The sequence below is a fragment of the Saimiri boliviensis genome, chromosome 16 (genome assembly GCF_048565385.1).
Source record: "Saimiri boliviensis isolate mSaiBol1 chromosome 16, mSaiBol1.pri, whole genome shotgun sequence".
Lineage (NCBI taxonomy): Eukaryota > Metazoa > Chordata > Mammalia > Primates > Cebidae > Saimiri > Saimiri boliviensis.
The window spans coordinates 37,100,047-37,388,404 of NC_133464.1; the positions used below are offsets into that span (position 1 = coordinate 37,100,047).

The following is a 288,358-nucleotide window of genomic DNA, read 5'->3' on the forward strand; positions in this document are numbered from 1 at the left end:
TTTGCTTCACATTCAAAGCATTTTATAAAAGGGAAAATAATCGAGCTAGAAAGTAAACTGTAGTATTTTCCCTGATGCTTTGCATACAAACACTCAATGGAGGTAGATGACTGGCTGAAGAAAAGTGAACACTTTTCTTGTTTTTAATTACATTATACCTTTGATGCTGTGGATATCTTCACATCTACTTATTTAGCATGTACAGTTTCAACATTCTCAAGTGATACAATGACTGTGATATATAGACTTGTTACATTTTGCTGAAAATTGTATTTAAAATTGTTTCCTTTAATAGAAATAAAGCATCATTATTTTAGCAAATGTAGCAAAAGGAAGAAAAAGTTTTGCAGTTTTATCATTGAGAAATATGTGTTCACCAGTGTTTTATGTGTTGTCAGAAGACAAAATTACAACAAATTTAGTTTTAAATCTGATTGGCTTCTATTTGTGATTCATGAATTAGAGCAATCTCTGTTTCCAAAGTCGAATTAGAGCTCTGACCAGGCAATGGCAGAACCGTGGGTTCTGTAAGGTGGAAGCAAGGAAACAGAGCAATAGAATAAAAGCTAATTGGTTAATGTTAGGTCACTTCAGCTGCTTTTTAATTTTTAATTTTTTATTTTTTTTTTATAAGAGTTAAAGTAGAGGGGACTTTCTTATTACACTAGCTCAGGTAGACTGGAATCTCCTGTTGCAGTTTGATTATGTGGTAGTTAGCATGGGTTTTCCATTTTGGTGTGGTCTGATCTGTAGGGGCCTAGTGTAGGAGCTCTGTCCCAAACAATGGCTTCCCATAGTTTTGTTTAACCGTGTGTATTTATATAAAATAATATAAAAATTAAAATTTACTAAACAGATGCCTTTTTCTTCTTTTTTTTTTTTAATTTTTTTAAATCTCCAGGTCAGGAGTAATATCTGTCTTCAACATCTTTGAGAATCCAGGACCCAGTGTCTAGAACGTTCTAATAAGCACAATGTCTATCAGGCGTCCCCACACTACGGCCCGCGGGCCACATGCGGCCCCCTGAGGCCATTTATCCGGCCCCGCACCGCACTTCAGGAAGGGGCACCTCTTTCATTGGTGGTCAGTGAGAGGAGCACAGTATGTAACAGCCCTCCAAAGGTCTGAGGGACAGCGAACTGACCCCCTGTGTAAAAAGTTTGAGGATGACTGGTCTAGAACATAACACACTTCCTGAATAAGTATGTTAAGATCTTTCTGTATCATTGCATATTCCACCACATCTTGTTGATGACTTCATCGTTTTCCATCCCATGGATGTATATTGGTTTATTTGGCTAAATTTCTGTTTTTTGCTCAGGAAGGAGATTACTGATTTTTCACTGTTTTAAATGGGAGTAAACATTCCTGTAGTGAAATATTTTCTTAGAATTCTACTATGACATTTTTGGAATAGTTGGTGTGAAGAGTAAGAAAAATATATCATTTTTGATACCTGTTATCAAAAAAGTCACCAAATGTATTTATATTCTACTTTGATACCTATACATATATAAAAATGATTATTTTCTCTTGCAGGTCTTTGATTCTAAGTATGGGGAAAAAATCTACCTAGTGAATAAGGCTAATTACCAACATTTACTCCTTAATGTGGTTTTATTTTTCTCAAGTGTACATTTTGTGAAATGAATCATATCCTCAAATGTGTAAATTGTAAAAGCTATTGAAATGATCCTCTTTTGAATGTCAATTGTCAGTGGATACCACTAGTGCCATTAGATACTAGAGTCATTTAAAGACCACTCTTCAGTCAGTGAAAGCCCAATTCCTTTGTCAGTTAGGCTGAATAACATTTCAATAGACAAAGTCATTTCATTGGATTGTGAAGATCAGTAAGTCATCCCAAATCTCATTTTAGAAAGTAAATACAGCTGGAGCAATAATATATGTCCTAGACGTGTCAGGTTAGAAAGGATTTAACACCACACAATAAACTATAAATAAACAGCATTTTGAAGAACTACTGCACATTCGTTAATGTCAAAGAAGAAATTAGGAAGTAAAATAGACATCAACCAACCTTTGTGGTGATAGTAGCACTTCAGAATTCTTTGTTAGCAGATAAAGAGAAAATTCATGATCAAAAAATGGAAATGAAGAGATTTTTCCAATTATTCTTTGACACTAAGAAAGAATGTAATTTACTCTCTCTTGAATGTCACTCTTTACATGTGTGAAATAAGATTGTCCCTTGTATGGTCCAAGTGTTTCAAAAAGTCCATGAACTCTTTGAAAGTCATTCACTTGAGCTTTCAAGTTACATATAAAACAGTACTAAACATTTAATTTTGAAAGCATGAAAAAGATAAAGCCAGAAAAAATTAATAAAAAGCCTTATAGTAGTGAATGTAAACAGTGAAAGAAAAAAAACTTATGGAAATAAGAAGGCCAACTATGATATGGGCTCAGAAACAGTAAAAAGATAGTCTGAGTATAAACACCATGATGGTCACAAACTCCTGAGAGTGATGTTCAATTATAATACTTTACCTAAGGGGGAAATAGACATGACTTTTCAAAATTCTAGATAAAGTGACTTACCATAAAATTACTGATACATAGAAAAGAACATAAAACAATTCCCTTTGTGATGTGTCTCCCAAAGAACAGAGGAAAAGACTAGCTAATGGTGATAAAAGTCTACCAACCTTTTTGCTACTGCATTGGCTGTCTACGTGCTAATTTTTTGTTTGTGTGTTTTAACGCAGTTGTTATGAAATAGACCCATAATTCTATGGGTCTATTTCTATGGAGTAGAATAATTCTATGGAGTAGAATCTTCATGTGTGGTGATAATTAGAATTTAAGAACAGAACGTGGATTATCTTGCGCGTTTTCATAAGGAGCTAGAATATTGCTTTTTTCTAGAAAGTTACCTAGATTTCTTTTGTTCTGCTCACCTCTCCCTTATTCTGATTTTATTTACTTTGGAGAATTGGTATATTTATACTTTTTTTTTTTCTATCATGTCTGTGAGAAAATTCTACAAATTGTGATTTCCAGGGAGAAGTTTGAAAAGGGATTCCATTTCTTACAAACTTAAAGACAGCTCAAAGGTCTAATGATTCAGGTTTTATTTATGTATGCATTCATTCAACAGATGTTTACTGAGAGCCATGTACTATATTGTGCACAAATGATGCATGCTTTATATTCCTGGAGTTCCCATTTTGGTTGGAAAGTGAAAAATGAATAAATGAATGCACGTAAGACTAAACAAACATAAATATTTATGAATAGTGCTGTGTTATGAAGAAGAAGAATGATATCCTGAGATTAAAAAGAGAAGACAATTTTACTATTTATAGGGTGATAGATGACAGTCTATACTTTTTATAGGGTGGTAGAGAAGTCTTTTCCCAGGAAGTGGAATTGAAGATGAGATCCAAAAGATGAACAGGAACTAGTCATCCGAAGAATGCCATATGTAGGAGGAAAAGGATTTTGTACAAAAAGCCATGAGTCAAGCAACAGCCTGTTGTGTTGGCAAACCTCAGAGAAAACCAGCGTGAATGAAATGGTGAGTGGGTGAAAGAAAGGGCCTGAGGGAAGCTGGTGAGATAGTCAAGACCAGGACATGCAGGATCTGTGAACCGTGAGAAAGAAGTTTGAGTTCTACCTTATGTTTGATCCCTTAAAAGATTTAATCAGAAGTGAAACATGAGCTTGACAAAATTTGATTTATGTTTTAAGAAGGTGACTCTGGCTACTAAATATGGAAGACAGTCAAAGAACTGAAGAGTAGAAGCATACACATTGTCAAGAGTTGTAGAAATTTTGCCTAGAATATGATGGTGTTAAGAGAGAAGGAAAGAAATTGATTATTTGAGATATAAACTGATTACTGGATCAAAGGTGTGGGTAGTGCCTTGTATATATAGGAGGAGTGAGAGAAGATGCAGCATTTCTAAGATCCTGGCGTATGCACCAGGATCAATGGTGGCACTATCTTACTGACATGTAGATGACTGTAAGGGCAGATTGCAATGTATGGATTAGATAATAGAGCAAGGTTTTTTTAAACTTCTCTGGAGATGAGTCACTTGGGGTACTTGTTAAAAGTACCTGGGCCCTACCTATCACAGGCATGCTGAGTCCAGGTCTCTCACTGAGTGGTCTAGGAAGCCTTAGTTTTAAGAAGCATTAGAAGACTTTTTATCATCAGGGAAGCTGAGAAAACATTGTATTAGAGAATGAAACTTCCGTGGACAAGGGTTCCTGTATGACATAGCGCAGAACCAGAAGATGGGGAGAGAGAAGGCTTGATTTCAAGGGAGAGATTACAGGCCATTGGATTTCCATTGATTAAGAAAGAGACCCTATTCAAAGTGCCTAGCATGATATCTGGCACAGCATACATGTTGATTAGTGCCAGTGTAGAACAATCAAAATACTGTGTGCTATATTCAGATGTGCAAAGAAAACACCATGTTTATTTTTCATAACTAGTCTAATGCTCCTTATGGAGGAAGGAATAGAGTAAGGGAGAAAAAGTATTTGGTCAAATCCAATACATCAAATCTGATTTATTTATTTAAATAATCTTGTTAAATATTTCTTTCTGTCATTCTTTTAAAATAAAAGGTCATTTTAAAAGGATTTTCTTCTCTCTTTGCATTTTTCCATGGGAGCATCCTACTGGGAAAGAATGGCCAATAAGACTTCAGGTAGTAGGGAAAGGAGCTATTATTTTGTAATGCCCTCCGACTTCTCTGGCCTTTGCTGAGATGATCGTTTCCTGGTGCTCACATCTGTGACTGCCGGACTCCTTTGTTGCTCTTTAGGTATCAAAGCTGAGGCTTCACCACCATTAACTAAGCCCATGTCAGCTCTGAGGTTTGGCTTTGATGCCTCCCATCAGCCTGGGGTTACAGGGTCTTCTTGCCAGGAGGACATCTGGAAAGCTAGTCCTATAAACTCATTTCCACCTTATTCAAGAGATATGGAGGATGTTTTGCATCTCTTTCAGGATACTTAAGCACCAAGGAAGGCTCTAAGATCCTCTCTTGCCCACCCTTGCCACTTCACCTGTGGTCCTCTGCTACAGCCACCATGGGCTGATGTCAATCCATAATGCAGTCTCCCTTCAGAGCCTCGTAAAGTAGAGCCAAAGCTCCTCCTATTTCTGTTTGATCCCTTCGCCTATCCCGTATGCTCTGTTCTTTTCCTTGGTCCTTAGCCCAGAGAGAGAAATTCAAAACACATTTCCTCCTTTTGACTTTTCTCCTCCCCTCTATGCTCCTCTGGGGGCCAGAAGTATGAACTTCCTTCTTCAGATGACTTTCTTCCAAGAGCTTCTCCCCCATTATGTCTTCTTTTCTCCAGATGTGGCATCTACTTTTCTCATTTTTCCTTCTCCAGGATCACAGTGAGGAATGACCAGCAAGGAATGGGATCTATGGCAAATTAACAAAAAAAGCACATTGTTTTACAATTTGTAATACAGTATTTGAAAACATTGTGAATTCTCTTCATTGCTTTTGGTTATCCCTGATTTAAATTCCAATGATGTTAGTATGGAATCTCTCAAAATGTATACTTTCCTGGATCACATGAAAGTAGAGTACTGGGGGTGGCTTCACATTCTATACCTAGAGTTGGTTGGACAGGAACTTGAGAAATACAGTAGATGTACCAGCTGTAAGGAATGGAAAAGCAAGATGACTCTGGTGAAGAAGTGAGAGGGAAGAAATGGGAGCCAGATCAGGAAGAAGTCATATGAGAGCCTTGGGAAGCAGAGAACAGGCTCAATGCATGTTTAGATACTTAGAGCATTGGGTCTGGAAGAGACTCTAGCAAGATGAATGTCCTCTTTTGCTGATGTGTAAATCAATGCTCAGTAGTGCAAAGTGATCTTTATGGGTTTCAGAGCTAGTGAGAGACAGGCTTGAGACTTAGCCACGTCCCGAGAGGGTCTGCTTCCTAATCCTGAGCTGATTCGCAGTATATCATCTTTAATCACAGCTTCGTTCCCAGGCTTGCCTTCGAATAGAAATTCCATTTATTGTGTTAAATTAAATCATTGTATGAGTAACATTAGGTGCTGTAGGTAACATTAGCTGCTATAACAAAAAAATTCCAAAATAGCTAATACAGGTGTTAGACAGGTTCCTTCTGTCTTGTTCCTCTGCCATCCTGAAGTGGAGAGGTCCCCAAACTTTCTCAGTTCACAGAATGCTTGTTGTCCCAGTAATTTTTTTACAATGCTCCTAACCAAAAGAAATAGCTAGCAGCTTGGTTTATTAGGTAGTTTGGCTCCCAAACTTAATAAATATGTATGTTCTAACTACCGAGTAGCTGCTTGAGAAAAAAAACCATACACATAAATCGAAAGAAAGATATTTCTGTTATCAGTACTGCAATTTCTCAATTATAAAATATATTCTACAATTGTATTATTTGGAATGTGTATGCCCATTGAATACTGCACAACTTCTCAAACCTTGAGATTCTCGAGTTTCTTTAAATGGAGTGAGAACCTAAATATAGAATGCAAGGCTGAGTGCAGAAGGTTTTCAGATTTTAAAGACTATTTTATGGTTGTGTTGGCACATCTAATTAAAGAACAACTTTAGTTAGAGACTCGCTTTTACTAATTTTCCTCAGAGCATTCAACTTAGTCATATTAACAATTATTTTCCTTATTCGTTCATATTATTTGTTTACATACCATTTAATTCAATAACATAATTACAATTATATGTAAAACTTGCATAATTAAGTTTGGGAACAAACACCACTAAGTGTAAACCCACTTGATGAGTAGAAGTCACCAGGTGTATAGTAGCCTACAAGGGGCAATCATTTAGCAGCTGCAGACATCACTGTGTTTGACAACACAAAAGTTTAATCCACTGAGCTAGGTAAGTAGAGGACTCTGGACTGCTAGACCTATGCAGATAAAAAATATCAAGGGTACCTAAGGCTTTATTCTTGTCTGACCAGTGCTGAACTGGTCAGAAAAGCAAAACATAATTGTGTTGCTTCCAGAGACCCAATACCTTCCAGGTCCTTTATTTTTAAGTAAGGAAATGGAGGCTCAGATAAATTGTCTTGGCTATAGCCAGTGTTGAAATCAGGTTTCTGAATTTTTTTTTTTTTTTTTTTTTTTTTTTTTAGATGGAGTCTCACTCTGTCTCCCAGGCTGGAGTGCAGTGGCGCCATCTGGGATCACTTCAACTTCTGCTGCCCAAGTGAGTGATTCTGTTGCCTCAGCCCCCTGAGTAGCTGAGTAGCTGGGACTACAGGCATGAACCATCACACCTGGCTAGTTTTTGTAATTTTAGTGGAGTTAGAGGTTCTGCCATTTTGGCCAGGCTGGTCTTGAACTCCTGACCTCAGGCGATCCTACAGCCTTGGCCTCCCAAAGTGCTGGGATTACAGGTGTGAGCCACCTCGCCCAACCTGACTTTTAGATTAGTACTCTTTCTGGTACAGTATACCACAGACCCAGACTGGAGAGATCAATTAGGAATTACAATTTATTCACAAATCTTAGTCTTTTGGTTACTTGAAAGTAGTATTAAAATCGTAATGTCTGATGCTCATCGGAATGTTTGGATAATGATGTGTTCTGGTACTTCTTTAGTATTCAGAACTGTGAACCAACCACCTTACCTGACACTCCAATCAAGCTAAAATTAACTAACTCTGAGGTAATGAGGGTATAGGTAAACTAGTCCACACATATAATTATGAAAACAGCTCTTGCCATTAAATAGCAAGCATTTTGGTTTGAGCCACATTAACATGGTTTAATTGATGCCTGTTCTATGCAAACCTTCTCAAGAGATTACAGAAGAAAATAATCAAACTGTCATTTTCATTTTTTTCAAAAAGAAATGATAGAAAACAGTTTCTTCCTTCGTCTTAGTGGAATCGACAGGAATGGAATTTCTAAAAAGATATTTTTTTTAGCCTACATATTAACTGCCTACATATTAACTATAAAAATTCTAATCTGGAACAACTCCTCCTTTATTTTAAAAACATCAAATCAGTAGTCCCCTTGGTTTAAAAATAAAAGCACTGTGATTTCTTTTTAGATCTTTATTATGTAAAATATGACATTTTGAATTAATTTTTTGCACACAACCTTACATAAAATTTTGTTGCACAAAATTAAATTCTACTTTTTTCTAATTTCCTGAGTTGTGTGCATATACATGCTTATGTTCAATTACATACACATGCACACACACGTATGTCTCTGTATATAATACATATGTGTATATATGTGTGTATGTTCAATTTAATATTTGTGGGAATAATATATTTGTATATATGTATATGTTCAATTATACATACAAATGCAGACAAATACACGTATGTATAATACATGCGTATATATGAGTGTGTGTAAGTTAACATATGCATATACACTTATGTATTACACACGCAAATATTAAAACCTAGACACAACAAACCTCTGTTTTAGGGAAGTGAATTTTATATAATCTGAGAATAAATTGTAGGCAGATTAATTATTCTGGATAAATCAACTATAGAAATGTTTTAGTTAATATATGCATAAGTAATATTCAGTAATTCACACTGATTAATTCAATGGACCAAACTTTCTGGACATTTAGATAGTTTTTAAATTTTGGCTATTACAAATAATGCTGCCGTGAATGCCCTTGAACATATTTTTTGGTACATGTATCTACACACTTCTCTTAGTTTTATACTTGGGGGTACAATTGGTGTCCTAGGCCTTACACATGTTCACTTTTAGTAGCTACTGCCTAATAGTTTTCCATAAATGTTATACCCATTTTCACTCTACCAGCAGTGAATTACTGCTGTGTACTCCCACCCTCTTGGTCCTCTTTATATTAGCTATTCTGGTATGTGTATATTATTTCATCATCATCTTCATTTGCATTTCCATGATGACTAATGAATGAATGATTTAAATATGCTTATGAAACATTTGAATATTCTCTTTTGTAAAGTCTTTGTTCCATTATTCTGTTTGCTTGGGTATCTTAGTCTTATCGATTTGTAGAAGTTCTTTATATGTTCTCCATGTGAGTTAATTGATTTGTAGAAGCTCTTTATATATTCTTCATATGAGTTATTTGTTAGATATGTTTATTGAAAATATTTTTTTCCACTCCCTGGCTAGGCCATTCTTTCTGTATCAACCTTGATGCTGTTAGATTATTCTGCGGTCAATCAACTCCGAGAGAAAGGAAAGAACACTGGCTTTCATAAGAGTGGCCTGGAGCTGAGTGCAGGAACCGTCACTGTGTGATTGTGGGCAAGTCTCCTAACCTTGAAGAATCTCTTCGCTCATCTTGTAACATTAATAATACCACTGAAAATACGTTGTGAAGATTAAATGAGGTATTTTATGTGACAGAGCCTGGCAGAGTGCCTGGCACATACTAGATCTTGATACTTTATAAATTTTATAGGATGGAAGGGAATAAAATAGTCTTTGCTAAATTTCATCTTGGGTGTCTGAAACTGGCTACAAACTTTTAAAGATTTTCAGTGGCAAGTTTGGTGTTGTTGCAGAGCCTCCCAGAGGCCTGCCTTATGTGCATTATGTCTTCATTATCCCTTCTTGTGAACTCAGTGGAGTAAAAAAGCCTGAAACCACCAGCCCCTTCTCCTGTTTCCTGAGATGGGGGATCAGAATATATTGCTTTTTTTCTATGAAAGTGAGACACATTAGATAATTACATTTTAAGGAGAGTAAAAGACTTTGGGAGTAAGAGGATTTTTAAAAAAATAACAAGGAATACATATTTCTTTTTTGTTTGTTTGTTTTTATTATTATTTTTTGTTTATTTACTTTGTTACGTCAGCTGTATACAACGCAAACAATTGTTTTCCCCCAAATTTAGATTCATTGTTCGTGACTTCCAGTATAATGAAGAGGAGATGAAAGCAGATAAAGAAGAAATGAGCAGGCTTTCTACTGATTAAAAAAAACAATTTGTGTTTTTAATATTTACTATTATCCAGTTAAGCAGAAGAAAAAGTGATATTGCTTTCCTTTGATTTAAAAGAAAGTAAAAATCTGCTTTGGTTTTAAGACATTTGATTTTAGTTTTTTTAAAATTGATTAGAATGAAATTCTTCTAAAGCTTAACTATTCTAAAGATAACTATCCTATCTATTTAAGATAGACCTAGGCTTCTTCTAGGTCTGTCTTAAATAGATAGAATAGCCGTCTTAAAACACATACTTAAAAATAAATTACTCCACCTAAATCCATATCAGATATTAATTTTAAATGCAGTATTCTGGTTAATGTCCTTGTACGTGAAGGGCAATTTTAGTTAAGTAACAAAGTTCTTTTCAGTAAGAATTTTCACTTTCTTGAGGCAGGTTTTTTTCATGCCTCAATCTCTTATTGAAACAGTTTGTATTGAAACTATCGGAGAATTGGTGTACTCTAGATGTAATGGGAAATGAGTGGAATTGTGAAAATGAAAGACGGTATTAACTTGCCATCTTCAAGTGTGGGGTTACTGTGAAGACTAAAAGCTTGTTTGGAAAGGGAAATAAAATGAGTAAAAATGTGTTTCTCTTAATAATATGAGATGAAATAGAGGGGAGAGATTGAAAATTAGTTCCAAGTACTTTTTAAGTCATATCATATCAACTCGGAGGAAATTAATTCTAACTAAGTAATGTCCAAATAACCAGCCCTAGCTCTTAGTTTTCCCATCTGTAAAAAAAGGGAGTTGGTCTGGATATCTGAAACCTCTTTACATTCCAATTATGTAGTATAAGTTCTTTTTAAACTTCAAATATTTTGTAGGATTAAACAGGTTTCAAATACCTCCTCTTTCCATACTTAAAAGACATAACATTATCAATTCTGCTAACAATTACTTGGGTAACATTATTAGGCTCATTAGGATATATCAACCAATTAATTTAAGCAAAAAGGATAGCAAACGAAGTGAAAATCTGTGGTCAAACTATTCTTTAAAAGGATTTTAGGTTTTCCCTAGGAATACATTATTTCTAAGAGAAACAATTTAAGTGTGTCCAGTTGTAAGTAAGTATCTTCCAAATCTTTTTCTCAATGAAAGCTTTCCTTGGGTTCTGATGGATACGTTACAGGCTACACCTGCACCTATATTTCTGCATTTTATGTATATGCACACACACACACACACACACATATACATATTTGGCTATTTTATATATATATATATATATATATATATATATATATATATATATGTATGTATGTATTTGGCTTATGAAACATTTGTATACATATGTATACAAATATGTATACATATGTATGCATATTTGGCTATTACAAATACTGCTGCTGTGAATGCACTTGAACGTATCTTTTGGTACACAAGCCTACACATTTCTCTTGGTTTTTATACTTAAGAGCAGAATTGCTAAGTCATAGGCCTTATACATATTCACTTTTAGTAGCAATTCTATGTGTATATAAATGTATAAAATGAATATATGTATATATGTATACATATATGTATAAAATGCAGAAGTATATGTACACATTTATGTTACATTATACATACAGGCATTTTATATATATGCATGTTCTGCTCAACTGTTAATGACATTCATTTCTGGTTATAAAACAAATGAAATTGTGACCTGCTTTGTGAGACATGACTAATCCAAGAGCAGCCAGATGGCAGTGCCAGTCAGTTCTCTTGAGTGATGTGACATCGTGCTCTCATCCAAACACCTGGGTACAGGCTTGTAAAACAATAGGGAAAAACAGCGCTTCTGGATTTGAGAGTTTTCTAATCAGATTAACAAATAGAAGCTTATTATTAATGTATGCCATTTAAAACTCTACCACTCAGCATTTCTATAGTAGCCACTAGCATTATTCATTTCTAGCAGAGGTAAGGCAGGGGATCCCCACTTAACTGGTGCCAAAACGGAAAAAGTAGAATAGAAAAAAATTCAAAGTATTCTTGTAATCATCAGAAGATTGTAAATCATCAGAAGAGCCACAGTAATTAATCTCCGTATTTTAAAAAGGTAGATTTACTCAGGTGAAGAGACAGAGAATTCTGCCCTTTGCTTTTCCGTACATGTCAGCTACAGCTGAATATGTGGAGGGACGATTGGAGTTGGTATTTCTCTCAAGCTGTAAGATGATTTTACAAATGACCCACTTCCATTCCACGTATAGGTCTTTGTTTCCCCCCTCCCTGAGGAATTCATTTAAAATAAATGGGAAAGTGCTCGAAGTAGAACACTTACTTTTACAGTCTGTTACTATATAATTAAACTAGTTCCAAGTGGCCTATTGACTTCCAAGGTTTAATGGGTTAGTGTGGTTCATGAAAACTCCAGGGGTTCGCCTATAAAACCTGATTGAGGACCACATCCTGGCTTTTAACAATGTTGTCCTTTGAGGAATTGTCCCCGAATCCTATATTTTTAGTGTTCTGCAGTGCAACAGGTACTTTCTGTTGACCCTCAACCAGGCCTACTGTTTACAGTCAGTTATTTCAGGTGATTTGTTAGTCAGCCCTGGAAATCCCAGAGCAGAATCCTGTCGCCAACCCTGTCTGCCCTAATGGTTTGTTGAGCATCACTCATGTGCAAGATTTCTTATGTTTATGATGGACAATATCCTGAATTCTCAAATTTGGATAATACCTACTGGTTTAAAACTGAAAATAAGAAAACTTTTTAGGCACTTTAACATTAAAATGGAAATTTCTGCACTTTAAATAAATTGGACAGAATCAAGGGGTTTAGATAGAGATCTTAAGTGTCCAGGACAGATTTTGTTAATTAGATAATCTGTTTTGAAAATTCTTTTCCTTTTAAATGTGCTTTAAGATCTGGGGTAAATGTGCAGATCATGCAGGTTTGTTACACAAGTATACACATGCCATGGTTGTGGTTTGCTGCATCCGTTGCCTATTATCTACATTAGGTATGTCTCCTAAAGGGGTTGCTTTGTAGGGCACAAGCCCAGGGAAGTTGCTCTAAGTGGATCTGGAGGTCTTGAGAGATGCAAAGAACATTGAGACTAATGCACTGGGTTCTTCCAGGTCTGCTGGGAGCAGAATCTTTGTCCTGGAAATGGAGAGAAAGAAGAAAAAACAGGTTTTGTAAGTTTCATTGTCAGGCATGAAAGCTATGGTTGGAAATTCAATGGAGATCTTATTAATCATCTCAGCAATCAATGTGTGGGCCATGATTTAGTAAGATACTGTAACATTTGTAATTTCTTTTGGTTACGTTTGTCACCTTCTATATGTCCTAAGAGGATCAGCTGTGAAACCACTGGAATGTGAAGGCCTGGATATGCTAGTTTTGAGGAGGAGGGATCAAAGGAGTTATTTTTTTTTTCAGAGCCGCTCTTGATGATAGAATGGGTGATGTGACAGCCACCAAAGGAATGTGACACAAAAAAGAAATGAGACCTGAGACGTGGCCTGTACCTTTCCCACTGAATGCCCATACACTGTGTCCCTATTTCTTAAGATTTTATTTAAAGGTATTTTTAGAATGTTGTGCTGAAGTTTCTAATCATACCAAAATCTTCAAAACTAACCCCATGGAATTTACGTTTTAAAAGCACCATTGTTGTCGTGATAATGGTGCCAAGTAATTTTCAAACTTGGGTTATTTTAGAAACAGATTAAAAGAAGGCAACTATGATATAATCTCAATAAACAAAAGAAGATATAAAGGCTACATCATGGGACCATCAATATATAGATTCTACTTATTACTGTGTTATTTATTCCTTACCTTTTTGAAGTAGTTCATATTTTTCCTTACGCAAGTTTTTGAACAAACCCAAAAGTTCAGAAAACAGTATAATGAATAGCGTATACCTATCACCCAGGTCATCAAGATTTTTCAAACTTGCTTCATCTATCTCTTGTTGGGACCGAAGTATTTTAAAGCACATCTAAGACCTTATCCTGACTTACTTTTTCATCTTAGTCATCATCTCCTTGCAAGTAATTGTAGCAGATAATTCTATCATCATTTGACAGGAAAAGAAGCTGAGTCCCAGACTTTGAACTTGCCTAAGGTCACCCAAGGAGTTAGTAGCAGAGTTATGGCTGCCTCTTTTTCAACTCCATTAGACATGTGATAGAATAATTTCACAGTTCCCAATGTCCCTTGTCCTCGAGAACTGTACCCTGAGTAAGAAGTAGTTTTAGCAGGTCTGTCCTTTTGCTTCTGACAACTCCAACACTCCCAACCTAGAAGTAATGGATGAACCATGATGGACACTCAAGCTCTGATGAGCCAGTTGGATTCCTTCCTTTTGGAATTCATTACTGGGGCTATAAAACAAGTCTGTCTTCCAGGGCGTGTTGTTATACATGCTACTTTGGAAATGATGGGTCAGAGAAGATCTCCCTGGTAGGAGATACCTGAATAAAATCCTGAAAGAATAAAAGGGGGAAACTGATATGGTTTGGATCTGTGCTCCCACCAAATCTCTTCTTGAATTGTAATCCCCAGTGCTGGAGGTGGCACCTGGTGGGAGGTGACTGAATCATGGGAGAAGATTTGCCTTCCACCATGGTTGTAAGTTTCCTGAGGCTTCCCGTAAGCTGAGCAGATGCCAGCATCATGTTTCCCATACAGCCACAGAACCATGAGCCAATTAAACCTCTTTTCTTTATACAGGTAAATTACTCAGTCTTAGGCATTTCTTTATAACAGTTTTAGAATGGACTATTACAGAGATCCATCCTGACATCTAGGAAAAAATGTGGCCCAGGCAGAGTGAACAGCAACAGCAAAGGCCTGAAGGTGGGAGCATGCTTGGATGTTCAAGGAAGAGGTGAGGGTGGGGGAAACAAAGACAAGCGTGGCAGGTGATGGTGGCAAAGAAATACCAAGGGCAAGATCATAGCGGGCCTTGAGGGCCAAGGTAAGGTCTTAGGAGGTCTAGCTGAATTTAATGAGAGGATTCTGCAAGGTTTTGATCAAATAGGTATTAAAATCCACCTTACAAATGGAAGGGATCCCAAGTAGCCATGTGGAGAACAGACAGTAGGGACCAGAGGGAAGAAAAGGAAAGAGTTGTTAGGACATTGCAACATCCCAGGTAAAAGATGATGGCGGCTAGGATGAGAATGATAGTTACGGAAGTGGTGAGATACAGTGGACTTCAGACACGTTTTGAAGAGAAATTCAACAGTCCCTGGAAACAGTCCTTCAAGAGACTTAACTTCCCCAGTGTTCTGTGTCAAAACAGAAAAGTTTCTAAAAATTACTTTTTGGTTTGTTTAACTAGTTTGAGCGGTTTTCTTTGTCTTACAGTAAAAATTCTTACCAAAGACCCTGTAGTCTTTGCCATTCCACAGTTCTCACTGAATGCTTACTATGTGCATAGTTGACAGTGGCAGGCTGTAGTCCCAAAAGATGGGTGAACAATGCTTTCCATCCCAGCTAATCTTCTTACAATGTGACCTTGCCATTCCCTACCAACAGCTGGAGTTTATGTCACCTCCCCTTAAGATGGGACTGCCTGGACCAATAGAGTCTGGTGGAAGTAACACCATCTGACTTTCTGAGACTACTTCATAAGAGGCAAGGTGGCATTCCTCTAGCTCTCTCAGGAGGCTTGCCTTTGGAATCTGGTCACCATACTGTGAGGTGGCTCAGGACACATGGAAAGCCACATATAGATATTCAGCCCCAGCAGAAGTCCTCGCTGACATGGATTTTCTGCATGACCTGTTAGTGAGAAAGCCCTTGAGATGAGTCCAGCCTCATCCAGTGTCTGACAGTAAACACATGGGACACCTTAGCAAGAACCGCCTAGCTACGTCCAGTCAGCCCCAGAACCATACAGATAAAACAGTTGCTTTAAGTCACTGTGTGTTGGGTGGTTTGTTACTTAGCATTGGGTAACTGATTTGGTTACCATATATACTGCATTATCTAGGACATCTGATTTAAACCATTATATTTTTCTAATAATAACAGTGAATAATTATAAAGTACTTATTATATGCAAGACATTATTTGATATGCTTTATATATAATAACTCTTTGAATCCTCACAATGGGCTTATGAATTAGGTACCATTATCATCCCATTTTACATATGGGAAACTTGAGGCATAAAGAGGCTCGAGGTCAAACAGTTTATAAATACTGTGTCAAGTTTTGAACCAGATGGTATGAGCTCCAAAGCTCATGTATTTAAACATGACCCTATTTATCAGGAGCTTTACCTCAATTCTGTGTCCCTGATAGCAAGTAGTTATGACAATACTTAGAGAACAGCAGAGATAATGTAATCCAGAATAGTTGGTCTAAGAAGTATTTGTGATTGCCATTCTTTGCCTAGAAAAAGAAAACAGCAAAACTAAACATCCAATAGATGAAACAAAGCAAAATAAAACACACTAGCCCTCCTAAAATTATTTTTTCTCAAAATAAAATAAAAATATATTTCCTGAGCCACCCAGATAACTTTAAGCATGCTAGTCAATGAATTTATGTGCAAATACTTAATAAAAGCCATATTTCTTATTGTGCTGCAGCTATTTTACTCTGTCATAGAAACATTTAGACATGGCTCAAGGCAATAGTTTAAGTAGATCAAATATGTGTTTTTGTTATTTCTACCATTCCTTTTTTTTTCTTTTCTCTCCTCAGGTGACTCTTAGCCTACTTGATGACTTCCCCTAAATTTAATCCAATAAATGCTTATTGAGCTCAGAACTTCTTTACAGGCAGATATGTGATTAACCAACACAACGCACTTCTCTTGGGATGTGAATAGTGGAGGAAGGCTGGGGGCTGGGGGTTTGTGCTTATAATGGGAGAAGCTTCTAGAAACTCCATTGAGAATGTGAGAGACAGGACTTACCTTTCTAAGCAGGAGCAGGAAGAAGGACATTGCAGGTGTATGGACCAGCATGGGCAAAGGTTTAGGTATCAGTGAGTGGTCCCAGGCTAGAGAGTATTTTTGAGAAAGGTGTAGCAAGGAGCAGTTGAGTGGAATCAAAAGATAGGGAGTAAACACATACGGAGCACCTACTCTTAGTGTATAAAGTCAGGTGCTTGACTATTTCACTTGATCTCGACCCAGCTCTGTGAGACATGGGAGAGCTGCCTATATCCAAAGAGCTCTAGAAAGTGCCAGAACTCAACGTCAATGGGTAAATGAACTCCAGAGAGATATTAGCTCCAGATTCTTTCGTTGTGTAATGGAAGGCTTAGACTTTGGTTAAATTTCTATATTAGGAGAAGTATTTTTAGAAGTGGAGAGTTGAAAACTGGCTCTATTAGGCAGCACATACCACTTTCAGAATTACAACCTACATAACACAGTCCTGCTATCTAATTTCCACAGAAATTCACCCCAGCACTCTCTGGGATTCGCTCTATGGTAAAAGGCAGGCTAGGATGCCTCCAAGTTCTGAATTGGCAAGAAGGGCAGAATGGCCTCACGGTCAGCAAAGTGTCACAGTGCTTCACCAGCGGGACTGTTTCCTCACTTGTCACATGGGATATATTTCTTATCCTCCTTTCCTCAAAGGATGTTAGTGACAATTAAAAATAATCAAATAAACATTTCTGTTACAATTAACTTTGCTTTCTGTCCTGGTCAATTCCATTTAATTTTGATATAATTTTAAATTTTCAATCACTTTTTTAGAGGGTTGTGGGTGGGGAGGGAGGGGCTGAATTTTGTTTTTCTTATTTTTACCAGGATGATAACAGTAGAAAGAAAATTAAGTTTGGAATAAAACAAGTTTGGGATCCTGGATTGACCATTTATTTGCAAACTGAGGGGCCTGGGGCAGAGGAGCCCTCAAACTTTGGAACCTAAGGTATCTACAATAAACTCATACTCTACCTCACTAGGCTATCATAAAGATTTACTACCTTAATAAAAAAATGTTTTGTAAATTATAAACTCTGATATTCGCTATGATATGTAGAGCTGTTTTTGTGTGATTGTATTATCCTAAACTGCCCAGATCTTGTTGGACTATTTATCAGGAGCTGTATCACCCATGCATATTTATAAGAGATTTTTGTCTCTAATCTGACTTAAATAAGTCAGGAACAAGATGTCCATAGGCCAGAACATAGGCTGGCCCCTAAATCACATCCTGCCCTTCCCTGAACAATCCAGTGTGTCTGTCACATGTCAGCCTAACAAAACACTGAGAAGCAGTCCATAATCCCAAATCCATTTATTTGTATGATGTCTCCATTTACTGAGTTCTTGGCATTTTGTGTAATACCTGTGTACTAACACTGGGAAATATGAGAGTAGTAGTTGAGGTTTTATTAAGATTTGAGTATTGAAATCTTATTAAGATATGAAAAAATGCACATTCTTCCTCTGCCGAAAGAGATCTGGTACCGAGGTAAAATATGGCTACCGTTTCTCACATTCATACGTTTTCCATGTGCTTAAAATAGCAGCATTGATAGCTTTGAAGATTGTATAGATAATGCAAACTGCGCTAGTTGCCACAAGCCTATCTTTAGCCAAGAGGAAAAAGAATCACCATTGAAGAATATAGATAAGAACAGAGACAAACTTTAGTCCTAGGAATCTTTACTTCAAATAATTCCCACTTTTTCTTTACTTTTGTTAGAGCTGAATTTGATCCTGGGAAGAGACTTTTTAGGGAGAGCACACTGTTTCCTTTTCCAAATCATCATGTCAGGCGGGTAAGTTGGTAGGCACACTTCATTCGTTTTCTTGCTTTACCTGTAACATGGATATAAAGAAATCCACAGAGTAAACCCTACTTGCGAAAAGTAGCATTTTCATTCTAATACACAGAAATGACTTGTCATCCAAAATTTAAAGTCATGTTACATCATAGAGACCAAAGCACAAGAAAATAGTTATTTTATCAACTAATTGCCTGCTGCTGAATTTGATTTAAGCCTGCTCTACTGCTCCCGTAACATTTCACAAATTGCTGTCTGCATTTCAGTAGGTTCCATGCAACGTGCTGGTAGAATCTATTTCGTTCCGTAGGACCTTCCTGTCTTAGAAGTGACATTGATAATTATCTCCCTTTCACATGGGCACCCACTAGCTGAATTGCTTAGGTGACTTCCTGCCCACTCAGATGATTAGAGTTTTGCAGCTCACATTGACTCAGGCAGCAGGATCCAATTCTCCACCTCCATCTGGCAGTTCCCTCTTCAGTCTGCTGCACCTTAAGGACAAAATGAGGGCAGCAACCTCATCCTTACCTACCTCTCTCGGTGGGTGAGAATTTCTCCTTGAATGGCTGTGAAGGCAGCAGGGCGTTGCTTCATTTTAGGTGAACATTAATATTAAACAATGCCTCTCCCTGGGAGTAGCCAGCTGCAAGTTGAATGCTAAGGTGCTTCATTAAGACTGAAACGCAACAAGAAATAAAAAAGAAATTAAATCTAGAAGAGGGCTGAAAGAAGAAAGCACCAGATTTTTAAAGACTTGCCAAATGCAGAAGCTTAGTGGGATGAAGAACATTTATTTGTCTGTAAACGATGGCAATTTTCCATGGCTTCATATCATGCAGTTTTTCAATATATTGAATTCAGGCTAGAAATATGTTTGTGATTTCATTCAGAACCTTAGCATTTTGTATTATAATGGAAATATGTTATTTGTGTTTTGATGGCTTCTGTTAGAGGATTTTAGTAGTTGTTGCCCTGATTTTTCACACTGTGTCCACATCTTTTGCAATGTGATTTTGCGGCTCCTCCCAAGAGATGACTTCCATTTTTCCATCTCCTGAATACAGATTGGCTTTTTAACATACTTTGGCCAAAGAATTTGGTGAAAGTGACCACACACCAGTCTAGCTTCGAGCACTTCCTTCTTTTGGAATGTTGCTACAGCTGTGTGAATAGTCTGCTGGAGGATTAAACACCACGTGGAGGGGCTTAGTTGCTTCAGCTAAGACCATTTTAGAAATGCCTATTGCTAGCTGAACACTGGCTACCGAAGACTGACCCACAGCTCACCACAGATACATAAGTGAACCCAGGTGACACATTGACTTAAGTGATAAGATAAGATTGTTCTTTTAAGATTCTGAGTTTCTGGTGGTTTGTTATGCAGTTATAGCTAACTGAGGCAACCACCAAGAATATAAGGCATATTATTTATTTTTGTTTTTATATAGTCATTTTAAATTATTTTAGAGCTTCAAATGAATAAAACAGCAGGATAAAATGAATTAGGATTCACTGGTCCACTTACAAACAAATTAAACAAGGAAGCTTGAGATGCAATCGGAGGTCAGGCTCTTCAATCTTATGAATCAAGATGATGCAGCTATATTTGTTTTTCCTTAAGGGATATGATGGTTCTTTGAAACTTTTCTTTAAGAATTAAAAAAATAATGGATGAACCTGGAAACCATCATTCTCAGCAAACTGACACAACAAGAGCAGAAAATCGAACACCGCATGTTCTCACTCATAGGCAGGTGTTGAACAATGAGAACACATGGACACAGGGAGGGAAGCACTACACACTGGGGTCTGTTGGGGGGAAATAGGGAGGGACAGTTGGGGGTGGGGAGTTGGGGAGAGATAGCATGGGGAGAAATGCCAGATATAGGTGAAGGGGAGGAAGGCAGCAAATCACACTGCCATGTGTGTACCTATGCAACAATCTTGCATGTTCTTCACATGTACCCCAAAACCTAAAATGCAATAAAAAAAATTAATTAATTAAAAATAATAATAATAATAATTATAGGATGTTGCAAAAATAGTGCCTAGGGGCTATAAACTTTTCACCCAGCTTCCTCCAATGGTGACATCTCATGTAACTATAGCACAATATCAAAACCAAGAAACTGACATTGATACAATGCTATTATCTAGACTATAGGTCTCATTTGACCAGTTTTAAAATTCACTAATGGCGTGTGTGTGCATGTGTGTGTGTTTGTAGTTCTATAAAATTTGATTCTATGTATACATCCATGGGACCACTAATCAATCAAGATACAGAGCTGTTTCATTGCCATGAAGGAAATCTTTCAAGTTACTCCCTCTCAGTTGTACCTTCTTCACCACCCCCATCTCTGCCTCTGGCATTGACTAAATCTGTTCTCATTCTTTTTAGTTTTGCATTTTTTAGAATATTATAGAAATGAAATAATACAGCACATGACCTTTTTGTATCGCTTTGAAATACTGTAAGCAGTGGAGGAATGTGGTTGATTTTCATATTAGTAAGAGCACCACAGCACTCAGATTGCACCAAGAAGGCTGTTTTGGAGAAATGGGAGACTTGAGGAAGGGGCACAGGTAAGCTATCACCATAATCCAGGTGGAAGATGATGATGGCTTGAGGTACAGTGGTGGTGGTGGTGTGGCCAGAACAAACTGTGAGTGATATTCGGGAGATAAAATTGACAGGGTTTATATCAGTTAATGGAGAATAAGAGAAAGGAATGAAAGAAGTTGAAAATTCATCAACTCATTCCATCGTTTGTTTAAATATATTTGAGTGCCTGCTATTGTACTGAGTGAGGACAATACAGCATGAACAAAGCTGCGACCTCATGGGAGCTTACATTTTCACTGAGGAGCAAATTGCTAAACACACTCATACATACACACACACACACACACATAATAAATGCATACCAGTTGTGCAGTAGAGGATTTAAAACTGGGTAATGTAAATAAAAACAAATAAATTTCTCATTGTCATTAATTATAAGAAACTCCAGAATAGAAGATTGAAAATGGAGGAGAGGTTAAGTTGGAAACAGGCTAGTTGAAAAGTGTCTTTGCAGGATATCCTGAGGGCAGTTGTATAAATATCTCACCTAATTCCTCAAGATGCTCTGAGATAGCAAATCAAGAGGTCTTGAAATTCTAGCTATCATACTCTATAGGAGTACACCCTAAGAAGAGTTAGAGGAATTAAAAAATAATAAGATGAGTTAACATGCATTGGATGTTCACAGTGTGCCTGGCACTGTTATAAGCTCTTTCATAGATTAAGTCTTTGCCACAATCCTGTAAAATTTAATTAATTAGTCTTTGCAGCAAATCTATAAAATAGGGAGTTATTATTGCCATTTTCCAGGTGAGGAAACTGCTAAGGTATAGAAAGGTAGCTAGTAAAAGACAGAGCAGTATAAGCCATTGCCTTAACCACTATTTTATACCGTCTCTCTTTCAAATGTGTACCCTTACTGGAACTTTGTAAGCACATGTTTTACTCTAATTTTCATTATTTTTTATTTGTGGGGGTTTTACTTACCAACCTAGCTAAAGTAATTATGCTTAATCTCCCACGTACTCCCTTTAATAAAAGAGAGTCTGTTCACATCCTATAAAATATTTAATTTACCATTAGAGAGGATCCTGGTCTCTAAGGCTCTACCAATCTTCATTGGAATATTTTCACAAATGATTCTTAGTATATATGGGCAGGTCATAAGTTTCCCATCAGTGCCAGGGCTAGGATGAGGTGCCTAAAAACGAGATTTAAGGATGTGCTTATCCCGGGTGCTACACATGCATGACTAAGAGTTTGTGCCTCCTTAAATGTTGTGCTGTAAGCACTTCACATCTCTCTCCTTAGTCCCTGCCTTGTTTTCCATTCTGTCTACCTGGTGATTAAACATTTTCCCATGTGCTTTTATATATGGTATCAGAACTTACACTGTAACAGCATTTTGGCCTCCTGGTCTGTGGTCCCTAGCTGCTTGAGGGTGAACAAGCTCTGTCATTTTTACAATTGTATCTTCAACATGTAGCACACAGTAGTTGTTTAATGGCTGTTTTCCAAATGAATTAAGAGGTGCCTATTCAGAAATATACTCTAAAAATCTGGATTACATTACATTTTCTGTACCTTTGAGGTGTTCAAATACCAAAAATGGAGAGACATAAATCAACTAGTTACACATTGATGAGCTAAGTTCTGTGACAGAGGCATGGGCAGAGGGCTTTTCAAGCAGAGAGGAGGTTGTAAGAAAAACTATCTGAGAGCCATAGCATAAGATCTCATATCTTGAGTCAGTTCTGACCATCCCATCAACCCTCTTCCATGCGTACACAAGTCTGCAGGGCAGCCAGGCTGATTCTTTGAAAACAAAGAGGCAGTGGGTGGAAGGGTCATTTCCAAACATGAATTACCTAATGGAGGAGTTGGGGATGGCATACAGGAAGGAGGAGGAGGAGGAATTTGTCTTCTAAAATTTAATTTGACATGCCATCAGGACACCCAAATGGTGTTCTCTGGAAGGCTTGAAATTCTAGGTTTGGGGTTCAAGGATAAAGCTGTAACTTTGGAAGCTGTAGTAGAAGAGCAATATTTAGGGATATGGAAAAAAGTGAGATCACCTAGGTACAGAGTAGAGTAAGGATAAATAAGCAGGGAAAATATGATAGAATGTGCAGTGTCTATTTATAATCATCATGCTCCACAGTAACCTCCAGCCTTTCTGTGTAGGAACAATGTGTCGACAGCAATGCCAGAGCACCGTTTGGGTTAGAGTTGTCACATGGCACGGCAGCTGATACCTTATTCAACGGGGATGCATTTGGGCTGTAACATAAACACTAGGGGTAAACCCTGAGCAGACAGCTCTCAGGGGACACTTTTTAATTTTAATGAACAAAAGGTGTTCTTTGGTTTTTCAGAAGATAGATTGGTAACCAAACATCTATTCTTAGGAGACAATGGTGTTATTCCTGGAAATATTTGTAAAATTCCATATGAACAACACTGGTGCTTCTTGCATTTTAATTGCCTCTCTCTCTCAAACCCCTATGATAGCAAAATGTTGTTTTTTATGAGGTTTTTCCAGAGCACTAAATCTTGACATAATCAATACTATGTATGTTAACTATCTTCAGGCTGTCTGTTGTAAGTTTGAATTATTAGATTCCTCTGAAGTCTAGACTATTTTTCTTTCAGCTATCACTTACCATTTATCTATCCATCTATAGTTCACAGATGTTTTACAGGAATATTTCTAGGTACATAAATAAATTATGTGGCTGGTGGCAAAGATTGGCTGTTATAGCAAGGCTCCAGTGTATTATATTTAATAACCCAAACTGTAATAACAAAGTGAGAGAGAGAGAGAGAGAAGAGGAGAGACTGTGCACTTCTGAGTTCTTGCTGGTGCCTTCTTGAAATTGTCAGAAAAGACCGTAACGGGACTGTGTTGTCTGTGGCATTCTCACATCATAGACACAGCAACTTGGGAAAGAGATAGAATACTGCAGATATAAAGTGTTATTAATTAAACATTCCAATACAGCAGTCCCCAGAAGCTGTGATCAACTATATACAGCATATTATGTTTTTGTTTTTACAACTGCCTATGAGCATTTGTGGAAAAAAATACTAGATCCATTCTCTTATCCATTCTCCATAAACCTTCTCCTTCCTCTTCCTCCCTTCCCTGCTTCATCCTCTCAACCCTACTACTTCTCTCCACAAAGAATTGAGAGTGGCTTGGATGAGAGCTCACATGTTAGAAAGGTAATCGAAAATTAAGATCAAGGAAATTTTATATAAAGCTAGAAATTCAATAGCAGAGAAAGGAAGAACACACATTCACAGACTATCAGCGTCAGCCTAGTTCTTACAGTTTGAGGCCTAAAGTGGCTCTGAATTTTTTAGCAGGTGAAGGAAAATGGAAGATGAGAATGGCTACATAATTCTTCTTTTAATGAAAGAAGTATCATAGTTTCTCATGATGGAAAGGAAAGTTATCCTAGCAAAGATTTTTTTTTTCTTAGAGTCTCTTTTTGGAGTGCCAGGCATCTACAACTTTTATTTAACCCTCACGACAAGACAAGCATTATTTTAAATAGGTCGCAGTTGAAGAAACTGAGAACAAACCCATAAAACAGTTTATTGAAATCATGCCAGTACTAAAAGGTGGTGTCAGGATTCAAACCCAGGCCATCTGATTCTTATTCTGGTTCCAGAATACTGCTGTTTCCATTGCATGCATACGTCTTCTGAGACTTTCTAACCTACCCTGCTTTCTTTAATAGATGCATTCCTAAAAGGCTATTTTTGCTTAAATATATTAACTATTTAAAAAATAGCAAATAGATAGAACATATATGTCAAATCAAATTGTATTTTTCCATTGACAAGATTCATGATTTCAGGAATTTTTTTTTCCTCACAACTAATATTTAGTTGGAAGTAGCTCCCAACTTTTAACCTTATCTTTGTTAGCAACAGAACAATTTTTCAATTGACGTTCTCCACAGAACCCCTGTACAAGAACAGATTGAAACATAACTGCTCTGGAGGAGGCTGGGGTGGGCCAGAAGGAGCACTATGCTCTCAGAGACCCCTGGGGAAACTCCATCAAACACAATCTGAAACAAATCCCTTTAGAATTTACAAACAGCTGCCATAGTCACTGCCTCGTTTAATTGTTTAATTTGTAGTTGTAATAATCCCGTTGAGTAGATCAGTTTGGATTTTCCTTCATTTTGAAGTTAAGAATAATGAGGCTCTGGGTTAGTGACATCCTGGCCACTGTTTATCAACTGGCATCTGTGTTCTTTACTGCTCAGGTTGAGTCACCCTAGAAAGGGAGGACAGCAGGCAATGTGAGAAGTTGATATCACAGAATGAATTGCTTCCTAGTGATGTACTTTGGGACCCCCATCTGATTGGTCAAGTAGCCCTCGAGCAGAGAGTGGAAGAGTCCAAGGAACTGATGGTGACATATGCTATGGTTTAACTAAGAGTATCATCTGCCTTACTGTTCTAAAACCATTTTTTCATAACCTCCTTCAACAAGTAAAAAACCAGGCCAAAGGGACTTTCAAAATGAAATAAGAGGACCAAAGAGATATTGTGGTCCTGTAGAAAAGAGCAAAGAAGGACTTAGAAAACCCTTTCATTCTAGAGTGATTGAAAAGACAGTTATATATTTCTGCTCCTCTATTTTACCTGGATTGACTTTTCTTTTGAAATAAGCATTGTAGTCTCTTTCTCTCTTTAATTTTCCATTACAGAAAATTCAAATATGTAACAAAGTAGAGAGAATTCATTCTCTCATCACCCAGCTTCAATAATTACATGCTTGTGACCAATTTTGTCTTATTCATATACTCCTCCCACCCTGGATTATTTTGAAGTAAATCTATGACGTCATTTATTTATTCTGTAAATGTATCAATGAAGTCTCTTAATAGAAGCAGTGTCTTGCCTCAAAGAGGGTCACTGCTCGAAAAGCATCAAGTTCTAACTTCTCAGTTGAGAGGGGCTGTGGCCTAAGGATGATTCTGCTGTCACAACCACAGGTGGCGATTCTGTAACTGATTGTGAGATTCATGCTTAGGAGTTTGTTTTTGTTCTCTCACATTTGGGAAGAGAGACTGGAGCCTTGTCTGTCTCAGAATAAATAATGCCTGAACATTAATGGTTTGAGAAGTCAGAACTTAGTGACTGACTTCAAATGACCTTTGGCTGCTCTTTTATGTTGGATTGCTACCTCTGAGTGAACTAGCTTAATGCCATAGTATAAGAACATTTATTTCAATAATCAAGAGCAGGGTCCTCCAAATGGGTCCATAGGCTCTTAGAAGCTCCAAGGATGGGCATTAGGAGGTCTAATGACCTCCTGAAATTATGTACAAAATTTGCATGAATGTGTGATGCAAATTTTTAGAGGGTTCATAGCCTCTGTCTTCTCGAAAGTACCTGTGACTCCCTCAGAGTATTAAAATTGCTGCACTAATCTTTGCACTTGTGCAGAGAGGCCCATCTGCCACTGCAGTGGGTCACCGTGAACCACAAGTCCATGAGTCTATGAATGCATGTATGATTCAAGCAGATGAGTATGAAACCCAAGTCCTGCAAATGCCAGAGAAGCAATAGAATTTTTGTTTTGATAGAAGGTACCTTGTAGAGATCAGGGAAGGAAGGCATTGCAGCCAGCACTTGAGGAACTATTAGATAAGCTGTCAGTTTACAATCAACCTCATAGGACACAGTCTTTAATAGGGCACTTGATACCCATAGTCAGGTAGTTACTTCTTCCAAAAACTGTAGTGTTCCCTGGGCTCCAAAGGGAACTTTTTCTATTTATCTGTTTAGAGGTGAATATGGTGATATGAAGCACTGTAAAACAGAGGTTGATGGTGTTGAGATTTTATTCAAAGATATTAAAGTGATTTTAGTCCAAATAATTTTATTAAATATATAGATTGCAAAAAATGGTCACAATCCCTTACTGTGCTCTGGCCATAACTTTAATAATGTGACTTTGTAGCCTCTCTCATCAAAAGGTAGAGGCCCTGCCATTCCCTTGAATCTGGACTGGCTTTGTGACTTGTTTTGGCCAACAGACACAGTGGAAATAACAGATTTTCATTTCAATACCAGATTTCAAGACACTTTGCATACCATACTTTTTGTAATCTCTCTTGAGATCCCTCCCATCCCATTCATTCTCTTTACTCTGTGAACACACCAGTGCTAGCTTGCCGGAAAATGACAGACTACATGCTTCAGGACTGTGAACTTTCCTAGCCAAGTTCTCATGTATGCGAAGGAGGTAGTGACCATCAGCAAAACCTCTTAACCTTGCTACCCTGCTCTTGCTGGATGAAGATGCATGGGAGGGCAGAGTTGAGACCTAAAGAATCAGCTGATCCCAGCCTAAATTTCTAACCCACAGAATCATGAATTACATAAATAGTAATTGTTTTCAACTACTCCAAGCTTTTTTAAGCTTGTTACACAGCAAAAGCAAACTCATACATTAGGAGTCACAGCTTTTCAAAACAGAACCACAGTCTCATTATCTGCAGATTTCAGTGCCCCTGAATCTCTGATATTTAACTCAAATTTCTGTTTGTTTCTATATGTTGTATTCAAGTATACAAACTATTTTTTTGTTATTATCTTTGAAGGTGGAGTATCACTATTAGCAAAACACACTTTCATTTTCCCATCTCTTCACTAAAAATTTTTATCTGCTGTAAGATGAAAAAAATTTGAATAAGCAGGTATTCTTCCAAATGTATTATTTATTCAGTAAATCAGTTTTGAAAAACCAAATGCTAAATAAAATTTTATTTAATAGTATATTTATTAATTTATTTTGCTGAAGCTTTTCCTCCCTGAGGCAGAATTGCAAAGTCATTTTATTTATGGAATTGCAACAAATAAAACTTAACTACTATGGATGAAAAAATTCATTAATATAGCAAAAGACGATCCTAGTATGCATTCATTATTAATAGGAAAACTTTGATTACAATAAAAGAATGATAGAACAAAATAACTTAAGGTCCTCATTCAAATTCCTATTTTATCTAGGGACTGAGTCCATAGCTTTTCTATCATATTTAAAGGTATTTCAGACTCCAAAGAAACTAAGAATCCTTGATTTAGTATAAACATCCTTCACAGTTTGTCACTGTTTCAATAAATTAACCTTTTTCTATGCTGACATAGCTATCCCTTTTTTCTATGTATAAAAGAAAATTTGGCTCTATCCTCCTGCTCTCAGCTGTTAACTAGTCGAGAAGTCACCTCAAACTGCCTTCACTCACCCAAGGAAGCTATGATGACTCTCTGAAAACAAACAAAATGAAAAGTGACTTGTGGATATTAGTCCTGAAGTCTGAAAGCATCGGGAGCATACACAATGGAGAAAAATGGTGATAGAAACAAAGAAGTTCAAGCGGCAGTAGTGACAGCAACGCGTTGAGAGGTAAAGAATGGAATGTCTCAGCAGGTGGGAGACAAAATTACTCCTCTTTGTATCTAATCTCAGATAAATGGGGGAAGTGCTTTGCAGGTCTTGCTTCTATCTTTTTCCGTTTTTTTTTTCTTTGCTTCATTTTACTTAAACCCTAGTTTGACTCAATGCTTCATTTCCTGTAAAGAAAGGTAAAGCATCATTTTGCTTTGCTATGTGCCTGTGTTATTTGGGTCTTCTCGGAAAGAGACACAGAGATAACTCAGACGCACACGGGGAGTAACACCGGTGAAAGGCAAGATGGGAGGCAGAGCATCACACCGTGATGCAATCAGAAAACATTTCAGCTAACTCAGTGGAAGCTCTATAGTAAAGACTCCCCATTTAAGGAGTCCTAACTAGGCACAAATAGCCAACCCCTACTACCCTGCCACTTTTAGTCATTGACTGGGAGCTGCTTGAGAAGACCATAGCCTTGCTTTGAAAGCTGAGAAAGATCCTGAATCTGTACTTCCTGCAGCTGAAGGCAAGTTCTTTTTTGAGGGGAGACCTAAGTAACACGTCTCCCCAGTGTCATTGCCATTTTCCACGTACACAACTCATAAATGTTAGCCACTTCTACAAGATCTGAAATAATCCAAAAAGTAACTTAACAAACAATTGCTTTGCTTTGACCAAGGGTTATTTCAAATGACAGAAAGAGAGTCTTTGTGTTTCTTAACTCTGTGATGGGGAGGCTGGAAATGGGCATTTTAAAAAAAGATACGATATGGCATGGTAGAAAAAGAATAGGGCGAGGCATAGTTGTATGTTATGACACTTTGGGTTTCTACCAATGTCTCGGTAAACTGTATCCTAGAAAACTCATTAGGAAATGGAATATAGATGTAAAAAACACAGTTCCTACAATGAAGTTTTATAGTTTAATTGAGGTGACTTAAAAGCCATCATTCTCAGTAAAGTAACACAGGAACAGAAAACCAAACACCGCATATTCTCACTCACAGGTGGGAGTTGAAGAATGAGAACACATAGACTCAGGGAGGGGAACATCACACACCAGGGCCCGTCAGGGAGTTGGAGGGGGAGGGGAAGAGGAGGGAGAGCATTAGGACAAATACCTAATGCATGCAAGGCTTAAAACCTAGGTGATGCGTTAATAGGTGCAGCAAACCACCATGGCACATGTATACCCATGTAAAAAATCTGCACGCCATGCGCATGTATCCCAGAACTTAATGTAAAAAAAAATCAGTACTTACAAAAGTGTGAGGTCCTCTAATTATCATATAACCTCAATGTCCTTGTCAGCACAATCACTGTCATCATCACCATCATCATCATCATCAAGTGCTTACCATGTGCTGTTTTCCATTCTAAGCCCTTAAAATGCATTAGCCCATTTAAACCTCATATAAAAATTCCAAAAAATTCTATCCTTTAGGTAGCTTGAAAATATCTGTGAAATGAGTAAAAGGAAGGAAGGAGAATTGGGCTGAGGGGAGGAGAAGGCTCATGGGAAATGAAAGTGGGAAATCATGGGAACAATGAGAACACTGGTGCTTTCAGGATTCTGTCTACCCATCATTCCTTGTACCAAAAGTATAAATTCCATATTGGGAAAGTGTGCAGAATAGAAAAAAAAAACTGGCAAAAATGGATGAATGAGGCAGATCTTGAATAACGTTGTGATGTGAGCTATGACATTTACCTTTTGCACTGAAAATGATGAAGAACCACCGGAGGAACTGAAGTCTTAGCTGCCTGGCCTTTCTTCCGAAAAATTGTATCCTTGCCCAGCTCTCAGGATTTTTATGGTTTAGTGTAATAGGACGTCCACACTGAGAGCATTAGGCAGTGGTGCCGTATAGTACATCAAGCCTTCTACAGCGCTGCCACTCATAAGTTGGCGACACCTGTGACCTTGTCAGAACAGCAGCGCTCCATCCCTGGTCCAGGTGGACTCAATCAGACTCTGAGGGCACAGCTCGAGAATTTGTGTTTAACAAGCTCTCCAGGTGATCCTGATACTCAGCACGTTTGAGAAGCGCCCCTTGAAACCAAAGCTATTTAAAGTGTGGAGGTCTTCCCTCCGGAGCCGTTGGTCGACTCTTTCTGGCTTGTGAGGAAGCTGTGGACAGAAATTGAGGGTAAGTGTTTAGAGTTATTTAAGCTATGAAACAGAAGATTTTATTTCAGTTGACTCATACTTAAAAGTTTGGGTTTGTATTTGGTATGTCTTCTTTGTTTCATTTTTCTGACTAATTTCTTTTAGTGGGTTTTACGAAGTAACAATTTGTGATGCATTGGGTGCTCGCACACAAACACAAACACACGTACATTCACACAAACACACGTACATTCACACAAACACACGTACATTCACACAAACCAGCTCGTTATCCAGAAGTGTGAGAAGCAGTCCTCTACACTGGGCCATTGTGGTTCTTTGGGCTCCGTTTTAGGTGTGGACACCTTGTTTATAGAGGACATCGAATATTCTACTTTGGGAAGGTAAATGTTAACATATTTTGCACTTTGAATATGCCATTATCATTCCCCAGGGCCCCCTGACTTCCTGCATTGGGGCCACTTGACAAATGAGTCTGTTTTTCCTGACTGCTGTTGCTAGGAAGCAACTTGCTTGGATACCAGCTTTTCACACTTCCCACTGATTTCACTGTTTTCCAGATGTGTTCAGACCCAGAGATTAAACAATAGACGAAAAAGACAGAAGGAAAACAATTCACTGCAATATGTTTTGGTGGTGTTATCATAAACAATTTTTGAATTGACCTACTGAAACAGAAAAATATATAGGTAACTCTCACATTGTAAAATTACCAGAAGTTTTTAACTTTCATGGAAACAAAATACCCTTTAAAAATACCATTAGAAGGCTGTGATGGTGCAGTATAATGCTTCCAAGCTTTCTTTGGGGAGCCTTGGGCTTTATAGTTTTGAGGGGGAGTTTATAGTATGTTTGTTTCTGCTTCTGTTTAATGAAATAGACAATGAACTGTCTTCAAAAAGGAGAAGCATGTTTCCAATAGAACATAAGTAAATGAAATAAGTGAATCTCTTTTTTATACCAAAAAATCCGTAAGCATGATCAAAAGATAATTTAATGATGGAAGCTGACTCGAGTTGTTATGGCAACTAGGATCTGAAAGTACCTGGCTGAGTGTGTGTTTTATTTCCTTCCCTCCCCATCCTTAAAAAAAAATTGTCTTCCATCTGGCTTAATCGTAGTGTTAAAATACCAGTGTCAAAGAAAAGTATCTAATAAGGAGAATTTCACATCTGTTGCAAGATGAGTGATATTTCACCATAATAAGAAATAAATACAATCACGCAAAAGTCTTTTAGGAGAAAAGAATATGATTGTACATTATCATAAATTGCTAAAGCGTACTTTTAATTATCTTAGGCCTTAATTATCATCTTCGGTTTTCTTTTTTTCCACCTGAAGAGGAGAACATGGACGGAGTTGTGGTTAGAGAGAGTTGGAGGTGGCATTTAGTTATCTGAGGCTCCTTACCTAAGTATCCTCTATCACTTGTCATGTAACAGCTGCTTTATTTTGGTTTCGTGTTCTTTTAAAGTTAAATAAATAAGGCTTTTTTTTTCTGTGGAACTGAAACTTGGAAATTACATGTCTTTAAAAAAACTAAGAATCTTATGAAACGGTTTAATTCGCTCTGCTTATGGCAGTTGGTCACCATTTAATATTACACCAGTCTCCTTATTACGTTTTTCGAAGGAGAGATTTTTATGAAATCCACATTAGTAGTCAGTCAGAGTGAGAAGGGCTCAAACCAGAATAGCTGCATTGAAAATCCATCTCTTAAAGTAGGAGAAATGTGTAGTAAATAGGGAAGCATTATTTTTGCTTTCTTTCTAAAGCAAGTTATGGATTTTTTTTTAGGAATATCCTATCTGGGGTCCATATAGAGGAGAGAGCCCAGTGAGCTCTTTCTGCTGCCTGGAAGTTCTGATAGTAATCAAATGCAATGTTTTATTATTTATTCTTATTTTTTATGATATTTGAGTTCCAGAATACATGTGCAGAATGTGCAGGTTTGTTACATAGGTATACGTGTATCATGGTGATTTGCTGTGCCCATCAACCCATCATCTACATGAGGTATTTCTCCTAATGCTATCCATCCTATAGCACTCCCCATCTCCTGACAGGCCCCCGTATGCGATGTTCCTTTTCCTGTGTCCATGTGTTCTTATTTTTCAACTCCCACTTATGAGTGAGAACATGTGGTATTTGCTTTTCTGTTCCTGTGTTAGTTTGCTAAGAATGATGGTTTCCAGCTTCATCCACATTCCTGTAAAGGACATGAACTCATCCTTTTTTATGGCTGCATAGTATTCCATGGTTTATATGTGCCACATTTTCTTTATCCAGTCTATCCTCGATGGGCATTGGATTGGTTTTGAATCTTTGCTATTGTGAATAGTGCTGCAATAAACATACACGTGCTTGTGCCTTTATAGCAGAATGATTTATAATCCTTTGGGTATATACTTAGTAATGGGATTGCTGGATCAAATGGTATTTCCGGGTCTAGATCCTTGAATCACCACACTGTGTTCCATGATGGTTGAAATAATTTACATACCCACCAACAGTGTAAAAGCATTCCTATTTCTCCACATCCGCTCCAGCAGCTGTTGTTTCCTGACTTTCTAATGATTTTTTTCCTCAAAAAAAAAAAAAAAAAGGAATTTTTAAACCTACTGTGGCAGTCTGTATTTATCAAGAGAAAGATTCTAGAGTCTCAAAAGTTTCTTTGACCAAAGCAATATGAATAATTATTATGTATAAGACTCAAAAAAGCTAAGTGATTTAGGTTTATACTGCGAACAGTGGCAAATCTAGAAATCCGAAGAAACATACCCTAGAAACCAACTCTCAGGAACTTTAGGCTCCTGTGAAACTCCTTATTAAAGGAATTTATCTGAATTTGAAGTCCTGTTTGTGTAAAAAATAATATTCCAGTTTGTTTATGCTAGTAGTAGGTTGACTATTAGCCTAAGAGGTCATGCTTTCTCTTACTGAGATTTTTTTTTTCTTACTGCATAGCCCACTAAAGAAATTCCTCTTTATTTCTTCACCAAGTGAAGTAAATTTCCAAACCCAGATTGCTTGCTAAGAGAACACCTGGGTTATTTGTATGACTGGGTTCCGTAAGATAGTCAGCCTCATTGGAAGCTTAGGATAAAACTCCCCTGAAATGGGGGCAATATTTCTACATAACAAATTACCCCAGCTTACCATCTTAAAACAATACATACTCATTTGTGTATGCTGTTTTGGATGTTGAGAATTCAGAGGCAGCTTAACTGGCTTGGGACTGCAGTCAGGACGTTGGCTGGAGCTGCTTAAGTCATTTGAGGTTTAACTGGAACTGGGCATCATTTCATCATGCTTCACTCACATGGCCGATGACAGGAAAGCTGCTCCTCACTGGCTATTGGGAGGAAGCTTAGTTCCCTTCCATATGGACCTCTCCACAGGGCTGCTTGAGTGTTATCATGACATAATTATTGGTTTCCCTCAAGGCAAGTGATCCAAGAGCAAGATAACAAGGAGAAAGCTGTGATGTCTTTTAAGACTCAGAAATCTTACATCATCACATCTGCCATATTTAATTTGTTAGAAGCAAGTTACTAATGATAGCCCATATTCAAAGGGAATTGAATTAGTTTCCACTTCTCAAAGAGAAGGATCAATAAATTTTAGGATGTATTTTTAGAATCACAACAAATTATAATTAGCTGGGCTTCTCTAATTTCTTCTCTTAAGAGACTGAGCTTGAGCTGTAAAGAACAGACAGCAAAGATAGAATATAGATACCAAGAAGACATAGAAGCCAAGACTATACTATCATGTTAGGCTTGTTCCCCTCACCCCTTGCTTTTTCCTCCCCTGCCCCAAGCTGCTTCTATTTGGCTTGCAGATAGCTAAGCTTTCTCTCTGCCTTCCTTGGTCTTCTCTCTATGTGCAGCTGTGTCCTAATCTGTTCTTATAAAGACGTTATACTGTCTCAGTGGATTAGGTCCATCCTAATAACCTCAATTTAACTTATTTATTTTCATAAAGAAAGAACCTATCTCCCAATACACTCGGGTTGGGTTAATACTTCAACATACTGTACAAACTTAGGGGTGTTTAGCCCATAACAATGTGTTTACATTTCATTAATATATATTATTTAAGAAAGTATTCATATTTTTTGCTGTTTGTTGGATGTTTAAAATTGTAAAAATTCTTCACATGTTCAGGACACAAATTCTTTATTTTACATATAAAATATATACATGCAATATATAATAAGGGACTTGTATTCCTGTATGTACTGTAAATGTTTTCTCCAAGTTTGTGGTTTGACTGTTCATTTCCATAACTGTGCCTTTTGAAGAGCAAAAGTTTTCAACTTTGATGATATTTATTTATCTTAAATGGTTCTTCTTGTGTCCTATCTAAAAAATCTTACCTTGCCTTAGAATACAACTTTTTTTTTCTGTTTTAGTCTGGAAGTTTTATACTTTTAGTTCATACATTTAGGTAAGATTTATTTTTCATTATAGTATGAGTTAAGTATGGGTTTTCTCTTTTTACATATAAATATTTATTCAGCATCACTTATTAAAAACACTATGCTTTTTCTACTGATTTGTTTTGTGACCTTTTGAAAATCAATTGACGGCATACGTGTGAGTCTAAGTACAACATTGCCTTGATTTCTGTAGCTTTGTGGTAGTTCTTGTACTCATAATGTGGGTCCTTCCAATCTTTTTCTTCTCCTTAAAAGTTGTTTTGCCTATTCTCGGTTCTTACAATTTCATATAAATTTTACAATTAGCTTAACAATTTACTTACAAAAGCTTTCTGGGATTTTAAGTGACATTTTATTCAATCTATATCAATTTGGGGAAAATTGATATCTGAACGCTATAGAGCTAAAGGGTTTAAAAATATGCTGCTTTGGCATATTGACTATTTCAAGTTAAAGACACTCAAACAGCAGGTGCAACAAGATCACTCATACCTTTTTTCTGTGTCTTGAAAGCAGGAGATAGAATTCCCATGTGAAAGAAGTCCTCCCTATATCAGGAAGAAAGTACCATTCTTATTAATGATGAGGAAAATCTGTACAAACATTGTTAGACCAATCTTGCTTTCCCACTTGTTATGATATGCACACCTTTAAAAATATTTTATATTTTCCTAAAGAACATTTTATACTTAGTTCTTTAGTGATATTAGTCTAATTTTCTCATGTCTTAGTCTCATTTCAGTACCAGGGAGATGCTGGTCTCAAATAATGAGTTAAGAAGTTCTCCCTCATTTTTTATTTTCTGGAATATGATTGATCTCCTTTCTTCCTTAAATGTTTGGAAGAACTTATCAGGTTTCTCATCTGGGCCTGATGTTTTCCTTGTAAGAAAGTTTTAAATTACTAAATTAGTCTTTAAAAATACATTAAATACATTTAAATTAAAAATAATCTTTAAAAATACATATAAAACGATTCAGATTAACTATTTCTTTTTAGTGAGCTTTGGTGGTTGTATTTTTTAAGAATTTGTTCATTCTGTTTATATTTTTTTTAGCTATTGTAATCTTGGTTTTATTTGCAGAATTAACAGCAATTAGCTATACAACACATAAAAACTTTTCTGATTAATTTTGGGAGGAAAGGCTATAGAGAAGACTCCTTAGAATGCACCACTGAATTAAAATTAGGATTCTAAACAAAAACTTCCTGGGAGTAAATTATTTTTGGTTTATAACAGGAACCACAGTAAACCTATATATTAATTTGTAGAGAATTGGGACTTTTACTACGTTAAGTGTTCCAATTCATAAACACTACACGTCTTCATTTGTTTGATGTTCATCATCAACATTTAAAATTTTGATTTCTGCATTTCATTGTTACTGCAAAGGAACCCAATTGATTTTTGAGTGTTGATGTCATATCTTGCAACCAACTGAATGCTCTTGTTATTTCTTAGATTTTTTGGAGATTCCTTGGGATTTTGCACATAGATAATCACGTCATCTGCAAATGGAGATGATTTTATTTCTTTCCATCCTGTGTGTCTTTTCTTTTTCTTCTTTTATTGTAGTAGATAAAAATTTCAGTTTGTTGAATAAAATTGTTAAATTTATTGTCATAAAATTCTTCAAAATAGTCCCTTTTTATCTGTAGTATCAGGAGCAGTATCCCCTCATTCATTCTGATTATTTTTCCTTATTAGTGTGGCTAGCTTAATTTTGTTAACCTCCTGGAACCAGCTTTTATTTACATTGGTTTTTCTCAACTGTTTTCCTGATTTGTATTTGTTCTTCACTGATATCTTTCATTTTTATTTCTTCCCTTAGTCTTATTCTGGGTTTAATTTGCTGCTCTTCTATAGTTTCTCATAGTTGAAGCTTAGATCGTTGATTTGAAACTTTTCTTCTTTTCTATATAAGCATCTGATGCTATAGATTTGTTACTACCTTTCACAAATTTGATATGTGTGCTTTTATCATCATTCAGTTAAAATATTTTCTAACTTTTAATTTTTTCCCCATTCCATATATTTTTTAGAATAACGTAATTTAATTTCTAAATCTTTGCAGGTTTTCTCTATTCTATTGATTTCTACTTTAATATTCTGGTCAGAGGACATTTTCTTTTAATGAATTCAATTCTCTCAAAAGTAGTAAAAAAATAGTTCAAGACCCACAATATTATCTATATTTATGAATGTTCCACATGTACTTGAAAATAATATATATTTTGCTCTTTTGGGGTTGAGTGTTCTTTTAAGTGTCTATTACAATAATTGAATTGATTGTACTCTTTATGTTGTCTACATCTGATTTTCTGTTTGCTTTTCTAGCAATTAATGAAAGGCAAACGTTAATCTACAACTAGAATGTTAGGTTGTTTCTTTTCCCTTTCCTTTGTATCATTTTTTGTATTACATATTTTGAAACTGTCCTGTTATGTACAAGCGCATTTAAGATAATTACATCATCATTATCCCATTAGTCACTGGAAACATTCTTTATGCTGTAATCTATTTTTTCTGGATTAATATAGCCACTATGACATTTTAAAAATTACTGTTTGTATAAGACTTTTTGTACATTATTTTAATTTCAGTCCACATTCTTATGTTTAGGTGATCTCTCAAAGACAACATATAATTATGTCATCTTTCTATCCAGTACCAATCGAAGACACTATATCATTTACATTTGATGTAATTATCAACATGGTTGTCTTGAAATCTATCATTTTACTAATTCATTTCTATTCTATTTTTCTCTTTATTCCTTTTTTTGTTTCTCATTTTGAAAAAATTGAGTATTTTATGATTGTTTATCTGTACTATCAGCTTTTTATCTTAAATCACACTTTAAGAAACTCTTCCAAGGTCTACAACATATGTTTTCATTTGGTCACAATCTCCTTTAAGTAATAGTAAATCACATCTTATTTAATATAAGTACCTTACAACAATATGCTTCAATATCCCACCTGAAATCCTTTGTCTTGTTGTTGCCCCATTTTGCTTCTACATATGCTGTAAGTCCCACACTTTATTATAATTATTTTTGCTTTAAACTGCCAATTATTTTTGGCTCTATTGAGATAGAATTGACAAATGAAAATTGTATATATTCAAGGTGAACAATGTAATACACACACACACACACACACACACACACACACACACACTCAGAAGTGGGCTTGCTGGATGATATAGTAATTCTATCTTTAACTTGTGAGTATTCCTTAGAAAAATGTCTATTCAGGTCCTCTGTTCATTTTTAATCAGATTTTTAAATCTATTGAGTTGTGTGAGTTCCTTACTTATTTTTAATATTAACATTTTATCAGACATGGTGTACAGATATTTTCTCCAAGTCTGTATGTTACCTTTCCATTTTGTGGATTGTTCTTTTTACTGTGCAGAAACTTGCAGTTTGCTGTAGTACCACCTGTTCAGTTCTTGTTCAGTTGCTTGTGCTTTTGTCATCAAATCAAATTATTTTTGCCACAATCAATGCCATAGAACTTTCCCTCTATGTTTTCTTCTAGTAGTAGTTTTACAGTTTGGAGTCTTATGTTTAAATCTTTAACACATTTTCAGTTGATTTGGGGGGAGCATTGTAAGATAAGGATCAATTTCCTTCTTTTTTTGCATGTGGATATTCAGTTTTCTGAATATCATTTGTTGAAGAAATTATCCTTTCTTTATTGTATATTCTTGGTGCTGTTATTTGAGATTAGTTTCTCATGTACACGTGGGTTTGTTTCTTGTTTGCTATACTGCTCCATTTATCTGTGTATCTGTTTTTATGCCAATACTATCTATAGCTTTATACCACACTGATTACTAAAGCTTCTTAATATAAATTGAAATCAGAAAGTGGGATGCCTCCAGTTATGGTCTCCTTGCTCAAGATTGCTTTAGATATTTGGGGTCTTTGCTGGTTCTACACAAATTTTAGAATGTTTTTTCTACTTCTGTAAAATTGCCGTTGAAATTTTATAGAGATTGCATTGAAATTATTGGTTGCTTTGCATGGTATAGCGAGATTGACAATAATTCTATCCCATGAACATGTGATATTTTTCCATTTACTCATGTCCTATTCAATTTCTTTCATTAACATTTTATGGTTATCATTACATAGATCTTTCACTTCCTCAGGTAGATTTATACTTAAGGATTTTATTGTTTTTGATGCTATTATAGATGAGATTAATTTTTTAATTTATATTTTTGATAATTAGTTGTTAATGTATAGAAACACTATTGATTTTTATATGTTTTTTGTATCCTGAAATTTTATTAAATTAGTCATTCTAAGAATTTTCTGGTAGAGATGTGTATCAAATCATGTAATCTGCAAACAATTTTACTTCTTCCTTTCCAATTTGGATACCTTTTATTTCTTGCCAAATTGCTCTGCCTAGGATTTCCTAGAAGTGGTGAGTGGGTATCCCTGTCATGTTCCTGATTTTGGAGAAAAAGCTTTTAACTTTTTACCATTGGGTATGATATTAACTGTGGGCTTGTGATATATGGTGTATTGCACACATTTGTGACATATGTCAAATATCCTTTAAAGAGAATATAAAATAAAGCAAATGTTTTCTTTTAAAATATTTACCCACATTGACGTCATTTCTGCCACTATTCATTTCTTCATGCTGATGCAACTTTTCATTTGTTACCATTTTCTCTTTGGTCAGGAAAAACTTTCTTCAATATTTTATGTAGTGTATGGCTCTTAGCCATAAATTTTATTTTCTTTTATTTTTCTCTAAAGTATTCATTTTGCCTTCAATTTTAAAACCCATTTTTCTAAGTACAGTATTTTACACACACACACACACACACACACACACGTATATATAAAATTTTATTGTGGTGAGAACAGTTAACATGAGATCTACCCTCTTAATAAATGTCTAAGTGCATAATAAATACACTTATGATCAATATTATTGATTATGGTCAGTATTGTGCAACAGATCTCTCAAACTTTTTAACCTCACTTGACTGAAATTTTATGCCATTGAATATTAAATTCCTGTTTCCTCTTTATCTCATTTCTCTCTTTGAGTTAATAAATTCAATTATTTTAATATGTTCGGTTATGAAAAATTTCAAGCATGAATAAAAACAGACTAATAGAATGAATACCCTCATATCCATCATCCACTTTCAACAATTGCCAGCTTACGGTTAATCTTGTTTCATTGATATTCCCACTCAGTCTACACCCTACTTCCCAACATACACATATTCTCTCTGCTAAATACATACACAAGTATATCTAAGGCATGGGGACTATTTATTTTCTTTAACACAAGCATACTACCATATTCTCACATGAAAAAGAATTAACAATAATTCTTCATTATCCTCAAATATTCAATCAGCATTCCTATTAATCTGATTGTCTTATTTTCTTATGATAAACTTGTTCAAATCAGGAGTCATACAATGCACAGACATTACATATAGTTGATATGATATTCCAGTTGACTTTTGTTTTGTTTTGTTTTGTTTTGTTTTGTTTTGTTTTGTTTTGTTTGAGATGGAATCTTGCTCTGTCACCTGGGCTGGAGTGCAGTGGCACAATCTTGGCTCACTGCAACCTCTGCCTCCTGGGTTCAAGCAATTCTCTTGGCTCAGCCTCCCAAGTAGTTGGGACTGCAGGTGTGTGCCACTACATCTGGCTTTTTTTTTTTCTTTTTAGTAGAGATGGGGTTTCACCATCATGACCAGGCTGGTCTTGAACTCCTGACCTTGTAATCTGCCCACCTTGGCCTCCCAAAGCGTCATTTTCTTCCTCTCGTTGTTTCCTTCCTTCATTTCTTTCCTTTCCTTTCCTTCCCTTCCTCTTTCCCTGCCTCCCTCCCTCCCTTTCTTTCTTCCTTCCTTACCTTTCTTCATTTCATTCATTACCTTTCTTCATTTCATTCATTTCCTTCCTTCCTTCATCTTGTTCATTTCCTTCCTTCCTTTGGTTCATTTGTTTCCTTCCTTCAGTTTGTGTGTGTTTTTTCTTCCTTCAGTTCATTCATTTTCTCTCCATTTTCTGCCTTCATTTCCTTCCTTCCTCCATTTACTTTCTTCCTTCCTCCATTTCCTTCCTTCCTACTCCCGTTGTTTAAGAAAATTTTTAATTTACATGGGTACATAGTAGATGTATATATTTATGGGCTATGTAAGATATTTCGATACACATACAATATGTATTAATCACATCAGGGTAAATGGGGTAGCTGCCACCTCAAGCATTCATCATTTCTTTGTGTTAGAAATATTCCAGTTGTACTTCCTCAGTTATTCTAAAAGGTACAGCAAATTACTTCTGACTATAGTCACCCAGTTGTGCTATCAAATACTAGATTTTATTCATTGTATCTACATATATTTTTATACATGTTAACCACTCCATTTTGGCCCTGTCTCCACTACCCTTCCAAACCCCTAGTAACCATCATTCTACTTTTATCTCAGTAAGTACAATTGTTTGAATTTTAGCTTCCATCATTGAGCGAGAACATGCAAAGTTTGCCTTTCTGTGACTGGCTTATTTCACTTAAAATAATGGCCTCAAGTTCCATCCATGTTGTTGCAAATGACAGTATCTCATTCATTTTTTATGGCTGAATAGTACTCCATTGTGTATATGTACTATACTTTGTTTATCCATTCATCTATTTATAGTTGCTTTCAAATCTTGGCTATTATACATAGTGCTGCAATGAAGATGAAAGTGCAGATATCTCTTTCATATGCTGATTTCCTTTCTTTTGGGTATCCACCTTGAACTGAGTTTCCTGAATCATATGGCAGTTCTATTCTCAATTTTCTGAGGAACTTCTATGGTGTTTTCCACGAACAGTATATCAGAATTCACTTTTCTCCACATCCCTCACCAGCATTTGTTACTGCCAATCTTTGAATAAAAGGCATTTTTAATGGGGTAAGTTGATAGCTCATTGTAGTCTTGATTTGCATGTCTCTGATCAATGATGTTGAGTTATCTTTTCATATACTTGTTTGTCACTTGTCTTCTTTAGAAAAAAGTATATTCATATATTTTGCCCATTTTAAAAATTAAATTATTAGACTTTTTTCTATAGAGTCATTTGAACTCTTTTATACATTCTGGTTATTAGTCTTTTGTCAGATGGATAGTTTGCAAATATTTTTTCCCATTCTATGGATTGTCTCTTCACTTTTATTTTTAATTTGCTATGCAGAAGCTTTTTAACTTGATGTCCATTTTTGGTTTGGCTGCCTGTGCTTTTGGTGTAGTATTTTAAAAACCTTTAGCCAGACCAATGTCCTGGAGAATTTCCATAATGTTGCTCTTTAGTAATTTCATAGTTTAAGGTATTAGATTTAAGTCTCTAATCCATTTTGATTTGATTTTTGTATGTGATGAGAGATAGAGATCTAGTTTCTTTCTTTGGTATATGGATGTCTAGTTTTCATAGCACTCTTTGTTGAAGAGACTGTCTTTTCCTTAATGTATGTTCCTGGCACCATTGTTGAACATGAGTTCACTGTAGATGTACAGATTTATTTCTGGGTTCTCTATTCTGTTCTATTGTATCTGTTTTTATGCCAATACCATGCTCTTTTGGTTACTACAGCTCTGTAGTATAATTTGAACTCAGGTATTATGATTCTTCCAGTTTTGTTCTCTTTTCTCAGAATGACTTTGGATATTCTCGATCTTTTGTGATTTCTTATAAATTTTAGGATTGCCTTTCTTATTTCTGTAAAGAATATCACTGGGATTTTGATATGAATTGCATTGGATCTGTAAATTGCTTTGGGTAGTATGAACATTTTTACAATATTGATTCTTCCACCAAGGATATGGAATATCTTTCCATTTTTTTGTGTTCTCTTTTTAGTTTTTATTGTAGAGATCTTTCAGTTCTTTGGTTGAGTTTATTCCTGATATTTTATTTTATTTGTAGCTACTGTAAGATTACTTTCTTGATTTCTTTTTCACACTGTTCACCGTTGGCATATGGAAATGCTACTATTTGCTATGTTAATTTTTTATTCTGCAACTTTACTGAACTTTTTAAAAAAGAATTCTAATAGGTTTTTTTTTTGGTGGCATCTTTAGTTCTTTACAAATAGAAAATTCTATCATGTACAAACAAGGATAATTTAACTTATTCCTTTCCAATTTGGATGCCTTTTATTTCTTGTCTGATTTCTCTAGCTTAGATTTTCAATACTGTGTTTCATAACTGTGGCAAAAATGGGCATTTATATCTTGTCCCAGACATTAGAAGAAAGGCTTTCAGCTTTACCCATTGAGTATACTAGCTGTGGGTCCATCATATATGGACTTTATTATGTTGCGGTGTGTTAATTCTATTCTGTTTTTTGAGGGTTCTTTATCATGAAAGGATATTGAATTTTATCAAATGCTTTTTCAACATCAATTGAACTAAGGTGGTTTTTAGCCTTTATTTTGTTCATATGATGAATCACATTGATTTTGCATATGTTAAACAATTCTGACATCCCAGGGATAAACCCCACTTGTCATGATGAATGATCTTTTTAACATATTGTTGAATATAGTTTGCTAGTATTTGGTTGAGGATTTTTGCATCAATACATATAAAGGCTATTGACCTGTAGTTTTCTATTTTTTGACATGTCTTTGTCTTATATTGCTATCAGGATAACACTGGGTTTGTAGAATGAGTTTGGAAGTATTCATTTTTATTTGTTTCAAGGAGTTTTTAAATTTATTTTTAAATTTCATCATTGACCCCCTGGTCATTCAGGAGTATATCATTTAATTTCCATGTGTTTTTATAGCTTTCAAGTTTCTCTCATTATTGATTTTTAGTTTTGTTCCATTGTGATCAGAGGAAATACTTAATATGACTAAAAATTTCTTAAATTTTTAAAGACATATTTTATGACCTAACATCTGGTCTGTTCTTAGAATGATCTATGTGCTGAGAACAATGTGTTTTCTACAACCATTCAATGAAATGTTCTGTAAATGTTTGGGAATTGTTTGGGTAGGACTGGTATTAGTTCTTCTTTAAATGTTTAGTAGAGTTTCATAGTGAAGACATTGGGTCCCTGGCTTTTCTTTACTGGAAGACTTTTTATTACAGATTTGATCTTGTTATTTGTTATTGGTCGATTCAGGTTTTGGATTTCTTCATGGTTCAATTTTGGTAGGTTGTAGGTGTCTAGGAATTTATCAATTTCCTGTAAACTTTCCAATGTATTGTTATATAGGAATCCTTTGAATTTCTGAACTGTCAATTGTAGTGTCTCTTGTAATCTGATTTTATTATGGGTTTCTTTCATTTTTTTCTTAGGCTGGCTCAAGATTGTCTCTTTTGCTTTTCTTAAACCCTTTACATTTTGTTCTATTTTTTCTTCATTTCAATTTCATTTATTTCTGCTCTGATCTTTATTTCTTTTCTTGTACTAATTTTAGGTTTGGTTTTCTTTCTTTCCTAGTTCTTTAAGATGCATTGTTGGGAGGTTTATTTGAAATTATTCTATGTTTCATGTAGAGACCTGTTACTACAAACTTAACACTGCTTTTTCTGTATCCCTTGGGCTATGGTATGTTGTGTTTTCATTTTTATTTGTTTCAAGGAGTTTTTAAATGTATTTTTAAATTTCATCATTGACCCCCTGGTCATTCAGGAGCATATCATTTAATTTCCATGTGTTTTTATAGTTTTCAAGTTTCTCTCATTATTGATTTTTAGTTTTGTTCCATTGTGAACAGAGGAGATACTTAATATGACTAAAAATTTCTTAAATTTTTAAAGACATATTTTATGACCTAACATCTGGTCTGTTCTTAGAATGATCTATGTGCTGAGAACAATGTGTTTTCTACAACCATTCAATGAAATGTTCTGTGAAATATATATTAGGTCCATTTGGTCTATAGCACAGATTAAGTCTGATGTCTCCATGTTAATACTTCTGTCTGGATGATTTGTTCAATGTTGAAAGCGGTTGTTAAAATTGTCAACTATTATATTGGAGTCTATCTTTGTAGTTCTAATAACATTACCTTTATCTCTCTGGGTACTCTAATGTTGGGTGCAGATATATTGCTACATCCTCTTTCTAAATTGATCCCTTTATCATTGTATAATGACTTTCTTTGTCTCTTTTTATACTTTTTGTGCTGGAACCTGTTTTATCTGATAAGTATGGCTACGCTTGCCATTTCTTGGTTTTCATTTCCATGTAATATCTTTTTCCATTTATAAAATTTCAGCCTGTGTATATCCTCATAAGCAAAGAGTGTTTCTTTCTTGTAGACAGCAAATTACTGGGTCTTATTTTCTTAATCCGTTCAGCCACTCTATGCCTTTAGATTGAAAAGTTTAGTCCATTTACTTTTAACGTTATTGATAAATAAGGACTTATTTCTTCCCTATTGTTATTTCTTTTCTGGTTGTTTTTCAGTCTTTCCTTCTTCCCTTCCTTTGTTTCCTTTCTTAATTTTTTTTCCTTCTTTCCTTTCCTTCATTCTTTTGCTTCTTTCCTTCCTTTGTTTTCTTCCTTCTTTCACTTCCTTTTTTGTTTTTTCTTCCTTTGTTTTCTTCCTTCTTACCTTTTTTCCTGTTTCCTTCCTTCCTTTGTTTCCTTCCTTCATATTTTCCTGTTTTCTTCCTTCGTTTCCTTTTTTCCTTCATTTTCTTCCTTCCTTCCTTCATTTCTTTCCTTTTTCCTTCATTTCCTTCCTTCTGTCCTTTGTTTCCTTCCTTCCTTTGTTTCCTTCCTTCCTTTACTTCCTTCTTTCATTACTTTCTTTCTTCTTTTGTTTCTTCCTTCATTTCCTTCCTTCCTTCTGTTTCCTTCCTTCTATTTCCTTCCTTCCTTTATTTCCTTAATTTCCTTCCTCTCGTTGTTTCCTTCCTTCATTTCTTTCCTTTCCTTTCCTTCCCTCCCTCTTTCCCTGCCTCCCTCCCTCCCTTTCTTTCTTTCTTCCCTCCTTACCTTTCTTCATTTCATTCAATTTCTTCCTTCCTTCGTTTTGTTCACTTTCTTCCTTCCTTCATTTTGTTCATTTCCTTCCTTCCTTTGGTTCATTTGTTTCCTTCCTTCAGTTCATTTGTTTCCTTCCTTCAGTTTGTGTGTGTTTTTTCTTCCTTCATTTCATTCATTTTTCTCTCCATTTTCTTCCTTCATTTCCTTCCTTCCTCATTTACTTTCTTCCTTCATCCATTTCCTTTCTTCCTACTCCATTTCCTTTCTTCCTCTGTTTCCTTCCTTCCTCCATTTTCTTCCTTTCTTCCTCCATTTCCTTCCTTCCTTCATTTCCTTCCTTCCTTCATTTCCTTCCTTCCTTCATTTTCTTCCTTCCTTCATTTCTTTCCTTCCTTCCTTCATTTCTTTCCTTCCCTCTCTCCTTTCTTCCTTTCTTCCTTCCTTCCTTCCTTCCTCCCTTCCTTTCCCTTCCCTCCCTTTCCTTCCTTTCGCTTGGTTTCCTCCCTTTCCTTCTTTTCTTCCTTAATTTCCTTCTTTCATTCCTTAATTTCCTTCTTTCTCTTGTGAAAGTGATTTTCTGTGGTGGTATGTTTTAATTTCTTTCTTTACAGCTTTGTGTATTTGTTGTAGGTTTTCTTACTTGAGATTACAATGAAAGCTTTCAAATAACGTCTTATAACACATTATCTTAAACTAATGATAACTACACTCTGATTGCCAAAACAGGCAAAGAGAACCAACAGAAACTCTACACTTTAACTTCTTTCCTCCATTTTTAACTTTTGTTGTTTGTATTTATATCTTACTACTCTTTCTATCTTAAAGTTGTTGTAGTTACTATTTTTTCATGGGTTCCTCTTTTAGTCTTCCTACTCTAGACAGGAATGGTATATACATCATAATTACAGTATTATAATGTTATCTATTTTTGTACTTTTACCAGTCAATTTTGTATCATCAAATGATTTTTTTTTTTTTTTTTTTTGAGATGGAGTCTCACTCTGTTGCCAGTCCGGAGTACGGAGTACAGTGGCAGGATCTTGGCTCACTGTAACCTCCATTTCCTGGGTTCAAGTGATTCTCCTGAGTAGCTGGTATTACAGGTGCTTACCACCATGCCCAGCTAATTTTTATATTTTTAGTAAAGATAGAGTTTCACCGTGTTGGCCAGGATGTTCTCAATCTCCTGAATTCATGATCCATGCACTTTGGCCTCCCAAAGTCCTGGGACTTCAGGCATGAACCACTGCATCCAGGCTTTCCTGCTGTTTTTGAATGCCTAATAATTTTTTGACACTAGACTTTTACATTATGTTCAATTTTTTTACATTACTTTATACATGGTTAGATTTTTGTTACAGTTTGCAGTTCAGTCGCTTGGATTTAGTTAAATCCTTTTGAAGCCTTTAAGCTTCATTAAGAAAGATCCAATGATATCTTCAACCTGATAATAATTTATTCTCACCTTGATGGCAATATATTTTGATGACTGTACCCATGCCTCATGGATTTTGATGTCTTTCCATTCTGGCTTACTAAGGGCCAAAAATTGTTCAGTCCTGCACAAACCTTAGAAATTTTTATGCCTATTCCTTTCCAGTGGTTATTTCTCTGGGCTTAGGAAGCATTCTCTTATACATGCACAGATTAATCTTAAGCCAAAGACTTTATTAGATTCTGCTTCAGATCTTAAGGGCTCTGTATGTGCAGCTGCTGCTTTTCTGGTACTCAGGCCCACACATCTTGGCCATCTTGCCTTCTAGAAAGAGTAACATTCTTTCTCTTTAGTTCGGCAAAACTATAATGTTCTTTTACATTCTTCTTCAGTGTACTGTGGCCTGGAACTTGCTCTTAGGCAGCAAACTGAAGTAACCGTGGAGTTCACCCAGTTTGTTACCATATTCTCGGGACTCACAACCCCAATCTGCCTATTATCTGATATCTGAAACATATTTTTTCATATATTTAGTTTTCTAGTTATTTAAGGTGTAATGGAAATTGAGTCATTATTATTTTATCTTAACCAGTAGCAGATGTCCCATCCTAACTATTTTAACTATAGCCTTGAAAATAACCCATGTTTATTAATGACATAATTTTATTAATTTGGTTCCAAATGTTAGAGATGCAAGTTGTTTCCGATTTGTCAAAACTCTTGCTTACATATTATTGTACATAAATCTTTGAATTAGTTATTTTGCTTAGTTAGCGTCCCTTGAAGAGGAATTCTTGAATAAAAAAATTTAAACACTTTTTATGTTCTTGATAGATGTGGAGCAAATTGCCTTTTAGAAAACACTGCCAATCTGTAGAAATCTCTACTTATACCAATAGCTAACATTTATTGAGCTCTCAATATGTCACTTAATATTACAAATGTGTTTAAAAACACTGATTTGTTCAATCCTCACAACAAGCTTATGAGCTAGACGCCATTATTAGCACCATTTCAAAGATGAGAAAGCCAAGGTACAAGATTTTAAAGACTTAAAATCAAGACGCTAAGTAACAGCTGATAGGTGACGTGTTCAGAATTCAAAGGCAATGGGGCTCCCGAGCCTCCATTCTAACTCCAGTCTACCTCCTTACAAATATTGTTATTTAAAATCTTTGCAAATTACTAACAAAATGCTATCTCATTCTTTCAATTTGATTACTAGTAAAATTGAAATGTTTGGGTTTTTATTGTCTTTATTTAGCTTTTTATTTCCTCTCCAGTTGAGTAAATATTTGTGTCTTTTGCCTCTCTCCTCCCTTTAAGACTAGCTGCCCTAAAGCAGGAAATGTGAATAAGACATTACAGGACTATGAAATTCCAGAAACGCACAATGCTGGCACGGTAAAAATGGTTCAAGATCCTGACCCTAGGGTTATTCTGTGAATAGCGGGTAAAATGCCAGGCTTGGTCACTACGGTGATATCTATAGGAAAGAACACCTGTCTTAATGGTTTCTACTCTAAATAGTCTCACTATGTTTGTGCAGGGGCAAGCAAAGAAGAAGAAAGTTAGAGGTTCTGAAGTGTTCTTGGAATTAGTAGCTTAAAAGAAAACTCAAAATAGTATTAAGAGTAGCCAACACTACTCTTCTTTGAATAAGAAAAACATTTAATTTGAAGGTTTATTTGGTCACTAGGTAATCAATATCATTCTAAAAATAGAGCCTTAAAAGCTGTATTTATAGTGCTTTTTGGCAGTTCCAAGCAACTAGATTTGGCTTAAAGATAATCTTGACAAAATCAAAATATTTCAAATTCCTCTAAGAATTTTTTCTCAGTACATATGGCAAAGGGAAAATATTGTGAATGCTTTTACATTGAATAGGAATGGTAAATACATTGTTATTCTCTTCTCCCCTCCTCTTCACTACCCTCTCCTCTTTTTGAGACATGGTCTTACTCTGTCACCCAGGCTGGAGTACAGTGGTGTAATCTTGGCTCACTGCAACCTCCACTTCCCAGGTTCAAGCAATTCTTGCACCTCACCTCCTGAGTAACTGGGAATACTGGCTTGTGCCACCATGCCTGGCTAATTTATGTATTTTTAATAGAGATGGGGTTTCATCATGTTGGCCAGGCTGGTCTTGAACTCCTGACCTCAAGTGACCTGCCCACCTTGACCTCCCAAGTGCTGGGATTGCAGGCATAACCCACCATGTCCGGCATCATTGTTATATTTCTTTAAGCATTTTCATTATTATATAATAACAAATTTTAATTTCATTAACAAAAGAGGCTTAATATTTTAGAATATAAATGTACAAAGTCAGTAATGTTATATGTAATATAAATTTAGTATATAATACTAGGAAGACAAGGGAGACTAAAAATTTTTATAGATCAGTATATTCAAGATATCTCACTATTGATGATTAAGATAGACTGGCTAACCCAAATAGGAATCTCACATCAGCAATTTAACCTATTACTTACTGAGGATCTATGCCAAACGAACTTTGCTAGATGTTGAGTGTTAAGCAATAAATATGAACATAAATTTCTAGAACCAGAATGTTTGGCTCAAAATCCTAACTTTGTGACTGTTAGCTATGTGACCTATGAAAAGTTACTTCTTTGTGCCTTAGTTTCTGTTAGTAAAATAGCGATAACCAGTGCTGAGGGCCTCCCCACCCTGGATAGATTTAAACATATGCCTTCTGTTTTCTTTTCGAATTCATAAGAAACAAGGGACATTTCCAAATATTAATGTTATACCAGTTTTATGCAATGAATAGTGGGATACTCTCTTTTCATCTTTCTGGAAGAGTTGTACATGGGGATGCATCAGTCAGCATACTTTTAAAAGTCTGGTTGGGACTTTCCTGTAAAATCCTAAGTCCTGATGCTTACGTTGAGAAAACTTTTCCAACTACTGATTCAATGTCTCCTAAGAACACACTACAACTTTAAAGTGTCCTAATAATCTTTACTTTGGCCACTTACCAAGAAACTTTATTCTTTAAAATTATAGACTACCAGCAACTTTACAGTTTGAACTGTTATCAGTGAAAATTTCAGGTCTTGCAGGACAGTCTACCCCAGAATCAAGATATAAAGCATTTTTTTGTAGTCTATAACTTCCCTTTGCTCCTTTGCAGTAAGCCCTTTTAACCTTACCAGTCCCGGTCAGGTCTGCTTTCTGTTGCTACAGATTCATTTTGCTTTTTTAGAATTACAAACAAATGGAATCCAAAAATAAGGACATTTATCTATCTTGTGTATATTGTCAGCTTGTTATTTTTATTGCTGAGTGGTACTCTTGTATAGCTATAACACATTTCGTTTACCCTTTCATCAGCTAATGAGCATTGGGTTGTTTCCAGACTTTGGCTATTATGAAAAAAACTTCTAGGAACACTAACTGATGTTCACATCTTTTTTTTTTTTCCTTCTTTGAGACAAGGTCAGTTCCTTTGAGAACTGCCACTCTGTCTCAGGTTAGAGAGTGGCGTGATCTCAGTTCAGTGCAACCTCTGCCTCCCAGGCTCAAGTGATTCTCCCACCTCAGCCTCCTGAGTAGCTTGGACCACAGGTGTGTGCCACCATGCCCTCCTAACTTTTTGTATTTTTGGCAGAAACACTGTTTCGTTATATTGCTCAGGCTTGTCTTGAACTCCTGAGGCCAAGCGATGTGCCTGCCGTCGTCTTCCAAAGTGCCGTGATTACAGGCATGAGCCACCATGTTCGCCATGTTCACGTCTTGGTATGAAACTATGTATTCATTGATCTTGAATAAATACACAGAAGTAAAATTTTTGAGTTGTATGTTAAGTGTATGTTTAACTTTATAATCATCGTTAAACAGTTTTTAAAAGCTTTTTCTATTTTATACCTTCACAACCAATATATGAGAGTTCCAATTTCTCTACATTTTTACTGACAGATACAGTTTTGGTTTATTGTCTTGTATCACTTTCTCAATCCCCTTTAACTTCTTTGCCCGCCCCCTCTTTGTGTTATTATTATTGTAAAATATATTTCTATGTGTTGTAAACCCCATAAGTCAATTTTATATATAGCCCTCCCAGCAACAAATTCTAAGTCATCTTCTGAGAATATTTTAACTTCATCTTCATTTTTGAAAAATAGTTCCACTGGCTATGAGAATCTTAATTTCTTTCTTTTGAATATGCCCTCCATTACCCTGGCCGTCACTATTTCTTATGTGAAATCACCATTATTTATCATGAGAAGTCAACTTGAGTCTTTTGGTTCTGTTGTTTGTCATGAGTCACCTTATTCTTGATACTTTCAAGGTTTTCTTGTTGTCTTTGGTGTTAACATTTAGGTGCAGATTTTATGTGTGTATATCCTACTTGGAGCTCATTGATCTTCAATGTGTAGATTAATATTTTCTTCATATTTGGAGAGTTTCAGGCATTATTTTTTGTTTTTGTTTTTTCTGCCTCATTACCTTCTTCTTCTGTTACTCTCATTTACATAGATGCTGCTCCTCTTAGTTCTCTGAGGCCCTATTCTTTTATTTCATTCTTTTAAAATTTATTTTCCTCACATTAAATCGCTATTGATTTTAATTGATGTTCTCTGATTTTTTTCTTCTTGTAGGTCAAAGCTATTGTGGAATTTCCTAGATTGAATTTTTCATTTCAGTTGTTACAGATTTCAACTCCAAAAATTTAAATTTTTTAAAATAATTTCTAAATGCCTATTAGTGTTTTATATTTGAATTCTATTTTTCTTTATATGTTTTATACATGGTTTCCCCTAATTCTTTGCACATATGACTTCTTTAAATCTTTGTCTAAAATGTCCAACATACAAAATCTTTCAGAAGTATTATCTATCGCCTGAACATTTTTTCTTCAATAAGGATCACACTATTTCTTTGCATGTCTCAAAATTTCTTCCTGAAAATTGGATATTTTATATAATGTAGTACAGTCATTTCAGACTTTCACCCTAGGGCTTGTTACTGTTGGTCAGTTTTGTTTATTTGTTTAGTGAATTGCTCAAACTAATTTATAAAATCCATTTCCTGCAAAGTATACAACCTCTGATGTTAGTACTCAGGACTTTGCATTGTTGCTGTTTTTTAAACAATTTTGAAGCTTAGAATTCTAGAAGCTGCTCCTAGGTCAGTGTATGTTTGTCTTCAACCAGTGAGTGATGGGTTAGGGACTGTGATTAAGCTTTCTGAAACAGTTAAGACTTCTACCCAGTTCAGGAAAATTTCACATCTACACTGCTATTAACCAGGGAGTAACAGTGCTACAGCTGCTTCAGTGTGTGCATGTGCGTGCGTGCGTGCGTGTGTGCATGCGTGCCTGCGTGCGTGCGTGCGTGTCTGTGTGCATGTGTGTGTGTGCGTGTGTGCATGCGTGTGTGTGCGTGCGTGTGTGTGCGTGCGTGTGTGTGCGCGCGCACGCACAGCCTTCCAAACCACTAGGGATGAGTATGATCTTATCAGGGTCTTTTGAGGCTTTTTTGCTTCATGTTCTTGTTAAAATTCTGGCAGCTCTGTTGTATTGTTTGCTGCTACCAGTATCCAATTGCTTCTCTAATTGTTTAAGTTTTTTACCACTGTGATCTCTTTTTACCTGCCTTATCTGCTCCTCCCAGAGTTAAACCGTTGCCCTACAGCTGAGAGGTGATGGAGGGAGAAGGGTGAAAAAAGCCACTGTCTTCTTGGCCTTGCCCACCTCGAGTAAACTGCAACAGTGAGTTAAAGTTGGGGGTGGCAATGAGAGCAGTGTCTGGCTCAAATGCCACAGAATACCACTGTTGTTATGGAAATTCTGCAGATTTTTTAAAAAAAATTAATACTTCTCAATTTATTGCCTATTCTTAGCTCTATTTCCAGAGACATTATTAAATTGTATTTTTGGTAATTTTTGCCAATTTAGCAATTGCTTTGTTAGAAGTTCTGCAATCTCACACAGCCAACGTCTCATTTCTGTAATCTCACACAGCCAGCGTCTCATTGCTGTATGTATAATTCCACTCTTGACTTCAGAATCCATGGCTGGAAGTCAGAACGTTCACTTCTCACCTCCTTTCTTTAACCTTCCTTAGCTCTCCTTACAAACCTCGAAGAGTTACTATAGCCTCTTCTACTAGGGTAGTATTTCTATGATAAAGACATAAAAGGAAGCTTCTAGAATTAAAAGGAGGCTTTCAAGATGACAGTCATATGCTGAACTAAAAAGGAAGTTCAATTTGACTATTAAAGTGAACAATGTTGTTGCTCTAGTCCAGAAAATCACTTTTTCATAAAGCACTGAAATGCTTCTTTTCAAACAGAGAATTGCAGGATATCATGATTTAAGCTGAATTAATCACAGGATACTATGATTTAAATTTTAACTGTAGGAGAATAATGACTTTGGCTTAGATAAAATAATTGGCAGATTAATTTTAGCTGAGGAGGTGGAAGATGATTTTGAAATGAACTGTGCCAGCAGTGAGTAGATGACTCACTTTGATGCCCCAGATCTATAAAAAGCCCAACTCCTGATTCAGTTGGCTGATCATCAACAGATGAGTGACTCAGGGGGAGTAATCATTAGAGGAAGAATGTTGAGGCACATTGACTAAGGAAAAGCTGACCCGCGTCATAACATGACATGTCATCTGCTTTAAGCCCACTGTTTAATTAGGGACACTATCACTTCCCTGGCCACATAAAACTGAAAAGCAACTCACTTAAATGTTCTTACTGTATATTTGTGGCATATAAAAGCATGCATGTTTGGCAAGAAGCATTCTTATAAAATCAACATGTACGCATCTACCATATTTAATAATAAAAATATTACCATTAGCTTTGCATATACCTTTATGCTACCTCCATGAGTAAACAGATTGCTGAATTTCATTATTATTTGCCATTTAGATTTTCCATATTTAATTTTTAGCAAAAAGGAAACATTTGTAGCCTTCTATGACTTAATTTTTTTATAACTTACATAATTTTATAAGCATCATATTATAGTTAGCTGTAGGTCATTTAAAAATTATTTTAATTATTTTTGAAATATAATTCACATACTATAAAATGCACCTGTTGAAAGTACACATTCATTTGTTTTTAGAGAATTCAAAAGCTTATGCAACCATCATTCCCATATAATTTCAGAATATTTTCATCATCACTAAAAGAAACCCACACTCTTAGCAGTCACTCCCAACTTCATCCTTTTCTCAGCTGCCAGCAACTACTTTCTGTTTCTATGTATTTTCCTATTTGAACATTTCATTTGGTTTCTGTCTTGTTTTATTAATCAGTACTTAATTTCTTCTTATGGTTGAATAATATGAATATCCTATATTTGTTCATTCATCAGTTGATGGACATTTGAGTTTTTTCACTTTTTGCCTATTGTGAGTAATGTTTTCATGAACATTCATGTACAAGTTCTTGTGAAGACATATGGTTTTAATTATCTTGGTTATCTTCCTAAGAGTAGAATTTCTGGGTCGTATAGTGATTCTATATTTAACTTTTTGAGAAACTGGCAAACTATTTTACAAGGTGACTATACCATTTTCTATTTCACCAGAAATGTGTGAAGTTTCCAGATTTCTCAAGATCCTTGCCAACACTTGTTTTCTATTTAAAAATGTTGTCAATTTAGAAAATGTGCAGTGGTGTCATTGTGGCTTTGATTTGCACTTTTCTAATAATTCTGAACATCTGTTCATGTGCCAACTGGCCATTCACATATCTTTGAAGAAATATCTACTCAAATCTTTTGTCCATTTTAAATTTGGGTTGTCTTTGTAATGCTGGTTTATAAGTGCTCATGATACATGGTGAATACTAGTTTTTTATCAAATATATAATTTATCAATATTTTCTCTTATGGACTGTTTTTAAAAATAATTTCTTTAAAGTATCATTTGGTGTATACAAACTTGAAGCTTTAAAGAAGTGCAAGTTACCTATTTTTTCTTTGGTTGTTCATGCTTTTGATGTCACTTCTAGGAAATCATTGCTTAATTCGATGTCAAAAAATGTATGCCTACATCTTTTATGACTTTTATAGTTTTAGCTCTTAAATTTATGTCTTTGATGAATCTTTAGGTAAGATGGGGGTCAAAATTCGTTAATTTGCATGTGTGTATCCAGTTGTCACAGCAACTGTATATCCATTTTTTGAAAAGACCATTCATTGGCCATTATTAGAAAGGCAATAAACAGCATGTTGGCAAGGCTGTGGAGAAAAGGGAACACTTAAAGACACTGCTGATGGGACTGTAAATTAGTTGAGCCATTTTAGAAAGCAGTGCAGAGATCACTCAAAGAGCTTGAAACAGAATGGGATTGTGGCGTATATACCCAAAAGTATATAAATCACTCTATCATAAAGACATATGCATGTATATGTTCATTGCAGCAATATTTACAGTAGCAAAGACATGGATTAACATAAATGCCCATCAGTGGTAACCTAGATAAAGAAAATGTGGTACATACACACTATCGAATACTATGCAGCCATAAAAAACAATGAGATCATGTCCTTTGTAGTAACATGGATGGAGCTGAAGGCCATTATCTTAAGCAAACTATTAGGTTGTTGCAGAGTGATTGTGGTTTTTGCCATAAAAAAGTAAATGGCAAAAACGGCAATTATTTTTGCACTCACCTAATAACGTAGGAACAGAAAACCAAATACTACATGTTCCCACTTATAATGAGAACACATGTCCACAAAGAGGGGACTCACAGACACCAAGGCCTACTTGTGGGTGGGAGGTGGGAGGAGAGAGAAGATCAGAAGAAAATGTATTGGGTACTACGCTTATTAACTTGGTAATGAAATAATTTGTACATTAAATCCCTGTGAACATACAGTTACATATATAACAAACCTGCACATGCACCCCTGAACCTAAAATAAAATTTAAAATAAAAATAAATGAATCTTAACAACAACCAAAGACCATTCATTTCTCTATTTAGTAGTGTAGTGGGTCAAATAGTAACCCTCCCAAAAAAAGATGCGTTCATGTCCTAATCCCCAGAATTTGTGAATAATACTTTATTTGAAATTCAAGTGCTGTATTTGGAAACTTAAATACCTAATTTGGATCTTTGCATATGTAATTAAATTAGGGTTTTTGAGACAAGATTATCTGAAATTACCCTCATGGGTCCTATATTCAATGACAATTTAGAAGCCACAGAAGCAAAGTCACAAGAACATAGAGGAGAAGGTATGATGTGGAGACAGAGGTAGAGATTGGATGGATTGGGCTGCAAATCAAGAAAAGGCAGTAACCACTAGAAACTGGAAGAGTCAAAGAACAAATTCCTGCTTAGATCCTTGAGGGAGAGTGAAGCCCTGCCAACACTCTAATTTCAGATATTCCGTGTCCAGAACTGAGAGAATAAACTTTTGTTAAGTTACCCAATTTATGGTAATTTGTTACAGCAGCAACAGGAAACGAATACAAATGGCCTTAGCATCCTTGCCAAAAATGAATTGAGCATAGATGGATAGGTTTACTTCTGGATTCTTAATTGTATGCCTTTGATAGATAAGTCTATTCTTAGGCAAGTCCCACACTATCTTCATTACTGTGGCTTTGTAATGGATATAAAACCGGGCAGTGTGAGTCCTTTAATTTTATTTTCCTTTTCAAGATTGTTTTGACTATTCTGATTCTCTTGCAATTTCAGATCAGTCTGTCTTTACAAAAAGGGAGATGAAATTTTGATAGGAATTTTATGAAATATGTAGATTTGGGAAATATTGCCATCTTTAGAATATTAAACTTCCAGTCCATGAGCACAGAAAGTTTTCATTTATTTCAGTCTTAATTTTTTCAACAATATTTTATAGTTTTCAGTATGTATGTCTTATATCTTTTGTTAAATTCTTATGTTCTTTATTGCTTTTAATGCTATTGTAGTTGGACTCGTCATCTTATTGTGTTTAGATTATTTGTTGCTAATATATAAAGTAATTTTTATTTGTTGATTTTTATATCCTGTAACCTTACTGAACATATTTACTAGCTCTAGTATACTATCAATGTTTTGCAGATTCTTTGAGATGATCTATAAGAATATATAAAATGAAAATAAGTTTATTATTTTCTTTCCAATCTGGATGCTTTTCTCTGCCCCACCCCACTTCCTTAGCATCCTGACTTTTAGAAACTTTTCTGGCCCAATTTTGCCCAGACTAGAACCTCCAGTACCATGTTGAATTGAATTAACTTGTCTTGTTCCTCATTTTAAAGGGAAAGCTTTACCTTTAAGTATGACAGTAGCTGTGATTTGTTGTTTGTTTTTTCTTTTAGATTACCTTAATTAGGTTGAAAGTTCCCTTCTATTCCTAGTTTGAATCTTTTCTGTCTTTAAATGGCATAAGATTTAGTCAAATTCTGTGCCTGTTGAGATACTAAGGCAGTTTTTTCCCCTCCTTCATCCTACCAATTGAATTTTCTTTTCCTTTTGTATGCTAAATCAATCCAGCATTCCTGGGATAAATCTTATTTGATCACTGTGCATAATCCATTGTACATGATACTAGTTTGGTTTGCTAGTAATTTTGGGGCATCTTTTTGCCTCTGTTTTCATTAGAGATAATGGCATGTAGCTTTGAGGGGTGTGTGTGTGTGTGTGTGTGTGTGTGTGTGTGTGTGGTGTCTTTGGTTTTGATATCTGGCCTCATAAAATGAATTAGAAAGATTTCCATTCTCTTCCATATTTTGTAAGTGTTTTTAAAGTATTGGTGGTAATTTTTCTTTAAATTTGTGGTAAAATTTACTGATGAAGCCATATGGACCTGAGCTTTTCTGTTGAAAGTTTTAAAATTACTATCAATCTCTTTACTTGTTCTAGGTCTATGTAGATTTTTTTCTGTTTCTCCAGGAGTTCATTTCAATAATCTGTCTCTTTCTTGAAATTTGTCTATTATGTCTAGGATATCTAATTTATTGGCATATAATTATTTATTTTATTGCATAATCTTTTTACATGATATTCTATAATGGCACCCTTTGCTCTTTTCTGTTTATATAAAGTAATTGAAAGTAGTCATGTCTTGCTATTTGAAAATTGTTTCTCATTCACACCTTCTCCAAAAGGCTTTCAAGTTAAGAATGACTAAGACAAAGACCACCTCAAAAGTGTGTCTATAAGACCGTTTATGAAAATTTCAAAAAGACTTAAAGACATGTCTTATAGAAACTCTCAGTTAGACAAAAAGCTTTCCGGAAAAATTTAAGGTATTTTCCCACAGCATTTTGACCCTATCCCAAGTCCAAGAAAGCCTGTGTTGAGAGATTTGTGGTTTGAATTTTATTTAATATAATGAACTTTACTAAGATTCATAGGGACCCCACAAAGCTTGTAGGAGAATTGCATTAGTACCATGAACTTGAAATAAAAGGGACAGACATAGTAAAAAGAAAAAGAAAAACAAAAACCAACCAATAAGCCCTCAACTCTCTGGGAGTAGAAAAAAAAGCAGAAAATATTACCCAATAGCCAAAATGTTTTTCTTGTTATGGAAAATAAAAAATAAACGAGGTGAGTTCCAAGAACCCAAAAGGTGAATGAAAGAACCAGAGAGAACTATTTAATATTTCCAGAGCAGGACTGATCCCTAATCAAGAGACTGCCAAATGTGCTTCTCTTTCCCCATTTTTAAATGAGAGTGTCCACTGTAATTATTTAGTCTCTGGTATTCCATTGTGTATTAGTTATTATGGAGGAGAAGCAGGGTTGTTTTGTTTTTTTGTTTGTGTTTTGTTTTTAGTTCACAAATCTTCAAGTTGTGAAGAGCCATGCTCAAGTAACTTTACTGAGGAGCATCATCTGTACTTGTACCTGATACAGATGACACTATGCTAGACTGTAAGGTCCTGTTTGTTTGGACCCGAGTTGGTTGAGTCAACTCCTTTTTTAGAAGCCCTAAGACTCCATGCAAGAAGTTCAAGAACCCTGAGATGTCCATACTGGAGAGGCTGTGTGAGATCTCTCTGGGTACTTGTTCTTATTGAGTATAGTCTTTCAACTTTCCCTGTGAGGGTGCTAGATGTGTGATTGAACCATATTGAACCATCCAGCCAATCTATCCACCAGTCAAATAAAAATAAAATGACCACTTTTGATACCTCATGGGACAGACAAATTCTCCAGCAAATGCAGTCCAATTCGTGGCCTATGAAATTATGAGATATTTCCATGATTGTTAGTTTAAAATTAGTACTAAGTTTTGGAATAATTTGTTATATAGCAATAGATGATGGAAACAGAATTCTAAAGATATAATTGTCCAGATGTATAATAAAACACATGAAAGGATATTTATTGTAGCACTGAAACAATCTCAATATTCTGAATAGGAGACCAGTTAATAATTCATGATACATATATGCACTGGAAAATATATGCAGCAGCGTAAAAAAATTGAGGATGCTTGTGTTTCATTAATATAGAAATATCTTCAAGGTGTATAGTGATGAAATCAAAATGAAGGACAGTATGTTGAATATGCAACTACGTGTATGAAAAATGGAGTACAGGAGTATATGCGTTTGAACGGGCATAAATATATCTGGAAGAACTAAAGGTAATCATAGTGGTTGCCTGCAGGTCTTGGTGGCTTATGAATAAGAGCATCTAGAAAACTGTTGTATATTCTTTTATAGGTCGTAATTTTTGTATCTTGAACCATGAAACTGAATTACAAAGATGAAGTTAATATGAGAAACTTTAGATATACTAGTCCAGTAGTTATAACGTGACTGATCACTAGCCTTCATGACTTCAATCAGACCTTCACTTAGTTGCAATTAATTTCTTCTCATTATGAAACTTGATCTTACTGCTTTTATTCTTAAAACTCTTCAAACCTCTACCTTTCTCTCAAGAAAAACTCCAAGTTTCTAACTATGATATTTCAGGTTTGTCTTAATTTGTTCTCTATCTCATTCTTTAGCCCTGACCTCCCATCACTACCTACTGCCAATATTTTACCTTCTGGTAATACTTAATTATTTGTAATTCCTTGATAGTTTGATGATCTGTCACATCTTCATGCTGTTGTATATTGTGGGCCCACTGTCCCTGGAATTACCTTCTCCTCCTGTCCCCTTTCTCCTGTGAACTACATTCTATTCTGTCAAAATAATCCAGTATCACTTACTTCATGATCTAGGAATTAGAATAAATCAATTACTCTTTTTGCACATATATAAACTCTTTTTAGCAATTCTCAGTCCATAAAATATTTATTCAATTTAGATATCTATCTTTACTTTAGATTAGGATCTCCTTAAAGGAAGAAATAATCTTTGTATGCCAGTTTCAAACTCAGCTCTTGGCACATAAAAAGTTCTCAGAAGCCAATTGCAAATGAAACTAAAAAAATTTTGACATATATAATTTGGCGCAGTCTTCCATCTTATTCTAGAGATTTTGTATTAAGTTTGAAAACATTATCAGAACTAGTGTCTCCCAATGGTAGTGTTGTGGCCTTTTTACTCCCATAGTTCAATGGCAAGGAGTGTTACAGCTTTTTACTCCTGCCACCTGCAGCTCAGTGAGCAGGAGTGTTACAGCCCTTTAGCTTCCACAGTTCAGTGAGTTCTGAGTTCTTGTCCCACATCCAAGAAGAATAAGGGATAAGACAGAGTATAATTTATTGAGTGAAAGAAATGTTCTCGGTAAGTGAGGACCTGAGAGTGGGTAGCTGTCTGTGAGGCTAAGCTTAAGGCTTTTATGGGCTTAGAATGTGGGAGGTCATCCTGATTAGTTTATGAGAGGGCTTGGAAAAGTCACCATTTAATTGCTTAAAAGGCATCATTCAGAAAAAAACAATCAGGAGAGTGGGTAAGACAGGGATGGAAATTCTCTCTCTTGTCCATGGATTCTATCCACAACTGGTAGCTAGGTTTTCAGGCTTTAAACTATCCTTGGCTTGAAGGTCGAGTTTGACTGGAAACCCATCCCCATCTTCCTAGGAATTGGTCTGTCTCCTGTCTTTATCAGCTGCATTACTGCCATCTATATTTATATGTATTTACATATATATTTATGTATTTTATGTATGTTTTCTTAAATATTTATATGTATTTTTTTTCTTTGATGCCACAAATTTCCTTTGACTAAACAGTTTTTCCCAGGCAGACGTTTTTTTCTTTTGTCAAAATGACAAAAGTATCAAAAATTGAATGCAGCTTTTTGATAGTATAGCTAGAATTCTAAACAGTGATAAAGGAGTTTGTAAAAAAAAACAAAAAAGGATGAAAAAGTGTTTTCTTATTTTACTGTCAGAATAATCAGTTAAAAATGCCTGTTTTCTAAGAGTTTACTTGGCAATAAGTAAGTCCGGTTATTTTTTTTTTCTCCAGAAAGATAATATAGGGTCATTTGTTGCTGAGTAACTATGAAGCAAGGGAACAGTTTACTTAATTATAGAAAAGAAGTATGACACATTTGTATATCATGCCTGGATAAAGAGACTTAGAGGGAAAGTTATTATCCTGAAAAAATATCCCTTAATAATCACCTAGCAGTCAAATTTGAGAACTTCCAGTACAGAAAAATCGATATGCCAAACTTGTTCGGTTCTGTTAGTGACAGTCGAATGCCTTTTATAGCGTGTGCTTGCTGTGGCCTCCATTTGGAGGTTGGACTGTTCCTGATAACCTGTTTTGAATAACAATGGAAGCATCAAGCCTGATTGTTCCTGTACTTTGTGAGGAGGGGTTGTGTAGAGGTTCATTTTTCTCTGAGTGCTTCAGAGCTTGCGAATTTCTGAGGTGGAGTCTTTCCTATTTTATGTTAATTCACAAGTCATTATACTTTAAGGGTATTTATGCAGCCTCATTTTGCTTTTATGCATTCAATCAATTACAGCCGTGATTTCATTTAAATACCTCGATGCCTCATAAATTCAGCTTTGCTAGAACCAAAGCAAAATCTTAGAGATTGCAGTGGTGTTCTTATGGAGCCAATTAACACCCAAAGGTGCTTTATTTTTAAGCAAACACTTAGTGGCTGTTTGACAAACATATACAGTATATTATTCTAGTGCTATTGTCTGATATATGTGGGCATGTATATATGTATGTGGGAGTGTGTGTATATGTGAATTACCGTTGTCATTTCTAACCTAGCCGTTTATTAGTCAGTGGTTGGCTCCTGAATGTGTTTATTCTTCTGTTGTACCTCACATCGCACTGAGTGCTATTCCAGGTTCTGTAATCGCTGAACTCCAAGAGGCCCAGTCTATTTCAGATTGACCAAGCCTTCATCTTGGTGCTTCTTTCTATGCCTCCTGCCCCCGGGGAGTCCCTGTGAATGGGTACCCATCTCATCCTCCCAGTCTTTGAGGCTTCTGTTTGCTGTGGCATCCACTGAATGGCCAATTTCCTTTGATTCCAAGGAGATTAGCTAATCCAATAAAGTATTTACATGAGACTTTAGAGACACAAATATACTTAGAGTTAATTTAGATAAAGTGCCGCATTTTGGAGACAAAGGAGGTAAGGCCCAGAAAATGGGAGTAGCATGTCCAAAGTCAGAGTTCACAGAAGTAACTCACAGCCAGGGCGACTGCACCCCAGTCTAGCTGTATTTGCAGGAAGCCACAATTCAAGTTATCTTAGGCTTGATGGAGTTTGGACATAGGTAGTATCTATATAAACATTAACTCTTCAGAAATAACTTGGAGATGGTCAGTCCAGGTAGCTCCACATTGTGGAGCTATCTTTCTTATCTTTCTGTTATACCACTCCTAACATATTCTCAAAGTCACACAGAATTATAGAATGGTCACTGCCATTCATTTTACTTACAGTCTCCTAGACCAAGGCTTTAACCCCCAGTGGAAACTCCACAGGTGAGAACTTCACATTCCTATGGCAAATAAGACAGACCCATGTCAAGCTAAAACAAACAAACAAAAAACCACATACACACACTAGAGAAAATGATCTGTAAAAATGTTGTGTTTACTCAGGAATAGATATAAGGATTATAATACAGACTGCATGAAATGGCAAGGCCATCTGTGAAGGGAAGGCTAAAGGGGAACTTTTATTTGCAAAAAGGAATTTGCATAAGCTGCTTAGAAACAGAGTTCATTGGTTCTAAATGTTCAAAGCCAGACTTGTCAGTTCGCTGGTGGAGATGCCATTACTGGGCAAGTGCTGTTCCGAGAACATCTTACCTGAATAACTTTGCAGTCCTGAAGCCTGTGTAGTAATAAACCTTATCGAAGGAAGAGATGTGTGACAGACATGAGTTTTTAGGGAGTCCTTGGAAACAGTTCTTAACTCAGACATGTAAGCGTGAGCCTCTTTTCCTTTGGGCTTTCATAACTCTGTTTTGCCCAGGTCTGATAAATGGGATTTCATCCTGGTATTGGTATCTTTCATACAAGTACTTTAAAAACAGGTTGGGGTGTGTTCCAATACCTAAAGATGTAGTAGAGGAGGGTGGTCTTTTACCCTGGAAAAATCCCCCTCCTCTGTGGGGCATCAGTATGCCCAACTGCCGATTTACATTTCTCAGTCCTATTGCAGATGGGAGGAGGGAGGTCATGAGAAATACCAGAGAGTCACTTGGTGAGGGGTTTGGGAAAACACTTACGCAGCTGTACAGCAATGTTTCTCTTTTCCTCATTCATTCTGATCCCTCAATGACAGTTCTCTAATCCTGTGTGACTTTGAGAATATGTTAGGAGTGGTATAACAAAGATAAAAGAGGCCTGGAGTGTTGATGACACTGGGGAGCCACCTGGACTGTCCATCTTTGTACTATGGGTGAAAACTAAGCTGGCACCTTGTGCAAGCCCTATTGTTTCATGTCTTTGCTGCAAGCAGCTGAATGCAGTTTCCACCTGGCATAGTCACATTTCAGGAGCACGTTTGTTTTCTCACTCTTTTCTCCAGCACCCCACCTCTACTCTGGTAGTCTTTTAGATAAATGCTCATATCTCTATCATTCAAAAAAATAAAAAAATACAAAACTAATACCAAAAATCCTTTCCTTATACCAATTCTGATTTTAGAAATCTCCCCATTCCTTACAGCTCTCTAGAGCCACTTCTGCTCCCCAAAATTGTATACTATTATATACTAAATTCTGTCCACTTTCCCATCTCCCATTCCTTTTTTAAAAATGTGCCCATTTCTTTAGCAAGTTAGGTATAAAAAAAAAAGCTGTTATTTTTGAATGGCTAATATATGTATTTTGTATAAAATTCAAAAAGTAAAATATAGCCCTGTTCCCATCTGTGTCTCCCCATCCAGTTTCCTTCCATGGAGTCAACTAAATTACTAGTTATTTTTGTGTATAAATTCTTTCAGTTATGTGCCCATGAAAGCATACACATAAGTGTTTTACTTCCTAAAAATATTTTTTTACATGACAGCATACTATACACACTATTCTATACTTGGTTTTTCACTTATACATCTTGGAGATTGTTTCAGAGTTGACTTTTTTTTTAAACAACCATAGAGCATTACATCATCTAAGGGGCCAGAATTTGGAGATTTAATGAATCTTATATAGGTGGACATTTAGATAATTTCAGATCTTTATATTGCTAACAGCACTATAATAGATGTCCCCATGAATATTTTCCTAACACACAGAGGTACACCTGTGGAATAAATTCTATAGTGACCTGGTTTTAGTTTTGATAACTGTTGCCTAAATGTCCTCCCAGAGATTTTATAAGAATGCGAAATTAAAGTTTATGTTATATATTTAATTAGCCATTTCTTTAGGATTTATTGAATGACTTTGTTTTTGAAATGAAAAAATTGTGGTATTGATTGCCCTTTCTTCCCTACCACTCCCAACCACTAGGTTTTTTGTTGATTATATTTATTTATTTATTTTTATCATTTTATACCTTTAAGTATACTTCTGCCTTCATTGTTTGTCATATAAACTAACTGGTATATGTTAGAGCTCAATTATAAAAGATGAAGAAGGCTGCATACATTATGAACTCCCAATTCCTTATCCTTCTTTTTTCAACTTTTGCTGGGTTTATTCCATTTACAAACTGTCCTGTAACCACAACCCTAACACTTATTTTAATCTTAGTCTGATACTTTAAAAAAAAATCCACACCCATAGCTGGTTGTTTTCCGGTAGATTTTGCTTCCTTACTTAAGTAAAATTTGTATTAATTAGTTTTTATCAAAAAGAGTTCCTGGAAACTACATTTTCAATTACATTTATTTTCAAATGATAGGAAGTTAAAATATTTTGGGGTTTTTGTTTTCTTTTCCTTGAAAACTCAAGTACCTTTCCACTGTTTTCTGGCATTGAAGGTTGCTGTGAAGTCTGAGGTTGGCCTGCTTACTTTTTAACTTTCTCTAAAAGGTAGCTTGATCTTTTTGTCTGAATAGCTACTTTCTTCTCATTCCAAAGGCTTTACTAGGTAGGGTATCTCTTGGTGTACAGCCTTTTGTGTTAATTCCCCTGAGAAAATATGTCCTTTCATGTCTGTAGAGTCAAGCTTTTGTTTTTTCCTGGCAAGGTTTCTTGAGTTATATCTGTAAATACTTTTATAATCTACCATTTCAGTTCTTCTCTTTGGAATGCTCATTATGCATATTTAGATGTCCTTATATGCTTTTTATGTCTGCTATTTTTCTATATTAATTTTTAACTATTTTTCTTTGTTTTACTTGTTTGTTTGGTTTTTTTGCCCTCTACTTGATGATTTTCACTGTTTCACAGTGTCTATTTTCCTTCTCAGTCCATGATCAACTTCCCAATTTTTCTGTGATCATAACTGTGAAGGTTTTATTTGTCTCTCTGCAAGCTAATGTTGTATTTCCATCTCTCACAGCTTCCCTGGGCTTTTATGTCCCCACTTTGAACTACTGCCTTTTACCAGCTCTGTGAACTGGTAATTTTTCAGTGTCTTAGTTCTTTACCTCAGAATGGGGACAGTAATCATTCTACTTGATAGAGATGTAGTGAAGACTAATGAGTTAACTTATTTAAAGCACTTACAATACTGCCTTATACATGGGAAGCCCCTTGTAAGGGCTTGCTATTATTATATTTGTGGTTTTAGAAAGGCAGCTCATTTAAGACTTTTTATTTTTCGATTGAGAGAAATCTGGTCCTAGTTTGTATTTATTAACTCATTTTTCTAGTGGGTTTCTTTTTTTTTTGTTTTGGCTGCCTTTTGTTTTCCAATCTAACAGCTGGTTCTTTGAAAATAAACATACCTATATGCAATAAAGTATGCACATCACTAAGTGACCTAATCAAGGAAAAATGTGAGTGAATGTTAAAATGGAATACCAGGAAATAGCTGGAGATGCAGAAGAAACTGAAGACTCAGAAAAATATACTTGGCAGAACTGCATGCAAATGCATTTGAAAGAATCTGCAGATCAGGGAATTACTTGAAAATACATTTTATCTAAATACAGGTAGAAAGGGAGGAAAAATCCAAATAGCTGGATAATCATAGAGGAATTGATGAAATCAGGCTTCAAATGATTTTACAGGTATTTTTAAACCTTCAGGGTTTGCTTCTTGTCTATCTTTTTAATGACATACAGAAGAAAGAAAAATCTTCACGTTTTTTTTCATATTTTAACAGGACCAGTATCACTTTGAAATCTAAAGTTGAAAATAACACACACTTTCACTTACACACATATACATAAACATTTTGGTTACAGTAGCAATTGTAGGTGCCACCATCACCACTATCACAAAACCTTTAAAACTACAGAATGTGCTTAAGTATGGAATTAATCCTGTATTAAAAGAATAAAGCAGCACCAATAATGGAATTTATTTCAGGAATACAGTGACTCTTTACTATTAGAAGTTATGTTAATAAACTTCACAGTATTAATAAGATAAAAATCATATCATCACTTCAATAGTGTCTCCAAAAAGCTTTTGACAGGACAACTTCTATATTGCCTAAAACTTGTATGAATATTTGTATATTTCTTCCTGGGGTGTGTGTGTATGTGTGATAGATTTATATATTAACATACCTGTATAAATATCTTATATAACGTATAAATACATATATCCACGTGTGTGTGTGTGTGTGTGTAGATCAAAGAGAAGCCATTATGCTTAATGTCAAACACTTAGGTAATATTCTAGTGACAAAGTATGCTTTCATCACTTCTATAACTTTATATCTCTCCGGAATTATGAGCTGATACAACTGAACAAGAGAGAAATAAGTAAACATGTTAGAATGTAAAGTTGAAAGCATAATATGTAAGTAATGTCACATCATATGTAAGTAATGTGTTTTAATAATTGAAGAGCATCAACTGGAAATCTATTAGAAACAAGAAAAATAATAGTGCTAGTTACAAATACACGCACACATCCACACAAAAACATATGTAGACAAAATTGCAACAAAACACCGAAGAATAGGTTGAATAAGAAATATCTAAGTTTAAATAAAGAACTTTATCGATTAAGTAACTGAAAAGTACACCTTATTCTTAGAGATGATTCAATAGTATATAAGTTGTAAAAAAGGTAATTCTCAATTTTATTTATAATTTAAATGAGCTCTCAGCTGAAAATAACCTTAAGATTAAAAATAACAAACATGAGATGCTGGGCATGGTAGCTCACACCTGTAATCCCAAGCAGTTTGGGAGGCTGAGAAGGGTGGATCACATGAGGTCAGGAGTTCGAGACCAACCTAGCCAACATGGTGAAACCCTGTCTCTCCTAAAACTACAAAAATTAGCTGGGCAGGATAGCATGTACCTGTAATCCCAGCTACTCTGGAGGCTGAGTCAGGAGCATCGCTTGAGCCTGGGAGGCAGAAGTTGCAGTAGAGATTGTGCCACTGCACTCCAGCCAGAGTAACAAATAGAGACTCCATCTAAAAAAAGAACAAAAACACCAAACATGAGAAAATTATATAAATTATATGAATCTTACTTGGAAAAATTAAGTGTAACACTAGCCATAAAATCACCTCAAGGAAAATAATGAGGGACTCACAGAAATCATTAAAATGCTAAATTAATTAAAATTTTGTTTTTATACTGCAAAAGAAATAGATGAGTATATCAAAATTAGATATTCCAGAGGTAGAACCAAACATATGAATCTAATTTATGGAAGTATCTTAATCAATAAGTAACTAGGGATTTCTTCTACTTCTATTTCACCAGTTTACTCTGTGCTTGTCCACATTATATTTCACTTTATTTTTTTCCTGTTTTTCCTCTTACTCATTTTGTTGTATGTTGTGGTCATTGCTTTTCAAAGCAATACTCTAACACTGAATTAAATTCCTTCAGCAAAAGTCTTAATGCATTTTTTATTTTGTCTCATTATTAAAGAACTGATGTTTTCTACTACACAGCCACTGAAGTAAGTAGGAAAGAGAGATTAGTACTAACTGAAAGCTAGGGAGCCAGGCTCACTTCTGGAAGATGGGATGACTGGTCAGATAGTTGAAATGCTCTTTGGCTTTGAATGTGATCCCATCTCTATAACAAAGGTATACTGTAACCTACATATGACAGTTCTTGTAGTAGAGGAGGCTGGGAAATAGCCTGGCACAGTGTGAAAATGAAAACCACAGATGTACAGTTACTTTTACTTCTAAAATTTCAAAGTTGGTTATTTGAAGTTTTTCTTCTTGAGAATCATTTCTAGAAATAAGGGAACACTGAGAAAAATCGCTCTTATTTTTGTTTTGAGGACGATTTGTCATTAAATTAGGCTACTCATATGTGCATACTAAATTTTATATGAAATCTCATAATGCAACTTTATGTTAACTTATTCACTAAATATATAATAAAATTGCTAGAATAATTATCCAACTCATATTTTATTAATGCTTAATTAAAGATATAGCTTAAGTAATTGTGGCACATTACAGTACTAGTGAACCAGAAACTTATAAATAAACAGTACAATCACAGAAAATTACTAGGTAGACTACTTTAGTTTTATGTAATTTTTATTATTTTTGAATGCTTTTGGGCTCCTTATTAACCTCCCTTCCTCCCTCCCTCCCTTCCTCCCTCCCTTCCCTGCCCTCTCTTCCCTTCCTCTCCCCTCCCTCCCCTCCTCTCCCCTCCCTCCCTCCTCCTCCTCCTTCTTCTTCTTCTTCTTCTTCTTCTTCTTCTCTCTCTCTCTCTCTCTCTCTCTCTCTCTCTCTTCTTTTCTCACTCTGTCACCCAGGCTAGAGTGCAATAGCGTGATCTTGGCCCAATGCAATCTCTGTCTGCCGAGTTCAAGCAATTCTCCTGCCTCAGCCTTCTAAGTACCTGGGATTACAGATACCTGCCACTACACCCAGCTAATTTTTTGTAGAGGAGTTTCGCCATGTTGGCCAGGCCTGTCTCGACCGCCCGAAGTTCTGAGATTACAGGTGTGAGCCACCATGCCAGGCTCCTTATCAACCTTTCTATATAAATTTCTGCCATGGGTATAGTATATTCATAAAAGTGGCTTTCATTGACAGCCTTAAAATAGGTGTCCACATGGCCTTTGGGTTTTTCTTCATAAATTCAATTGTTAGATCTTATGTCAATAGTGGTTTAGAAATAAATTGTGAGAAAGATTGGCAGAAAGTTATAAATTGAATAACCACAAGGGCTTAGGTTTAGTGGCCCCAGGAGGCATTGTGACTTACTGAATTATAACCTTAAGCAGAATTAAATGGTAGCTTCTTTTGTATTTTCCTGCCAGTCAGAAACCTGAGACTGTAGTTCACACTGCAGCCCAGAACACAGTGATTGCTTGCAATGTGATTGTGTGTTTTTAAACCATCATAGGTCTCATGCACTGAGACCTATGTGTGGTAACAAAGTAAAATATTTTAAAAATTACATAGACAATGGTGATGAAAGTTTATTGTTCTAGGTTTATCCAGGTAGTTGCCTTATTTATATTTTACTTTGACTTGCATAAGCCAACAAATTCTTTAGAAAAATAAATGGATCAAATAATATGCAAACAGCAAAATCAAATGCATTACCTAAGTAATTACAAATTAGACCTGACTCTGTAATTTTGCCTAAAGGAAACTATTACATAGAAAGTTATTGTCGCTGAACTGGCATGTCAGAGCATGGAATAGCTTTCTTCATCTGCAATTCAATATATGAACTTTGGGAAGAACCAAATTTTAGTTTTAATTCCTCTCTTGAAGTGGGAAGGTTGTCTCCCTTTGAAATCTTCTGGGAATGAGGGAGAAATAAATTCAGACTAGAAGTAACTCACACGGAGCCCTTCAGGATGTGCTCTACCCCATTAGGTTCCAGTGGGCAAGACACAGGGAAATCATGCAAAAACAGAAAAGAGTTTCCAAATGAAAGCTGTTTAGAAAAGCAAGATACCTATGTCTAACTCTGCAAGTCATCACGCCCTGATCATTTACAGTATTGATGTTGATTTACATGGGGTGTGACTTATGTGCCTGCAAATGAAAGATGACGTGTGGTTTACTTTAGTTGACATTGAACAAGCTGCATATGGCTGGCTCAGGATCCGTGGTATCATCTTTGTGAGAACTTCTTGGCAACTCTTGCACCTAATTAGCACCGCACTTCACAGTTTTAATCGCAGCTGTAAGGTTCACTGTAAACTTCTTTTGTTATCTCTTTATCCCTCTAGCTTTCCCCATCCCCCCCAAACAAGTTAATTATGTTTACTGAAAACCTAGGATATGGTAGAAAATGATACACAGTCAAATACAGCCTTGCCACCCTCAGGAACTGTCCTAAAAGCAGAAGACCAAATACATATGGGCCAAAGGGAAAAAAAGTTTCACAAAACAGATTCTTCAGAGTTACCTGGACCTTTTTAGACATTTTTGGGAAGAGATGGGTTGAGAGGTATACCAAGGTTACCAGGACCTTAACCTAGAAAACTCCTGTATTTCTTGGGTATGTCTAAAACTAGTCTAATCATCCCAGAAATTCCTAAAGTAAGAGTCACAGACTGAAAAACAGGGCTGCAGGTCGTTCCTTGTGGGGGTGTGTGTTTTTTTAATTGAAACTCTTATTAAGGTGATTGTAGATCTACATGAAATTGTAGGAATAATAAACACAGAGAGACCTCCTGTATCTTTTCTCTGGTTCTCCCCAGCGGTGACATTTTCCAACTATAGAACAGCATCACAACTAGGATGTCGGACTTGATCCAATCCATGAATCTTACTCAGATTATTTCAGTTTAGCTTGTACTCATTTGTGTGTGCATGTGTTGGGGAGTGCTATATAGTTCTGTACAACTTTATCACATGTGTGGATACATGTATCCATCAAGATGTTGAGCAGTTGTATCACTACAAGGATCTCTTTATACATCTACCTACCTCTATGCTCCTTCCCCCAAGTCCTTGCAACCACAATCTGTTGGACCATTTCTAAAATTCTGTTTCAAAAATGTTATAAATGGAATAGAATCATGTGGTATGTAACTTTTGGGGATTGGCTTTTTTTTTTTTTCTAACTTTCTACTCATTGCAGTTCACTAGAGATTTATCGAAGTGTTGCCCAGCTGCTAATTATTAGAAGGGCTTCTGATGGAAACTTGTTATGAGTGGCTTAGATTTGCCTGGTGTTTTTCCTGGGGCTCCTGAAGATTTGAGAAGAATGGGCTTGTCTGGGCTGCCTCCTGTCTCTATGTCAAGGATGGAAATGTCTGGTTGGCCTTATTCTGTTAGGAGAGGAGAAATAACATGCCTAGCTGCTGAGTTTTTCTTCCATTCTTGGAGCCCCAAGTTAGTGTCTTCTTACCATCTTTTAGAGATTTTCTTTGATCACCTTTTGCATTATTTCTAGGGTTTATCATCGTACTAAGTTGGGGAGAGCGGGGTGAAATGGGTCTATACCAGCTTGTCCAGAGCAGAAGTCCTCATGGTGGTTTGTATATTCCTATTTATTCATCTACCTCTCTGAGCTCCACATAAATACACATTTTCCCTCTTCTTTAAAAGATAACATATTTGCCCTATACGTGTTTGTAACTTTTGAAGGCAACTTGGCTCCAATCTGGTTTACTCTCAAGTCTGTATTGGAGCTTGAATACATGGGTTAGCATACTTTGGGCTCTATATATACAATACCCAACTCAAATGGACTGAAACAATGAGGCAGGCTGAAGGTAAAGGGGTTAGAGGTTTATTTGAGCCCCAGCTCAGTGTCTCAGAGATTCTCTTGGGTTTTGTTCACGGTGGCAAGATGAATACTGCAGCTTCAAATATTATGTCATCTGCAACCTCTGAAATTAGAGAGGTACAGGTCCCTGTTTTTTGCCCTTGAAGGTACATTTTCTTTTAAGACATCCAATAGATTGAACCTTTGTCTCATTGGCTAGGGATACATCACACACAAGCTTGCTGACACTGGAAATGGAATCACTCTAATTATTGTTTCAGAGCAATTAACATTCACTTACTCTGTGGCTTGAGACATATCCCATAAAGCACATGGGTATTTAATTTTTGAACAATATCACATTATTTGGAAGCAAGTGGATGGTAGTGGCAGTAGTTAAGTCACATTAGGCTAATCTACTCTATTAATTGCTTTATTTTAATCAAAAAATCATAATCAAATTATAAAAATATAAACTGATAGAAATAGGATGGAAGTTAGGACCAAGCAGGATAGGCTACTGAGATAAGTGGATTCAGCTACAGAATTGGGTCCTTAAGCTGCAATATTCTGTTTCTAAGATGGGAACGTGTTTTAAGCCTCATGGTCAATGTTTCAAATCAAGGCTTCAGTCATAATTGATAACTAAATTATCAAGGTAGTGGGACAGCCTGGGAAAATAGAAACAATGACCCAGTGGTCAGACAAGAAACCAGGTTTCACCCAAGTCACAGTAGGCCACAGGGACCAGAAGGGGTTGCTGATAGACTTTTCATCTAATATGGATCGTTTTGAAAACCAGACCATCCGAGTCACTAGACATAGGACATCAGTAATGCTTATGGGAAGGAAAAAGCAGGGGCTCCCATTGAAAAATCCGGTCAGCAGGGATACTTGCTATCCTAAACTTATGTAATTCAGCAATGCAGTTTTAATTCTGGAAGATGCATGTCAATTAGCAATATTTCTGGTCTTTATTTTAATTTGGACACTGACACAATTCAGTCGCAGAGAACTGTTGAAAATGAGTTCATTTAATACACTACTGTTTTATATTATTTAGATCTGGTTAACGGTACTGACACTGAGATGGAAAATAAAATTTATTCAATTGGTTGAATTATTAAACAAATGCTTATTAATGCTTGCATGATTCAAAAACTGCTATGTGCCAGATTCTATTCTAGATACTGATGGTGTGAGTCTCTATTGCTGAGAGACCATACATTTGAATTGAAATGATACTAATTAGATGCTAGGCTCTAATATAACCTGAGGATGCAAAGATAAACAAGACATATTCTCTAACCAACCATAAGCAGCTTAGTCTAGAGGGTAAAATAGGACAAACTCTGTACCTATGTTGCTTATAATTAAATTTGAAGGAATTAGCAGAGAACCTGGCACATAACTGATGCACAAAACCTTTTTTGCATAAATGAATATGTAAACAACTAACTACAACTTTGTATGGTAATGCTATACTAAAAGTATAAAGGGAATTTTAGGGCAGTGAGGATATACCTAACGTTAATTATGCTCTCGGGAAATGCAGGGCAGGTAGGAGAAAGCCTCAGAGAAAGTAGTTGAATTGAACCTTGAAGGATGAGCAGGATTATGCCAAGTCAAGAAACAGAATGAACAAAGGTGTGAACGTACATTGAAGTTTTGGGAAATGTTGAGAAATGTGCATGTAACAGAACCTGTGGTGGATAATGAGAGGGTGGAGATGATCTTGGGAGGGTGGAATAGAGTCATCTTGGATGAACTGAATATATCCTTCTAAGGAGTGTATACTTGGTTCTGTAGGTAATGGAAAAACTGTGTGATCAGATTTGATTCTTAGGAAGGACACTCTGGCAGCTTTATGGAGGCTGGGTTGGAGACCACCACAAGCCTGCAATTTAAGTCCAAAGGCATGTATAGTAATCCAAACAAACAAAAAGGCTGAGAGCCAGGGTTAGAGCACGGGTATCGGGAATAAAAAAGCATTTTAGTGACATTGAGAGATATTTAGAAATAGAGTCAACTGGACTTAATAACTGATTAGGTATTTGTGATAAAGGAAATAGGGAACCAAGTTTCACTTTGGTTTCTAGTTTGGGAAATTGTGTCGAGAGTATTGTGGTTGGCTAATCAAGGGAAAGTATTCTTGGAGAGAAAAGTGAGACAAGCTGTCTGTCACTGGGTATGCTTTGGCAACAGACAGAACAACTCTGACATATAGGATAAACATTAATAGTGCATTAATCCCTGGGGCAGTTTTTTTTTTAAAACAAACTTTTATTGAAGTACAGCATTCACAAGTCAAAAGGGTACAGTACAATGAACTCACTCAAAGTGACAGTTGTATAAACCATCAGCCTGGTTAAAGAATTAAATGTGATTAATGCCTGCAAATTAATAAATCTATTTTATGACTGCCTAGCTATCTGGATACTTACCAGTTCTCAAACAAAAAGGATAAAACCTTAACCAAATAAACCAACAAAAACATCTGAGTCTGTTTATTACCTCATCATTCTATCAAGGAAATAGCTAGACCTTTTCCTCCTCAATAGTTGAGAGCATATTTGATCTGTTTTGACTTAAAATGGAGACTCTATCGTATACATCATGGGTGGGAACTCAAAGAAATAGGTTGTTAATATCCAGAGTAGGTGAATTTGAAATAGTACAAGAAGCCCTGTTACTACTAGTGAGAATATATATTAGACATACTACGGAGCTGAGGACAGAGAGAACAAATGGGTGCTCAGATCAATTAAATTGTGCTTTTTAAATAAATTGACAGTCATTAGGGCAAAGCTCTAACTTACTGGCATTGATTTTCTGCCTGTTACTCGGGTAATAACTATAGCTAATATTTATTGGCCATTTACTATATGCTGGGACTGTTCTATGTTCTTTATAGGTATTAAATAGTTTAAAGCTTACTATTCTTTTTTTTTTTTTTTCTTTGAGACGGAGTTCTGCTCTTGTTACCCAGGCTGGAGTGCAATGGCGCGATCTCGGCTCACCGCAACCTCCGCCTCCTGGGTTCAGGCAATTCTCCTGCCTCAGCCTCCCGAGTAGCTGGGATTACAGGCACGCACCACCATGCCCAGCTAATTTTTTGTATTTTTAGTAGAGACGGGGTTTCACCATTACTATTCTTATCATTAGATGAGGCACCTGAAGCAGAAAGCTGCTGTGTAATTTGCCTCAAGTCACAGCTAGGAAGTTGTGGAGTTGGGCTTTGAATGTGGGCTCTTGGCTACAGAACTACAGCGTGTTGTTTACTCCAACAATGCTAGACTAGGGAGTAAGCCAGAGGGTGAGAAGCAGTGGCAATCTGTGTAATTAGTGATGAATAATAATGCTCACAAGCAATTGCTAATTCTTATGGCATAAGTGGAAAAGGCTCTGATGGAATAATTTAATCAAGAGGCACTATAATGGCATATAAATATATGAATATATTTAACCTCGATCAATTCCTATTTTATATTAATTTATTGAATACTTACTATAAATTAGATAAGTCCTTGCTCAGAATTCCGACTTTTAGAAGGCTTGGAAAAGCAAGCTTATCAGCAAATGATGACAATGTGATGACGGATCTTAGAAGGTTGATGGCAGCTTGGAACAGGAAGTGTCGCATCCTGCCTGGAAGCTGGGCAGCTTTCTGTGGAGAAAACATCTGAGTTACCTCGAAAAAGATAAGCAGATATATTTGCCATACAAGGTAGGGGAAGACTGTCTTTGAATATCAAAGGCATAGGGATGAAAAAGCCTGGTTGAATGGGCAAAAGAAAAGGCTGATGACTGGAAAGGCAGGAAAAACCAGTTGAAGTGGGTTTTATAAATCAGGCTAAAATTTGGTTTTAATCTTGTCCAGTAGTAGCTTTCAAGCTTTTCTGACCCTGACTGACAGTAAGAAATTCTAAGCAAACTACAATTGAACAATTGTTTAACCATAATGAAAATAAGATTTCTGACACCAGACTTTCCCATTAAGTCTTACCTTTCATTTTTTTCTCTTCTCTTCCTTCCGTTTCCTTTTCTAATTTTCTAGTCTTTTCTATATTTCATTGAACAGAGTCACATCTGAGAGCCACTAAATTGTTTTAATGGCCCAGAAAGAGATAACTTCCTATAGTAAAAGAGAATATTGGAAATGACCTATCCTATTTACATTTTAGAAAAATTGCTTGATTTCAGAATAAGGATTGGAGCAAGCTGATACTGTCAGACAGACTTGAGGTACAGATGCAATTAGGAGCTATTCAAAAACACCTAGGAAGGGAATGGTGAAAGCTCTGATAGAAAAACTGGACTAAAGAAAAATTGCCATTTTGATTACGATGATACTGGAGGAGGGCAGGGTCCCTGGCAAGGGCTCCACTCTCAGACCTGTGCCCATGAACCTAAGTGAGAGCAAGCACTCCTGTTTTCATGCCCAAATGTTGCCTTTTCCAAAACCACTCTGGCCCACCATGCCCCCCATCCTGTGCCCATATAAACCCGAGACCTTAGTGGGCACAGAAACGAGTGACCAAACATCAAGAGGAGCAGAGGACCACACAGACAGACACCACCAGACACTGGCAGACCAGTGATGGCAGAACAAGGTGGCAGAGAAAGCAGAGGAGGGACATCTGGACGCCGAGAGGAATTTGGCCAGGGGTGGTCTGAAAAGAGTCCGGCCACTGGGCAGCCCGACCCCATGGGAAGATCACCCACCTGCTCCATCCTCCGCTTCCAGCTCCCCATCCATCCATCTCTCTGAGAGCCACCTCTATCACTCAATAAAACCTTGCACTCATCCTTTGAGCCCACGTGTGATCTGATTTTTCTCGTATACTGAGCAAGAACTCAGGATACAGAAAGCTGTCACACTGGCTCTCTGCCCCTGCTATAAGGCAGAGGGTCCATTGAGCTAGTTAACACAAGCCGTTTGCAGATGGCCAAGCTGAAAGAGCACACTGTAATGCAAGCCCACTTGGGCTTCAGGAGCCACAGATGCCCACCCTAGATGCTGCCATGGGACCAGAACCCAAAAGGGCTCCCCACAGCCTCTGCATCTGCCCATCTGCATGTTCCCCCTAGGAATGTGAGGGGGGCAGGGAGACCAAAGGAGCAAGCCACACCCCACCACATGTCCTGTGAGGGAGATGGGGAACTCTCACATTTTATCGACAACAAAAACAATCTTAGATTCAGAGATGGTTTAGATATGAAGTCTGAGAGAAGAAATCCAGAACCCGACATGAAAATGTTTGTAATCTATATGTTGAAATATTAGATGCGTGAAACCTAGTAAATTCCTTTTTAGCTTCAGAGAACAACTTCTTGAAAAATACCAAAATGACCTCTCCTTTCTGTGAAAAATTTTCTTCTTTTGAGGTTGCCGATTAAGTGATACCATTCAAAGGAATGTTCTTTTCTACTTTTATGACCTAATGGCAGGCTTTTAGTTTTTCTTCAAGCACTTAAAAATTTCTATCTTGTAGATTATGTACAAAATCCCATTAAGGAATTATTTAAAAGAATAAAATGTTTGACCCCTGTGAAGTGTTACATGGAAAGAAATTAAAAGAAAAATCTTAGGCTTTAATATACCCTAACATCGAAGCAGAAAATGTTCAGACGATTTAGGGAAGAAGTGGTGTTTTGCTCTTTAATGAGGATGTATTACTGCTTAGAAGCAGTTACAATTGGGCTGTTTTGCAATAGCGTGATGCGTCAGATGAGCTAATCCTCACACAGTCAGCTTGTGTGCTGCTGTTAGACTTTCTTAGATTTGTGACTGCATCAAGCCAAGGGGTAGGGGGCAGCAGCTCTTAGGAGAAGAGTAACAAATAATAAAAGTTTTTCTTCAGTTTTGTTCCATTTCCTTTATATCATTCCAGCTGAATTGCCTTTTCAAAGACTTGATTTCTAGAAGATAAAATTCACAATTTTAACCATCTTAAAGGATACAGTTCAATGGGTTTTGGTATATTCATGGTGTTGTTTAACATTGCCAGAGATTCCAGAATATTTTCATCATTTCACAAAGAGTCTTCTGTACCTGTGAAGCAGTCAGGCCACATTCCTCTTTGCCTCCAGCCCTGGCAACCAGTAATCTACTTTCTGTTTGTATGAGTTTGCCTATTTTGGATACTTTGTATACAATGAATCATATAATACGTAGCTTTTGGTTTCAGCTTCTTTCACTTAGCATAGTGTTTTCAAGGTTCACCTATATTTTAGCATGTATCAGTCCTTCATTCCTTTATTTGGCCGAATAATATTCACTCGTACAGATGTACCACATTTTGCTTATCCATTCATCTGTTGTTGAACAGCTGGATTATGTCTACTCTGTGACTATTATGAATAACACTGACATGAACATTCATGTTTTTTTTTGCTTCTGTGGGTATACACCTAGAAGTGGAACTGCTGGAATTAAATGAAAATTCTATATTTAACTTTTGGAGGAACCTCCCAAACTCTTTTCCGCAATTATTGTACCATTTTACATTTCCACTAATAATGTATGAAGTTTTTCAATTTCTCTGTATCTCTGTCAACATTTGTTATTTAAAAATAAACTATAGGCATTATATATTAGTCCATTTTCACACTGCCGTAAAGAATTGCCCGAGACTGGGTAATTTGTAAAGAAAAGAGGTTTAATCGACTCACAGTTACACATGGCTGAGGAGGCCTCAGGAAATTTATAATCTTAGCGGGAGTTGAAGAGGAAGCAAAGCAGATCAACAGGGTGGCAGGCAAGAGAGTAAGAATGAGGAAGTTCCAGATACTTATCAAAGGACCAGACCTCATCCTCATGAGAACAGCGTGGGAGAAACCTCCCCCATGATCCAGTCACCTCCCATCAGGTCTCTCCCTTGACACATGGAGAATACAATTCAGATTAAAATTCAGGATGAGATTTAGGTGGGGACACAGCCAAACCACATCTCATTGCTTTTTGTCATTTATTATTTTTAACCCTATAATCACATTTGAGTCTCTTACACCTTGATCTCACTTTTCTCCATTTATTATGTTGTCAGCCACATGAGGTTATCAGTATGAAAACCTACTTTAACCAGGCCCTTTATTCATGGGTGGAATCATTACAATCTTTTCCTAGTATATTTCATATGCCAATAGGATGTATTGCTACATGACACGTTACTGCCAAACTTACTGGCTAAAACTACAAACACTTGCTATCTACAGTGTCTGTGGGTAAAGAACTTATTCATAACTCTAGCTGAGGGTCTCTCTCAGGACTAATCAAGGTGTGGGTCAGGGCTTCAGTCTGCACTCAGGCTTCATCGGGGCTGCCAAGCTCACTTACATGGTGGTTGCAGACGTCAGTTTCTCACAGCAGTTGGACTGAGGGCCTCACTGGTTGTTGCTAGAAGTTCCCTCAGTTTCTTGCCATGTGGCTTTCTCTGGAGGGTGGTTCAGAAGATGATAGCTGCTTCAGAGTGACCGAGAGAAAGACCAGGCAAAATGGAAGACACAATCCTTTTGTAATCTAAACTCAGAATGAAAACATCTCATCAGTGATGTCCTATTCTATTCAACAGTCAGTTAATTACTTGGTCCAGTCCACCTTCAAGGGGAGTGAATTACACAAAGGCCTGAATACCAGGATGTGGGGATTATTGAAGGCCATTGCAGAGGCTGCCTACTAGAATTTTTAAAGAAAAGGGACAAAGATTTTAGGCATAAACACATTCTCTCATATTTTACAAATGTAAGCACTTTGATACAAATATTTTTAGTGTTTAAGTATCACTAAGATATTTCTCCTTTTTTGAGATGGGATCTCTGTCACCCAGGCTGGAGTGCAGTGGCATGGTCATGACTCGCTGCAGCCTGGAACTCCTGAGCTCAAGTGATCCTCCTACCTTGGCCTTCCAAGTAGCCAGGAGTTCAGGCACATGCCACCATGCCTGACTAATATTTAAATTTTTGTGGAGTTGGAATATCACTATGTTGCCCAAGCTGGTCTCAAACTCCTTGGGTCAAGCAATCCTGCAGCCTCAGCCTTCTAAAGTGCTAGGATCATAGATATGAACCACTGTGCGTGGCTGATATTTCTTAAATAAATATATATATATATATATATATATATATATATATATATATATATTCACAAAGTTCTGATCACTTGGCAATGCAGAGAAAATTGGCAGAAACAAACATCTGGAGTGAACCAGGAAACCTGATTGCTACTTTGAGGGTTAATATTAACGAAAATTCATGATCTGCTTATGCAAAGCTTGTAAACTCTTTCCACTACAGTTTCATTATCTGTAAAATCAAAGGGTACTTTTTATCAGGGGCTTTTAAGCTTTTTTGACTGCAACCCACAATAAAAACATTTCACATTGGGACCAATCTGCTACATACGTATTTGGAACCAGTACACAGATAATAGAAATGAAAGGTTCTAATAACTGAGACAAAAAAGAACAAAAAACAGTGCTTACTTTTAAAAAATACAAAACTTTCTGCTATTTTCCTTGACAGTCTATTATATTTTATTGACATACTTTGTTTTATTTAATTAAAACAATGAATTGACCTGGTTAAGTGTTTTCATCACCTTCTAGTTGATTCTGATCCTCAGTGTGAAAGCACTGTGATTTTTGTAGCTGTTTTCAAAACTGCAAGACAATTCTGGGATTATTTGCTACATCCATGAAGATGATGAAAAGGAAAAGGTATACATTTCTCCTTTGCCTTAAGCGCCACGTTGGCCAGTTAAGAGTATACTAACAGGCTGTCCTTCTCTCCGCTATTACCAACATGTGTGCACATCACTTTGGTAAAGAGGTCACGGGTAGCTGTTTCAGAAAGCTAATGACTGCATGGCACAAACAGCCCTTGGCTTTGCCTCAGGCTGTCAATTCTCTCAAAAGTTCTTAATCCCCCCCAAAAATGACCTTTTTTTTCCCTTCTCTATATGGTTCAAGGGGTTATTGATTCTGTCACATATATGTTATACTTTGTTCTCTCTTGCATTATATTTATTCTTAGCCCTGTGGGTGCATCACAGTTAGTGTGACATGCAATGCTAACTTCATCAGGAACATTCACTAAAGAGGAATGTTTCCTAGATGGAGCCATACATACATTGCTTCTACAATTTTTCACCAAAGTATTCCTAATGCAAGAAAAGCACAAAATCTGTGACAACTCGCTGAATTAGTCACCTTTCTTTGAAGATTTCTGCCTTAGCTTAGATATTCATGCAAAATTTGAACTCTACAATACATGCTTGTTTCAATAGCTAATCAATGTTTTACATTATTTATGAGTCGAATTACTTTAACTTCTGTCACTTTTCAATCTTAGAATAAAATTTATGTTCCAGGAGACTGCACCATGATTTCCCTTGGCTGAAGGCAAAATAAGGAATTTTCAGAAGCATGAAACATGCTTTTTTTCCCCCATGTAATCCTCATAATCACCCCCATGAAATAGATTTTGTTGTTCAGACTTAGCAGATGAGGATTAAGAATCTCCAGAAATTTATATAATTGATAACAGCATTAGAACTTAAAAGTAGGTCTGTATCCACAGCTCTCGTTTGCCTTATCATATCATAATGCCTTTCTTTAAACCTTCAGGAAATGAAGAATGCAGATAATTCTAAAATATTCACTGCAGACATTTAAAGGATTCTATACTTTTCCAGTATAAGTACTTTGCATTCTGGGAGAGAACATACAAAAATTATGAGAATTAAGACACTTGCTCCTTCAAAGAAGGGACTTTAGTGGACCTGAAGATCACTGTTCTCTAAAGTAAGGTTCAGAAGTTTAGAAGGCCATTATGATGATGAAATATCTGAAGTCATAGGATACAAATCATGTTACAGGAACTAGGTTGCTGGTAATGAAGATTTGGTTCAGATGATGTTATGGCCAGGGACCATGAGTTTCCAGATTTCTGCTTTGCCAATTTTCTCTACCCAAGCTGAGTTTCTCTGATTTGCTCCAAATCTAATTCTAGAACCAGAATGCATAAGAATTCTTTTTTTTTTTTTTAAGTAAGATCGGCTGGGCATGGTGGCTCATGCCTGTAGTCCCAGCACTTTGGGAGGTGGAGGCAGGTAGATCAACTGAGGTCAGGAGTTCAAGACCAGCATGGCTGACATAGTGAAACCCCATCTCTACTAAAAATACAAAACTTAGCCAGGTGTAGTAGGAAGCACCTGTAGTCACAGCTACTCAGGAGGCTGAAGCAGGAGAATCGCTTGAAGCTGGGAGGTGAAGGTCGCAGTGAGCTGAGATTGCGCCATTGCACTCCAGCCTGGGTAACACAGTGAGACTCCATCTCAAAAAGTAAAACAAAAGGTAGGAAAGAAAGAGCAACCAAACAAATACCCTCTGACTTTACTTACCTCTTCAACTGCTTGCAGCCCTCTCAGTGGTTGCAAGAAGGTATGGATCTACCTGCTACGTGAAGAAAACTGGAAATGAAAGAGCAGAAAGAATGGGTGCATGTGTTTTAAAGCATAATGTACTTCTAAACCATTTATTTTGAGATGAAATATTGGATGTCAAAGTGGACACTCAGTATGCTTATAACTCTAATTCATATATCTGTGTATCTAGTATTTTTATTATCATTGTTTGGGGAGTTAGTATTTGTCAATATACTAGATACATTTTCCCTTCTATAGACATCTTACATCCATTAAGATTTCTTAGCCTGATTTGTATAACCTGCAAAATAATTATAGGTCCTAATTTCCTGACATCCAAATAATTATTTCCATATATTTTTTGTCCTAGCATTCTCATAATAAGTAGGATGCCTTTTTTCCCCATAAAGGTCACCTTTCATATCACTTTTCAAACATCTTCTGCAAAAGAAGGATGGTACAAACATCTCCTCTCATTGTTTCTTCCTCCTCCATTGTCTTCAGCATGTGACTTTTTCTACGCGGCAGTAAGATGGCTGCTGCACTGCCAGGCATCCTGAAACAAGCTCAACTACTGTGTTTTTATCATTTTGTTCTTGGATGCTGGATAATGTGTGAAATAGCAGCCATCTTGCTACCATGAAGACAAAAGCCAAGAACAGAGGAAAATGGAGCAGAAAAAAACAAAGATCCTGGTCCGTGATGACATGATAGAGCTGCTGTGCCAGCTGTGACTGCCAACTCAATACTGTTTTTGCATATAACTCCATAAATATCTAATTTTTTAAGATAAAAACCATCCTTATGTGTCCTTTACTATTCACATTTCTTTTCCTTCTGTCTACAAATAACCATTATCCTGATTTGAGATAAACACTTCCTTGCTTTATAGCTATAATACCCATATATGTATTTGTAAAAAAAACTTTTGACATTTAGCTTTGCTTTTTATAGATCAGGATATATTTTTCCTGTGGCTTGCATTTTTCTCAACATTATGCTTGAAAGATTGAGCCATGTGAACAAATATAGCATTTCATATAAATACAGGATTTGGCTGGAGTTTATTTTTTTAATATTGTATGGTATTCCATGTAGCAGGTAGCTTTCATTTATTTCCATTTCTTTTTTTTTTTTTTTTTTTTTTTTTAGACAGTTTCATTCTTGCTACCCAGGCTGGAGTGCAGTGGCACAATCTCAGCCTCCTGGGTTCAAGCAATTCTCCTGTCTCAGCCTCCCGAGTAGCTGGGACTACAGGCATGTGCCACCATGCCCAGCTAATTTTTGTATTTTGTTTTAGTAGAGACGGGGTTTCATCATGTTGACCAGGATGGTCTCAATCTCCTGACCTCATGATCCACCCGCCTCAGCCTCCCAAAGTGCTGGGATTATAGGTGTGATCCACCGCGCCCGGCTTATTTCCATTTCTATAGCATGTAGTTGCAGCTCATTTATTTCCATCGTTGTACAGCATTCCATCTAGCTGTACTTCATTTGTTTTCATCGCTGTACAGTATTCATGTAGTACATAGCTGTCCTTCAATTGTTTTCATTGCTTTACAGGATTCCATTTGTGAGCATTCAACAGTTCCATCAATGGGCATTTGGTTTGTTGCCACATTGGAGCTATTGTGAGCAATGCTGCTAAAAAGGTTGTTGTATGTGTCTACCAGTGTTCCATGTGCAAGATTCTCTAGGGTATATATCTTGAAGTAGAATTGTTGGGTCACAGAGATTGTGTATTTTTTAGTTTACTGGAAAATGCAAAACCGTTTTCCCAAATGGCTATCTACTTAGACTCTCTTCTGTAATATATGAGAAGTCACATTGTTTCACATTATTTTATTCCTTTACCATGTCTACTTTTTATTTTACGAGTGTACATTTACTAACAGAAAAGATGTTTTCTTAATTTTTAAAAAAATATCTATCCTTACAGAGAGAATAGACATTGTTATTTAAATATATACATAGAATGAGTTTTTAATCCTTTGAAAATGATGTGATTGATCTTATCAATGGTTAACTATGACTTTAAAATATATTTATGGCTCTTTGCTCCCATCCCAAGTTAAAAGATCGTTTTGGGTACCTGGTATAATGCACACATGAAGTACAGAGTTTTTAACCAGGAAGTCCCAGATAAATAACTAGGACAAGGAAGAGGATGTGAATTCCATTATCTGATTTGGGGATAGTAAGAAATTTACTTCTCCCTTTCCTTTCTGTAACAAAGCTGCTATGTGGCAACTGTGGAGAATTCTTGAATTGTAAGATAAATGGCTGCGATTTTTATAGAGTGTTGGTATTTAAACAGTAGCATGAACTACCTCAAGGCTTGAGAAAAATAAAGGTCTCGTTCTCTCTGGAGAGCACTGTCTCATTTTGGAAAATTATCTATTTCTGAAATGTGCACTGCTTCCCAGTGCTCTGGCCAAACTAGAAGCCACAGTGAGGCTCTGGGAACATTTACAGCAGCAAAAACAATTTGTTTCAGACAGGCACAACGCAATTAGGAGAAACAATATTTTGCTTTGGAAAATATCTCCTTATAACATAATCCACATAACAAATACATTGATTTAGATGTGCTTATTTGTAATATGAAATGCAACTTTCCTTGAAGTGTTTCCTTGATGCATTCGAAGTTTTAATAATTTGATTGATACACATCTATCCTTTGGATCAGTGGACTGAATATTTTTTAAAACACATATTTTATCAGTTAAATTTTTATAATAAACCCTCAGTAAGTAAATACAAATATACACATATATGTACATTTGTATATGTATATACGTATATTATTTACTTACATATACTATTGAACTAACATAATTAAATAGCATAAAACATACCTGAAACAGAAATTTCAAAACAAAAAAGGCTGAAAAACATTAATTTTAAAATTTTAGTTTTTTATTCCCACAAGATGCTTTTGAATTCATAAAAATGTGTTAAAACTAGAATAATATAGTTTAACATGTTTTGTTTTTTTTTTTCAAACTGAAAAAAAAGCTCCATTTAATGCTTCATGATATAGTAACTTAAAATCTGGTTCTGGGGCTACTTATTTTGATAACAGATTTTAAGGACAAAAGTATATTTTACAAATATACATAGATCTAAATAGTTTTTTTCTACTAAATAATAAAATGTATTTTTATTCTTATCCCCATTTTTACCAGTATGTGCTGTATTTTAATAATTTCAACTGATACTCATTCTCTATTGAGATTCTATCCAGAAGCTGTTAAAATAGGTTAGAGAGGTCCATTTCTGAGTTTCTTCAAGTGTATAAATAAGATTTTCTGAGTGACTTTTTAGTATTATTTCAATAACAAAATCCCATAAATATGGAAATATTTTTAAACATCAATTTTTGAAATACAGCATGAGTCTCCTTTAAAAAAAAAACCAGGACTTTGTGACTTATTGTTTAAATATCATCTTTACCTTGAAAGTACAGATTAGGTAGGTTAACTTTTTTTTCCCTCCCAAAAACATTTTCTGGGCTGGGTGCAGTGGCTCACACCTGTAATCTTAGCACTTTGAGATGCCAAGGCAAGAGGATTGCTTGAGCCCAGGGGCTCCAAACCAACCTGGGCAACACTGTGGGACTCCCTCTCTACCAAAAATTAAAAAAAAAAAAAGAAGAAAGAAAAAAAGTAGCCAGATGTGATGGCATGCGCCTGTAGCCCCAGCTTCTTGGGAGGTGGAGGCAGGAAGATTGCTCGAACCAGGAGATGGAGGTTGCAGTGACCCATGATTGCACTGCTGCACTCCAGGCTGGGTGACAGTGAGATCCTGTTTCAATAAATAATAACTCTGGGTGATATATTGCTGATTACTACTTTTCATCAAATTAAAAGTTGGCAGAACTGACACTCCTGCCTTTTGTAAAATAAAAACACACAAATTATTCTTTGATACATCTTTTAAATATTTTGCAATGAAATATCCAGTGATTCTGTGTGCTTTAAAAGATGCATCTGTTTATTCCTCATGCCATTAAGCATTTTAACTCTTTATCTGTGTTTAACAATAAATACCCTTTGGTGATATAAAGCTGGGGCATCCCCTAAAGATAGGGTGCCTCTCTTGCCCAGCTTGAAGGTTTCTCATTTATATTGTATTATAGGCGATCAGAGTTGTGCAACAGGTGACCTAATTGGCATCTTGTAGCATTTTGTGTACTTTGCTTCTAGTTTTAATTCTTTGCTGCAGTACCGTGCCTCTGAATAAGGCAGTGGGTGCATTTCACAAGCTGGAGTATCTCTGAGCTCTGAATGCACATTCCCATCTCCATTCCAGTCAAAGGCATTTGTATTCTATGAATGGTTACCTTCAGACTGAGCAACCATCCTCAGTGGCTCACAAAAAAAAAGTACTTCTGTGTATATTTCATTACTGAAACAGCAGATAGCAAATATCATAGACGGAAATATAGCATAATCCATAGCTTCATCGAAAAAAAAATCTCCCACAATGTGTGATTTGTGACTTGTTTCTTTCTGTCTCCAGCAATATTTTCTGTCTTCCAGCAGTATATATTGAAAAAGAAGAAATTGTTATAGATCATCTCTCTATTATTTTTAGTCCATTATTGTAGTCTATTCTATCTATTGCAGAAAAGAGACTTTCTTTGTTGGTATGTGGAACTTGGTTTTCACAATAAAGTGAAAGAACCTTTAAAGAGACTTCAAACACTTGCCATAGATTTAATAGAGAAATTGGATAAAACAGTGCAGTGATGATGACATGACATTTGCCTTGAAATTATTGTGATCTGTTTTTATGTCCTGGATGTTCATTTATTAATATTTTTATTAGTATGATGGCCTTATACTATTATTACTATTTTAAAGCCAAGAATGCACTTTGAATGAGATGAACTTATTAAGTATGAGTATATACACACATACTCCAAATAGTCTTTTTAATTATTTCGACTTATTTGATGGTCATGGCTTCTATGATGGCAATGTAGTCCAATGGAGATCTCGGATAAGGAGTGGTAGATGTCAGCTCTGTGATTATATTATTTGTTTGAGCATGAGTGATTACTTTTAGTTGCTATCAGTAGTTACTTTGCAATAATATTTTAAAGACACCTGTCTGTTTTTTGTGGATCAGCTTCCTTTAGTTTCATTAAAATTAAGTGGTATAATTTATGAATCAATTTAACTGGGCTCCACAAGCTGCAATCACTTGTAATCATCCAAAGAGGAGATACAATGAAGATATCACCATTAACTCTCTGTGTTTTTTTTTTTTTAAATCTCTACCTGTTCTTTGTTTTCCCTTAAAAACTGTGTATCTCTAGCTCGTATTTCACTTTCAACTACTCATTTACCAGGTCTGTACGTTATTTGCAGAATCCTGAAGATACAGTACCACTCTCCTACTATGCTTTTAACTTAGCCTTTCTTTTTAAGGAATTTGAAGACATAGCCTCTGTAATCTTAGAATTTTTATGGTTGCTTATATACCTATTTCTCTATTTTTAGGACACCTACGCTGATTGTATATTATAGTTAATTCCTGTCTATTATAGAAAAATTGGAAGATTAAAGCAAAGTATAAAGAAATAAATTTATAAGGCTCAGTATCTAAACACACAGAGAGAAATTGACATTTTGTCAATGAACACAAAAACACATTTGTCACTATATATTATGTTTATAATATATGTAAATCATGTGTATGTACTGTTTTGCAACTGTTTCCCTGCTCTTAAAATATTGTATACATCTAATAATCTCTGTAAGTTATTCTTTCCTGGAGGCTGTCCCCACTTGCATAATTTTTAAGTGACTGTAGTCTTGCTATCAAGTCACTAGACTCCACGAGAGTCTAGCTTAATTTTGTGGCTAAGTCATAATTTATAGAAAGTCATGTAGAGGATATATCATGACAAATTAACTATGGCTTTCTTTCTCTTAAACATAAGACAGGTAACATTATAACGAATTTTGGACATTCTTACAATATGGGGCTACCCACTTACGATTATGAAAGGTCTTGAAACTCAGAAAAATATATTTTTTTAATTTGGATAACTTGGGTGAAATGTTTTTGATATTTTGGGGCAAGCAGGCTGTGTGATTCCTCCTCAGCTTCCTCAGCAAAGTTTTGGAGTTATTTTCTGTAGTCATTTCACAAAAAAGTCTTGGCATGCCATTAGACAAAGCTCTACATGCATTAGTCAATGACAAGAATGAGTAGCAATCTGAAGGAAAAGTGTTTACTGACATGTGTAATGACAAGAAATGAACTGATTGTCATAGTGCTGGAGCAGTTACAGTGATTGATAAACTGATGTCAAGCTGTCCCAAAGATCCGATTCTTAGATTGGAAAGTTTACCTTCATTATGCATGCAAAACATCTCTATTCCCAAACCCAACTCGTTTATAAAAGAACTAGAGACATCTAGTGTGATAAGGAATGGTCTTACTATGGGAATTGAGTTAAATGAGGGTAGAATTAGGAAACAGCAGTTAAAGGGAAATCTCTCTATGACTATGACTAACTTTACTTTTTTTTAAAAAATAATCACTATATAAAACTACATTTTTTAAACCAACAAAATAGAAATCCTAATATCTTCCAATTAGAAACATACACAGGAACTAATAAAATTACTGACTTTAGAATTTCAGGTAAATACAGAGTGCCATTTAATGGCTAATGATATGCTTTATGTTTTGAATATGTAATTTTTCATGGCAGGGCATGAAACAATTGTAGTCTCCTCCAGGATGGTAATTTTAGGGCCGAAATAAGAAGAATAACATGCCTCATTTGACTTATTGGAGAATTGGAACCACATTAGGTTTATAGTACCTTATAATGAGACTCAGTATGCCAAAGAACCCAAAACAATTTACAGAAACCAACTTTGTCTCAATTCTAGTTGACCTGTCCTGTTCTCATAAACTGGTCACTTAAAATGGTCTACCCTAGAAAGCTTAGATGTTTAATGCTGATAGCTGATGCTAAAGTGTTGTAAACCTTACTTTAAGCATCTGTATCCAAAGTTGACTTACTTTAATAAAACATACATATACAACATTTATGTAATATATATTAATAGCATATATACATACCTTCTCACACCAGTCAGAATGGCTATTATTAAAAAGTCAAAAAATAACAGATGTCAGCAAGGTTGTAAAGGGAAAGGAACACTTTTACAGTTGGTGGGAATTCATTGCAGCACTATTCACAATAGCAAAGACATGGAACCAGCCTCAATGCCCAACATTGATTAACTGGATAAAGAAAATGAGGTAAATATACACCATGGAATACTAGGAAGCCATAAAAAGGAATGAGATCATGTCCTTTGCAGGGACATGGATGGAGCTGGAAGCCATTATCCTTAACAAACTAACGCAGGAACAGAAAGCCGGATACTGCAGGTTCTCCCTTATAAGTGGGAACTAAATGATCAGAACACATGGATGCATGGCAGTTGGAACAACACACACTGGGTTCTATCAGGGTAGTGGGTGGGATGATGGAGAGGATCAGGAAGAATAGCTAATGGATGCTGAGCCTAATACCTGGGTGATGGGATGATCTGCAGCAAATCACAATGGCACATGTTTACCTGTGTAACAAACCTGCACATCCTGCACATGTATCCTTGAACTTAAAAGTTGGAAATAAAATTACATACATTGTGTATTTTATAACATGACACATATATAAAACCATAATCAATGACCACTTATAGTATTGACTATCTTTGCCTTATTAACATTGCCAGAAAATGATTGTTAATAAAAACTTGAACTATGAAGATGTCTAAATTTGCAAGGAAGTGAAACTTACTGAGATTGTGGAGAAGAGAAATACTGTTAACTTCTCCCAAAAAGGAAATTCTATGTAAAACATAACTCTCTGCTTCTTTTATCCATTTTTAAAACTCAATGTAAGGACCGACGTGCCTACTTTCCACTCTACCAAAAATTCTGGATCAGAGTGAGGGTCATAATGAAATTTACCAACCTAAAAGAGTGTTCACTGAGAGTGACATCTCTAATGTATTTCCTCTGACTTTCTCCGTATAAAACATTGAAGTTTTTATAGCAGTGAAATGTATTTGATATTGAGTTAAGAAGGGATATTCTCACAAAGTCACTTCCTTTTCCCTCTTTCTTCCCTCCGCTTCTGTTGGCACTGATTCCCTGTCCCCTATTTAAATACTTTACATAAGCAATTACCTCACAAGAGTAAGTTAAAACATTGCCCATGTTCGAGGGTCCACATACTTGAAGCACAGATGTGGCAAAGATGGAGAAAATTTCCAGATTCTTTGCATTGAAAGTGTGCATGTGCCTTGAAGCGATGTTTTAATGAGTGGCTCAAGCCAAACAGATGATTAACAACAGACAGAAACTAATCTGTTTTCTAACGAGTAGTCACTGCTAACAAGTTCGTGCAAGTTTGGGGCAATGGCTTATGGCTTGTAACAATCTAAGAAAGATTGAGCACTGGATCAGGAAAGATTATGCAGATATACCCCTGGTTGATAGCAAAAGCAGGGCTATCTGGGCAGGGAGACATGTTAAAATGAAGAAATTGGATTCTATTGGTTAATGATGTATTTATCATTTATCATTTTCCTTATTATCCTTGATTTGATCATAGAGAAGTATCTCCATTGCTTTCTACTGTGTTTGGTGTTGGTCGATGTTGCTGGTGGTTTTCGAAGAGCTCTGGAGCCCTGTGTGTTGGTGGGCAAAGACAAAGCAGAAACAACACGTGGAGAAGGAGGATGCAAGAATTATCACAGAAATCAGACTACCAAGTTAGGGAGTCGAAGGAAGGAATGTGGGACATAGCAGTAAAAGGAAACTTCTGATTTCTGCTTCTGGAACCCTTGCAGATCCTTCTGCTTTTTTTCACTATCTCCAACTGCTGACATTTTGGAAACTAAAGCCAAAAGCAATACCTCAGATCCACAGCTCCAGGCAGAAGCCTGTTTCAAACCAAAATTGACTTTTTAATCTTTGCAAGTAGGAACGGCATGTTGTGAATGTTTCTAGGGAGTAAGTTTCCTAGTGCTGTAAGATTGGACCAACCTAGGTATTTTAAAGGTTCAGTTTCATGTTGGTCCCCGGTCAAAACAAAACAGCACTGTATGCAATTTACAAACCAAAATGAAGCATAACACAGTGTAGACATTCATCATAAGTTCTTTTATTAAAACTCCAAAAGTTTAGTCCGGATCTGTAATCAGATCCTACATGTAGAGTATGCCATTACATTGAGGAAGACAAAGTAAAGGTTTTAGAAATAAAAAACCAAGGCGGGGAAAAAGGGAATGCTCTGATTTTCTTTCCATGAAAAACATGTAGTAGTGTGGAACTGACTGCAGCTGAAAATCGAGGGAAAGCTTTGCTGGCATGGTTCTGCTTGTCTTCTTGAGTCCTGCAGCTTTCCCACTCGTGCAAAGGTAGATATTTCCCTAGGTTCCTCTTCTCTGCTAGATCACCAGAGGTGACCCCTCTGTAGGCATTTCCTAGCAGTTAATGATTGGCTAGTTTAAGGGCCCTGGGCTTTGCCTCTGGCCCTTAACCCTCATCTCATTAACTGTCAGGATGTATTTCCTTTATGTTACTTACTTTTATGTATTCTTAATGGAACAGAAGGTACCTTGGCTGAGGCAGACAACGTTACCCTTTCAGCGTCTCATTTGTAAATAACCCTGTTATTAGTAATAGGAAGTGATGCAGCTGGTCGTAAAAAGACACGTTTAATGGGCAACTCCTGGTGGACTAATGGTTTTGCTGGAAAAAAACATCGCACCTGCAGGACACATTGCTCCAGTGTTGGTTCTGAAGGTAATGAGCCTGCATTCAGACACAGATGCACACACACCTCTCTGGGAGTTATAAACCTTGAAATATACAGTAGGAGAAAAATATTAAAACATATCTTGCTCATTTTTCTCCCTGGAGACAAACATTATTCTGTCTGAGCATCATTCTTTCCTCAGGTTCAATAATTTCCAAGTGCAAGGTAGAGCCACTTTTATATACAATGTAATGCCCCTCTCAATTTTTACACCAGGTCCACACAAATTCTGAACGTACTGCAGTAATACGGCCACTGTTGCCTTCTGTGGTCATCAGAGCTCTGCCTTTTCCTGACACCTGAATTGTATCTGATACAGTAGTTCATGGCTTTACTTCATTCAAACGTGGTATCTGTTTAACTTGATGGCCTAGTATTTTATGCTTACTCACTGCAATTGAACAAACATTTCTGAGCACTCACCACAGTGCTAGGTTTATTCCATATACATCTAATACCTGCTGAAGCCGGGCACCATGTCTACTGCACTATTTTATCCCCTGGACACAGCGCAGTGTCTGGTGTTGGCTGCTATAGCACAGTAGCTAAGGCCATGTGTTGTATTGCCAGCATGGCAGAAACTCTAGCTCAGTAACGGGCAAGTTACTTGACCTTTCTGTACCTCAGATTCCTCATGTACATTTTGGAAAATAACAGTGTTGATATTGCGATGGTATTGGTCTCTATTAAAATAATCTATGTTAAGTGCCCAGTGTGTTTTCTGGCCTATTGTTAGCATCACACATGTTAAATATATTCCCATTTACAATAGGTGCTTAATGCATTAGGGTCTCTAGAGAAACAGAATCAACAGGATATGTGTGTCGAGAGAGAAGGAGGGAGACATACTGATTTTAAATAATTGGTACATCCAATTATAGAAGCTTGGTGAGTCCAAAATTGGATGGGGTAGGCCAGCAGGCTGGAAACTCAGGGAAGACATGCGCGTCAAGTCCAAAGGCAGTCTTCTGTCAAAATCTCTTATTCCTTATGGGAGGTCAATCTTTGTTCTATTAAGGGCTTCAATTGACTGGGAGAAAACCACTCTAATATTGCTTACTCAAAGTCGACAGTTCTGAAGTGTAGAAGTCCAAAATCAAGGTGTCAGCAAGATTGGTTCCTTTTGAGGCTGCTAGAGAAGCATCTACTCTGGACCTTTCTCTTTAGCTTGTCGATGTTAATATGCCTTTGATGCCTCTTCACGTTGTCTTCTCTCTATATGTATCTGTGTCCAAGTTTCCCCTTTTTATGAAGACACCAGTCATGTTAGATCAGGCCCACCCTAACGACCTCACTTACATTTGATTACTTTTGTAAAGTTCCTATCCCCAAATAGGGTCACATTTTGAGGCACTGGGGCTGAGGACTACAGTATTTGAATTTTGAATGGATATGATTCAATACATGACAGTTCTATAAAAAGTTTCTGTATTAACAAAATATTATTTACTCACCAGCTTAGCCTCTACCTGCTTTCAAAGAGATATTATGTGGCTAGGATACAGTGACATTATACTTGACCCTGAAGAACTCAGTGGTACATTTGTATAAGTGTCCAAAGCAAACAATTCCTTAAAATGTAAAAAACTGTGAAAAACCCTTAAAGTTAATATAAATAATATGAAACAAGTGTATCTGATGGCAGTGAAGTTTATAAGCATGAAGGATAATTATCCTGAAAGTTTTAGATAGGAAAAAGCTAGTTATCTTTAAAGAAGATGGTAGATAGACCTATATGTTGAGTAGGGCTAAAAGGTATAAACACAGTTCTATTTCTGATTCACTCTGCCATTTTGAAATGAAATGGTCATCTATAAAACATTTCATATGGGCATATATTCCATGATTTTTAGTAGATTTTAAAGAGCTTTTATATCTGAGTAGAAGTCACTGTTATAAAAAGTTGACTGGAGTCTCATATTGTGAAATGGGTTGGAATTAAGCCAAAGAACATCCTGCCCAGACAGGGTATAACTGCTCAATGTGAAGCAAAGAGCAAAAATGAGGGCGGGACGGAGATTGGGAGAAGACTAATCAGTGCTTACATGAGGCAAAAAATGGATTTCATGACTCTCTAGAGGTCCCTTAAAAAATCAACTTGGATTCTAAAGAGGTAGTGGCTTTAGCACATGCAGTACACAGTTTTATGCTGTGGTTTTACACTGCTTATATGAGTGTGTTGCTTCATTGATTTATAAGAGTGTGCTAAGACTATGATGACACCGGGGGAATATCATACATGCCACTCACTTTGATTTAGACCCATGTTAATGGCCTTTTCAAGAAAATACACTGAATGTTATGGGACTTGGGGGAGTTTTCATCTTGTTCTTTTTTGGGAGTGTTCCTATTGGCTCACCTAATTGTCATTCAAGAATGAATTTTCTACTCCTAGTTTTACCCTCACCTTTTTGCCAAAAAATAGGTTTTCTTTATATCTTTAAACTGTTATTCTATTGCAAAGACTTAAAATGATAGGTATAAGCACCACCTTGGAGCACCATAGAGCTATAACTTATATCTACCTACAACTGAGCTCAAGTATTTTTGAAATATAAATATATTTTATATTATGTTAAACATAGAGCAGAATCCAAATTCCCACGTGTTTCTTACTTGTACTTAATCATCTGCTGGTGCACAATTATCCTTCCATGGAGTTTCAGGACTTTCCCAGATCTAACCTTGTCTAGTCCCTTTGTATTCCTTTAAGATTTCCCCTTTTCCTCTCTGTGACTGATAGGGTTATCTGTAAAAAGGATGCTGTAGTGTGTAAGTGGTATTGAGACCTTCAGAGATTTCCTCTTTAATGTTATATCTTGTTCCATCTTAGTCTTTCTATTAAGTGACCATTCTATATCTGTGTATCTGTGTGGTATGCCTTTCTCTTGCTTGAAAGGCTGATATATGGCCCGATTCCTCACTCTGGAGCCAAGGGTTCCATTCTCTGAAGCCCGATCTTGCCCTTTTCTCTCAAACAGATAATTTTTTGGAATCATAGAAGAAAGACCCTTGTTTGGTTCAGCCCTAGATAGCCTATGACATTCGTGTGCCCCTTGTGATCCAAGTTTCTATCAGGCATTGCCTGGCACTAAGTTTGGGCAGTCCTGGTCAAACACAGTAAATGACTTTTGCATTTCTCCATAGGAAGCAAAATGGCTCATAAAAGCAGACTTCATCATCACTATATACATTAATGTGAAATAGTAAATCCGTTATTGCTATAAGGGTGTAGATATAGCATCATCAAGAGCTGATCAGTAATTGTAACTGAAGCATCCTTGAAGGTTGCATTTGTACCCTCCATGAACTGGCCATCCCATTGTACTCCATGAGTGGCGTTTGATTGATTGCCTAGCCAGCATTGCCTACCTTGGCTCCTCTAGGATCCTTCTAAATGCAAGGGACAAGCTGGCTTCCTGGGAGCCTAATCCAATCTTGTTTCTTTCGGCTGGCAAATTTTTTGGAAAAAAAACATAATTTCCAGTGTTTAAAAACAAATGAGCTTATAAAAATCTAAATTTTAAACTTCTCTTCAGAATTCAATAGCAACAGTGGGCTGCTATCAGGTCATGCTTAATTAGCTGGAGCTGAGCAGAGGCTGAGGCCTTTAAGGACTTACTGTCTATGGCTTGCTATGGGTCCACTTACTCATTTTGTTTACTTCTTGGCTGCTGTCAGTGTAGCATGACATTCCCCAACAGAGGGAATATCTAGCTACGTCTGGTGACATTTGTCCCTGATCATTAGTTATAATTGTACTTTTTCATGTCCAAAGACATTAAGTAAGCATATTTTCATATATATTTTTGTTCCCTTTAGTTAAATCATCTAAATATAAAATTGATGTAAGTCTTTCTCTGATCTCCTATCATTAGACCTTTTAATATGCTTTCCTACTTGCACAATTTCCAGTGTAATATTATTGACAATGTCTTAAACTTTGAAGAAAGCTCTATATCTTTTGGTGAAATATAAATATTAAATTTCTTCTACCTTTTGATATGCAAGTCTAAAAATCAAAAGGCTGTTTCGAGATAACCCTTCCAATACCTTCAGAATTTCAGATTCTGACCTGTAGGGCACTGTGTATTTCAAGGTTTATAATTAAAACTTTAACCTACATTGTGTGTCTTTATGCCAAAAGAAAATCGAATTTCCATTAAAATAAAACCTCAAATATTGCAAGATAAAGTGTTTACCTGTTATAAATGTATAGTAGTAATAGCAGTGGAATACTAGGGTAGAGAAAAGATTAGTTATTGATAGGTAGTAATTGGAAATATGAAAAGGAATATAGCATCTGTACTCCAATGGCTCCTGTTCAATTTAAGCACTAAACACACACAAAACACATCCTAACCAGCCTTGCCTAACCTTCATTAATTGATCACAAAATAACTCTGACCTAATCAATTTCGATCAAGTCATTTTCAGAGGAAGATGTGCCACATCAGTATTTGCAGACAATAGTAATCAGATTTTCTCTATATTTCTAAAGAACCTTTGAAATAGAGGGTTTCAGATGTAATGGAAATGGGACAGAGAGGCGTGGTCTCAAAAGAGATGGCGCCCTCCTGGATCACTCTTACAAGAGTGCAGGGGAGCTGGGTAGTTGGCAAGGAGCCAGGCACTCCTGGTATCTGACTTTGCTGCCCCTACTCCTGCTTTCCTAAACAAAAATTTTTATTTCTACTGTTGACTGGAATGAACTAGAATTTCAAACAGCAGCATACAGGACCTCTTTCATCCCGGAGGCTTTCTGAGGCAAAGAGCGAGTGCTTCCTGCCAAGACTGAGGTTTCTCCTCTGATGTTCCCCAGTTGCTGAATGAAACTGTGTTGAAATTACTGCAAACAGAGGAGCAGGAAGTGTGAGTGCTAGAAATGTAAGAAGTTGGAGTCTTTTTTTCACCCCCTCTCCATGAAGAATACCTGAACACTTGCAAAAGAGAGAACAATAGTGTTTCTCTCTCTCTCTTTCTCTTATGTGGGATGTGCGTATGGTTTCTCTTTCTGATACTCATACTTGTCAGATGCTACTGTAAATGTTTTCCTGCCTGGGAACACTACAGATGGATAACAGTGAAACAAAAAAGCAGGGGCTTTCATTTAATGTACATTCTTGTGTTAATTGCGGATCAGGTGGTGTGTTTCCTGAAGTAAGCAAGGAGAAAATAGTATTTACGGAAGTTGTCAACGTACAACATGTTCACTTCAGCTTTGGCCCTGTGTGAAAACTGGTAGATATCCTGTTTCAAGATACATCAGAAAACTAAGCCCTTCTTTGACTAGTAGCTTATCAAATCTGATGACTTCACATATGAAATAAAAAGAAAATCAAACTTTCTTTACTAATGAGCTCCCCACCCACCTACCACCACCACCTTCCTCCCGCTCGGTTGCACAGCTAGTTGAAGGTTCTGGAATTGTCCTTCTTAGCATTCTTCTCTGATTCTAATCATAATATAATGGTTATCTCCACATAGTTAGCTTTTGTTTTCTTAATTGGAATAAATAGCAATCAAGTCTGCTAAAATTTGTCTTAATAAATACATTTAACTCAACATCATTTCTGTATGGGCTGGACCAGTGCTTAAATAGATAGCTCAAATGTCCAAGAGCTAAGGATGAATGTTTTGGTCTCAGTAATTATTATCGACACTCTCTGAATTTGTAATGTAATTACTTGATATTCTGCTTCATTTTGACTGTTGAGACTTGGCCTTTAGCACTTGGCATTTTGCTCACAGAAAGGAATCTACAAGCACATTCCTTGGCTAATAAATGTAATAGTACATGACGGGGTAAATTCCAATTAGACAATCTTACATCTTTAGTACATTAGAGTCAAGGGTTTCAAGTAGCAGAATAGTGTGTTTATCTTATTTGTATGTGCAGCTTTGAAATTGATTATTGCAATCATAACTTTTTAAAATTAGGGTAATTAAAATTTGCAGCATTTCTTTTTTACGTTGGGCAAATGTTATTTTTTATAATTTGAAGATGGCTTATAAATTGATCTTTAGAGTTTTGATTTTCTAAAATATGTGGCTTTTTGTAAATAGGCAGTTTTATGGGAAAGGCCAGAGAGTCACAGATGTGACATGGTAGAATGAGAAAAGTCAAAGTTTATGTTAAGTGGGAATTAAGCTTTGATATAAACAACTGTTTACCTCTGCGAATTGTCTTAAAACTATCTTAAGTTTGCTCATATTTCCCTCCATTTTGCAAACTTTTTTTTTTCTCTGAAATCTGGAAAACTGGAGCAGGAAATGATCTGGCTAAAATGATTTTCACATACATTAGTCTGTGGTAGGAAGACACATCTGTCTATATATGATCTCTCTACTTATCATCTACCAACAGGTATTTAACAAACATTTATTATATTCAATGATCTTTGCTGGAGGCTGTTGAGAAAAACAAATTCTATACAACATGTGCCTAGGTTCAGGCGTTTACAATTTGATAGAGAGCGGGTATAAACTTTCTTAGGGTGGAGGTAGGGGAAACAGACTAACCTACATGACTTATTAAAAGAATGTTAACTTTAGCCAGGCATGGTGGCTTATGCCTGTAATCCCAGGACTTTGGGAGGCTGAGACACGTAGATTGCTTGGGCCCAGGCATTCAAGACAGGTCTGGGCAATGTGGCAAAACCTCATCGCTACAAAAAAAAAAAAAAAAAAAAAAAAAAAAATTAGCCCAGGATGATAGCATGTGCCTGTGGTCTCAGCTACTCTGGAGGCTATAGTGGGGGTGTCACCTGAGCCTGGGATGTAGAGGCTACTGTGAGTCATGATCATGCCACCATGCTCTAGCCTGAACAACAGAGTGAGACCCTGTTTACAAAACAAAACAAAAAGAATGTTAACTTTGAGCAACTAAACAGAATTTGATTATAATCTAAAGAATAAAGTATCCATGAGACCACACTTATGTAAATAAATGATTGAATAAATAAATGGGAGGAAAGAAAAAAGTCTACCTCATAGATAAATTATAAATAATATTTAAATAATCCATTTTCAGGAGGTAAATCTTAATTTCTCTCCCCTTGAGTGTAAGCTGAACTTAGTGATTGGATTCCAAAGAACAGAGCATAGAATTGGCAAAGTATAAATCTTATAATGAAGACTCCTGGAAAATACCATCTTAACCAAGTGACCAAGATTTATATTACCAGTGATAAGTCATGTTGATATCATGTGTCCCATGGTATTTGTCTTATGAGAGAACACCTCACCTTTGGGTAAAAGGTATGAAAATTATGCCTTCTATAATTCTACTCTAATTGTGAGAAAACACCAGAGAAACAAATTGAAGAATATTCTACAAAACACCTGGTCAATATTCTTTTTTTAAGAAAAAAATAACTATTTTAACTCTCTGCCTCTTAGACTTCTACTGGTCTGATACTCTTTAAGACTCTAAAGATCATGGAGAAACTGTCACAGCCTAGAGAGAACTAAAGAGACATGACAACTAAAGGCAATATGGTAATCTGAATTGGATCTTAGAACAGAGGAAACATTAATGAAAAAACTAGAATTGGAATCTAGTCTACAATGTGATTAATGGTACTATACTAGTGCTAAATTTTTAGTTGTGACCAATATACCTCTAATTAACATTGTGGGGGAATGGGAGAAAGTATGTATGTACTTTCTGAACTATCTTTGCAACTTTCTCCAGAATAATAAAACATTTATTTATTTTTATTTTATTTTTGAGACAGAGTTTCGCTTGTGTTACCCAGGCTGGAGTGCAATGGCACGATCTTGGCTCACCGCAACCTCCGCCTCCTGGGTTCAAGCAATTCTCTTGCCTCAGCCTCCCAAGTAGCTGGGACTACAGGCACGCGCCACCACGCCCAGCTAATTTTTTTGTATTTTCAGTAGAGATGGGGTTTCACCATGTTGACCAGTATGGTCTCGATCTCTTGACCTCACGATCCACCCACCTCAGCCTCCCAAAGTGCTGGGATTATAGGCATGAGCCACCACGCCCGGCCACATTTATTTTTTAATGAACATTATTACTGTTCAACAGTGTGCTACTAAGAGCTACTAATCTTAAGGGAAAGTAAAGTAGGTGAGTTGGCTTTGGGGGGAAATGAACTATAGGACAGTCCTCAAAGAATAGGTAGAATTTGAGGCTCAGTCACTGCTTTGAAACCATGATATTTTGACCCAGATATTTTTCTTTTAATCTATTGAATAAGGCAGAATTCTCATAAACACTGCCTCAAGTCATTTTAATACCAAAGCAAAGTAATTTTGAGTTAAGTTTAACAGTGCAAAGATTAGCTAACTCCATCCATGACTTCATTTATCCAGAGTCCCTGAGCATTTTCCAAATTGCAGGACACTTCTCCTTCCTGAGTCTCCACCTTCCAACGTTCCTCTGTTCATTGATTCCGCTGTGGTCTCTACGTGAAAATTGTCCGCATTCTTAGCTTGATCTCAGACTGTTCCTTTTACCTTGAGGCTTTTACAAAATGAGGCATCATCCAAAATCAAAACTTTTCATTTACCTTTTCCAGTGTACTCTCTTTATTCCCCACTACCTCAGAAGAAGTTGAAAAGGCAATTAAAATGCATCAAAACCATTCAGACCCATATGGATTTTAAGCCAGGTATTTCCTACTTTAAAAGGAAAAGGTAATTCTCATAGTATATTGAAACACAAAACCATGGGAAAATGAAGAAAGGATAGATACTCTTTCAATTAGTTTAGATTAACCCTATTGTTACTAATATCTAATAACAATAACAACAGTGGAAAAACATATAATTTCACTTATGTGTAAGATGCAAAGATGCAAAAGAAAATATTAGCAAACTTAGGTGGCAGTTTATCGAAAGAACAGCATAATCATAAATGCAGAAAGACTCCTCTTTTTTAATGACTGCACGTTTTATAGTATCCATGTACCACAATTTGTTTAACCCTCTCTCTATTGGTGACTGTTTGGGGATTCTCTTAATTTTAATGAATATGGTAATGTAATATTAAACATTTTTGTGCATAGAGCCTTGTGTACATCTTTCTGCAGGAGTTATGTTAGAAAGTAGAATTAGTGGCCACAAGGATATATGAATAACAATATAATATCTACTTGATAAAAATAGTAATCTAGAAAAGAAAGAAAAATTTCTTAATTTGATAGAGTATATTAATAAACAGATATCAAACTTATATAAAGTATGCAAAAAATTTTTAAACTAAAAATTATATAAAATATGCAAATAACACTGTGTGTTGTAAATATTCTAATCAAAAACTTTTAGCAGGCTGGACTGTAGCAGTCTGGTCTGTATTAAAACATGAGTGTGTAGATAAATAAATGCATAGGCAGATATATATGCACAATTTAAAAAAATAGTATAATGTGCTATTCTACAACTTTTAAATTTTTTATTAATATATTAAGCTCCTTCTATATTAGTATATACAATTCTTTCTCATTCATTTTTAATAGCTGCATGCTTCAAGGTGCAAATGCACGGCAAGTTATTTAATTCTCCTTCGACTTGGGATGTTTTGGGTTTTTTCCAAATTTTATTTTTATGATAATGTTGCTTTGAACCTTTCTGCACATTTATCCTGGTGTTCATATATTTTCAGTGTGGATATCAAGAAATGGAATTTGTAGCCTAAGCAGAATGTGCAAATTGAATTTTGGTAGATGCTGTCAAACCCCTTTCATAATGAAAGTGTCCATGCATACTACACTGATAGTTTATAAGAGTATATGCTGCCTCGAATTCTCGTCAGCACTTTCTACTTTATGATCATCTGAAAGGTGAAAATGACTTCAGGTTTAGAGGCATTTGTATGTCCTTTTCTGTGGGGAATGAACTGTAGATAATCCCCATGGTTCCCACCCCTCGTGTTCACTCCTGTGTAATCTCCTCTTGTGCATGTGGTTAGGACCTGTGACTTGCTTGCAGTGAATCAATATTGCAAAGATGAAGTAACTCTGAAGATCTGTTATAGTCCCAAATCAGTTGATTTTGAGTTAATCAAATGGGAAGTCACCCTGGGTGGGCCTGACTAAGGAAAAGGCCTTACAAGATGGACTGGGCTTTCCCACAGGTGTGAGATTCTCCTTTTGGGCTCAGTGAAGAAAATGGCCATGTTAGAGAAGCACATATGGAAGGAATTGCAGACAGCCTCCTGTGAACTGCAGGCAGCCTCTTGGACTGGAGCTGCATAGATAGCAAAGAGCAGGGATCACCAGTCCCACAACCATACACAGTAAATTTTGCCAACGACCCAGAAAAGCTTGAAAGTGGGTTCTTCACCAGTGAAGCCTCCAGAGGAGAACACGGTCTAGCTGATGCTTTGCTTGCAGCCTTGTGAGATGCTGAGCAGAGGATCCAGCTAAGCTGTGCTGTGCTCTGATCCCCGACCTATAGAAACAGTGACATAACAAAGTTATGATACTTTAAGTCGTTGTTTGTTGTAATTTGTTATGCAACAATAAAAAGTAGTAAGTCTTCTATGAATTGTTCATATTTACAGACCTTATCATTTCTTTAAGGCTATATTTTCTTGATGTTTTTAGAACTCTTAATTAGTGGGCAAAAATATTCTTTATTTTCTGTCTATTGTTTTCTCCCAGATATTATAGGATTTTAAACTTGCTTTATAGTGAAATTCATTATTATAGTTTAACATGTGACCCAAGTTTTACGACTTGCTTAAGAACGACTTATTACCGTGAGAGTATAAAAATAAACTTTCATATTTTCTTCTAGTATTTAACCTCTGCCTCCCAGGTTCCAGCAATTCTCCTGCCTCAGCCTCCCAAGTAGCTGTGATTATAGGCATGTGCCACCATGACCAGCTAATAGTTGTATTTTTAGTAGAGATGGGGTTTCGCCATATTGTCCAGGCTAGTCTGGAACTTCTGACCTCAGGTGATCCACCCACCTCAGCCTCACAAAGTGCTGGTATTACAGGTGTGAACCACCGTGCCTGGCCTAGTTCTTAAATATATTCTGTTTATTTTGTATATGAGACGAGACAGGGATGCTGCTTTATTTATCATTCAAAAGTAATTTGATAAGAAAGCATATACCACTTTACATTAGTCCAGCAGTCCCTTAAGCAGTTTATACATATTAGGTTGACTATATAACAATCCTATGAAATAGGTTTCATTATTCTCATTTTATAGGTGAGGAAACTATGGCACAACAATGTTAAGTGACTTTCCCATGGCCACACTGGTAAGCAGTGAGCCTAAGGATTTTGGCTCTGGAGTCTTTACCCTTAGACTTCATAAAACTTTTGAAATATAAAACCAATCCAATGACTAAAGAAGGTGGGAGGGGAGGAAATGATGACAGAAGGTTTAGGTAAAATTGCTAGAAGTTTTATGAGAATTAAAAGTGGTGAAATTGTAAGGGGAGTGAAGGTATATGAAAGGAAGGTTTATTGTTTTGCTTTTTAGAAGTAAAATATTATAATGTCTGTATATGTTAATGGAAATAGGAATATTCCAGTCAAGAGGAAAAAACTGATTATATAAAAGAGAATGGAAAATAAATAGGAGTGATATCTCCAAGTGAATGGTCAGATGGGGAATGTGGGGACCAAGGGTACAAGTGGAGGCTCAGCTTTAATATAAAACACAGGTACTTTATCCATGGCACTTGAGGGAGAGTCAGAATATGTGGATCAGGATGCAAGCTGGTTTTTAGATAGGCATTGGAAGACTTCCGGGTTCTTTCCTGATTGCATCTCCTTTCTCGTTATAATGAGAAACTACCCTATCAGCTGAGATGAGCAGAGAGAAAGCGGTCTTGGGGTCTTGTGGAGAGGGTTGCTGGTGTGAAGTGGTCAGTAGGGTAGTGTGAAAGTAAACTGACTAGGGAAATGCGGTAGGATTATCAGATTGCACTAGCGATCACATAGAAGTAGAGGTCATGCCTTTAAACGGAGACAGTTGACTTTGTTTTGATTCTTTTCTGCCCCTTACAGCTACTCAAGGGCAGTCGTGAAATGGGCAAAACATGGGATTTTCCCCCTAGTTTCACATTTTGCCTGGTGGGAACAATGCAGGGTATAGGGGCTGCTGTGGGTTGAACTGCGTGTCCCAAAAGATGTGTTCAAAACCTAAACCCTGGTATCTGTGAACAGGAACATTTGGAAATTGGGTCTTTGCAGATATAATCAAGTTAAGATGAAATCATACTTGATTAGGATGGGCACCAATCTGATGACTAGTGCCCTTCTAAGAAGAGGGAACTTTGGACACAGACACACAGGAAGTAAGCCATGTGAAGACAGAAGAAGATATTAGAATGAGGCATCTATAAGACATGAAATTAAAAAGATCAGCAGCAGCAGCCACTGTAGGGAAGGAAGAGGCAAGAGGTGACTTTTTCCCAGAGTGTTCAAAGAGACCATGGTTCTGCCAACACCGTGATTTCAGACTTCTGGACTCAGGAAATTTAAAATTATACATTTCTGTTGTTTGTAGGTTACCCAGTTTGTGATACTTTGTTATGGCAGGCCTAGGAAACTAACACAGGGACCAAGCAATTTGGAGGTATATTCAAGGAAATAATTAAAAATATGAGGCATAACTCTTAAGCTTCTTAATAAGAGTCAGTGTGGTTGGGAAGGGGTAAGAGATACAGTAAATGTAGTGAGGTGACTGGATTGAAGATCCAGTCATAGCAGAGCATTTGTGGAGCTGGAGTATTAAAGAGGAAACAGGAAAGACAGGACTAATGGAAAGAGAATGGAATGCCTGAAATTCAGTTATGAAAATGATCCACTCTTTAGGGCTCTTTTCCACTCTTCTCTGAGTTCTAGCAAACTGACTTTCCCAGATGGCATCAGCTAAGCTCACCCGTGACCTCTGGTTTCTACTTGGTTCAGACAAGGAGGATTATTGGCAGAGGATTAGAAATTATCATATATCCTATTCTGTTGTCTCCTTCCTTCCACACAGGTTATAAAAGTGCTCCAGTCTTTCTAATGGAAACAAAAAATAGAAACAAGTAGAAAGGTTAAAAGGAGCTGAGGAAGAAGAGATAAACTAATTTGAACTTTGGGAAGTCTGGCTGAGCAGAGAAGGAGAGAAAAATAAAGAGTTATCTAAAACTGCTGAGAGAAACCTGGGCAACATGGCAAATTCCTGTCTCTACAAAAAATACAAAAAGTAGCTGGGCTTGGTGGCAGATGCCTGTACTCCCAGGTGCTCAGGAGGCTGAGGTGGGAGGATCACCTGAGTCCAGGGAGGTCAAGACTGGAGTGAGCTTTGATCATGCTATTGCATTCTAGCCTGGGCAACAGAGTGAGATCCTGTCTTTAAAACAAAAATTTTAAAATAGTGTTGAAAAAGGTGTTAAATATTTTTTAAATTAAAAATGATTTTATTAGTCCATTTACATGCTGCTAATAAAGACATAGCTGAGATTGGGCAATTTACAAAAAAAAAAAAAAAAAAAAAAAGGATTAATGGCCTTACAGTTCCACGTGGCTGGAAAGGTCTCACAATCATGGTGGAAGGTGAAAGGCACATCTCACATGGTGACAGACAAGAGAAGAAACCTTGTGCAGGGAAACTCCCACTTATAAAGCATCAGATCTTGTGAGATTTTTTCGCTTTCATGAAAACAGCACAGGAAAACCTTGCCCCCAGGAGTCAATTCCCACCCGGTCCCTCCCACAACATGTGGGAATTCAAAATGAGGTTTGGGTGGGGACACAGACAAACCATATCAGTGATATATACATGATATACCAAAAGTACTGAAGAATTCACAATGAATGGCCACAGCCACTGGTTCTCTTCATCCCACTATGGTTAGGATGAATCCTCCTCTGAAGGCTTTTTCCTCCTCTGAAAACTGTTCTGCCTATGTTCAACAAGGACCCTGCATTCCACTGGACATTTTCTTCCATGACATTTGGTTTGTTGGTCACCTTCATTTTCCTGAAACTTGGGCTAAGTTGGATTCCATGCAACCATTTTCCCTAGAGCAGCTCTTATGCCTCTGACTTCGCCACTCTCCTGTTGCTTTTCAGTCCCTCTTTGTTCCCTCATGTGACAATTAGTGCAGATCCCCAGGCTTTGTCTTGACCCTCTTTGCACTCAACCTGCTCATCCCACGTGGTCTTATCTGCTCCCTTGGCTTTAAGTAGCACCTAGATGTCAAGGACTTCGAAATGTACATCTCTTGTGCTGGTGTCTCTACTGAGCTCCAATATCATCTGTCTCTATCTGTTGACTAGACTCATGGAAACCCACAGGAGCATCAAACTCAACAGGTCCAAAACCAAACTCAAAAGCCTTATTCCTGTTCCCAAATATTTCTTGTCCTCTCTATCAATTATTGGTATTAATCAATTAAAAATTGTCAATTAAAAACACCACTTTGACCAAATCCCACATCAAAGTGCATCAGATGGGCAGATCAAGTATCAAAAACACAAAATAATGGCATTTTAAACAAGATGTAATTTATTGTATATTTAAAGTTGTATTTCCACAAGAAAACAATTTTGTGGCTCTAAAATGTAGTTTATTGTCAATGATTTGACTACTTACAACAAACCTATTATTTATATTTTATAAAATTTATGTCAAAATAGACTTTATATTTAATCATTTGAAACAAAACAAAGGATTTTATTTTTTTATCTAGAAAAAGGGACAATTATTCCAATACTAAGTATTACTTTTGATCTCTTTTCTCTGTATTATTTATAGATCTGGCATTTATTGTAAAATACTGGAGAAAATGAATGCAAATATGCGGATCAGTGGGAAAATCTGATTGAAACCCTCAGTTTTTAAGGTTTCTGTTTACGCACCTCTGTAATGATAGATGGTGCCCTTAATGAAGACTAAATCTATTCTTGACGCATCTTGGGTTTGGGGTTGTAATGAGGAAAAACATGGAAATATATTTTAATTTACAAAAGTCCATCTTTTCCTTTAAATATGTAAATTATCAATGGAATCCTACATTCCATTTTTTAAATGAAATGGAAAGTTGTTCATTATCATTAACATACAATGTTGCATCCTTAGGGCACAGTACCAAAGGCAGTCTTAGAATGCAAGAATCCTAACCTTGCAAGAGACCTGTGAAGTTATATATAGCTTGACAGTCCTGAACTGGTGCCATAAGGACCAAACATGTCTTGTAAATATTGTGTGTTGGGGTGAGGGGGTGGTGGTGCATGCATGTTAATGCCATCAGCTGGGTGGAGTTTGGGGAAGCATCTCTCTCCAGCGTGCCACATTCTCTATCCTTCTATTAGTACATTTCTCATCAGCTTCACCTCACCCGCCTGCCCAGGCCTTTGAAGAAGTCCCACTTTGTAACTGCAGCTGGTTCCTCTTACCTTTCAATTAAGCACATCTGCCAGGTGATGTTCCAGTCTCTGCTTGAACACTCTCAGGCATGGGAACATAGAGTTTATTAAAATTTCAGGCAGCCTTCCTTGTTAGAAAGTTTGCCAAGACCGAGCCACAACTTGATTCCCAGTAACTTTCACCTAATAGTTGAGCCACAGGGAGCAAACTTGACACCTCTTCCACACAACCAGTCTTCAGATAATTGATAGGACCTATTGTCTCCCCATTTATTCCAAGGATTTTCTTCTCAAGGTTAAACACCCTCAATTTCTTTAATGTTTCCCATTTGGCATTCACCATCTTGATAATCCTCCTTCGAACAAATGTAATACTATTTGTCAATGACCCTTATAAAATGTGTTTCTGAGAGGGAACACAATAATCTACATGTGGTCTACCCAGCCCAGGGTAGAGAGGGGCTATTAACACCCGTGTTCTGGGCATTACATGTCCATTAATGAAATTGAGAGCTGCATTAACTGTTTTTAAGCAGTTAGTAACAGCGATGAAAATGATGGTTAAAGCATGAAATGCAGCTTGGCTAAGTTCAAAGAAAGTAATGGAGGGTGCATATTGACAAGGAATAAGATTCTCCTCTGTTTCAAAGGACACAAGGAATTATAGAAGCAAAGCTATATATTTTTAAAAATCTCAGATGAAGAAAAGCAATAATGGAAGTATCTGAGTTGAAAATGATGGCTTTCTTTTTTTTCTTATAATGTAGTTATCACATGTTTTATAATTTTAAAAAATTTAAAATATATTGTTAATCTGTATCTATTACTACTCTCTTCTAGTATATATTTTATCTCCCACATTTCTGTATACTTGGATTTTACTTACATAAAAATAATGCTCAAATATGTATGTAACTACATCTTCTGATATCCAAAGTGATCTTTTAAAATTTGTCAAGGAAAAATATTTTCATTGCACTTTTGTAAATAAAATAATTTCTTATATGAATTTATTGCTTCACTTTCCCCATTGCATCTTTGCCACCTTCCCACAGTTGGCCGTCATGATCAAGGATCAGAGGTAAGACCCACTTTGATTACTAGGCTATTCAGAAAATATGCAAATATTTTAGCTTTGATACTTTAGTTTAGGACCTGGTAGGTACTTCCAGGGCAACAGCAGAGATTTCACATGGTCTCTTTAAAACCCCTTTCCCCTCCACCTCACTCACCTTCAGAGGTGAATTTATCGTAAAGCTAACGGACTGTGAGCTACAGAACCCCACTTACATAAACCCTTCTAAGATTCTGAGAGGTGGATTAACTTTGTATTCATAACTTTTATATTCTTTTGCTTAAAGAGAGCCTCAAAATTATATGAACTACTGGTCCCATAACACCTGGATCTACCCTGCCTATCCTCTTTCCAAAATACCTTTTGCATACCTGGCAGTTTTTTCTTTTATCCCTGTATTGGCTTAGTTTTGGGTTGTGAGATTCTGCTGTGGTACTTGATCCTAAGTTCTGAGCCAGCCTTTAACCCAGCACAGCATTTTCCTGCATCCTTTCAGTGACTCAGGATGTGTCTCTCCTCTCTTATTTTTACAAGTCTTCTTGCCCAGGGAGTTGTTCTCCTGGTCATTGCTATCTGAGGCTGGGATGTTTGGGATGAATAACACCTGCCTGCTAGTCCTCAATCTAGAATGCTTTCTCGCTGTTCTTTGATTCCCAGAAAAGTAGCTTTGCTCATTACCTATCTTGAGCCCTGTGCCTGATCCTTCTGCTATACTTCAGCATTGTGTCATGTGGTCTAAGTTGTTTTCTCCAATAAGGTTAGCCCTAATGGGCATTTGAGTAAGCTATGGCTCATTTTTGCTATTCACCTGGATCACCGTAAAGAGTCTCAAAAGCCTTATACCAAAGGAATGGCATATATGTGAGATACATATGTTCCTGCATGTTGAAAATGAAGACATGGTTTCAAAAGATAAAGGAAAAATGGCAAGATTAAGTGAACATGAGGCCGACTCTATATTCTTTTCATCTGATTACTAGCAACATTCCCAGTGACTTCAGTATAATCATTGGTGACTCTGCCAATACTCTGGCTTCCTTAGTTTATAACATCAACTTCAGTGATGTTTACTTTCTACTTTGCTTTAGAGTTCCATGTACAGATACTGTTCTCATCTTGATCCTTGATGCAGGAATAAAAGATGCTGTAGTCATCATATACTTCCAATCATGATGAGCATGGTGCTTTAAATACATATTAGGAGCACAGTAAATGTTTGCTGATAAAATGAATCAATAAATTTTTGGAAAATGTGGCTATAAACTCAAGAATGATAAATGAAGCTGAAGTCAGGTAGTGTCCTGGGAATAATAATGGGAAGTTACGATCAGGAAGATATTTTATCAAATTATCATTCAAGTTCAAATAATATTCTCCCTTTTGATGTATTCTAAATATGGATAACATTAAGAAAGTTTAGGAACCATCATTTTGCATCTAATTGTAGGATATATGTTTGCATTACTATTATTTAATATATTTTAAAACTATACAATATCGCCTAATGATTGAGCAATACCTCATACCTCATCTCTCAAAAAGATAAGTTTCACAAGCTGTTTGGATCATATCTAAAGTTCTATTTTGGCAAATAATTGACTTAGGTAATGGTATTTACATTGTTCGTGGAAATCTGGTACTATCCAAAGCTATTTAAATGACACAATACGTAATATATGTAACATATATATGTAAAAGACACAAGGCTAAAGGGAGTTATCACAGTGTTTTTGCATATTTGAGAAATGCAAAATGACAGAGACTGTCCATATTGTTTTTGAAGGATGCTAACAAGCTAGCATTATGTCCTGCACTTTCCTTTGAGAGTGGTGAGTACACACATTATCAGAGATCTGACTGCAGATTCTGTCCATAAAAATAACTCTGATGTGGTTTGAAGCACAACTTTTATGAGACTTTTTGATTTGTTTCCCAAAGGTCAAGTTCAATCCTGGTGGCTTGCTGTAGGAATGTTTTAATTTTTATTCACTAATCCCCACTTCCTTTAACCGCCTTGCACATACAGTCACCCAGCAAATAAAAATCCAAGCAGTAAAGTTGGTTAGCTAGGCATACTCTGTAAAACATCATGATTTATTTTTTCAGTGACCTTAATGATAGTTTTAGTGTAGTAAATTTTTTATTACAGTAAATTATTTATTGCAGGAGAGGCATGTAAGTCAACAAGGAATGCAGAAATAATAGTGGAGAAATTTATGTTGTTTTTCTGAAGAGTCTTGTTTCAACCCCCACCCTTTTTGTGCTTCTAATAAAAACCTTCTATTATACAAAGTAAATGCTCAAAATAACATGAGATAGTTTGGGTTTGTAAAGAGGAGAGACTACACACACTATTTCCAAAGGGGGTTCCCAAGAGGGGCTCCTTGCATTCTTCCCTAAGAGGGGCTCCTTATTCTGGAGCCATTGAACTCACTAGCTGACTGCCAGAGACCCTTTGCAATTGCAACTGTCCAGCAAGCATTAGCGTTCTAACATTTTCCAGGCTATTGTTTTGTTTTTTTTTCTGGGGGCGGGGGGGGGTGGGGTGGGGATGGAGTCTTGCTCTGTTGCCAGGCTGGGGTGCAGTGGCATGATCTCATCTCACTACAACCTCTGCCTCTAGGGTTTAAGTGAGTCTCCTGCCTCAGCCTCCAGGGTAGCTGGAATTAAGAGGCATGCACCACCATGCCCAGCTAATTTTTTATTTTTAGTAGAAACAGGGTTTTACCATGTTGTTCAGGATGGTCTCGAACTCCTGACCTCGTGATCCACCTGCCTCAGCCTCAAAGTGCTGAGATTACAGATGTGAACCACTGTGCTGGGCCAACTATTGATGTTCTTACAAGAGACATAAAGGCCTCAGTGCCTTATCAAGAACATGTCTAACCTAGGGATAGTGGGGCAAAGGACAAGGAAGATCTAAATATCCCCTCCCTGTACTATTCCTCTTATCATTAGGAGAACAGATTGTGACAAATGAATTGTCCCTTGAAATTAAACATCTATGTCAATAATCCATTATTTAGAATTATGGAAACAGGCATCTTGACATCCATGTACAATGAAAGCACATGCTTATAGAAAGAACCCTCAGGCTCTCTAAAATCTTGGTCTTCTATGAATCATAAAATGTAGATGACAGATGACTTTATAACCAAATGATTTTGTGTATTTACTTATTTAGTAATTGGTTACTCCCATTTAGTATAAGTCGTAAATTCCATGAAGTTTCTATGAATCATAGCTCTGGATTAGTCAGGACTGGCAGTGACCTTGCCAGATAAAAGTTACCATAAAATATATTACCATTATGCAAATTCTATCCTTTAAATGAGAAGCATTATTTACTCTCTCAAGAATTCATGATTAATGATGCATTTAAGGGTAAACATTCTTTTTTTAAACTTTATTTGAGTTTTTTTGTTATTTTGCATCAAAAGGAAGTGATACCTTTTTCATAGTTTCTCAGGATCCTGAACACATTACCTGATAGATGACAACTAGTCAATAAATATTTGTTAAATAAATAAGCAGACAAGTAAATTTATGTTCAGTTTAGTGAGGCATGTCTATGTTTTTCAAAGAGAGTATGTGTTTCACCAGCTTTTGTAGCTCTCATATGTCTGTGAATATCTTTTTGTTGCTTTACAAGTAAAAGCCAATTTGGCTGGCATAAAAATCTGGCATCATGAACATTCCCTTCAAACACTAGAAGATGCCCCTTGTATTGTCATTTTACATAGTGGCTCTTTAATCGGTTTTCTGCTCCTGTTCTACCTGGTAATTTTATTTTATGTATTATCAAGGGTCAAGCAGTTTTCTGAAAGCAATTCTTCTGGTTCTTAAATACAGGCTTACCTTGATTTATTGCACTTCCCTTTAATGTGTTTTACAAATCGAAGGTTTGTGTCAACACAGTATTGAGCAGGTCTGCTGGCACCATTTTTTCCAATAGCATGTGCTCACTTTGTGTCTCATGTTACATTTTGGTAATCTTCATAATATTTCAGACTTTTTCATTATTATTGTTTTATGGTGACCTGTGACCTTGTTCTTTGTTGTTTTGAGGCACCATAAACCACACCCATGTAACAGCAAACTTAATTCATAAATATTGTGTTCTTACTGCTCCACAGATGAATCATTCCCTTCTCTCTCTTCCCCTCCAGTCTTCCTGTTTCCCTGAGACACAATATTGAATTTAGGCTGGTTAATAACCCTACAATGGCCTCTAAGTGTTCAAGTAAAAGGGAGAGTCACAAGTCTCTCACTTTAAATGAAAACTAGAAAATACTAAGTTTAGTGAAGAAGGCATATCAAAAGCCAAGATAGGCTGAAAGCCAGGCCTTTTCTACCAAGCAGCTGTGTGAATGTGAAGGAAAAATTCTTGAAGAAAATTAAAAGTGCTACTGCAATGAACACACAAGTGGCAAGAAAGCAAACAACCTTATTGCTAATATGGTGAAGAAGTTTGAGTTGTCTGGATAGAAGGTCAATCGGTCACATTTTCTTAAGCCAAAGCCTAATCCAAAGAAAGGCCTCAACTCTCTTCAAATCTATGAAAGCTGAGAGAGGTAAGGAAGCTACAGAAGAAAAGTTGGAAGCTAACAGAGGTTTGTTCATGAGATTTAAGGGAAGAATCCATCTGCATAACAAAGTGCAAGATGAAGCAACAGGTGCTAACATAGAAGCTGCAGCAAATTATCCAGAAGATCTCACTGAAATAATTGATGTTACTTTCATCCTCTCTACACTAAACAATAGATTTTCATCATAGATGAAACAACTTTATATTGGAAAAAGATGCCACTAGGACTTTTATAGCTAGAGAAAAGTCAATGCCTAGCTTCAAAATTTCAAAGAATAAGCTGACTCTCTTGTTAGGGACTAATGCAACTGGTGACTTTAGGTTGAAGCCAATGCTTAGTGATCATTCTAAAAACCCTAGGGCCCTTAAGAATTATGCTAAGTCTACTCTGCCTGTGCTCTGTAAATTTAAAAAAGACAAATCCTGGATGACAGCACATTTGTTTGCAGCATGGTTTACTCAATATTTTAAGTTCACAGTTCAGACCTACTGTTCCAGAAAAAAAAAAAATTCTTAGTTATTCATGATCTCTGATGGAGATCTACAAGAGGTTAATGTTATTTTCATTCCTGCTAACACAGCATCTAGTCTGCAGCCCATGGATCAAGGAGTCATTTCAACTTTCAAGTCTTATTATTTAAGAAGTACATTTTATAAGACAATAGCTGGTCTTAATAGTGATTCCTCTGATGGATCTGGGAAGCGTGAATTGAAAGCCTTCTGAAAAGGATTCATCATTCTAGCTGTCATTAAGAACGTTCATAATTCATGGGAGAATGTCAACATAATATTAACAAGAGTTTGAAAGAAGTTGATTCCAACTGTCATGGCTGACTGAAGGTGTTAGAACTTTGGTCAAGGAAGTAACTGCAGATGTGGTAGAAATAGCAAGAGAACCAGAATCAGAAGTACAGTCTGAAAGATGTGACTGAATTGCTGAAATCTCACGATAAAGGAATAAGGAGTTGCTTCTTAGGGATGAGCAAAGAAAGTGGACTCTGGAGATAGAATCTAATCCTGGTGGGAATGATGTAAATTGAAATGACAGCAACAGATTTAGAATGTTACATAAATGTAATTGAACAAACAGTGACAGTTTGAGAGGATTGACTTTAATTTTGAAACATGTTCTTCTGTTGGTAAAATACAATCAACCAGCAACACACGCTACAGAGAATTCTTTTTGTTATTGCTGCTTCATAGGTTGATGTACAATTTTTTATGAAAGCAAGAGTCAATGTGGTAAACTTCATTGCTGTCTTATTTTAAAAAATTGCTACAGCCACCCCAATCTGCAACTAACATCCTGTTCAGTCAGCAACCATCAACATTGAGGTAAGACTCATCCTCTACAGCAAATAGATTTTGACTCGCTGAAAGTTGAGATGATCGTTAGCATTTTTTTAGCAATAGAGCATTTTAAAATTAAGGTATGTACATTGTTTTTGTAGACATAATACATTTGCACACTTAATGGACTACAGTATATTGTAAATGTAACTTTCTGATATGCACTGGGAAACCAAAAAATTGTATCACTTGTTTTATTGCGATATTTGTTTTATTGTGCTAATGTGGAGCCAACCCCATAAATCTCCAAGGTACACTTGTAATTAAGAATACTTTCACTATGACCCTTTAATCATTTCTTTTTTTTTTTTTTGGATATCTCTAATGTGTTTTCATTCACTTTTATGATTTTGGTTAAAGGGAAATCTAGGCACTTCTGACATTTCCTGTTAGATGAGTTCTATGGCTTTTTCTTAGTTGAGTCTTTTGTGTGTAGAGATCATAAACCTTGAAACCCCAGGATATTTGCAAAGAAATCAAAGCCACTGTTTTCATTGCTACCCTAGGCGCAGTAGTGAAAGGTGCTTGATATAATTAGTCACTGGAGAAATGCAACTTAAAATTGTGATGAGATACCTCTACATACCTATAAGAATGATTAAGATGAAAACAAAAACAAAAACAGTTTCTGCCAAGTGTTGCTAGGGATGTAGATGAAGTAGAACTCTCATACACTGCTGGTGGGAATGTGGAATATTACAGTCGCTTGATAAAACCATTAAGAGGTTTCTTCAAAAGCTCCGCATGTGTTTACCATATGATCCAGCTGTTTTATTCTTATTTACTCATGAAAAATAGGATATATCCACTCAAAGATTTGTGTGTGAATGCTCATAGTAGCTTTGTTATCTGGAAACCACCCAAATGGCCACTAACAAGAATGGATAAACAAGTCTGGCATATCCGTTATTTGAATACTACTCATTAATACAGCCAATGAGCTACTGAAGCATGCTGCGATGTGGATGCGTCTCCGAGTAATTCCGTTGTGTGAGAGAAACTAGACAAAATAGGGTAAATAGTGCAAAATTTATATAAAATTTTAGAAAATACAAACTAATCTTTCATGACAGAAGGCAGACCATTGGCTGTCTATAGGTGATCAAGGCATATGGAGATAGGAGGGAAAGAAGGATTACAAATATCCATGAGTTGGGGAGTCAACAATATGTTCATTTCTCTAATTGTGGTGATGGTTTTTATGTGTATACCAGTATATCCAAGTTTATCAAATTGTATACATTTTTTTTTTTTTTTTTTTTTTTTTGAGACGGAGTTTCGCTCTTGTTACCCAGGCTGGAGTGAAATGGCACGATCTTGGCTCACTGCAACCTCTGCCTCCTGGGTTCAGGCAATTCTCCTGCCTCAGCCTCCCGAGTAGCTGGGATTACAGGCACGTGCCACCATGCCCAGCTAATTTTTTGTATTTTTAGTAGAGACGGGGTTTCACCATGTTGACCAGGATGGTCTCGATCTCTTGACCTCGTGATCCACCCGCCTCGGCCTCCCAAAGTGCTGGGATTACAGGCTTGAGCCACCGCGCCTGGCCAAATTATATACTTTAAACACCATTCATTGCATGTCAATTATATCTCAAAAAACTACTCAAAATATAGACAGGGTTAAAAAACTCTATAAAAACTTTTGAAATGTATTACTTTCATATAGCTTTTATTCATGAGGCTTTATCCTTGCCCATAACATGGAATATAAAGGTTTTTTCTTTTAAAAATACATGTGAGATTTTAGCCAGCATATCCTATAGTGTGTGTGAGAGAGAGAGAGAGAAAAAAAAAAGATAATTTATGGAAGAAAAAAAAAGGAAAAAACAGTAACAACAACAAAAAAAACTATGGTTTTAATTCCAGCAATTCCTGGAAAGCAACTCCAGAGAAACTTGGGCAGGAGTTGGGAAAAGATCGTATAAATGCTTTAGGGCAGCTCTGCCAGGAAAAAGTTATAAATGATTGAAGGATTATGGCATTTGTGATGAGAAAGGAAATTAATCTAACTTGTAGCTTATGCTTTTAAGGTTTTTCAATTAGAAATATCCACCTTAAAAGTCAAAAGAAATGATTAAGGAATGAAATTGTGTCCTTAATTGTTTTCTAAGTGTAACATGGTCTGAATATTTGTTAAAATAGTTGAATTTTGGAAATGACCATTTTAAAAACAAAGCCAGCATTTGGTCAAAATTGAAATAAACTCAAACAATGTTTTCTTGAAATTTACTTTGAAAAAAATGAGTTGTCAGTTATAATCATATATAACCAAGGGTGATAAAAGCTTTTTTTTTTTCAAGTTATAAACTGCCTAAAATGTTGGAAAATTTTCTATATAAGGGGTAGGGGAACTTATTCTTCTGTTATGTGGGGAAAAACATTACACCATTTCTGGGCCAGAAGCCAAGTCATATAACTTCCATGTGTCTAGAATTCATCCTCTGTACATCAAGTAGTTTAATTCAACTCTCTTAACTTCATCCCAGCTCTGTAATTTATGATTCTATATATTCAAATTAAGGGATATAAGCACATTCAGACCATGTCTTAATTTTCTGGAGATAGAACAGAAGAGGAATACTGCATAAATGATTTAAGCAAATAAAAGGAAAATTATGCTAGATTGGCATGAACTTAATTTATAAACAATATAACTATAATAATAATTGTTAGTATTTTCTTGATCAGTTATTTTCTAAAATTTACATTTATTTTTAATGAAGGCCACCTACAAATTATAGTGAGTGCCATTCCAAGGTCAAATATCATTGAAGTGTTGGTTTACTTTGAATTTGTAGTTAGTTATAAGTACTTTTTCCGAATAAATTAACTCTACAAAAAAGAGATGGATGGAAGGATGGATGGATGAATAGGTAGGTAGGTAGGTAGGTAGATAGATATCATGTGAGACTACTTGGTTTAGTAGAACTCAAACATAGAATGCTAGAAGTAAAGTAATTAAATATTTAATAAATGTGGAAACATAGACTATGGGAAGTTTATGGGGAAAATATTTGGAAAATTATACAGATTTATCTTGTATAATTCCAATAATAGATGTATGATTTTTTTGGTGCTATGGCTGTTTTTCTTACAACATGGCAAATCACACAATTACCATTAAACAGAAAGAACCAACCACCTGACAGAACTATCAGGAAATTAAAATTAATGATTATTATTTCTTAAGGTTTTGAAATAATCCCTAATATAGTTAGAGTTGGATAATGGTCAATGCTGAAATCATTTGAAGGTTTGACTGGGTTGGTTGTCAAAGATGGCTTCTTCCTCATACATGTGTCTGATGACTCAACTGACTTAACTGGCTAAATGATACCAGTGCAAACTGAGACCATTTCTTTGGGAATTTTTCTTTCTCCAGGTCTCCCTCCATTCCTCTCTCTGGCCAGCTTCCTCACAGCCTGTGATTACAAGGCAGCTGGTCTTCTTAGATGGTGGCTGGCCTTCTCCAGAGCAGGCATTCTAAGTGAAAAGGAGTCTTCTGACCTATGTTCATAAGAAGTCTTGAAGTTAGGCAGTGTCAGCTCTATCTCATCTATTACAGATTCAAAAGGAGAGAACTATAGAAGAATATATATATATATATATATATGTATTGGGGTGTGGTTCTTTGGGCAACCATCTTTGGAAACTACCACTTGCCTTTATAAACCCTAAGAACTTTAGAATCTCGTGCGATTACCAGACACCCCTTCTTGAAGCTGTCATCTACCTACCTCCTGGTCATGCTCCCACATTTACTTTCATGTTTGGGTGAAGGTATTCCTTTCTATTGTAATCTTAATAATTTTCAAAGTATTTGTGGATAACTCAGTCCAAGACAATTCTTTGACTTTAATTCTAATGATCTTTACCTCTACGTCAATTTGGTATCTGACACATAAAGCTACATCTTGAAATATATTCAAACCTAATACTATACTATATAGAAAAATATTAAATTCTCATCCATTAACATCTATCTTTACCTGCAACACCCTATCATTTCAACCTATAACACTAACAGACCTATTTTTTTGACCTTAGGAAAATTTCAGACCCTGAATTACTTCATTTCCTTTTAATCAATGTGCTTCTTTCTGGATTCACTTTCTTCCCTTTCTAACCTAGATTCCAAAGTTTGTCATTTTGATTACTCTCAATTATTATTACTCTGCCTCTTTTGCCCCCTGCTCTTCTGTCAAAACCCCTTGTAAATTTATAACTTTGGATTGATTTAATGGTTATGCTTCTTTACTCTTTCACTAATAAGAACTATAGAAAAATATGCAATACAATGTCACTGCCATCTTCAAAATACCCTGTTGACATCACATCACATCCCCTTTTAGTTACATACAAGTTCTGAACATCTTGGGAAAATCAAGATTCTTTCAAGAAAAATAAATATCTACTTACAACTTTACTACAGATACATTTATTGTTTTCTTTCTAAGTTAACAATGCCCTATAAAATAGACCCTTTATCTAACTTGTCATTGTTATCCATTCTTTTCTTTAAGGGAGAAATACCTCCATGACTTCTATGATTTTACTTTCTCCTGGATTCCACCCTATCTCTCGATACTTTCCTCCTCAGTTTCCTTTGTGGGCTCATGTTTTTCTGCCCATTCCTTGAATATTCACATTCTCCAAGTCTATCATCTTTGGAAATTACCGTCTTAGGAGACTTCCATTCTATTTCTATACTTTTCTCCTCAGTTTCCTTTGTGGGCTCATGCTTTTCTGCCCATTCCTTGAATATTCACACTCTCCAAGTCTATCATCTTTGGAAATTACCATCTTAGGAGACTTCCATTCTATCTCTATACTCTTTCCTCCTCAGTTTCCTTTGTGGGCTCATGTTTTTCTGCCCATTCCTTAAATATTCACATTCTCCAAGTCTGCTCCATCAGCTCTCTGTTCTTTTTACTATTTACGAATGTCTGCTCCATCAGCTCTCTGTTCTTTTTACTATTTACACTCATGAGGTTATTTCAACCACATTTATGATTTCAATTACCACTTATATATTTAGCCTTAAATTCTTTCCTGATCTCAACTCCAAGTGGTTTCTGGAACTCTCACGTCTTACAAGAATTTTAAGCTCTACATGTTCTAAAAATGTGCTAGTGATTTTCACACAAAACTGATTCTCAACTGTATTCTCTAAGTGAATGGCATAAAAATTTCTCATTCATGGAAGCTAGAAATATAGGAGTCATCCTTGACTACTACATCTTAGTCTCTATATTCACTCTTTCTCCAGGTCCTGCTGCTGATACATATTATTTTACCTTTGTCACCTGTGTTACTACTGATACTAGTCAATTAATCCCAGCTACTGGGGAGGCTGAGAGAGGAGAATAGCTTGAACCTGGGAGGCAGAGGTTGTAGTGAGCCGAGATCGCGTCACTGCACTCCAGCCTGGGCAACAAAGCGCAAAACTCTGTCTCAATAAATAATAATAATAATAATAATTGAAGGCTTCATTCTTACTTTTTAGAAACATTTGCAGATAAATAGGTCCTTGTAAAAGCTGGGACTTCAAAAAGTAAAGCAAAAACATGATGCTGTATGCCTTAAATATATACACGGCTTTTTGTTGTTTGTTTGTCTTTAGTCCAATTGGGCCACGGTAACAAAATACCGTGAACAACAGAAATTTATTTCTCAGAGATATGGAGGCTGGGCTGTGCAAGATTAAGGTGACTGTAGATAAGATGCTTGATGAGGGCTCATTTTCTGATCCATAGATGGTATCTTCTCAATGTGTTCTCACATGGTAGAAGGGATGAAGGGTCTCTCTTGGACCTCTTTTTAATTTATTTATTTTACTTTAAGTTCTGGGGTGCATGTGCAGATAGTGCAGGTTTGTTACATAGGAATACATGTGCCATGGTGGTGGTTTGCTGCATCCATCGCCCTGTCATCTACATTTGGTATTTCTCCTAACGCTATTCCTTCCCAATCCCCCTACCCCTTGCTGTTCCTCCCCTAGCCCCCAACCCAACATGACCCAGTGTGTGATGTTCCCCTCTCTGTGTCCATGTGTTTTCATTGTTCAACACCCACTTTTGAGTGAGAACATGTGGTGTTTGGTTTTCTGTTCTTGTGTCAGTTTGCTAAGAATGATGGTTTCCACTTTCATCCATGTCCCTGCAAAGGACCTCTTTTATAAGGGCACTAACCCCATTTATGAGGGTTCTGCACCCAGAACTTAAGCATCTCCCTAAAGCACACCTCCTAATAGCATCACCTTGAGGACTAGGATTTCAGCATATGAAGCTGGGGGAGAGCAACATAAACATTTAGCTTATGGCAAATTTTGATTTTAAAAAAATTTTAAAGCAGATGACTCTGCTCTTTCCTTTTCTACACTGTTGCTAAAATGTTAGCAGTCTTAAAACCATCCTCCTCTTTAATGGTGTAGCTAATTAAATGCTATTATAATACTTCAGAAAAGAGATGAACCTCACAAATGATTTTTATTTCCAATGACAGTGTTTACAATTAGGATGTACTAGAGTAAGAAGAGTATGGTTTTTGAAGTGAAGATAAGACTTATGAAAATTTACTAAGCACATTTTTCCTTGTTTATAATAACACATAATACTTACATATATTTTATATGGTCATATGAAGATTAGACAAGATAATGAATGTGGCAATGTATATATGCCAATTTTTTTTCTTTCTTTTATTTTTGCTGTTAATACTTGCCTGAGTATTTTCTACATGTCAGTCTTAGGCTGATCACTCAGAGTGCTATTTGAAGGGGAAAGAGCTTCAAAAACATTATTAATTACATGCATGCACAGAGGTACCATGTTAAAGCCATATACATTCTTACTAGTGAGGCACCACTCAAGACTGGAAACATGAACATATTTAAAAAATACCACATAACCAACCTCAAAATAATTAACAATGAGTACTTCATAGTTGGAAAAAAAAAGAACTCAGTGTATTGAAACTAACATATTTCATCAGATGACAGAAACCTAACTCTTAGAATTATAATAGGGAACATTGGTGAGAGGATTGGTAATGACAGCTACACAAGGAAAGAATGACATTAATAAAAAAATAATTGAAGAGATTTGTTGCTTGTCATCCATAAAAAAGCATTACTTCTAACATAGTTAAAAATGCAATCAATCACCACAAGCCAGGACATTCCCTTGGGAGAGATGTGGAAACTATTGTGAGCAATGTGCTAACTGACCTAGAGAAAAGTGAACCATTGCATGAGCTTTGAAACACAATTCATGGAAGCTTTTTATATCACTATTGGTGGTGAAATTTGCATTCCCTGAAGGCCATGTTGACAGGTGACCTCTATAGTAGCTCTTTGTAAAATTTGCAAAGCATCTTAGTGCAATCTCTTTGGTTTTACAATGGAAGCTTGAGAATTAAAGAAAAGAAAAATACTGGGTTACCCCTCCATGAATATCCACATAAGTCAAACCTTTAAAAAAAGCATTAAAATAATAATAACTTTCATAATCAGAGAAAATTTAATTTTTATGTAATAGCAATATACCATTCATATCCTAATGTATCTTAAGATAAAAATTTTCATTGAAGAAAATGATTCTCCAAGGTATTAGAATTTTCAGAAAGGCATAAAAAACCATTTTGGTTTAAATAATGCACAATTTAATGGCAGACTCATAAAGATGTGTTTCATATTTACAGTTTGACAGTTTATTTATAAAAGATTAAAGATTAAAATAAATCAGTTTATTAAATTGAATAATTATTTAATATAATAGCTACTTATGACAAACCCACAGCCAGTATCATACTGAATGGGCAGAAGCTGGAAGCATTCCCTTTGAAAGCCAATGCAAGACAAGGACGCCCTCTCTCACCACTCCTATTCAACATAGTATTGGAAGTTCTGGCCAGGGCAATCAGGCAAGAGAAAGAAATGAAGGATATTCAAATAGGAAGTGAGAAAGTCAAACTGTTTCTGTTTGCAGGCAACATCATTCCATATTTAGAAAACCTTATCTCAGCCCAAAAACTCCTTAAGCTGATAAGCTGCTTTGGCAGTGTTGCAGGATACAAAATCAATGTGGAAAAATCACAAGCATTCTTATATACTAACAATAGACAAGTAGAGAGCCAAATCACAAATGAACTCCCATTTGCACTGCTACAAAGAAAATAAAATACTAGGAATACAGCTATCAAGGAACCTGAAGGACCTCTTCAAGAAGAGCTACAAACCACTGTTCAAGAGAATAAGAGAGGACACAAACAAATGGAAAAACATTCTATCCTCACAAAACAAATGGAAAAACATTCTATCCTCATGGATAGAAAGAATCAATACTGGGCAAATAGCCATACTACCAAAAGTAATTTATAGATTCAGTGCTAGTCCCATCAAACTACCATTGACATTCTTCACAGAATTAGAAAAAACTAATTTAAATTTCATACAGAACCCAAAAAGAGCCCGTATAATCAAGAAAATCCTAAGCACAAAGAACAAGGGTGGACACATCACAATACCTGACTTCAAATTATACTACAGGGCTACAGTAAGTAAAACAGCATGGTACTGATACCAAAACAAACACATAGACCAATGGAGCAGAAGAAACCTCAGAAATAATACCACACATCTACAACTACCTGGTATTTGACAAACCTGACAAAAACAAGCAATGGGGAAATGATCCCCTATTAAATAGTGCTGGAAAAACTGGCTAGTCATAGGCAGAAAACTGAAACTGAACCCCTTTACACCTTATACCAAAATTAACTCAAGATGAATTAATGACTTAAAAGTAAAACCCAAAACTATAAAAACCTTAGATGAAAACCTAGGTAATACCATTCAGGACATAGGCAAGGGCAAAGATTTTATGATGAAAGCTCCAAAAGCAATTGCAACAAAAGCCAAGATTGACAAATGGGATCTAATTAAACTAAAGAGTTTCTGCACAGTGAAAGAAACTACCAACACAGTGAACAGTGAACTGACAGAATGGGAGAGAATTTTTGCAATCTATCCACCTGACCAAAGGGCTAATATCCAGAATCTACAAAGAACTTAAATTTACAAGGAAAATTCAACCCTATCAAAAAGTGGGCAAAGGACATGAACAGACACTTTTTCAAAAAAGGACATTTATGTGACAAAAAAAAAAAAAAAGCTCAACATCTTTGATCATTAGAAAAATGCAAATCAAAACCTGTATAGTTAATTAATAAGTAAGCTGAGCTGTCTAATAATAGACAATGACATTTTTTTCACCAAGAATGAGAACAAACATGGTTTTCTTTAAAGAAGCTATCTTGAAATCAACTTCTAATTTATTAGATATACATGCTTCCTGTATCCTTTACCAAATAACAGTTCTTAGAATTTCTTTTTATACTCCATATTTACTTAAATGCAAACTCGTATTTATATTTACAGAGTTGAAGCTTAGATCTTAAAATAATTAAATCTGGAAAAAGCCATTTGGGAGGTGGTAAATGGCTTCTAAATTTCAGAGCTAAAAAGGTGATGTAGTCTGGGGATTAAACCTCTTTTCTTACAGGAGGGAACAGGTTTTTGTGAGCAGTTTTAACCAACCAGATATAAAGCAGGTGTCTAATTCATGGTACTTGGGAAACCCAGAACCAGAGAGATAATTCAAATGCAGATGCCCAGATCAAAATGTTAAATTGAGTGTACACTTATTAAGGGCATGCCCTCTAAGAATCCAATTTAGTTTCCCCTAAATGTGACTTGTGGTTAGACTCCCTCTGATAATTAATATGTGCCAGTGATAGACTGTCTAGTCCCTGTCCCTCTCCTTTTCCTTCTTTACGCCATGTATTTGTTCACTGGTGATCAGAAGATTGTAAAGACATGTAAACATAGTTTTAAAATACAGAAAAGAGTGTGAAGAGGAACTGGTTGTAACTTTCATGTGATGGTTTCCAACCTTGGGAAACATACCCTTGCCTATTAGAACAGCATTTTTTTTTTGATGTCCCCACCCTTGACTATCACTTGGGCAGGCAGGGGGAAGACCCACTTTGCATGGAGGTGTTAGATTGTGGAGAACAGGCCTCTGTGGTCTAGATGGAATTCAGTTGGGAAGTGGTAGACTGATATCTATAATACGATGGCAGGCAAAAGACTAAGGAACACTAGTTGAGGGTCTAAGGAGAATGGGTGATGCTCTGTGAAGGTACTAATGGAAAGTAATGTTTTTCTTTTCTGCATTATATGATCTTCCATTTGCCTATGGCTTCTTCTTGGTAGTCTTTGGGAGTCTATGGGAAGGCTATATACATCCTTGAGATGAAACAACCAGAGAAAGTAATGGTATCACATGTGTATATTTCTCAGTGAGTCTGCAGTGGTGGGGGAAACTGGAACCAAGGGTGGACACTTAAACTACTGTTAGTTGTGTGTAAATGAAGAGTGACTTCCTAAGGCTGGAGAAAATGGGAAGCTTCTGGATGATATTCAGATCTGAAGAATGTGTGACCACTATAGTTGTAACCATCATCGTCAGGGACAATATTGCCTGAAATTTGTGTAGCACCATATATTTTTGAAAATACTTTGCCTTAGAATCATCTAATGTGCTTTTTATCTAAAACTTTTACTGTAGATATAGTTGGGAAAACTCTGTTTTATAAGAAATCTGTCAAACAATAAAACAAGACACTCCAATTTAAGACACTAAGAAATTTCAGAAGCCAAAAACACATATGTAATAAGTATGTAGTTTGTAAGTTTGTACTGTGGGAAGTAACTTTTTTTACATTTATCTTTTTATTTTGTCATGTATAAATACACAGATAGATAGATATATATACATGCAATACACAAATAAACATACAAAAATACAAAAATACAAAATACATTTATTTTCTCATCGAATCCTCCCAACGACCCTGTAAGATAGAAACTATAATCACTTTATTAAATATATATGGAAATAGAGCCATAATCGATTAAATAATTTAAGAGGTAGAGGGAGATGTGAATCATTGAATTGCGGGGATGTCTTGCTTAGCCTCTGCAAATAGGACAATGGTTTGCTCACACTCTCAGGCAGTTTCAGAAATAGTTCCCATGTATTAAGAATTGGTTGAAAAATATTGAGATAATCTGTAAGTTGTATTGCAAGGGGAAATCCTTCCCACTTGTTTTATATGCCTCATATTTACAGTCAGTCAGTATTTATATTTGTAAGTGGGGATACATTTACATGCAATGTCATATACTTTGAAAGTGCAATATATTTTTGTTACTTGGTTAAAATTCATCACAGAAGTCATTTTTCTCCCAAGAAATGTCTGAGTACATTACCTTAAAAGATGCTATTGGCAAGCTGATAGCATGCATATTTTAAATAGAATGTTCAACTGTATTTAATATGTATGTATGAGAAATAGCTATGTATTCATGGTGTTTATGAAGAGCTAAGCTTGCTTATCATTTGCTTCCTAATAGTGAACTATTCTTTCTTTGCAAATCGTCACTCTCCTAACAGAAGGGGGGAAAAAAGACTATTTTATAATTGAAGGTTTTTCATATGTAAATACTGTCCTATAAATGAAACAGAATTTACCTTTATTAGGTAAGACCTTATGTTGTAAGTGAGATATTTGAAGTGAGAAAAAAAATTATGATTTGTTGTACTACTCTGCCCTGATTACATAATGGAAGTCCAAGTCATGATTGAAAAGGTTCTAAATGTCAAGGGGCATCCTCTTATTGTTCAGGTATTAACAGTAAATACTGTTATAAGCTTTGAATAGCTGAAGGACTGACTTGAAAGGGGTTCGGAAATGCACCAGAAGTTTATGCAATTTTGATAATTGAAACAAATACGAAAAACTACAGAAAAGGCAAAAAGGAGCAGGAGAAAGAAAAGTTGAGTAGGATGCATTACATGAGCAGACATTAAAATTAAGTAAAGTGGAGGTGCCTTGATTTAAATTTATTCAGGAAATCAGAAATAACTGCTAGTTATATTACATAACTGACCATGCAAATGTAGATGCTGAAAGCTGCTTATCCACTAAGAATGCAATAAATGATACCTGCAACCCAGGTGCAAGGGGGTGAGGAGCCGAGAAACAAATGGCAAAAGGTGAGATAATATGATACTACTGCTTATGCTGCTGCCTGATGCTGTAAGGTAGGAGAACTCACAGGTCATGGGTAGTACTCTGTTAAGTAGTGAGTATAAGTCCCCTATGAAAGGGTATTTAAATCTTTTTGTTAATACTCCACAGCTGTTAAATGGAAAAATAGAACAAGAACTAAATTAGTTTAACAAGGCAGGATCCTTGGGAAACAGGCTTGGAAGTGGACTGTTGGCAGATGTAGAACTTTTTACAGGACACGGTGGAGGTGCCTGATGAATGTTCTGGATTCTAGTGTCTTAAAAATGTAAAAGCAAGTCTTTCTCATTGTGTGTACCAGCATCAACTGCAATGTTTGTTACAAATGTTGATTGTTCTCAGACTAGACTTGCTGAAACAGAATTCACAAGAGAGGGCCCCAGGAGCCTACATTCATTTTTTTAAAAAAAATTCTAAGTGGTTTTTATGCCCATTAAATAACAATCATCTTATTAAAGAACTTTTAGATAGAAGGGATCTTACCAAATAGAATTCTGAGTGTTATAGTAAATCTGCTGCAAGAGAGGAATGGAAGATTTAGAGAAGAGGAAGGATAGGAAACTCTTTATCCTTGGACCTCTAAAACACAGAGGGGATTTTTTCCATCAATAGTAACTTAGCACATCTTGAAAAAGATTCATGGCTACCAAACAGGAGGTTTTGGGCAAGAAGGCCCGGAACTACAGGTGGGAGAGGTCCTGTCAACACTGGAAGGCATAGAGGTTGGTGACTTCACACCAAGAGGTTGCAAAGATATAATAACAGGACAGATATGTATAGCGCTACTTCAGTGACTGCATTCCTCGACTTACATTTTTTTAATCTGAATGAAATTTGACAAATCTCTTACATCACTGAGGACTACCCATGTCTGCCGAAACAAGTGGGAATGCCTCATACATTGTGATAAAATCTCTGATACAACTCTAGACATTGAATGTTCTGAAAGAAAAATTCCAGGATTGTCTGGGTATGGGGAGGAGGAAGGTACCAGTGACAATTTCAGTTCTCCTGATTGGTGATTATAATACTTGTGAAGAATAAAGCTATGAAAAGTAAACAGTAGGGAATGTGGATGGTATTGAATGAAATAAAATGAGTTCCTGGTATGGGTTCAGCCTATACGTGGTGAAAACAATGAAAAGTATGTTTGGAAGAACTTTAAAAGATCCCATCTCTTGCTTTTAATCTGAATTTGATGGGCGGAAGTAGAATTCTGGATAAAACAGCCATACAAGTTTGCAAATGGATGACAAAAAATGAGAATCAGGAGTTGGATGCAGTGGTGTATGCCTGTAATCCTAGCAGCTCAGGAGGCTAAGGCAGGAAGACAGCTTGAACCCAGGAGGGCCAGGCTGCTGTGAACTATGATTGCACCACTGCATTCCAGCCTCTGAGACAGAGTAAGTCCCTGTCTCAAAAGAAAGAGAAGAAAAAGAATGAAAGAAGAGTCAGATCAAGAAAAAACATGGCAGGAACTTTTATATATATATATAATTTTAGATGGATGTATAGGTAAATAATATTTCTGGTTTCAGATATCTGTGTATTAAAGGCACCCAGTATAAGTGATTACCAAAGTAAACTGAACTCTTTTATATGTGAATGCAAAATGTTATGATAAGCATAGCCAAGAGTCCATGAAACTCAACAACAAATATAATACAGCATTAAAAGGAACAATTTGATCAAAGATCTTAAGTCTAATCAAAACGAAGAGGAAATAGTTTTGTAGGTAATGAATACATGACTCCTAATATACATCACAAAACTGCCATGCAGCATAGCTATAAATAGGGAATTCAAAAAATATAATGAACCTTGTAAATATTCTTTCTTCAAAGTAAAGCACAGTCTTTAAAACAAAATTTTAATTTTCGGCTGATATATTTACTATTAAGATATTGGGGCTTGGTGCAGTGGCTCACTCCTGTAATCGCAGCACTTTGGGAGGATGAGGCAGGTGCATCATGAGGTCAAGAGATTGAGACCATCCTGGCCAACACGGTGAAACCCGGTAGAGACTGGAGTTAATTACTCAAATCAACCTTCCCAGGAACTCAGAGACAAGGGTTTTTATGGAAAATTTGGTGAACAGGGGCTAGAGAATGGGTAATGCTTATTGATTGGGGATGAAATCATAGGGGTTTGGAAAACAGTCCTTGTGTGCTGAGTCAGCCTCTTCAGTCAGGAATCAAGAGGCTGAGTAGAGTCAGTTGGTCACCAGGATGCAAAAGTCTGAAAAATATCTCAAAAGAAAAATCTTAGGTTCTACAATAGTGATGTTATCTATTGAAGCAATTAGGGGAGTCACAAATCTTGTGACCTCTGGCTACATGACTTCCAAACAGCAAGGAATTACAGAAAAGCAAGCTAGGGAACAATGGCTGGTTATTGTTTGCTCTGACATTTTAGCAGAATTCAGGCTCCTCCCATAATCCTAATCTCATGGCCTGTTGTTAATTTCACAAAGGGGTTGTACTCTCTGAGCAAGCAGGGGGTTAGTGTTAAGGAGGGACTGTTACCATCCTTGCTTCAAAGTTAAACTATAAACAAAGTTCTTCTCATGAATAGCTTGGGCTATGCCCAGGAGTGAGTGAGGACACTCAGGCTGTGAGGCTAGAAGCAAGATGGAGTAAGCCATGCTAGACTTCTCTCACTGTCATAATCTTTGCAAATGTAATTTCAGGTATAAGAATAAGGTTCTAGCCATTATACATGCTATGAATAACTTTGCACAAAAAGACCCAAAGGGAATAATTATACAAAGGTCTTATTTCATATGATAAAAAAGGTTTTTATATATTTTGCATGTTAACCCCTCATCAGCTGTGTGGTTTGCAAGCGTATATATTCTCCCATTCCATAGGTTGTCTCTTCAATTTATTGATTGTTTCATTTGCTACACAGAAGCTTTTAAATTTGATTAAATCTCATGTGTCTATTTTTGCTTTTGTTACCTGTCTTTTTGAGGTCATAATAAAGAATAATAATTGCTTATAATATTGTTGTGGATATTTCCTCCTATGTTTTGTTTTAGTAGCTTTATAGTTTCAAATTTTATGTTTAAGTATTTAATCCATTTTCAGCTGACTTTTGTATGTAGCATGAGATAAGGGTGTAACTTCATTCTGCATGTTCATAATCCAGTTTTCTCAGCACCGTTTATGAAGGTTGTTCTTTCCCCTTGTATATTCTTAGCACCTTTGCTGAAAATTAACTAACCATGTGTCAGTTTATTTCTAGATGGTGCTCTCTCTCTCTTTTTTTTTTTTAAAGACATGATCTTGCTCTGTCATCCAGGCTGGAGTGCAGTGGCATGATCATGGCTCACTACAGCCTCAAATTTCCAGGTTTAAGTGATCCTCCTGCCTCACCCTCCAGACTAGGTAGGACTGCAGGTATGTGCCCATACCTAGTAATTTTTTAAATCTTTTTTTGTAGAGATAGGGTCTCACTATGGAATCCAGGTTGGCCTTGAATTTTCAGGCTCAAGCAATCTTCCTAACTTGGCCTCCCAAAGTACTGGGATTACAGGTGTGAGCCACCAAACCTGGCCTTTTTTTAAAAAAAAAGTTAGCTAGGACTACATCTTGGTTTCCAAATAATTTCCTTTCTACATTTGTACTATTTATCTCTATATTTGTTGGATTATGATTAGAAAACATGACTTCTGTGTTTTAAATTTGTTAAACTTTTCTTTGTGAATAAATTCATATTGATTTTTATAAATATTCCATTGTATACAGTCTTTTTATTATTTTTTCCACAGATATATGTATATTAAATTTTTTTCTTAATTGTATTATTTTTGTATTTTAAACTTATCCATGGTCTTTTTTTTTTAAGCTTACTAAAATTGTTTAATTCTGAATAAAGCACATTGAAGACTCCAATTAACTTTTATCTGGTTCTCCTGGAATATCTTGAATATTTGCATTTTCTAGTTATCTTCTATGTTTCATACAGGTTTATTACTATTATGTTGCCTTCAAAATGTTGACTTTTTTATAACAAGTATTTTTCTGAGTACTTAAGTTTTTATTTTTATTTTTGAGAAAGGATATTGTTCTGTCACCCAGGCTAGAGTGCAGTGCCATAATCTCAGCTCACTGTAGCCTCAACCGGCCAGGCTCAAGAAATCCTTCCACCTCAGCCTCTCCAGTAGCTGGTACTATAAGCACATACCACCATGGCCAGCTAATTTTGTTTATTTTTTTGTAGAGATAAAGTCTCACAGTGTTGCTCAGGCTGGTCTTAAACTCCTGGACTCAAGTGATTCTCACCTTGCCCTCCCAAAATGTTGAGGATTACAGTCATGAATCACCATGCCTGGCCTGAATATCTTTTTTTGTTTAAGTTCCTACATCACATATTTCTGGATGGTCCATTATCATGTGTTTCAGCTATGTATATTAATTGTAAGGTTCATTGCTAAACATTATTTTAGATCGTCTTCATTTTCCTTGATTGCAAAGTCTTGGTTTTGCTTCATTGATGTTAGGTTAAGAATATACACAAGTATTTCCCTGAGACTTTTTATGTGAGTCACACCCTGTCGGACTTCTACGTTCTCAAATATCTACTTATACCCTGAGAGATGAATGGCATCTTGATTGTCTACAGATTTCTGTATGAAATTCCTTTTCCTTAGCAGTGATTCCAATATTTTCTAGATTTTAGTGTAACATAAGTGATACAGTAAAGGTCAGTATCATATTTATTTCTTTGAAGTTAACTTCTCTCTTTCTAAATACTTGTAGGTTTTTCTCTTGATTAACTTCACAGATTTTACCATACTTTGTTGATTATGTTTATTTTATCATTGATCAGGCTGAAAAAACTTATGAATTCAGTCTGTTTTGAGTGCAGTCATTTTATCCTTCTTTTGTTTATTTAATGCCTATTTGCCATTACTTAATTTTTTTCTGGCACCACAGTAGCCACATTTCGGGATTCTTGGACTTACCCTTCAAGTCTTTAATTTTCTTAGAGGATTCCATCAATTCACATTTCTAGATATTCCTTTCATTTTTTTTTTCCTTTTGGCTCTATACTTAGCTCAATGGTGGACATATTAAATGTACTAAATTGTGTGGTGAAGTCATGTTTCTTTTTTGTGCAACAGAAACCCCTCAGGATTATAATTTGCTCATGTTGCTGTCTTTCTCCTTGTGGTCATAGAATTCTAGGATGGTGCCTGTGACAGTTGATTTTGGATGTCAGCTTGACAGGATTAAGGGATACTCAGATAGCTGATTGTCAGTGGTTTCTCAGACATGGAGCTGATCCCTCTTCTGATAAGACAGAAACCCAGTTGGTTTGACATTTGATTAGAATAATTGAGCTGCCCTAGGTGTATGTATGAGGGTATTTATGAAAAAGACTGGCATTTGAGTTGGTGGACTGAGTGGGGAAGATTCTCCCTCAATGTGAATGAGCACCATCCAGTCAGCTGGGGGCCCAGAAGGAACCAAAAAGCAGAATGAGAATGAATTGGGGTTCTGTCTTCTTGAGCCAGGACACCCCTCTTCTTTTGCCCTTAGATGTAAAAACTCCAAGTTCTCTGACCATTGTATTATAGGGGTCCCACCGATGGCCTCCCAGGTTGTTGGAATTTTGACCTCAGACTGAGGGTTGCACCATCAGCTTCCTTGGTTTTAAGGCCTTTGGCCTTGGACTGAGCTGCACTACCAGATTCCCTGCTTCTCCAGCTTGCAGAGGGCCTATGGTGGGACTCCTCAGCCCCCATAATCATGTGAGCCAATTTCCTTTCTCATTTCTCTCTCTCTCTCTCTCTCTCTCTCTCTCTCTATATATATATATATATATATATATATATATATATATATATATATACTCTCTCTCTCTCTCTCTCTATATATATATATATATACTCTCTCTCTCTCTCTCTATATATATATATATATAGCATGTGTGTGTGCATATATATATATATATATATATATATATATATATATATAGTGTGTGTGTGTGTGTCTGTGTGTGTGTGTTGATTTTCTACCCTTGTTGTATATACCCGACACAATCCCCTTACCTTTGTGGAAGTACAGCCTATGAACACAGTAGCATAGTTACTCCCTTGATCAGATTATGGTCTATGAGAAATGTGATGAGAAAGTGACTTCCAAGATTGTGTTATGTTTTTCTTCTTCTGGCCTTGCAGAAGTAAACTACCAGGTTATGAGAGGGCTATGTGGCTAGGATTTGAGGTTATCATATAGAAGCTGAGAGTGGCTTCCAGCCAACAACCAGCAAGAAAACAAGTGAAAGAAGTGCGAGGAACTAAATTCTGACAACCACCTGAACAAGCTGGGTAGAGGACTCTTCAAATGAGATCACATCCTCAGCTGACACTCTGAAATCAGTCTGGTGAGAAGTTCACCAGCTACTCAGGGAAAGAGTAACATTCAAAAAGATGGCTTACAGCTTAAACAGCATCTTCTTCGGAGAACAATAAAGTTAAGAGGTGTGACTAGACAAAGGAAAAGAACCTTGAATCTCCAGGGCAGCAAATTGTGAGAAGGCAAATACACGGGACTCTAATGGTGCATAAAGGCTAGTTAGTCAAGTTTGCTGTGTAGATTTTGCCAGTGCTGTCTCTCGGCTCGTGAGGGTCTAAAGTCTGATGATTATATTTGCCCTTCCTGTCAGAGATGGGAGGAGAAGTATACTTGTAAATTTGTACCGTGTTTTTAGGCAAATAGAGAGAGAGCTTTCTTGTATCTGCGTCTTCTCAATGGTGTCCAGGTAAAAGGAATCCTTATGCCGACTTGGCACATTTTGGGGCAGCATATTGTTACTTCATTCTAAGAAGGGGTTCTTAACTTTTTGGAGATGATATGGCTGTTAGTTTTTTTAAAAAGCAACAACATATTTATGTTTACATTTGTATATATTAAAGAGCATGAATTTTTGGCTCAGGTTGCCCAAATTTCTCCACCTACCAAGCATGTGACCTTGGTAAATTACGTAATCATTTAGTGCCTTGGCTTACATATTGATGCAATGAAGACAACAGGATCTACTTGACAGTTTATCATGAGGATTAAATGAGTTAACATATGTAAGGTACTTAGAACAAGAACTAGCACAGGTACAAGTTCAGCAAATATTGTCATTATTTGAAAACATACACTAAGATAGTATAGAAAACATGTATGCAGTCATTGGTTAATTATATCTTATTTGTTATATACAAAAACATTTTTCTTAAAGACAGAATATTAAATTTTATGGGAGATTATTTGATTGACTATACTGTGATTATCACTATTATTTATTCATAATGCAACTGATAAAGAAGAAGCATTTGTAATAAAAGAAGCGCCAGTTTTTCCATTTCCTTGGAGTTTTCTTGTGCTTTCATTATCAGTGTTACTTCAATCCTTGGTATGTTTGCAAGTTGTTCTTTTGGGTTGTTAAAAGGTTATTACAGGTAATTCTACTTTGCTGAGCACTTATATTCAAAGCATTTACTAGATGATTCAATTGCTATATCCTTTAATTCTGTTGGTAGTTTTAATAGTTGTTTGGGGAAAGGTGTAAAGTAAGTTTACTATGCACTGATTACTATTTCAGCCCACTGTGTCTTGGGCTGCAACTCCCACTACTTACCTGAATCTAGTGAGGCAGAACACTGGCCCACACAACAAATTACACGAAGTTGGTTAATTACTTAGAGATGGGCAGAAAGAGATAGTAGAAACCTAGGAGTCAGGGCACATTGGCTCCCCAAAGCTCAAAAGAGTTCCCCAGGATTAAATGGAATTTGACCTGTGTGTGTCCTACTTGCATGGCAGCTGAGGAAGCCAGTAAAGCAGCCCACTCTGGGTTTTATATCTTAGAGGCACCATGGCTTGCTGGACTTAAAGCATTGAAGGGCATCAGGTTTCTAAGAGCAACTGGAACAGAGCCCAGGATGTTCTGGCCAGTTTCTCCTTATATCAAGATGTAGCATTCCCTGCACATTTTATAGTTATTATTGAGAACGACAAGCAAGAAGAAGTGAGAATAGGTTGCTCCAGGGTCACCTGAAGAACAGTCCTGCGTAGCTATGATTACTTGCTGTAAATATAAGAAAAGCGAAGCTCAAAGATGTAGGAACTGTGCTGAAACTCACAGATTTAGTAAGTAGTTAGATCCAGAGCCACACATTTCTAGCCACAGATTCTTTCCTCTTTAGCATGACATTACATCAGATGATTTCCATAGTTTTCATAGCAAATGAAAATGGCTAGAACTGTGTGGTAATTGTTTCTACCCCTACTGCCTGGTACAGTGATTATCTCATAATAAATATTTGTAAAATAAAAACAGAAAGTAAAAAAGAGGAATGCAAGTGATTAAACTTTGAGATAGTGCTAGGTGGCAAGTTACCGGCACTAATCATCATGCTTGAGAGACCATGAAGATTAGGAATTCGAAAAATCAGAGGATAGTAAGATTAATAACAATTAGCTTCTAACTGCCTAAGGTTGTTAACTATGTCATTTAAATTGGCCCTTCCCCAGACCTTCTCAAACCATTTATATAAGTAGTACAAAGAGATTTTACAGTATCTTTTTCATTTCTAAAAGGCATTGTGTTTCAAAGAACTGTCATAATTAAAAAAAAAAATGCCTGTTAGGTCATCTATCCAACCTTAAAAAGTAGCTAACACAAGGAATTGGCACAGAAATTCACATTTCTACTTTTGACTGGGGGGTTGAGGGGACACACAGAGGTCTAGGGATTCTTTATTTACTTAAGAAACATTTATTAATAAACAACTACTATGTATGTTCCAGGCATGTTCCAGGTAGAAAGGTTTCAGCAGAGCCCCTGATCCAGGAAACATAAATATTTAGGGAACACAGCTACCAAATAAGCAATTGAATGTGTTATGGAAGTGCATACTTGCCAGGAGGGTCGAAAAAAATTGCTGTGAAGATTGGGTAAAAGAGCATTCCAGGTAAAAAAGAAAAGCATGTGCAATGTTGAAAAAATAAAATTATCCAGAATTTCAAAGAAGGTCAAATTTAAAAATCTGTGGGGAGAGTGTCAAGACATAATGTTGGAGCAAGGGAAATGGGAAAGCATTGAAGAGCTGAAGTTGGGGAATGATGTAATCAGATTTACCTAGAAAATGGAGAATGGATCATAGAGGAAACAGAATGGACAGGGAAGTCAACTAGAATACTTGCCACATCCTAGGTCGAAGATAAGATTAACCTGAATTAGCATGAGGAAGGGGAGATGGACATAAACGGATGGCTTTAGAAGATGCTCAGGAGACAGAGATGATGGTTGGGATCTTGTAAACCAGGAGAAGGAGGAGTCAGAGATGATCTTGCAGTTCTAGTTTAAGAATGCTGGAAAAGGGGCAAGTTTAAGGGGAAAACAGAGGAGATCAATTTTGAACATATTGACTTAAACTGCCTCTGAAATACTCAAATAGAAAGGTAACATGGACTGCTTGGAATATGGAAATATGGGTGTGAAGATCAATTTTGGTTTTAGCACCATATTCATATAATTGAAGGCATGGAGATAAACTGGAGGGAGTATGAATTGAGAAGAGAAAAGAAAGTAGGGTGAGAACTCCGATTAGGTAGAGGAAGATGTACCAGGAAAGAGAAAGAACATTAACAATAGTATTCTAAGAAGAACAATATGGTTAGTAGTACCAATATTTCTAACAGTCAAAAAAAAAGATAATTTAAAAGTTTCTACTGAATTTAATAACATTAAGTCACTCACGGTTTTAGCAGAAATTCCGTGGACTTGGGGGTGGCTAATGCCAGATTACAGTGGGCTCACACATGAGTTGAACTTGAGAAAATGAAGGGAATTAAAGTAGAAATTTAAGAAGAGGTGGGGACTGCGATCGCTAGATAGAAGGGGGAACTAGTGGAGGCTTTAAATTATGTTTTATTTTTTACAAGTTGCAAGAGGTTGAAACATATGTAAGTGCTGATAAGGAGAAATAAACAGAGAGGAAAGGATTGTTCCCTGAGTCTTCAAGATCACACAGCCATTTACTGTTAAAGCTGGGATTAGCAGTTCTAATACAGGATTCCGGTTATTTTACCTTACTGTCCTAGGACTAAATTATGAACTTGGATTAAACAGAGGAAAGACATCAATCTAGAGCATCTGATAGTCTTTCTATGTATGCTGTGGAAGAGGAAGACACTACCATTACAGCTGCCAGGTCAATATTGCAGTTGCTAAAGTTATTGTAAAGTTACATGGATATTTTTGTGTGTGAGTTTGTTTTAAAGGATAAAACCACAAGCATATTGGGTTAGTGCTTTGGTAGGAGAGTAGAACAAAGCTGGTGTCCTGAATGGAGCACCTGCTTTAGCCTGATGGAGGTCTTGGCAGAAGCTCTAACTTTGAACTATGTTTGTTGTTATTGTTATTTTTGATGTTGTCATCAACTTTTTATATGTAGAGTTTTAGGATTTGAAATACCAGAGGCATGCTAGGCCTACTTCTAATCATCTCTTTTCTACCTACTGATATTGTAAAGAGGGACAATTGTTCATCTTGATGGGCAGAGGTCCAGAATATTCTCGGAGTCACATTTTCTCTGTGAGTAAAGGTTTCCGTGTTAGACATATTACCAATCTCTTCTCTACAACCTTTTCTCCGAAACGATTCAGTGATTCATCCGAGAACTATACTAAGCAGCTCTTAACAATGTCATCTACATACCTGGTCTTGGATGGTTAGGCCCTGGCAGCAGTTGTCAATAAAAGAATAAGTGAATTCCATTCGGCCATGACTCTTTCTGTAATCATTCTATAAGATCCCATGGATGGGAATGAAAAAAGGCATAGATGATTTAGAGGGAAGAATGTATACTTTCTCCAGTCTCTGGAAGTAATGTTTGTGGTCCCTCAACTGATTCTACTGATAGAGATGATGAACTCTTTAATATGTTTATCAGATTTCACCATCAATTGGAGATTGCTTCCAAACATGACTGTAATTTTCCACCCTTGTCTATATCTATGTTCTTTTGCTATGTGATCTTACAAAGCCTCCCATTAGGAGGTGGAGTCTTTTTTCCCTCCCTTCAATTAGGCTTCCCCAATAGAATTCAGTGCCAGTGATGGTATGGCAGATTCATGTCTAGGCCTCATGAGGCCTTAAGTGCTTTTGCTTGATTTCTTATGCCAAGGCTAGGCTGCTGGAGGATGAGAGGCCAACCGCCAGAGCCATGTAAGCTTAGCTGCCCAGATTGAGGTCCCAGACATGGAGAGAGCCCAGCCCAGATTACTGATACCATTGGCATTTGTGTCCCTGCCCATATCTCATCTAGAATTGTGGCCCCTAGTGTTGGAGGAGGGGCCTGGTGGGAGGTGAATGGATCATGGGGGCAGATTTCCCCCTTGCTGTTCTCATGACAGTGAGTGAGTTCTCATTAGACCTGGTTGTTTAAAAGTGTGTGGCCACCTTCCCCTCCTCTCCCTCTTCCTTCTGTTCCAGCCATGGGGGATGCGCCTGCTTCCCCTTTGCCTTCCGCCATGGTCTTAATTTTCCTGAGGCATCTCCAGCCATGCTTCCTCTAGACTCTGCAAAACCATGAGCCAATTAAATCTATTTTCTTTAAATATTACCCAGTTTCAGGTAGTTCTTCATACAATGCAAAAACAGACCAATACAATCAGCAAAGTATCAGCCTAACAGCTGGCCACATGTATAAAGGTGCTCTGCCATGACCAGATGAACAGCTCAACTGAGCACAGCCAAAATTGCCAACACTTAGGAGCTAAATAATTTTTCTTAAGTGACTACATATTGATATGATTTGTTATCCAGTCATAGCTAGCTGATATACCATTCTGTTCTATTCTGTATGTCAGTAATGTCTGTCACCACCCAAGAGATGTCATCGCTGGGGACAATGAGTAGTTATTAAATGACGATACTCTTACCAGGCTGAGCAATGTACACTACAACACAATTTACCCACAGACATGTTTAAGAACTCAAATTTCAATGACATCTCAGATTCTGATTTAGATATGCAACTGCATTCATTTTGAAGTCATATTATTTATATTGCTGGTTGGTTGTATATGATATGTTTCTAGGCACAGTACAGATTTCCTCTGTTATAAATCACAGGGTGTGACCTACAGGAAATAGCACATTTTTTTCTTATTTTATACTATAATTAGTATGTTTAAATCACAGAGTGAATACAGAATATCAATCTGTTTAGCGTGTCTCCATTTAATTCACTAACAACATAAAATATATGTGCATTTGGCAGTTGAAATGAAAAATAATGAGGTACTTAGAGAAATTAGATTACTACATTATAATAATAAGACTTTAATGATACAAGTAACATACACCCCTCATACATCTAGGTATGTGAGAAGCTATACAATTATCAAGAGTGTGGGTTTTTTCCTTTCGGTTGCCAGAAACTATTCATGTGATTTACAATCAGATATAATAATGTTGTTCTATTGGAATAAAATCTATTATGACACACAAAATTTTTATTAATTCTATTCTATTGGATAATTGGAGACCTCCTCTGTTTTTTAAAGTGACAGACTAGAGACTAAAGCTCATTTTACACTTTTTAATTTCATGCTTGTCTTCGGCTAAATCTTTTCCGTAAATTTCAATTCAACAAAACATAAATGCATCACCAAGTTAAAGCTTAATGAATTGGTTAGAATTAACCCCAAAGTCAAAGAAACTGGTTTTGTCATTGTTGTTTAAATCATTCTTCTCAATTGATTTGAAGTTTAGTTGAAGAGAGCCATGCCTGAATCACTCATATCACTAATAACATTAAGTATGTATGGCTTTGCTACCAAGATGTCAGAGCAAATACGAATGGCTTATGAGTAGTGGGAAAGGTTATAAGCACATATGCTGAGAATTTCAGGATTTCTTGGCATGCAGTCTCCAGCAGATACCTGGCAGAGTGGTCATATGCCACACAGGAGTGGTTTTGATTATGGCATATAGCACTATCATCTTTTTTTTCCAGAATGACAGTGACATATACTCATTTCAGTAAACTGACTTTGCCATGTTGTATGATATATTCATTGGAAAATTTCAAGCCCAGCAAATAGAAAAAAAGAACAATGTAGCATATCAACATGGGAGAGATTTGCATGGCATTTCATAATGTAGCAAGATAAGATTAACAGCACTGTATTTTTCTTCATTAAAAACAAATTCCAGCTGGGTGTGGTGGTACAGCCTGTAATCCCAGAATTTGGGGCATCTGAGGTGGGAGGATCTCTTGAGCCCACAGGTTCAAGACAGCCTGGGAAACATAGTGAGACCCTGTTTCTACAAAAAGTTAAAAAAATTAGGTAGGCATGATGGCACATACCTGTAGCTCCAGCTACTTGGGAGGCTGAGATGGGGAAATCCCTTGAGTTTGGGAGGCAGAGGCTGCAGTGATTTGTGATTCTGCCAATGCACTCCAGTCTGGATGACAGAGTGAGACCCTGTGTCAAAAAATAAAAGGAAAAATATTCAGTATGCTGAAATGTTACCAAGAATACCATCTTGGCACAGCTGACTAGAATTATCTACCTAAAAACATACTCAGCACAAACTAATAGTTAGCTTTGCTATGGTCAGATTATTTCATTGTTCTTTTTGGGAGATTTTTTTTGTTTAGTTGCATTTATCACTTTAGATTGACAGATTACTGCCATTTTTCCTGAGCTCTTTTAAAATAATTTTTAAGTTTAAAACCACAAACTAATAGAAAATCAAAAAAAACAAAAACAAAAACAAAACAAAACTGGCAAACTGACAATAATGTCATCCTATGAAATCAATAGAATGATCTTTCCTCCTGCTATGGTCTGCATGTATATGTCCCTCCAAAATAATATACTAAAAGTCTAGCCCCAAAGGTGATGGTTAGGAAGTGGGATATCTGGGAGATGATTTCTCATGACTGGGTTAGTGCCCTTATGCAATAGACACAAGGAAACTCATTAACCAGAGGAAAATACCATAAAAAGGTAATATCTATGTGAAAGTGAGCCCTTGCCAGACACCAACTCCATTGGTTGCTTGATCTTGAACTTCCCAGCCTCTGAACTATGAGAAATTAATCCCTGTTGTTTATAAGATACCCATAGTAAGGTAGTTTGTTGTAAGAGTCCAAAACAACTACAACAGCTTCCTTATTTAACAACGTCTTATAAGGTCTAATACAAACAGAAGACATAGGAAGCAATTCCTTGAATGAAAATGACTGACTTACACAATTTAGTGTCAGAGGGAAAGGAATGAGTTTCCTGTCTTCTTATTTGTTGTGCGGGAGATAGAACACAAAGACGGAGGTAAAGATTCAGAATGGGTTAGGCATTGGAAAGGAGTTTGTGGATGCCGTAGTTTGTGGATGCCTGAAGTAGAGATTCATTAGGGTTAGTTATTATCTACTTGCTAAAATGTATAGAATTATCAAAGTGTTCACGGGCCATGAGTTCTTCACACATTTGTGTAAATTGATGCAACAAAATAATACTTAGAATGTGGCTTGCAATTTAGTTGACGTCATGCATTTGGGTTTATACTTTAAATTGTATTCTTCATTATTGTGTGACTTAGGGAAAGGACTATTACCATTCCTTACCAGAGGAATATGAGACACAGTGTTTAATTGTTTTTTTTCTAACTTCAGCCCAAGAGCCATCCACAAATAGATTTTGAAAAGTGGTTTTAGGAAAATGAAGTAAATGGTTTCTGGGAGTGAGTCTGGAGAAGGGGCTAGGGAATACGGAAGGGGAAATGAAGGACACCAAGGGCCTGGACTTGTGGCTGTCGGTGGAGAGGGATGCCGTGCACCAAGAGAACAGTATCAAAAGTCAATTGAAAGAACAATTTCAAAACTCTTTTGAATAATTTCTGTCATTAGCAATGAGGAACAAAAGCTCTGTTTCGTCATCCTTCTCCTGTCCTCCCTGAACACCTGGGTCTGGTCCCAGAACATAGGTCTGCAGCCACATTTTAACTATATTAATAGCTGGGCAAATTTTTGTGTGATATTTTAGCAACCCGGTCACTATGTATGCAGTTGTATTTTTTTTTTTAAGCAGTCAGTTGAAACAACTGCTTTTTGGATTTTTGGAATAGAGTCAAGTTTTAAACTCGGATCTCCCTAACTGTGTTTCAGGTTTGCTTTCTTGCTTTTAGGTCTCTAAAGAGAGTTGACCACATCTTAAAAATGGACTCACTTTAGAAAGAGCATCTTGGTGTCCATCAGTTCAATAAACAGGGACAGAGTGAGGCAATTACATCATAAACTCTTATTTTAAAAATGAACTGAAAAGCAACTTTTTGATAGGTGACTTTGCAATTCATAGATTTCCTGATACTGCTCTCTAAATCTAAAACAACCTCATTGTACATGCTCATAAGCATCTATAAATATAAATACTAGAGCACATTTCCAATAAACTGAGGGAAGATAGTTATAAGCATACCTTGGAAATACTATGGATTCAGTTTCTGATCACCAAACAAGTCATATAAATTTTTGGTTTCCTGGCACACATAAAACTTATGTTTATACTGTAGTCTTAAGCATGCAAGATAATTATGTCTATAAAAACAATGTACATACTTGAGTTAAAAGCTACTTTAAAATGCTAATGATAAGCTAAGCCGTCAGTGAGTCCTAATTTGTTTGGTAGTAGAAGGTCTTGCCTCTATGCTGATGGATGCTGACTGATCATGGTCATGGTTGCTGAAGGTTAGGACGGCTGTGGCAATTTCTCAAAATAAGGCAATGAAGTTTGCCACATCAATTGACCTTCATTTTATGAAAATTTCTTGGTAGCATGTGATGCTGTTTGAGAGCATTTCACCCATAGTAGAACTTCTGTCAAAATTGGAGTCAGTCCTCTCAAATCCTGTCACTGCTTTTTCAACTGAATATTTTAGATCAGTTGTCATTTCAACAATGTTCATAGCATCTTCACCAGGAGTAGATTTCATCTCAAGAAACCACTATCTTTGTTCATTCATTAGAAGCAACGCCTTATTCCTTCAAATTTTATCATAATATTGTAACAACTCAGTCACATCTTCAGGTTCTGCTTCTAATTCTAGTTCTCTTGCTATTTCAACATCTGAAGTTACTTCCTCCACTGAAGTCTTGAGCCTCTTCGATTCATCCGTGAGAGTTGGAATTAACTTCTTCCAAACTCCTGTTAAAGTTGATATTTCGACCTCCTCTCATGAACCATGAATGTTCTTAATGGCAGCTAGAATGGTGAATCCCTTCCAGAGGTTTTTCAATTTATTTTGCCCAGATCTGTCACAGGAATAATTCTCCATAGCAGCTACTGCCTTATAAAATGTATTTCTTAAATAATACATTTGAAAGTTGAAATGACTCCTTGATCCACGGGAAGCAGAGTGGATGTTCTGTTAGCAGATATGAAAACAGCATTAATCTCCTTGTGCATCTCCATCAGAGCTCTTGGTTGGGTAGAAGCCTTTTTTGAGTAGTAGGTCTCAACAACAGGCTTAGAGTATTCAGTTAATCATGCTGTAAAAGGCTGTGCTGTCATCTAGGCTTTGATTTCTATTTTTAGAGCACAGTCAGAGTAGATTTAGTACAATTTTTAAAGGACCTGGAACTTTAGAAATCGTAAATGAGCACTGGCTTTAACTTCAACTCATTAGCTTGTAACAAGAGTCAGTCCTTTAAAGCTTTGAAGGCAGGCAAATCATTGACTTCTCTATGAAAGTCCTAGATGGCATTTTCTTCCAATAGATAACTGTTTTGTCCACATGAAAAATCTATTTTTTTAGTGTAGCCATCTTCGTAAATTATCTTAGTTAGATCTTCTGGATAATTTGCTGTAGCTTCTGCATCAGCCATTGTTGCTTTGCTTTATATATTATATATAAAGTAATAAAATGTTACTACCTCTCTCTCTCTCTCTCTCTCTCTCTCTATATATATATATATATTTATATTTATATATTTATATATATATATATTTTATTTATATATATTTTATATATATATAATATATATATTATATATAAAGTAAATAAAATGTTACTACCTCTAATATATATATATATTATATATATATATATATATATATTAGAGGTAGTAACATTTTATTTTCTAAATGCTGAGCTAAAAATTCCACACATTTGGCACATAGGTTATAAGGAGTGGGAAAGCAGAGAAACACCATTGTGTTCTTCTCATGGTTTGGTACTGCAAGTCAACCATAACTTTATTTGCTATTGGCAGCTGGTAATTGCCTCTGTGTTTACATTGAAAACAATGGGCGTTGGTGTTATTCACCACACAGTACTCATGGGCATCAAGTGGCTTTCTTTCCATTCTTCTAAATGTGATCTTCATTCATTTTCTCCAAAGCTTCTATCTTAGCTAAAAAATCCACTTCCTTATCTGCTGAGATGTTTAAAACAGTATTGAAGAGGTCTCATTCATCAATAGCTTTCCTTACTACTCCTTTCTGGAAAAACTGTGAGACATTCTATAGTCATGGAAAAACAATTCCAGTCCATTAAGATAAGTTGGTTCTTCTAAGTGACTGATGTCAAACAACCAGACCTTACTAACATGCCACAGTATGTTTTACCTGCTGAAGTTGGTATTAAAAAATGTACATTCATTACATAACTGTGGCATCAAATGAAGGATGTGTTAGTAGTTTTCTTTCATTCCTTCACTACTGAGCTTTACTTCTGTTAATATAGGAGCTGGAACATAATCATGACCAATAAAAGACATAACTAAAATATATTTTTTGCATTCAAATGTACAACTGTTGGACAAGGAATTCCAGTTCTCTGCATTCCTGTGAGATTCTGCATGTCACTTTCTGCCTACATGTTGGTAATCTTATGTCGACTTCGTTTACTGAAGTAATCTTTAAACCTAAGACCACCTTTAACGTATTTGTCATGATTCTTCAACTCATTAAGGGTTATTGCAAATACCATGATGACAAATTCTATCAGTATAACTTTACTATATTTCTTATATGTTCCATGCTCTTTTTGTATACATGAAAGACAGATTTCTCTCCTGTACTAATAGTCAGTGTTTGTCTCGAACATTCCAGAGTTGACCATTTTTGTACATAAGAAAATGTGTCTCAGGATCAACTCTGTTTTCTACAGTAGAATGTTCCTTTTACTTATGGAGGCAGGTACTTTGATATTCTTGAGTAAGCATGATGTTTTGAAGCATCAAATCTTTGGTAGTTTTTTAATTTTTTAAAAATGCATTTTAGGTTTTGGGGTACATGTGAAGAACATGCATAGGTATACACGTGGCAGTGTGATTTGCTGCCTTCCTCCCCCTCACCTATATCTAGCATTTCTCCCCATGCCATCCCGCCCCCAAACCCCACCCCCCACTGTCCTTTCCCTATTTCCCCCCAACAGACCCCAGTGTGTAGTGCTCCCCTCCCTGTGTCCATGTGTTATCATTGTTCATCACCCACCTATGAGTGAGAATATGCAGTGTTTGATTTTCTGCTGCTGTGTCAGTTTGCTGAGAATGATGGCTTCCAGGTTCATCCATGTCCCTACAAAGGACACAAACTCATCGTTTTTGATGGCTGCATAATATTCCATAGTGTATATGTGCCACATTTTCCCTGTCCAGTCTAACATCAATGGGCATTTGGGTTGGTTCCAAGTCTTTGCTATTGTAAACTGTGCTGCAATGAACATTCATGTGTATGTGTCCTTATAGTAGAACTATTTATAATCCTTTGGATATATACCCAGTAATGGGATTGCTGGGGCAAATGGAATTTCTATTTCTAGGTCCTTGAGGAATCGCCACACTGTCTTCCACAATGGTTGAACTAATTTACACTCCTACCAACAGTGTAAAAGTGTTCCTATTTCTCCACTTCCTCTCCAGCATCTGTTGTCTCCAGATTTTTTAATGAGCACCATTCTAACTGGCATGAGATGGTACTTCAATGTAGTTTTCATTTGCATTTCTCTAATGACCAGTGATGATGATGATTTTTTCATATGTTTGTTGGCCTCACATATGTCTTCTTTTGAAAAGTGTCTCTTCATATCCTTTGCCTACTTTTGAATGGGCTTGTTTGTTTTTTTCTTGTAAATCTGTTTTAGTTCTTTGTAGATTTTGGATATAAGTTCTTGGTCAGATGGGTAGACTGCAAAAATTTTTTCCCATTCTGTTGGTTGCCGGTTCACTCTAATGAATGTTTCTTTTGCTGTGCAGAAGCTCTGGAGTTTAATTAGATTCCATTTGTCTATTTTGGCTTTTGTTGCCAATGCTTTTGGTGTTTTACTCATGAAGTCCTTGCCTATGCCTATGTCCTGAATGGTTTTGTCTAGGTTTTCTCCTAAGGTTTTTGTGGTGTTAGGTCTTCTGTTTAAGTCTTTAATCTATCTGGGGTTAATTTTAGTGTAAGGTGTCCGGAAGGGGTCCAGTTTCTGCTTTCTGCACATGGCTAGCCAGTTTTGCCAACACCATTTATTAAACAGGGAATCCTTTCCCCATTGCTTGTTTTTGTCAGGTTTGTCAAAGATCAGATGGTTGTAGATGTGTGGCATTGCTTCCAAGGCCTCTGTTCTGTTCCATTCGTCTGTATCTCTGTTTTGATACCAATACCATACTGTTTTGATTACTGTGGCCTTGTAGTATAGTTTGAAGTTAGGTAGCATGATGCCTCCAGCTTTGTTCTTTTTGCTTAGAATTGACTTGGCTATGTGGGCTCTCTTTTGGCTTCATATGAAGTTTAAGGTGTTTTTTTTCCAGTTCTGTGAAGAAGGTCATTGGTAGCTTGATAGGGATAGCACTGAATCTGTAAATTACTTTGGGCAGTATGGCCATTTTCACGATACTGAGTCTTCCTAGCCATGAGCATGGAATGTTTCTCCATCTGTTTGTGTCCTCTCTTATTTCGTTGAGCAGTGGTTTGTAGTTCTACTTGAAGAGATCCTTTACGTTCTTTGTTAGTTGTATTCCTAGGTATTTTATTCTCTCCGTAGCAATTGTGAATGGCAGTTCATTCTTCATTTGGCTCTCTTTAAGTCTGTTATTGGTTTATAGGAATGCTTGTGACTTCTGCATATTGATTTTGTATCCTGAGACTTTGCTGAAGTTGCTTATCAGTTTAAGGAGATTTTGGGCTGAGATGACAGGGTATTGTAAATATACAATCATGTCGTCTGCAAATAGAGACAGTTTGACTTCCTCTTTTCCTAATTGAATACCCTTTTTTTTTTCTTTTTCTTGCCTAATCGCTCTGGCTAGAACTTCCAGTACTATATTGAATAGGAGTGGTGAGAGAGGGCATCCTTGTCTAGTGCCAGATTTCAAAGGGAATGTTTCCAGTTTTTGCCCATTCGGTATGATATTGGCTGTTGGTTTGTTGTAAATAGCTTTTATTATTTTGAGATACGTTCCATTGATGCCTAGTTTATTGAGAGTTTTTAGCCTAAAGCGCTGTTGAATTTTGTCTAAGGACTTCTCTGCATCTATTGAGATAATCATGTAGTTTTTGTCTTTGATTCTGTTTATGTGTGAATTACGTTTATAGACTTGTATATGGTAAACCAGCCTTGCATCCCTGGGATGAAGTCTACTTGATTGTGATGGATAAGCTTTTTGATGTGCTGTTGCAATCAGTTTGCCAGTATTTTATTGAAGATTTTTGCATTGATGTTCATCACGGATATTGGCCTGAAGTGCTCTTTTCTTGTTAAGTCTCTGCTGGGTTTTGGTATCAGGATGATATTGGTCTCATACAAAGATTTGGGAAGGATTCCCTCTTTTTGGATTGTTTGGAATGATTTCAGAAAAAATGGTACCAGCTTCTCTTTGTATGTCTGGTAAATTTGGCTGTGAACCCATCTGAACCTGGGCTTTTTTGGTTGGTAAGCTATTAATTGCTGCCTCAATTTCAGCCCTTGTTATTGGTCTATTCAGGGTTTCGACTTCTTTCTGGTTTAGGCTTGGGAGGGTGTAAGTGTCCAGGAATTTATCCATTTCTTCCAGATTTACTGGTTTATGTGCATAGAGTTGTTTGTAGTAATCTCTGATGGTCGTTTGTATTTCTGTGGAATCAGTGGTGATATCCCCTTTATTGTTTTTTATTCCATCTTTTTGATTCTTCTTTTTTTTTTTTTTTTGTTAATCTAGCTAATGACCTATTTTGTTGATCTTTTCAAAAAACCAGCTCCTGGATTTATTGACTTTTTTAAGGGTTTTTGTGTCACTGTCTCCTTCAGTTCTGCTCTGATCTTAGTTATTTCTTGTCTTCTGCTAGGTTTTGAGTTTTTTAAATCTTGCTGCTCTAGCTCTTTCAATTTTGATGATAGGGTGTCAATTTTATCTCTTTTCTTGCTTCTCATGTGGGTATTTATTGCTACAAATTTTCCTCTAGACACTGCTTTAAATGTGTCACTGAGATTCTGGTACATTGTGTCTTTGTTCTTGTTGGTTTCGAAGAACATCTTTATTTCTGCCTTACACCATTGTTTATCCAGTCAGCATTCAAGAGCCAGTTGTTCAGTTTCCATGAAGCTGTGAGGTTCTGAGTTAGTTTCTGGATTCTGAGTTCTAATTTGATTGCACTGTGATCTCAGGGACTGTTTGTTATGATTTCCGTTCTTTTGCATTTGCTGAGGTGTGATTTATTTCCAATTATGTGGTCAGCTTTAGAGTAGGTATGATGTGGTGTTAAGAAGAATGTATATTCTTTATATTTGGGGTGGAGAGTTCTGTAAATGTCTATTAGGTTTGCTTGGTCCAGGTCTGAGTTCAAGTCCTAGATATCCTTGTTAATTTTCTGTCTCACTGATCTGTCTAATATTGACAGTGGAGTGTTAAAGTCTCCCACTATTATTGTGTGGGAGTCTAAGTCTCTTTGTAGGTCATTAAGATATTGCTTTATGTATCTGGGTGCTCCCGTATTGGGTACATTTATATTTAGGATCATTAGCTCTTCTTGTTGCATCGGTTCTCTTACTATTATGTAATGCCCTTCCTTGTCTCTTTTGATCTTTGTTGGTTTAAAGTCTATTTTAACAGAGACTAGGATTGCAACTCCTGCTTTTTTCCTGCTCTCCATTTGCTTGGTAAATCTTCCTCCATCCCTTTTTTTGAGCCTATGTGTATCCTTGCATGTGAGATGGGTTTCCTGGATACAGCACACCAAAGGGTTTTGACTTTTTATCCAATTTACCAGTCTGTGTCTTTAGATTGGGGCATTTAGCCCATTTACATTTAAGGTTTATATTGTTATGTGTGAATTTAATTCTGCCATTTTGATGCTAATTGGCTGTTTTGCCCATTAGTTGACACAGTTTCTTCATTGTGTTGATGCTCTTTACCCTTTGGTACGTTTTTGGAGTGGCTGGTACTGGTTGTTCCTTTCTATGTTTAGTGTTTCTTTCAAGAGCTCTTGTAAAGCAGGCCTGGTGGTAATGAAATCTCTGAGCAATTGCTTGCTCATAAAGGATTTTATTTCCTTTGCTTATTAAGCTTAGTTTGTCTGGATATGAAATTCTAGGTTGAAAGTTCTTTTCTTTAAGGATGTTGAATATTGGCCCCCACTCTCTTCTGGCTTGTAGGGTTTCTGCTGAGAGATCTGCTGTGAGTCTGATGGGCTTCCCTTTGTGGGTAACCCGATCTTTCTCTCTGGCTGCCCTTAGCATTTTTTTTCCTTCGTTGCAACCCTGGTGAATCTGACAATTATGTGCCTTGGGGTTTCTCTTCTTGAGGAATAACTTTGTGGTGTTCTCTGTATTTCCTGGACTTCTATGTTGGCTTGCCTTGCTAGGTTGGGGATGTTCTCCTGGATAATATCCTGAAGAGTGTTTTCCAGCTTGGCTTCATTCTCTCTGTCACATTCAGGTACCCCTATCAAATGTAGATTAGGTCTTTTCACATAATCTCATATTTCTTGTAGGCTTTGTTCATTTCTTTTTACTCTTTTTTCTCTAATCTTGCCTTCTCACTTTATTTCATTGAGTTGATCTTCAATCTTGGATATCCTTTCTTCTGCTTGTTCAATTCAGCTATTGAATCTTGTGTATGCTTTGCAAAGTTCTTGTGGTGTGTTTTTCAGCTCCATCAATTCATTTATATTCCTCTCTAAGCTGTTTATTCTCATTAGCATTTCATCAAACCTTTTTTCAAGGTTCTTAGTTTCTTTGCATTGGCTTAGAAAATGATCTTTTAGCTTAGAGAATTTTGTTATTACCCACCTTCTGAAGCCTGTTTCTTTCAATTCATCAGTCTCATTCTCCATCCAGCCTTGTTCCCTTGCTAGTGTGGAGTTGTGATCCCTTGGAGGAGGAGAGGCATTCTGGTTTTGGGTATTTTCATCCTTTTTGTGCTAGTTTCTTCCCATCTTTTTAGATTTTTCTACCTGTGGTCTTTGTGGTGGTGACTTTCAGATGGGGTCTCTGAGTGGACATCCTTTTTGTTGCTGATGAAGTTATTTCTTTCTGTTTCTTAGTGTTCCTTCTAACAGTCAGACCCCCCTGCTATAGGACTGCTGGAGGCCCACTCCAGACTCTGCTTGCCTGGGGATCACCTGCAGCAGCCTCTGCATTTTCACTGGGAACTGCAATCCATAGCTCAAAACTGTCTTGCTTTCTTATCATTTGTGTGTTCACTGGAGTAGCACATTTAATTACCTTCAAGAACTTTTCTTTACATTCACAACTTGGTGAACTGTTTGGTGGAAAAAATCTAGCTTTTGGCCTATCTTGGCTTTCAACATGCCTTCCTCTTTAAGCTTAATTGTGTCTAAGTTGATTTAAAGTTAGAGATGAGTGACTCTTCCTTTTACTTGAATACTTATAGGCTGTTGTACACTTTTAAATTTGTCTCATTTCAATATTGTGTCTCAGGGAATAGGAATGTGCAAGGAGAAGAATAGAGATGGTAACAACCAGTTAGTGGAACTGTCTATTCCAAAACAATTATAATAGTAACATCAAAGATCACTGACCACAGGTCACCATAATAGGTATAATATTAATTTTAAAAGTTTAAATTATTACAAGGATTATCAAAATGTGACACAGAGATATGAAGTATGTACATGACATTGGAAACATGGGCCTGATAGACTTGCTCAGTGCAGGATTGCCACCATGTCTGTGAAGCACAACAAAGTGAAGTACAAAAAATGGAGGTATACCTGTAATTAATGTTCACTGTGTAATCTAAATGGAAATTTAATATAGGAGTTCACAAGCTAAATTCATCTTAGACACCCTTTAATCCAAGGAGGTAAGAGGAGAGAGATCATCAATTTGGTAACCAGAAAGGTATATATGTACCTTTAGTGTGTTCTCAATTGGGAATAATGTTTAAATACATGTTTTTTCTTACATGCCTAGTTTGAATAACAGTTACACAACTTTATGCTACTTGGCAGCTCTTGATCTTTATTATTAACATTTAAGTGTTCTTTGGGGGCTGTTTTAAGACATGCTTTACATTACGGGTATTCATGTCACCTCTTTTTCACACTGAATGAAGCTGCAGCCTTCCTTAGATAGTAAGATTTTCCAAATTCTAACCTCTAGTTAGACGCAAATCAGAGCATTTTGAGGGCAGGTACTGTGTCTTATTTTATAAACAAGTTAAATAATTAGTATCTTAGTTTGGGATGCTGTAACAACTTACCATAAACTGAGTCACTTACAAACAGCAGAAATATATTTCTCAGAGGTCTGGTGGCTGGAAGTCCAAGATCAGGGTACCAGCATGCTCAGTTCTGGTGAGGGCCCTCTTCCAGGATATAGACTGCTGGTTTTTCACTGTGGCTTCACATAGTAGAAATTGAGCTAACTCTATTCCTCTTTTTATAAGAACACTAATCCCATCATAGGGGTTCCACCCTCATGACCTAATTACCTCTCAAAGGGCTCACTTCCTAATACCATTTTGTTGGGGGTTAGGGTTTCAACATAAGAATTCAGTGGGGGAGAGGTTACATAAACACACAATCCATGATAGTGGAGTAATGGTGAATTCTTCCCCTGTTTGCATCTGAATGGTTTATAAAATCCCTCTAGGTGAGATAGCATATTGTATGGAATCATAGGAAGAGATTTTAGTGTGTGAGTTACAGTGAGACAGAAAGCACATAGGATTTGTGTTAGGACAGGTATGAGTTCATTTCCTAGCTCTGAAAAACAGGATTAAAGATTCCTGAATCTTCTAAACTCCAGCATAGAAAATCTCATCCTAAACCAATTATCTAGTTACATCTTTATCTGTAGAATATATTTCATTTCAAGTTGTCTGCTTCAAGAAATTGGGACAATTGACACTGATGATTAGCTGCTTTCTGTAAATCAGTAAAACAAAATTATTACTTTTTTCTTAAATTCAAATGTTATTTGTATTCTGTAGATCTTATTGATTTTCCTCCAAATGTCGTATTGATTTGCATGATGTTGAGCAAATCAAAATGTGTAGTATTCCAGCATATCAAATCTGCCCTAGCAAAATTTGATAGGTCATCTTTTAATATTTCCCTACTCCTGCTTAACAATCCTCAGTATCTTTATTGTCTCACACCTGCACATGGCCTCTGGGTGAAGGTAGACTACAATATAGGGAGAATCCTGTTTTCTGGACTTTCATTTATTTCTTTCTGACTTATCATACATCAAACCGTCAATATGTAAATGTTCTTTGTGACAGTTTTTGAATTATTTCATGTCTGAATTTTGACAGCAGGAATAATGGTTTTAATGACAGATATGCATCTTCCCAGTAAGTAAGAAAAGATGGGAATGCAATGTTTCTCTTTACTTTATAAGAGTGAATTGTTATTTGTCATTTATTAACATTATTTTGACTATTCTCATTATCAATCATTTTTCATGACCAGACTTTATTCTTTGGCAGCACATCTCCGATTTTCTGTTGAGAAATCCCCTCTGGGAGACATTAGTTCAACTACTGAGGGACATTCTGTTTCCTTTTACAGGCAATGACTGCACAGACGGCAAGAGGCCTGTTTTGGACATTAGTTGTTAATGTAAGTAATAATGATAATGAATTACCCACTTGAATGTTGTATACATACTTCTAAAAGTATTGCCTTTTAAAAATAGATAATTAATAGAATAGGCTTTGAATAAGTGTGATCTCTGAATGAAGACATTTTCTCGTTTATTAACAGCCACAGGTGTTCTAAGTCCCTGTCTTCCAGGCCGGTGACCCTGATTGTAAAGGCCACTTTACATACTGTCATTTCATGACTTCTGGCTTTCTCATGATGGATTAAAACAACAAAGGAATCAGAAAGAAACAAGGGATGGGGGGCTGATGGGAGGCAAATGCAATGAGTCATTGCATTGCTTTTTCTGTAGTCTCTGGTTCCTGGTGAGAGGTGAGAGCAGCATCCTGGTGGCCTCCCATAGAGGTGGGGTTGGTTGTCCAAATCCCTCTCTCTGCTTGAACAGCTCACAAAGAACTAGTGTGTGCCATGCTGGTAATCCAGCTCATCTGTTTCATATGCTTCCTGTGAGACTGGGGGAAAAAATAGGTAAAATACTCTAGAGAAGCTTGAAATGACTGATGATATTGTCATGTGGTATCTCTCGGGCTTGCATATTAAGTCCTGCTTCTCTCTGCCATGTCTCCTACTCCTTCTGGAAAAGAATTTAAGGTCAAACAGGATAGCTTGTTCGGTAGAAAGCAGAAATGTATACATTACAGGTTAAATCTGATTTTTGTTTTCCTCTGGGAGAAATAGACTAAGGACAGAAAAATCGGGGCACAGACCCAGGTTTTCCTTAGCAGGACTGATTTTGAGAAAATTGTAGAGTTAGAAAATCAATACCCTGTGCTTTGGTTCTGTACTGTTTTCAATGTTACAATACAATTTAACTTATAATGTCTATGTGTCATTTAGTTGTTCTTATGTTCCATGAATTACTTTATTATTCAAAAATGATATCCATTTTTGCCCAGTTTACAAGTAACATAGGCTTTGAGGAAAAGAGTAAAGCAACAAACTTATTTGAAAATATAAAGTTGGGATGTAGTCAGACTCTGAATGGATCTGAACATTGGGCATTTTCTGAGGATTGATGACCAGCTAGGAGGAGTTGATGGTCCTTGGCTGAAACTTGGGCCATTAACTCCAGCCAGTCATTAATTGCCTGGAAATGTCCTGGGCTGAGGTCATTATTGCTATTATAAACTGAATTAATGCCTTGTGCTTTGGCCAATAAGAATATTTGAATTATCTTTATTCTCCATTCAATTTATAATTATAAAAATGTACCAGAGGCAATCAGACCAGATGATAGATTAATCACATGCAAAATTACATTTTAAACGAATTGTTTTGGATTAATACAGCTACCTAAAGCATTTGAAGAAGTTGATTTCTCTGTGTTGGCATTCATTGAAGTTGATTTGCTATGCTGTACCCCAATTCCTCCACCCTACTTCCTATGATTGGTTCAAATTCAAGTAAATACATTGAATGAGATTTTCAATTCGCAATGTACAGATTCAACTTCCTAGAAGACATAATACTTTGATTTTGGGGTATGAAAAATTGGGATGGGTGGGCATGGGGATAGCAGAGTGGGTAGGTGTGGCAAGAATATAAATCCATGGATAAAAATTATATAAAACCTAAAATGTATATATACAGACACAATTGCTTGACTTTGTGTTATATTTCCCAGTTTTACGATTATTTTTATATTTATTATTTAACTTTACTGTTTCAATAACGTTTCCAATGAAGTATGGCAGATTTATGATTCCATTTTATAGGAGAAAATTGAGGTCTGAAACTTTAAGCAATTTGCCTTGTGTGGCGTCGTTACAGATGACCAAAGCTAGAGCTCTCCTCAATCCAAGGTTGTTTCTCCAGTGTTAGTCTATAGCAAGGTTCATTATTTTGTTCGGGGATGTTCTTTTAAATTTTCATACTGACAGTGACTCAGTCTTACTGTTAAGTGTTAGAATGGCTTTAAATGCGTTTTTCAAGGTATGTCCAAACTTCTTGAGTTCTTTAGAGGAAGAGTGCTATAGAGCTAATAAGGAATATAGCATTTTGATGCTTCAGGATGAGATGATCAATTTGCTGCTTTATCTTCTCAGGGTCTGCTTATTTGTTTTCTTCTTAAGCATTCATATTTGTCTTAACCTAGAACCTAATTAGGGAAATTATTGTATTTATGTATGTTTCTATATGTCTGTATTCTAGTCTATATGTGGAAAGCCTCTTAAATAAAGAAACCTGCTATGATATAACCAGAATGTTATTGGCATACTACAGCGAGGAAAAACAATTAAAAAGAAGTCCTGAAAAATTATTTGCAAATTAATTAACAAAGAATGAATAAGTTTATATTGTTTATGAATTGGTCTAAGAAGTTCTTAGGATATAGTATCAGAAGGAGAATGAACATTTGGATGGATTAATTTTTTTAAGGCAAGGGTCAATGCAAACTAGGTAATATTGTGAGCTAAGAAGTATTATGCAAACCATATGGCATTCTACAGTTATAATTGCAGAGTGATTGTTCTCATTCTTATATACCTTGTAGGGGTGATTATTCCTATGCTTCCTCCTGAACATCTTTTTGTGGCCAAGCTCTGGCCAGACCAGAGGGGCAGGCAGAAAAGACTCTAATTCCAGGTCTACAATACCGTTAGAATCTCTAGATAATATGTTGTGTCAGAAACAACAAACAACAGTTTAGAGTCAGACTAGGGTCTCTTCTTTGTTTCCACTTTCATCAAATGAGGAGTTGGATTATGTGATAAGATAATGACTATGCAGAAACATTGATGACTCCAGAGTCCACACTTGGCAATTGCAAAGTTCACAAAAACTGAGAGCAGAATGATTAGAATCCAGAACAAGGAAACACATCACAGTCTATTGGGGTCTACTTGGAAGTGCCAGGTGAATCTCTTAGAGGTGAATTGTTCTATTTGGACAGTAGTGTTTCTCCAAGTGCATCTGAAGTGTTAGCAATGACACAGATACCACATTGATAAACTGAGAGAAAATCTAAAACTATGACTTTGATAATTACTTCTTGAACTGAAGAGTTTAGATTGGTCTAATGAGCTTTCAGAGCTGTGAAAATATCATTCATAACATCAGGTAAGATTTAATTTCCTACCACCCTTTCCAATTGTATAAATTTCTTACCTTTTGCAACTGTATAGACCACATTATAGAAATTATTGCATGGATAGCACATATACAGAAGTAAATTAGTGATTCTTCTGTCTAATTCTTCAGAGTAGCCCATGTGACTTCATTTTTTAATTCCTGGGCACATGCTATAAGGAAACCTGTCTGCCATGGGATATAAAGAAAAGCCTGTAATAATTAGCTAATAAACGCAATGGGTTTACTTCTGAGAAACAGGCAAATGATGGGTTCCATAAGCAAAATACTGCTTAAGAAGGCACAGACTATGTGATAGTGTAGGAATCATTTAACATGGCAGGTGTGCCAGTTATCTCTTTTAGGAAGGGCAGATTCTCTGGAGCTGAACAACTCCTATAAAGCAGTTGAAGAGTTTCTGGAGGGTAAAAGTTAAATGTACGGAAAATAATAGCTCCAATATTTATTCCTTACCCTGTTACATGTCTGACCTGTATGAACAGTACTGTAATGATTTTTACAGAAGCACTTTGTTCTTCCAGGTCAGAATCTATTTTTTTTTTTTTTTTTTAATGATTAGAAGTTAGGGTTAACAATGTGGGGATATTTTAGTCAACAGAATAGGCCACTGCAAAGAAGATGACTCTGACTAGTTTAGGGTCATGACTAGTAGACAGAATTTTATCCAGAGGATCAGGCAATCCTGGAAAGTGAGCAAGGTATCATCATTCTAGTAATTACCCTACGATTTTGAACTCCCATTCCAGGAAGGTTAGTGCAAGACACAATAAATCCTCTTTCTATTGGTGCTTATACTATGGGCCTCAGTCCCTCCTTTGGTTGTGGTTAGAAAGAGTATTTTACTAGTTTGGGCAAAGGGTTGGTTAGTATAGTCTGAACGTTGACGGGCTCAGTACTGTTACCAGAGGAGTAAAACTGCAGCCGGATTCCTTGGTTCCCCACACCGGGAGTCCAATCCGGGCCACCTGGGTGAAAACCAGGAATCCTAACCCCTAGACCACCACGGAAGCAGGAACCGTAGCCCTGCACTTAAGGTTCTTTGCCTTCCTAACCCCTGAAGAATGGAGAAAGGGGCCCCGGAGGCACGGTGAGTTTACAGCTGAAATAAAACTTGAGGACCCGAAGAGTAGGCAGAGTGCAGCTTATTCGGCAGAGTAAAAGGACAGCTCCCACACTTGACTGTGAGGAGATTCGGAAAGAGGACCCTCTCTAGTCAGGGTCGGCTGGGGTTTTTAGACTTGATTTATTCCCTCCCCATTCATGTTCTTGTCCAATGAGGGGAGTTGTTTCAGACTTTTTCTGGGATGATTGCTCTTTGACTCCGTTACCCGATTGGCTATTTGTTTTATAACCTTGTGTCACAGAGCCCCCTCCTCCAAGAGCCCGCACGGGAAATTCAAAGGCAAAGAGCCCTGGGGGAGGAGGGGATGGGAAACAAAGAGCTCTACCTGCCTACCTGGCCTGAGGGCGGGAAACTGAACAGGGAGCCCTAGCGAAAACGACGCCCCCTCCCCAGCAGCAGGACCCCGGAATTCCTTCTAACACAGTCCCATAGTACCCCAAATCCTACCAATGTTAGTAAAATTTTTAGACCACGTGAAGTCTGGTATCTTGCAAAGATCTTCAAGTTATATCTGCTGTATGCTTCTCTGTAAGACAGTATCCAAATTAGCTATGACCTAATTATGAAAAGGGGAATCCTCTGGAATGGCGAGTGATAAGCCTTTTATTCAAACTCTTAGTTTCATTTACATTATATATCTCTTTACCCAGCAAAAATATTCTCCAAAAATGGAGACACAATGAAGACATTTTGCTAACAGCTGATTTATTCTAAGAGTAGTACTGAAGACCGTTTTTCGAGTAAAGAAAAATGATTCCAAAAGGAAATTTGAAGATTTTAAAGAGAATGTAAGGCAACAGAAGGGTAAACGTGTGGGTAAATCTAAACGGTTGTTGAGTCAATAAAACCACGATAGAAATGCACTGCAGGATCTAAAATACATCAGCCTTTCTCTTCAGCAAGGCCTGGGGTCCTGGCACTAGTGAATCTCAGGATGTCTGTTGCGTTTCACAGATGGGCCGCTTGCCTGCTGACCTCTGAGCAAGCTCTCCCCACTTCATATTCTGGTTGCCAGGGATTTGGGTGGTTAGGGAGTTCTCTTTGTTTTCCAGTTTTGCCCTCTGCTTTCTGTGCCTTGGGTGATCTTTTACATTCCTGCTGCACCACTCGGCCTCTGGAGGGTGGATGCAGCCGGTAGATGCTCCGTTAAGAATTACCTGAGAGATGGCTCTCCACTCTTCTGTTCCTCCCTCAGTCTTAATGAGTTGAATGCCTGGAGTTAAGCCTAGGGGTATAATTTCTCCTGACTTTGTTTCCCTGCCACAATGTGAGGTCACCCTAAGATGTGAGGGAAAGGGCTAAAGGGTGGTGCAGTTTTCCTTTGTGTCTTGAGCTGCCCGGCATCGTTCACACACAGCCTGAGAAAACTTGCTGAAAGTTAGACTGGTTACTCATTAGCTTTTTTAGTGGCCCATTGCTCCCCTCACTCTCCATATCAGTTGGCATACAGAAGCTGTAGATCTTTCCTGTTTTTTTGTTTTTTGTTTTTTGTTTTGTTTTTTTCTTAGATGGAGTCTTGCTCTATTGCCCATGCTGTAGTGCAGTGGTGCAATCTCAGCTCACTGCAACCTTTGCCTCCCTAGTTCAAGCGAATCTTCTGCCTCAGCTGAGATTACAGGTGCACGCCACCATGCCCGGCTAATTTTTGTAATTTTAGTAGAGACCTGCCATGTTGGCCAGGCTGGTCCTGAACTCCTGACCTCAGGTGATCTACCTGCCTTGGCCTCCCAAAGTGCTGGGATTACAGGCATGAGCCACCATGCTCAGCTTTTTCTTCTCTTTTGAGGGCTTGTTACTTTCTGGAGTTTGATTCATTTAAGTTTCTTTTAGTCCTCAGCTGTCTAATGGACTTCAGGACAAACTACACTTTACCCTAATTTACTGATGATTTAATAAGGTTTGTTCTTACAGTTGAAAAGGCCTGCCTTCTTCGAATATGGCAGAAGTATTAAACCAAATGGTGATGGTAGTGTTGGAAGTGATTTCAGAGAAAAGATGACCAATAGATTTCATACTAGTTTTGCTCTGATGTTAAAATAAAATGAATTCTCTATTATGTGATTCTATGAAGACTGGTCATGTGCAATTGTTATTGTATGCTGAGATGTGATTGTTGTCCAGGGTTAAAATTCTGTCAAGAATGTATTTCCCCAAGATACAAAAATAATTCTGGGTTTCTAAAGATATATGTTGGACACTAGGCTTGCTTATTTGCCTGACATTTTGGGAATTTTTAATGATCTTATGGCACAATATATTAATCAGAGTTCTCTAGAGGGACATAACTAATAAGATAGATGTATATATAAAGAGGAGTTTATTAGGAAGTATTGACCCACACTATCACAAGATGAGGTTCTACAATAGGCTATCTGTAAGCTGAGGAGCAAGGAGAAAGGAAGCCAGTCCAAGTCTGTCCCAAAGCTGAAAAACTTGGAGTCTGATGTTCAGGGGCAGGAAGCATCCAGCACGGGAGAAAGATAGAGGCCAGACTAAACCAGTCTAGTCTTTCTACATTCTTCTGCCTGCTTTTATTCTGGCTGCACTGGCAGCTGATTAGATGATGCCCACCCAGATTGAGGGTGGGTCTGCCTTTCCCAGTCCACTGACTCAAATGTTAATCTCCTTTGACAATACCCTCACAGACACACCCAGGAACAATACCTTACATCCTTCAATCCAATCAAATTGACAACTCAATATCAACCATCACACAGGCATATGATGAAGGAATGTAATAGGTTCTTCAGTGGCAGATAAGACTGAAGAGCAAAAATTAAAGTTAGAAGCTTGAAAGAAAAAGTTTCTTCAGCTTATTGCAGCATGACTCATAATTAGATAATAAATCAATAAAGTAGGTGATGATCTAGAGACTGTATGTCCACAAAATTGTACCACCAAATCTCTCATGAATATGACAAAAGCTTTTAATTGTATTTTCTATCACAAAAAGAGCCAACATAGGTAATTCATTCCTTTCATAAAATTAAAGAACAAATTTGACTATCAACTTATAGAATAAATTATCAGAACAGGTTACCTATGAAGGACTAAGCATACATTTTGAAACTGCAGTTATCACTTGTTTGATTTTAGATAAAAGTTAAAAATTAATCATTTGAGCTCGTTGAAAAAAATGTTTGAAAAACTAGCCAAGTGCAGTGGTCCGTGCCTGTAGTCCCAGCACTGTGGGAGGCTGAGGTGGGTGGATCACTTGAGGTCAGAATATCGAGACCAGCCTGGCCAACATGGCAAAACCCTGTCTCTCCTAAAAATACAAAAATTAGCTGGGATGGTGGTGCGTAACTGTTATCCCAGTTACTTGGAAGGCTGAGGCAAGAGAATCGCCTGAGCCTGGAAGGCAAATGTTGCAGGGAGCTGAGGTTATGCCACTTCACTCCAGCCTGGATGACAGAACAAGACTCTGTCTCGAAAAAGAAAAAGAAAATCTCTTCCTCCATTCCTATCAACATATTTGTTACACAGTTTTTTTTTTCTTGCTACGTTCTTATGCTTATTAAAAAAAGAAATGGTTAGATCAACATAATCTCTTGTAAGTAGCATTACTGGCAGTCTAATTTAGATTATATAAATTAGTAAGAACCAAGCTCAATTGTTACATTAAACATAAATATTAATAAATCTGCTGTTCATAAAAGTGTCCATAAGTTGTTTCCTATGGGAACTATATTTCATTCATGATTTTTTCTTTCGTTGTGATTGCAGAATGACAAAACTTCATGAATCTTATAGCATTACCATGTATTACTCGCTCATATGCATACTTCAGTGAGCAACTTACAGAAGTTTTGAAATTCTTTTCTTTTTCAATATGATTGTTCTAGTTGTATATAGAAGTCACTGTTACATGCACTTAAACTAATGATCTAAAAACTAGGCTTGATGTTTGTATGTTCTTTTTGTTTACTTAATTTCTCTTTTGTTGTACTTTGCAAAAGTATCATTTTGTGGAGGATTGAAATTTAAACAAACAAAACTGGTTCTTTATCACAGATAGTTTGGAAAGCATCATTCTGAAGCACAATTACAGATTTTTGAAATTTCATATTATATACCATTTGAGCTCTTATTATTCAATTTATTCAATTGCTCCCTTGTTATTAAGCAAAACATTTTAATATCTTCCTGTTCCCAAGATTTGTTTTCAATAATAGCAATCCAATGAAAGCTTTGAAAGCTGAAGTATTTTGGCACTTCATTCACAGAACACTTTGATTGAAAATTTCAAATGATTTTGAACAAAATGCTGCTGAAATTTAGAGGACTCATTTGCAAAATGTTCAATACCATTTTAAGACAATTTAAAAAGTGATTCTCTAAATTCTCAAATATACTAAAGTTTAACTGACATTGGCAGAAAATAAAGTATGTAATACCATAATGAAATATTTATATTCAAGATAAGTCTAGTAACAAAAATTGTGTTGCTCAATAATTCTGTGTATATGCAAAAATACTCATAAATTTGGGTAACTACAACTTCTCTTTTAGTTGGCAGAATACCAAAACATATTGGATGCAGTTTCGAATTATGTGCATACCATGAACAATTCCAAATATAGTTTTGCTCTACAGCTTTTCTTCTCTAAGAAAAATATTTTATTATAATTAATTATAATGCTCTCCTCCATCAAAATTTATACAGTATTTAAAATGTCACCTAAACACATAATTTTACCTATGTTTTCAATTTTTGTGCATACTTAATAGATGTATATATTTATAGGTTACATGAAATATTTTCATAAAGTCATGGAATATGTAATAATCATATCAGGGTATATAGAATATCCATCAACTCAAGCATCTTTCTTTGTGTTTTAAACAATCCAATTATGCTCCTTGAAGTTATTTCATAATAAACATTTTTTTTTTTTTGAGACAGTCTCGCTCTGTCTCCACGCACCAGGCTGGAGTGCAGTGGTGGGATCTCAGCTCACTGCAACCTCCACCTTCCGGATTCAAACAATTCTCCTGCCTCAGCCTCCTGAGTAGCTGGGACTACAGGCACATGCCACCATGGCCAGCTAGTTTTTGTATTTTTTTATTAGAGACGGGTTTCACCATGTTGGCCAGGATGGTCTCAACCTCTTGACCTCATGATCCTCCCGCCTCGGCCTCCCAAAGTGCTGGGATTACAGGCATGAGCCACAGTTAAGTTATTTTTGACTATATTCACCCTGTTGTACTAGCAAATTCTAGGTCTTATATATTCTATTTTTTTTGTTCCCATTAACCATTCCTCTTTCCTCTGCAATCCCCACCACCCCACTACCCTTCTCGGCCTCTGGTCACCATCCTATGTCGATGAGTTCAGTTGTTTTAATTTTTAGCTCCCACAGATAATCAAGAACATGTGATGTTTGTCTTTCTGTGCCTGGCTTATTTCTCTGAAATTAATGATTTTCAGTTCCATTCATGTTGTTGCAAATGACAGGATCTTGTTCCTTTTATGACTGAATAGTACTCCATTGTGTACATGTACCAAATTTTCTTTATTCATCTGCTGATGGATACTTAGGTTGCTTCCAAATCTTGGCTATTGTGAATAGTGCGGCAATAAACATGGGAGTGTAGATATCACTTCCATATACTGATTTTCTTTCTTGTAGATATATACCTGGGAGTGGAATTTCTAGGTAGTATGGTAGTTCTGTTGTTTTATTTTTTTGCAGAACCTCCAAACTGTTCTCCATAATGATTTTACTAATTTATATTCCCACCAACAGTGTAAGGGTTTCATTTACTCCACATCCTCATCAGCCTTCATTATTGTTTGACTTTTGAATACAAGCCATTTTAACCAGGTTGAGATGACACCTTGTAGTTTTGATTTGCGTTTCTCTGACGATCCATGATGTTGAGCATCTTTTCATATACATGTTTGCTGTTTGTATGTCTTCTTTTGAAAAATGTCTATTCAAACCTTTTGCCCATTTTTAATTGAATTATTACGTTTTTTCTATAAAGTTGTTTGAGCTTCTTATATATTCTGTTTATCCTTTGACAATTAGTAATTTGCAAATAGTTTCTCCCATTCTGTGGCTTCTCTTCATTTTGTTGATTGTTTCCACTGCTGTGCAGAATGTTTTCAACTTGATGGGATCCTGTTTGTCAATTTTTTTGCTTTGGTTGCCTGTGCCTGTGGAGTATAGTGGTCAAGAAGTCTTTATCCAATCCAGTGTCCTGGAGTTTCCCTGGTGTAATTTCATAGTTTGAGGCCTTATATTTAAGTCTTTCATGCATTTTTATTTGATTTTTATATAAAATAAGAGATAGTGGTCAAGTTTCATTCTTTTGCACATGGATATCCATAAGTGACCATAATAATTCTGAACATGTATGCTCCTTAAATATAGCTGGAAAATATACAAAGCAAACGTTGACTAACATACAAAGAGAAATGGACAAATCCACAATAACTAGCTGTATAACTTTGTTTCTTAGTTTCCTCTTCTACAAAGGTCAGATGATAATACATGCTTTATGTACAAGTGACTTAATACATTTAAAATACTTTGAATGTTTGGTACATAGTAAGCTAAGTACAATAGCTATCAGTAATAAACATACATTATTATTAGGTGACTATATACCTACACTGAAATAGTTCTGTTTGCCACGACTTCAATGTTAATGAATCAAGGATATAGTACATCCAGAAAAAGCAAGAGGGATTTTACCAATGTGTACATAGGCTACTCTGGAAAGTACTAAGGTAATATCTATAGTGTGTGATAAAGTTATGGAAAATGGCTAAAGATATGGAGTCATGAGATGACAACCAATAAAAGAATATATATTGGGGATATCCCTATGCCTTCCTCTCACCTTTGCTGTGAAACTAAAACTACTTTAAAAAAAAAAAGCCTTAGAAAATTGTAGTGGGCTGCATTGTTGTGATCCTAAAATACAAACAAATTTATAGTGACATTACCCAGAATCAGGGAAATTTAAACTTTTTTATAAATATTTCAGCCAGGGATCTTGTCACTGTTGACCAGGCTGAAGTGCAGTGGCACGATCACAGCTCACTGCAGCCCCGACCAGCTGGGCTCAAGCACTTCTCCCACTTCAGCCTCCTAAGTAATTGGGATCACAGGTGTACACCATCATTTGCAGCCAGTATATATATGCTTCTGTTTTAGAAATGAGGTCTCACTATGCTGCTTAGGTTGATCTCAAAATCCTGGATCAAGAGATCCTTGCACCTCAGCCTCCCAAAGTGCTGGGATTACAGGTATGAACCACTGTACCAAGCTTGATTGTTCTGATTTCTGGAAATATTAAAATACAACTTTCAAGTTTGCTTGCAACTCCCCTCCTTTTCTGCCTAGAATCTTTCTCCTTGTCCCCTAACTACTACATATGTATATTTGTGTGTGTGTATATATATATATATATATATATATATATATACACACACACACACACACACAGAGAGAGAGAGAGAGAGAGAGAGAAATCATATTTTGTGACTTTTTCGTTAAACCTTTAACAGAATTTTATATATTAACATGCCACATATTTTTGAAAATAAATAATGAAGGCCTGAATGGATGGTTATTAAGCAATTTCAACCCAGTTGTTCTGTCTCCTTAATATCTATGTAATCAATCACCCAACATGTTTTTCCTGCCAACTGCATAGGTAAAGCCAGTTCACTGAGACCATGACATTTCAGTAGTAAAAGTTTTATTGTCATGAGGCTGGGCCATGCAGGAGGACTGGAGTTATCGCTCAAAATTGGTCTCCCTGAAGGCTTGGAGGTTAGGATTTTTGTGGACAATTTTTGGTGGTCAAGGAGCTAGGGAATGAGTGCTGCTGATTGGTTGGGGAATTAAATCGTAGGTTGTAGAAAATGGTCCTTATGCACTGAGTTTGCCTGTGGGTGGGACCACAGGACCACCTGAGTCATGAGTCACAAGTCTCAATGAGGTAGGTCTGAGAAACATCTGAAAAAACAATCTTAAATTCTACAGTAGTGACGTTATATAGGAGCAAGTGGTAAAGTTGCAAATCTTGTAACTGCTGGCCACATGACTCCTGAGCAGTAAAGAGTTATAGAAACATACCTATTTTGTGACCTCTGGTCACTTGACTCCTGTGTCCTGAGAGGTAAGGGATTATAGAAACTACACTTACATTTTAGCAGAATTCCGCCCCATCATAACTTTATTCTTGTGGCCTTTCATTAGTCTTACAAAGGTGATTTTCAGTCCCTGAGCAAGGAGGGGATTTCTTTTAGGGAGAAACTATTATCATCCTTGCTTTCAAGTTGAACTATAAACTAAATTCTTCCCAAAATTAGATTGATCTATTCCTAGGTATGACCAAGGACAGCTGGCAGGTCAGAAGCAAAAGAGAGTAAACTATGTCATATTTCTTTTACTGTCATAACTTTGCAAAGTCGGTTTCATCTATTTTTATGTAAGTTGCTAATAACTTAATATATTTTTAATTCTGCATTATTCTTGCTGTGTTTTTGTTCAGCTCTTTGCTATGATCACATTGCCTTTCACTGCTTGGTCATAGGCATGGATTTCAGATAACCAGGCCTAATTCATTTCCAGCAGAACTAGATAAAGGCACCATTGTTTCTCTTTGACTGTAAGAAAGAAATATCTAGCCAAAGACAAAGGGAAACCTTGTCCATTAGCAACTGAGGTAGAAGACTCTAAAAAATGAAACAAAAATTCCAGAGATATTAAACAAAGAGTCTTCTGAAAAGAAGACAAAGATATGTTTGCTTGGAAAAGAATTACTGATAGTTCCTTGGCAGCTGGAATTCAAACTTAAATAATAGATACAAAATTACTTATTTTACAGTCTTGACTGCTCATCTCTAAAATAAAAACTCTCTTGTTTTACATGAGTATCTATCAGCATTTCTTTCTAGTCAAACTTCTTGATTTTTATTTTATGCTATGATACTTAGCTGTGCTCCTGGAAGTCTGCTTTGGACAAATGGGGTGTTTTTAGCAACAATGACAACAAAATTAGCACAAGCATATTTTTTCTCATTTAAGCCCCAAATTATTATTTTACAGTAAGTATTTTTCTTTCACTCAATATCTTCTCCATCTTTGGAAACATAAACTAAGAAGACTCGAGATTAGAGAAGAGATTAAAGAAAAATGCTTCTGAAGTTCCCTCCCTAATAAAAGAAGGACCTTGCTTTCTTCACTTTGAATTCATAGCCAACAACTCTGTGCCATTCTACAGGGGTTGAGAGTTGCAGCATGGGAGACTAAAGACCAGTGACTCACACAGGGCTTCTTTGCCTGAAAATATGAGTATAGATCCTGAAGAACAGTGATTTGATTAACTACCTCCCAAGTTATTGAGTAAATTCTTAGGAAGTATTCAACAGCTGATTCCTGTGAATCAGGTTTGCTCTTTCCATGAAAAAATTGAGTTAAATGAGGAACTGCCCAAATCAACATGCCAATCAAGAAGTCACTAGATGAGAAGATTTAAAATGTTCTCAAGACAAAGAAATGATAAATGTTTGAGATATTAAAATGGTGGATAGGAGGCAGGACTAGCTTGCAGCTTCTGCTCGGATAGACAGGAGTGTGTAGAGACTCACATCATGAACTTTTCTCCAAGAACTACTGCAGGAACACATCAGGAAAGATGAGAGAGTGTACAGACACTTTGAAGAAACTAGATCACTGCTGCAGGCTCCCTGAGATGCTGAAATAAACTGTGAGTCTGCTTGCTTTCTCAGTGGGGAAGCTGGTGGTTTGGGGCAAGTTCTCAGCCCTGGTCACCAGCTGCCTGGAAATAGGCTCCATGCTGTTGAAGGGGCATGGTAGGAGTGAGACTGGCCTTTAGTACTGCAGGCTATGTGGGAGCGGGACCTGTGACTGCTGGCTTTCCTTCACTTCCCTGGCAACCTGTTTGACTCAGCAAAGGCAGCCATAATCCCCCTGGAAACATAAGGGGATTCCATCAGACTGAACCACATCCCCATCCCTGACAACAGCTACAGCAAGCCCCACCCAAGGAGAGGCTGAGCTCAGAGGCACCTATCCTTGCGTCCATCTGCTGGTCTTTGTCTACTCACTCTGGTAACCAAAAACAAATGTCACAGTCTCTTCGGGGCTCTATGGCCCTGTCTACCACTGAGAAACCTGAATACTTAACCAGGTGTTCCTGGGGCAAGTTTGTGTCCTCCCTACAGGACTGCAGCTGATGCGCTATTGAAAGTGCCACCTCCTGGCTAAGGGCCAACCGACACAAAAGTAATGCACTAAACAAACACACAACCAAGGACCCTCACAGAGTACACTTCACTCCCCTGTTGCCTCCACTGGAGCAGGTGCAGGTATACATGGCTGCAAGACCTGAAGACAGATTACACCACAGGACTCTCTATAGACACTCCCCAGTACCAGTCCAGAGCAGGGTAGCTCTGTTGGGTGGCTAGACCCAGAAGAGCAAAAATAATCACTGCAGTTCTGCTCTCAGGAAGCCCCATTCCTAGTGTATGGGTGAGAGCACCACATCAAGGGAGCATCTCATGGAACAAAAGAATCTGAACAGCAGCCCTTGAATCCCAGATTTTCCCTCTGACATAATCTACCCAAATGAGAAGGGACCAGAAAAACAATTCTGGTAATATGATAAAACAATGATTTTTTTTAACACTGCCAGATCATACAAGCTGGCCAGCAATGGATCCAAACCAAGACAAAATCTCTGAATTGCCAAAAAAAAAAAAAAAAAAAAATCGGAAGGTTGATTATTAAGCTAATCAAGGAGGCACCAGAGAAAGGTGAAGTCCAACTTAAAGAAATAGAAAACATGATATGGGATAGGAATTAAAATTTTTTCAGTGAAATAGATAGCATAAGTAAGAAACCATCACAATTTCTGGAAATCAAGGACACACATAGAGAAATGCAAAATGCACTGGAAAGTCTCAGCAATAGAATCAAGCAAGTAGAAGGAAAAACTTCAGAGCTTGAAGACAAGGCTTTTGAATTAACCCAATTCATCAAAGACAAAGAGAAAAGAATTTAAAATGAATAAAGCCTCCAAGAAGTTTGGCACTATGTTAAATATCCAAACCTAAGAATAACTGGTGCTCCTCAAGGAGAAGAGAAATCTAAAAGTCTGAAAAACATTTGAGGGAATAACAGAGGAAAAATTCCTTAGCCTGGTCAGAAATCTAGTCATCCAAGTACAAGAAACTCAAAGAATGCCTGGAAAATGTGTCTCAAAAAGATCATCACCTTGGCACACAGTCATCAGGTTTCTAAAGTCAAGACAAAGGAAAGAATCTTAAGAGCTATGAGTCAAAAGCGTCAGGTAACCTATAAAGAAAAACCTATCAGAGTAACAGCAGATTTTTCATGAGAAACCCTATAAGCTAGAAGGGATTGGGGTCCTATTTTTAGCCTCCTTAAACAAAACAATTATCAGCCAAGAATTTGGTATCCAGCAAAATTAAGCTTCTTGAATGAAGGAAAGATATAGTCTTTTTCAGACAAACAAATGCTGAGGGAATTCACCACTACGAAGCTAGCACTACAAGAACTGTTAAAAGCAGCTCTAAATCTTGAAACGAATTCTGGAAATACACCTAAATAAGTCCTCCTTAAAGCATAAATATCAGAGGACCTATATAACAGTAACACAATGAAATAAAAAAAGGTATTAAGACAACAAATAGCATGATGAATAGAATAGTATCTTACATCTCAAAGCTAACATTGAATGTAAATGGCCTAAATGCTCCACTTAAAAGATACAGAATGGCAGAATGCATAAGGATTCACCAACCAAGTTTCTGCTGTCTTCAGGAGACTCACCTAACACATAAGGATTCACATAAAATCAAGGGGTGGAAAAAGATATTCCATGCAAATAAACACCAAAAGTGAGCAGTAGTAGATATCTTTATATCGGACAAAACAAACTTTAAAGCAACAGCAGTTAAAAAAGACAAAGAGAGACATTATATAACGATAAAAGGACTGGTCCAACAGGAAAATAACACAATCCTAAATATATGTTCACCTAACACCAGAACTCCCAAATTTATAAAACAGTTATTACTAGACCTAAAAAATGAGATAGATGGCATCAAAATAACAGCGGGGGACTTTAGTATTCCACTGACAGTACTAGACATGTCATCAAGACAAAGTCAACAAAGAAATAATGGATTTAAACTATACCCTACAACAAATGGACTCAACAGATATTTATATTTATAGACTATTCTACCCAACAACTGCAGAATATACATTCTATTCATCAGCACACAGAACGTTCTCCAAGATAGACCATATGATAGGCTACAAAACAAGTCTCAGTTAATTTAAGAAAAGAGAAATTATGTCAAGTACTCTCTTAGATCACAGTGGAATAAAATTGAAAATCAACTCCAAAAGGAGTCCCCAAAACCATGCAAATACATAGAAATTAAATGACCTACTCATGAGAGTATATATTCTGCAGAATCTACATTATGCAGAGTATACAACTGCAGAATATACATTCTATTCATCAGCACGTGGAACATTCTCCAAGAGAGCCCACATGATAGGCCACAAAACAAGTGTCAGTTAATTTAAGAAAATAGAAATTATGTCAAGTACTCTCTCAGATCACAGTGGAATAAAATTGGAAATCAACTCCAAAAGGAGTCCCCAAAACCATGCAAATGCATAGAAATTAAATGACCTACTCATGATTGATTGTTGGGTCAACAGTGAAATCAAGACGGAAATTTAAAATTATATGAACTCAATGATAATAGTGACACAACCTATCAAAACCTCTGGGAAACAACAAAAGCAGTGCTAAGAAGAAAGTTTATAGCATTAAATGCCTACATCAAAAAGTCTGAAAGGGTAAAAATAGACAATCTAAGGTCACACCTCATAGAACTGGAGAAACAAGAACAATCCAAACCCAATCCCAGCAGAAGAAAAGAAATAATGAAGATCAAAGCAGAACTAAATGAAACAAACAAAAAGGAAACAATACAAAGACAAATAAAACAATAATCTGGTTTTTTGAAAAGATAAAAGTGATAGACCATTAGTGAGATTAACCAAGAAAAGAAGAAAGAAGATTCAAATAATCTCAATTAGAAACTAAATGAGAAATATTATAACTGATATCACAGGAAAATAAACTATTATTCAAAGCTACTGTGAAAAACTTTATGTACATAAACTAGAAAACCTAGAGGAGATGGATGAATTTTTGGCAATATACAACCCTCCTAGATTAAATCAGGAAGATGTGCAATCTCTGAACAGACTAATAACAAGAAGATTGAAATGGTAATAAAAAAAAATTGACAACAAATCTCTCCAGGATCAGAGAGATTAACACCTGAATTCTAACTAGATGCTCAAAGAAGAATTGGTACCAATACTATTGACACTGTTCCAAAAGATACAGAAAGAGGGAATCCTCCCTAAATCATTCTGCAAAGCCAGTATCGCCCTAATGCCAAAACCAGGGAAAGACTTAACAATAACAACAACAAAAAAAAACTATGGACCAATATCCCTGATGAACATAGATGCCAAAATCCTCAACAAAATGCTAGTAAACAAAATCCAACAGCATATCAAAAATGCAATTTATCATGATCAAGTGGGTTTCATACTAGTTATGCAGGGATACTTTAACAAACATAAGTCAATGAATGTGATATACTACCTAAACGTAATTTAAAACAAAAATCCCATGATCATCTCAATAGACTCAGAAAAAGCATTTGACAAAATCCAGCATCTCTTTATGACGAAAACCCTCAGGAAAATCATCATACAAGGGACATACCTGCCTTTCCTCCTGCCTTTGTTCTTTCTCTTTCCTTCTCCCTTCCCTCCCTTCCTTCTTCCTTCCTTCCTCCCTTCCTCCCTTCTTCCCTTCCTCCCTTCCTTCCTCCCTCCCTTCCTTCCTTCCCCCCTCCCTCCCTCTTGCCTGCCTTCTTTCCTTCCTTCCTTCCTTCCTTCCTTCCTTTTTTGAGACAGTGCCATGCTGCCTTGCCCAAGCTAGAGTGCAGTGGCACCATCATTACTCACTGCAGCCTTGACTTGCCAGGCTCAGGCAATGCTCCCACCTCAGACTCTCAAGCAGCTGGGAGGACAGATGTGTGCCACCACAACTAGCTAAGTTTTCAATGTTTTATATTGCTCAGGCTGGAATTGAACTCCTGGACTCAAGCAATCCTCCTGCCTTGGCTTCCCAAAATGCTGGGACTACAGACATGAAATACCATGTCCAGCTAAAGTTTCTTTTCAGATAAAACAGTTTATGCTTTGCTTTAAATAATTATTTTGAAAGATTTTCATTATACAACCAGCTATCGTATTGGTGGTCATGAATACATCGGTTACCTTAACACACTTTGTGTGTTAAGTGATTCAGAGCTCAGTAGGAGTAGAAGTTGGGATAACTAACACATTTTCCATGGAGTTTCTTTTCAAATATGAATGACGTTTCCAAGAAAGAAGGTTCCAGCCATTTTAGGAAAAGGAGGAGGAATAAAAGACACACCAAGGTAATTTCACTTACACAAGTTTGGGCATTTATGTGTCCCTTTATTCATGTAAATCCAAGCTTGTGATTATGGCAATGCTATCTCTCTTAAAAGGATAAGCATCACTATGTGAAACAATTTTAGTTCTGCATCAGTATCTACAGATAAGAAAAAAATACACTGAAAATTGACAATTGCTAATGCTGAGTCTAACTTAGCGCCCATTCTTAAGGCAAAAATTTTGAACAATATCACTTGCCAACAACAAATTGGCATTTGCTGGGTGCAGTGGCTCAAGTTTGTAACCCCAGCACTTTGGGAGGCCAAGGTGACTGGATCACTTGAGGCCAAGAGTTTGAGACCAACTGCGCCAACATGTCGAAACCCCATCTTTACTAAAAATACAAAAAAATTAGCTGGGCATGGTGGCACACGACTAATCCCAGCTACTTAGGAGGCTCAAGTAGGAGAATCTCTTGAACCTGGGCGGTGGAGGTTGCAGTGAGCCGAGGTCACACCATTGCATTCCAGACTGGGCGATAGAGTGAGACTCTAAATTTAAAAAAAAAAAAAAAAAGTCAAAAATTAGCATTGCTCACTTACCATAATTTCCAATAAGCTTTGATACTCTAGTGAGACTTTTATTCAGAATAACTATTTGTTACTGTCCTAATAAATCAGCAGATATCTTGGAGACCATGTTACAGAACTCCTGAGGAATGCTGTTTCCCTGCAATAAAAAGGATACCATGTAGAACTGTTGAATTATGCTGCTAAAGTAGTTTATATTTCCTTTTACATGAAGCCTAGAGGTAAAGAGAGGATACCCTCCAAGAATATAAACAATAATGATGGTTTCTTTCTAAGACACTGGAATTTTGGTGAGCAGTAACATCTTACTAGTGCATTCCTTAAGTAATGACATTTCTCAGTTTAGAAATGTACTTACCATGTTGGCCACATAACTTTCTCCTATTTAGACCTCAGGGTCTTCGGCATCTCTCCTGATTAGAAATGATGAGCTTTAGTTAACCAAAAATCCCAGCGGTAAAGGGATTTTGTTAAGGGCTATAATCAAAACCCTGCTATCTCCTTCTTTACTTATTCTATATTCAGTGTCAGACTCTTGCTGCGAATCTTTGTTACTTTTATGATTAGACAGTTTTCTCAAGGGAGATGGTCTTCCATGGAAAGAATTAAATGTGCATTAGCAAGTCTGACCCTTTAGGGTATGTTTACAGTAACGCTATTAGTTCTTGGATAAAATCTGTAGGGCTCAGAGCAGGAATTGAGCTTTCATATATAGACCTCAATCTCTCAGGGCATTATAAATCATTAAAACAGCCCTGGAGGCATGCTCAAGAGCCATGGGATCTCTATTAATACTTTTTATGGGTGTGGTTTCAATAGAGATTTTTAATAAATGAGCTATGGTTTTTGAGCCAGGTGAAGTGTTTTTTCACATGTGACAAAAGTGGCTCCACAAAAGTATTGGAGAACAACGTGTTCAGGCTGAGACTTATGTGCACTGTAGATTCAAATTGTTTCTTTAAAAATCCAGAAACTAGTAATCATTTGCTTTTATTTAAAAATAAACATTAAAGGGTATAATTTATTTACAAATTTTTTTTTCAACAAAGAATTTTAAAAACATTTTACTCAAGAAAGTCATTTTTTTTTCCTGAGAATCCCATCTAAAAGTTAATGAAAAGAATTTAGTAATTCATTCCTTTGTAAAACATTAAATTGTATTTTTCTTCTGTTGGGAGATATGTAGAACAATTGTGTGCTTCTCCAACTTCCAAATAGTTTATATCAAATTAAAATGGCCTTGAAAGAGAAAGCCAGAGTGGTAGAATTCAGACTGGATAGATGGCGTATCATGGGTATATCAATCAAATATATGGAGAGATAAATATGAAATGTGACTCCCACCCTCATACATTGTGAGTTTTTGTAGCATTGTTGGTGAAATTATGTTCCTTTTCCATTCTTGCTAGTGCCATGAGATTCCTCCACCCCCGCTCCCATCTCACAATGTGGTTTAAACAGGGTCATCAGTCAAACCTTGAGGATAAATCTGCATTTATAATGTACAAACTCATGAAGGTCAATGAATGTTCATTACCCACTGTGCCCTACTCTTTCATTTATGTGCATTTGAAAATGGAGTAATAGTTTTGTGGGATCCACTTGGACCTCCAGAATCAGTATAAAAATAATTTTCAAGGGAAAACATTTGAGCTAAGTAAAATGCAGAAAGAAATCATGTCTGAACTTCTTTTATTTGGCTGAAGCAGAATTTCCAGAAAATGTAGCTGCTGTGTACTCCCCTCCAAGGGAATTTTCTGAAAATTCAGCTGCCATGGAGACAGGCTTTCCATTTTCCTTAGTATCAAAAGCCCAATAGAACCCTCCATGTCTTCCCATGGAAGCCCTTCCTACCTTCCCTGCCTCCACATTTTGTCAAATTTGGAATATAAATCCTTTATCTCTGTCTATCGAGTGAGGTATTCATCATTGAGTACTATATAAATGAACCTTGCCTTTTCTCCTTTTATTTATTTTTCTTTTTTTGTTATTCTTTTTTTTTTTTTTTTCTTTTTGGAGACAGTGTTCCACTCTGTGGCCCAGGCTGGAGTGCCATGACACAATCACAGCTTAGTGTAGCCTTGACCTCCCAACTTCCAAGGCTTAAGTGATCCTCCTACCTCAGTCCCTGAGTAGCTGGGGCTACAGGCACATACCACCATGCCCACCTAATATTGTTTTTTAATTTTTTGTAGAGAGAGGGTCTTACTGTGTTTCCCATGCTGGTCTCTAACTCCTGGGTTCAAGCAATTCTTCCATCTTGGCCTTCCAAAGTGCTGGAATTACAGGTATGAGCCACCACGCTCTGCGTCTCCCCTTTCAATCTATTGTCAGTTCATTTGCAAGCTTCCAAACACTGGATCCAAGTTGGAAAATGACAAGTTTTCCTCTGGACAGTGTTTTCATATAAAGCAATGAAGGGGTCATGGTACAGAGAAATTGCATGGGATGGTTCTCTTTGGTAGAAGCTCCAGTGGACTATCCTTTTTTGTAGAGTTAAGATTGATTCTGCATTTCTGTGTCTGTTTCTTTGTTCCATACATGTGGCACAATTAAATGCCAAAGAATAGCTTATCATTTACATTGTAAAGCTAGAGCAAATTTGTTCAGTATTTCAATATACAGTATTTGTCTTATACACATGAAGCACTAATTATGCTTCACTTTATAGGGATTGGTTTTATAATAAAGCTAACGTCAGCTTGTTTGAGAACATTGTTATGTTGCATTTAGGTAACTATAAAAGGATTACTAAACTAAAGCAAAGAACATTTGACTCAGTCTTCCTTGTATCGGCACACACACACACACAAAAATGCGAAGTCCCGACCGGGCGCGATGGCTTACACCTGTAATCCCAGCCCTTTGGGGGGCCAAGGTGGGTGAATCATGAGATCGAGACCATCTGGGCCAACATAGTAAAACCCCATCACTACTAAAAAACCACAAAAATTAGCTGTGTGTAGTGGTGCACGCCTGTAGTCCCAGCTACTAGGAAGGTTGCATCAGGAAAATCACTTGAACCTGGGAGGTGGAGTTTGCAGTGAGCTGAGATGGCACCACAGCCCTCCAGCCTGGCAACAGTGCGAGACTCTATCTAAAAAAAAAAAAAAAAAAAAAAAGTATTTGTGACTGTAAGCTAATCAAGTAACAGCTATAAGTATAAGCAGGAATATTGTAGAGATTAAGTGAAAGGAAATAAATAATACAGCCCTGAAAATAGAATCCAAAAGTGATGAACTATACTCAAAATAGTTTGAGGGTACTAATGCTGATTTTTGAAGAACAGGGAGACACTAAATGGAGAGTCTAGAGAACAAGAGGAATCAAAGGTTCATGCACAAAGTTGATGCATGGGTGAAGGGTGTTGGGAAAACCAGGAAGGAACATGTTTTCATCGGGAAGATACAGTTGAGCAAGCAGCTGAAAATTCATTTGCCGTAGCACCAGTTAGATTTAACCTAGAAATTCCTCCTGGAGTGGCAGCTAATTTTTCCTACATTTGCTTTCCTTAAAATGTTTCCACTCTAGGTTTTTAGGGGAGATAATATAGTCTTTATCCAGTAGACATAGGAATAACCCTAAAGTAAATGTGTATAGTCAGCCTAAATAACAAACAGATCCAGATTCTCTAAAAGAAAGTAATGTTTGTCCAGGAATGGGGCATTGCCATGAGAATACGCACACTATCGTAAATTATGTGCATATTGAGGGAGGTACTCCGACTTGGCATAGAGGATCTCTTAGGTCAGATTCTGATATCCTTTAGCAAGATGTTCTTCATGTGGCATGTGAAGTAGAGGCTCTCTTAGGTCAGTTTCTGTCAAGTTACCAACAGAAGCTACAGATTGTAAAATTTTAATATACCATTATTCTGTCAAGTGAAAAACGTAGCATTACAAGAGGTAAGAGTCTTATTTTGGTATGGAATCTTATTCTATGTCTTGAGAAAAATCTGCCTGCCTCATGAAGTCATCAACTTCTCGTGCTGGTTTGCAGTCTGGGTATCTTGGTTATGGAACAGCCTGATCCACTTTCTGTGTGGCTTATACATTACGTATAAGACTTGTTCTTTAAAACTAACTTAACCTTATAGGGCTTTAAAACAAAGCGGTTTCTGTTTTTAATAGTTCCATGGAAGAAAGGTACCTAGGAGGAAGTTGGAAGAATTTAGGATTTAGTCTAGTCTATAGGTAGATAAAAAGAACTTGATAATAAGGCACAGGCATATCATCTAATACTGATATATAATAGCTTTTCTTTTAGAAACACAACTTTTTTTCTCTACGTGATTCCATAGGAATCTCAGATTCAAAAACCGTTTGAAGCTAGAAAGCCAAACAAGGGCAGTTTTTTTATTTTACCTACTGTTTTAAGATTCCCGGACCTGATAGGTAGTGACAATTTTTACTCACTCACTATAAGACTAGGAACCATTGAAACCAGGTTTTGTATGCACATTCTTAAATACTATATTCCAGCCAAAACATTAGTTATATATCCAGTGTTTCTAAATGTGCTCTGTTATAAAGAAAGCAGATTTTTTTGAACTCATGCAAATATCCATATACATAAGAGTACTCAAAAATTGTTCCTGAATGTTGGAGGGATCAACTAGAGAGAAAAGGCAAATGCTTCCATCTTGTTCAGAAAGTATACCTACCAAATTGCTGTAAGCTATAGATAGCTGAAGAGGGAACATTTCCTCAAATCTTGAAAGCAAAACATTTAAGTAATGAACCAGCAATGTTTCAAATAAAAGTCATAAAACCAATACCTTCATCAATGTACTTAATCACATGTAGTTAATTTTTGTTCTCCTTGATTTTGATCAACAGCTTCTTGAATCCATCTATTCTTTATTAGAGTTTTGGAAAATTTGTTTTTAGTCCATAGACCTTAAAGTTATTGGAAACCTGTATATAAGAGTACATATGGTTTCAAAATATGGAAGATACTGTTAGTGTTCTAATATTCTCTTTCCCCTCCTGGGAAGGTGAGGATGCTGGGAACAAAAGGCAAATGGGAATGTTAGGCTCTTGTGCCTTCTGTCTTGTCTTTTGGGGCTCTCTTGGCTACTGACTGTGTGATATTTCCTGCCAGCATTGTCAAAACTGCAGTGTCTACTCAGATCATGATTAATTGCAGCTGAGAGAATTGACTACTAAGTTGCATAACTATAAGTTAAAAAGTGTGTTATTTATAACAAGCCAAATAAAAACATAAATGTCATCATTAGGCATGCATCCATATTGATAGTGGTATAGTAAAAGACAGTGGAAACAATTATGAAAAATGTGTTGTACAATTTGCAATACAATTATTACATGTTGTACATCAGGAGACCCATATTTAGATCTATCATGTTTATTTAAATCTACCATGTTTGTGCCCTCAATCAAGTTGCTTTTGGGAGGCCTCACACTCAATAATTGTACATTGCTGGCTTGTAGCGCATACTGTCGGAATTTGTCAAAAATGTCATTCTGCATAAAACAAGTAGAATTGGGATGAATAAATACTCTGTGGAATATAAAATCTTACAAAATAGTTTCAAGATAGGTTTCTGGTGTTGCTATGATGAATTGAAGAAAAGTACAGTTCTCTTTAGTTGAGTCCTTCATTTCATGAGCTGTAGCCAAAAACAAATTTTTTTCTGAAATCTATGCATTAAGACTTTGCCTACCTCAACACAAAACTGTTAAGTCTGAGTGTGTTATTACTGTGAATAATTATACTTTGGAAAGAAAACGTGGAATGATGGAGCAGGACTAAATTCCTTGCCTTAAAGACTTGGAAAAATAAAGAAAGTTGAGGCATATCCTTGGCTCTACCAAGCATCCCACTTACTTAGTATATTTGAAGGCAGGATGAAAACAAGTGTTTGACTTCTGAAGCCTATCAAGTTTTTCTTTGTTATGTTGCCTAGATATTAATGTTCACAAGTAAAAAGTCAGCCAACTTCTTCTGCACAAGAAGTTGGATTTTTTTTTAAAGAAACTTATTTTTCTTACCTTATTGGAAAGTTTATGAAAAAGAAGTCAATCATCTTGAAAAATCATACTGTCTCAAGCTCCAACTCCTCTTTGGAGATTTGTTAGACCATTCTTTTCGCCATGATTCAAGAAAGACTCTTCTAGCCTAGCAAACAAGCATTTAACAAGCCAAATAAAAACATAAATGTCATCATTAGGCATGCATCCATATTGATAGTGGTATAGTAAAAGACAGTGGAAACAATTATGAAAAATGTATTGTACAATTTACAATACAATTATTACACATTGTACATCAGGAGACCCATACAATACAATTATTATACATTGTACATCAGGAGACCCCATCAGGGTAGGGAGACCCACTCTACCCTGTTGATTGTAGGGTGAGACACATATCTGAGACACATGTCTTTCGTATCAGTTTTATCTCATGATTTTTGCATCCAAAAGCAATTGGGATAACAGTAAATTGAAATAATATGCTGGAAAAGATGTTGCTCACTCTTTAGTACCAATATGTATGTAATAATTAGCATCTATCATTTTGTATATGTTATTTAAAAATCAGAACTAAATTTGTTTAAGTTATTAAGCTGGCCCAGTACAACATAGTGGCGACAATTCTTATTAGGTTACCATATCTGATACGTTACATAGTTTCCTGCTTAGAAAAATCACTGTTGTGACAATTTTTCTAAATGTCTCATTGTACTCAGTTCCTTATGTCAAACACCATGTGATGGCCTTTGATCAAAAGCAGGAAAATCTGACCAGGTAAAACAAATAGAATAAATGGGCATTGATGCTTCAGAAATATTTGTTTGCTTACTTAAGTGTAAACTGGAGTATATCTTTTAAACTTTGGTTTGCATCCTATTATAAATCGCTTTTTTAAAGATTAATATCAATTTATCCTAATATTAAAGACTTTTGTATTTTGTTGATATTAGTTACAATGCAGAAAAAAAAATACTTCCTGAGATAAGTTACACAACCTTGTGGATAATCACCATGATCTTACAGAACAGCTTATTAGCTATAAAGGATTAAGTGACAGTTTAAAAATATTGCTTCAGATCATATAAACTCATCCCATTAGAAGATAAAAGCAGTATACATTTAACATTGAAGCTGAAGGTTTTTTAATCAGGTGATTATATCTATGGCTATGTGACCTTCTTAAATAAAAGCAGTATGGGAAATTCGATTTTCAAATGGTAGAGAATATTAAGCTATCCAGCGAGAATCTGGTATAAGGTCAAAGAGCAATAGGACTGAGGAAATTGTAATGATTATAGAAAAATTAAGCTCAGTTTTTTTCTACTTGAAGACAGAGGGCAAAACCATAAAACTATTCACTGGCTATGTCCTTATAACTTTCTTTTTGTGGTTATTCTTGGGAACCAAGAGCCACTCAGCTTAAAAATGAGATATGAATTTCAGGGATGATACCTTAATTTTACTACTATTTTTATGCTTATTTTACTATTTAAGATGTTTTATGTTTCCCAAATATTAAAGCCACAACTTTTCCATTAATCCATTTGTGCATTTTGCTGACATAATCATTTTTAAAATTGAAGAATAATCACTTAGAATCTCTTTTACCTAGCCCATCTTTACCCGTGAAGTGTTTCTTCCTAACTGGTCAACCTTCATACTTAGTGAACCAGGTGGTCTCCTTCTGAAGCTGCGGGTACTCTCCTCATGCTCTTCCCAGGCACTGTGAACTTTCCTGAGGTTTACCCTTTTGATTGTAGGGTGAACATCATGTGGATTTTTCTGTCTTATTTTGGGAGTGCAGGAAAGTACACACATAGGCAAAGTCCTTAGTGGAGAGGGCACTGATTAACCTCTGCTCACACCCAAGCTGCACATTGCTACTAGTTTAAAATTTCTTATTGTTACTCCTTTTCTCAAACACTTGTAATAGATTTTTATTATTATTATTAAAAAATTATCTAGCATTCAAAGGTTCTCAAAATGGGCCCTGTCATCTTTACTCCACACCCAAAGACATCTAGCCTTCTCTCTGGGTTTGATCTTAGCCTACAATCTGTTTCTAGGTAAAAAATAAAAAGAAGAGTCCACAGTCAATTTCACTGATTTGAGATGAAATCAGGCTCATGCAAGGTCCTTGCCCCGACATTGTGCCTCATTTCTAGTGGCTTAGTGTTGCCCCAAAACAATTCCAATCTCCCTGTCCCTGGGAACATAAACATCTCTAATTTTCCTTCCAGGTGGAGGTGGGAATTTGACTTAATTTTGGGCAATAAGATGTAAGACAAATCTCCTGTGAGCTTCTCAAAAATACTTCTCCCCATGATTAAAAGACAGAGGATCATAGAAATAGACCAATGCCTGTTCTCCATTCTTTCACTTTCAGACCATGTGTGAGATAGTGTGACTTTTTCAGCTTAAACAACCAATTTTGCAACCCCAAAGCAATACACCATGGTCCCAAAGCCAATATGAAGAAGGCAGCAGAGGTGGGAGAGGATGGCATGGGAAATTCTTGGGTCTTGATTTCCAAGCCATCTTTGGGAATGCTTAACTCCAGACTTCTTGCCAAGTGAACAATAAATGCCAGAATGTTTAAAGGGAAAATGTTAACTAGGGAACTACTGTATCCAAACCATGTTAACTAATACATTAAATTTCTGATCCATTCACTAGCCCCATGTCTGCATTTCTGCTTTGGTTCTTTGCCAAATACCAACATTTTTCCAGCCCTAGAGTTTTTCCACCTATCTCCATATCCCTAAATTTGCAGATGGACCTCACCTTTGCTCACCTCAAGTTTACTTGCTCAAGTTTCTATCTATTGTTTGTGTATCAGGGATGCAGAGTCCACCCTTGCTCTGGCTCACAGGACAATTCCAAGATGGCTCTGCTCAGTTCCGCCTTGCTCAGGGAGCATACTTCCCTCTTTACCTGAGTTATCCAAGTTCCTCACCCCCAGGAGCTTCCAAATGTCCAGAACTGTTGGGTCACGGTAGATCATAGGAATAGCCATAATGTCTGCCTCTACATGCGTCAACACTGGGGTCCTAAGTCCTTTCCACTTTTCTCCTGGATCTATGGAAAAAAAATAATAATCCTTCTTTATTTTTATTTATGAGGTCTCAATATGTTACCAGGTTGGGCTTGAACTCCTCTTGCCTTGGCCTCAAGTGCTAGGACTATAGGCATGAGCCATCATGCCCAGCCTCTCCCACTTGTAGAATTGCATTGCTTTTCAGAAATTGCGTTGCATCTGCTCTTTCCTCTCCAGAATGAATAACTCCTCTATTTTAGCTTAGCTCTTTCTTTAGTCCCAAATTTGCCTTGTCGTTGAGGAAAATGCACTTTAAAATGTGTATCTGAAATAAATTTAGGCAAGTGTCTTTAAGTTCTTGTTTCTCCTTTGTTGTGGGCAAGTGGAAAGAAAACTAGACTTCAGGGTATCAGCAAAAGAACACAGGACAGAAAAAAACACGGAAGCATTCGGATGACAGAACTTTCTCGCACTTAACCCTCTTTCTTACCTAGTCCCCATGACAGTTTCTCATGTGTGAATTTAGGAATTTCTAGTTGATAGGGCAACTAGGATAGCAAAGTTCTAGTGGCCAGAGCAGGCCAGTGATAGCCTACACATAAGGTAGCTGGAGTAAACCGAGGTAGGGATCTAGGTTTTAAAGTGCCAAGGCTATAATTGCTCTGTATCTCCAGGTGAGATGTCATATGAAATAAAAGGGATGATTCATGACGCTGGCCACCAAGTGGGATGATACCATTCCTAAACAATATATGAGTAATGGCCGAGACAAATGAGTTAGGCTAGACGTAGGGACCGAGCACATCCTATCGAGTACACGTATGAGAGTGAGAACAATCCCTTAAAAATCAGTCACATGATATGCTCTGTAGCTGTTCTTCTATTACAGCAGCCAACAGCTACAGGAAGCTATTGAACCCTTGAATTGGGCTAAATCCGAGTTAGGATGTATTGTATGCATAAAATACACACTAGATTTTGAAGATTTAGTCTGAAAAAAGAATGTAAAATATCTCAATAATTTTTATTTTATATTAACTACATGTTGAAATAACATTTTGGATATATTAAGTTAAATAAAGTATATTATTAAATTTTAAAAAAATCAGTCACACAGATTGGAATTCCAAGCATCCACCAGCTTAGAGCACTGCCTGGGCCAACGAGGAGATCTCACTATGGGAAGCTGTGCTGCCTCACTTGAAAGCTTAGAATGTAAACTCTGTGGAGCACAGGAATCTGTCTATCCACCTCCAGATCCTAGAATAGTGCCTGGTGCAGGTTAAGTCTACAAAAATATTTGAATTAATTAATTATTGGCCTCCTAATAAAAGCGAGACTGTTTCTCCTAGTTCTATTGGCCTCTGAGCTCAGTTCTGGCCATGACTCTTCTGGGCCATGTTGTCAATGACTAGCTACAATAGACGGGTAGAGGGATCCATGGATGGATTGACAGACAGTGTAGACCAAACAGTGTCTGAGACAGATCTCAATTGATTTAGAGGTTCCTTTTGCCAAGATGAAGCATGCACCTGGAAAAAAGAAACACAAGTTATAGTAGGATCTGTGGCCTGTGCTTTTTCCAAAGAAGTTTTGAGGACTAATATTTAAAGAGAAAAGAGCAGACAGGAAGGAAAGGAGGAGAAGAAAAAGAAAAGGAGGAAGGTAGGCAGTAAGACAGGTGGTTACTTTGATTAGTACTCACTAAATCCATATTTTACATCTGAAAAGAGGACTGGAGGGGAAGTGATTACGCATTCGTCTCACTCTTGGTAGACCTACATTTTACATAAGACAAAGTAAGCATGTGAAATTTACAGCTGTTTGGGAAGAAAAGAAATGTAGTTTTTGCGTGACTCAGTGCTCAAGCTGAACTTTCCCTTTGTCATAGTGAGTTTGGATTCTGAGATTTTATTTTTCTTTTGCAACAGACAAAGACGTAATATGGGCTTTTTTTTTAAAAAAAGCTTAATCTACTTTTTCCTGAATTTCTTAAATATATACACAAAGAGAGTGCTTTCATAGATAGAAAGGTGTTTTTTGTTTGGTTTGATTTGGTTTGGTTTGGTTTTTGAGACGGAGTCTTATTCTGTCCCCAGGCTGGAGTGCAGTGGCGTGATCTCAACTCACTGCACCCTCTGATTCCCTGGTTCAAGTGATTCTCCTGCCTCAGCCTCCTGAGTAGCTGTGATTATAGGCATGTGCCACCATGCCCAGCTAATTTTTGTGTTTTTAGTAGAGACTGGGTTTTACCATGTTGGCCAGGATGGTCTCAATCTTCTGATTGAGAAGGGGTGATCTAAGGCAGGGAGGTGATTCCCCCCTCCCCACCTCAGCCTCCCAAAGTGCTGGGTTACAAGAAAAGGGTTTTTTAAAAAAAATGTCTATGAGATATAAGTTTCCAGGGAAAACTAGAAATTTGTTATTATACCTCACAAATACAAAATAAAATGGTTTTTATCCCCTTTCTCTTTGGGTTATCTAATTTCAATATGAATTAGAGACAGTCGGATAGGATCATTGTAACAGCTCTTTATTGCTCCAGTTGACCATTGCTGATGAATATAGACATATATTTTCATCCAGGCATTCCTTATCCACTTTCCCTCATCACTTTCCTCCGTGGCACCCTTCACATTCTTCATACTATACATTTGCCTTTGTGTTTTTTGTCTGTCTGCCTTCACTAAGTTTCCAGAAGGCAAGCACTGTTTGTTCACAGTGTCTATGGCAGAGCCCAGCAAGTGGTAGGTGTTCAACATCTATTTTTTAAGTGAATGTTTCAAAGAATGATTAAAATGGATGTGTGCTCAGCATCCCTAAGAAGAGTTTCAGAAGGAATTGTAAAGAAGAGCCATTCCTTGCCCACAAACACAACACCAGGCGTGGAATGTTACCATAAAGGAAACGTAAGAAGATATTTGAAGAAGGGAGAAAAATAAACTTAGACAAATTGTAATTTGAGAAAAAAGAGAAGGATAAAAAGTTGAATTCTTTTTTTTCCAGAAATAAAATAGATCCTTGGATTCATGAATTCCTTAATTTTGTGTGTTGCCAAGTAAAATTCAACCTGCAATAAGTACAAGGAAAAATATTCTCCCATAATGTTTAGTTGAATTTATAGAAGTTAGTGAAGATGCAACTGTTATTTTTATCACACTGTGATGCAATAGCATTTTGCATTTCCATAAATAAATTCCAAGAATATGAGGCACATGATAGAGAATCCCAAAGGATGCAAAATCTCCTGGCAGACACTGAGGGAAGATGAAATTAAAGCAAGGCAACTGATTAACCTTGACTGGCTTATAGCTAGAATTAAATTAGACAAATGTTTGAATAGAAGCACACTTCTCTTTTTTGTTTCATTTGTTTGAGGCAGTGTCTCACTCTGTTTTCCAGGCTAGAGTACAGTGCGGCGGTATTAACATGGCTCACTGCAGCCTCTATCTCCTGGCTCAAGCAATCCTCCCACCTCAGCCTCTTGAGTGGCCGGGACTACCATGCGGGCCACCACATCTGGCTAGTGATTTTTATTTTTTGTGGAGATGGGGTCTTGCTATGTCACCCAGGCTGGTCTTGAACTGATGGGCTCAATCCTTCTGCCTCAGCCTCTCAAAGTGCTGGCATTATAGGCATGAGCCACTGCGCCCAGCCTCTTAATTTTTAATTGTACGGATTTATGGTCATTTCAGAACCTTGAATTTTCAAGAGTGATATTTTTTATATCTACCTTTCCTCATTCTCTTGTCAATTCCTTTGAATTTTTTCCGTAGAAGTCTTGTTTTCTGTGCAGTTTATAATTTTCACGAAAAAGAAAGCAGAAACAAAGACTTAAAGACATTTGCTTAAATTTAGTGTGGCAGATTCAGATACATGTTTGCAAAGCAATATTTTATATTCCCAAAGAAAAGGTAAATCTGACACTGGAGGAAGGGGAAGAAAAAAGCAGAGGAGGTACTCACCCTGAAAAGGAGGGAGCAGAAACATGATTCCTAACAGTGGGGGGAAAGGGATTGTTTCTTGCATAGATCCAGGAGCAGAGTGAAAAGGACACATCACCAAAGCTGTAAAATTAAAGGAAGTTAAACCAAATGGTTACAGTACTTGAGTTCACACTTAGATGAAGTGTGTCCCTGAGGCCCAGCATGATAGGAAAAACAGAAGTGAGAGAACTCTAAAGAGCAGGTTATCCTGGAGACAGACGAACGTTGCCATTAGTGCATTGAACTACCTAGGCTTTGTTTCCTCTAAGAACTTGGAGGATTTAACAAATATTTATCAGGCATTTATTGGGCTCCTGAGCTGCTATGATAGGGCAGAGACTGGCACAAGCGTGAGGTACAGTCCTCCCTGACCTTGAAGAATCTAATGAGTCCTCGGTTGTGGAATTTGTTTTAATAAGAACAATTTCATCTCAGAAGTTAAAGTCAGATGAGTCACAGTAAAGAAAGAATTCATCTCTCTAGACCATAGTCTATTTCATGTCTCAAATAAAATGAAAGGCATCCTTTGCAGGCATCATCATTGACCACAGCATGGTCCTGGTAATGTATTTCGTTACTCTGCCTTCCTCTGGTAGCCTGAACTATAAAACCAGTTATAACAGGTGGCAGACAAGATCATCGTCTACTGATAAACACTAATATTTTTCTAGATGCTGGAACATAGAAAATGGCAATACAAAAACTATTCTCTAGGAATGTGAAGAGCATATATTTAACAGGAAGTCACGTGTGACTTTATGAAATATCAGACTTCCCAAGAAGCGGTACTAAAGATATGCATACTAATTAGATATTTTATGGAATGATGTTGTTTGCTCATTGATGAGAAAACCATCTTGTCTTGAAAGCAAACTAGCACTAGAGAGAAACAAAGGCCCACACCTGGAACTGGATACAATGGCATGATACTGTTACCAAGACCTGCTGTTTCTATTCAGAACTTAAATTTAATTCTGACTGTTGCATGCTGTGGAAACCGTAGACTAAGCCAAAATCCAGCCAGGATCTTCAGGAAACTTCTACTTTTGTCATTTATTTATCAAATAGGCTAGAGGTTAAGGCAAAGTACTTTGCAATAAGAGAAAAAAATAATAGCGACATAGTGAGAAAACAAGACTTCTATCATAGATTTTTAACCATTTAATAAGTAATAATAATTTGATTTGACGTAGTGTTTTATTTTTTAATATTTCTACATTTAATAACTCATTTGATAAGGGACAAAACAGTGTAAAAAAAATGAGTATAGGTTTTGGACCCCAGCTCCATGGGCCTTGGGAAAATAACTTAAAGCCTTCTGAACATGATTTTCTTCCTCTGTAAAGGGGGAATATAACCTTGAGCATAGAATTATAATGACGATTACATAGGATAATTAGTGTTAAGTGCTTAGTTCAGAGCATGCTATTAAGTCTTCAATAATCATCAAATGTCATTCTCATCATCATCCTCACTGTCACATCATCATCTTCTTCCTCTTCATCATCATCCTCATCATTATTGGGGTGTTATCAGGATTATTATAGATAAAAAAAATATAGTATCCTTGGCATCTAGTGGTGCTACAGAAGTGATAACATTCCTATCTGCACAATATGTGTCTTTATTTGTAATTAATAAGTTGCACTGGATTGATGTTCTTATTTATAATTTACAAATAAAAAAAACTAAGAAAAATTCAGCAATTAAAGTACCACAAAGAATTAATACTGACACTACCCAAAAGGCCCTCCATCGTGGTTAGGAGTGCATATTGCAGAGCCATGTTACTTGGGTTTAACCCCTGATTCAACCTCTTTGTGACTTTGGAAAAGTTACTTATCTTTCTGTACGTCAATTTTCATAATCTCTAAAGTGAGATTAGTATTGATGCCTACCTGTTAGCATTATTGTACATTTCACAGAGCCTTTGCAGTTGGGCCATGTGACAAATTCTGGCCAATGAGCTATAAGACCATTGTTACTTCAGGGCCAAAGCATTTAAGACATGGTAAGTGACCTTCTACCTTTTGTCCCTTATTGCAGTGACCTGCAACTTACATGTTGATATGACAGTTTCATAGAGCAAAACAATCTGGATTACTGAGCCACTGCATGAAAGAAAACTCTCTTGGAATGTTTACCTGACTTGCATTAGAAATCCCCTGGGCAAGAAATTTTATCATGCAAACTCAACTGAGATTTTTGTTTTACTTTTTATTTTTTGAGACAGAGTCTCACTCTGTCGCCAGGCACCGGCCTGGAGTGCAGTGGCACAATCTCAACTCATTGCAACCTCTACCTCCCTGGTTCAAGCAATTCTGCCTCAGCCTCCCGAGTAGCTGGGACTACAGGTACACACCATCATATCCAGCTAATTTTTGTATTTTTAGTAGAGACGGGGTTTGACTATGTTGGCCAGGATGGTCTTGATCTTTTGACCTCGTGATCCACGTGCCTCGGTCTCCCAAAGGGCTGGGATTACAGGCTTGAACCACCGCGCCCTGCCTTTGTCTTACTTTTTTATGGCAGCATAACAAATCCTGTCCTAACTGTACACTCCTAATAACAATTCCAGACCTAAACTCCGCCTACAGTATGTGTATTGAGAGCTGAATAATGAAAGGATTATCTTTGAATGAATTACAGTCTTGAGGCTATTGACAAGATCAGTAAAAGTTACATTTCCATCGTCAGTACTTCATATTTGACACTGGCCCAAAATTTATCCCACTAGTGGCCCGCTGGAAATTGCTGGCTGTAGTATCAGATGCAGTTAGTAATGTGGCATCAGTGAATTTTTTAAGAGCCAATTTTCCTAATCATTCCCTTGTCTAAAAATCCAGGATTAAAGACTCCCTGAGATATTTCAGCAGCCAAAAGCAAGTGACTTAGGTTGGGAGAAAGGAGAAGAGATCTATGTACAAATTAGGCATGGTTATTCACTTCTACTTAAATAGTCGTTGATTAGTTTCAGAACTCAAGTCATTATGGTGCCTTGTATAATAATACTCAATAAATGTTTGATGGTGACAGCTCTGACATTGAGGGGACAAGATCCAAAACCACTCAGGAATCTGGAAATACCAGAGCTGCTTAGAAAATAGGAATAGAAGCAATTAATGAAAATGTTTATTGGACATCAGAGCATTCATTGTGTCATTTATTAAGATTTAAAGCTCTCTATTATTCCTTGATTTTAATCTAGGTTTTCCAGCATGACAGGAAATTTCCTGTTTATCAAGGGATCAAGTTAACAAACAGAATAGAACCCAGGGAGCACAGAGGATGTTACATTGTGATTTTTAGAAAGCTCAGAATGCAAATTTCTTTAATTCTTTCTTTAATTCCAACATCCCCGCCCCCCCCCCGCCCCCACACACATTTTATTTGGAGCTTCCAACAAAGTCCCAACTGAATAACATCTCAGAAGTTCTGGAGTCTAGGGCAAGTGCAGGCGAATGAATAACAGAGTTTATGAGTGCAGAGCTGCCTCTCCTGTCAGGGCATAGTTGAATGTTTTCAAGTAAATGAGAATAGCTCTGGTGTTTTTGTTTTTTGGGTTTTTTGTTTTTTTCTTTGAGATGGAGTCTTGCTCTGTTGCCCAGGCTGGAGTGCAATGGTGCAATCTCAGCTCATTGTACCTCTCAGGTTCAAGTGATTCTTCTGCCTCAGCCTCCTAAGCAGGTGGGATTACAGGCATGTACCACCACATCTGGCTAATATTTTTTTGTATTTTTAGTAGAGATGGGATTTCATCATACTGGCCTGGCTGGTCCCAAGCTCCTGCCCTCAGGCAATCCGCCCACCTCTGCCTCCCAAAGTGCTGTGATTACAGGCATGAGCTACCACGCCCAACCTGAACAGCTCTGTTTTAACAGAGGAAGCTTGGGGTGATTCCTGGATGTTTCCTTTCCTTTGTACTAATGGGTGTCCCTGAGACTCTAATCACCTACCAACTTATTAACCAATTATGTGAACTACAAGGTTAAAAAATAAGTAAGCACCAGGAATTTTAAAATCTGCCTCAGACAGATCGTGAAGACCGGTACACAAGACAAAAGCAAACAGCTGTTGTTTTCCAATAAGCAATCTCCATTCTAGAATTGAGTGAAGAGATCCTTCCCTGAAAAATAAAAATGAAGCATAAAACTCTGTGGATTAAGAAGATTCCCTTATCTACCCCGTAAAATACATTCTTAAACTGCAGTTTAGCTTCATTTGATACAATTTTCTAAATCTCTTACGGATGATACAGTTTTATTATGCAAATAGTTTTGTTGAAGTGTTTATTTTATAAACCAGCCAGAGGCTAAAATTCCCCACCAAGTCTTATTCTTTAGGTTTCCAAAGATACTCTCTTTCCTGTGAAATGCCAGACCATGAAAGACTGGCTGTGATTTGCATGACATGAGGGCTGAATATGAAATAAATATTCAATAAGGGGTCCAGAAGGAATCAACATAGCTCTAAACATGGATCTGTTGATCCACAGGGCTCAGGATTGTCTAACTGATTATCGAACTGATTACCTGAGTAGAGCATCTGTTCTTAGAATAACAAGTGAGTGTTTTGGGAAAATGTCCAGATGAACCATTATTTTAAATACTTTGTGGCCACCTCTACCAGGAACCTGTTAAGTTCACTTATAGTATACTTTCCAACAGCCATATGGTAAGGGACATCACTCAACCAACAGATGTGGCTTTATGGTTTCAGTGTCTCTCCCTGGACATAGAGGGGCCAGGGATACATAAAGGTGAGTGGGCAGTCTCATGTCAATATACTGATTATTTGTTGTGGTATATCAGCTTACTGGTGAATTAGTGGAATCTGCAACTATGTATCTGACACAGACCACATTTTATACTTTAAGTATCACAAATCAGCTGTTACGAGCCACCAATTCATTACTCTTTTATACACCCTTTGCTAAGCTACCGCAATGGGTACATTGGCAGTCCCTTTCATTAATATCCCATAAAAGATGATTTATGATGCTACCATTGACTCTTAAAGATGTATTTTACATCTCTGCATTGCAAGTTACAATGCAAAATAGATGTAAGCTGCATGATGGGAATGATAATTATTATTTTAAAAAAGAGGTTTGGTTACAATTGCAACCGTATTATCGTTGCATTAAGAAAGTCAGTGATAACCAAGCTAGAAAGTCCCTAAACCTGGAGAAAAATGCAACTAGGAGTGTGGTGTGAGAATGTTTCCTCAACCTGACTAGTACAAGACGTTAAATCTCTGACACCAGAAACGTGGTTAAGAAGGATTTCATAGTGTAACTGACTTAGAAGCCTGAATGAAGAGAATTCTTAAAGACTTTTCTAGTTATCGATTTTTTTTTCTCTTAGGAAAATGGCTTTGTAAATGTATGATTTCACAGATAGCATATGTCATCTTCGCATTTTCTATAATAGTGTTTTCTAAAAAATATTTAGGATGAGTTTCAAATTATTTTCATTTTTTAAAATTAGGGTTTTATTTTAAAATTCTCCTATTATTTCTGGGACTATTTGCCAGGCTTGGTTTGCTTTATTAGGCTAGTTCTATAGCATCATGCACCAATACATCCCATTTAGTTGAAATGGGATCATCTACCTCATTTATATACAACATTTAAATTGCCACTTATGATGGAAATGTTAGTTTGGCATATGGCCTTCTTAGTCACACTAGAATTGCAAAATATGTATATATATATATATTTTTTTTTTGAGACGGGATCTCATTCTGCCACCCAGGCTGGAGTGCAGTGATGCAATCATGGCTCGCTGTAGCCTCAAACTCCTGAGTTAAAGTGATCCTCCCACCTCAGCCTCCTGAGCAGCTGGGACCACAGGTGTGCACCACCATGCCTGGCTAATTATTTTTATTATTTGTAGAGATGAGGTCTCACTGCGGTGCTCAGGCTGGTCTCAAACTCCTGGCCTGAAGCGATCCCCTCACCTCAGCCTTCCGGAGTGTTGGAATTACAGGCATGAGCCACTGCACCTGGCCTGCCAAATAATGTTAAAGGAAGATATGCAATATCCATGGTTAACAATAAATGTTCATATATAGGGCTAAGTTATCTGGGATGTTACTGTTCTGCTCTTCTTGTGGCTCTTGTCTTAACATTAATCTCTACAAGTTAGAGAGTAACTGCTGCCTTCTCCTTTATCAGTGAAGAAATGTATATAGAGAAGTTTGGGACTTGCGAGAACCGTTCTACTGGCAAGACTATGTTGAATTGTCTCACAACTCCACTACATTGCTTGCCATTGTTTTACAATTGAAATTAGCTACAGGAAAGCATTTGGGACTTTTTGGGACTTTTTCTACTAAAAATTGCAGTTAATAATTACAAAGGCTTCCTGTGTTTCTCAGGCCACACCAAAACACACACACACACACACACACACACACACACACACACACATACACAACCAAAAACAAAACTGGTCACATCACTTTTATGAATAGCACTCCCCAGGTTCTTTTCTCTCCTCCATGGGGAGACTGCCCTCTCCCCTTCAATCTCCCTCATATCTCAGGGGGTGTCCTGGGGTGAAGGAAGCCTCCTATGGGCTCATGAAGGCTATTCTCAGCTACTACACAATATGCCTGCTTTTCCTTCCCTCCTTTTCCAGCTCCCATTGTTTTTGTTTGTGACAATTTCTCCGACTCCCCCAGTTTCGCCCAACTTCCCACTCCAGTGTCGCTGTTCCTTGCCCAGGTCGATGGCTGTCAGGTCATTTGCTCTCAGGCCCTTCAGTATCAAGTCATTGCTTGCACCAAAGCCTGCATGTGGTACAAAACTGCAAATGCTATTAATGGTGACACCGCCCTTGGATGCTTGAAGGGTGTCTCACCCAACAAGAGCCCCTCTCCCCATCATCTTCACTTGCATTATGATTTAACAGCATAAACTTTGGAGGCAGAGTGACTAGGTTCACATCTCAGTTTTCCTGCTAACTTGCTGTGTGAGCTTGGACAAGTTTTTTAACCTCTCTCTACTGCAAATTACTTAAAATGTGAATACAAACAATATCTATCTTGTAGAAGATTTAATAATTTGAAATATGCTTGGAACAGTGCAGGGCATTTGGTAGGCATTCTAAATGTCAGCTTGCTTGGCTTTTAAGTGCCACATCAGCGACACCTGTGTTCCCAAAGCCTTAAGATGATGTTTATGGAAACAGCTCTCATTTTTACTTTGAGTCACTGCATCCTCACTGCAGTTTCACATGTTATCAGGAGTCCATAGGGTCTAGATCAGGCGTCCCCAAACTTTTTACACAGGGGGCCAGTTCACTGTCCCTCAGACTGTTGGAGGGCCGCCACATACTGTGCTCCTCTCACTGACCACCGATGAAAGAGGTGCCCCTTCCTGAAGTGTGGCGGGGAGGTGGGCGGGGGGTGGGGGTGCGGATAAATGGCCTCAGGGGGCCGCATGCAGCCTGCGGGCTATAGTTTGGGGACGCTTGGTCTAGATTAAAAGACCATCTAAATGAGACATATCCCTCTACTTTGCTTGTAGACTACAGGCTATAATGTTAATATTGAACAGGTCCAGAGTGTCTCCTTCAGGTTTATTCTTTCCCAGATGTCACTCATTCCCCATACTGATGTCTCCTAGTGGGCAGAAACCCAACAGACAGATACATGCGAATTCTGGAAAGTTCCAGAAGAATGATTTCTTTTCATTACAATACTCGTACAGGACAGATTTTCCCAGCGACCATTTATTCTGGATAAAGCAGGTCTTCCTGTACTTTCAGGAAGTTGTTCTCTACACCCAAGCTTTGGGGAATCACAGGTTTCAACTAGATAGGTGCAACAAAGCATAAATATTTTGAGAAAGGCAATTTCTTGTCCCTCTTCTCTTTTGCTCATGTTCTATAGTATTTATGTCATAATTTAGGCAAGCCAAGCAACATCAGTCAACTCAGAAGAGCTTATCTCATAAAAACTGCATAAGCTTTTAGCAAAACTCCTTCCTACTAGGTAACCTAATCTACAATGTTGTCCATTCGGCAAGAAAAATTTGCTCTCACACTTTAAATCAACATGTATGTAACGCACTATGTCTAATAGTTTTTACTGTTTACTTATATCTGTTCTACTAAACCCTGCAGGTCTCATTATGTAAGGTTCCTGATATTTAGCTGTTCCCCCTCTGATGCTCACCAAATGACAGTGGCTCCTTAATTAGAATACTCAGCGCTCTCCAAATTTACCCTTCCTCTCCTGTACTCTCTTGAATATAATAGTATGGTCTGTGGGCTTTTGCCACCATCTGAATTCACATGTGACAATTTCAGTCCCTCGGTGTGCAGGCTTACATCTTCGGGCTTGCCATCACTTGCCATGCTCCCTGCACTCACACCAGCCTGAACAACTTGCAGTCTATGGAGAGAGTACTGCATTTTAATGGCATGTACCTTTGCACACGCTACTCTCTCTGTGATGCCCTCTGCCTCTCCTTCACCTTCTTCTACCTGATTTACTTCCATTCATCCATCAAATCTCATTCTGAGTATCAGCTTTTCAGAGTCAGCCAGTCTGTTTAGCACTAAGGCAGTGCACTGTTCAGACCCCATCACAGTCTATGTGACCCTGTGACAGAAACAGCTGGTTTCTTTTTTTATTTTTTCCTACCAGACGATGATCTTCTTGAGGACAGAAGCTGCTGCTTCTGTACTTATATCCCCAGTGGCTAGCATTACACTTAGTACATAGTGGCTGCTCAGTAAATATTTGAATGAATAAATGTGTAAGGGAGGAAAATTAGCTTCCTTTCATCCTTCTAGGTTCTTTGGCTAGTCCACCAATTAAATTGACATGAGACAGATTTACAGGAAGAAAAAAAATCTAAGTGTCTATGCATGAGAGTTCCACAGAAATACGAGACCCGAGGAAATGGCCAGATGACAGAGGCTTGTATACCATCCCAAGCTACAGAAACGAATAGAGGTTTGGGCCCCTGGGGGAGTGAAGGCAAATTATGATAGGGTTGGGTGAGAAAATGTACTGTGAGCAAAGTTGTCCTGTTATGGAGATGAAAGTCTCTCCATAACAAGTTGGCTGGTTGTAATTCCAGCATTTTGGGAGGCCATGGTGGAAGGATTTCTTGAGCCCAACAGTTCAAGACCAGCCTGGGTGTAGTAGAGTGAGACCCTCATTTCTGCAAAAGTCCTTTCTATTAAAAAAAAGTCTCTTGGATGATAAAAGTTGAGTTTTGCTGATTAATAAATCCTGAATTACATTTGAGAAAAAATAGAATAAAAGTATGTAGAGACTTATGCATCTTGGCATATGTAGAGGGAACAGATATGTATATACATGGGGAAGAGATTATCTAAAAAAAGCACTTGACTTATATTTATTTTGTTATACTTCTTTGGGTATAATTTTCCATTCTAAGTATATAGATGTACTAATTAGCATGAGTAATTGAAATTTCTTACTGTATTATAATGTAAACAATGGTCCTATAGCATAGGCAGGTTTATTATATCCATTTTTTAAAATTTGATATCCTACAAATTAAGAGTCTTGTCCAAGTTTACAGATTCATAAGTGTTGGAGTCAAAATTCAAAACTGCCCAGGCACAGTGACTCATGCCTATAATCCAGGACTTTGGGAGGCCGAGGTGGGCAGATCCCTTGAGTTGAGGAGTTCAGAGCAGCCTGTGCAACATGGCAAAACCCCATCTCTACAAAAAATACAAAAATTAGCCGGTGTGATGCTGCATGTCTGTAGTCCCAGCTACTCGGGAGGCCGACGTGGGAGGATCACCTGAGCCCAGAGATCGCGGCTGCAGTGAGCTATGATCCTGCTGCTGCACTCCAGCCTGAGCAAAAGAGTGAGACCCTGTCTTAAGAAAACCCACAGCCGGGCGCGGTGGCTCACGCCTGTAATCCCAGCACTTTGGGAGGCCGAGGCGGGCGGATCATAAGGACAAGAGATCGAGAGCATCTTGGTCTACATGGTGAAACCCTGTCTCTACTAAAAATACAAAAAAATAGCTGGGCATGGTGGGGCGTGCCTGTAATCCTAGCTACTCGGGAGGCTGAGGCAGGAGAATTGCCTGAACCCAGGAGGCGGAGGTTGCGGTGAGCCGAGATCGCGCCATTGCACTCCAGCCTGGGTAACAATAGCAAAAACTCTGTCTCAAAAAAAAAAAAAAAAAAAAAAAAAAAAACCCACAAAAACCAAAATTCAAAACCAGGTCTTCTGGATTCGAATATCAGGCCATATGACCTGTATGGTATGACAATAGTGGCAATAAGTCATACCAGAGAATCGAAGAAGACAGGCTTATAAAATCTTGCGTAATAAACAGATGTGCTCTGAAGAGCATAAACTCTGATGTCTCAATGCCCACAGGACACATTTAGGAGCAAACATTTACTACCTTCATGGCCTGGGGGAAGGAAGTCATTTAGCTTGTCCTAGCATCACTTTGCTCATCATGAAATCACAGAGAGTAGTCACTGTCCTGAGCAGTGTTATGAAGATTAGAAGTAATGCATATAAAGTTCCTGGCACATAGTAGACACTTGTAAGCTGTTGTTACTCTTACTGTAGTCAGTGTCTTCAAAAGTTAGCTGTATCGCTTTGCACTGCATGAGGATAGCAACACAGAGGTGGAAGCTCATTAATGCTGAACATTACGTAAAAGTGTGTGCATGAGAAACATTCGTGTAAGTTAAGAATACTGGTTTCATCCTGTTGCATTTTTTTGTCCTTCTTTTTGGGCAAAGTACATTTTACATTTTGGAGCTTACTGTTTGTACAAATAGGAGGAATAAAAGCAACTTTCAAGTATGTAAATACTTGGTGACACAACAAAGAGAGCTTCCAAAGCAAATTTATTACTGTGCATTTCCAGGTAATGTAAGCAAAGAGATAATTATTTGTCATCCTTTGAATGTGCTAAAGCAGATAAAAACATATTGTAATTTGCACAGCTATTGGAAAGATCTTCAGTATGGAACCTTGTGAGCTTGATGTTGGCAGCCCCCTACAGTGGAGACAATACTCAGTTATGTTTAAAAAATTGGCAGGTTCAAGGCAGCACATTCCTGCGTACTTGAAGCTGCCTTGTTGATTTTCTTTCAGCTCCAACCCAAGTGAGGCCAAGCTCCTTCACTGCAGCACAACAATGTGGCAACCAGGAATGAATTTTTCCCCACCCTTCACCCCCCAATTCCTCCCTTCAGACAAATCATCCTGCCCAGATTTCAAAGAAATCCCAGAGAGACATCCTTGCTGTTACATCTCCAGGACTCTAGCCAGCACAAATCAAGAAAATGGTTTCCAGGTGCAGACAGCCTCCCCCTCCTCCCCTCTCATTTTAAAATCTAGTGATTGTTCCAAGCTTTAATCTGGAGATGGACGATAGGGGGAACAGGAGGGTAACCTTAGGATTCAAAAGCCCATAGAAAATTATTTTGCCTTTTTCATTTTAGAGGAGTCATGTCCATTCTCCAAAACATATCGCACAACCCAGCATGATTAATTTTGTCTCTTTTGATAAGCCTCAGATCCCAAGTAACTAGGATACATTATCTGAGCTACAGACGGAGCCCTACAGAGTGAAGCTTTCAAAAGGCAGTTCTAATCCAATGCTATTACTATCTCCCAGTCACTAGCTCCATTTTCACACAAAGCTGTAATTGGTGGAAAAATTGCTTACTTTTCACAGTAGCCCTGGATTTGCTAAATTCAAGTAATAGCAGATAATTATTGATAAACCACGGAAATGGATTCGAAGGAAAATGTATTTTGGGACGTTTTCTAGACATAACAATATTCATAGCAGTGTAACAATTGTGAGTGACAGTGTTTAGAGCAGGTACCAGTGACTCTGTTTCTCTCTTTTAGTCTGAACTGTAGTAATTTCTCCCGTGTCCAAATACTAGGATATTCATTATTTTTGAATACTACTGTATCTATGTTCATGAGGTTTTCCATATTCAGATATAGAATGTTGTTTTACATTGTGAAAATATAAAAACCTTTAGATTATATTCTATAACTACAATGGAATCTTCTGTATATTTTTATAAATCAAGTCTAAATATTTAAAAACACGATTACTTTTTCTGTTATATCATTTTTATGTAAGTATTATTCACTGACTGGTGAGATTTAGGACTTAAGAAGAAGGAAGGTGTAACTTGTAGCTTGGTCCAGTTTTACAGCTTGGTCTACATGAAGACCATGTTGCATGTGTCAAGTTGAAGTTCTTCTTTTTGTTTGCCTCATCAACTCCTCAAAATCATGCAGATTATAATTTATTTTATTCTTGAAAAGAGCCAATTCATACAGTTTTTTTCTCCTCCTTGGGTTCTGAGTTTTATTATCACGCTGTTTTTCCCTAGGTGATTTTGTTTATAAGTTATTACATTATTTTGTCTTGCTGAGAAAAAAATGTATGTATGCTTTTAGAACTACATTAGTAAAACTTGCAGATTCCCATCAATTTGTTGAGTTGAAATCCACTTAACTCTTAAAATGTATTCCTTGTGGAACCCTCTCAATTCCTATCTTACTTTAGACTTAGTGTCAGAAACTCCTAGTCCTTGCCAGTACTCACGTTCTCATCTTCTTCAGCACATAAGGAAGATGTCTCCAGCCTCCTTGCGGTTAGAAAGGCATCTTTTGCAAATACAGTTGATGAAAGCAATATGCAAACCTCCATGCTGTGTGTATAGACCTCTCCTATGTGTAATCGTCTTTCTCTTTCTCTGCCTACCAACTGAAGAATTTCCCCAGGGAGAGCCCAGGATGGAAGAATCCTGGTCCTTAAGTAACAGAGTGAAACATACATTCCCATATACACCAACCCACATAGTCATATGATGGGAGCAAGAAATAAACATATATTGTGCCAGGCCACCAGGATTTGCAGATTATTTGTTAGAAAATTTAGCTTGTCCTGACTAATATAGAAATTGATGTCTTGAAGTAGGCTGTTGCAGAAATGCAAAACCTAAAAATGCCAAAGCTGTTGGGTAGAAGACTGAAAGAAATTATATCAAAGGCTGGAACCCTATGAAGACCTATGCAGTGGTAACTCCTATGGTAAACTATTATTTATGACCACTTCGAGGAGACCCTATGCTAGCAGAGCCCAAACTTCCCAGGAAGTGGCTGGCCATTGTCGGCTAAAGTATTATAAAAACGAGATGAGTTTAGGTAAGAACTGGCTGGTTTACAAGCAGAAATGAAATGAAATATAATCCAAAAATTGGATGTCACATAGAAATGGAAAGATCAATTATTTTCTAGAATAAAAATGCTAAGAAATACAAGTAAAAGAGTGTTCGATCCACTGTAGCTTACAAGGAGGCAGGTGTTACCTTCCCATTCAAGCTTGATGGCGTCAGGAGGCTAAGGCAGGAGAATTGCCTGAACCCAGGAGGTGGAGGTTGCGGTGAACCAAGATCGCGCTATTGCACTGCAGCCTGGGTGACAAGAGTGAAACTCCGTCTCAAAAAAAAAAAAAAAGAAATCAGGCTTGAATATTATGTCTCGGAATAATCTTTAGATGTGGTTACTGGTGTCCAAATATGATTGATAACAAATAGATCAGTGGTTTACAAAGTTTTGCAAGCAATTTTATTGCCAAATCACTAACCCCATGGTAAAGGCTATTAATCCCCTAAAACAGTGGTTCTAAGCTAGGGATGATTTTGCCTTCCAGGAGACATATGAAAATTATGACTAGGGAAATGCTACTAGCTTTTGGGGAGAAGAGGTCAGGGATGCTGCTAAATATCCTACAATGTGTAGGACAGCCCCACATAGCAACGAATTATGCAGTCCAAAAATATGCAGCCCAGGATGAGAAACTCTCATCTAAAAGAATACTAAAGTCCCTAAACTTTCATGAGGAGGAAGTGAACTTTCAAAGCTGAGAGTCCTATGAGGAGCACAGACCCCATTCCTACCGCAGAGGCGGCCATGGAGGAAAATTGATGAAGCCAAGCCTTCCCATGGACAGAACTAGAGCTATGTGATTCCTGGTTTGGCAGCGCCCTGCTAGTGTACATGGCACTCATTTATAGCGAAAATCTGGCAAGGAAACTCATGTCTGCCATATTTGAGACTGTCTCCTTGATTTTCTTTCAAGTCACACTTGATTGGTTTGATTGACAGGAATTAGTAGTTCAGACTAATTTTCAATGTGCTAACATCTTGCTTCACTGTTCTCTGACATTCAGTATTGCTGATTAAATTCCAACGCCCATTTGATTCTTGTTCCTTTGAGGGTGGCCTCATTTTCTCTCTGGAAATGTTCAGGGTCTTTCCTTTGTCCTTAGTATTCTACTATTTTACAAAGTTCTGTGTAGGTTGGGTTCTTTGTTTACGCTCCTTTCTGGCATTGAAAGGGTCCTGTCTATAAAGTTCTGTGACTTCCTTCTGCTCTGAGAAATCATCTATTATTCCTTTAAGTACGCCTCCATTCTCTTTTCTCGAGAATTCTTATTTGATAGAGATTGGAACTTGCGAACTGATTCTCCATTATCTCTTAACATTATTCTTGTGTGTTCTCTTTTGTATTTTTCTCAGCATTTTGAAGAAACCTACAGATTTCAAATTCCTTCTGCTGCTACCTTATGCTTAGTGTCAGGCCTGAATTGCCAGAGGTTTCTCTCAGTGTTCCTACTCCAGTGGCAGCTTTCTGCAGTTTTACTAGCCTGTGCTACAGAACGGATCTCCCTCTGCATTCCTGCTTCCTACAGGCTGCCAGCACTTGGTAGGAGGCGTTCTCAATTTCTTGCTCAAGCCTCTGCCTTAGGCAGGTTCTAGGAGCTGGCTGATCCTCAGGGCTGTGTGCCTTTAGCATTCCTGGGCCTCCCCAGTAGCTACAATCTCCCCTCTTACAACAGAGCACAGTCAGCAGGAGTGGGTTTCCTGATCTTCCCCACTGTCAGAGGGCTTCTGCCTCAAAGAAATTGTTGATATTGTGATGGATTTTTTCTCACCTGCTTCTATGGCGGCCGACTCTGTGTCTCTGTTCTGGCTAAAAAGAAGAATTTGTGTGTCCATCTTTCCTTAGAAAGGCTTGACACTGGGAATTTCAGTTCAAAAATTGCCTTGTGATCGCAGCTCTCTGATAGACCACGAAAAACAAAACAAAACAAAAAAACCACAAAAAACAAAAAACAGGTTTTGTTCTTGTTGTTAGGGTGAGACTGATACTTTCTAGAAGCTTTCAATATTCTAAGCAGGAGCAGAGGTCCAATGTTTGTCTCTTAATTTCTAAAAACACTTATTTTCCTGAAAACTTTTTCTGCAGCAACCTATTTTGTTTAAAGATCTAACATATTCTTGGATCTCACTAAATTTATCACAAGTGTTTATTAAAATCTCTTATCTTTTAGTTATTTCTAGAGTAAATTGTTCTTTTAGTCCTTTGTTCGTTTTGAGACTATTAGTTTTTCTCTAATGTCTGGTGATGTTTGGTTTTCTATCTGTAAAAACAAATAAAAGATTCCATTGATCAATTATGTAGCTCATATGAGCTTCCTGTCCTCATATGCCACATTTCTGGATGAAAACGATGAGTCGATAGGACAGGGCAACTCTAGTCCTCACTTGAGGTTGATGGCTCAACCCTAATTCTGTCCACATTTCAGAAAGTTTTTAATTGTCTTGAGATGTTTCTAATGATTTGTTTCTGGAGGGGAGGGAGCTCAGGTAACCCTTGTAGTTAGTCCTAAAAATAGTGACTTTATTTATTACCCTGATTTCTGTCTTAATCCTCTTGCTTTTCATACCTGCCAGCTCTTGACATGGAGTCTCTTCATCCTGGGTAGAACATCTGTCAGTTTCCCTCCTTCCCTCCTTCCTTCCTTCTCTTTCTTTCTTTCTTCTCTTTCTTTCTTCTTTTCTTTTTATTTATTTATTTATTTTTGAGACGGAGTTTCGCTCTTGTTACCCAGGCTGGAGTGCAATGGCGCGATCTCGGCTCACCGCAACCTCCGCCTCCTGGGTTCAGGCAATTCTCCTGCCTCAGCCTCCTGAGTAGCTGGGATTACAGGCACACGCCACCATGCCCAGCTAATTTTCTGTATTTTTAGTAGAGACGGGGTTTCACCATGTTGACCAGGATGGTCTTGATCTCTTGACCTCGTGATCCACCCTCCTCGGCCTCCCAAAGTGCTGGGATTACAGGAGTGAGCCACCACGCCCAGCCTCTTGTCTTGTCTTGTCTTGTCTTGTCTTGTCTTGTCTTGTCTTGTCTTGTCTTGTCTTGTCTTGTCTTGTCCTGTCTTGTCCTGTCCTGTCCTGTCCTGTCCTGTCCTGTCCTGTCCTGTCCTGTCCTGTCCTGTCCTGTCCTGTCCTGTCCTGTCCTGTCCTGTCTGTCTTGTCTTTCTGTCTGTCTTGTCTTGTCTTGTCTTGTCTTGTCTTGTCTTGTCTTGTCTTGTCTTGTCTTGTCTTGTCTTTCGATGGAGTCTTGCTCTGTTGCCCAGGCTCGAGTGCAGACTGGTGTGATCTCAGCTCATTGCAGCCTCTGCCTCCTAGGTTCAAGCGATTCTCCTGCCTCAGCCTCCCAAGCAGCTGGGATTACAGGTGCACGCCACCACACCCTGCTAATTTTTCGTATTTTTAGTAGAGACGGGGTTTCACCATGTTAGCCAGGATAGTCTCCATCTCCTAACCTTGTGATCCTCCTGCCTCAGCCTCCCAAAGTGCTGGGATTACAGGCATGAGCCGCGGTGCCTGGCTCCACCCTTCACTTTCTTTAGCCTTCACCTTTGTGCCAGACTGAGGGGTGATGTGCTCTACACTATTAATCTGTACATTCCACAACGGATCCACTTTCTGTAATTGAAAAATACACTAACCTCTCAGTCTGCAAGTATGTTCCGCTTTGTATTCTTGTCATCTCAATGGGCTTTGTGTATGATGAGGTGTTAAATGTGGGGATTCATTTCAGTCACTTGAACTGTTAGTTCCTTCATTCATCCTGCTGGTTTCTGTTGTCTTAGTCCATTTGTGCTGCTATAATGGAATACCTGAGGCTAGACAATTTACAAAAAAAAACAAAAACAGAAATTAATTTTCTCACAGTTCTGGAGGCTGGAAAGTTCGAGATCAAGGTGCCAACCTCTGGTAAGGAACTTTCTGCTACATCCTCCGGAGGAAGGAACCCTGTATCTGCTGCCTTCTGCAATGTAGAAGGGCAAAGAGAGCAAGAGGGGGGCAAACTTTTGTTTTTATAATGACATTAAAGCACCCATGAAAGTGGAGTCCTCATGGCCCTATCACCCCCGCCCCCCAAGATCTCACCTCTTTTTTTTTTTTTTTTTTTTTTTTTAAGACAGTCTTCGTCTGTCACCCAGGCTGGAGTGCAAAGGCACAATCCCAGCTCACTGCAACCACCACCTCCCAGGTTTAAGCAATTCTTCTGCCTCAGCCTACCAAGTAGCTGGGATTACAGGTGCCTGCCACCATGCCCAGCTAATTTTATTTTTTCATATATTTAGTAGAGACAGGGTTACACCATATTGGCCAGGCTGGTCTCAAACTCCTGCCCACAGGTGATTCACCGGTCTTGGCCTCCCAAAGTGCTGGGATTACAGGCATAAGCCACCGCAGCTGGCTGATCTCACCGCTTAACAGTGCCACACAGCAATCAAATTTCTACATGACTTTTGGAGATGACAGACATTCAAGCCACGGCCCATGGTTCTTCATGCTTTTTCATGCTTTTCTTTTCTCCTCTTTCTTCATTGAGCCAAGCAAAAACTTCCCCACTTGCCTTATGCAAAATATTTTCTACCTCTTTTCTTAATACTTGGTATCAGCTGATACCAGCCACTTAGGACCCACACATTTCACCAACTGTATAGCTGAATATTTTCCCCAAAACATATATTTTATTTATTTAGCCACTATGATAATACCATTCCTCCCACCTTATCATATTAATGTACAGTATATGAAAGGATTGTTTTCACCTTGTACCCCCTCAAATAATTTCAAGGGCCACAATACTTTAACAATAATGCCTTGTACTTGGCCTAATCTAAGTTTTCCTGCCCATCGGGAAATGCTTGCCATTTCTAATGCTATTCTCTAAACAGGTTTGCCTTGTAAACTAGCGCTCAGCACCTGCCATTTCTCCCGTCTGAGCTACTGTACTCATCCTGTCTTTCCCTTTGGAAAATTTGGTCCAGCTTTAAGGCTCATTTAAAACTGCACTTCTTCCATCAGATTTTCCAGACATCCCAACCCGTTGTTGTACCTAACTTGTCTTCCCGCTACTTCCTTTAATGCCAATTGGTCAGTTCATCTGGTGCTACTTTGTACTGCTGACTTGTTACATTTTCGTGTGACTGTAGTACATCAGAAATAACTTTAGATTTGACAAACAGAAAGTATATTTTATTCAGCCCAATTGCTTCCTGTGTGTTACTTTTGTATCATTTGGCCTTTCTCATCTGTTTTCTCATTTATAAAATGAGAAATATTTATTTACTTACTCCACATATTGGGGACACTCAAATGTACTTCAGAGAGTTAGCGTGATGATTAAATGAGATACTATGTGTTCAGTGTCTAATGTGCTACCTAACTCATGACAGTTGCCTGACTAAACTGGGAAGTATTGGTTCCCTGGCCCCCTTTATTAGTTTTCTATGCTGTGTAACTGATCATCATAAACTGGCTGCTGGAAACAGCACACATTTGTTACTGCATTGTTTCTGTAAGTAGAACAGGCACAGTATCGTTGGTTCTTACTCAGAGTCTCCCCAGGCTGAAATGAAGGTGCCAGCCAGACCATGTCCTCCTTTGGAGCTCAGGGTCCTCTTCTAGGCACTTATGTGTTTTAGGCAGAAGTTGCCTCCTTGTGGTGGTAGGTCTGAGTTCCCTGCTTTCTTACTGGTTGTTAGCAGAGAAACACCCTCAGCTCCCGGAGGCTACCATCAGGTCTTAGCCACGTGGTTCACTCACAGCATGGCAGATAGCTTCTTCAATGAGGAGGAGAATCTCTCTCCTGTCTGATATGACAGAGTCTTATATACCCCAGCAAAATTGAAAGAATGATTTGTAGCTGAGGACATGAAAATGGACAGAATAATGCAAGAATATTTTTATTTATCCTCAATGGTGCTATTTTTGAATGAACAACTGAATGAGTGAATGAGAGAGAAAGTTCTAAAAATGAACAGGCAAGCTCGTTAAACACTGCTCTTTCCTTTGTATTGTATTAAATTTGTGTTTGAGGAAGTCATGTCAACCCATTTTCTAATGTGGGTGACAGACTATACTGGGTCGTGATCATGAGCCAATGAAAGTGATGAGAATGATATTGCAAATAAGTAATGATTTCTGATGCTATTATTCATACTAATGAAATAAAAGTTCCCTTGAATCGTTCAAGTTTAAGCAGATTCAAGTTGTTGTTGTTGTTGTTGTTGTTGTTGTTGTTGTTGTTTTGAGACAGAGTCTTGCTCTGTCGCCAGGCATCAGGCTGGAGTGCAGTGGCGAGATCTCAGCTCACTGCAACCTCCACCTCCTGGGATCAAGCAATTCTCCTGCCTCAGCCTCCCAAATAGCTGGGACTACAGGTACAGGCCACCACGCCCAGCTAATTTTCATATTTTTTAGTAGAGACGGGGTTTCACCATGTTGGCCAAGATGGTCTTGATCTCTTGACCTCGTGATCTGCCTGCCTCCGCCTCCCAAAGTGCTGGGCTTACAGGCATGAGCCACCACGCCTGGCCTCAAGTTGTTGTTTTTAAGAGACAGGGTCTCGCTCTGTCACACAGGCTGGAGTACAGTGGCACAGCATGATGGTGGCTCACTGCAGCCTTGAACTGGGCTGAAGTGATCCTCCCAACTCAGCCTCCCAAGCAGCTGGGACTGCAAGTATTGTTCTTCCATGCCTGGATAATTTAAAAATTTTTTTTTAGATATGGAATCTAACTCTGTTGCCCAGGCTGATTTTGAACTCCTGCACTCAGGTGATCTTCCTGCCTTGGCCTCCCAAGACACTGGGATTACAAGCATGAGCCACCATGCTTGGCCTCAAATTCAAAATTTTGCGACTTGATTTTTGTAAAGGAGCACAAGATTACCTGTTTTTATTTTGGTGCTATATCATTAACCTCATTTCTTGGAGAATTTCACAAATTTATTAAGGTAATAAAACATACATTATTTTCTTCTCACCAACAACCCTGCTTTGGTATTAAGTTTAATATTTCTCTTTGATTCAAACTAAAAAATATTTGTTAGGAAATTATTATGCTCACAGTGCTGTTATTAGGTGCTTTGAGGTATATATAAATAAGATGGTTTATGCAAACAAGTAATTTACATTTTAGTGTGAGAGAGGCATAAATTAATTCTATGTCAATACAAATTGCTCATTACAGTAAAAAAGGCACAGATAAAAGGCTATGACAGTCAACGTGGATTGAGGGAGTTTAGTTCTGCATAGGGAAATCTCGGTCAGCTTCTTAGATGAAGTGGGATTCAAAGTGGGCCTTTCAGAAAGACTACAACAGGTAGACATGGATGAAAATGGCAATCTGAGATAGGATCATAGTTTAAATAAAGGCAGAAATGAAAAGTTTAAAGTGCTCAGGAAGCTATTAAAGTATAATTCATAATGTGTGCTATCAGGAAGGACAGGGATGATTAAATGCAAGTAAAGGATGGATACATAGAAAAAGAAAAAATCCTGGCCACCTTGGCTACCAGGTTGGAAATGTTCCTGGTTATTCCATATGTGATTAAGCTCCATGGAAGGTCTGCAAACAGGAACTCACAGGAATATTCTTAGAAATAGGTCTCTGATGACAGAAGAGAAAGAAAACTGGCAATAGGGAGATAGGTTTGGAGAATGGTATGAAACTAATTTAATTACTATTTTGTGATTGTCTATAATATACTCAATGATGTAATAGCACTAGGAATTTGAAAGAAATCTTACACAGTGCCTACCCTCAAGACAAACTATGTGAACTTCTGCTGATGTTCTACTGTTTCAGGCCTCTGTGCAAGGATATGGCCATAGTGTCAAGAGGATAATAAAACATGATGGGAGGAAAGGCTAAAATGATGTTAAGAATTTGTAAAGGGTCTTGAATCAAACACTAGGCTTTGAAGAGTTGATAGGAAGATTTAAACCATGATTTTAGGAAGATAATTAGAATTCAGGGCAGGATTATAAACAGGAAAAGAGAAAATCTGGCAGTTGAGAGTTACGTTGGAGGCCATGGCATATTTATATGGAAATTGATCAGGGTCTAGATAAGGGGAGTAATAGCATATGAATAAATGAGTTCTGAGCGTGGGGGAAGTGAAATCGGGTTAAGAGGCAGGTACATTTAGCTTTGGAAATGATGAGACCTCCCCAGCTTTGAAGGTCTTTGTAGATGACCAAAAATGGCAGACTTGGAAGCTGTAAGAGCTCATACTTGCTCTTTGTTGAGAAGACAAAATCAACCTTGTGGTAACATGTGGATTCTTAGAAGAGTGATAAAGACTGAGTAGCTCCTTTTGAAGGTATTTTGAGGAAAACCTGGTACTGTAACATCACACACCCCGCCCAAACTGGGAAGAAGCCAAGAGAGGAAAGAATGGCTTGGACAAGTCTATCTTGGTAGGTAGATGAGTTTATTAGGACGTGTGCCCAGAGTGGCAGCAGGACAACTCCAGAGATCTGCTCTGTCTCCCATCTCTAAGCTGCTTTAAAGTTGATTTTCTGGCTCTTTGCCTACCGTGTGTATGAGAGCAACAAGACTGTTTTCCTTAATATGCTCCCATCTATGCCTCAGGATGTTTGGATTCTCAGGGACACCTGCTCCTCAGTGGGGCACCACGGCCTTGGCCCACTCCAAGCCTTCAGGGTTCAGGCAGCGAACATGCACGCTTAAGTAACCTGGTGGAACCTGCCACACTACAATCCATCAGTCTATCCTGTCTCCCAGCTCTTACATTCTTTCTACCAATCTCGCATAAGAGTCTGAGTGGGATAAGAGAGGAAGAACTATATAGGCCTGTAACTTATAGCCATGGCTTGTGCATTAGACCACAGGTACAGTTTACACAGTAGTAAGAAGAGCAGAAGCAAACTGCAGTTATGATGCCTATTAGCAAAACTAACTCCAGCGAGTCAATAAGGTGTATAACCAATTCGAGAATGAGTCAAAAGGCACTTAATTAGGTTGCATTATGGTTCTGAATTGGCAAATGATTTATCTGTGACATTACTTTCTTTTTGTTCTTTTTGTTTCTTCTTCTTTTTCTTTTTAGAGGTAGCGCCTCTTGCTCTGTGGCCCAGGCTGAAGTACAGTGGCATGAACATAGCTCACTGCAGCCTTGAACTCCAAGGCTGAAGTGATCCTCCCAACTCAGCCTCCTGAGCAGCTAGGACTAGAGGTTCACATCACTCCACCCAGCTAATGTTTTACTTTATTTTATATTTATAGAGATGGGATCTCATTATGTTATCCAGGCTGGTCTTGAACTCCTGGGTTCAAGAGATCTTCCAGTAGATACAACAGGTAGTGGCAATAAGGGCACATGTTGCTGTGTCTTCGCAGCATTGGTGATCCGGCCTCTGGGTGGAGCTGAGGTTGCCTTATTGGTGCTATTAAACTGTCACTCTGGTTTTGTCAGGAGAAAAGCAGAATATTCCAAAGCATATTATTACCATTTGACCGGGGTAGGTATCCGTATACCCAGCAGTCAGACTGGTTGCTGACTGCAGCTATAGTCACTAGGAAGACATTACCAGCTGTCATGGATACCAGAAATAACAGCCTATGGGCATAAACACAGGTATATAGCAGGGACCCTCACAGGTGTATCTATTTTTTGTGACATTATTACCCCTGTGTTTTCTCCCATTGGTCCTATTAGGGAGGCTGCTATGGGCTTCAGGTCTTACTTACAGTACCACGTGGCTTACCTCCCTGGAAGTGGGCATAGTAGCCAGTTAGTAATTTTCTGGCCCTGTCTATGTACCCACACTATGATGGCTCCAGCAGGTATTGGTTGATACCTGTTGGTATAATAAGGCTTTTGGACCTCCATTGAGGAGCACAGCTGGGACCATATCCCGTCTTCATGGTGTACTCCAGTGCCATAAAACCAATCCAATGTGGAGGCACTTTCTGGCTCATCCTCAGGTCCACATAGCCTTTGTTGCTTGGGAGACCCACTGCTGCTTTCAGGAGCATGGTCTGGCCATCTGCTTCAAGAGAATGGCTCAGGCCGTATGCGGTGGCTCAAGCCTGTAATCCCAGCACTTTGGGAGGCCGAGGCGGGTGGATCATGAGGTGAAGAGATCGAGACCATCCTGGTCAACATGGTGAAACCCCATCTCTACTAAAAATACAAAAAATTAGCGGGGCATGGTGGCCCGTGCCTGTAATCCCAGCTACTTAGGAGGCTGAGGCAGGAGAATTGCCTGAACCCAGGAGGCGGAGGTTGCAGTGAGCCGAGATCGCGCCATTGCACTCCAGCCTGGGTAACAAGAGCGAAACTCCATCTCAAAAAAGAAAAAAAAAAAAAAAAAAAAAAAAAGGATGGCTCAGTGTCTCAGATGTAACCTTGAGAGTTTGTGGGGCCTGTTTATAGGTCTTGTCAATCATTTATGGGAAGTGATGCCATTTGTGGTTGTGAGGGAGCTTATTTAAAATTTGTAGGCTTCAGGGAGATTCTTAGTCCAAGATCTTAAAGAGCCATTCTGGGAGAGTACACATAATTGGGTTTTTAACAGGCTGTTTGTTTTTTTTTTTTTTTGAATGAGGCCTGCCCCTGTTGGGTTATATGGTAACGGAACCTCCAGTCTATGTTTTTTTTTCCTGATGCCCAGATTGAGTACCATAGACTGTGAAATGGGGGCCCTGACCACTATCTGTTCACCTTGGCCTGCCATACATGACTCTGAGAGCAGTGAGACACGTGATGGCCCCTGTCTATTGTAATGCCCTATATACGGCCAATAGCTGTTGCACTATTTGCGTCTGGTCCCATTTTTCACCTTTCCTTATTAGGGTGTATAATGGGTGGAGGGTTTCTGCCAAAAGAGGAAGGAATATCTTCCAGCAAACTAGGAAACCTAGAAAAACCTGAAGTTGCTTTTCTGTCTGGGGAACATGCTGCTGTGCTGTCTTATCAATGACAACTCCAGGTATGGTTCGTGTCTTACCCAACCAGGTAACTCTCAGGAATTTGACAGCTATGCTGGGCCCCTGTATCTTTTTGTGGTTAACTTTCCATCCCCAGTCCTTCAGGCTATCTAAGATGGTGTATAGCAGGCATCCCCAAACTACGGCCCGTGGGCGGCATGCAGCCCCCTGAGGCCATTTATCTGGCCCCCACCGCACTTCAGGAAGGGACACCTCTTTCATTGGTGGTCAGTGAGAGGAGCACAATATGTGGCAGCCCTCCAACGGTCTGAGGGACAGTGAACTAGCCCCCTGTGTAAAAAGTTTGGGGATGCCTGGTGTATAGGGCAGTCTCCAGATCTACAAGAGACTCTGTGTTTAGCATGTTAACATCAATGTGGTGAAACAGGGATACGGAGGCCAGCAAAGAGGGTCTATCCAGGTCCTATGCCAGCATGCCATGAGAGATGGTGGGGCTCTGCAGGTACCCTTGCAGTACCACCTGGAAAGTCCACTCTTGGCCCTCCTAAGTGAAGGCAAAGTGGTTTTGTGAATCTTCTGCTAAAGGAATTCCAAAAATGGCATTAGTCAAGTCAATCACAGCATTGGCGCTTCCCAGCATAAGGACTACCAACGTGGTCTAGCAGTTGTGCAAAACTGGGTACAGCTGCATGTACAGGGGACCCGATTTCATTGAGCTCATGGGAGTCTAGTGTCATTCTCTGGGCACCATCTGGCTTCTTCACGGGCCACACAGGATTGTTACAGTGGCTCTGGGCAGGTACCTTGTAGAATTCTTGGGAATTGTGGGTGATTTCAGAGTGTCCCCTGGCAGGCAGTAGTTCATGTTTACTGCCTGCCTGGGTCTGGGCAGGTGCACAGGCACCTATTTGGACCATTCCCTCTTGGTTGCTTGCTTGCTTTTTAGACTCAGTCCTTATTCTTATCCAGCTCAGTGAGGTCCACCAATGTTTACCCCACATCGTAGATTTTATTATGTTTATTTTCCATTAACAGTCTTAGACATGTAACCACTGCCCCATATTATAATCCTTTTTTAATTAAAAATGACCCAGACATCTAATGAATATCTAAACATTTTAAAAATTTAAACTTTACAAAAGATTACCTACAAGTATTCATATCATTTACATTTATTTAGTCATAGCAGTTCACCTGCATTACTCCTGAGAACCAAGACATTAGACAAAGCTAATCATTGTTCCAAGTTATTTCCCTGTTACCCATTTACGTAGCCTGTGAATATCAGGTGTTCACATAAGTAAGTACATGTAGCTGTTTTTTATTGAACCAACAGTATTAAATTGGTCTTGCCCGTGAAACAATTAACAGAAGATTCTGTTTTGGGCTGGGTTTATAGTATAACCTTTATGCAAATCCTGTCTTCTTAAAACATCTAGTAGTGGTAAATAAAAAACTTATCTAATCAGTAAATCCAGACAGAACTGTATGCTGACAATTTCGAAGACATTTCCATTTGTATTTTACTCACAATTTTAAAGCCGTATTATTTATTAAAGATTACAAAATTCACACAAATCTGAAAAGCATTTGGACTTAATTTATGAGTACTCATTTATTTATAAGCTAATTTGGTAGCATATTAGCATAACACATATATGTAACATACATAAACACGTCTAAACATGTGTATACACATACAAAGAAAGAGCCAATAGCTTTTACCCTGGAACTCTAGCCATGAGACAGCATCATAAACTTATCAGCATATAAAGAGAGCTGAATCCAAATTATATTTCTGAAAAAAGTGGTACCTGTTAACATGGCTAAGCTTTATTTGCCCCAATAGATAATCCAAGCGAAGCTGTGGATCAAAATTTTGGGCAAAGCAGTTTCTATGGCAGTCTCATTTTTAAAAACCCTTTTTCTTCTTCTCCTTTTTAAAATTTAGTTTCAAGTTAATTTCCAATGTTTTCATTTTATCTAGAACTGACGGAACTGTGTAAGAAAAGTCAAATCTCCAAGTGATTTTGAATTAGCAGTATCATAAACAGTGAGTTTCATCTCAAGACTGGTAGCTTAATAACACCAGATTAAAAGCAGGCAGAAAAGAAAAGAGAGACAGAGAGTTTCAGAAGACTCTATTTAACTCTATAGTTGCAGGTTAACCAGTTGAGCGATGAACATTTCTTGCTGTAATTTGCCCATCAGTTTTAAAATGTGCACAAAAGTGGCCCATAATATGTAACCAGCGGGAGTCCTAGAAAGCCTGGCATGCCTTTGAACTTTTCCACATTTTTGAACATGTAAGCCACAGAAGTTCTTACCCTTTTATCTAGCTTCCTTGCCAAATTCCCAACCAGGGCTGACATAGACACTTGCATGTCCCATGTCCCTTTCTTTTCTTTTTTCTTTTCTTTCTTTCTTTTTTTTTTTTTTTTCTTTTTTGAGATGGAGTCTTGCTCTGCCACCTAGGCTAGAGTATAGTGGCACTATCTCAGCTCATTGCAAACTCTGCTTCTCAGGTTCAAGTGATTGTCCTGCCTCAGCCTCCCAAGTAGCTGGGATTAAAGGTGCCCGCCACCATGCCCACCTATTTGTGTGTGTGTGTGTATTTTTAGTACAGATGGGGTTTCACCATGTTGGCCAGGCTAGTCTCGAACTCCTTACCTCAAATGATCCACCCACCTTGGCCTCCCAAAGTGCTGGGATTATAAATGTGAACCAGTGTGCCCAGCTGCTCCTTTCTAAGTGCAGCTCCTCCTTTAATTTTTCTGTCTCCTTCTCCTGCTCTAATGATTTCTCAGTAGCCAGCCTCACGCAAAAAATGGCCAGCCTGCTGCAACAACACTATGTTTGCCATCTTTATTGTATTTTAACCCCTTATCTTCCTATAGTACATGTTCAGTCCCTGCCTATGTTTTCAGAGCATTCCCTTACTCACACAGCAGCCCACAAAGGTGACGTCGCCAGGCAGCTCCAGACTACATGGTTGGTGCTGATCACCTCAGGGTTCCCCCTGCAGCCATTCCTGCCTGACTCATTATTTGATCTCTTAGGTCCTTTTCATGAGGCCAGTTATTCTAAGATCCTAGGACTGTAATGCATGCTCCAAACTGGGAAGGGGCCTCGAGACACCGAAGGACAACTCATACCAGTGCAGCTTGGAAAGTAAATGAGTGTATTAGGACTTACACACAGGGCATTTTAGGTGACGGTAGGATGGCTTTGAATATCTGCCCCGCCTCCCATCTCTAAGCTGCTTTAGGTTAATTTTCTGGCTCTCTGCTGACTGCGTATGCTTGATGAGACTGTTTTCCTTGGTATGTTCCCGGCTATGCCCCAGAATGTCTGGGTTCTCGGGACACCTGCTGTTTCATGGCCTTGGCCCACTGCCCAGTCCTTCAGAGTTCAACGAGTGGACATGCATCCTTAAATAACCTGGTGGGGGACCCATTACACTACAGAAGGACAGGAGTGGTGCCAGACAAAGGACAAGAAAACCTACCAACAGTGATTGGAACTGTATCTTTGTGGTAGTTTCTATTTGCCTATCTCCATAACATTTTTCATTTGTGCCCTGGTACATTGAATATTTGAGGTTGTTCTTGTCAGAAGATCAAATGGCTTAGTTTTCAAATACAGGTATAAGTCTTAGCCCTTGAGCTGTGCCAGGTAACCAATTTTTGCTATGCAGGCTGCATACTGCCCAGCTCTAAGGCTACCATTCACAGAGACCACAATGTCAGTAGTTACCCTGAAGTCATCCAACATGGTGACCCGGGGTGCAGCTAGAGATGAAGACGTTATGAAACCATTCCTGTCCTTGGATGATGAGGAGCTCTTCTTCATCTCCTATACTCTAAATAGAAATGGAGGAGTAAATTTCCTGCATCTGCTGAGGCCTTAAGTCTTGTTGCAAGAGAATGGGAAGATCTCTCTTAGCTTAAGGTGGATGGTGCATTGAGCTCTGGGTATAGACAATGGCTGACTTCTCTTGTCTTTCCTGTAGATAGCTCACCTTTGGTCTCTGAAAAGGAAGGTAGGCATCTGAAATCTTTTAGTTTTTCTAATAGAAAAAGGATAATACAATTTTACAAAAGAAAATTTAAACATGTGCTACGGAAGTAAGGTGTCTTTGGTTCAGCTGATTGTCCTTGGACACACATTATCTGCACCTGCTACATATCCTGGGTCCCTTGTTTGTTAATTGCACTGCCCCACCAAACGCTAGATTTATTTTAATCTAACCACTTCAGGAAGTGGCAAGGCAAGTAGGAAAAAAATGGGAATTTTAAGCCAGAAGAATTTTGATCCTGCTACTTAATGGTTACATATTTTTCGAAATCTTGGTTTTTCAACCATTATTAAATACAGTAAATATGACTTGTTTTCCAAGTTCAGTGTGAGGAATAAATGAGATTGCCTATATACAGTGTCTAAGAGTGACAGACAAAAACCATTTAACAAATGTGAGCTCCATTTCTTTATTCCCATACGTGGGTAGCACTCTTTGTATTAGTCAAGAAAGCCTGGTAGGATCAAAATGGAAGACCCCCTTGAAGATTCAGCTTGGACTTGTCTGGATAATACTGTCAGGGAATGGGCAAAAGTAAGGAATTGTCTTTCTCCATCTTATTCCACAATCAGAATACTTTGAATTCAGCTCTGGAGTCCTGAATTCCCCAAAGATATCCCTACCTACTAGAACAATTCTTGGCTAATCTTCTTGTGGGATTTTCTCATTTTCTCTTTCTTTACTGCTTTCTTTGCTTATAGCTGAAACTTCCTATTCCATGAAATTCCATTTAAACTCTCTTTAAAGGAACAGTCACATAGGTTACTTGTCATTAATGTTAGAAAGTCTGTCCACCTAGATCCCCTTAGGATCTTTTACACTGGCAAATAGATGCCGGGAGGAACAATGGCAGTGGTATCTGAATCTACCCCTTGTTGAGGTCTAATTTTTATACCGTAGAATGGCATGAATTTTGAATTTTCCTTTGCTTTTGGGATCTGATGCCTAGGGTTGTTAAAAAGAAAAGTTCAAATTGGTGCACAGAATAATGAAAATGTCTTGGGGCTTTCTTACAGAAATTTGCAAGAAAAACAGAACTCTAATACCTCTATGCTCAGGTTTAACATAGTGCTTTATTTGTAATGCAGTAATAATTTAGTAATATAAATTACATGTAATTTGTATTACTCTCTTGTGCAGAGATTTTATTATCTGGATTTTTGGTAAACCATGTTTTCTACAAAATACCCAGAGCGACATCTCCATGATCAACTCAAAACAAATTATCTAGGACAAAGACACTGAAAAGTTCCACCCATTTTGCTACATATGGTCTGTGTTACTTATACCTTTACCATTATAATAAATCTGCTTTACATTTGAATATTAATAGTGAGGGCTCTAGGCAGTATTATTATAACTACCATAATAACTTTTTGGGAATAGAATATTACACTAACATATCCTTGGAAATCATTATGTCCATTCTCCAAGGGACAGTCCCGTGATTCAAAGAGATTAAGCATCTATTCTAGTGAGTAAAAGTGCAAAAACAGAGCCTGTAGCTCTACAGTCTTTCTACAATGTCATGCCCCACTTTTAGGTATACAGTATCAAAGTCAAATCAAACTGGAAATAGGATTTGAAGCTGGCAAGAGGATTGTGCGGTTATAAACCTATAATAAATGCCAAAATCAATTTCGTATGTGAGATTTATTTTTTCCCTGTCTTGTTATCTTATGTCATTTTATTGTAGTATAATCATAGCTGTAGAAACATAGCAAGTGTTCAAAAAAACAATTGTGATTCTTTGTTTATAGAGAAATCCAAAAATTGGATTTGGCTTAAGCCCTTTAAATCAAACTAATTCCCTTTCTCAGGTTAATGCCCCAAGCTAACATAATATACAGAGCTTACAAGATAGTGTTAGTGTTGTATTTAAGATGAATGGGTTATTCAAATCCAAAGGGCAGCATCTTTAGTAAAAATTTTAGCTATGTGACAGTAAAATTTAATTTAGTATAATGAAAATATATCAATTTAATAATTTTGTCAAACTTGAAATTTTCCCTTTAAAAAAACTGTATTTATGAAAATAGTCCAGCAAGGCAGCTGTTAATATTTGTTCTTTTTGGAAAGTAAATGGTTGTCTTTTCTCTACCATGCAAATCAAATAAAGCAGATTGAAAAATCAGCTAAAGCAGAAATTCACACTTGCAAAAGTTTAAGCACATATAACTGTACCAACTGATATATGAGGTTTTCAAAAAACATATTCCCAATGCTTCTCTTTGAAGCGATATTTAATATGGGGCTGTAAAGATGCTATTCCCAGAGACAGGGAAATACGACAATAATCAGAATTCTTCCTGAGAATTTTGCTTATTAATGATTAAAATACCTCACAATGATCTAATGAGATCACAAGATCAGGCTTTGAAAATCTGCCTGGTGCTGCTTTCCCACGATCAACACATACTTTACCACCTGCTCTGGGGAAGCTTGACCCTGTCTGGCAATGCAACACAGCTCCTACTTCAGGAACTGGAATTGCCAACAACATCTCTAAAGGGGAAATTAGAACATCTCCAAAGGTGAACTATGGCTCCAGAAAGGAAATGCTGAGTATCAGCCTGGGCTTCAGGTCAAAGTAATTTAATTTCAAGCGCTGTTCACTGAAAAGCTTGAATGCTAGGATCTGATTTGAATCTTTTGGCTTTGTGTGTGAAATCTGTCACTGATATAGAGATGCTAGAATTTTTCATGTGTATCTAACACGATGTCTGGATACATTACAGACTTGTAACTGTCCTGCTGGGCTGTAAGCATCTGAGATTATTTGAAAGTTTCTTTGTGCAATCCTTAAGGATTCAGATTTAATTGTTTAATTTCAGTGGGATACAGGACTGCATAGAAAACAGGATCCTTCTCAACAAAACTGAGAGAATTGTGTAGAAGCATGTAGTCATTGCAAGCTAAGGGGGCCACAGACCTAGGGCTTTGTTACAAATTTTACACCAGGCAAAGGATGCAAGGTAAGACTAGGCCCTTCCATTTTCAACAGGATGGAGACTGGTATTGGGATCATAACCTGTATATTTGAGAGGGTACGTCTTTCCTATATGCCTGGCTGCAAAGCATTTAGGGCCTTCCCTGGGGGCCAGGGAGAAGTGGGAGCCTCAGAGGCTTTTCTTGGGTTGACAGAAATCACCCCTTAGAGAACTTATAGCAAGCGGGTTAATTAGTCATCTAAATGTGTGGCGAGGAGAAAAGGACCCATTAGTCTTCAGGCAATCATGTTTAGGATCTTAGTGTGAGTCTTAGTCACAGAAGACCGCCTTGTTTCCAGGGACAAAGAGGTGGCAGTGGAGAAGTGGGGATCATGATGTGATACATAAAGCCCGGGATTGAAAAATGCGCTGAAGTTTTCTGTGGGGCAATTCAGTTCAGTTTAAATCCAAGAAACAGATTCATCCCTAAGAACTCAATAGACAGCAGTGGGCCTGAAATTTTCTGTAACACCTTGGGGAGTCTGGGATTTATAAACTGATTCATAAACTATCCCAGTCTTGTTGGAGATGAAGTTCAGGGCAGTAGAATTAACTCAAAGCCTTGATGGATCTGACTGGATTCATATGTTACCACCCCTAACAAGATGACACATAGTGGGCACTCGTAATTGCTTCCCTAAGAAAAATGGAGCCTGGTGTTTGGGAATTCTACAATAGATGTGCACATTATTAAATTGATGAAATACAGACACTGTTCAATACAAATTAAAATGTCTTGTTACAGTCCTTTAAATGAAGTTCTCTTTGTACATTTTGCACACCATTCTTAGTTTAAGCACAAAGTGTAGGCAGTGCTACTTGTCTTATGTATTTATTTCTACTGGAAAAAAAAATGAGGTCAATAGGGTTGAATGGCTAATTGAATATCACCGTTGAGATGGAGCTCAGAAAACTTTACTCTCATGAGTTCTTCTGCTTTCCAACCCAGAGGCCTTACCCCTGAATTCTCTGTGGCAGTGGAAACTTTGAGACATAGATTGGAACAAGTATCACCAGCATCTTCTCTTCCTCCAGCACAAAGCCCCACTCTAATCAGCCTGGCCTCATGCTATGCTTGGGTCATCCTAAACGATTTCACTCTCAAAACTTCTGCTCCTGGTTTTCTTCTCACCTCCCTGATTGAATTTTTCTTTTCATCATCCAAAGCCTACCTTAACTACTGTAAGGAACGCTAGGAATCACACCATCAGAACTAGAAGAGTCATTCTACTCCTGTGTTTCCATATTTCACCATCCTGCTCCTGTACAATGACTCTTCTAGTTCTGATGGTGTGACTTCTAGCACTTAGCACATATTTTCCTCAGGTGCTTAACAGCTTTTTTCCCCAAACCTTGGAAGATATACATAGGATTAGAAGTCTCATTAACATATGTATTCCGTGAGCATTCCTTTAAACAGAAAGTATAAAACAAGGTATATCATATTAGATTGTTTATCCTCATTGCTATGAGACTTGGAATACATGATCTATAAGAGTTCTTTTATATCTGGGAGTGTTTCTCATCATAAGAGTGTCTGTTCATCAACCCTTTGAAGACAATGCAAAGCTCAGCCTAGACGATTAGATGATTCTGGGAGTGGTTATGTACCCAGGCAGTGATATGGAAGGCCTATGCAGAAAAGGTAAAATCTAGAGACCAGGCTGAACTGTGGAAGTAGAATAAATGATAGGGAGAAACTTGCAGAGCAGGCTTGGAAGTTAGCACTGGGAAAGGGCAGGGATTCACCAAGTGGCAAAAAGCGCGGATCTAGCAGGCGGGTATCTCATGCCATTAGGAAGGAAGCTGAGATAGCAGGTAGCAGGAACCTGCACGTAAAAGGATAGAGCTCATGGGCAGAATGACAACAATGAGATGACATGGGGAAATGGTAACATTGGGGATGATTTAGTGAAATGGAGCAGAGAGAAAAATAAATTGTGAGCCTAAATTCTTTATTAGGCTATATGGTCAGAGCCAGACATTTTTGTTCAGCACTTCTGAGCCAAAGCAGAGACAGAGTGCAGTTGGTTTTGCCTCCTTGTAAGTCCCAGGAGCCCAGCCTAGACGAAGAAACTGATCAAGGCTGAAATCTCTAGGGTTTTAGTGACCTCACTCTGAAGGTTACATCAAGGCAGGAATGGGGAACCAAGCAGGTAGTTAGAATCTATTACCTGCCTAGAAAAGCAAAATAGATTTGAATTTAGGGTGTGCATGCTTCTTTGAAGATGAGTTAATATTTATACAAAGCAGACTTTGATGGAACCACTGCTGATTGCACAAGAGATGGAATGTGTTCTGAGAGGGTGGGCAGGTCAGATTATAAAAGGAAATTATGATAATACAAGCTTCTTTATAATTCACAGATTTCTCTTCCAAGGCATATTTTATCAGCTGATTCTGTCATAACCTGCAGTTATCTTTCTGCCTTATTTCTTCCTAAATACACACACACACACACACACACACACACACACACACACACACAGAGTTATTTAGTCAGTTTCTTCTGTAATCTTTATATTTTCAAAAATGTTTCCCCATTGCCTCTTTTATATGGTGAAATGTGTCATTTTTGGACTGTAAAATAAAGAGATGTAATAGTTTTTGCTATCTGTAAAGCTCATGTAAAATGAAGTCACGTGTTTTAAATCCCTTACATTCCAGTTTCCTATTCTTGTCTTTTGTGCCAGAAACGATTTCCCTTTCTAGTCTTTCCTTCATCTCTAAAACCATGCTTAAAAATTCCTCCAAGATAAAACAAAAGGAATGTACAATGTTAGGCAGGAGTATTTATGTAGGCTGTGCACATCATTATTTACCCCTCATATACCATGAAAATACATAAACTTGTATAGCCTAATTAGTTTATCGTAAAGAGGGAAGGTTAGAGCAATAGAAAAGATTTTATATATATGCACACACACACACACACACACACACACACACACACACACACACCAATATATATGATATATTTATAGTCTATATCATGTATCTCTATCAACCATATATGTATATATTTCATATGTATAAGAAGAAGGATGAGGAGGGTTTTTTCAAGACTTTAAGTAATATACAACAGATTGAGAGATTGAGTTAAGAAAATCAGGAGCTGGAGGGCATCTGACTGAAAAATTGAACAAGGCTAGTGAAGTATGAATAGTTTAAGGGTCTTGATCCAAAAAGGACAGAGCAATGGCCCAAAGAACTGCCCAGAAGAGTAGTGGTGTTCAAGAAAAGAGATAAACTCTAGAGTCAATCAGACATGCCTGCCTTGCTGTAAAGACCAAGGATTAGAGAGAGAGAAATGTCTTCTTTGGGTACAAGCAGGGAAAGGACCTAGGCATAGCTGATAAACTGGAATTGGATGGACTCCTCGATTGTGCTAGTAGCTTTATTTTGTTTCTGCATCCCAGGGAAGATCCACCTGTAAACATTAAGGGTTGGCACTTCTGCTGTTTTCTGGCTCATGTTCTTCTTAATCTTAGGGAAACTTTAAGTGACACTTCCTGTTATTAGAGAACGCTGGAAGGTGCTCAGGCTGATTTTAAGTTCCTTAAGAGCAGGTACAAGTTTTCCGCCATTGCACGCTCCGTACTTAGCACAGTTCCTAGAGTAGAGGAAAATTCCAAAAATACTTTTGTTCTGCCTTTTCTAGAAGACAGTGGTAATAAGCAGAGAGAACCATAGAGCTACTTTTTTTCTGAGGCCACGTCTCTGAACCAGCTGCCACAAAATATTGTTTTATTTTGTATGCATTCGTGAAATTATAAGATCTCATCAGTGAGTCCATTGTTTGCAGCTATTTGAAAGGGTAGGTCAGAGTATTTTGAAATTTATTCATACTGACAGACTCAGAGAGAAGATAACCCCATCTAATTGTGGAATTAAATGTTCCACTGAACCAAACTGAAGATTTTGGTTTTGCATTCTGGCTTTATATATGTATCTGTTACTTTTAGTCACCAAAAACAATCAACCATTATCATGGCACCCAGCATATATTTTCAGTTGCATTCATAATAGAATTGGAGGTTCAAATAACAATCATGCAATTGCTATGAAAAACCCAAAGATCTTTTTTGTCTGAGATAAATATGGGTTCTGTATACATGTTAGATTAGCAGTAAATGACCATGTTTTATGGTAGGAGTCTTTTTGAGCAAATACATTCATTCTCCAATCTTCACAGTTGAGGAAGTTTTACCGTTCTCATTTCAGGTACTTCAGGCCTATAGAAAGATGATTGATTGATTGATTGATCTATTGACCACCCACTAAAGTATATTTAAAGTAACTCATAGATGAAAAAGATGATCTACTAGGCTATATCAATACTCTGAGGTCATAATCGCTCTGAGGCATTTATTCTGAGGTCCTTAATTCACAGCTCTGTATTCTTTTATGAGATCATAACAGAAAAAGAAGACGGGCAGCAGAAGAACTAGGCAACAGAACCACTTTCTGTGTTTTACAGAAGTATATTTGAAAATAACATCTACTTTGATTCTCAGGTTTTCTTACACAAAGACCTACAGGAAACATTTCCACTTGAGTTTACTTTAGGTTAAAAATAAAATCCACAGAGCACAGAGCATAAACCATACATTTTCTCTCCCCAACCCCTTTTGTATATGTGATCATAACCCTTAGAAATAAATGTCTAGGTAGAAAGTAGTTTTTCTCAGGAAATCAGTAACATCAATTTTCCTTCAATCTTTGTGTGGTCTCTATTATACTGTGATTCCAAATTGCCACATTTTGTGTTAGAGTCACTCATATATATCTCCTTATAACCTTCCAGAAATAGCCTGTAAGCAACATAAAGGCAAACACTGTGATCTAATCCCCTAACATAATGCCTAGTACAAAGAGGGACTGTATATGTATTTACTGAATAAGTTAATAAAAAGGATATCAACATATAGATATCACATGGAATCAGTAGCCAGGTTTCTCACACTGTGATAAAATTTTCTTAGGTTCCAATTTGTTGACTGTAGTGAATGCTTTCTATAATTCTCTATGCAGAAGGAGTCCTGGGGAAAGGGCATGCATTTTAAACACTGGTTGCTTTGAAACAGCCGCCACTGCATACACATTTTCATGTCTTAGAGGGTAGCAGTAGACTACATTCATGCCACTACATGAATGTGGGGAGGTGGAGTAAGGCTTTATTTGGAAGTATGTTTACCTTTTATCCTAGTAAGTGATTTGTGTAGAGCATTACACGCATGGCCCCTGTGTGAATAGATCAGGTCTGGGGCCTGAGTGAAGTCAGAGACAGGCCGTTCGGTGATTGCCACTGCAGCAGCAACAGAAGTCTTGGTCAGCTACTTCTGAATCTGTTTCACTATCCTTGTGTAACACATAAATTCTAGGCCTTTTTTTTTTTTTGGAGACAGGGTCTTGCTCTGTTGCACAGGCTGAAGTGCAGTGACGCAATCACAGCTCACTGCAGCCTTGACCTCCCAAGTTCTAGCAATACTCTCACCTCAGCCTTCCAAATAGCTAGGCCTACAGGCACGTGCCACCATGCCCAGCTAATTTTAAAATTTTCATTGCAAAGATGAGGTGTTGCTGTATTGACCAGGTTGGTTTTGAATTCCTGGTCTCAAGCAGTCTGCCCACTTCGACTTCTCAAAGTGCTGGGGTTGCAGGTGTCAGCTACGGTGCCCAGCCAAATTCTAGGTCTTAAGAGTCCATAATTGCCAAATAAGGCTTTCTTTAAAAAAAAAAAAAAAAAAAAAAAAAAACTCTCTTTAGAAAAACACAGTCCCGATGGCCTCATTGTTGGAAATCCACCCCTACAAGAGTGTCCCCAGCTGTTTCTAGGAGTCCTCATGGTGCCATCTTGAATACGTGTTTGGTATCAGATCTCTCTGGCTCTTCCTCCTCCATTTACCCTGCCACCCAAGACTTGGTTGACTCTTGTGATTATTAATTATTTGTTGAGATCAGGTCTCACTATGCTGCTCAGGCTGGACTTGAACTCCTGAATTTCAGGGATCCTCCCACTTTAGCCTCCTGAGTTACTGGGATTACAGGTATATGCCACCATGCCTGGCCATGACTGGCGATTTTGTGTCTTTGCTAAGCCAAGCCACAGTCTGATGCTTCCCACTCCCCTTTAGCCTACCACCCGCTCCCTTCCCTTCTCAATGCACATTAATGTAAGAGGGGACACTATATCGCATTGTCAGGCAGTCCTTCTTGCACTTCCTCATAGAGCTCTAGCTTTACTGAAGGATTAAATATGAGGAAAACGTTGTAGGCAATCACTAGGACCGCCATTAGATATGGCTACTCTTAGAGTCTAAATCTGACATGTCATTCCCCACTCAGCCAGCTTCTTGACCAAATACTGGAGTGTTTCCATGTGGCAGGGGGCAACTCACACCATGACCCCTGCAAATGATGTATTGCCTTAGTTTACGGGACCCAACCACACTCAAGCCCAGAGCAAAAAAAAAAAAGCAGGCTTTTTCAAAGCAACACCCACCTCCTCATCATTAAGATTTTCCCAGGACAATTTACAATGGGGAAATCCACAAAAGAAAAAAAATCTCACCTCCCATATCCATAGGCTTGATTTGGCCCCATGATCTTGACCAAACAGCCTCAGTCGTAGAGGAACACATTATCTTCTAATCTGGCTTATTCCATCTTTCCCACTCAAGGTGAGCAGCACCAAATGTAAGATCATTCCTGTCACTGTCTTTTCTCTAGTGTAACATGAAGAGAAGTTAAGGTGTGCATCAAATTCTTTCTCCCAAGCTCTTGTCATCGAAAACTTTATCCACACATACCTGGCAACCAAGAATGGACCACAGCATTTAGGCATAAATGATGCACATACAGATTAAGAAGGGACAGACTCCCCTGAGTTTTAGGGGCACAGGTTTACTGAGTAGAACGCTTACTATCTCAGCCTAAAGTGTCTGCTTAGGGTGAATTCACATAATTTATGGCATTCCCAGGAATATAGGGAACTTGATCTTAGATATACTCAACTAAATGTCCATTCAAGTAACTTTTCTAAAAGAATGATAACCTCTAGTCTCCATCCTAGGAAGAAAAAAATGATTATTATTTGAAAATATTATTTTTAAACTGTAAAACTGTTAAGGTCAAGTCCTCCTAAGGAATCTTCTCTGTCTATCCCCTAATATTCTGTTCCAATATCCTGAAAATGCAAAATACTATCTGAATTCTGTTAATTCATCTCAGATCTATTCAGTTGTCTCTGTTCTCATGTGATTTTAAGATTTTTATAAAACTAACAGGTCCTTCTTGTGTAACAAAAGGAAAATGTGTAGTCAAGCATAAAAGATATACACGAAAGAAAGTTGGGAGATAACAAAACATAAGCAATGCAATCAGATAGATCTGCCTTTGAGTCCTGGCTCTACTTTTTACTAACACCATGATCTTCAGAAAGTCATTTAATCTTCCTGAGTCTTATGTCAAATACAAATAATAATAAAAAATTTCCTCATGTAAATTTTGGAAGAATACATGAGATAATTTATGTCAACTGCCTAGCTCAATGCTAACATATTGTTACTATTAACAATGATTGCATGTTAGCTTCTAATCTGTATTATGAAGACTTCTATCATGATGCTTTCTTAATATGTTTCAAGACATCTTCCTGTAATTTGTGTCACAATCTTATTTTTAAAATAGATTAGCTGGAGGCTAACATTTTGGGTTATACAATGGCTAACAGTTAGATAATTACAGGAGATTGAAGACTAAGCACAGATGCTAACCTTTCCTCTCGGGAGACTTGGGGAAAGAAACCTCTCTGATTTGATTAGAACATACCTATGACACAAGGAAAGCCATGAATATGAGTGTGAGAGACCCTGGTTTTTCAAATTGGTCACATAGATACCATGTGAGCTATAGGCCCCAAATTGAGTCTGTTTGGAAGTTTCTTGGATGCTGAGTTAGTCTCTCAATTGAGTATCTAAGAGGCTTACCATAGGTTAGTAAACAATGAATGTTTGTCAAATTTGGCTGAGATGATCAGAGCCTGAGTTTGCAGTTAATAAATTTGTGCTAGCTTCCCTCTGGTTGTGTACTCTGAATTTGAAGGACTGATGCAGAGCAGGAATATTTTAAGTGGATACTTTGACATACAGTATTTTATTAGTATCTATGACCAAGTTAAATAAAATATGAGGAAGGAGTTTGATTGAGGTGTTGAGAACAAAACTTTCAACATTCAAATTTTAAAATAAGATTTTGAGCTAACTTTATGATGGCCAGTCTTTACTCAATCATTTTAATTTACAGAAAGCAAAAGTACCCATAAATATTTGACGACGTCTATCCTGAGTTGTTTAGTTACAACTCATTATGTTAGGGTCTGAAATTCACTTTCTCCAACAGCTTCCACAATCTAGGAATGGTATGGATGTGTGTGTGTTTTTGTTTTTGCTTCTTTAGCACTAAACGCATTTTCCAAAACTACATGTATTGATCTGTTCTTGCATTGCTATAAGGAATTCCCTGAGCCTGGGTAATTTATGAAGAAAAAAGGCTCAATTGGCTCACAGTTCTGTACGCTGTACAGAAAGAATGGCTTGGGAGGCCTCAAGAAACTCACAGTCATGGTAGAAGGCGAAGGGGAAGCAGGCATAGCAAGAGGGAGAGAGCAAAGGAGGAAGTGCTACACACGTCAAACAACCAGATCTCATGAGAACTCACTCTCTATCATGAGAGCAGCAAGGGGGAAGTTGACCCCCATGATCCAGTCACCTCCCACCAGGCCCCTCCTCCATGAGATTTGGGCAGGGACCCCGAGCCAAACCATATCACCACACTTTGTTAGATTACATTGAATTCAATAAGACACATATGAATTGAATTTACTTGATATCATGGTATTGAACATTAAGAGGCTAAAGGGCTTAATGACATGTTTCAGATTTTGACAATATGACAAACCACAGCTTTTAAATAGTGGAGTAGGTGAGCTGTGTCTTGAATACAAGGACATTCTATTAATAGAAGTACTTGCCCTAAAATATATCCTAGGTCAGTGGTCAGCAAACTTCTGTAAAGGACCAGAAAGTACATATTTTATATTTTGGGGGCCACTTAATCTCTGTGGCAAGTACTTACCTCTCCCGTTTTGACACAAAAACAGTCATAGACAATACATAAGTGATTGTAGCTGTGTTCCAGTAAAAATTCATTTACAAAACTACTGTATCTGGTACAGGCCTTCATCCAAGGACACTTGCTCCAGATGAAAAGAATCTCTAACAAGAACTGGAAGTATCCTCTGTAGGGCAGATTCTGAACATGTGCCAGCTCCTCTTCATGCCTGAGATCCAGGACTTCTCAGGGTACCCTGAAAACTGGTCTAGAGTAGCCTGGAGTATGTGTATGCCCTGTTACTTTCCTTTCACTCTTTATTGTTGCTTTTATTATATAAGTAATAAAAGAGAAAAATCAGAAAGTACAGTTGAACAAAAAGAAGAAAATAGGACATCTGAATCTCACTCCTTAGGAAAATTACTTTGTTTTATATCATTTCACATATTTCAGTGTGTGAAGGAATGATATGCATTTGTAAATACATTATTTTATTTATATGTATTTATATACACATTATATATGTTATGTGTGTGTATACACACACACATACACACACAGACCATTTGCTGGACTCATAATGAGTTTGATTAGCTACTAAGAACTCTTACTGGACCAATCATGTAGCAATGGATTTTCCTAGCTGTTCTATTGCCAAAAAAAAAAAAAAAAAAAAAAAAAAAATGCTAGCAGTGGAATAGAGAGGCAGAGAGATAAAAATAAATTAATATACCCCCTCTGATCTTAGATTCTAATTGTAATGGAAAGCAAATTACAGTTTTCATGCTATGTTTTATTTTTAGATCATTTTCAAGTGCACAAGTGTATGTATTTTTAAATTGTATTGATACAATACAATTTCTCTTGTACCAAATCATTTCTGGGTGTTAGAGTTGTACTTTGGAAAGCAATGACCTGACTTCAGTTCTTAATTCCCTTTCAAAATATCCCAAAATTTGGGAGCAGATGCAAGGATCCTACTGAAAATTTTGACTGTCTTGGCTGTCTGGTGCAAATATAAATCTTGGCTTTAAAAACCTTTTTTAAGATTTTTGTTAGGGGGGTGGTGAAAATTCAATTTTAGAACTTGCCTCATATAAGAACTTCTTAAATCTACTTTCAGAATCTAAATACGGAGTATGCCTTTAATGACATCCGTTTAAAAATCAAGGGAATGGAGATGCCCCAGCTGGGAGGGTATGGGCAGAAAAAGCTTCCAATGGCCTCTTTCATTTAATCACAGTCAGCTTTCCTTCTAGGGGGTTCCAAACTAGCAGTGGGGCAACTTTTAGTTTTTATTTTCCAGTCTGAACAAGCAGGTGTTTCTTTCATGAAGCCCATATGTTCCTTCACAAGCTTTATCCAAAGCACCTACAGTATAGCCTATGGCAACGTGGCACACGGCCAATTTCCTTACAAGACTTTCCTTTTTATTCCAAGGAGAATATGTGGGAAGTGAATGTAAGTGTGTACGTGCATGTGTTTAGGTTCGCGTGTGTCTGTGTGTGCATGTGTGTTGAAGAAACAGAGCAAGAGAACAGCAGCATTCTCTTTAGGTTGGTGGAGCATCTGCTCATTATGCCAGAAAACCACAGTGAGGATGAGCCCACAGAGAGGCCCGAGGTCCAAAATGACCCCACGCCAAACTCCCGCTTGTCGGCATATTTCCCAGCAGGCTGTAACATGGCTCTGGCAGACCCTAAGAGCAGCTGTCTCTGCCTGGCAGACAGGCAGTAGTTCGACCAGGTGGATTTCTTAAGTTATAAATAACAGTCATTACAAAGAAAGAAGAGCACCACTCAGAGTTGACTGTTCCTTATTCAAGCAGCATCACCAACAGGAACCCAAAGGAACGAGTCAGGGTGAAATGAATGAAGTCTGGAGAGGTGAGAAAATAGAGAGCCTTCGGCTGTAACTGTGGCGAAATGGGACAGACCCGGCAGCCCTGGTAACTGGCCAAGAGGTATGCGACAAATGGTTTTCTGTAGAAGCGTAACTTCCTGATCATCGTCACAGTATATGAGTTGCTAGGGAAGAAGTGAACATTTAGGAAAGAAAAAACCTTGCCCTTCAGAACAAGTGACTGGTCTAAACTTATGTCAGGAACACTAAGTAATCTGGAGCAAAAAGCTGTGTGTGCTCTTCGGTCCTACAAGCTTGAAAACAGACTTGCCATCTCTACTAATCTACACTCATCCTTTATGTCTGTGTTCACAGGAATTGAAACATGTGAGCCTCTTTATTCTATATTTGCTAGAAATATGGGAGTATGTTACCATCGAAAGACACTACTCCAAAAAGTTTTGAAAGGTGACAGTTAATAAGTAAAAATTGAAACGTGCCAACAAACATAGAAACTGCAACAAATTCTAAGAGTAAAATCGGTGGCAGCATTCTGCCTGAGCATGATAGTTAAAAACCAAGCAAACAAACAATTTTCAAATAAAGAAGTTGAACAGGACCAAATAGCTACCCATAAATTATTTTGCATTTGGTTTTCTTTCTTTCCCAGTACAGTGCCTTCTGGTGATTTGCTTCCTGAAGTGCTGTTTGTGTATTAGCAGTGTCTCCTTGTTAATTGCAAATTGTAAATTTCTGTTAGCAGCATTTCTTTGCAGCTTGCTAGAAATGCAGAATTTCTAGCTCCACCCCAGACGTACTGAATCAGAATCCACATTTAACAAGATCCTCAGGTGATTTGCATGCACATTAAAATTTGAGAAACTGTCCTGGTTCCATTCAGAAAACTTAATTTCTATAGTTAGTTACACCTATTATTTATCCCAGGCAATGCTCATTGTAGTATTTATCCACAGTTGCTGGATAATGAAACCATCAGTCACTATCTCAACCTACATGGGATTCTGAAATAAAAGTTAAAAACCTTTCTCAGTGTTTTGGCTGAAACTGACAATACTGGAAGAATTCAATGTATAGGAATAATAAAGGCAAAGCCATGTGTAGTCACACATTTTGAACCACTGTAGTTTAAATCTGTATGCTTTAATCAGTAGTTTATTACTCTAGGACAATTATTTCAAGGAAATGATGACATCACGAAGCATCTCATTAAAGGTATTGATTAGCTGCCATAGAGTTTGGTTCCAATGAAATTGAAGCCTTATGTCCCAAATAAGATTGTATTAGCTAATCTTAAATTTAGTCTATTAGATAGACTGTGATAATTTAGTCTAGTAGATATAATTAATACATCTTGTCTACTAGCTAAAATTTACAAAGATACAGTAATATTCCTCGATTGCTGCAGTCTCTTCAGACAATGGTGAAAAGTGATTCATGCTTCAACTTTGTAATAAGCAGACAACATGAGATTCGAGGCACAAGGGCACACACAATGAAGCCTAATGCTTGGAAGAATACAGCAGTGACAGGGGCAGTGTGATCTCTGCTTCTGTAATCTGAGACTGCATCCTGAGGTTGACCTACTCTCTTAACTTCACCTAACACCAATGGAAATCCTGTACATGAAACAATGACAGGATATCTCTGGAAAGTTATAAAAAGTCAGGGCATGGAGAGAACTATTCAAAACACATTGTTCATGAATTCATGAAATCTTTACATAATGCCTACCAAATAGCATTTTTTAAAAATATCTAAGGAAATTTCTTCCTTATCAAATTCAATAGGCATTTACTTTAAAAGAAAAAAGCAGTTTTGGCCTCCAGGCATAAAAGATATAAAACTTAGATATTCATAGGAAAGTATTTTAAATGAAATAATGTAGTAGTTCCTGAACTTGCTTTTGTTTTTTTGAGATGGAGTCTCGTTCTGTTGCCAGGCTAGTGTGTAGTGGCACGATCTTGGCTCACTGCAATCTCTGCCTCCTGAGTTCAAGCTATTTTCCTGTCTCTGCCTCCCTAGTAGCTGGGATTACAGGCATGTGCCACCAAACCCAGCTGATTTTTGTATTTTTAGTAGATATGGGGTTTCGCCATGTTGGCTGGGATGGTCTCAATCTCCTGACCTCATGATCCACCCACCTCAGCCTTCCAAAGTGCTGGGATTACGGTATCAGCCACCAGGCCTGGCAACAGTTCTTGAACTTTCGCGTGCACTAGAATCATCTGCAAGGCTTGGTAGAGCACAGGATTTCCCAGTTGTTCTCCACATTCTATAGGTCTGAAGCAGAGCCTGGAATTTGTATTTTTAACAAGTTCTCAGATAATGGTGATGCCCCTGGTCCAGGGGCCACAATGTAAAAATCCCTGAACTAAAGTAAGATATTACTGATTACTCCCATGGCTAATTTTATGTTCCTTTATTATTCTATAAATATTAAGTTTTTACTGTGCACCCAGGACAATGCTAGTTGCTAGAGATGCAAAGTTGAGTGAGTCATCCTTCCTTTCCATAGTCTGATATAATTTGGATGTGTCCCCACCCAAATCTCATCTTGAATTGTAGTTCCCATAATTCCTATGTGTTGTGGGGGGAACCCGGTGGAGATAATTGAATCATAGGGGCAGTTTCCACCATACTGTTCTCATAGTAGTGAATAAGTCTCATGAGATCAGATGGTTTTATAAGGGGTTTCTCCTTTCACTTGACTCTCATTCTCTCTTGCCTGCCACCATGTAAGACATACCTTCCGTCTTCTGTCATGATTGTGAGGCCTCCTCAGCCATGTGGAACTGTGAGTCCATTAAACCTCTTTTTCTTTATAAATTATCCTGTCTCAGGAATGTCTTTATAAGCAGCCTGAAAAAGGACCAATACATAGTTGAATAGGATTACGCAGTCCCATGGAGAAGTACCTACTTTACTTAGATCATAAATTAGAGGCGGAAGCCCTCCCCCTGTCCTCTGTATCAGCGTAGAGACTGCTGTCACTCATTTCCTGTCCTTCCACTCCCCTCCACCCTCAAGAGGTCTTGACAGTACAGAGAGGAGACTGCCTCAATTCCTTCCCCTTCCAGGCCCCAGGAGATGGTATTCAACCTTAGCTGGCCATCCAGACTCCACATCCAGCATGGACTGTTATTCTCGTGTCGCTCACTAAATCTTACTTACTTTCTGTTATTTACAAGATCTGTGGCCTAGGGGGTCGTTTTCTTGCAAATTGGAGCTTGAGTCAGCCTGTGCATCAGTCAACAGACCTAGGTTTTCACTTTGAATCCTCCTCTCCTGATTTGCTCTTGCAAATCCTTGCCTCACAGACTGAACCACAGTTCAAAAAACCTCAAGCAGTGGCTGCGTTCCTGCTGCCCGTGCAGTAATGTCTCTGCCGATCTGTCCCTCTAACTCGGTTTTCCCAGTTTTCAGCTTCTTGATTGGAACCTCACTGCGGGCTCAAGAGACACCTTGGTGTTGACTACCACCCATCAATCAAATGACTTGCCAGTGTTCTTTGCGAAAAGCTTTCCCCACACATTACTCCTCTTGGTACAGTCCTTGTAGCTGGTGAGCTGGTGACAGTTACCTGCTGCTTCTGCTGTTTCTGTCTGTGATGTTACGAGTCTGTGTTTAGGTCACAACCATGAGCTGTTACAGCTCACACAGCAGGCATATTTACATAGAAAATTCCTTGGAGCTTCAAGGCCAACACTCCTTCATATAACCTTTCTTCACCAAGTCAACTTCCCAACCTGTAGGTATCAGTTTGGAGGTCCCTAATTTATAGACACCTTCCCTCAGTCTGTGTTGGTGTGTCCACTATGTATTCACCTGGTATATCATACTTAACATTTGTCATACTTAGAATTTTTTGTTAGTTTATCTACTAATAGATTGATAGAATAGATTGAAAATGCCACATTGTAATACTTACAACATTAAATAGATAAATGAATAAATAAATAAATCCAGTCTGTCTTAATTGGACAATTATCAGATTCTGAACACTATATGTAATGGGAATAATATGAATCATGTTAATTTTTCTGGATAGATGGTACTCTGGGGGCCTCTTATTTCATCTTGATCACCTTGCACATGCTACAATCGTTCTGGACATCATATCTAGCTGGAGGATGGGGAAAGGGAGTTAAAGAAAGCATGCTGACAGCTAAGCGTCTAAGCCAGGAAGGAATTTACCTTACTTACAATCATTTTTGTAACAATGCAATTCCTTTTATTTCATTGATAATGGCTAGTCAAGCAGTGTAGTCCACCTGGATATAAGTGGAGCTGGGAAGAATCTTCCAGCTACATTTCCACAGTAGGAAAGGCTGGCACTGATCCTCGGCAGGCCATGTATCATCTCTTCCAGAGATCAGCTCTCAAATACCTACACATACCTTTCAGATAAAACACACTCACCACCTCAAAAGGACAAATCAGAGTTCATCTAACTCTAGCTCAATCCTAGCTCAAAGTCCAGGATTTCTGAATAATATGCTCAATACTCCATCAAGAGTTATGTGGCTTCCTTTAGTTTAGCAACTTGTGAACAAAATATCTCTGTTTATAGATGAAGAAAGACAAACCTAGGTGAAGTAATGTGCTTAGGTCATGGGTGGCAGAATCAAGCTTCCTACCTGGTCACTCCTGCTCCACAAGCTGTGCTTTTTCTCCTCTGCCACTCCACCTCCGTGCAAGGAGTGCCAGAACTAGCGTGAGCCATTGCTCTGGACTTGGCTTGCTACTGGGGATAATCTACTTTTAAATCTGCAAATTTTTGTATCTCCATCATTTCTCTTAAGAAAAGAAGGGCTTTTACTAAGAAGGGTTGAGATGAAAACTTCCCCTGAGGATACACATATGAGCTAATACTCAGGAGAGTGAGAGAGCTCAGAGAGGGTTATAGGTAGACTTGGGAAACCTGTCTCTAAGGCCACAGCTCCCTCCTGAGAACAAAGAGGGCATATCTGGTATCCACCAACTCAGTCCCACTTCAGAATGCCCTCTGGCTAAAGTTCACAGAGCATGTCACCCGACACTGGGCTGGAAAGGACAAATTGGCCTGGAAAATCAGTTGGCTAATCATGACCAACCAATAGAGAATCACAGATATTTATTCTACAGAAAAATGTTGCTGCCAAACATAGCTAGTCACTGGGGGCTTTCATTGAGACTAATCTGCTTACTCTTTTACTTTGTTTCCTATGGACCCAGTTTTGTCTTGTCTGTGCAGTTGTAGGTAATTCACCCTAGTATTAGCATGGGATTAATTCTTAATGAAATATGAACCAAGTCAAATAGTTTTCCCATTTAAGCTAACCATAGTTTTTTGTTTACTTTATTCAATTAAAATTATATTTTATATTTTAATTGAAACTTTAAAAAATTACTTATTTTATATGTTAATTGAAACTTTAAAAACATTTTCAGCATGGTTTCTCATGTTCTCCTAAACCTCATGAAAAAGATTGTGATTATTACAATATACAAAGTGAGCTGGAATAGAAAAGATTGGATTTATCATGGAGCTGAGTATGAACCTTTAAGTTCGAAAACTGTAGGCTTCCCCAGAAGCTAACAAAGAGAAGGGGATATGAAGTTGTGATAAACCTGTCTCAAAAATCTCTTACATGTGGCCAAGTAGAAAATTAGTTCCTGCATGCCCTGTGCAATGTGACCCGTGAGTGGATAAAGGAACTGATTGCCTAAGCTGAAGTCATATACTTAGGAAAGATAGCTTTAGTCCTTAGATGAGAGATTCAAACTTGTTTTTAGTTGACATTTTTTGACTCCGATTTCCAATGGTGAAAGACCTATATTTCCAAGTATAGCTTCCCTTACTCCCAATATATATGATTGTGCTTATAATCCCAGTTGAGGTGTGTAAGTCTTTGCACAGGCAGAATAAAAACATGGTACCCACAGAGTTTACATTTATCTGGGGCCGAAAGGGAATGGATGGAGCAATCTGAAGGCAAGATTGAGAAGGAGGTAATGTCACCCTATGAGGAGCCTGGATGACCTTCATCCTTTTCTTCCTTAGTAGCATTCTATTTTCAGGATTCCAGTGTCTGGGGAGTTTGTCCCTTCCCTGATTGTACATTGGCTTGAATAGATCCTTTTAATTTTCATGACCGGGCAAGAAACATCCCATCCATGGCCTTGCTCATTCCAGGCCTCAGGATCCATAGTTCAGGGACCCAGCCTCCAATCACTTGGAGGTAGATGAACTTATGTCCTCTTGTTTCTATAATAATACACTAAGTATCTGCCTTGCATTCTCACCCACAGTAACTTGACTATGTTAATTATCATTGTAAATTCATGCATTGGTTTTCTGGATTATCATATTTCATCATGTCCTTCCTTTCCTCCCTTCCATCCTCCATCCCTCCCTCTTCCGTCCCTCCTTTCCTCCCCTCCTTTCCCTTACCTTGCCCTCCCCTCTTTCTTTCTTTGTCTTTCTTTCTTTCTCTTTCTCTCTCTGTCTCTCTCTCTCTCTCTGTCTCTCTCTGTCTTTCACAGGGTCTCTGCTGCTTGGCTGGAGTGCACTCTCTCTCTTCTTTTTCTCTCTCTTTCTTCTTCTTTTCTTTTTCTTCCTCTCTTCCTTCCTTCTTTCCTTCTTTCTTTCTCTTTTCTTTCTTTCTCTTTCTTTCTTTCTTTCTTTCTTTCTTTCTTTCTTTCTTTCTTCTCTTTCTTTCACAGGGTCTCACTTTGTTGCCTTGGCTGGAGTGCATCCTCTGTCTTTCTTTCTCTCTTTTCTTTCTTTTTCCTTCCTTCCTTCCTTTTCCTTTTCCTCCCTCCCTTCCTTCCTCCCTTCCCTTTCCTCCTCTTCCCCTTCCTCTTCCCCTTCCCCCCTCCCTCCTTCCTTCCCTCCTGTACTTCTGTCCATCCTTCCTTCTATCCTTCCTTCCTCCTTCCTTCCCTCCCTTCCTTCCTTCCCTCCCATGGTTTCACTTTGTTGCCTTGGCTGGAATGCATTGACACATCATAACTCACTGCAGCCTCAGACTCCTGTCTCAGCCTTCCGAGTAGCTGGAACTACAGGTGTGTGCCACCATGTCCAGCCATATTTCATCATTTCTAATGCAGGTAGTTTTACCCATAAAATTTTCTCCTTTAAAAATTTAACATGTGCCTTATATCAATGGCATTTTTAGGCAGGTGGCATTTGTGACCTGGCTGCCATTAATCATACTTGGTTATTGTACCTGGTGTCATGAGTAGACAACTGCCACTCCTCGTGTTTCAGTCAACAAGCTATTTAAGACCATGTGAAAAATGAAGTAAGAGTTCAAGCTCTTGCCTGAATACCACCTTTAGCTGCCACTCCCTAGTGAGCTCATGAAAGCATCAATATCAAAATTTGCAGAACGTTTGCCAGGAGTTTAGAAGAAAATGCCAAAGATAAAAGTAATGTATTAATATTTAAGACATGCTTTATCTCCAACACCTTTCATATCATAGGTCAGGGGCTCAAACTCAGGCCTGTATCAGAATCACCTGCAGAGTCTGTTAAACACAGATTGCTGGACTCCAATGCAGAGTTTCTGTTTCAGTAAAGATCTGGTGTTGGACCCAGCAATGTGCATTTCTAACAGGAATGGAGATGATGCTGATGTTGCTTGTCCAAGCACTACATTTGCAGAACCAGTGTCCTAGAAAATGATTAAAAATGAAAATTTTTCTCCATCTGCCACCTCTTAGGGCAGCATGAAGACAGCTTGACACTGAAGCAGCTTCCAGAGTCAGCTTTCTGGAAGTCTTAAGTAAAGTTTCCCGGTTCCTGGGCCGTAAAGTTATCTCTCCCCCATCCGCTGTGGACTTTCCTCTTTTTCTCCCCAAGCCAATGACCATGACTTTATATCTCTCCTGGCAGAAGCATTGGCCCTGCAAATATCTTTCAGATCCTGAGTAATATATGCCCCATTTTGTTTTTCTTCCCACAGTTGTTATTGACAATTCTTGATGTGAATGGGTTGCAGAGAAGAGGGGCATCTGGAAGGGTGGGTGAATCTGCCTTTGGGATTCATTTGAGGGCGTTCAGTGAGCTGGAGAGAAGATTTAATGCAAAAATCTAAGACAGAACACATTTTTGTAAATGTTTTCTACTGCTGCACATCCTTCCCTCATCAATGTTAATTTTTATCTTGGCCTTTCCACCCCTAGAATTGAGGAACTGGAACTCTGTCTAAATCTGTATCTTCTAAATAGTTAATTCCCACATGCTCCAAAAGAAGCCATGAGTATTCCTCCAACATGTAACAAGCATGGATTTTACTTTAATGAATCAGATGTTTGCAAACAAGGATTTTGCTTTATCTTATAGTTGATATACTTCCCTCGACTTTTGATCCCATCATCTAAGCCTTCCATCTGTTTGGAGCAAGCTAGCCATGCTCTTCCATTTCAGTCAACTCAGTGTAATCCAAAAATATTCCAGCTGAAGCTAGGCATTAAGATTCTAGGCTCAATTCTTCCTCCAAAGTGCATGGTGTCCTTGCATGCCTGCGCACAGCTACAAGAAGGAGCTTTCAGAAAAGGGGCAAAGCCCAAGCCCAGCAATGTCCCACGGCTCTAGTGATGCCCAGCTGCTGAACCCTTGATGGTTGCCTCTCTCAGTATAGATGGAACTCATTGCTCACTCTGTCATGAGGCATGTTGGATACTCTGAGGACCATCAGTTAGGTCCTCCTTAGTAATCACTTGGACATGGTAATCCTCATAAGGCATGATTAGGCTTTTTTTTTTACCTCCCCAACTCTCCCCTCCTGCCAACCATGAGCTTTCTACCCATCACGGCTCTATTAATCAGATCTCCTCCCTTCCTGGGCAGGTTTGTGTTTGACAACAAACAAAGTCATGCTCCCTAGGGAAAGCTAACACCTGCCCACTATGCTATTTGTGGTCGGAGGAATCTTGGGAATTTCCACCTTGCACACGTGAGGCAGTCTTTGCTTTCTTTCACCTCAGTCTGTTACTGCCCACTTTCTTTTGCCCTTCCCTGTTGCCCTCCTGTTCTACCTGGAACTGGGGTTCTGCTAAACAGCAAACACCAGGAGAAGCAAATTGTATATTTAAAATTACCTGTACGCTTGGGAGAAAATCCATCCAGTGTCTCCATTATCGAGATTATCCAGGAGGCCATGCATGTCATTCTTCCTCTCCTTAGGTTTCAACTCTCATTCCTCCAGCTTCTCAGACAAATGTATATAGCCATGGCATGGGGAGGGGACATTGTGGCGGGGAGGGCGGGTGTTGGATTGGGAGAATTTGAGACGTTTGTTTGTTCACTCTGCCTGGGGGCTCGGGCGGGGTGTCTGGCTAATAGGAAAATATGCTTCATTGAATTTAAGAAGTAAAATAATATAAAACATATTTGCTCTCCTTTGTACTTTCTCTTTACCTCTGAGTGGAAGGGGTCAACAGATAGTCTAATGAATCAGGAAGGGGCATTATTCACTGATACTTCGTGTCAGTTTCTTACCTACTTCATTTTCTGGTGAGCACAAGTTTGCAGGAAACACACATCTCGACTGGGGTTCAACCAAATTTACAACATAAATGTTTGAGGCCCTGCCTCTGAGCCAAAGTAAGTTAATTAAGATAATTAATGAGACCAACATACATTGAGTACTCCAAACATATATACATATATATGCATATATGGCACTGACTAGATAACAATACATGGATGATCATGGTAGGAGTACTCGAGTTGGGCAGAGGGTCAAGAAATATTTCTTAGAGGAGGCTGGGTGTCAAAATGTGAAGACCAGCTGGCCAGCATATCAAGAGGCCACATTGAGTGACACCCTTGTATGAGCCCAATAATCAATGTCCTACTTCAATCATTGTAGTTATAAGACTTCATAGTGCCTACTTGTATCTATGCTTGTCTCTATTTAAAATACAAGCACTTTGAGGGTGAGGGCTGTGCTTTGCTCTTTGCTAAAATCTCACACCTTACCTGGCACACATCAGATGCATTATGAGACTCAGTAATTTGTTGGAGCATCATTGTTATTTTGAAATGCTGAGTAACATTCCAAAAATTATTAACCCCTGAGAATTATTTGACAGAAACAAAATATAATCATTCTTTAACTACTGGTATAAAAATTGCACTCTTATATCAACCACTCACAGTTGAAATTAAAATGGAATCACACTCATAACAATATTAGAAGAAGAAAATTAATGGCTTTGCATTAATGAGCTTCCTGGTTTATTACTTAATAAATTAATACTTTGGAAGACTTTAACTGTTAGATACACTATATTCCATGCATATTGATGTCATGTGAAATTATTTTGACGTCCTCTTACAAAAGACAGATGAAAAATCATTTAAAGAATTATAAGAATGCAAAATGCTGGTCTGGTAACCTGATGTTTTTATGATTATGTCATACACATCACAAATAAATCATAGCCATTGTATTGTTGCATCTTGTTAAATTGTGTGAAGATTTAATTTAAGGCCAATGTTGATAACACTGTAGATAAATGAACCATGTTCTTTGCATGGATGGTTTTATAGCGGAGACTCAGTGGTGAGGAAGTTAAATTTCTGTTAGAATCTCCATTATAAATTTTCAAAGGCATCTTATTCTCTGATTGAAATTTAGTAGCAAATCCTACGACTAGAGCTGTCTTACTAATTAACAGAAATTGTTTTACCCTGGTAAAAGGATGCAAAGTTACAAGGAAGTTAATGCACCTGTATTTTCCTAGCATTATTAAAAGATAATATCTACCCATATGAAATAGTAAATCAGGAAAGAAAACACCATGTATTACAAAAACAAATAAGAAAATATGAAATCAAGCCTAAGTCAAACCAGCAATTGGGCACCTCTGGACCTCTCTTACTTGTCAGTGAATAATAGAGTTTGGATAGGAAAATGTCTAAAATCTTTCTATCTATCTATCATCTACCTATGATCTATCACTTACATTGTATTATCAGTCACGTCCACCATTTTTAGTATTAATAGGCCAAACACAGAACTGAAAAGAACATTCCATATTCCATCTCCCCACCAAAATACTGCGCTTTCTTAAGCTCTATTGCAGACCATAGAAATTTATTCCCTTCTTCAAGATTGCAAGGTCAGGCCATCCTGGTTCAGCTCACGTATTGTGTAAGGATCCACACACAAGCATGTCTTTAAAAGGCATTTAAGTTGGCAAAATATATAATGTAACTTAGTCTAACATTATAGACTTATAATAGACACATTGTAAATAACAATTAATGTCTATAGTACACAAGGATATTGTACTTGGTATAACTTAGATCCTGAAAGATTAATTTGCACAATAGACTATCGCCACATTAAAAAAAAAAAAAAAACCCGACAATTATGCCAAGCCCAAGGTGCTTTATCATAAAAGCAGACACATTCACATGGGAGCTAATTTTCTATTTGGCTTCCTTCTGTGAATCAATATGCAAAGAAGCCTAAAGTTTCTTAAGCTAAAACCAGAACGAATTGCTTCAAGGAATGAGATTCCACACCTGACCAATGTTCACTGGCTACAAGACAGAAAAATCTTTGTTGTTTATTACAATATCCAAAGACCATATTAAGCACTTAATTGCGAATCGTCTTATGTTAAATACTAATATGACAGAATTTGGACTTTAAAAAAGAACTTGAATAATATGACCAGGGCATGCCTTCAGTATATACAAGGCATAATTGCGCTTCATGCGTAGAGAGTGATTTTTTTCAGTTTGGCAGAGTACATAGGAAGTACATAGGAAATTATAACTCTCTCTCAGACTGTTATAGTTTAAGCCAATTTTCTTTGATTATGTCAGCGGTAAGGCAAGCAAACGGCTTATTGCCAGTCTCTGACAGCCCTTTTTCTGTCGAATGACTGTAAAATATTTCCTAAGTTTTATGTTTTAGCAGGAAAAAAACTTTGTTTTTTCGATGTTTTTTTCAGGTGTGATATTCAATTAAACCATCTTTGCCAGTCTTCCTTGAACCCTCTCTGTATTCTCTATAACCCTCATTCATTTGGTGAGTGTGTAATAATGCTCTGACTTTTTTCCCCAAGATAGTGGCTCATGTTTGTTTCCCTGTTTTTCTGTTTTTGATACATTCAATGTTATGCTTGTTTTTTTACACTGCAGACAGGTCTTCATTGCAGACTTGAAGCAAGCTCGTCACCCAGCATGTCCAACCTATGTTTGGTCCAACCTTGGCCCATCTGAACTTGTGCAAAGGCTCTTTTCTTGGGTGTTTCATAGGAATTATCCTGTGGAAATATCTTCTGTTAATTATTTAGTTTACAAGATCACTTCAGTTCTACATTTGTCTCCCGAGACGCTGAGCATGCTTATTAAGGAGAGCATTCTTTGAAAAGTTACTCACCTATCAGCGTTCTCTCAGGCCACTCCCTTATTAAGACTTGGAAGAGACAGAGCATTGAACTGAGCACTGCCTAATGGCATTTTCTTGAGGCCCCTCCAAACTGACATTAACTTACTCATAGATATTTTATAGGGTAGGATCTTACAACTGGTTGTATATCCAATGAATGGTGAGTGTTGTCTCTATTTTGACATAAATACCCATGCCATGCGAAACTAAATTAAAATCTTGCTGTTATGAAGATAGATTGAGTCTATGATTTCCCATAAATCTCTCCATGCTGCCCTAGAGCAATTTTTCCTGAGAGGACTTTAGCTTTGTTAGAGGACAGGGTTGTCACTGAACTTCATGAGCAGGCAGGTCGGCTTCACCGTTTCCGCTTTAGGCTTCCCCCCTAAGGGATGGTGAGCTGCTCATCTTACCATGGCTCCTATCTCAAGCTCATGATATTCAGGGGGCTAGATTTTGCTACAAGTGTTAGGGAAACAGGGGCATAGGAGAGTCAGGGTGACTTCATTATAGATACCATTAAGAACATTTGTGATTCATGGATGTCAAAATGTCAACATTAACAGGAATTTGGAAGGAGTTGATTCCAACTCGTGGGTGACACGGGGAGGTGGTGGTTCAGGATATCAGTGGAGAAGGTAACTGCAGATGTGACAGAAATAGCAAAAGAACTACAACTAGAAATAGAGCTTGAAGATGTGTCTGAATTGCTTCCATCTCATGGTAAAATTTAAAAGGACAGAGTTGCTTCTTATGTATAAGCAAAGAAACTGTTTTCTTGAAATGAAATCTATGACTGGTGAGGATGCTGTGAACATTGTTGAAATGACAATATGGGATTTAGACTGTTACATGAAATATTGATAGAGCAGTGGCAGACTTTGAGAATTAACTCCAATTTTGATAGAAGTTCTACTGTGAGTAAAATGCTATCAAGCAGGATCACATGCTACAGAGAAAGGTTGCTCGAAAAAAAAGAGTCAATTGATGTGGCTAACTTTATCGTTGTCTTATTTTAAGAAATGTCCATAGCCACCTCAACCTTCAGCAACTACCACTCTGAGGTGGCTGTGGACATTTCTTAAAATAAGACATTGCAAAAATATTACAATTTGCTGAAGACTCAGAAGATCATTGGCATTTTTAAACAAGAAAGTATTTTGAAACTAAGGGCTCTACATTTTTTAGACATAGTGCTATTGTATACCTAATAGACTATAGGATAATATAAACATAAGTTTTATATGCATTGGGAAGCCAACAGTGTTGGTGATGAAGTTTATTGTGATATTTAATCCAATGATCTGGACCCAAACTTGCAATATCACTAAAGTATGCCATAATCAGGGGGCTTTTTATCCCTCCCAGTGCTTGTCCACCAGCACATCACAGGCTGTATCTCTACACCCTGTAGCCTCAACACTATGCAGAATCTTAATAATTACATCAAATTTCTACCATCTAGTAAAATGATAGCTCAAAGTAAATATCAAATCATTATCATAAAATTTTGATATCACATTTTATGCACAACTGAGATTGTGGAATGAGATTCAAACTCTATATATCTAGCAAACTAGCTATCACAAAACATATTCTTTAGAAATGCTGTAATAAAATAACTGGATGTTTTTAAAAAGTCTTAAAACTCATGTTACCTATTACTTTATTTGAAGAAAGGAATCGCCCAGTATTTGGCACAGATATGCATATATCTAATAACTAATCGTTTAAATATAATGGCATATTATGCCAGCAGTCATAATTATTGCCTAATGTATGCTTTGGAAAATTGCTTAACTAAAACTTTTTATTCTCTCACCTTCTTTAGAAAAACCATTTGGTCAGGAGGGACCATGGCTCATACCTGTAATCCCGGGACTTGGGGAAGCCCGGGTGGGAGAATTGCTTGAGCCCAGGAGTTTGAGACCAGCTTGTGTGGCATGGCAAAACCCCATCTCTATTAAAAAATACAAGAATTAGCTGGGTGTGCTGGCACATGCCTATAGTCCCAGCTGCACAGGAGGCTGATTGGATAGGGTTGCTTGAGCCCAGAAAATCAAGGCTGGAGTGAGCCGAAATTGTGCCACTGCACTCCAGCCTGGATGACAGAGCAAGACCCTGTCTAAAAAAAACAAAACAAAAACAAACAAAAAACTCCTTTTCTTTCTTGTTCATTTTTTCACCATTGTACTTCTCATTGTTTGCTGATTTGTGAGGGCAAACACTGTGGAGTTCAGCCCATGAGAAACTTGTGGGTTGTAGAAGAAAATCTAATTATTTGGACCATTTTGATGTTGTGATATTTTAGTGGATTGAATATCTCTAGGTCCCATTAGAGAATTTTCATGTCAGTGGTCAAGGAATGCCATCTTTACCAAGTCTTTACTGCTGTGATGCTGCGTGCTGGATAAGGGGAAACCGAGTAGCACCTTTCTGCCCTGGCATTTTGCAACCCCGTAATTATCAGTGTTACTTGCTGACAGACATGGATCTATGTTTTAGATTTTATATGTCAGTTTTCATATCACTTTATTACATTAATAAGCAGATTGATATAGCATTTAGTCATCTGTTATCCTGATATATATAATAGGAGTTTAAAATATTCTTATAATCCTTAGGCTAAAGGCCTATTCAGACTAGTAAGTTGTTTTAACAGAGAGACAACTAGTGTAAGAATGTATTAATCATTGTGAATTTTACACAGTTAAATAACCATTTTTCTAAAGTTTTAAATTACTGTCTATGATGAAAGTAACCTGTTTCCATGGCATTTTCTTCTAAAACATTAGTGAAGGAAGAAGCAGAAGAAAGAAGAAAGCTCTAGAGAATTATTTAAGGCAACCAATGGGACTTAATAATAGGAGAACAAGTCATTCATTTGTTTCTCTAGCTCTGACAAGAGGTGATGATGACTAAGAAATTTCTGTTAAACACAGAGAATTGAGTATGAACTGATGTTCATACTCAACCTGAAACCGGGGTTAGAACGTTTATTCTTCTCTTGCTTCAAGCAACTCAGCTACAAAAGGGGTAAGCCATTGTAAGTAAATAGTAATAGATGTTTTCAAAATGGATATAAAATGAACTGTTTCAAGGAATATCAGGTTCCTGGAGGTTAGGGTGTAGGTGGAAAATGATAGTCTGTAGCATATATTTGGAGGCATCTTTTTGAATCTGTACAAAACCATTGTATCATTTACAAACTTGTCTGATATACATTTCTGCAGCTACAAAAACAAAAAGTTTTTTTTCTTTGAGATGGAGTTTTGCTGTTGTTGCCCAAGCTGGAGTGCAATGGCACGTTGTCAGCTCACAGCAACCTCCACCTCCCAGGTTCAAGCAATTCTCCTGCCGCAGCCTCCCAAGTAGCTGAGGTTACAGTTGCACACAACCACATCTGGTTAATATTTTGTATTTTTAGTAGAAACAGGGTTTCACCATTTTAGTCATCCTGGTGTCCAACTCCTGACCTCAGGTGATCTGCCCACCTTAACCTCTCAAAGTGCTGGGATTACAGGCATGAGCCACCGCACCTGACTGAAAAAAAAAATGTATTTAAGTTTACTTTATGGTACAGCAGCCATAAATGGACTGGATAGGTCATGTCCAGTGGAATTTATTCACTAGGCTGATTTAAAAGTCAGAAGCATCTCAGTGTTAACATGATCAAAGCTATTCAATTTCTATTTCTCTCTGAAATTTTGCTCATTTTTAAAAAATCATTGTGAAAGGTATAGTAAGCAGGTAGAGTTGAACCCTCGTCTGCCATATAACATTAACTTAAAGAGAACCTGTGTGATAGTTAAGTTTGTCTTTTATAATCTTGTCTTTTCCACTAACTCTGAATGCGTTGAGTGTAAGGTCACATTTTGTTCAATGTTATGTGACTGGCACCCAATGCAGTTCTAGCATCCAGCAGCTATTCAATATATAATTGTGTGCAATGACTTCTCTTGAGTATTTTTGACTTTTACTCTTTCTTACAAATGTGCATATTCTGTTGCTACATGATTCTTAAATTCCCCTTTGATACTCCTTGCATATAATATAAAAAATCTAATTCCTTTTCTTGCATTCCTATGAAGAAATCCTTGCATAGTACCTTTGTCCATGAATCATCAGTTTAAATACTCCCACCAGAAAAGAAATTGCATAGATTAAAGAAATATTTGTCTCACCCCAACCGTTCTCCCCCAACTACTCAGAAATACTAGAATATCTGAAATATATAACAGCGATTTTAATAGAGTTTCTAAACAGAAATTATGGTTCAGAAAGAAAACACAGCAAGTAACGTCAGCAACTCTTGTGGAAGCCCAAATCCCTGTGCTCCTCAGATTTTATTCACGTATTCTTCACTCTACTCGCATGGCTGAAGCATGGACAGGTAAAGGGACCTAGGTCATCCTCCTAGAGCTCAAGGTGTGGGGCTTTTCCCAGACCTTTCCAGAGATGGAGAAGTTCTCACACCTGTGACATATTTCTATGTGCTTCCTGGTTTGCTTTGACGTCCTACTGTCGTAACTCAGGCCCTTATTAATGGGGAAGAGAAAACAATGACAAGTTCTTGGCTCCATTTGATATCAGTTTTCCTCTTCTGCTCCAATAGCCACTTTGTTTCTCTTTCCTTTCCTGAAACCCCCTTGGCTGCTTTCTCTGTCTTGACTTTCCTTTGATGGCCAAGGCCTCTTCCAATCACCTTGAGTCTTCTCCTCCTGCTAAATTGTTCAGTTGTTCCCACCTACTCTCCCTAAAATCTTGCCCGAGTACATAGAATCAGGCTTCTATGAAGGCACAAGCCCTGTCCAGGTGCCAAACTGAGAGATCAGCCACTGGTCATCTGCTGCTGCTCTCTCTGGACAGGGACATTGGCTTTCTTGAATCACTTGTGCCAGATGTGTGAACTCCTTTCCTCTTCCCTGGGCCTCTTGGCTGGCTTCTCCTGGGCAGCTGTGTCTAGACCATTCAACAGCAGTAGTCAAATTTATGGTCCTGGTCTCACTCTAGCTAAATAAAACTTTCCTCAGAAATTTGTTTTTGACAATTCTTCAATAAAGTGCAATGAAAGCCAAGCCAATCTTTTGTTCAACAGTCCCAATTCTGAAATTACACATATGTTCAATAGTAAGTCTAAATATCTCCCTTTTCTTTAAATTCCACTTAGAGTCCCTTCTGTTCTGTAAAGCTTGCTCTGGTTCATTGGAAGTGGCATGCTAAATCCATGGTCGGGTAAGGAAGGGGCAACATGGGAGAAGATGGGGGTCCACAAGAGAGGACCAGCTGGCCTCTGACAGTCTATTGCAGAAGGGCTGGACCTCCTCCTTAAAAGATGAGTGATAATGGTCAGATTTGATCTTGGCTTCTGCCACTTGGACTTTGAAGTTGTGTTTGGAAAGAGAAGGAGACTGTGATTCATTACACTTCCCAAGGCTGCTTAGCCCACTGCAATCAGCAGTTTGGGGCCAGCTGTCAGAGCCAGGGAGCTGCTGCCGCCATTATCGACAGTCAAAACAGTCAGTTTTCTCAAGAACTACTTACTTCTGGATGAGCTGACAGTGCCCACATACGTGATAGCTGATGTGGACCCAGACCCAGCGAAAGCGGGTTTCCAGCCTCCATTTGTGAAGAAACAGCCGGCTGGAGGCCATTGTGCCTGTTTTGTATTTGCCTCTTGATTTCTCATTCTCCCCTCCCCATTCCCTGCAGAGGCTCTTTGTGGACAGCAGCCCAGACCTTGCAGATCCTCCACCAGCGGTTCTTTCAAGCGAGAGGTCCAGGCTGCACTCCCAAGGTGTTTCTCTCTCATTTTTATCTTCAGAATAGAAAATCATGAAAGAGAGAGAAAAAAATGCAAGCCTCTTGGCTGTTACTTAACAGCATAAGAGTATTCTTTTTTTTTTTTTTTAAGTTTAAACAATTTCCTACCTAATTACAGGAGTAATAGCTGCTATACTCGGCAGACTAAGGTTGGAGGATTGCTTCGGCCTGGGAGGTGGAGGTTGCAGTGAAATGAGATCAGGCCACTATGCTCCAGCCTGAGCAGTAAGACTCTGTCTCAAAAAAAAAAAAAAAAGCAAAGAAAAGAAAAAAGAAAGGAAAAAAAAGATTAAAAATGCTGCTGAAGGCAGAACAATTTAAAAACACTGAAAAAGGCAAAGAAAGAACTCTTAATTGTGATTTTATTCCAGTTTTACATAAAATATAAGATATATAACATATAACAAAATACATGGTAAAATTATAATATATTTAAATATATGAAATATACAATTTTATACAAAATATATGAAATATACAATTGCATGTCAATGCTATATGAATATGTGACATATACCAGAAAATCTTACTTTGATTCTAGCATGTGCATTAACCTCTATTTAACATTTTCTTGAAGTAGAATGGTTCTTATAATCAATATTCAGAATTAACTATGATGTACTTTAGATAGAGGAGATATGATATGAGCTCTATGGGTATATTAGATACTTTATGAAAATATTAGATCACTGAATCAACAGTTTGTGTAGCATTAACAATTTATAACTGTTTCACATACCAATACATATTCTTCTACCTTGTGAATTTTTATAGCTGCATTGTAATCCATTCTGTGGATTTACTATGTTTTAACCTATCTCTGCACAAGAGCATTCTTTTGTCCATCCATATGGCTTTAAACCTTTGGTGAGATCCACAGAGCAGAGGCAATCTGCTTACTTTCACAGCCCAGGGAATTTGAACCAGCCCCTCAGAGGATATTGCCTTTGAAAGAAGGTATTTGTGCATAGGCAGTTTCCATACTAACAGATACATGGGGAAGGATGGGCCATCAATTCACTTAGATCCATGCTGTGGTTTCAGTTTGTCTCCCCACCCAAATCTCATGTCGAATTGTAATCCTCAGTGTTGGAAAAGGGGCCTGGTGGGAGGTGACTGGATCACTGGGGCAGGCTTCCCCCTTGCTGTTTGCATGATGGTGAGTGAGTTCTCACTACATCTGGTTGTTTAAACATGTGCAGCTCCTCCCATTCCACTCTCTCTTTTTTCTGTTTCTTAACAATTATAAATTGTTAAGCCTACACAAACTGTTGACTCAATGATCTAATATTTTTATAAAGTACCTAATACAGCTGAGAGCTCATATCTGGTTGTTTAAATATATGTAGCTCCTCCCAATCCACCATCTCTTTTTTCTGCCATGTAAGAGGTACCTACTCTCCTTCGCCTTCCACCATGATTGAAAGTTTCCTGAGGCCTCCCCAGCCATGCCTCCTGAACAGCCTGTTGAACTATGGAACAATTAAACCTCTTTTCTTCATGAATTACCAACTTCAGGTATTTCTTCATAGCAGTTCAAGAACAGACTAATACAGTCCATTTTAGTTTTCAGGAAATGTATGAGACTACATCAATTTTTGGAGGGAAAAGATTCAGCTGTGTTAGCCAGCTATTCTTTCCCAGACTCTTTTTAGCTGAAACCTTGGTGGATGCTGTTTTCTGTTTTATTAAGAGAAGCATGTCCCTTGTGGCACTCAGAAACAATTTGGTTTGCTCAACAGCAGGCTTGGAGTGGCCAGGGGTCCCAACAGACATAAACACCTGAGATCGTGAGAGTGCCCTAAATCGCCAAGGGGAATAAGAGGGAGGAGAGGGGGAAAAAAGTAAAAAGAAAACAAGTGATAGTTATCTAAATAAACCCCACAAAATCAGAGCAAAATGACTTTTGCCAGGGTGGAAGTATTAAATTTTGTTTCACTGAGAGATGAGTAACGTTTACAATGCCAATTATTAACTTTTAATTCATCGTTGTCCAATATCTCCTATGTACATGGCAATACATAATCCCTTTTCACATTGTTATCATTGGGTGGGGAGTCGCAGAGTTTATGTTTACGTTTTTTATATTTGAAGAATCATCTCTGTGTGTGGCAGTTCACTGGCTGCTCCCATCTGCAGCATCAATTTGTTAGATTGTTCCCTTTTCTTGAGGAGAGAACTGGTAAGATGTAGTTGGATTTCCTTATCCTCAACAAAACAATTAGTATTTTTACAAAATTGGCCAGTATAATCTATGTCTCATACTACTAGCTTTTATACGTTTGTTTTTTTTTTTTTTTACTTTTTTTTTTTTTTTTTTTGGCTTGGTTGATACTGACAGCAGATTACATAAAACATAACAGAGATGGTTGAAAAGTGGTCAATCTCAAAGGCACAGGAGAGTGTGATTTAGAAATTGACAACTGGAGCATGAGCAATAGTCTGTTTCCAAGGTTAAGGTTACAGAAAACCACCAAGGTGAATGCTTTTCAGCATGAGATTATAGGTTGTGTTGCTTAGAGAACTCACACCAGTTTCAATAACATTAGGCATCCCCGTCCAGTGCCATGTTGGCCAAGTTGCGCTAGAAATTTTATCTACTTATTATCACATTAAATCTGCATTAATCACTGTCTAATTCATCTGGATTGTTAATTATGGGTACCAAATATTCTCAAAATACCTGTATAATATTAAAATTGACCAATGATATATGGTCAATAAGTACCATTTATTAGTATTGAATAAAGTTTCCATAATTTCATCCATTGTAAATCTATTAGAAATGATGCATGACTATGTAATGAAGTATTACTAATAATATTTCAAATTCAAACATGTTGACATTTATGCTTTTTATTAGAGAACCTAAAAGTGACTTCTTTTCCTTCTATATTTTAGTTGTTAATAATATTTGCATTGAGAAGCTATATATATATATAACTAAGATCATTACAATGAGCTATGTTACTTTACAATTGGATGTTCACACTGTAATGGGGTATATAGTATTCTATTAAAACTTTGCCTTCATACAAAGGAACTTCCATATGTAATATCAAAATATGTATTATACACTCAAAACTGTCATCTCAGCTAGGTTAAATCATCCACAGATGTCCTATCTTCCGTGAGCTTACTTAGACTTTTCTTCTGATTCTCATTCTTTCTCCCTCTTCCTCTCTCTCTTTCTCTCGCTCTCTCTCTCTCACTATCTCTTTCCTTACAACTACTAATAGCCCTTTTCAATCTCCTAAATGCTATGAGATTTGAATGCCAGACTGAAATATTTCTCTAATTCAACCCTCTCAATAAAGAAGGGGGAAATTGAGGCTAGAGAAGGGAAATGACTGTGAGAGTCACATGGCGAGGCATGGAAATTGGCTGGAATTCATTTTCTTTTCTTTTTTTTTTTTTGAGATGGAGTTTTACTCTTTGTTACTCAGGCTGGAATGCAGTGGCGTCATCTCGGCTCACTGCAACCTCCGCCTCCCGGGTTTTCAAGTGATTCTCCTTTCTCAGCCTCCCAAGTAGCTGGAATTACAAGTTCCTGCCACCATGCCCGGCTAATTTTTGTATTTTTAGAAGAGGTGGGGTTTCACCATGTTGTCAGTCTGGTCTCAAACTCCTGACCTCAGATGATCTGCCCACCTTGGCCTCCCAAAGTGCTGGGATTACAGGAGTGAGCCACAACCCCCAGCTGGAATTCAGTTCTTTCAACTTCCTTCAGCGCTGTCTTCATACACATTTTGACTTAGGTTTCTAAAAAAATATCCTCTTCACTCTGAAATGATGCATATGAATATATGACAATTTGTATTATCTCCATAAATAAGAAATATCAAATAGTGGTACAAAATAAAGTTGACTTCTATACTTTTTTATTATTTATTCTTTAATCTTCAGGTCGCCAGATTTTGTATCCCAACATTGGTAACATAGTCATAGGTGTTTAACTGGGTTTAGGCACTAACTCATTGGTGAGTGTGGAAGAATCTGTATTGAGTATCAGGACCACATGAAATAACAGTCTCCATGGATCCCAGTGTTTGATGATTAAAAACATGACCTAGACCCTGGTACTATGACAAGGAGGAGAGAGAGAACTCCTGATTTGAATGAGGAAATAAAATTAATTCAGGAAACTCAGAATTAATTCATTACCTAGAATTAATTAAATCTTATGGATTAAAATGATATTCAAGACACAAATTAAATGTTACAGAAAAATTTTTAAAGTTAGATGTCTTATACTCTTGAGTTTTGTAGATCAAAGTGTTCTTTTTCCTGTCTACTCTCTTTGTATTGTTTGATGTTACAATGACCTAATGTGTCTGTCTCTCTTACCAGACTATAAACTCTGCTTATTAGAGAGAAGAGTTTAGTCTTCTTTATATTCCCAGACCTGTGGCATATTGGGGATGATGAGTGAGTGTTTCTGATTGCACACATGGCCCCAGTGGTCCCCACCCTTCAGCCATGCTCTTTGCTATGTAACTTTATAGCTTTCCTATTAAAACGTGGAGTCTGTTTTTCCACCCTTTGAACCTGGGCTGGACTTTTCGTCTGCTCTGCGCAATAGAATGGGATAAAAGTGTTCTAATTCTGACCCTTGGCCTACAGAGTTCTTCCATATTTCCGCTCCTTCCTTGGGAACTCTGCCACCACTCTGTCAAGGGGACTTGCATTATTGTAGCAAAAGACAGGTAATATAGTTTCTCAAATCAATTAATCATGCAAAAACAATAAAGGACTCACATAATAAGAAAGTGGTGAAACGCTCAGTATTCACCGGCTCAAGGCTTCTTGGTTTTTATGGTCGCCTTCATTTTTCTGTCTAATGCCTCATTGAGCATTAGTGCATTTCAAAGTGCAATGATCAGAAAAAAAGTGTTATCCACACATTGCCTCTTTCTGGATGTGTGACCTTAGACAAGTCACTTAATCATGATTTCATTTTCCTCTTTTACAGAAGAGAGAGAATGATCCTACCTTCTCAGTCTCAAGGATTATTATATTGTAGAAAATATCTGGGGAAGTGTTTTAAAAGTTATTGCAGGCCCCCCACATGCTGAGTGCAGAAACACAGCTGCTAGCCTCTTTGTGAAGGGTGAGAGGGGGTGGGAAAATGAAGAAGTGGGAGAAATGTCGGATGATGGATAATCGTGGGGACTCCCAGGGTCAAATGGTAACTGTGAATCTGTACACACATGCTTCGCTCTCCACTAGCGTTATCAAGCTTGGTGATGAATTACTTTTCTTGACAAATTGCCATTGCAGGTTATTTCCTAGATGATATTTCCACAAATGGAAAATCATCCTCTATTGCCTGAATAGCACTAAAGAAAGTTATTATTTCCCATCTGATTCCATAGAGCTTGCATTCAGATTTACCAGCAAGAGGGTTAGTAAAAACAGAACTACAGCCAATAGCAATTGAAAAATGTTACTTCTCTATCTGGCTACGATGTGTCACCTTAAATGTTGCATCCTCTGAATGATAAAACATAATTTACTGAATCAAAAAGTAAATCTGAAATCCAATTCTAGATTCTCATTAATGTGAGACCTGTTTTAGTAGATTTTTCTTTTGACTTTGAAATAAAAAAGAAGTGGTGAGAAAGAGGATAAAAAATGAGCATATGTTCAAAGATGGGCCTTTAATATTTATGTCAAAAGAACTAGTAACATAGTGACAATAGTCTCATCTATTGATTTATAAAGTGACTTACCTGTAAAAATATTACCTTCATTTTCAATGTATTTGAAGAAACAAGTGAAGCTAGATGCCTTTACTCTGATTACTAAGAAGAAAATAAGCTTACTAATGATTATTTCTTCACTATAACATTTTGATGCAAATAAAAGATCTCTTCAAAACAGTTATGATTCTTTCAATCATTGTTTTTAAAAATGCACACGATGTGGCATTTTTAATTTTAAAAATTACTGTAAGAATCTCTTTAAAAATTGCCTTTTAGTTACAATTTTCACTATTTGGATGATGGGCACACTGTAAGCCCAAACCTCACCAATGCCCAATATATCCATGTAACAAAACTGCACATGTACTCCCTGCATTTATTAAAAGGCAACAAAAACTTCAATGGTCCTTTTACTTTTTATCTTAGATGGTCAAGTGGTATTAAAGAGAGGTCTGCCACATGCCACTTCTGCTGTTAACAAGACAATGACTGAAGCAGGATTTCTATGTGGTAATTACAAAGACTGCAATATCTGCCTTCATTCATTCATCCATAATTGCACACATGTATCACAAATATTTATTCACACTAAAAGTTAGGCACAATGCCAAATATATCTTTATTAAGACATGATATATTCTGCCTCATTTTATATTTATGTAAATTGGTAAGCCCAGTAGATTATAATGCATCTTTTCTCTTTCTTTTCTTCATTCTCTTCTTTATCTTCTATCTTCTACTTCATCATCATCATCATCATATCTAATCTTTTATTGATCTTCATATTCTCTCAGTGCTTTGTACATAGTAGGTAGTCAATAACAGTTTGTTCAATTAATATGAATTTTTAAAGTAAGTTTATTTTGGGGAGGTCAAGTTCTATGTTGTTTGCATTAAATGCAATATTTACTCAAATTCTTTCAATATAATATCAAATAGATATTATAATTTCCAATTTGCAGATGAGAAATTCTAAGCTGAAACATTAAATCACTGACTCATACAAGTGGTCAGGTACAGAGCTTGCCTTAGACCTCATCAAGCAGTATGCAGGATGTTGTACTGAGGGAACAATATTGTAGCTTCTGTTTGTATTTTATTCTAAGAAATTTAGAAAGTTAAGTTTTCTTGACATTTAATAAACACATTAATAGTAGTAGAGATATGTCACTATAAATAAATATACATATACCTAGTCAGATTTTTCAAAAATTTTTACTTGAAGGGAAATACAGCCAAAGTTTTTTTAATCCATTGCTATATACTAGAGTTATAAACTGGATTTGACAGCAATAAAAATAAAATTAGAAGATCTGCCTGTAGATTCTGTTTGACTGAGATAGGAGAGGGTTGTATTGGGTAGGAGGGGATGGGGTGGGCTAGGGCTGGGCAGGGCAGGACAGGATAGGTGTCATGAATTTCTTTAGTAAACTCGCCGACTCAGCATCTATTTTTACACCTGTGTAGTTCTTTAAAACCCAGTCATCTTTGGCGTAGTTAAACTTTCTCTCCCTCTGTGGTTGTGATATGGCCTGCTTGTTCCTCATCTGCCTGACCCAAAACCCAACATAATCCACAACTGGTAACCAGGATAAAGCCTAACGGTCAACACCAAAGTCATGAAAATGAGGTTACCCTTCACGTGGGTTTTCTTAGCGAATCCACAAGTCCCATAGGAAAGCCTAAGGGGTAGGCCCATGGCCATTAATAAAGACAGAGCCCCACAGGCTTCCTCCGACAGCTCTCTCCATCTCTCTCAGTCTCTCTAGATCCCCACCTGGTAGTTGAACCCTCTGGGCTTCTTTTTTTTTATTGCATTTTAGGTTTTGGGGTACATGTGAAGAACATGCAAGATAGTTGCATAGGTACACACATGGCAGTGTGGTTTGCTGCCTTCCTTCCCCTCACCTGTATCTGTCATTTCTCCCCATGCTATCTCTTCCCACCTCCTCACCCCCCCGTCCCTCCCCCATTTCCCCCCAATGGACCCTGGTGTATAGTGCTCCCCTCCCTGTGTCCATGTGTTCTCATTGTTCAACACCCGCCTATGAGTGAGAACATGCGGTGTTTGATTTTCTGCTCTTGTGTCAGTTTGCTGAGAATGATGGTTTCCCAGGTTCATCCATGTCCCTACAAAGGACGCAAACTCATCGTTTTTGATGGCTGCATAATATTCCATCATAGATATGTACCACATTTTCCCTATCCAGTCTATCATCGATGGGCATTTGGGTTGGTTCCAGGTCTCTGGGCTTCTTGTTGTCTCTTATTAGTGCTCTTAACTCCTCTGACCTGTGAGTAATACATTTATTATGTCTCATGCATTTTATCTCCACCTCCTCATTGTGCCTCACCTGACAACACACACACCCAAGTCACACCCAAGTCTGACTTTCTTCTAGTCAGAGTCCATGAAGTGAATGGCTCTCTAGGCTTAGGACCACCCTTGAGACCAAATTAAGATGAAACCAAAACAAATTAAAATCACAATAGGATAGAAAGGAATATAAAGACATGGAATCAAATAGAATGGACCAGAATAAAAGAGTATCAATAAGATTTATATGTTTTAAATAATGTTTTGAGGAATTTTAGCACGTATGTTCTTTTGTGATATATTAAAATATCCTTCTAACCATAGATCACAATCTAGAAGTTGTTCTAAATCACTATACTTTATTTCAAAGAGAAGCAAGCTCAGACACCCCAATCATTTTGTGTGGCCAGCAAAAAAAAATTAGTTATGGGACACATTCCTCGGTGGTCCTAAGTCCCACCTGACCTTAGTTTCATCTGGTGCAATTTATGAAACTCACACCTTACGTGCTTGTTTCATGTAAGCAGCTGAGTTTTGAGACTCTGATCTTCAGTCTTTCTTATCTATTGATTTCTGTTGTCCCCATAACTGATTTCAAAATAACCGTAAGACAGATCCTCTGGCTAGTAATCTAAACAGACAAACAGGACCCAGTTGTAAAGACAGATTTACCCCAATCACATTATTATGTATTAATGCATGCTATAAAGTCACTCATGTAAGAATAAAAGCTATAGCATGATACTCATTATATCTACTGTTTCTGAGAACTTGCTAAATGTCTGGCATTGTGCTACACTTTTTATACAATTACTAATTTTTAAAATGATCTATAGCATGCATGTTATTATACTAGTTATATTTTATACATAAGCAAATTGAGGCTTAAAGAGGTAAGTTAACTTGTTCAATGTTCCACAGCTATGTGGCAGAACCAGAAATCAGGACCAGATATATCTAATCCAAACTCTTCAACTATTCTCTCATCAGTATTAGATGCATGGCTAGACATTTTATTCTCAGAAACTACAAGACATCATCTAAATTCAAAAAAGAATGCAATCAATTTCACTCTTCCTGTGGCTACTCTGAACATTGATTCCCATGACCTTCTCTAAGACCGTAAGAATAGATTTCCAGTGGCCTCCAACTCTCCTTCTAACCCAACTCACATAGTGATGACCTTCCCTGTAACACTTTCTAATAACTTTCCATTTTTCCTCCTTACCTATACCACTTGTAGTAGGTAGAATAATGGTCCCTAACATTCCAAACCACCACCACTGCCACCATCATCACTATAGCTTATCTTTCATTAACCTTGTATCCTCTTAGTGTCTGGCAAAGGGTGAGTAATTAATAAAAATGTGGTTAATTAATATTAATTTTAAATCACATGTCTATTAGTACAGAGCCAGAACTCCAGCTAGAAACTCCTACCTGCCTTCACTACTCTTTCTGGTAGGCTCTTTTGCTTCTCAATTGGATTGTAAGCTTCCTGTAGACCAGGATTATGTGATTGTGTGAGCATGTATATACTTGATAGTCAGTGCTCTTAATAGAATTGAAGTATAAATTATTATAATGATTGCACAGGGCCAGCATAATTAATAGGCCACACACTTAAAGAACTGAGAATGCAAGGGATAGGTTGTTTGCACTGCAGATGGTATTTTCTAAAAATGAATAAAGTAGCATGAACTGAATGTAAGTTTATCTTATCTCTGATTAAAATGAGAAGTTTCTCCCTTAAGCACTATTATGCCTTCTTTTGGCAGCAGCGACAATTTTCTTGTTAAATTCATAAAAGACCTAATTCTTAAAAAAGTATGCTAAAGTATTGTTTACTCAAACAATAGCAAGCCCTCTGCATGATTCCTTTTGAAACCTTCTTTAAGCATGTTGTCCTGTGTCGGTAACAGTTTTTTCTCATTAGCGGCACCTGTTGAATTTCAAGGTCTGATTCTCAATGGACTTAGGTGAGCAGCATTTAGCCAGGGGGCAAAGGTGCCACAGCCTGGAAGTTCTCAGAAGTTCATAGTAAACTGACATCCGGAATCACAAATGGGAGGAGGGAAGGGGGCTAGATTTAAAAAAAAAAAAAGGCAAAATGTCCTGTGTTAAGAAGTTGCAATAGACAAAAGGTTTTTTTTTTAAAGAAATCCAGTCCTTTGGACAGGCCTGATTGGGAAACATTTGTGAAACAGGGAAACCATATAGAGAAAGATGGCATACAACTTATCTGATTGTGAATACCACTGAAAAAGGGAACAGATGCAGTCTTGCCCTACATTTAAAAAGGGGGGTGGGGTGGGTGCAGGGGCTGGCACAGTAGCTAGCACCTGTATCCCCGTACTTCACGGGCTGAGGCAGGAGGATTTCTTGAGCCCAGGAGTTCAAGGTTGCAATGAGCTGTGACCATGCCACTGCACTCCAGCCTGGGAAACAGTGAGATCCTGTCTAAAAATGAAGAAAAAAGGAAAAGAAAAAGAAAAAAAAAAAGTTCATTTTCCTTTTAATTTCACAAGAACATTAGATTGGGGAATTAGGTCATTTTGTGTAATACTTTAGATACCAATAGAGAAAAATAAATGTCATGTGAACTCAAGTTAGTACTTTCTTGTCCTACCTTTTCCAGGGTGAATTGCAAACACACTTATGCACATAAATATCGTGAATGATGATGAACATAAAGTTAATTGACCTTAATGAATAGAACAGGCAAAACAATCCTTCTGGAATCCCACTGCACAGAAACACTCTTCAGAGCAAGCAACAGAGTTTTGGAGTATTTTTAGATACCGCTACCTAGGCAGGATTTTCACTAGAAATGTGGGCAATAAAACACACACTGACGTCTTTGGGATTTGTGTGGATGCTTGGAGGTGATTAGACAGGCCAGTAGGATAATCTGTTACGGGGACAGAGCATATTTGGGAGATAAAATGAGTGAAAGCAAAGGACTCCTTAGAAATCGTGGGTACATTTTATACTGAGTTTACAATCTTTCCAGCTGTGAAAGGCTCAGCTTGGGTAGCTCAAAGCCAGTGCTGTCACTTTGTGATGTGTGAATTGAACTGAGCTCCAGCTGGTCGATATCAAGGCTAATATAAGAGGCAGTACGGTGCCTCTACCTGGCCAAAGACTTCCCCTAAGTGTGAAATGTCACATACCTCTTGTTGAAAGTGTGTTTATTCCCCTAATTTCATCACTGTCTGAGTTGCATTGCACTGGAGGAGTTCTTATTCCTGTCCTCCATACAAATAGGCTTTTAGTGAATTAACTGAGCGGGTGGGCAGATTGGAAGCCATTGGAGAACAGGGTTATGGGGAAGGGGAGGTATTTTTCTTAGGCCCCCTTCTGTTCTCCCAACTGCTGGAGGCTATCAAGGCCTTGAAACCTTGTTTATTAGCTGAGGGTTTGAGATCTGCGTCAGTGCTGGTGGGTGTTTTCATTTGATGTCTGCTGACTCACTTGTGTTTTGAAGTACAGTCTGTGTCAGTTCTCCAATGTGAGTTTTTTTTTTTTTTAAAGAGAGGGAATTATGTTTTTAAGAAAAAAACTTGATATCTCCATGAGCTTGATTTACCCCCTGCCTGGCTGTAACGTTAGTCAGTGTTTAAATGTCAAGGACAAGCAATTAACAAAATTGTTTCTCCACTCCTTATTTTCAGGCTTATTTTTCTACCTTAGAAGTGTTTTTCGGTATAAAGCAATAGGGTTTGTTATGGTTGGCGTGTGTTGTAAACTTCAAAATGTTACCTCTGCTTAACTCAGCATAATTTAACCCTTTATGGTTTAGAGTGAAAGGAGAGGACTGTCATTTACCTCAGTGTTTTTAGTGTCCTCTCTGTACCAAGCATGGTGCTAATGCAATGAGATTCTTTGATTAGAGCTTATAGCTAGTGAAAACAAGTATATCCATAAATAAGAATGATATGTAGTGCTGTCCATTTAACAGTTGAAGACGTAAAGAAGGCTATTCGTCCTGAGTCAGGGCGCCCTAACACCAACCCAATACCCATCCCTTTGTGCAATGCATACCCCATGCCTTACTGCTTTGAATATTTATATTTGCATATTGCATCCTGGTGGATTTCAGAAAGTGAGGAAGAAATAGTTTCTAAGAATTAGAGTTTAGTGCAACCATAAATAACATGTTGTTGAAGTGAATACAGGTTAAACATCAAAAGCAGAGTGACACTCAATCAAAAAAGAAACAAAACGACAGCCTGGAGATTATTTCCCGAATGAATCATAGCTGGCCATTTGAGGAAGCCTCAGAAGACAAAGCGCTATCTCAGTATCATTCAACTTGATGTGGCTTTAGGGAAATAGGAAAGGAATAAATTTGCTGGTCTGGTCTAATCTGTTCCCGCCCCTCTGAGAGCTCAGGTTGGAAGAATGGCAGGCACATTTAAATATACACTGAGAACTATTTCTGAGCACCAGGTAGGAGGTGGTAAGCTGGGTGATTTGCAAACTGTTCAGTGACTTTTAATGATCCTTTAAAAGAGGCACTAAGACAGTGTCTCTGAAACTTTAAAATACTGTCATCCAGTGATGGTATCGTTAGAATGCTGATGCTGGTTTAGAAAGTCTGGGGAGAGGCCTGGCAACTTGCTTTGCTAACAAACTCTCAGGCAGTGCCTAGGCTGCTGGTCTCAGGACCACACTTTGAGTAGCAACAATCTAAGAAACTGGGACTATAAATGGGCATTTCCAATGGGAATGGTGAGACTCACAAAAGAGCCCTCTGTTAATGCTGTTTTTAGTGACAGATCAAAGCTAAACAGTATACACAGGACTAGAAGTCAGTAATTTAAATTCAGGGACGGTTTAGAGGAATTAAAATCAGTAGGGGAGAAAATTCCTCTAAAATATAAAGGTTAATTTCTGAAAAAGAAAATACTAAATAGATTGTGAAATAAATGTGCTAAAGAGAATGAATATTAGGGACATTATGTTACAAAAGCAATTTTACAAGAATCGATAGGTAAGCTTGGACTATCATTTTAAACCACATATAAAAAGGACTCTTCTAATCAGCAATTGGGAGTGTGGGTACATAGAAAAAAAAAGTGTATTAAACAGTTTGTCTCCTGTAAGCATATCATGAAATGCCAATTGGTATGCACACATTGAATATCTCACTTATTAGTTATAAAATAAACATAACTACAGTCATTATGTAGTATATCAAGTACATGGATCCCTTTTCAATTCTGTAAATGTCATTAGCTTTTTAGGAAACACAGGTTTTTTGTTTGTTTGCTTATTTCATATCCTAATTCTACTACAGATGTATTCATCACATTATTATACCACATAATTTATGTTAAATGGCAATTGTGGCTTGCAAGTTCTAGTCCTTACTTAAATGCAATAAAGAGTTTCAAAGTTTCAAGATCTCTCACTAGATTTTTGAGGGTAAAAAAAAAAATGCTGATCATTCAATTCATTTTTCAAAACTTCATTTAAATAGAAACTTACCGTTAGAAAAAAAAAAAGCACCCAAAATTATAACACAAAATGTCTAAAAGACATTTAAGTTTTTGATCCTAGTACTTTAAAAAACAACAAGAAAAATAATGAAAATAGTAACAGTTGTAACTATAGTGAGAAAACACAATATCTAGAAAGTCATCAGCCAGTGCATTAGTGTAAGTGAAAGAATGTATATAATCCAAAACAGAGAATGAGTATTAGAGAACTCACATGATTAGAATCTGAGCCCAGACTGAAGAAGAGTGCTTTGAATCAAAAAAATAAGGTTTTGAATATTGGTATATGCTCAGTTGCTTTCACATTAATTTCAGTTTAATCCAATAAATATTTTTGAGGCTCTTCTAAATACTACAAAATCTTCTAAATCTACAGGAATTCTACTAGGCACAGAGCAGAAAGGTACTCTAGAATCAGTTGCCACCCTCATGGTCAATTCCATACCTAACTGTCCCACCTTGCTTTATTGCACCTTACCTTCTGATTCAAAGCATATACAATCCCTAAGATCCGAGCTACATACAAATACATAAAACTGAGATAGGGCTGCATGTAGTAGCATGAGCCTGTAGTCCCAGCTCATCAAGAGGCTGAGATGGGAGGATCATTCGAGCCCAAGGCTGTAGTGTGCTATGTTCAGGCCAGCAAATAGCCAATTTACTCCAGCTTGGGCAACATAGTGAGGTCCCATCCCTATAATTTTATTTATTTATTTATTTATTTATTTATTTATTTATTTAGATAAGGTCTTACTCTGTCACCCAAGATGGAATGTGATAGTGCAATCATAGCCCCCTGCAGCCTCGACCTCCTAGACTCAGGCAATCCTCCTGCCTCAGTATCTCAAGTAGCTGGGACCACAGGCACATGCCATCATGCCTAGCTAATGTTTTTAATTATTTGTAGAGATGGGGTCTCATTATGTTTCCTGGGCTGATCTGTAACTCCTGGGCTCAGGTGATCTTCCTGCTTTGCTTGGCCTCCCAAAGTGCTGGGATTTACAAGTGAGAGTCACTGCCCAGCCATCATCTCTAAAAATTAAAAAATGATAATAATAAACCTGAGATAGCTGGAGCTTACCAAGAAGCATAAAACAAATTATACAAATAGATACAATCTTCAATATAGAATTTCTATAAATTTGCTGGAAATATGTCATTGATTGGATTGAAAGATATTACGAAGAAGAAAGATAAGTTAATTCTCCTCAACTCCTGTTTTATTTTGAAGCAAGCTTCAGTCTTTATATATAAGAAATTTCTTAATATTCTGTTTATGATTACCTAATCGTGATGAAGAAAGTTGTAGTCTTACCTTGTGTACTGGGATTTTTCCTACAAAATATATGAAGTTTTCCCTTAGAGAAAAGAGAGATATGTGTCATGGTATCTATATTTGGTAATAAAGTAAATGTCAGTATGGCAATATGCTCTATTTTAAGATTTACTGTGAGACATGAGTTTGCCTTTGTGAGCAAGATGTGGCCAGAGAAATGGTTAAGCTGAAATGCTTGTTCTCCATGAGCAAGATCAAGCAGATGAGTCACACATCTTCAGATGCCCTCTCCACACACCCTCAGCCCCTCTCACCAAATCCCCTTCCCACATGCACTCTTCCAACAAGAGCTTAAGAGGAAAGAAGCCTGGAAGGTCTGTGACACCCCTGCTTCTGAGGGAAGGAGTAGTTGGGATGGGACAGATGTCCTTCACGGGCCTCAGGGACTCAGAAGATAAGGCCATTTCAAACCTGTTGACCATCCTCAACTAACAAACCAAGGAACCAAGAAGATGGGGGCATGATGAACTGAGATCCAGAGGGTCTCTGATGTGGTCATTTATTATGTATTTCCTTATTTATTTTTTGATCACATTCTTACCAGGGGATCTGCCTCAATAAAAGAAAAACAGAAAGATTCTTTGGGAAATTAATTTTGGCAACTGCTGCATGATGCAACTTCAGTCCCTCTTGGAGATTCATAAACACATCACTGCATTAAAGACTCAAGGAAGTCAGAAGTAAAGGAAATAAACTGTGATTAACCCAACATACCCCAAACTTATTTGACTATTAATAATAACTGGAATTTGTTCTGCAGAATATACTTTGCTAGCCTAGCCTGGCCACCCTGGGAAAGTTTTCCTAAGCATAATTTCAACAGAAATATAAGTAGACTTCTTGTGTGCATGTCTGTGTGTGCATGTGAAAGAGAGGGACAGACAGAATTTCAAAGACTTGATGACATCACATTTGAGTGCATGAATTCAACCTTTCCTGATTTCTGAGTGCTTTTGAGCAATGATATCTGACTTTTGCTTAAGTTCGAGATTGGCCTTTGAAAATGCCCTAACCAACCCAAATGCTCATCGATGATAGACTAGACGAGGAAAATGTGGCACATACACACCATGGAATATGATGCAGCCATAAAAAACGATGAGTTCATGTCCTTTGTAGGGACATGGATGAATCTGGAAACCATCATTCTCAGCAAACTGACACATGAACTGAAAATCAACACCGCATGTTCTCACTCATAGGTGGGTGTTGAACAATGAGAACACCTGGACACAGGGAGGGGAGCATCACACACTGAGGTGTGTGGCGGGGGACTAAGGCAGGGACATTGTGGGGTAGGGAGATGGGGAAGGATAACATGGGGAGAAATGCCAGATATAGGTGACGGAGATGGAAACAGCAAACCACATTGCCATGTATATACCTATGCAACAGTCCTGCATATTCTGCACATGTACCCCAGAACCTAAAGTACAATTATCAATTATTATATATATATATATATATACACATATATATATATATACATATATATATACATATATATATATATGATAACGCTCTAATAAAGTCATTAACTACAATAAAGACTAAGAAATGAATAGCATTTTTTCAACAAAAGAAAATCTCAAATGACAAATGTAAAGAAAGCATTTAAAATTATTTCTGTTAATTTTCACTTTTTGAAGCATACTATACAGTTTAGTTCATCAATAAAATTGCCTCTGTTTATGTCTAAATCATGACATTTTATTTTAAATACAACCCAGAACTTTTTAAATATATCTTTTAAAATACTTGAAATAGTTTTGCATAGTAGTTGCATTTAGGAATTAGTAAGCTGGCACATTAATTAATGCACTGGATTTTTATTTTTTATTTTCAAGAACTAAAACATAATCATGATGAATTCAATGCTTAAGGTAACGTAGAAGATCACTAATAACACAGCATGACCATTTAGTATACTTAACTCATAGGCAACTCTATTTCTGGATTTCTATAGAAAAGAAGAAACTGCCTTTGGACTTGGCATCGCATCGTGTTACAAAATGTTTACAGTATGTGTGTGCATGAAGCATATGTGGGCGAGAGGGACAGTGACAGAAAGAAAGGAGAGAGAGAGAGAGAGAGAGAGAGAGAGAGAGAGAGAGAGAGTTTATATTTGAGTACTAATGAAATAATATCTGAGTCCCTGAATCCAGGTATTTACGAGGGAGCTGGCGAATTGGCTAACAGTATCTCTCAAGTAAATAAAAACGTATTTGACCCAAATCCACTCTCAATGAATGTTATCTTGTATCATTAGTTTTGAATTTTCACCTTCATTAAGACTCAGTGCTCCAAAGGGTGGTTGCTAACAATTCTTTGAGAGCTATTCCAACAGAATCAGTTTGTTGCTATTCTCAGATTGATAATCCAGTTCTAAGACACGATTCTGGTAGTGTAAAGAACAAAAAGACAAAAAAAATAAAATAAAAAAAAATCTAGACATCTGGTAATTAAAAGCAGTCCGATTTTCTAGTTGACAGTCCAGATTTTCTTTTTTCTCAGCAGCTCTATGTCGTCGGTCTGTTTTTGGGAGAGAACAGTGCACCTCTTGAGGTAAATGATCTGCTCAATCTAGGAAAGTAACACTCAGTTTAAAATATATTTAAAAGGCTTGGGTTTTCCTTTATTACAGTCTGTAGAATGCTACGCCTTGTTACATCTGCTCTCTACACCCCAGGGGTTCAGAGGAGCTCAGTGGCAAATGTGCAGCCTTCTCAAAGAATCATTCCCCAGATATTGGCAGAAACCATTTTGGCTTCCTATCTTCCTCAGTGATGTCTCACTCTTTTGGGATTTATTACAGCAACCTGTTCACAGGAAGAGATTTAGTGGATATAACATACTGGAATAGTGTATGCTTACACATCAGAATATTTCAGCTCTGATGTTTTCTTTTTTAAAAAATATTATATTTGTTTTCCTGTATTCTAGTACTTTATTTCTTGTTACAACCTTTTCCTAATAAGACACTGGTTGTTTCATGCAAAGCTCACAGTACCTTCTAATTATTTTTTTTTTTAAATGGTAGCTTCAAAATCTCAAATGTGTATATGACAAAAATGTCCTCTCCTGTACTGGACATTGTTACTGGTGAGTCTACTCTCAAGCCTCAGTTGAAAAAGGAAAGCCTTTGGTTTTCTCTGTTTCCTATTGAGATGCATTTAGCCTTCAAAACAGCCACACCATAATTTTAGCTGTGTTCACACAAAATCACACAAGCTTTGTTGCCTCCAACAGTATAATGTATCATTCTGTTCCAATCAGTTGTTTCTATCTGGGATATTGAGCAGGACATCCTAGTTATATTTGCAAGGTGACATATTTGCATGTCTTCAAAGGACATGTAGTTGCGTTGGTCTTCTGATCATAGGTTGGGTCCATGAAACCAATCTGGGGACAGGGACAGCCAGAACTCTTGGTGACAGCCTGAGATATAAGGAAAAAGAGCTATGGATTTAAAGAACATCATTTATAGCACGTAATTGTTGGCTTCAGTCACCACTAAAAATAAATTTCCCAAATAGCAATCAAAAGTCAGTGTAATTGAGAGATGGGGAGAATCGTAGGGGGCAGCAGGGCATCATAGCCATCAGTGCCTGATTCTTTTCTGTGCGTTTATCATTATGCTGTGAGATATTTTGTAAAATATCATTTGTAAGAATTCAATTTTCTCCATTTCTGTGTAGTTATAAACCTGTGGTTTGTGGGAGTGGGTTAAAATAGTTGTGTCTAGGAAAAGAATATGAAGAAAAGTAAAAAAAAAAAAAAAAAAAAAAAAAAGAACATTCCTCCATCTACATGAGACATGACATTGGTTGGACACTTAAATGCTTTAGTAAAGGAAAAAACAGGATTGCTAACTTTTTACCTGATGATTTACAATTGGACTAAACAATACAGAAGGAAAAACCTCAAAAATCATTACCAGGATGAATATTACTTGTGGCAAAGGTAAATGAAAGAACCTCACACACTCCATTGTCTATGATGTGAATATACCTTGCCTAATAATATCATAGGCAAAATTAGTATTCCAAATTCCATTGAAACAGATTTTGTTAAACCTCTGAACCATGAGATTGGTTTACAAACTATGCCTCGAAACAAGGTTTATATAGTGAAATTCAGAATTAAATGCCCTTAACTCTCAAGGTTCCTTCTGACTTCCTTTCAAGAATCAATACTAAGAAAGGTGTTTGGTAGACCAAGGTCATGAACTCCCCAGGAAGCTTCTGAAGGATGTGAAAGAGGATAAATTGCTTCCCTTTCCTGCTGGCTCCAAAGCGCTCCTGTGTTTTCAGCTCTGAAAATGCATATGGAAACAATTGCTCCTGGACAATTTCCTCTCCTTGCAAGGCGAGCTGGGCCTCTCCACGTCTGTATTGTAAGCCTTGCAGCTTTGCACAGAGGTCAAGGGTCAGCACAGCCAGACCTGCCAGGACAATGCCCCAATCCTAGCCCTTGCTGTTCAAAGGAAGAAAGCATACCCACAGTATTTCTGAGTTCCATTAGTTTAATATATCATCTGATCCAACACCTCATTTTTCTAATGAGAAATGAGCAAAATTAAAAATTTTTGCTCAAGGTGAAACTGCGAGTTAGGAAGTGAAAGAGACAGGATTAGACCCTGGCTGTCCTTGCTCTGGTTCTGGACAGCTTGTTCTATATCAGGCCACGTCTGCCTCCTAAGTGGCCTTGCTGTCCCCTGAGAACATAAGCCTCCAGGTTAGAGGGGTGAGTCGTGAAAGATTTTCATCCAATCCATTCTGTCAGGGTCTTTTTCTAAAGAAGGCAGGCAGGATCTTTTATTTGAATTGAAAACTGATGACACGCTTAGCGTTTACACACATGCATTTTAGTTAGGGTTTCTCAATGGAGCACAGAGTTTTGTGGAGCTGAAAGTATTATTATTATTTTAAAATACATGAACAATATAGTAGGTGTAAAGTCTTCTCCCTTTACCCCTATTTTGTATGGTTTAGAGAGAAAAGTACCGTTTTAAAGGTGATGCTACTGTTCGTTAGAATGAAGTAGCATTGTTCCTCCTATAAGTCCCAGCATAACTAACTAGCCAAGTATCCCCAAAAATGGCTTCATTAAAAAGAATTAAAACTGTTACCTCATTCATTGAGGAATCCATTAAGCATTTTCAGATTTATGTGCGATATAATAGAATGTAGCCATTGGCATTCCTATTGATTTTGATTATGTATTTTACCTGTTTGTTGAATTGTAGGAGTACCTACATAATTATTTGGAATTCTGCATTTATTAATTTGTTGACGTATGTGGCTATGGACTCATATGTATTTTATACGTTGGATTATAATCTGATCCTGCTTTTTAAATTTTATCATTTAAACACTTACAGCTTTAGCCATTAGAAACCCTTTCATTTGACTCCTGTCCCTTCGACATACACCAAGCAATGTAATGATTAAGGTTTTTGAGCACTTCCCTAACTTCTAGCATTACAAGATGTCCTGGACTCAACTAGTATATGCTCTGCCCCAACCATAGAATTATCCATTTCTATGAGGAGCCTTGGTTCTCTTGCTGAAGAAAGGTATTAGAAACCAAAATCTGAGCACTAGGTATGTTTATTGCTACTGGGTTGTTTTTGCTTCTAGGTCCCTTTTGTTGGCAGAGAAAGGAAATATATGTGTGCATACTGACCTGTGTGTGTGCACATACTCTTAAATAGTTTTGTATGTATCTCTATTAAGATAAATATCAGTAAATATCTAATGGGGTACAGGGCATGCTTCCCCTAAATATGATACCTGGGAGTATGAGGAAAACAGTGAAAGCAAGAAAGTCACTCTCACCTTCCCATCACCCTTTTCCCATGAAGCAGGTTATAAGATCCTCATTCTAGAGGTACCCTCCCTTTTATCCAGAGGAAAGAAACATCCTTATCTCTGAAGACATAAGGACGCAGAGAAGAATATGAACAAATTGGTCTTACTAGGCTCCTCCCAGTTTATTACCATTAGATCTTACCTCCTCTGTCCAATCATACTTCTCTCCATTATCTACTTTCTCATCAGACTTGGCATTAAAAAAAAAAAAATGCACACGTTTAACTGTTTCTTTGGGTCTTCATTTCCGAGGTCTCTCATGTCACATAAAACTTACATAATAACTTGTATGCTTTTCTCTTGTTCATCTGTCCTTTGGTTTTAGGAGTTCAGCCATGAATCTAAAATGGGAAGAAAAAATATTTTATTTCCCCAACATACTGATGCCTCCAGTTCTAATGCATTACCACGTGGATCATTCTAGCCTTCTCCTCTTGCACACCTGTGACTTCTTACTCCAACAGTGAGACACCTTGTTCCCACCATTTGCCATGCACTTAATTGCTCATTTTCAATATACATAAACAGTTCTTTTACAACTGTGAATTTGTACTTCTACAGGGAAAATAATCTTTATCCACTAGAGTACAGTGATTATATACCATTCTATTTGTCTTTGGTTTTACAGTTTCTACCTATTTCCTAAGTTGCTTAGAGCATCCCCTCTTACCCAATGCCCTCAGTGAAGTTATTTCATTCATCTGTAACACAGATTTTTTTTGAGGGGGGGGGGTTTGGGTCGCAGTCTGCATTCCCTCCTGGGATTCCTTGACTTCCTAAATGATTTTTTTTAATTTTCATAAATTAAGGTTCACCTTTGGTACTGAAAAGATCTGTAGGTTTTGATGAATGCATAGTGTCATTTCTACCATCATCGTATCATACAAAATAGCTTCACCTTAAGAAGAAATCCCCCGTGCTTCTTTTTATTTAATCCTACTCCCTTTCCAAATCTCTGGTGACTACTAATCTTTTGACTGTCTCTGTAAAATATATAACTTTTTCAGACTGACTTTTTTTTTACATGGTAACATGCATTTAAAATGAAGCCGTGTTTTTACATAGCTTGATGGAGCTTTTATATTTACTGCTGAATAGTATTCCATTGTATGGATGTAGCATACCTTTTGTCCCACCTTTTGAAGGATGTATCTATCTTTTGAAGGATATCTTGATCACTTTTAAATTTGCTGATTATAAATAAAAGTACTACCAATATTTGAATGTCGATTTTTGTGCAGATACAAGTTTTCACATTGGTTGTTGGTTAACTATCTAGGGGTGTAATTGCTGGCTTATGTAAGGCTATTATTATACTTAGTTTTGCAAGGAATTGTCAAATTGTCTCTCAAAGTGGTCCTATTGTTTTTCATACCCATCAGCATAATGAAAGTCCTGTTTTTCTCTATCCTCATCAGCAGTTAATATGGTCAGTTGTTTGGATTTTCATGATTCTAATAGATGTGTAATGATATCTTGTCGTTTTAACTTCACTGATAACAAAAGGTGAACATCTTTTCATGTGTTTATTTGCCATCCACCTATCTTTTTGGTGAAGTGACTGCTCAGAACTTTTGCCCATTTTTTTCATTGAGTTTTTTTTTATTGTTTTCTTATTTGTTGAGTTTTAAGAGTTCTTTGTATATTTTAGATAAAAGTCTTTTATCAGATATCTGTTCAGCAAATATTTTCTCTCAGTTTGCAGCTACAGAACCTGTGGCTGTAGATATATATCGAACTGTATTTCTACATTAATGAAAACCCAAAATTTGCTATTAAAAAAAACCCAAAGCACATAGAGTTGAAATCTTGAGAAGAGACTAGTCAGACTTGAGAAATTACATATGACCTTTAACTTGCAAGTGGTTATGGCTCTTAAAATTATAAATAACATCACTTCCTTTTGATAAATCTCTCGAGAGCTGACACTATTTGTTGCTTACCTAGCAGCCATTCTCCTATATTTCTTGCTAACTGCACTTCCATTTTTATTCGATTCAGGTGGCAATATGCCCACCCCATGAATGTCTAAGCCATTCATGGTAATCTTATACGCTTTCATCAACGTCCACATGAAAGTAACACCATTCTAGTCAGTACTACATAAGGGGAAGTATAATAGATCACTCTAGGGAGGGGTTTCCTCCCTTATAAAAGAGAGGGCTGCATGGCAGATGATTGCTGTTGACATCTCTCTAGCTCCTGTTCAGTTGCTCCCATTTAAAAATATGAAACCTAGAGTTTTGTCAGCTGTCTTTTAACTGTGAGGTGACCAGCCTGGAGACAAATGTCAACATACCCAGAATGCTGAAATAGAAGAATGAAATGAGGTCGGGTCTTTGATGACATTACTGAGCTATAGAACACATTTTAGAAAACTTGCCCTTAGATGTCTTACTTGCTTTAGTGAAAATTCAACATCTATTACTGAGCTTTTCCATCTTTACACATATGGCTACATAAAGGGTTATATCTGTATGGAGCACTGAAGTACACTGGGCAGAATCTTCTCAGACAGAAGCAAGCTTTTCAAGGGCTCCAGTTGCCTCAGGCACCCGCTCCTGGCCACTCTTACATTGCCTGTGATTAGCTCCACAGCTACCTGCAACCTACTCATGGCACATGGTAGCATACCAGTTCAGACATTCTTTTGGTTTCAACACATTCTATAGAGATTGAACATGTCCTAATTAAGTTATATACTGAGTGATGATTTAAATTCAGGCAAAATATTTCTTGTCATGGAGGTCAACTAACCAACCTATCAAATAATGTCTAGTAAGAACAGGTTCATCTTTGTACTCCTCTAATGGCCCAAATGTTAGCAGAGCTGAGGAACTTCTTGGTCTTCTGGAATATACCTAGAGAGCTGGCTCATAAAGGGAAAAGATATTTTATTTCTGTACTTTTAGTGTGGTTTAAATTTAATTGTCTGGTATCTGATGATAGGCTAATATATTTAGAGGACATTATCTTTACAAGTAAAAATACCTTTAAAGTGTGTCTAAGTTACTATCTGAACATCTGCATCCAATTCAGAATATGGAAATCACATTAAACCAACTAAGTAAAAAGAATAACTAAAAACAGGTCCTGTAACAAAAAGCTCTGAGAATGCGAGGAAACTTCAATGTGTTCTCACGACCATCTTTCCAATATACGAAGAAGGTCTGGAGTTATTCCAGTGCAGAGTTCCCTAATGATGAACTAAGATGACAGTGTTGTACTTATGATGGGTAATTTTTAAAGGGCTTACAAGGTCTTGTGTTCCAAATAGGGACTGTGTTCCCTAAAGAGGGAACATTTCTAAGCATTTCTTATTCATAATTAAATAGGTTTTCTGGCAGCAGACAATGAAATTCACAGGATTTATATTGACTCCTTCTGTTTGGGAATAAATTGTAGACTCCGGATATCTCTGAATCACATTCTAACCCTCAGATTTTTATTTATTGTTACAAGGACTGCTGAAGCATAAATTTCTTGGAAACCAAGTACTTTCTTCAGGGAAAAATGAGGCATGTATCTGGGCTTTTTGAATAATCATTTCAGTTTATCTATAATATGCAATGTATATATATTAATACATATACATATTAAATATGCATATATTTAGTATGTATTTTAATGCACATTTCTATGTATATTTTAATATAAATTTTAAATTTTATTAAATTTAATGTCTATGTAATCAATTACCTATTAACTTATTCAGCGAACTTATTTAACTCAAGCACCACCATGTGAAAGAGCATCTATTATTAGTTAAGTCTTAAGGCTTAGATTTGACTACTAAAATTAACATAAAGGTTTTTTTGGTGGTGGTTGTTTTGTTTTTGCAAATATGGGATCATCAGCAAACGAGATTTGCAAAGAATGAAACTGTTTAAAAGTCGAAATTGGCATTTTTCCTGGTGTTAGTGATTTTGGGTACAGTGTATCCCATTCTTAATGAATAGATGGGGTACAAGCCCATGGAAACAAGACGCCTGCAGTCATGCCAGCTGGAAACACAACAGTAGCACACCCTTAAGCCAGCAACACTGCCGGAACTGCCAGGGGTACACAGGCTCATCTTCTGTGGCTTTCTGGCCAGTGCCAGTTCTCTTGCATGAGTATTGGCTAATTTCCAGAGCAGGCCACAGTATTGAGTGGCTTTGTGGTGTAATAAAAGAGCTATTTTTCGCCTTCTACTCTTCATCTGTGGAGTAGATAACTATGCTCAGGTTCTCCTAGAGCTCCTGCGGAAGGTGACAGCTCAGGGAAGCAATCGTGTCTAATGAGACAATCTGAGCCCAACGAATATGGAGCCCTTGGATTGAGGGTACTGGTTCCATTTGCATTCAGAACAAAATTCAAATACATTTCTAGGCTTTTTACCTTGCAGAAAGGCCTCATTTGAAACCCCAGTGGAAAAATGGGAGATGACAATATATGATGTTTAAAAATGTGACAAATGCTGTAGTTCAAAGCATCAAAGTCCACATCCAGCTGACAGTTGCTCCATTACCTGTTGAAATAGACATCTCTCAGGTGGCTTTACTCAGGGTGACATAAGCATAATTGTATTACAGAAAGACCTGATTATGTCTGATGACTCCCCCCTCCAAAGGACCACATTTCCACATTTAAAAATGTTCAGTCTTTCATATAAAACCTAGCAGTTGAGTTTTGAAGATAATTTATCTAATCCTCTCTTCCTAAGGCAAGGATTTCAGAAACCTGAAAAGAAACTGTCAGTGAAGTATGACAGAAAAATACAAGGTTCAAGCAAACAAAGGGTAGACTGTTTTAAAAGGGTAGTCAAATGCATTATAATATGATAATATAAAAAAAGGAATAAAAAGTGTCCCCTGGAATGGGTAATTAGGGGCAATTTTTCTATTTTTAATGGCAGAAAACTGGAAAACCCAATTTAAAAGTAAAATGTGAGGAAGAAATAGTAAGGAAACATTGCCTTTTTGAGAATTTAGATGAGCAGATGAGGGAGGTGGTAGTACATTGATGAAGAATATATGTATGCAGCCAAAATAACTTTTTTCGAATGCGAGAACTGTGAACACTTTATAAGGACAGAGAAAGGTGTAAATAGAACTAGAAGGGAGCAAATTCGGGAGCAAGAGAGAATGCTTGGTGGCATAAGATTCCTAAAGAGATGGGGATGGATATTATTGAGGGCAAAGATGGAGTGTGTGGCTTTGGCAAGGAGGTTAACCATTTCTGAGTCTGGAGGAAGGGGTTGGGATGAGAGAGGAATTTGGGGTTAGTGGAGATTAAGGTAAGGAGACAGAAGGTGAATAAAGGTTACAATTGGTGGCTTCATTTTCCTCATATTAAAGCTATCTTGGATGAAATTTTTCTTAAAAGACAATAAAAGTCTTTGGGAGAAACCTTTCCTTCCCTTAAACTATTGAAATAAAGTCATGTTCTTGTGCTTCAAATGATTCAGAGTGTGGCATGCAAGACAAAATGATAGTCAGGGAGGATTGTGTACAGTATCTGTAAGTCCAAACATATCAGCTTCAAGAAACCTATGCTGAAAAATTATATGCAGACCTATAACATGGGCATTATAAAGATAGCATCACTTTAAAATCTAACTTGTACGTGTTACCAATTTATTTTATTCTCTAAGTCCAGGAAGCTTTCTTTCAGTGCAACGCTTCAACCCATTCAGCACTCATAGAATACTTGCCGTGACGTTTGATGCATCATGTGGCAGCCTGTCAGCCCACACTCTCAGTATTCTTGTCAAGTGCACTTTAGCATTCCAAGAAATTTATTCTATAGTCAAGAAACAGCCAGAGAATTTTCTTCTACCTTGTACTTTTCTGTTTCCTTTTTGCCTTTGACCTATGTTCTTTTATCAGGAACATTATAAATATATAATTTTCCTATGAGTCTGTAAGTGGGTCCTGAATTATAGGCTTATCAATCCTCTTTTATGTCTCAGGGAAAAACTAGAATTCAGTCTGAAAACATTGCCCTTGGACGCTTTAGTACAATTATGACCTTGGAGAAAATACAGTAGCTTTTCCCTAGGAATTGTATCTGACTGCCACTGATATCTTATAGATATTTTATATGAGAAAGAATAGAGGGTCACTTCAAACTTCATAAAGTATGTCCTAATAGTCACTTCAATGCAAGACTAGAAGATGACTGGCTTAGTAACCCACTTAGGCTGAGTGATAATAGATTTTCAAAGCTGAAAATGGAGAAAATATCAAGCTTGAAATATTGGTCAGAAGCCAACAGGCAGAAAGAATAATGTTGATTTTTATGATCGAGATCATTTATAATAAAAGAATATAAAGATTGAATGTTCCTTTTACATTAAAAAAAGGTTAAAAAAATGAGATCTTCTCATTTCATGTAAAACATTTTTCGATTAGGGCACTATAGCAATGCTCTGACAGGCATAAGTTGTGTTAATAGGGCAAGCAGAGAGAGGGCAGGAACTTACCAGCTGGTATTAGGTCGATCCCAGCAATGATGGTGGAAGGACTGGATTGTTTTTAATCAAGAGGAGAGAATATATTGAATTCAGTTGGCCCAACTTGGCTATTGAATCTGTTTATTAGCCTATAATATTAAAACAATATATATTTTCATATTTAGACTTTAAATTTTAAAAATATTTTTAGAGTCAAATTTAAGGTAAATTAAGCTGTTGCTCTTATTTCCAAAAGACCTTTATTTGTCAGTTTGTCCATTTACTTAGCAAGTAATTTCCTTCTTTTTGTACACATAGCTATTTTCCCTCTTCAGAAATGTCCCATTTTGGGTTTTAAGTCGAAGGTCTTGTCTAAAAATGTTGAAATAGACTCTTAGCAAAGAGAAAAGTGAAAGTCAAGTATTTTTCACTTCTTCGTGTTTTTAGAATTTGTAGAAAGTTTATGTTTTGTTCTCATTTTGCACCCTTATTTTTGAACTTTCTTTGTCTGTTTGCTTCTTTGTTTAGGGATGAAATGTTATTTAAAATGCAATCACCTTCTAAGTTCCTCAACTTAGTGTTAAAACTTTTAGTTTACAATTTTTTATTTTAAAATCAAAACTTAGTTTTAAGTTTTCCATATGAATCTCCATTTTTTTGTCAAATTTTAGAATTGTCTTTATCACTGTTACTTTTTTCATTATGGAAAGCAAGAATATATTTAGGGATTCCAGGGTTGCTGTTTTTAATCACTGAAAATGCTCTTTACTTACTAATAAAGAAATAAGCTATTAGAGATAAGAAAGGACACAGAATAATACAAAATTTTTTCTAGAACATGTTCTCTTGCATCAGTGGTGCAAGGGGTTTCACAAATTAAATTGGAATGGAACCAACAACTTTTTCATGGTTCTCTGAAAGGCCCTATGAAGAAACTAATCCACTAAGAAACAGTGTTTAATGTATCAAAATGTGTCATATCCTACTATTTAGCATTGTAGTTATACACAACTCTGTGGTATAACTGCACATCCAGCCAAAAGACTCACAAGACATTGTACCAGTTTAGTTAGGGTGGTAGGATGCTTTGAGATGAAACCCTTTATAATTTTTTATTCAAATATCCTAGACGTTAGACTGTAGAAGGCTGGAATGTTTAAGTCTGTTCTAGTTCTCAGGCATTTAACACGAAAGAGAGTCATAGAGCTTATTTGTCAATTCATGTCTTCCAGATGTTGTGGATTTGTTTGTTGTTGTTGTTGTTGTTGTTGTTGTTGTTGACTGATGAGTTAATTGTTGTTTACATAAAAACTCTCACTGCCCTGGCTGCTAGAGTCACATCCACCTTTCAGTCAGTGTTGCAAACAATAATACCAAGAAATTAAAGCCAAAAATATCTAAAAGTAATTTTCCTCAAAAGAAAAAAACCCACATTTTACTGTGAAATAAAACACACATAAAGTACACAGAATAAAAGATGTACAGCTCGTTGGATTATTATAAAGCAAACACTCAGGCTAGTGAACTGACTGCTAGAACACCATTCTTCCCATGTGTTCTTTCACCATCCAGATGTCTTTCTCTTCAAAGATAAATGTTCTCCTACCTTTAATAGTATACTTTCCCTTGCTTTGCTTCATTGACGTTACCTTGTAAGTAAGAACTCTTAAGAACTATCATTCTTTTATTAAAAATGGCTTTATTATTAAATTATGTTAATAAATGTTTTTATTAATAGTGCTTTTAAAGCACTATTTTTTAAAGACCACGCAGCATGTGTTTAGTTTCTGACTTATTTTACTGATTGTTGTGACTACAAGATGTTGTCCGTAGCTGCAGTTCATTGCTTTTCATTCTTGTGTAGTATTCCAGTGCATCCAAATGTATTAAATCCACTGTTGAAGGGCTTGTGGGTTAATTTCAGTTTCGGACTGTTGTGAATTATACTGTCATGAGTATCTTCGTATTTACTATGATATTCTTATAAGCATTTGGTGCACATGTGTTGGTTTATGTATGAGTAAAACTGCTGGTGCCATAGAAAATAAGAACTTTTCCTGAGTAGCTGTGCCCATTTACCCAGCCAATAGCATTGTATTCAAGTTCCTTTTGGCGTCACGTCTTCATCAACTCTTAGAATTGTCAGTTCTTCTAATTTTATTGATCCTGGTTGGATTCTCATTGTGACTGTAAGTCACATTAATTTTAAATAGCAACGATTTGGACACTCATTTTAAGTCGTTGTTCAAGTCTTTTGCCAATTTCCCTTGTGAGTTATTCTTTTCTTGCTAATTTTGAGGAGTCTCCCCCTGTTCTGACTATACAGCTAGTGCTCGACTTACGACCACGGTCGGGGCCGCAGAACGGTCATAACACGAGTTGGTCGTGAGTTGAGTCAGCGATATGCACAGTTGAAATGGTGCATGCGGAGTTGGTAGTGCTGCCAAAAGCTAGTCCGCACTGTCGTCCGCCCAGCTGGGCAACGTTTGCACTGCCAGATGCGGAGCAGTCGTGGCTAGCGATTGTGGTCATAAAGTTGAATGGTCGTAAGTTGCATAGGTCCTAAGTTGATCAATACCTGTAATGCCCTGATCAGTTGTACCTGTAAATATCCTTTTCCAGTCTATGGCTTACTTTTTCACTGTCATAACAGTATCTTTTGAAAGAGCAGTTTTTATTAGTTACTCAAAACTATCAATCTCTTACTCAATATATTTGACAACTTTAGTGAATAAATTTTAACACCTCTCCCTTCCTCTTTAAATGGTTTTCACTGAGTATCAAGAATTCAAAAGAATGAATGCTTGCCAGGAAAAAAATGACATAAGGCAGACAGTGAAAATTTTATTGAACTTTGATATATACTTATGTGGTAAAAATTAAAGTAAAATAGAAAGTAAACATAAAATATTACTATTCAAAAGGAAAATTAACATGTTTCAATTATATGTGTATTGTTGTACTCTGCTGAGTCAATATTGCTTTATCATAATGTCAGTATGTTACTTGAAATTCCTTTACAAAATTTCTTTACATATTTACTGGTATAAATAATTCCAGGGCAAAAAAACACAAATAAAATTATAAGTAATTTCAGGGCAAAAAACCACACAGCTGTCTATTCAACAGCTTTCCTATCTACCTATTAAAACTTTGGTTTATATGTTTTTTTGTCACATAGATATAATAATGTTCTGAGTAAATAGTTATATAGCAACTAAGTGATTTTTATAAATCTAAACAAATAAAAAGATAAAATGTATGTCAGTAACAAGTTTTAGTTGTAACTATAATTGCAACTATAGGTATTTGTTTTTTTAAGAAGTTACTGAATAGTTACTACTAAAAATCATTTTCATAGAATATTATTATGTTAGACTGTAATTAAGATATCAAATCCAATTTCAAACTATTGGGTTTTTAAACACATAATTTAAAAGAATATATTTCACTTTACATATGATTTTTAAAAAATCTAAGTTATAGTACTGCTTGTTAATATCAATTATGGTTCCTTTAATCAACACAAAATCCCTGTGAGCTATCATTATCTAACTTTCAGATGAGGGATCAGAGTCTAGAGAATGTAAATAAACTGCTGAAGACCACACCATTTATATATAACAGAGCCATTATTAAAACATATGTCTTTTAAAATCTAAAATTCATGGTCTTTTCACTAGTATATTCTCTAGAACTGTCTGGTTTTTGTCAAATGGAAGCACTATAACCAAAAACAATGTTAAAGGAAAAATATTCTAAGGACACTCAGAGGTCCAATATTAAGAAATGTCTAAACAGTTTTAGAATTCTGGGGAAAAAAGCAAGGATATAGCATGACAGACTCCCTCGTCATGCAATACTGAGACCATCCAGATGCAAAACCAGTTAGAAAAGACCAGAGATCAAAGAACAATATTGTGAACATTGTTTTGTGAATAACATAAAACACAAAGTCTGTTTGTCATCATCTTTGATAAGTTCTGAAACAGAATGCGTGATGATAGATGACATGCAGGTATTTATGTGGTTTTTAAAGTATAGCAGTGTCTGTGAATAAGGAACGTGACCCAAATAGATGTATTCCTAGAAAATCTAATCCATGAAAATCTGACTTTTCCACAGATGAAATAAAAAGTGATGACTCATATTATAAAAATGATTCTTACTGAGAAAAGTGATTCTTCAGGATTTCTTTAAATCCAAGCTTTTCTTTGCTTTCAGAAAACAATTGCATGTACAATAGTTGGATTTATACATGATTTCTCAGGAATATATATGCTGCACAAAATATTATAAGCCATATATAAACTTGAATGAATGCACTATTTAGAGAGGATTCAAGAACAAATAACTTGGAATAACAAAATTATGTGCACAACCCAACTCAGCCAAATATTTGGTTAATTTTAATTATTTATGATGCAGAATAAGGACAAATATATTATTGTAATCAAGATTTATAAGCATATAAATTTATACGCTTTATATATATATATATATATATGATTTATATACTCAGATATATGCAAGATTTATATACTCAGCAATCTGAATTCAAGTTTTGGCTCATTCAGTCATGAAAATCCATGTCAGAGTTGGTTTATAAAGTAAATGTGTCCACCACTGTAACAAATACATGTATCAAAAGCATCTGCTTAAGGATGTGACCTAAATTGAATGAGTTAAGGCTGCATTTTCACGTAAGAATCTCATTGCTTGAGCAGTCTGAATACAGCATAATGACTTAAAGGAAGAGGAAAGGATTTCTGCTATTCCTCAGAACTAAGAATGTGATGATTCATATTCTATTATGAGCTGAGATACAGTCAGGTGCATGTGTTAACATATTATTAAACATTCATAGATGAACTAAATTGACGAAGTTTAAAGTGAGTAAATCAGCACATTTGTATTTGCCAGACAACAGCAACTATATAAAGGCTAGTAATAATATTGTAATAAAACAGTAATAGCAATAACCCGGAGAAATACTTTTTCACTTAGGAAATTAAATGCATTTTGGAGAAAATTAAAGATGTTTCTCATCATTGAATATGACTTAATCTCTCATTGCTCTTGTATATAGGCATTTCTGAAACAAATTAATTATTCTATATTCATGCAAAATCCCTTCCTGTAAGAAGAGCTTGCTGTTGTTGGAATAGACGGCTCAGCTCCTTGTTGTCCCAATATCAACTCAAATGCCACCTCCTCCGAGCAGTTATCTACAATTCCGTGTCTAAAGTAGCCTTTCCTTTTCATTGCTCCCAGTAACAACCTATCACAACATGATCTTTTATTGTATGTAACACTCATCCCTATCTGGAATTATTTTTTAATTTATTAGCTCTTTGTCTCTTTTGTAGTCTTCCTCCCTCTGAACAGAAGCTTCATGGGATAAAAAGAACCTTATACATATTCTTACAAGCACAGAATCTCCAGCCCTTAGAAGAGCTGCTAGCATAGAGCAGAGGTGCTCAGTTAACATGTGTTGAGTGCATGAGTGAATACAGAAAGGGGTTTTAGTTGGCATTTTACCTGGCTAAATATTTTGATATTATATTTAACATGTCTCTGGAATATAGTTATGGCTAAATATAATGATCAAACATTGAAACAATGTTGGTAATTAGGATAGTCTTTCAATGTACAGCTCTGGTAGAGCTTTTTCTGTTTAACTCAACATCTGCTCCATCACCACAATTTTATTGTTCAGTTAGCTTGTTTGTGCATATATATATATCGATATTGTAACATCTGACATCTACAGGTTCTGTTTTGATTGGTAGGAATTGCTATTTGTTTGAACATAATTATTATGTGTACACCACAGCAGATAGAAGAAAATTTCTGCACTATAGGTTCCTTAATTTAGTAAGAATATTGTTTTTATCAACATGCTGTGCTCCACCACACACATATTGTGTTCCTATTACCACTACAAAACAAATAACTTTTTATTCAATTTTTAACCTAATCAAGTTTACAATAACATTCACAATAAGATCATATGCTTCACTTTCAGCAGAATGCACTTCTTAAAGCTTTTCTTTGATTGCATGAATTGTATGAAAAGAAAACCTATTACTGGAATTCACTTATTTTCTACCTGAAGCATTTAATGACCCTAATGTTATCCTGGCATCATTTAACTGTCTGGAATGATTATTTTTTTCTCATAAAGCTACCACATTAACTACCATCACTTTAGGTTTCAAATATGTTAAAGAAAACTCGGAATTGACATAAACACCACTAATTTAAAATAACAGGTAACTTGATCTAGATAAAAAAGATGTGTTTCATGGATTGATATGTAAACACACCTTCTGTAGCTGCTTCTGTATCATCCATCATAGTGAATAGTAAATGTCAACGACATTTGCAAGTTACACATTCATCATCAGCTATCATGAGATGGAAATTCAGTATTTAATTTTTCATTAAACAGGCACTCGCATTGCTGCTGAAATAATTTATTGCAAAATAAAAAAGCATTATAAGACATAAAATAGTAACTTGATATATTATTTATAACCAATAAAGGACAAAACAATTCTAGCAAGAACTTCCAGATTCTACATGTAAGTGCTACATGTAAGTGCTATAACCATACATTTTATCTTCTATTTCCTTCATGTCTTGGTCATCTCAGGCTGCCAAAACAAAATATCATCAACAGTAAACAACAGAAAATTTTTCTTTCTTAGTTTTGGAATCTGGAAGTCTGAGATCAGGGTGCTAGTATAGTCAGGGTCTGGTGTAAGCACTTTTCCTGGCTTATAAATAGTCACCTTTCACTGCAAAGAAAGAAAGGGGAGGGAGAGGGGGAGGGAGAGACAGAGATCTTTTTCTCTTCTTCTGAAGCCACAGTTCCATTAATAAGGGCTTTACCCTTATGATCTCATTTAACCTTAATTATTTCCTAAAGACTATATCTCCAGGTACAGTCCCATTGGAGGTTAACTCCCACTCAGCATGGGAGTTTGATAAGAGAGGGGCAGCATTCAGTCAGAACATGTCATCCCTGACTAACCAAAACTTATGTTTTCATCATGGACAAAATACATTAATTCCATCCCAACAGTCCCCCTAGTTTTAACTCATTCCATCATTCCATCATCAACTCTGAAGTCTAAAGTCTCATCTAAATATTTTCTAAATCAGACATGGATGAGGCTAGAAGTTCGATTCATCTAATGCAAAGTATCTCTCTAGTTGTGAACCTGTGTAACCAGGTTACATGCATCCAAGACACAATGATGTCACAGGCATGGGATAGCCATTCTCATTCCAAAAAAGGAGAATTAAGAAGGAAGGAAGGAAGGAAGAGAGGGAGGGAGGGAGAGAGGGAGGAGGGATGAGGCATCCCAAGCCAGTCGCCACCTACTCCCTGAGAAGACCCTGCCTTCACAGTTCTCCCTGAGGGCATCCCAATCCCTGAGGCACTAGCAGCATTATCCTAGCCTGCTAAAACCAGAGTGATGACTCTACCCATTAAAACAGAACAGGAAATAGCTTTGTCCTCTGGGTCTGTGGTGGGCTTATCAGCTTTGAAGATCTCTGACTTGCCTTCAGGGTCAGTCTTCCCTTTTTTAGCATAGCTCTATCATCTGATCCTGTAGAATCCAAGTAGTCTGACAGTGTTCCTTCATTCCTCCTTCTTTCTCTGTTATCTTTAGTCCAAACTGCAGTATTTTGCTGGTATAATTCCCTCTCTATCCCTGGCTTCTACTTAGATTAGTTAAGTCCATGAATAGCACTCAGGATCTCTTTATAAAATTGTTGTCCAGCTACACCCTGAGTATTCTCTTCAAAACAAACTTTCTCATTATTTGCAATGGATAGGCTTCCTATAAAACAATAAAAAACACTAACTGTTGATTTATTATTTATAACTATTATTTTTCAGTCCTTCAAATTCTGGTTATTTTTGACAATCCCTTCTTTAATTCATCTTTCTACTTTGGTATTTTCCTGTGAGTAATCAGGAGGAACCAAGCTTCTCCTTCAATACTTTGTTTGGAAATCTCCTCAGCTAATGTCATCAATTTCATCTAATTTTGTCACTTGCACAAAACACACCAACACCATTTAGCCAAGTTATCTGCCACTTTATCACAGGATCATATTTTCTCCAATTTCCAATATGTGTCTCATTTCTATCTGAGACCTCATAATCATTCCTAATGCCCATATTTCTTGAATGCATCTCAAACTCTTTGGCCTTTACTTATTATCCAGTTCCAAAGCTACCTCCACGTGTTTAGGTATATATTACAGAAGCATCCTAATTTACAGTACCAAAACCTATTTAGTTAGAGCTTTCAAAAGAAACAGAACAAGCAAACTGTGTGTGTGTGTGTGTGTGTGCGCACGCACGCGCACGTGTGTGTGTGCGCCTGTGTGTATTTATAGACACACATATAGTTTGCAGTGTGTATTGACACACACAGACATGGCAGGGGGAAAGAGAGATTTATTATAAGGATTTGGCTCTTATGATTATAGATGCTGGAAAGATCTATAGTTGGCAGACCAAGGAGAGCCAACAGTGTAGTTCCAGTTCATGTATAGGCCAGAGAACCAGGAGAGCCAATGGTGTAAGTTCCACCCTGGAACCCTTAAACCCAAGTAGAACCAAAGTTTTAGTTCAAATTTGAAGGCAGAAAAAAAAAAAAAAAAAAAAAAGTCCCAGCTCAGACAGGAGTTCCCTCTTGTTCGGCCCTTTTTTTTTTTTTTTTTTTTTTTTTTTTTTTTTTTTTTTTTTGTCTATTTAGGTCTTCAATTGATTGGATAAAAGCCACCCAGTAATGTTAATCTCATTCAGAAATACCCTCACAGACACAACCAGAACAATATTTGGCCATGGCTGGATGCCCCCTGGCCCCAAAGCCAAGTCAAGTTGACAGACAAAGTTAACCCTTACACTGCATATACTTTGCATACACCTAGCTTGTAATTTCCCATTACCCCAATACTTGGTGGCTTGCCAACTTCGTGGGTCCACCAGCCTTAACATGGGCCTAGGCTGAAACGTGAAGTATTCCACAAGCTTAGATGATAGTTAATCTTTAGTTCCTCTTATGTAATTGTTCTTTCACCACAAGGATTTTACACATGATGTCCCTTCTGTCTGAAAACACTGTTATATGTACTTTACTTTTATTATTTTTAATCATGTATATTAAATAACAAATGTACCAGGCAAACCAAAAATGAAAGAAGGGACCACCACATCATGGAATATCTAATGTGTCATGTTGAAAATTTTCAGATTCTTAAGGACATTGGGACAGCACTGAAAGAGTTTAAGAGTGAGAGGCGCATCATCAGATTTGATATTTTAAAGTTCAGTCTAGTACTGTTGTGAAAAATAGATTAGAGGGAAGTAAAAGTTGACATGGGGGGACTGTGAGAAGGGCAGATGGCCCAGGTAGGAGGATGCATTAACTTCTACCGACATGATGGATACATAGATGTCTACCACATAAAAATATATATTATATATAAATATAATATATATATATTATATATACATATATAAGTTTGAGTAGAGAAGGATGTGTCATCTAAGGAGGTTAGGAAGGAGCAGACAATGGCAAGAGGACAACTAGAAGAATGTAGTATTCTGAAAGAGAAAGGATGTGAAGATTTCAGATGGGAAGGCTCAGATGGAGGGAAACCTGCTAGAAAAGCAATAGGGAGCAGTGAGTGATATCAGTAGTCATTAGTCACTTTAACAAGATTTTTGATGCTGTGATGGGGCAAAATAAAAATAAAAGTAGCTATTGGAAAAAATTTTTAAGTTTTTTTGGAAAGAGTATAGTAACTGAAAGAGTTGGAGATACAATTATTATTTTGAATTGAAATTTATACATACAAATAGACTGATATTTTTCCCCCACCATTCCACAAATTACATATGGTGATTGCTATTTAGAAAAGAAAACACAAATTGCCAATAATACGTTCTCTTAACATTGCTTATTTAAGTTATACCATTCATAGAAGTATTCCAGAGGATTTTAAGATCAAAGAGAAACAATCCACTGATTTCATAGATTGGAAAAGTAATGACGTTAACACACAGTGTATCTTAAGTGACTTTTAAAAATGAAATGAACCCTTGCTGCGTATAGCCATATGATACACACTTTTGGGCTATGGGAATTATTGTGAGAGGTCTTTAGGATTCCCTCATCTCACAAACAAGTGAGTAGCTCAAAACCAGAGCCTGGCCATCTTCACATATGTGGAGTTGGTGCATGTTTTAAGTTCTCAGTTTTCTAGTGTTTAATTTATAGTCTCAATGAATTATTGTATCAGATCTCCTTGATGCCAATTTGTTCTTTGGATCTGATGCCATTTCTATTGTTTATTGATCTGTTTTTGTCCTTACTGTTCTAGTTGGGGAATGCTGAACTATGACTCTTTATATATATTACATGTGCAGTTTATTGATAAGTTTAGGTTAAGTATAGGTTGCACAGTGACTCCCAAAGGGCTAAACCAGAGCAGATAAACAGCTATATTAAGTCAAACTAATTAAATTAAATTAATTAAATTACATTAATGAAGTGAGACTACCACATTGTTCTGTTATAATAACTTATATTAACCACTAAGGTAGTTGTTCTCATTTGAATGATAATTAGTGTTGCATTAGCTACAGTGGGTATCCATTTTGGGTTTCAAACTGCAAAAACGTTTTCCCCATCAAAACAAGTATTAATTATGCTTGGGCACAAAGGAATTTAGTACTCAGCTATTCTTTGCCATAAACAAATTGACTGTGTAGGCAAGGAAAAACTGTTGTAAGTTACTTTTTAGAGGAAATAAGAATTTACATTAGATTCAGGTATTTTTTAAAGTGAAATATTCCTTTTATTATGGAATAGAATACGTGGAGGTCAATAAATAATGTGTTCTAGTACAGAAACAATAACAAACTGCTTCTTATAATAAACTGCTCATTTTATAATGAAGAACATTTTTTAGATGGATGTGTACCATTTGATGGAATATACTCTCTCTAGAGCATTAAATGTTCTTTGGGCAAATAAATCCAGTCAATCAGTGAATGTTGCTGAAATCTTTCAAGAGTCCACCTGAATGTTTCAAAATTTTATGTTCCACTCATCCTAAATTTAGTGGAACTTGAGGACAGTTGATGTTCGGAACCAGGTGATAAATATCTTGAAATTTTATTAGAAAACCTAATAATAAAAGGCCAGATAACAATTATGTAATATAGTTATTTGGGATATTTTGGCTTTCTGACAGTATTCACCAGCTACAATATTTAAATTCTGGCTGAAACATGCACTTAAGTATTCATTAGGAACAGATCAATAAAACATTTACTGCCAGGTTGTATTAAATAGTAGAAAACTCCTACAGATTAGTACATTCTACAATATTATTCTCTTCAGTATTCTAGAAATGTACCAACAAGATCAGAAATCTAAGTGATATTTTGTGTTAGAGAAATATGTTAATATTACTGTTAATTTGAAGGTAAAATCACTATCTTCCACTTAGAAATAGTTTACTTCAGGTTTTATGATTTCTAATATTCTTTCCCCAATAACAAAATATACCACAGATGAAGATGCTCTGTTAATTACCTCCTTTACAATAAATTTAATTCTAATTATTTCATATTTCCCATTTAAAAGGTCAGGCTTTAATCAGTTATAGTTTTAAAATGAATGTATGTGTATATATTTAAGTATACGTATATACACATAACCTTTCATCTCCACAAACCTTAAAGTCTTTTATAGGCTACGCATAGTGACTCACACCTATGATCCCAGCACTTTTGGAGGCAAAGGCAGGAAGATCTCTTGTGCCCAAGAGTTTGAAAGCAGCCTGAGTAACATAGCAAGACCCCATCTCTACAAAAAGAGTTTTTAAAAAAAACTAGCAGATCATGATAGTGCATGTCTGTAGTCGCAGCTAATCAGGAGGCTGAAGCAGGAGGGCCACTTGAGCCTGGGAGGTTGGGTTGCAGTGGCCCGAGACCGCAATACTGCCCTTCACCCTGGGTGACAGAGTGAGACAATGTCTTATAAAAAAAATTAAATGTAAGTATTCTATATACATCACAGTCAGGACCGTTTTTTACTTCAGATGATAAACTTGTGTAATCCCTCTTCCAAGTTAATATAATAAATGGTTGGTTGTGGAGGGACAATGTATTTCCTGAAGTGACTTTCTCTGTAAACACCTTCCTTCCTCTGACTCATCATCGTTACCACCTCACCTCTCCAAGTAAACCCAAATAGTTCGTTCCCAAATCCAAAGCTTTACTTGGGCATCTGATTCAGGTCAATCACATCTCATGAAGATGCCTTTGGGTGTCTGTACCACTGAGGTGACAAGGGAGAGTCTATGTGTCATGAAGAGGGAGCAGTTTAATGGATCCAAATCTCTCTGAGGATACCTACAGCACCTCTGTTTACAATTTGCCCCCTTACAGCGACCACAATGCTCAAGAGTAATCAGTCTATCAACTGCATTTTTTTCTAAGGAGTTGAGAGAAAAGATATCATGGCACTCATTGCTAGTTATTAACACTGCTAAACCAAGAGTCATCAAAGTAGGACAGTTAAGAATAAAGTGCTTAACATTGGAGTGACTGGCTTCTAATCCTGCTTCTGGATTTTATGAAACTATGTGACCTTGAATAAAATTGATAAATTTCTGGGACCTCAGGTTTCTCATCTTTACATTAAGAATAATAGTCACTACTTCCCAGGGTTGTCATAAGGAGTAAATCAGAGAATGCATGAAAAACTGAGCATGTAATGAGAAGAGTGCTATTTAGTTAGCTCTCAGTAATGGTACCAATTTGGGGCTGATGAATATGGCCATAAGAAATAATTAGAAAAGGAATTTCTGAATTTAGGATGTTTCTAGATTTGGTAGGAATGGTCAAGTGGCTTTGAAAGAACAGAGTCTTAACTAAAATGTTTGTTAACTTTTACAAGAATCTGCAATATATCTCTAGTGATTACTTTTTAAAATATTTATTAAAAGCTGTAACAAGCACAAATGGCTTGCATGCATATTCGTTTGTTGTATGCTGAAAATCAAGGAAAAATGTGCTGAATTCCATGTCTGGGGTTGGGTGTCGGGGTGGGGCGCATGTTCATTTTTATTGCTGCATAACAAATCATGGCAAATTTAGCAGCTTAAAACACCATAATCTTATTAGCTCACCATTTCAGTTGAGAATAACTTGAATGATAAACACTCGTTTATTAACTCACTGTTTATATGTCGGAAGTCCTGGCAGTTTTGATGGAGTTCTCGGTTTAGGATCTCCCAATGTCAGAATCAAGTTGTCAGCCGGGCAGCATTCTAATCTGAAGGCTCTGGAGAAGAATCTGCTTCCAAGCTCTTTCAGATTGCTGACAGAATTCAAATTTTTGCAGTTACAGGACTAAGGCCTTGTCTGCTTGTGGGCTCCCAGCCAGGTGTTACTCTCAGCAATTAGAGGCCACTTTCCAGTCCTTGCACATGGCCCACTCCATCTCCAGAGCCAGCAATGATTCACTGAAACTGTCGCAGGCTTCACATCTCTTTCCTGCTATCTTTTGGAGGAAAAAAACCACCTTAAATGTCACATATAATTAGGCCAGACCCACCCAGATAATACTCCTTGTCATTATCTCAAAGTCAACTAACTGGTAACCTTGATCATATCTGCAACATCCCTTTTACCATGTAATGTAACATAACCACACAAGTAACACCAGGGACAAAGGTTAAGGGGCCGTTTAAAAATTCTGCCTGTCACAGAGAAATAGGAACAGTTCTAGGAGCTGAGACCTGAGAAAGATCATGAGTTTTACCCAAGTACAGAAGAGAAGTGATTGTGAAGACACAAGCTCAAAGGGGACCCAGCAGAGGGGCTTGGCTGATATCTGCCTTACAGAGCCTTGCTGAAGATTATTTCAGGACACCAGGAACCCTGACACGAAATAGATTTCACTGCCAAACCCATGAGTCGTAAGAGGGAACTCTAGAAATGGCAGGCAGCTCTTAGTGAAGGTTTCACATGCCCATTGGCAAATCGTGTTTTCAACAGACTAGAATGGCATGGACATAAATATGCTGTAAATAAAATTGGAGACATATGCTGCAGGAAACACAAAATAAGAGAAAGTCACTGTGAATTGAGGAAAATAAACCTTAAGATGCTACTTTCAAGATATTGTAAAAATGTTGCAGCTGTTGAGTGTGATTTTTATAACAACGTAAGGGGATGACTATCTAAAGCTGTCACAAAATGCTCCTTGAAAATAACTGAATTCGGAGCATGACTAATGCATGCCAATAAAATCTCAGGGATGTATATCACAAGTGAGACCCGGGAGAATCTCACCTTTCATTTCATCCACCATCCTGGAAAGCCACTTGTTCCTAGTTAGGGGTAAAGGATGGAGATTAGTAGTGGAATATAAATAAGTTAATTTGTTAATAAAGCATAATGTATATTGAAAGTACACAGATAATGTGTTTAATTCAGTTAATTATCACAAAAATGAACACACATGTAACTCAGTTAATTATCAGGAAATGAACACAAATGTAACTCAGTTAATTAGCAAAGATGAACACACATTTTTCCAAATTAATAGAGAGATGTCACCTG

The 288,358-nt window shown here is 37.3% G+C and overlaps 1 long non-coding RNA gene across 1 annotated transcript; it reads left to right on the top strand.

Annotated features, from left to right (window-relative positions):
• The first annotated feature begins 1,590 nt into the window (after nucleotides 1-1,590).
• On the top strand, nucleotides 1,591-175,661 carry LOC141581615 (uncharacterized). Its single transcript, XR_012514346.1, has 8 exons — nucleotides 1,591-3,542; nucleotides 7,142-7,215; nucleotides 9,153-9,373; nucleotides 17,703-17,823; nucleotides 18,604-18,679; nucleotides 28,460-30,830; nucleotides 153,661-153,711; nucleotides 175,292-175,661. It is a non-coding gene; the product is annotated as an uncharacterized LOC141581615 (long non-coding RNA).
• The last annotated feature ends 112,697 nt before the right edge of the window (nucleotides 175,662-288,358 follow it).